This window comes from Nymphalis io, chromosome 8, assembly GCF_905147045.1.
Source record: "Nymphalis io chromosome 8, ilAglIoxx1.1, whole genome shotgun sequence".
Lineage (NCBI taxonomy): Eukaryota > Metazoa > Arthropoda > Insecta > Lepidoptera > Nymphalidae > Nymphalis > Nymphalis io.
The window spans coordinates 10,124,685-10,413,042 of record NC_065895.1 but is presented as its reverse complement, the minus strand read 5'-3'; the positions used below and the strand labels follow the sequence as shown (position 1 = coordinate 10,413,042).

Here is a 288,358-nt window from a genome sequence, read left to right as displayed (position 1 = left end):
TTGCAGTTTGAAGGAAGAGCGAGCCACTGCACTACTAGTAATGGTAAAAGGGACATAACATCTTTATTTCAATAGGTTGGTGGCGCATTGACGATGTAAGGAATGGTTAATATATCTGTCTACCAGCATTTATGACCATTTGCCATCATTCATCATTTGCTCATCTCATCATTTGCCCGTCCACCTGACCATTTTATAGAAAAATCAAAGCTCCCTACCTCTTTTGTAACTATGAAGGTTCACCTACCGAGGGTGATCGTCACAAGACTGTTTAGAAACATATTTAAATATTTTATTACGTATATATAATTATATAAAAACAACTTCTTGTATTTCCAACTAAAACATATGTACATTTTTTATGTATAAATAAAAAGTGATAAATAGATACAAAATTCAAACTGCTTAAATTCGTCGAATAACTGGTGACCGTGAGAGGGGCTTTGATGGAACCGCCAATTAAAATGCCTTCCTAACCCAGCCCCCTGCCCGGATCGTATAAAAGACAGATCATTAGCTATCTGGTAACAATTTGAAATTCGCAGAAATTGAGTGCAATTATAACAAATGAATAGAAATATTTGTTCTATGATAATATTTTTATGGAAACGTTCTTGTATGAACATTTTTACATTACAAGTAAACTATTACTTTGACGTTTACAAATTTTAATCAATCATAGTCATCTCACACAAAGTGGTCACTGATCATCAATTATCATGATCCAATCGTTATTTACTGCTGGAAATAGGTCTCACCCAAGGTGCGTCAATGCTTCCGGTTTTTCCCTTCCAGTCAAGTCCCGCCATTTGCTTCATGTCTTCGGTCTATCTGGCTTTAGGACGCCCTTATTTTGCAAACGCATTTAAGCGTTTCCTACGGGGCTTCCTTTAAGCGGGGGATTTGTTGGATTACTCGGCGCCGAGTGCACTGGAATACTCACCGAAAAACTATGAGGGCCTCCAACCTAAAGAGGTTCCCGGTATACAAAGAGCACCACTGTGTCAGCGACCCTTTTGGGAGGGGAGGTGCGCATAAGGTCGACGTCTTTTCCCCGGCTTACATGCAGCAGAGCAGGTTGCAAATCACGTTAAAATATTATGGAAAAACTTAATTTACTAAATCAATATAAAACCGAAACAACAACTTTCATCTTCATCACAAAGTCCACATCTCCAACTTCCTTTTCATCCAATATATTCTTCAAAGCTATTATCTGTTCCATAGAAAATGTACATACAAACACGCTTTATACATTAATTGAGAAGTAATCGGCTATCACAACGTACAATTTCCACTATCAATTCCATTATTATTTCTGAAAACAATCAATGTTTTATCTTTATAATGATCGTAATTTATAAATCAGTCAACTATAATAATTTTAGTACGTTACCTACCTATGCTTTTCTAACATTATCCTGACATTATATAATTATCGTGAAATATTTTTTTTATAATCTAGAGCTTTCATCTGACAGTAAATAATGACCTACGCTTGCATCGATAAGAATACGTGTAGGTACACAACAATATAATAATATTATTTTATACATTTTACGTGATTTACCTACTTTCATGGCGCTTATTATTGTATCATAGTTATTTTCCTAAGCCTTGAAATATAAATTTTACAATTACATTAAAAATATTCGTATTCGTTCTTACCAATTTATTACGTCATCAAATACAGCGTATTTTTTTACAAGAGTGCTAAATAAGAGTTCCAGAGATAGGCCCTTATGTTTCTGCCCTACGATAATAAATTTTCATTAGCGTCGACATAGTTTGTTCTTTTTCTCGTTGTCAAATCTGAGGGCCAATTAATTTGGTGGGAACTTTCGATTCGTCGCCAAAATTTCGGAATGTCGTGATAGGGTCTGGGAACGCCTTTGATACTTATAAGTCTTAACATATGTATACTTATTTTTTTTTACTTATATTTCGTTTGTATTTCTTTTCTTTATTCTTTTATATTTCATTATAATAAATATATTTCTCTCGAATATAATATTTAAGATAAAATTATCATACAGTTGTACTTCATTGCTTAAATTAATAATTCTTTTGATCACAAACATTACTTTACTTTTTTTTTTAAATCTTCAATAGATTTTTACAACTATTAAGCAAGTACAACTATTGTCTTCATCATAAATAAAAAATTTATTTGTATATTTGACCTTAATTCCACATACCAATTTATTTTCTATATAATATGTTTAATATTGAAACCAGTTTAATTTAAATAGCATAATTATTAATTAGGATTATAGCGATTACTAGAAAACTAATTAATATGTCAAACAGTATTAATAGTATAGTATGGTATAATTATAGTAGCGCCTGCTAATTTATTTTAGCAAAATTTAAATATTGACAAATATTGCTATTTTTCCTTAAAATGTTTGAATTTAAAAAATACTATTTAGGATTTATTATATGATTATTCTAAGCAAACAGCCTGTAAATTTCCCACTGCTGGACGTAAGTTTCTTTCGCTCTTTCAGAAGAAGTTTCGGAGCTACCCACCACCATGTTCCAAAGCAAGTTGCTGGTTACATACAGATGTTTTCCTTCACCGCAGAGCACGAGATGAATTATACACACAAATTAAGCACATGAAAATTTAATAGTGTTTGTATGGATTTGAACTCGCAATTGTTAGTTAAGATTATTATATATTATGTTATTATAATTAAATCTATATATTCATATATAATCATAATTATATAATATAATTCTATCATATAGATTTTAATAATAAACAAAGAGAAAACTGTGTACCATATTAATTACAGGCACAAGGGACATAAAATCTTAGTTCCCAGGGTTGGTGGCGCATTGGCTATGTAAGCGATGGTTGACATTTCTTACAATGCCAATGTCTAAGGGCGTTTGGTGACCACTTACCATCAGGTGGCCTATATGCTCGTCCGCCTTCCTATTCTATATAAAAAAGTACATTGCGCGCATGGAGGCTTGTGCAGATAAAGGCAGAAAGCTAATATACATCATATTAATGAAAAAAAAACATTCAAGGCTTAAATTCATACTGCCAATGTCAAACACCTGGTCTGATTTTACTTTTTTATTGCCATACCGACCAGGTTTCGCAAACATTTATTCAAAAATATATGCGTAAAAAAATTAACATTCAATGTTAAATCTTATTTTTATTAGTAATTAATTACGGTTGAATTTCTAATGACTAACGTAACACGCTTTTGGTGTATCTTTTCTACGATTGGGATTAATGTTATGCTGATGTAAGAATATAAAAAAGAATAAATATACAACCTCCTAGCTAAGAGATTAAAAAATATTTAGACTTTTTTTAATTGTATTAAATTAATAAAAGTAGTCAAAGTTCTCTCCATTTGACTTCATTTTATTTTGTTTGGTGAAATGTCTGAAAATATCATCAAAAAGGACTTAAGTATGACATTGTGTCCGAAAAGTTAAAGTATTTATTTCATTACCTAATTTCGGAAATACTAAAGATATATATTTTTTAAATTTAACTTAAGCGAAGCAAAATAGATCTGTAATAGTTCTTAGTATATTTAGCTAGGCTTAAAATTTATTCAAGCAAAATTATGCATACAGTAACCTTAATTCTGATTGGACGTCTGCACCTGCACCAGCCGATAAGTTTTAAAGTCTCATAAGTAAGAATCATCCATATTCATAGCTCAAATATTAAACGTACGTTTACAACGAATGTAAAATGCATACTTATAGTAAATTATTGAATATAGTTCATATAATTTATAGCATCGAAAAAACCACTTTTCTTGATCGAATACCGGCCGCGGCCCCTGGGCTTACTTAACTGGGACTATGTTCTATGTTCTGAAACCTGACTATATTCCTCGTAATATATAGTCTCCGTAAGCCTAATACCTCTCCCCCCCCCCTTCAGTCACCAGCGTAGCTGCGGGCGGAAACAGGCAGAAATCGAATATTGTCATATTACTCCCACATCGGGGTCGCTTTTTTAGGTGATGCCAGCTAATTTCATCACGGCGCGGCGGCCATACTCAAAGGAAGTCTCACTGTCAAGTCAGTTCAGCACATGCATAGATAATGTACATGTGTATGTGTAAACACAAACGCAATCTCTATTTCCACACTCTTATAAGCCGATGAGCGGTAAATCCGAAATGAACAAACAAAGATCAACCGTAGGACAGCATCACGTGCTTTCCGCTGCACGGGATTACTTTATTTGATTTTGTATATATCAATAATACAATTCATTTTAAATAATATATTTTGAAAATTGATGGGTATAATCTACCATGCTAGCAAGCGTTCAAGGGACGATGATACAGGTGAAGGCCTCACCTCACCTGGTGAGGTACCTGGATTTGATCCTGGTCGGAAAATGGAGCTTCGGGCAGCACTTTGTCCAACTGAGCCTAAAGCTCATCAATGCTGCTGCCGCCTTGGGATGACTCCTACCCAACGTGGGAAGGCCGGAATCATCATGCTGGCTTATACGCTGGTGTGGTGCGCTCCATGACACTGTATGGTGCACCCATATTAGTGGACGCTCTCACCGTGAAGACCGCAGATAGTCATAGCGGTGAGAGCGATACGAGGTTACCGCGTACGGTCTCGTGGACGGCGGTGACACTTCCCGCGAACGACCCACCCTGGGATCTCCAGGCGGAGGTGCTCGCGAAAGTCCACCGTTTCCAGGTGGAAGCCAGGGCGAGAGGCATCCAAGACCAGCGGAGGAGAGGCGAATCAGGGGTCTAGCTCAACAAGGCCTGATTTGCAGATGGGAGGAGGACCTGGTGTCTCCATCAGTAGGCCAGGCGACAGTGAAGGCGATCCACCCCCACTTGAGTCACTGCAAGAAAAAGCGACACACTTATTAAATGGCTGTTTCGGTAAGTACCTGTACGGGACAGCGAGGTGGGAAGTATCACTCTCCTGCCACGAGTGTGGTGCTATGCGCACCTTCTCCCTCCGTAAGCGGCGATGAGGCTAGTTGGATTCTCAATATCCCGGGAACGCAACTAGGATAGGCGTCACGGTTGCATGCGCAAGCGATCCCGTGACGCCCGAGAGACTGTGAGGGTACCGCTGGTTTTTAGTGGGTATTCCGGCCTCCCACCTCATGTGGGAGAAACGCGTAAATGCGTTTAAAAAAAAAACAGCTTACTTGTTAGGTCCTCGATGTTACAGAATTCATCACAACAATAGGTGCCTCTTTAAAAACACTATTTTGAAATTGTTTTTTTTTTTCTGTCTTCTTTATCGTGAGCTCAGCTGTTGGCTGAATATGTCCAAATGTCGTGTATTTCTATATTTTTTTTATCATGATTTCATTACGAGGAAGGAATAAACAAAAAATATATATCATCCTTTGACAAGTATCAAATTTGAATATATAATATCAAAACGCTCCTAGCACTATATTATGTGATAGAAAAAGGCAGACAGATTCATGCAATTATAATATATTATATTATAATTGCTTAAAACATACTAAAGTTTTATTTAAAACTAGCGGCCCGCCCCGGGTTCGTCCGGGTTGATCAAGTATTATTTATCTTAATATCACTTTTTCAAAATAAAATATAGCCATGTTACACGCCGATAATGAAGCTTTCTGTAGGTGAAGGAATTTTTTAAATCCGTGTAGTAGTTTATGAGTTTATTCATTACAAACAACATATTATAGACAACATTTACATAAAATATCTATTTGGGTTGATCTAACACGTGTTCAAAGATAAATATTAGATTTAGAAATGATAAATTTTCATGATAACATTTAGGATAACATAAAACAGCACATGATTGGAAACTAATTGCCTTCATATTTACACAAAAAGACAATAATATATCAAACAAAATTTGATGCGATAAAAAATAATAAGTATTTGATACAAAGGTCGAAAGCATGAATTTAAATCACACTTTCCACACGACAAGTCGCATATCAGTGTCTGTAACAATGCATTTATCGCTTATAACTATTCCATTTCTTTTTATTCTTACGACGTCTTTATCGAATCTGATACATTTATATAATAATATATCTAATACAGAAGACATCAAGGATTTATTTTTCAAGCACGCAATTGACTGTATAGCAGTTATCATTTACAAACATGTTCCTTGTGGCACTCTCATCACGGTCATTTCTACAACCACTCATACGGAGCCGTTAAATAGGTTATTGAGCGATAAAAACTGTTACAATTTTATTGAACGATCAATACAAACACAAAAATGGCTCATCAGTTCTGATGTTTATATAATGTCTTTAAAAAACAGTAGCCAACTATACTCAAGTTTGAAAGAGTTATCAAGAGATACAGCGTGGAATCCAACAGCACAGTTTATTATAATAATATATGACTCAAAATGGTCAGAATATGATGAGAACTTTAAATTACTCTTGAAATTCAACATTTATAATATTCTTCTGATTACAAATTCGGAAAATGGTGGATTCAAACTAATTACCTATAACCCATTTAAAAAAAATTCTTGTGGAAAATCCTTCGATAAAATAATAAGTAAAATAAATAACTGCGAAGTTGTGGACACTATCAGAGTGAACTACAAGCATTTAGAAGATAAATTTCGTAATTGTACAATCACTATCGCCGCGCTTGAATATGTACCACATTTTATGACGGAATCAAACAAGGAATACGCCTTTTTGGGAAAAAAATTGTATGGCATAGAGCAACAGATGCTTGCAAATATCGCGGAACGAGAAAATATAACACTAAAATATATTATCAAACCAAACCATAATGACCCCGGGGTCGTTTTACCTAATTTTACTGTTACTGGCTTCTTGAACTATTTACAAAATGATTCTGCCAGTATTGTTGCTGGAGGATATGCACAGATGAAGAATCGTCTTGAGATATTTGATTGCATTTGCGGATACGGTTACGGAACGTTGTTCTTATTTACACCAGTCCGAAGTGACATTAGTTGGAAAACAGTTTATCGACCATTTAGCGTTACTACTTGGAGTTTGATTTGTCTTTCATTTGTTTTTGTTTCTATTGCAACTATTTTAATCAGTCGATATTTTGGAGAAGGTAAACTTGATAAGAACTTACCGCTTAAATTATGGGGATATATTTTTGGAAACACTAGCTATAAATTGTCACGCCTGAAAAAATTACGAATGGTTGTCATTGTATGGATTTGGTTTACATTTTTAATCTCCAGTTTTTACAGCACAGCTTTATACAGTTTAATTACAGCCCCAGAAACCAGACAAGAAACGTTTACTCCAAATAATTTGGGCTCTTTACCATTGAAGCCCTGTATAAGCAATGGCATTTTTTTGTTCTTTAAAAATACTTACAACTTCAGTTTCTTTGAAAAATCTCCTAGTAAATGTCAACAATATATAACATTAGATATAGTAGCAAATAGCGATTTATTTTACACTATTGAAATCGATTATAAGTATTATATCAGAAAGTTTAAATATATCGATGACAAGGGCAACAATAAATTGAAAAAGGATCGCTTTGGAAATGATGTAATGTTTGCTATGTACACAAAAAAAGGATTCCCATTATTAAACAAATTTCAAAAATATGCTCACTACCACTTCGAAACAGGATTATTGAAAAAACAATTAGAAACAATATATCACTGGTATAACATAAGAGAAACCAAACACATCGGCCATACATTTAAGGTCATTGTTTTATCCGAATTTAGAGTTCACTTCAGTATATTGTTCCTTGGTTACATGCTTTCCTTCATTTGTTTTATTATTGAACTAAAAATTAAAGATGAATAATTTAATAAGCAACCAAGAATTCTAAAGTATTCTTATAAACTCAATAGCTCATTTTGGAGATAAAGGGAAACAATAAACATCCTGACTGAATAAATTTAAATATTTGGTCCAGCAGTATTCAAAAGGGTTAAAATAATAATTTATAATATTTTCCATAATGTTAGTGATGCAGAGACAGTACTCGATTTGTATTATTTAAAGTCATTCGATACTTTGTAAACAGTTTCTGTATTATTTCATCTAATTGAAACTGACGCTAATCTTTTACAATAATATGTATCATCTATGGTTATGCTTCTTGTTCCTATGAACGTACAGTTTTAATGACATGCTTAAATTGTTACACAATCAAATATTAATTGTCTCTCATGTCCTAATATTATCGTTTGAAATAAATAAATTCAATTTCAACGGTTGTATAACTTATATAGAGTCTACAGAATATAAATTATTCCATGAATGGATGAATGAATGAAATTCCATTATACAGAATATATATTTGAAATCTTTAAAATGTAAACTTCGTGCAAAAGTAACAATACATCATACTATATCGTCATAAGAAATATTCAAATCAACGTATTATTTTAACAGCAGTAGATGACTATTTGAAGAAAATATGACTGTTTATCATTTAATGTTGCTACAGTATAAATATGTGTATAATAATAATAATGTTGTATCAAATAATAAAAGGTGCTTAAATAACATCGTAAGCTTTAAAAGCTATCTTAAAAATATATATTATATATAAAAATAAGGCATATTGTTAATAACCCTTGAAGTTGATTGTTATACAGGCTAGACAAATATTATAGATGTATTGATTATGTTTGATAAATCAGTAAAATAGTAACTTTAATACATCTTGTAAAATGATTAGTGTCAAAAAGACTTTAAGCGAACCTTTATGTTACCTTTTTGAAGAAAGTAGTGTAGTTTGATTAAGATTTTTATCTTAATAAAAGTAATCCATTCGACAAGATCGAAACTGAGAAGGTAATCTGTTGTCTGTATTTATGTTATTATTATATTTGCTCTTATTGTTGACATGGTTAATATATAAATTAATTTGAATTCGGTGATTATGAGTAATAATTTTAAAAAAATAGTCAGTTTCATATTTTAATGGCGTCAAAGATGAATTTCGACCTTATAAGATACTAGTGTCTAGATCTAATGTCTTTAAGTATTAAGCACGCCTTAGTCCTCCATAATTTGATCATTAATTTTATTTGTCTTAATATTTTATTTTTCTTATTACTGTTACTGCTTTTTACTGTTGAGAATATCTTCTACAAGTTTTAACTGTTCTTTTAATTCATCGGTTATTTACGTTTTAATGCACAAGTATATGTTAAAAGGATGTAAATAGGGTTCGAATTCAATAATTGGCGTCTGTAATAAGCCCCTTTTTACTGCTGTCGATTTTAATACATCTGATGAATTTATAATTTTAATCGTGTATGTTTAATTTGTAATGCTTGCAACACTACGTAAAATACGGCTTGACTCATTCTCACTTATATTAAACTACATATTGTGTCATTTGACCAATGAACAACAATGCTTCGCATCATCTTGAAGAACCTTCTTGAACGTGTGGTGGCGGCGGCGTTTTGTTGTTTTGTGGAATTGCCCTAGGACGTCAGAGCAACTGGTTTAGGTTATAAAAAGTCTTGGCTATATTTTTTAGTTTTTATTGGTTACTTTGTGCTATGAAAACTATTTATGGATTTGTTCTGCAAGGGTCTATCTAATATAAAAAAATCTCGTATCACGGTGTTTGTGGTCGAACTTACTGGTGGTAGGGCTTTGTGCAAGCCCGTCTGGGTAGGTACCACCCACTCATCAGATATTCTACCGCAAAACAGCAATACTCGATATTGTTGTGTTCCGGTTTGAAGGGTGAGTGAGCCAGTGTAATTACAGGCACAAGGGACATAAAATCTTAGTTCCCAAGGTTGGTGGCGCATTGGCTATAAGCAATGGTTGACATTTCTTACAATGCCAATGTCTAAGGGCGTTTGGTGACCACTTACCATCAGGTGGCTCATATGCTCGTCCACCTTCCTATTCTATAAAAAAAAAAAAAAAAAAACTCCTCCGAAACGGCTCGACCGATTTTTATGAAATTTGTTATGTATATTTGGCAGGTGTGAGAATAGGTCGTTAAGTATATTTCATACCGCTAGGTGATAAGGGTGTCCCTATCCAGATTTTTTTTTCTATTTCTTTTTTATTTTGTATTTTACTTTGATTAAGCGTCAAAAAATACATATAACCCCAAATTTTCATGCTCCTAACCCATCATCATATTTTTTATCACGATTTTAGTACGAACAATGTCCAAATAATTTAATCGTCGTTTGTATTTCAAACAAAACGAAATAATTCATATGTCGAATGACAGATGGCGCTACGTCCGCCTCATCGAACTTCATCCACACATCTGTAAGTCATTCACGAGAAGCGTGGCGTCTTTTTGACATTACATTCTGCATTTGTTATGTTTCACAACGCAATGCGTGCAAAATTTTGTACGATTGTTTTTAATTTATAAGAAATATTATATACGTGTTTTATGATTGTAATACTAAAAGAACAAATACAAAATAAATTATCGGTATAACGATTTTGTCAGTAAGTACTAATTGCGTGTGTTTGTTATAGTTTTTTTTTATAGAATAGGAAGGCGGACGAGCATATGGGCCACCTGATGGTAAGTGGTCACCAAACGCCCTTAGACATTGGCATTGTAAGAAATGTTAACCATCGCTTACATCACCAATGCGCCACCAACCTTGGGAACTAAGATGTTATGTCCCTTGTGCCTGTAATTACACTGGCTCACTCACCCTTCAAACCGGAACACAACAATACCAAGTACTGCTGTTTTGCGGTAGAATATCTGATGAGTGGGTGGTACCTACCCAGACGAGCTTGCACAAAGCTCTACCACCAGTAAATGAATAATGCAAGCAAGACGTAAGACATTTGCCGTCGACCGAATAAAGCAACAAATATGAGAAATAGTAGAGCAGAAAGAACAAACGAATAAATCCAACAAGATAAAGAAAATGTGCCTGTGAGCATGTGCTCATCGGCACGTATCCGTAGTAGCAAGGCTGTTCCTGAAGTCCGTTCGCAAACGAAATATCGCAAAGGACTTCGTTCCTCCCCGGTTCTCGTCTTCCCCAACCGCACTTCTTTTTTTTGTTATCGTTTTAATTTACACGGGACATATCGTGTCTACATCACAATTTTATGGAGGAAAATAATGCAACCTTGAAATATAAGTTAATACATCATGTAAATGAATTCAAGAATACATACATTTAATATACACATGATTCGAGTGTTTACTATTTACATGCATTACAGAGAAATGATAGTATAATCATGTGCTCAGCGTCAAAAAAACTATCGAAAGAAAAAATAAACAAAATCAGTGACCATTATTTATCAAGCAATTATAACAATATTTAATTTATAGTAGACTGGTTTGATTATTTGAAACTTTTAAAGACATTTTTGATGCTTAATTTATTTTTAAAAGGTTTAAATTACTTTGACAATATTCAAAATAAAATCCTTTAGAATTAATCTCATTATTCTAAATCAAATTTAATTGTTTTATGCAGCAAGTAAAACTTAATTTCATATTAATTCTGTTAGCAGCGCCACCTTTAAGCAGACTATGTTTGTTTATATAGTTTGTGTAAAATAAATCATCTCGAGTTGTGTAAAATATTAAACTATATTGCAAAAAATATTTAGCAGTAATTCGATTTGTCTGTTTTAATTCGATTTGTCTGGAATTATAAAAGGAGTAATTTGAATTAATACATTAAGAGTCACGGCAAAATTAAAATTCTCGGGCAAGAAGAAAAAATATGGTTATGGCCACCGATGCGATAACGAAATAGCAATACAATAGCAAACAATGAATATGTCTAATGGACATTATTGAAATACATTGAATTGAGAAAATGAATGGTTGGTGGTTTTTTTTTTTATCCTTTCCTTTCCTTTTTCTGTCACAGATCCCATCCCCACAAACATACAATAAATTCGTTACTTTTTATTTAAAAACCAAACTATTCAGTAGATATAATTTATAAGGCAGAATAATGATCAATCAAGAAAAATGATCATCAATTACAGACAAACATTAGCAGAAGCAAAATCTCACAAAAAATCTTACTATCTAAGTGTTCTCTGAAATAAAGGTGTTATACAGGTTTCTGAAAAATAGACAAATTCTTATATGTATAACAGGCGGACGAGCAAATGGGCCACCTGAAATTCAGTGATCACCAACGCCCATTATAGACATTGTTGATGTAAGAAATATTAACCATTCCACATACATCACCAATACGCCACCGACCTTGAGAACGAAGATGTTTTATCCCTTGTCAGGCACAAGGGATAAAACATCTTCATCAAGTTACACTGACTCACTAACCCTTTACACCGGAACGATACTAAGTATTGCTGCTTACCGATACAAAATCCGATGGACGGGTGGTACAAGCAATATTTGACGAAGCCAACTATCTAATACCGGTTGTGTTTGTGTTGTGTCTTTTAGTATAAAAATTAACATTAATCATTCAAGGGAATGTTTGAAATACTTATTAAGTGCGAATTATTCGCTGCGTTTCAAAAATAAAACACACAGATGAAATGATGTAACCGAGGAACAATATACTGAAATGAAGTCTGAAGTCAGATAGTCATAGTCCTAAATGATGGACCAATGTGTTTGTTAAGTATATTATACCGATGATTTAGTGTTTCTTAATATTTTTTTTATTAAGCCCGTTTCTAAGTGGTAGTGAGCATATTTTTGAAATTTTGCTCGTAAAGGGAATCCTCTTTTTGTGTACGTAACATATATTAAGTCACTTTCAAGACTTTTTTTGTCCAATTTATTATTCCCATTATCATCAATATAATTAAGTTTTCTTATATTATATGTATGATCAGTTGCAATGGTGTAAAATTTGTCGCTATTAGCTACTGTGTCTAAATTTAAATTTCCTTGACAATTACTTGGTGATTTTTCAGAAATATTTACGTTGTAAGAATATTTAAATAATGTTCCAATGCTATTGCATATGCAGGCCTTCAGAGACGAGGAGCGCACAAACGACTCAGTAAATGTTTCGTTCTTAGTTCCTTTGGTTGTTAATAAACTATAGAAAGCTGTACTGTAAAAACTGGTGATCAAAAACGTAAACCAAATCCAAACAATAACAATCATTCGTATTTTTTATACGCAATAAATTGTCGCTCGTGTTTACAAGCAATTATCCCCATAACTTAAGGGCTAAGTTATTTTCTTCTGAATAATCTCTCAAACACGCCTTACTAATTTAATTTACGGCACTTACAAAAAATTAAGAAAGAACTACCAGTAGCCAAGTGGTAGCGCTAAATGGTCGATTAACTTTACTCCAATCAAACTCATTTCGGACTGGTATAAATAAAAACAATTTTCCAAAATTGTAACCCCAGATGCAATCAAATAGGCCTAGACGATTTTCCAACAATGCATATCCTCCAGCTACTATACATATTAAATCGTTTTGTAAATAACGCAATGAGCCAGTAACAGTTAAGTTCGGTAAAACAATTTCGTGTTTTTCTTTATTTGAACTTATTATATATTGAACCTTGTGATCACAGAGACATCTCTAAATATTCGCCTCTTGTACGTCATAATAAAGTCAATCTCGTTTCTAATCATAGCGTCTGGGCTTCGCCACGTCCACTTCCGTTGAGGCTGTTTCTTAAAGAAAGAGTTCATCAAGAACAGACCCGCTTTCTCCAGAAAGTTGACGAGCATTTTCCCCCTATGATACCTGCTTCCAAATCCGTGTTGTCCGACTACCGATTCGTTGCTAGTATGTACTCCCACTTTAGCGTTGAAGTCCCCCATGACAACATTGAAGTGGGCCTTTTGGGTGGTGTGCAATGCCTTAGAAATGTCTTCGTACATTTTTTCCACTTCATCAACCGAGTGTGTCGAAGTCGGTGCGTATACTTGGATAACCTTGAGGCTATACCTCTTGGTGAGTCTGATCACAAGATACGCTACTCTTGCCGACACACTGGAGATTTCTAAGATGTTGTCAGAGAGAGCCTTGTGGATCAAGAACCCGACGCCACCTTGGGATGGTTGGTCTCCCTCTCTGAAGTACATAAGATGGCCTGATTCTAAGGCTATGGTATCCTCTCCCTTTTTTTCGGATTTCACATAGCCCCAAAATATGCCACCTCATGTTCCTCAGTTCTTCTTCGAGCTGTGCCAGGTGTTCGTCGAGTCGTAGCGTGCGTCCGTTATACGTAGCTAGGGTCAGTCCGTGTTGGCGGCCTACCGTAACCCGGGGATTCTTAGCACCCCCTGCCCCACCCTTACCATGGTCATCTATGGTATTTATATATACATATATATAAATACCATATATTATATGCCACAGAACCATCTGAATTTTATGAATCATTTCACATGACTTAAAAAAATTGTATGGGATTATGCTATCGCAGACTGATTTTAGGATTATTCTCGCCTATGAAAGTGTAATTGGTAAAAATATGTATAAATCAATACTTAATTAGGGTTTAATTGTAAAAATGTATAATCCAATCTTGCATTGGCTGCATTGAACCTGACCACTTAGACATGAAAGTTTATGAACTATGAAGCTGAAATAGTATTTTTTATTTAATATGTCATTGCAAAACATTGGCAAGGACAAGTTATATATATATATATATATATATATATATATATATATATATATATATATATATATACAGCCGCCTCGTCAAAAATTGTCCTCAAAACAAATATGATAAATTATCTTAATTAAGAGCAAAGTTGCTTATCTTTAACTTGATTTTGCAGAAAGTGAATCCAGTTCATGGTGAAAAATAAAATATTGTATGTATAACAACATTATAACTTAAAGGGTCTATCAATGATTATAAACATGAATTGATTAATTTTTTATCGATAAAAAAACACTAAGTGACCAGTGATATTTATTAAATGCTTTAGTTTATTGAGACCAAACCTGGAAGATTGATTGAATTTACTCATAATCATAATCTAAGCCGAGATGGCCCGGTGGTAAGAACGCGTGAATCTTAACCGATGAACGTGGGTTCAAACCCGGGCGAGCACCTCTGAATTTACATGTGCTTAATTTCTGTTTATAATTCATCTCGTGCTTTTCGGTGAAGGAAAACATCGTGAGGAAACCTGCATGTGTCTAATTTCATCGAAATTCTGCCACATGTGTATTCTACCAACCCGCACTGGAGCAGCGTGGTGGAATAAGCTCCAAACCTTCTCCTCAAAAAAGGGAGAGGAGGCCTTAGCCCAGCAGTGGGACATTTACAGGCTGTTACTGTACTGTACTGTACTCATAATCTGAGGCTGACATTAGAGTATTTTTGTAACATATATTATTAAGAGAGGTTTAAGTGCTTTACATTGTCTTCATATTACAATATTTATTATTGCAACTGCGCTCTACCCTAACTTCATAGCAATCCTGAAGTCGAGATTCGAGAGGAATCCCTTACTTGCCAACCGAATTCATTGGTATAATGAAAATCTTTTCCATTATGTTTTTATCCCACGTTGCAAAAAATATTTCAAATGTCTCTACTAAAGGAATTTGGTAATTAAGATAATTTCGAGATGGTTGTAAAATAATGAGATTATTTGACATGTCTGTTACGTTATCCTCATATCATTATTTTATTAATTAGTAAGCCAACATTATAAATTAAGAAAAACATTTTCTTATCGCTTATATAAAAATAGTGTAACAAAATATATATTATAGACTAACTTAACATTCAAATAAAATATTTCTTTTTCTTTTTAGAATTTATTAACTGTAATATTAATTTAGTGGAATATATATATGTAAGAAGTATTTTTTTAATTCATAAAAAGTTTATCCTAAAAAGGTGTTATAAATTACTAACTAATATGAATAAGATTATTATACCTACAAATACAAATACCTACTATCAATACTTACAACAGTCTCTTGGACGAATCTAGTCCGATTTTTTTGTTAGCATCAAAAAAAGACTTAAGACTGTAGGCTGTCGAGTTCAGATCTTTGCTCGTAGACTTGATCAATGTTTTGTATGATATGCAACATTTCTCTAGGTGATCCGGAAAAGGCAATATCTAAAATATTATACTAGATTGATCCGTTTCAATTCCATTTAAACAATAATAATAACTTTGTTTCGTAATTTCCATTTTAACTATAAGTATATATCTTATATTAGTAATGAAATTATTAGATTTTTTTTACAACAGAACAGATGCTGTTGTACAAAATGAAAAGTAATTTTAGATCTCGCTATAGTGTTTATGAAAATTATTATGTATTTCATTCATTTTCTTATATATGAAACAATGAAGTTAAAAAATGAGTTCACAAATAGTAAGAGCCGAACACAACCTGAAACTGACACCTGAATCTTATGGATACAAAAATGTTTTTAAAAAGATTGATGAATACCTACTTATGAAATTAATTTAATATGAGAACTTTATGTAAATAATTAAAAAAAAAATAGTTTTATTTAAGTTAAACTAAAATTTTTGAGGAAGAAGTGCAAAAAGCAAAATTTATATATAGAATATATAAATATATTCTACGCTTACCCGAGAACCTTTGTTTACATGAATAAACAAATCAATCACTTTACTGTTGTTAATTATATTTGAAAAACATTTTGCTATTTAAAAATTTTTCACAAATATAGCCGCGAGCATTCAAAAAAATGATGTTGGCGCGCGAATTTGCGAAGTGAATTTCGTCGTCGCCGATTGGTCGAAATGATAATGTAATAAAAAGAGAGAGGGAGACAAATATATATATATATATATCCATAGTAATTGATATTTGTATATATATCAATTACTATGGATAAAAAGATCTAGGTATATGTTTCTCTAGTGTAGTGTAAAACAAAAAAATTTGAACTATAAGAATATAGTTACAATATATAAAGTTCGAGCTCATATCTACGCTCCGGCATACGATGGATTAAAGCATGTGACAAATTATTGGAGACAGTAGATATATATAAAAAAAGTCAGTAATTAATCTCTGCGTATCGGCTTTGCTTTAGATGTTTAAATGTTCATAATTAAAACAATCGTCAAATATTAGAAAATTAAGAAAATGAATATATTTCTTTCTGTGCTAAAACCTCCTGAAGAGGAGATTTGTGAGTTAACTTATAAACATGATGATAGCGGGAAATTTATTGTGCAGTTACCTTTTGAGGAATTCTAGTAAAATTGCTCATAGGCGATTTTATTAACTGAAAATGCTTTTTATAAGCTGATTAACTTATTTCTTCTTAAATATTCACAACAACATAACATACACGAATAAATTTTTACATTTTAAGTGTTTTCTGAAATAAAGGTGTTATACTCGTTTCCGAAAAAATAGATACAATCATTCGACAATGAAAGGAAAATCGAATAAGTTCAAAAAATACAAATCAGTAAAAACAATAAAAACAAAATATTACTTAAATAATTAATTTCAAAAATGCACAACTAGTGTCTGCCCGTGGCTTCGCCCACTATTATTTGATGTTATGTTTACAACATAAACCACGGAGCTGAGCCTGCCAATGAACCTGCTAGAGATGATGAATGGGTGGGTGCTCCACTGGAGCTTTGAGTCCAAGATTACTCCCAAAAATCTGGTGGAGGTAATAATTTCAAGATCAATATTGTTTATTTTTAAAAGCAAGCAGCATTTAATTTTTTACATTTGGCATAGTAAATATAACACATTTTATTTTTAAGCATTAAGTTCGTTGCTTGGAGAACACACACAACAAATAATACATTAATTCTATATTAACGTCAATAGATAATAACATAACAGACTAATTTCATACGATAAGTTAGTTATTATTCGTTGCAAGGATCAATACCACAATTAACAGCCATACTATTTTTTCTCCATAGAAACACGATAGAATGCATTTGTATTATACCAAACACAAACGAAATATCAAAAACGTTGTATTCTACGGCATTAGGTTTTGGGCTAGAAAACAGATAAGTAAATACGATTAAAGAATGTTATACTTCATTGTATACATTAAAGCATAATTTACATAATATACCTACTTGGGTTCGTCTACGACATTTAGTAAAGTAAATATTAGATTTAGAAATGTTAAATTTTCATGCATATTTAGGATAACATAAAACATCAAACATTTTTATACATCATAATTCCCTGTTCACATTAAAAGAAAATAATATATCAAACAAAATTGTTACGGTAAGGTATAATTAGTACTTTTATACAAAGTTCGATTACATGACTTGAAATCATATTTTCTACTAGTCAAGTCGCATACCAGTGTCTGTAACAATGCAATTAACGCTTATATCTATTTCATTTGTTTTCATTCTTACAACATCTTCATCGAATTTAATAAACTTATATAAAAATGTATCTAATACAGAAGACACCAAGGATTTATTTTTCAAGTACGCAATTGATTGTATAACAGTTATCATTTACAAACATGTTCCTTGTGGCACTCTCATCACGGTCATTTCTACTCCGTTAAATAGGTTATTGAGCGATAAAAACTGTTACAATTTTATTGAACGATCAATAAAAACACAAAAATGGATCATTAGTTCTGATGTTTATATAATGTCTACAAAAAACAGTATCCAACTATTCTCAAGTTTGAAAGAGTTATCAAGAGATACAGCATGGAATCCAACAGCACAGTTTATTATAATAATATACGACTCAAAATGGTCAGAATATGATGATATCTTTAAATTACTCTTGAAATTCAACATTTATAATATTCTTCTACTTACAAAATCGAAAAACGGTGAATTCAAACTAATTACCTATAACCCATTCAAAAACAATTCTTGTGGAAAATACTTCGATAAAATAATAAGTAAAATAAAAAACTGCGAAGTTGTAGACACCATCAGAATAAACTACAAGCATTTAGAAAATAAATTTCGTAATTGCACAATCACTATCGCTGCGCTTGAAAATGTACCACACTTCTTGACGGAATCAAACAAGGAATACGACTATTTGGGAAAAAAAATGTATGGCATAGAGCAACAGATGCTTGCAAATATCGCGGAGCGCGAAAATATAACACTAAAATATATTTTTAAATCTGACCAAAATGACCCCGGGGTTGTTTTACCTAACTATACTGTTACTGGCTTCTTGAACTATTTACAAAATGATTCTGCCAGTATTGTTGCTGGAGGATATGCACCGATGAAAAATCGTCTTGACATATTTGATTGCATCTGGGGATATGATTACGGAGGGTTGCTCTTATTTACGCCAGCCCCAAGTGATATTAGTTGGAAAACAGTTTATCGACCATTTAGCGTTACTACTTGGACTTTGATTTGTCTTTCATTTGTTTTTGTTACTGTTGTAACTATTTTGGTCAGTCGATATTTCGAAGAAGATAAACTTTATAATAACTTACCGATTAAATTGTGGGGATATATATTTGCTAACACCAACAACAAATTGTTACACATGAAAAAATTACGAATGATTATCATTGTATGGATTTGGTTTACATTTTTAATCTCCAGTTTTTACAGCACCGCTTTGTTCAGCTTAATTACAGCCAAAGAAACAAGACAAGAAACATTTACTCCAGATAATCTACGTTCTTTGCGATTGAAGCCCTGTATAAGCAACGATATTTATTTGTTCTTTAAAAATAATTACAATTTTAGTTTTTTTGGAGAATCACCTCGTAGGTGTCAGCAAAGTTTTACATTAGATATAGTAGCAGATAGCGATAATTTTTACACTGTTGAAATCGATTATAGGTATTATATCAGAAAGTTTAAATATATCGATGACAAGGGCAACAATAAATTGAAACAGATTAATTTTGGGAATGGTGTAGAATATGTTATGTACATAAAAAAAGGATTCCCTTTAAAAGAAAAAATCCAAAAATATGCTCACTACCACCTCGAATCGGGATTATTGAAAAAACAGAAGAAAACAATATATCACTGGTATAATATAAGAAAAACTAAACATATTGGCCGTACATTTACGGTTTCCCGCTTATCTGACTTTAGAATTCACTTCAGTATATTGTTCCTTGGTTATATCCTTTCCTTCATTTGTCTTATTATAGAAATAAAAAGTAAAGTTGATTAGATTTCGCCCTGTCTATCATTATTAAATTGACATTGGAAAGAAGAAGACGAAGTATCGATTAACTAATTACTTGCTCACTCATCTTTTTCATAATAAGAATCTTCAGTGTCTGTGTCTTGTTTCTAGGAACGTACAGTTTCGATTTCGATGGCTTACGTAAATTTCTGTAACATAAACAAATAAAATTTTATTTAAATTTTAAACAGTAACGTCGTTTGGAATTAGAGTTAGAGTTAAATAATTCAGTGTGTATACTTTTCCCATAGTTGTAATGAAAAATTAACTTAAAGCTTTTGGCTAGAACAGTATTGTTATGTATCTCCAAATAAAAGACGTAATATGCTTATAAAACTATTAATGGTATAATATAATTATAAGAACACAGGCACCGATTTGATAAAATACAATGCACACAAGTTCTTAACGCAAATAGTAATAAGATTGTATAGATTAGAGAAAATAGGATTATTTAATAAAAAAAACGTGCAAACAACTTTGTCCTTATGAATAAATAATACAATAACTTCTTCAATTTTATTTCAAATCGAATAGACTCCTCCAGTATCAATTGTCCCTTAAACTTTACAGACATTTAAACTATGATAACTCATAGTATTCTTCTGTTTTTCAAAAATGTGTATCTTTCTCTAAGAGATGTCAGTTTTCATGTTGAAAGTATGTTCTTCATTATCCATGTAAAGGTATATATTCGGATAATAGTAATATGAATATTTAAGTTACGTTAGAATAACAACTGAATATAATTATAAATACGACGCCTTCTAGAACGATTAATTTATCTAATAAAAATTGAAAAACATTTAAGTTATGTGATATATTTTTTTCTTTCTACGTTTTATGTATTTGTGATTCTACATATTTATTGAATTTTATAAATTAATACCATTGACACACAAACACATTAAAACTTGTTTATTATTTATAAACATTTTATCTCTTAACAGTAACAGCCTGTAAATGTTCAACCGCTGGGCTAAGAGAAGGTTTGGAGCTTATTCCACTACACTCCAATGCGGGTTGGTGGAATACACATGTGGCAGAATTTCGATGAAATTAGACACATGCAGGTTTCCTCACGATGTTTCCCTTCACCGAACCCGAGCACGAGATGAATTATAAACAGAAATTAAGCACATGAAAATTCAGAGGTAATGAAAAATAATAGATAATATTAATAAATAATAATATAAAATTATATGTATATTATTAGTCCGATTCGTTAAAAACGGCCCTGTAAATACTGACCTTCTGTGAATGTGCTTAAGACTAATATCCGTTGATTGACGTCTGTAATTCCACAGTATGATTGAATGATATAAGCAAAAACGAACGAATAAAACGGTCGCCTTCAGGTCATTTAAAAAAATCTATTGTTTTATAATACCTATAACTGTAAAAATGATATTAAAAAAATCCGCTGAGTTTATTTCGTCGTTTTCTTCTCAGTTCTAAGATTTTTATTTCCGAACTAGTGATAGATTTTAGGCACTCGATAAGCAAGTGTAACGCTTCTATACTAAATAAAGATTATTGACTTTGACACGTCTCACGTTGTAAAAGTGGTTTTTGATTATGTCTAATGAGGTTACATAAATTCCGACTAGCCTATATTTGATTTGTATCCTGGTAAATTAAAATAACTGTAATCAAAGATTAAAATAAATTAAAACAATTTTATTTCAAAATAACAACACATTACATATTAATCATGGAAATATAAGACTGGCTACTTTAATAGAAGACATTCTGATAATCTAATATCATTTGAAATAAAAATAAATGTATAAGCATAAAAGAATTATTAACATCATGGCGACGATGAGCACCTGCAATAGAAGAAAAATTACAAAATATCAGAAAGAAAAATTAAAATGAATAAATACCATTTGGTGAACACAACTTCGTTATAAGATTCCGTTTAATATGTATAACTATAGTATAGTTCAGTTCAGACTAAAATAATCATTTCATTTAAGTTAATAAGCACAGAGAAAATAAACAATAAAATACCCCTAATACCTTATTTTGCCACTGTCGATTTTTCACGCACTGACTATATGGCATCGTTGAAAAAGTGACAGAATTGTAAAGAGGTACCCACAAATCAGGCAAAAACCAAAATATAAAATCATCCATGGCCTTTCGGATTCGATACGAGGGACGAGTCACCAAGTCACGCATCTGTAACGTATAAATCGAAACAATTTGATAACGCTATATTGAAACACATATTTCTAACTAGACTACTGTAGTATTTTCTCCATCCAAAACAGATAAGTTCATGTTTGTGTCTAAACAAAATCGTAATTTTCATAAAGATCCTATTAGCTTTTTTATGCAAAGCAAATAACATTAACAAATAACACTGTTAAATGTTATTGATTGATGAAATAATTATTGTAAGTTGTAATGTAAAAATCAAATTACCTCTATATAATTATACATGGCCAGATCACTAATCGCGAAAGCGTCTTTCCATCTTGAATCTGAGAACTCTTGGAGAATGTTAGCAACATTATCGTTATGTTTTTGGAACAGCTCATTCAGGATATAGCAGTCTTCAAAGCCAGCGTTCATTCCCTGACCATAGAAAGGTACCACTGCGTGTGCCGCATCGCCTATTATAAGAGCCTTATCGCTAACATTGTATGGACGGCACTAGAAATTAAATCAAAATATAGATAATAATAATATCCTGGGACATTATTCACACACGGCCATCTGATCCCAAATTAAGCAGAGCTTGTGCTATGGAAACCAGACAACTGATATACTACATATACTACTTTTCTTTTTAAAATACATACTTATATAGATAATTACACCCAGACTCAGGACAAACAGATATGTTCATGCACAAATGTCTGTCCTGGGTGGGAATCGGACTCACAACCTTCGGCGTGAAAGGCAAGTATCTACCAACTATGCCAATCGGCTAGTCAAAGAGATAAAAGTTGAATTTAAATAATACAGTTTATTTGAGAAAGACATTAGCATTTAGTTAGTCAGTAAGTAACAGGCTGTGAATTTTCCACTACTGGACTCTTAGTCTCCAAATTTGAAGACAAGGTTTGGAACTCCACCACGCTAATTACGCAATTACTTAAGATAAAGTGGATTTTTCAAATCAAAAGCCAGTCAACAAATTGGCTATTTTATAAAATTACATTATACCTTAATAGCAACAAGTGGAGACGGAGATCCTCCAAAGAAGTCCTCAATTAATTTCTTTTCACCGATCAAAGGTATGGAGTCGGGAAAATATTTATGGAAGAAATTCATAAGCTTTTCGTCAGTGTCAATGTTCTTGAAACTCTTAAATGGCATGAATAATGTTACTGTCCAAGAACAATCTTGATTTGGTAAAGCAATCATCATAAAATTTCCTCTTGGCCAAATGTGCAAATAATTTGGTGGCATCTGAAACTAAAAATAATAAATATATAAATTATTTTTTGTAAAAAAAAATTATTCTTCCACTATTATTAAAACACACATTCAAATACATAATGTAACATAATATGTATTTGGAATTTGGTATATAGTCGAGGTCATATAAAAATAAACCACTTTTTTAAATTTAAGAATGTGGTATTATTTTAAGCTACATGTATATACTATAGTTGATTTAATAATGTATACTTAAGCACACATTATAAACAAAATTACAATTGTTAGTTCAGAAAAAAATAATAAATCATTGTAAGAAACAATACATATACTGTAAACAATCATTAGAACAGCATTTATCATAAAAATCTTGATACGATAAGCCAATAAGTATTCGTTACAAAAATCGATAATAACTTCCAATCCATCTATTACGCCGCGTAGAATCATACGACTAACTTGTCTGTGACAACATGAAATTAAAAAGGCTATACATTTCATTTATATGTATTATAACTAGTACGTCATCGAATCTAATTGATTTAAATAATAGAAATAACAGTGATTTGTTTTTAAATTCTGCAGCCGACTGCACAGCCTTAATAACTTACAAATATATTCCTTGTAACACCCTCATCACCTTAATTTCGACAGAGATTTATATGGTACCATTATACAAGTTATTAAGCCATAAAAACTGTTACAAATTTATAATCCGATCATTTCAAAGACAAGACTGGCTCATCTGGTCTGATCTTTATGTAACATCTCTGAAGGACTATTTGCAATTTTACTTAAATTTTAACAACTTACCAAAAAATACAGCATGGAATCCGAAAGCACAGTTTATTATACTGATATATGACTTAAAAATGACAGAATATAAAGAGGTATTTAAATTGTTGTTGAAATTAAATATTTTTAATATTATTTTGTTGACAAAATCAGAAATTGGTAACTTAAAAATAAATACCTATAATCCATTCGATAAGAATGCATGTGGAATATCCTTCGATGAAGTGCTAAATATAACAAATTGTGATGATGTTAATAATATAAAAACGAATTACGATCACTTGGAAGTTGAATATCGCAATTGTACAATAACAATCGCAGGATCTGAAGATATTCCAAATTTTATTTATGCAACAAATAAAGAATATTCTTATTTGCAAAAAAACAATCAGGGTCTAGAGCAATACTTGCTCGCAAATTTCGCAAAACGAGAAAACATAACACTAGAATACATTCTAGTAGGACCAGGACTTGGGTATGGAGTCGTTTTACCGAACTGGACGAGTACTGGATCATTGAGATATTTACAAAATAATACAGTCAGTATTGTTGCTGGAGGTTATCTGTTGATGCTGAATCGTTTCGAATTGTTTGATTGCATCTGGGGTTACAGTTATTCATCTTTTTTCTTATTTACTCCAGCAAAAGGTGAGGTCTATTGGAAAAAAGTTTATCAACAATTTAGTGGAAGCATCTGGGTATTAATAGTTGTATGCTATTTTTTCATTACCATGTTAACTTTATTTACCGGCCGATATTTTATGGGACTTAATGATGCAAGGAGATTAGCGCTTGTATTATGGGGATATACTTTCGGAAACACAAACGAAAAATTATTACGCCTAATTAAATTACGAAAAATTGTCATAGTTTGGGTTTGGTTCACATTTTTTATTACTAGTTTTTATAACACAGCTTTTTATACATTGCTAACGACTAAGTCTATTGAAAAAGTAGCGTATGCCCAGAGAGATTTGAACTCCTTGCCATTTAAGCCATGTATAAGTGAAAACACAAGGAATTTTTTTCAATTTAAATACAATAGGACATTACCAGGGAAAGTCATCAATCAATGTAAAAATATTGACAGAGCATTAAATACGGTAGCAAATAGAAATGATTTTTACGCCATTGAATTGGATTACCGCTACAAAATCAGAGAATTTAAATACATTGATGGCAAAGGTCATCATAAATTGGACAGATCTCAATATACAAATAACATCATGTCAGCTATGTATACGACAAGAGGATTTCCCTTATTACAAAAATTACAAAGATATGCTCGTTACCACATGGAAGCGGGATTATTGAAAAATCAAGCAGGTTTAATAATTCACAGGTATAACATGTTTAACAAACAATATAGTCACTCATTTAAAAATTTGTGTTTATCCGATCTACGAATTCCATTCATTATATTGTTCTTTGGTTACATAATTTCCATAATTTGTTTTATTATAGAAATTAAAAACTGGAAGAAACGTAGATTAATTGATTTAAAAATGTTTAAAAGAGAATTTAACTAACTCCACCATACTCTGAAGCTAGTATGCACAGCTCTAAGTAACCAAGTTCTATGTACATAACATAAAACATCAAACATATTTATATATCATAATTCCCTGTTCACATTAAAAGAAAATAATATATCAAACAAAATTGTTACGGTAAGGTATAATTAGTACTTTTATACAAAGTTCGATTACATGACGTGAAATCATATTTTCTACTAGTCAAGTCGCATACCAGTGTCTCAATTGTCTATGCTATGTCTCATGCAATTAACGCTTATATCTATTTCATTTGTTTTCATTCTTACGACGTCTTCATCGAATTTAATACACTTATATAAAAATGTATCTAACACAGAAGACACCAAGGATTTATTTTTCAAATACGCAATTGATTGTATAACAGTTATCATTTACAAACATGTTCCTTGTGGCACTCTCATCACGGTCATTTCTACAATCGATCATACGGATCCGTTAAATAGGTTATGGAGCGATAAAAAATGTTACAATTTTATTGAACGATCAATAAAAACACAAAAATGGATCAATAGTTCTGATGTTTATATAATGTCTACAAAAAACAGTATCCAACTATTCTCAAGTTTGAAAGAGTTATCAAGAGATACAGCATGGAATCCAACAGCACAGTTTATTATAATAATATACGACTCAAAATGGTCAGAATATGATGATATCTTTAAATTACTCTTGAAATTCAACATTTATAATATTCTTCTACTTACAAAATCGAAAAACGGTGAATTCAAACTAATTACCTATAACCCATTCAAAAACAATTCTTGTGGAAAATACTTCGATAAAATAATAAGTAAAATAAAAAACTGCGAAGTTGTAGACACCATCAGAATAAACTACAAGCATTTAGAAAATAAATTTCGTAATTGTACAATCACTACCGCTGCGCTTGCATCTGGGGATATGATTAAAGAAGGTTGCTCTTATTTACGCCAGCCCCAAGTGACATTAGTTGGAATCAAAACAGTTTATCGACCATTTAGCGTTACTACTTGGACTTTGATTTGTCTTTCATTTGTTTTTGTTACTGTTGTAACTATTTTGGTCAGTCGATATTTCGAAGAAGATAAACTTTATAAATAACTTACCGCTTAAATTGTGGGTAAATACATATCATTTGCTAACACTAGCAACAAATTGTTACGCATGAAAAAATTACGAATAATTATCATTGTATGGATTTGGTTTACATTTTTAATCTCCAGTTTTTACAGCACCGCTTTGTTCAGCTTAATTACAGCCAAAGAAACAAGACAAGAAACATTTACTCCAGATAATCTACGTTCTTTGCGATTGAAGCCCTGTATAAGCAACGATATTTATTTGTTCTTTAAAAATAATTACAATTTTAGTTTTTTTGGAGAATCACCTCGTAGGTGTCAGCAAAGTTTTTCATTAGATATAGTAGCAGATAGCGATAATTTTTACACTGTTGAAATCGATTATAGGTATTATATCAGAAAGTTTAAATATATCGATGACAAGGGCAACAATAAATTGAAACAGATTAATTTTGGGAATGGTGTAGAATATGTTATGTACATAAAAAAAGGATTCCCTTTAAAAGAAAAAATCCAAAAATACGCTCACTACCACCTCGAATCGGGATTATTGAAAAAACAAAAGAAAACAATATATCACTGGTATAATATAAGAAAAACTAAACATATTGGCCGTACATTTACGGTTTCTCGCTTATCTGACTTTAGAATTCACTTCAGTATATTGTTCCTTGGTTATATCCTTTCCTTCATTTGTCTTATTATAGAAATAAAAAGTAAAGTTGATTAGATTTCGCCCTGTCTATCATTATTAAATTGACATTGGAAAGAAGAAGACGAAGTATCGATTAACTAATTACTTGCTCACTCATCTTTTTCATAATAAGAATCTTCAGTGTCTGTGTCTTGTTTCTAGGAACGTACAGTTTCGATTTCGATGGCTTACGTAAATTTCTGTAACATAAACAAATAAAATTTTATTTAAATTTTAAATAGTAACGTCGTTTGGAATTAGAGTTAGAGTTAAATAATTCAGTGTGTATACTTTTCCCATAGTTGTAATGAAAAATTAACTTAAAGCTTTTGGCTAGAACAGTATTGTTATGTATCTCCAAATAAAAGACGTAATATGCTTATAAAACTATTAATGGTATAATATAATTATAAGAACACAGGCACCGATTTGATAAAATACAATGCACACAAGTTCTTAACGCAAATAGTAATAAGATTGTATAGATTAGAGAAAATAGGATTATTTAATAAAAAAAACGTGCAAACAACTTTGTCCTTATGAATAAATAATACAATAACTTCTTCAATTTTATTTCAAATCGAATAGACTCCTCCAGTATCAATTGTCCCTTAAACTTTACAGACATTTAAACTATGATAACTCATAGTATTCTTCTGTTTTTCAAAAATGTGTATCTTTCTCTAAGAGATGTCAGTTTTCATGTTGAAAGTATGTTCTTCATTATCCATGTAAAGGTATATATTCGGATAATAGTAATATGAATATTTAAGTTACGTTAGAATAACAACTGAATATAATTATAAATACGACGCCTTCTAGAACGATTAATTTATCTAATAAAAATTGAAAAACATTTAAGTTATGTGATATATTTTTTTCTTTCTACGTTTTATGTATTTGTGATTCTACATATTTATTGAATTTTATAAATTAATACCATTGACACACAAACACATTAAAACTTGTTTATTATTTATAAACATTTTATCTCTTAACAGTAACAGCCTGTAAATGTTCAACCGCTGGGCTAAGAGAAGGTTTGGAGCTTATTCCACTACACTCCAATGCGGGTTGGTGGAATACACATGTGGCAGAATTTCGATGAAATTAGACACATGCAGGTTTCCTCACGATGTTTCCCTTCACCGAACCCGAGCACGAGATGAATTATAAACAGAAATTAAGCACATGAAAATTCAGAGGTAATGAAAAATAATAGATAATATTAATAAATAATAATATAAAATTATATGTATATTATTAGTCCGATTCGTTAAAAACGGCCCTGTAAATACTGACCTTCTGTGAATGTGCTTAAGACTAATATCCGTTGATTGACGTCTGTAATTCCACAGTATGATTGAATGATATAAGCAAAAACGAACGAATAAAACGGTCGCCTTCAGGTCATTTAAAAAAATCTATTGTTTTATAATACCTATAACTGTAAAAATGATATTAAAAAAATCCGCTGAGTTTATTTCGTCGTTTTCTTCTCAGTTCTAAGATTTTTATTTCCGAACTAGTGATAGATTTTAGGCACTCGATAAGCAAGTGTAACGCTTCTATACTAAATAAAGATTATTGACTTTGACACGTCTCACGTTGTAAAAGTGGTTTTTGATTATGTCTAATGAGGTTACATAAATTCCGACTAGCCTATATTTGATTTGTATCCTGGTAAATTAAAATAACTGTAATCAAAGATTAAAATAAATTAAAACAATTTTATTTCAAAATAACAACACATTACATATTAATCATGGAAATATAAGACTGGCTACTTTAATAGAAGACATTCTGATAATCTAATATCATTTGAAATAAAAATAAATGTATAAGCATAAAAGAATTATTAACATCATGGCGACGATGAGCACCTGCAATAGAAGAAAAATTACAAAATATCAGAAAGAAAAATTAAAATGAATAAATACCATTTGGTGAACACAACTTCGTTATAAGATTCCGTTTAATATGTATAACTATAGTATAGTTCAGTTCAGACTAAAATAATCATTTCATTTAAGTTAATAAGCACAGAGAAAATAAACAATAAAATACCCCTAATACCTTATTTTGCCACTGTCGATTTTTCACGCACTGACTATATGGCATCGTTGAAAAAGTGACAGAATTGTAAAGAGGTACCCACAAATCAGGCAAAAACCAAAATATAAAATCATCCATGGCCTTTCGGATTCGATACGAGGGACGAGTCACCAAGTCACGCATCTGTAACGTATAAATCGAAACAATTTGATAACGCTATATTGAAACACATATTTCTAACTAGACTACTGTAGTATTTTCTCCATCCAAAACAGATAAGTTCATGTTTGTGTCTAAACAAAATCGTAATTTTCATAAAGATCCTATTAGCTTTTTTATGCAAAGCAAATAACATTAACAAATAACACTGTTAAATGTTATTGATTGATGAAATAATTATTGTAAGTTGTAATGTAAAAATCAAATTACCTCTATATAATTATACATGGCCAGATCACTAATCGCGAAAGCGTCTTTCCATCTTGAATCTGAGAACTCTTGGAGAATGTTAGCAACATTATCGTTATGTTTTTGGAACAGCTCATTCAGGATATAGCAGTCTTCAAAGCCAGCGTTCATTCCCTGACCATAGAAAGGTACCACTGCGTGTGCCGCATCGCCTATTATAAGAGCCTTATCGCTAACATTGTATGGACGGCACTAGAAATTAAATCAAAATATAGATAATAATAATATCCTGGGACATTATTCACACACGGCCATCTGATCCCAAATTAAGCAGAGCTTGTGCTATGGAAACCAGACAACTGATATACTACATATACTACTTTTCTTTTTAAAATACATACTTATATAGATAATTACACCCAGACTCAGGACAAACAGATATGTTCATGCACAAATGTCTGTCCTGGGTGGGAATCGGACTCACAACCTTCGGCGTGAAAGGCAAGTATCTACCAACTATGCCAATCGGCTAGTCAAAGAGATAAAAGTTGAATTTAAATAATACAGTTTATTTGAGAAAGACATTAGCATTTAGTTAGTCAGTAAGTAACAGGCTGTGAATTTTCCACTACTGGACTCTTAGTCTCCAAATTTGAAGACAAGGTTTGGAACTCCACCACGCTAATTACGCAATTACTTAAGATAAAGTGGATTTTTCAAATCAAAAGCCAGTCAACAAATTGGCTATTTTATAAAATTACATTATACCTTAATAGCAACAAGTGGAGACGGAGATCCTCCAAAGAAGTCCTCAATTAATTTCTTTTCACCGATCAAAGGTATGGAGTCGGGAAAATATTTATGGAAGAAATTCATAAGCTTTTCGTCAGTGTCAATGTTCTTGAAACTCTTAAATGGCATGAATAATGTTACTGTCCAAGAACAATCTTGATTTGGTAAAGCAATCATCATAAAATTTCCTCTTGGCCAAATGTGCAAATAATTTGGTGGCATCTGAAACTAAAAATAATAAATATATAAATTATTTTTTGTAAAAAAAAATTATTCTTCCACTATTATTAAAACACACATTCAAATACATAATGTAACATAATATGTATTTGGAATTTGGTATATAGTCGAGGTCATATAAAAATAAACCACTTTTTTAAATTTAAGAATGTGGTATTATTTTAAGCTACATGTATATACTATAGTTGATTTAATAATGTATACTTAAGCACACATTATAAACAAAATTACAATTGTTAGTTCAGAAAAAAATAATAAATCATTGTAAGAAACAATACATATACTGTAAACAATCATTAGAACAGCATTTATCATAAAAATCTTGATACGATAAGCCAATAAGTATTCGTTACAAAAATCGATAATAACTTCCAATCCATCTATTACGCCGCGTAGAATCATACGACTAACTTGTCTGTGACAACATGAAATTAAAAAGGCTATACATTTCATTTATATGTATTATAACTAGTACGTCATCGAATCTAATTGATTTAAATAATAGAAATAACAGTGATTTGTTTTTAAATTCTGCAGCCGACTGCACAGCCTTAATAACTTACAAATATATTCCTTGTAACACCCTCATCACCTTAATTTCGACAGAGATTTATATGGTACCATTATACAAGTTATTAAGCCATAAAAACTGTTACAAATTTATAATCCGATCATTTCAAAGACAAGACTGGCTCATCTGGTCTGATCTTTATGTAACATCTCTGAAGGACTATTTGCAATTTTACTTAAATTTTAACAACTTACCAAAAAATACAGCATGGAATCCGAAAGCACAGTTTATTATACTGATATATGACTTAAAAATGACAGAATATAAAGAGGTATTTAAATTGTTGTTGAAATTAAATATTTTTAATATTATTTTGTTGACAAAATCAGAAATTGGTAACTTAAAAATAAATACCTATAATCCATTCGATAAGAATGCATGTGGAATATCCTTCGATGAAGTGCTAAATATAACAAATTGTGATGATGTTAATAATATAAAAACGAATTACGATCACTTGGAAGTTGAATATCGCAATTGTACAATAACAATCGCAGGATCTGAAGATATTCCAAATTTTATTTATGCAACAAATAAAGAATATTCTTATTTGCAAAAAAACATTCAGGGTCTAGAGCAATACATGCTAGCAAATTTCGCAAAACGAGAAAACATAACACTAGAATACATTCTAGTAGGACCAGGACTTGGGTATGGAGTCGTTTTACCGAACTGGACGAGTACTGGATCATTGAGATATTTACAAAATAATACAGTCAGTATTGTTGCTGGAGGTTATCTGTTGATGCTGAATCGTTTCGAATTGTTTGATTGCATCTGGGGTTACAGTTATTCATCTTTTTTCTTATTTACTCCAGCAAAAGGTGAGGTCTATTGGACAAAAGTTTATCAACAATTTAGTGGAAGCATCTGGGTATTAATAGTTGTATGCTATTTTTTCATTACCATGTTAACTATATTTACCGGCCGATATTTTATGGGACTTAATGATGCAAGGAGATTAGCGCTTGTATTATGGGGATATATTTTCGGAAACACAAACGAAAAATTATTACGCCTAAAGAAATTACGAAAAATTATCATAGTTTGGGTTTGGTTCACATTTTTTATTACTAGTTTTTATAACACAGCTTTTTATACATTGCTAACGACTAAGTCTATTGAAAAAGTAGCGTATGCCAAGAGAGATTTGAACTCCTTGCCATTTAAACCATGTATAAGTGAAAACACAAGGATTTTTTTTCAATTTAAGTACAATAGGACATTACCAGGGAAAGTCATCAATCAATGTAAAAATATTGACAGAGCATTAAATACGGTAGCAAATAGAAATGATTTTTACGCCATTGAATTGAATTACGGCTACAAAATCAGAGAATTTAAATACATTGATGGCAAAGGTCATCATAAATTGGACAGATCTCAATATACAAATAACATCATGTCAGCTATGTATACGACAAGAGGATTTCCCTTATTACAAAAATTACAAAGATATGCTCGTTACCACATGGAAGCGGGATTATTGAAAAATCAAGCAGGTTTAATAATTCACCGGTATAACATGTTTAACAAACAATATAGTCACTCATTTAAAAATTTGTGTTTATCCGATCTACGAATTCCATTCATTATATTGTTCCTTGGTTACATAATTTCCTTAATTTGTTTTGTCATAGAAATTAAAAACTGAAATAAACATAGATTAATTGATTTAAAAATGTTTAAAAGAGAATTTAACTAACGCCACCATCCTCTGAAGCTGGTATGCACAGCTCTAAGTAACCGTGTTCTATGTACTGCTGACTGAAATCGAAGAGTGGCTGCTTCATCATTTCTTTTCGCACTGCTGAAAATGCACCATCAGCTCCAATGATCAAGTCTGCATTTACATCCACTGTCTCATTTGTATCAGTTCTGAAAACGTGTAGTTTCATCGTGTTTGTATTTTTTGATACTACATGCAAAAGGTGATAACTACTTTGTAAGTATTAATTAATTAAAGGCACTTTGTTCCAATTCTCGACGAGGTTTGTTTACTTCATTTAACACATGTTTTATGAAGGCAATGTTATCTGTAATTATATAAGGTTTGTAAGATAAAAAATATTATATACTTACTTAAGGAATGTTAGCGAACCATTTCGAAAGTCTGACTTTATCAGTTTATGGTTGAAATATTTATTTACGTTGTCGTAGTTTTCAGATTCTGTAAAAATAAAAAATGAATTTATTTTATGTGAATATATATTTTTTCAATATTATTACAAAATTATTTTTATTATAACTAATATTTTTGTTGGAGTTGTTGTTCGTTTCATTTTAACTTTAAGCAGTGGAGCAAAGTTGTTTTTTTTTCATAAATATATAAATAAAACTTAAGTCTAAAAAATCTAAAAAATATATATGTAACCTCAGAATTACCTTTTAAGAGAATGTTATTTAAATAATTTCTTCCCACGGAATAAATACACTGAAAAATATATTGTTTTATTATTTATCTGTAAAAGAATGTAAAAACAAAATAAAAATGTTAATATTTGTACAATACCTGATTTGTTCTAGCATCATATGGAATAGAATATGTGGTGCTATCCGGCCTATGGATCATTCTAGCTCTCATAGGTATTCCATGTTCGTTTACCATGTGGTCTTCGACGCCAACACCTTTCAAGGCCTTGCGCCCGCGCACCGACAGGGCCAGGTTAATCGAACGCCCTCGAATATGTGGAGTTTTTCTCAAATCTAAAGTCAAGTAGTAAATAAACTTTAAGAATTATGTAAATATTTTTAAACGATTTTACGAGTAGATACATAACATAAGACTTCGAATCGTAACACTTTAAATGTATATTAAGTATTTTATTACTTAAACTAATTAAATTTTAAATCTTAGGATGTTAACTTTAACAAGTAGAACACCATGAAAAAAAAACGCATACTCAAGTATATTTAGAAACAAATCATTTTATTTCAATTCAATTGTCTATATATTTTTTACATTAATCTTATTTATTGCATATTATATTTCCCGGAACTGATTACTTATAATATATTGTATAACATAAATATTAGCACGCGCTAAAGGACTTTATAATTAAATACATTAACATACATGTTTACCTTCGCGATACTCGTAGAGGGACACTCGATGTCCTCGTTTCGCCAAAAAAATTGCTTCAAGAGATCCAACCTAAAACATGCGATAGCGAAACGGTTTAAAGGACTCATTATAACCTGTATATTTTATATTATATCCGGCATATATAAGGTCGGAAGCTATTCCGACCGCGTGTCAGAAAGTGGTACCCTATATACATTCTGTTACCCTGACAACGTATATGCAAAATTTCGTGATGATAGTTAAGGCGTGATAGCGTAACAAACAAACAAACTTACTTACGCATTTATAATATTAACTAAGATTGAATCATTTTCATACATCACTTCATCGATTTAATGAATGTTAATACAAAATTATTGTTTATAAAATTAACTTGGTTATCAAGTAATCAAAATTGATACTTAAATATATAATGCTATCTATATTAAATGTGGATGATGTCCCTTAATTGAAATGATATATCCAATGAAAGCAATACGTGGTTCTAACAAAATTATAAACTAACGCTTTTCTAATAAATCAATTAATCATTTTCTAAAAAAAAATCGAGGAATTCTAAATAATTACGTATTTTATTACGAATCAAAATAACATATGGTATTTACTAGTAATAATTTTTTTAAATTAACGTTAACTACAATGTCTATCAATATTTATTTATTTTACGAATCGTGTATAAATAGGTCATATTTTAATAGAGAAAGGTTAACGTACTATCATTGTTGGCTCATCCAATTATCGCGTACTAGTACTAGCTGTACGACCCCATTATTATCTTTGATCAATTTTATTGTAAATAACTTAAAATATGTCATCCAATATGTCCATAAAAACTGTATTATTACTGTGAATTACTTAATATTTAAAAAATATACAAATACATAATTAAATCTCATAAAGTGAGCGTATATATTTAATTTATGGTGCTTTGTATCAGCATCTGATTTTAAGTACCAAACTATAATAGAATCCTTGAAAATATTAATAATTTCAACTCATTACGAAAGCTTAAATAATTATAAATTTTGTCATATTTACAAAAATACAATTTTAATCATAGACGAACTAGACAATCATATTAAATAACAACTATTTATTAATATTATTAAAAACCTATTACTTGAAACAAAATTATGAAAACATCCTTACCAATCCTCCACCAACAACAACAATATTCAATTTTTTCTTCGTGTTTCCATTTTGTAATGCCATTTTTGAAGATAAAATTATTTGTACAATTAAAATATATATTATTACACTTTTAAGAACAAAATTTAAAATTTATATCTTCTAGAATGATCTTAAAACAATTTATAAGAAGTCAAACTTTATCCGAGCCGCTTCTTATATGTCGTCCGGACCGCAACTAAACAAGTAAATGTCATGGAGTGTCTAGCGGAATAGTTCTGTATCAAATTAAACAGGTTTATTAAACTCGCAAACTTAATTAAACAGATATGTAGTGATTTAGTAATAGAATTATTGAAGTTATATTTGAATAATTATTGTATACATATGTGCAAATTTCAAAACTGTTTATAAATTGATAGTTTTGTTCTAACTAAACACACTTACCTAATTCTTACTTACTAACGTCCAGTCAATAGGGACAGATATGGTCATTTGGTTCGCAAAAGGTGGTGAAGTTATAATTTTGAAATATGTTAAGTTTGTACTCTGGTACAACGGTTGAACTACGACTAAAAATGAATAAAATTTCACACATTTTTTGTTTCAACATTTTTTTTGTACGACTCATATGTATCGAGTTATGGCAGCGTAAAGATGAAAAATTGTTAACCAATACGTCGAATTACTTTTTTTTGGTAAATTTCGAAAGAATAAATAGCATTTTTTTATTTTACCGCTTTTCCACACCAAAATAAGATTATATGGTGAAATGTATTCGAAATTTAAATGGCTATTATTATTAATAATAACATGATATTCAGCATGAACGTTTCAATTCTCGTTCGGTGGATTCTGTGCAAATGTTTTCAGAAGCAGCTATATACAGAAGGTATGCCTGCCGGTATAGCTGCCGTTATGCCCGCCGATATACCTGCTGTATATAACGTTTTGATTATCAAAACAGCAATTTCCATCATCTCAACATTCAATATGTTTTCGTTATTGGTGAAGTCGTCGATCTTCTAGTTTTGCTGACTTTCGCAAACCTACTAAAGTTACTGGTGGTAGGGCTTTGTACAAGCTCGTCTGCGTAGGTACCACCCACTCATCAGATATGCTACCGCAAAACAGCAATACTTTATATTGTTGTGTTCCGGTTTGAATGGTGAGTGAGCCAGTGTAATTACAGGCACAAGGGACATAAAATCTTAGTTCCCAAGGTTGGTGGCGCATTGGCTATGTAAGCGATGGTTGACATTTCGTACAATGCCAATGTCTAAGGGTGTTTGGTGACCACTTACCATCAGGTGGCCCATATGCTCGTCCTATTCTATTAAAAAAAAACTGCTGAAAGACTGTATTCCGCGAAGCTTAAACAAGATCAACAGCTGAAAATATCCTGTTTCTACATGCGTTTAGTGGCTGCGATACGACGTCGTCTCTCTTCAACATAGTCTAAATAAGGAATGCTCATTTTATATTATACGATAAGATTCAAGTTGCCTTGTTAGGCCTCCATGACAAGAGACAGTCCTCTTCAATATAATCGTATGTTTATATAATCATATGTATATACTGTGTTTAATTATCCATATTTTAATAAATAGATCAACATTTTAAGTGATATAACAAGATATTAAATGTAAACATGAGAAAATAAAACTTGGGGCCATCAATTACATCTGTATAATATTCACTACCGAGAGTACCACACACTTGCCAAAAAATAAACATAATTAAGTACGTTATAAGTTAATTAAAAGTGATATTTTAATTGTTTTTGATTATATTACAAGTAGAACAAATTTTTAGACTCCTACGTATGTTTTAAATACTAAAGGATACTAAAGGATTTAGTTTAATAAAAATAAAAAATAAACATAAAACAATATATAAAAATCCTGCTGACATGTTGATTTTTTTTCCAAAAATAATTTTATCTATAACTATTACTTTAGTATTTTAATTGCAGCTCAAAAGCAGATAAAGATCGATTAAGCTCATTCAAGTAAGATAATCTTATATTATTCATTCAAGTTTATATGCTTGTGTAATAGTCATTTATGGGAGATATCAAAGACTTGGATATACTTGAAGAAAAACAATAACACGATTATTACTTGTTTAAGTGAAGTTAAAAAGCAGATAAAGATACAAATGATCGAGCTCATTTCTATTATTAGTTCTGAATGAACGATTAAAATTAAATAAAACGTAAGTAATGTTTAAAATTATATTGATAAAAATCTGCAAATAAAATAACCTGACACGACAGAGATAGAGAACCACGACAACTACATATTAATACGCCTATTATGTGGAATGCGCAAGATATTCTTGTAATTACATACAATTATGTAAGCGCAGAGACGTGACATCGGAACATTAAACAAGGTCGATTTGTATAAAAGGTCAATTACTTATCAATTTTTATTTGAGTCGTAATATAGGACTGTTTCATTTTATTCTAGAGTCTTCGAACCAAATTCAATTTATGTACAAAAATATAGTAAAAAAAAAATTGTCGGAACACAATATTTCCTTTTTTTATGCATTTAATAATTCGATTTCAGATTATTAGCCCACAATAATTCCGCCGACTTTTGTTAAAAAGATCTAAATATTTTTCATACTTATTCGTATTTGCTAAAGCAATAGCATGGGTTTACGTATTAATTTAAAACTTCAAAATATTTATTTAATACTTTTAAAGATTGTGTTAAGTGAACTTACAGATAACCAAGGTTATCGACATAGCCCAAAAGATTAGTAAGCTGAAGTGGCAGTGGGCTGGACACATGTCGCAGAACCGACGACCGTCGGAGTAGACGTGTAGACCTTGGCAAACGTAGCGTAGGACGCCCTCCAGCTAGGTGGAGTGACGATATACGCAAGGTGGCTGGCAGCGGTTAGAGATTGAGAGCTGAAAATCGAGCTCAAAGGCGCGCCATTGGAGAGACCTATGTCCAGCAGTGGACGAGAAAAGGATGATGATAATGAACTTTATTTTTAATAAGGCCACTACAGTTATTTTTTTCTATAAAATAAGTAGGCGGGCGAACCAATAGTCCACCTGCTTCTAAGTGGTCACCATCGCCTATAGATATCGGCGAAATAAGAAACATTAACCCTTTTTAGAACATTAATTACAACATTATGATCGCCAATTTATTTTCAATAAAAAAATATATAACTAATATAAAATATACATTATTATTTGTCTATTCTTATATATAATAAAATTTTACAGGTTCTTAGAATTCGTGAGTGATGATTACGATAATTAATAGTGTAAATCAGAATTTAATAAATATTAACGGTCGCACTTATAAATTTTAAATAGAAATTCATAAAATAATTCTATAATTATAACGGTAAAACACGAGATATAATTTTCATAAATTACTTATACAATTAAATTACTCGAAGTTTCAAGAAAATTGTAATGAAATTAAAATTTCGTTTAATCGCGCTTAATTTAGTGATAAATACTTCAAGCATATAATCTGTTGATAAATAAAACAAACTGCATAGTTTTCATTGTTTTAATGCTATTGTTAGGCTTATCTTGTATTATTTAATAATATTTTTTTATAAAGTACAGATTTAACTTAAATTACCAACTCAATGCTTATCACAAAATAAGAATTTCATTTTATCAAATTTACGAAATTTTTAATTACCTGTGGATAAAACCTTATAGATTTTATATTTGATAATTTTACAAATCAAAGTTAGAGGACAATTTTTTTATTAAATACTTTAAAAATATTGTTCTATTTTCTTATTTTATTTTTAGTTTTGAAAATTAAAAAATCGGAAATATATTTTTTTTTTTAATATTAATTTTAAGCATTAGAAACTCATATTCGACGGCATTGACGACACGTCTTCTGACGGGCTTTGACTCGAACTAAAGGAGCTCAATGTTTCCCGCGTCTCCTCTTTAATCTTCAAATGGTCAGTAGAGGAGGGAGGTCGGGGAGGAAAAGACTTATCCTTGTGATCTTTAGATTTATCTTTGCTGCTGTGTTTGTGCTTGTGCTTATGTTTGTGTTTTTTCTTTTCCTTTTTCTTCTTTTTTGCCTGTTGACGGAAACGAAAATGTTTGAATTTCATAACATATAATATTTAATATTTTAAGTTTGTATTAGTTTATACTTGATTTTACATTCAGAATCTTACAGGCCAGCCACAGGAAGAGAAATCCCTTATTGGAATAAGAACACTTTTGCATATTTTTTTATTTTTCTTTTTTTTATAGCCAATGGTACATAATGAACATTCTATGATGGATTAAACTTAATAACATTAATATATATATATATATATATATATTTAATAATTAACTTTAAGGATGACAATTTGTGTACCATAAACATACTAACAACAATTTAATCAAAACATTAATTTGTTTTAAAAAAAAAAAATTTATGACAAGTTTAGTGTGTATTTTTTTTTATAGAATAGGACGGCGGACGAGCATATGGGCCACCTGATGGTAAGTGGTCACCAACGCCCATAGACATTGGCATTGTAAGAAATGTTAACCATCGCTTACATCACCAATGCGCCACCAACCTTGGGAACGAAGATGTTATGTCCCTTGTGCCTGTAATTAATGTTATTACTTACTTTAGGACCTCCTAGATCGTCTTTATCGTGCCTGAACATGCCTGGCTCGAAACCAATCGGACCGGATGTGCCTGGAATACCGGGTAAGGCAACTGCGTTGTCAGATACGAACTCTCGCTTCGCTTCGTCCTATAAACATATAACTAATTAACTGACAACGCTATTGGTTCATAAACTGTACGTTAACATAAAATATTTTTATAAAAAAAAAAAATTGAAAGCCAATCAACACATATATACTTGTAAATAAATATTGTATGTGTAAATGACCAAAATTATAATGTCAGAAAAATAAATACTACATCAATTATATTATAATATTATATTATAATTATATTAATTCGTTTTTTAATACAACTTATAATAATAAAGTATAATTATATAAAGATTATATAAGAAAAAGCCGAGATGGCCTAGTGGTTAGAACGCGTGAATCTTAACCGATGATCGTGGCTTTAAACCCGGGCAAGCACCACTGAATTTTCATGTGCTTAATTTGTGATTATAATTCATCACGTGCTTTACGGTGAAGGAAAACATCGCGAAGAAACCTGCATGTGTCTAATTTCATTGAAATTACGTCACTTGTGTATTCTACCAACCCGCATTGGAGCAGCGTGGTGGAATAAGCTCTAACTTTCTCAAAAAGGGAGAGGAGGCCTTAGCCCAGCAGTGGGACATTAACAGACTGTTACTGTATATAAAGATTATTGAAAGCTTATAATTAATATAATTATTCAAAACTTACGTTATAAACTCTAACTGGCAGGTCTTGTATAGACATTATATCAATTTTGTCATCCTCTTCCTTGATGCTTGATATTGGTACGGGGAGTATATTATCTCTTTGAACTTCAGTCGGTAGTTCGTCCATGGGACCAACCAACTCAGTCTTTATAGGGACCTTAAAGGATAATTTTTATAAGAATAATAATCTACATAAATGGAAATAATAATACAAACTGATATAATAGACGAAAATTTGTGAGTTTTTATTTTATTTTATTTAAAAATAATGTGAGTATTGCTGATGTTTCCTATAAACAAAACGAACTGTCAAGCGAATTAAACTCAGAATATTCGTCTTTAATCGAGATAAGTTATTTGATTAATGTTAGATATTGAGCTGTTAATATATTAGGAAAATGTTTATATATATAAAACTAGTATTAGCCCGCGGCTTCACCCGCGTTATAGGTGGAGAGGGTTAAGTATTACGTAAAAAAAGTAGCCAACGTTCTTTGGTATTCAAGCTTGTGCTCAGTGGTTTGGACTTGAAAGCTTAACGGACAGCCAAAGTTACTTTCGCTTTTTTAATATTAGCATAGATTATGTTAACACTGGACTGCAATAAGCTCAATACCTTCTCGTCAAAAAGGGAGAGGAGGCCTTAACCCAGCAGTGGGACATTCACAGGCTGATACTGTTACTGCACTGTATGTTAACACTTTTTTTATGATGTGAATAAAATCGTGTTAATAAAACCATTGCCCTCTCCGGAAATTAAACCACTTACATCTAGAATCTCTTGTTTGATGACAGGCTTCAAATCGATCTCCTTCTGTCTCTCCTTTTCTCTTTCCAATCGTTCTCTTTCTCTTTCGAGCCTTTCCCTTTCCTTGTGGTGCATTTGTTTCATCATAGCCTGAATTTCCGGCAGAGGAACACATAAAGGCCGTTTCAGACCATACAACGTGTAATAGAGATCTACAAGATCGCATCGAAGTCTTGCGTCATTAGACAATTGGCTATTGATGTTATTCCACAATCTGAAACAAACAAACAATGTATGCATTACTATTTTAATTTAATAAACATTTTAATAAACATTATGAAGGTCGTTTAGACGTGTTATAAAATAAAAAATATCTATTTGCTTATTTATTGTGTTTTATCTAGTTTTATTAATTTTGTTTAACATTTAGGTCCAAGTATTAAATTCGAAACGTAGATTCCTTAATCTCTGTATCGTTTGTTTCTTCACATTTAAAAAAAAAGTGTTTTATCCTAATATCTGCTTACTTGCAAAAACACTAACAAAAATCTGTGCGGTAATATCTGTGTGTGGTGTGTGGTGTGTGACCTGTGCACGACGGCCTCCGTGTCGAGGCGGTGGCGGGCGGCGCGCTCGAAGGGCGGCATGGACACGAGCAGGCGCGCCAGGCCGTGCCGCACGCCGGGGTCGGGGTCGTTCTCCACGGCCGTCAGCAGCGACGACAGGTCCTCCGGCTTGCCGTCCACGCGCACGAAGTCCACCAGGCACTCCAACGCGGCCAGCCGGACGTCTGCGGGCGCCGGACGTATTCGCATCACATACCGATACGATTATTATCATCATAACTCCAGATATTTCACTCGTAATTTTGAAATGTATTTAATTTGTAGTCATTTTCCAGACAAATTTATCATACGTACAGCCTTGGCCAAAAGTATTAGGCACCCCAAAAAAATGCTCAAAGCTTGTTTACTAATCGAACAAGGAATAAGTGCTTATCTTAGATGACGCGCCGGGGTGGTAAATAATTTCTTAGAACAGCAAGCGGCTATTTGTAAAGGTCATAAATCACGTGGCGACCGAGAACAAGGGATTTGATATTTTTGCGATCATCTCAGTGAAAGTTTAGTCACTTGTGTTCGGAACTCTTACAAGTGAACAAGCTGCAATTTCCATTTACGCGATTACGTTGACTCCTAATTTACTCAAAAATGCCGAAAAGAAGTGAAATTTCTTTAGAAAATCGTATAAAAATACAACTGCTCCATGAAAACGGGAAGTCGCAAAAGGAAATCGCCAAATTGGTGAAATGTTCGCGTTGCGCGGTGCAATCTGCAATAAAACGATTTGCCCAGACTGGTTCTCAATCTAATAAACCCAGAACAGGCAGAAAACGAATAACTACGAAGCGCGAAGATAGAAAATTAGTACGCGAGTCAATAAAAAATCGGAAGAAAACTTCCTCGGAGCTTGCTGCTGCCTTGTCCGAAGAGGCCGGAAAGCCAATAAGTGCTCGGACAGCCAGAAGAAGACTTGGAGAAGCGGGCCTAAAAGGATGCAAAGCCAGGAAGAAGCCCTGGCTTTCAGTAGCCAACAAAAGAAAACGTTACGAGTGGGCTCTACGACACAAACATTTTACAGAGGAAGATTGGTCCAATGTAGTATGGTCTGACGAATCAAACTTTGAGGTAAGCCTATTTTACTGCTTTTGTTATAAATAAGAATGATCACTTATTTTTTTCACTTCAATCGTAAAAGTTAAGATCATTTTAAAAAATAAATTTTTTCTTTCGCCTACAGGTATTTGGAACACCAGGTGTCACCTTCGTGAGGCGACGTGTCGGGGAAGAATACCATCCAGACTGCGTCGTACCCACTGTAAAGCACGGAGGAGGCAGCATAATGATCTGGGGCTGCATGGCAGCTGATGGTGTTGGAGAAATGTTTGTTTGCGAAGGTCGCATGAACAGCGAAAAGTACATAGAAGTACTAGAAACTGCACTTAAGCCTTCGCTAACGAGTATTTACGGTGACACCAACTTAGACAGAGTCGTATTCCAGCAAGACAACGCACCTTGTCATAAGTCGGCGACTACGATGCGTTGGTTTGCAGAAAATAACATCTACCTACTTGATTGGCCTGCCCAGTCCCCAGATCTCAATCCAATTGAGCATCTTTGGGGCATTTTAAAGCGGAAGATCAAAGAGCACAACATCACATCAAAAACGGCTTTAGAAAATGCGTTAGTGCAGGAATGGCATGCCATCACAAGGCAGGAATGTACTGATCTTGTACGCAGTATGCCCGACAGAATCAGTGCTGTAATCAAATCCAAGGGTGGACCAACTAGGTTTTAAGTTTTTTATATTCCTTTTGTAATAATTAAACAGTAATAAATATGTTTAGAACTAAGAGATTTTTTTATTCATTATTTTAAGGCAAAAATTGGGGTGCCTAATACTTTTGGCCAAGGTTGTATATCATTGTTTGAGTTATTTATTGTATATTGTTTTTTCACAAATACAATTTGCAGTAAGTCGGTTATAGCGACCCAGAAAGTTCATTAAATAGTATGTAGTATGAAAGTGAAGCATGTGATTTTCCCCGACCTATGTCGACGTCACGTGAGCCATTTAGCGGTGTAAATGTTAGGTTTAAAGAACGAAATCTATATCGACATTTGCATCGATAAATTCGTATTATAACTCTTATAAAAACGCCAATGACGCGATATAGCAGACACAGAGAGAACACATTTTTAATTCGTATCTTAAACGTCATGCGATGTGATCACAACGCGTTGTGGCAATGAAGAAAAAACTGGCTATGTGAACTTGGCACCCGACTTTTGAAAATCGAATTTTTTCTTTTCGATTCTTATAGATATTCGTATGTATATAGGTAAAAAAAAAATTCATCTCATTATCGTTCGTATTTGTTTTGTGAAAGAAAAAATACTTGTGTAAAAGTTAATTTTTTTTTTTTTTACTTAAAGAATATTTTTTTTGCTTCAACTACAAACGATTTTTTTTTCACTACAATCAACTACAAACGATTCACTTCAAGAATCAACTATTCATTTTGAGTATCGACAAAACCGGGAGATGAGTTTTTTTCGATGTCCTCCAATTTTTTTAGAGCTACTTCAAACGAAAAAAATTATACTATAACTGTAGTAGTACTACATATGAATGTATATAAGAATCAAAAAGAAAAAAAATCGATTTTCAAAAGTCGGGTGCCAAGTTCACAGAGCCAGAAAAACTAGTATTTATAAACGATAGAAGAGCTTGGAGTTAGTACTCATATCATAGTTGATATTCATATAGAATATATAAATATTATATGATTACACGTATATTTTTGTAACTACTGAGTTTCTAACCGGCTCTTGTCGGTAGAATCCACATTCCGAACTAGTGATAGCTTTATATTAAAATTATAAAATGATTCTGATAGCCTACTTGAATAAATTATATTTTGACTTGGACTTTGACTGTTTTTATTTTATCGTCTCGCCTGTATGTCATGTCAAAACATAAAGGATTATAGTTCTGTTTAAACTTGTAAAGATAATGTATAATTGCATATACTTTGTCAATATTTGTTCTATTTTTGTGTATTTTTTATTGGTTTACACTTCTCAAGGTTTTTGTTATATTTGGAATAAACATTTTCGTAATTAATTATGTTTATTAGATTATTTCATTTATTAAACGAATTCGTAGGATTATTTATTTATTAAGCAGTTTCTTAGTAATTAAAAGATCAATACTTTCAGTATTGTATTCTACTTTACAGTCGAGATGGTCCAGTGATAAGAACGCGTGAATCTTAACCGATGATCGTGGGTTCAAACCAGGGCAAGCACTACTGAATTTTCATGTGCTTAATTTGTGATTATAATTTATCTCGTGCTTTACGGTGAAGGAAAACTTCGTGAGGAAACCTGCATGTGTCTAATTTCATCGAAATTCTGCCACATGTGTATTCCACCAACCCGCATTCAAGCAGCGTGGTGGATTAAGCTTCAAACCTTCTCCCCAAAAAGGGAGAGGAGGCCTTAGCTCACGCTAATCCACCACGCCACTGCCACATGTGGCAGAATTTCGATGAAATTAGACACATGCAGGTTTTCTCACGAAGTTTTCCTTCACCGAAAAGCTCGAGATGAATTATAAACAGAAATTAAGCACATGAAAATTCAGAGGTGCTTGCCCGGGTTTGAACCCACGTTCATCGGTTAAGATTCACTCGTTCTTACCACTGGGCCATCTCGACTTTTTGTACTTTAAAGGATTGCATTATTTTACAAACACAATTATTTTACACATCATAATCGAGAGACAAATTTTTATGCTAACTGTACGATCTGGCAATTTTGATAGGGAGGGTTGAATGAGCCATACATGACTGTTGGCATTAGTCGCAACGAATATAACATTTTATATCACAATGGTATAAGGAATAGTGAATTGTTGACCGTGGCAATGTGTACGGATGAAGGCTGAAAAGACGAATCATTAACCTGCCACAAATAAGGCAATAAATTTTTCCATATGTGAAATTAAAAATAAATAACCCTTACCTATATATTGTCCATACTCCGCGTATGCTCTGAACACAGTGGGTATGCTGGGTAAGTGTCCGCACTGCTGCATCCTGCGTATCGCTCGCAGACAGCTCACGGACACCGTGTTCTTGTAGCAAGGTAGAACTTTCTCCAAGTTCAACACTCGTGTTACCTCCTCGAGGACCAGTCGAGTGTCAGCTGATAATGAATCAGCCGTTATCGGAGCACCCTGTATGTAAAAATTTGTTGTAACTAGGTAGGTTAGGTAATTATTGTGTAGTATAATGTGAACGGACAGTGGTATTGTACGTGATAATGCATTCCTTGCATTATCTATGTTGTGATCAAAACATGAGAGCACCACGGTGAAAAATCTTACCAAAATTTTATAAACTCTGGCCTTACTTATAAACGCCGCTTAACGGTTCTATGTTAAAAACACTTCGCTCTTTCTGTATTATTGTTTTAACATTCGATAGAAGAAGATTTACTTGGTGGTAGTCCAAGCTCGCCTGGATGGTACAGACTCATCAGATATCCTACCGCTATTTAGTTATTTACCAACATTTAGTATTGTTGTTTGAAGGGTGAGCGAGGCAGTGTAATTAGACAAGAGCACATAACATCTTAGTTTCCAATGTTGATGGCGTATTGGCGAATGTACGGAATGGTTATAATAATGTCCTCAGGAGCAATTTCGGCCACGGAGGCTAATCTTAACAGAGATTAGCCAACTGCGCAGGAGATATTATCATGCACAAGTGTGTGCGCAAACACAGGTGCACTCTCTATTACCTAGCTCTCATAATACGATAGGACGGCAATCAGACACGACAGGAGTTCAGGAGAGTTAAGGCACCGTACCGACGTATTTACGTGCTTTCCAAGGCACAAGAGTGTCCACACTACCAACTTTCAGACTCTAAGCTGCTACTGAGAAATTTCTGACAGAAAAACCCAATAACTTTTTAGTGGCCCGACCTGGGAATTGAACCCAAGACCCCTGGACCTGCGGCCTTACATCTAGCAACTGGAGCAACGAGGCAATCAATATGGTTACCTACATAACAAAAAGAAGAAACCGCATTGTTTAACTAATCTTTGAATATAATAAATAAATTTAACAATGATTATAAGGCCGTAATTAATTTATATACAATTTCATTATAGTCTTTTTCTTCGTCGGGACACTATTGTCAGAACGGTCGTGGTCGCCTTGTAGCATTACGAATTGTTCGGCGCAGATGTTATTTGCCTCACGAGCCTTCGCCATATGTCCCTAAGTGCAAAGGACCGCCAACAGTTGCTTTAATTTGGTACAAAAATTTATACTTACGGGTTGTAAAACGGATATCACCGGCGTGATGGTAGCAGCCAACGCGTCTACAAGAGCTGCTTTGTAATAGTTGTCCGAGAAGTGATTCTTGGAATTGTCGTTGTATTTAAAAAGGTCTAACAAGAACCTCACGACTTCTGGTGGACAGATACCGTGGATATTCCTCAAACCTAAAAAAAATTCCAATTTTCCGAAAACATTTTAATAGATATTCATTGGAACCGTTTAGGTACTTAAATGAAATATATATTTTGTAAAAATATCTAAATAAGTGTTGCCAACAAATGAATATTAATTTCAAGGTACGGTTACTAACAAAAGGTATTTGAAAGTGAATGACTTAACTTTACAGTTCTAATTATAAATATATATCTCTACTAATCTCTACTAATATTACAAATGCGAAAGTAACTCTGTCTGTCTGTTACGCTTTTGAAATTTAAATATACACTCATGTATGCATGCAATGTGATATATTATAAAGCGATGGCAGCGCTTATAAGCGCTTGTCATTACTATTTTCACTATACTTTGTAATTTAGAAAAGCTGAGATGGCCCAGTGGTATTAATGCGTGAATCTTAACCGATCTTGGGTTCAAACCCGGGCAAGCACCACTGAATTTTCATGCGCTTAATTTGTCATTATAATTCATCTCGTGCTATACGGTGAAGGAAAACATCGTGAGGAAACCTGCATAAGTTTAATTTCACTGAAATTCTGCCACATGTGTATTCCACCAACCCGCATTGGAGCAGCGTGGTGGGATAAGCTCCATACCTTCTCCTCAAAAAGGGAGAGGAGGTCTTAGCCCAGCAATGGGACATTCACAGGCTGTTACTTTACTTTTTTACTTTTGTAATTTATATTATAATTGTCCGAATTTATTTCTTATTAATCTGTCTTAATCCTTTTTTTCCTTGTAGTGTGTGTTGGAATAAAATCTTTAAGAATTAAGCGTGTCTTTTATACTTAGCATTCTTTTACAATAAGTTTTTTGTATATAAGTAATAAATATTGATAATTAGGATTTAAATAGCTCCCACCTGCCATAGCCACGGGTATTGTCTTTTGCAGGAAGTAGTGCTGCAAGTTGTCGAAGTTGTTCTGCTTGATGATGTGAGGTGCGGAGAAAGAACCGAACATCTTACGGAAGATTGTCAGCATGGCCGGCGGACCCGCCCACGAACTTATCATGGCATTAGCCACCTTCAAGATGAACAAGGATAGGAAATGTTTATCTTTTATATTTATATTTTATTGTAATTGGGAAGTATACAGTACACACCACATACATTGTTGTATAAATAATTAACTCGTTCACACACCAAACAAGTCTCCACTTAAAACTAATTCATGAAAGCCAATAAACAAGCAATTTTGTAAATTATAAATAATAATTACGAATATTCAAACAGTATATTTATTATTATTTTATTTATTTATTATTATTTTTTTATTATTTATTATATTTATATATTTATTATTTGACATACATTACAGTGAGAGTCTAAACTATATTTCCAGAACAAAATATTTAGAATTTTATTTTGGCCTAATGTAATGAAAATATATAACGTTTTTTTTAAATAGGTTGACAAATAGGCAAATGGATCACTTGATGATAATTGGTCCAAAATAAACCATAGACAATCGCACTGTGGGAAATTTTAACAATCCCTTACATAGCCAATGCGCCACCAACCTTGGTAACATAGATGATATATCCGTTGTGCCTGTAGTTACACTTTTAGGATAAAACAAATCATTTCTAAGAATTAATTCCATGGATAAAAAAATAGTTAAACTTACTTTAGTCAAACAAAGAGCAGCTCTGCACCTAATTTTGTAATACGTTTGTTCGTTCTCGATAGTATCCGTCAAGGCCTTCCTTGTAGCGGGTTCTGGGTAGTTGTGGAGAGCGTCTATCGCTTCGCTCTGAGCCGTGACGTCACGCTCGTGACGCAACTGGTACTGCCACTGGTAGTCCGGTTGAGATATCACCGTACTACGTAGTAGGGACATTTCTGGGTCCAGACGTATCCAGAGAACCGGAGAATCGCTAAAGAAAAAATATATATATTTAATATTCGACTACGTGATTTAAACGGATTTTTCACGAAAAAAAAAACAGCATATATTTAATCCAGGTAGATTTTTACAGGTAATTTTGATTATCATTTTACTGAGTTATATTATTGTTGTTGACAAAGTTTTACTGATATAATATATATATAAAATATGATATGATATGATATAATATATATAATATATTATAATAAATGTCATTTCTTGTTCAATATTGTTTTATACCATATTTTATCAAAATCGGTTTAGTTGTTTAACCGTGAAAGCGTAACAGACAGCCAGAGTTACTATTGCATTTATTATATTAACAAAGATATGAACTCAAATACGTAATACTTACTCCATAGCAGAAAGGTCCATGTCAACTTCCTCCCCGGTGCAGAGGGGAATTTTCTTCTTCTTATTACGTCGACTCTTGCTGTGACATGTTATGTCAGCTTTGACGACAATGTTCTCGATTTGCAACGTATGCTTGAACGTACCGTCTAATTCTTGCAATTGAACTAATAGAGGCCCCACATACTTCCTAATACCACGTTCATGGACGCAGTCTTGGCGAATTTCTAACTCCACTGTGTTTCTATAAACATACAAAAGCTATATATAATGTTATTATTTTAGGAAGCAGCCTGCAAATAGGGCTGATGGTGAATGGTCAACTTCGCAATTAGAGGCCTTTATGCATCGGACCGTCTTAACCTTACTTATTATTTACTACCTTACTTATTATTTACTACCTTACTTATTTCACTTTGCAAGCAAGCTTTTAGCGTTAGAACATCTCACAATTAAAACACTCAAATTTTTATGAAAATTTCTTATTATTATTATGTAAATCTGAGCCGAGATGGCCTAGTGGTTAGAACGCGTGGATCTTAACCTATGATCGTGGGTTCGAACACGGGCAAGCACGACTGAATTTTCATGTGCTTAATTTGTGATTATAATTCATCTCGTGCTCGACGGTGAAGTAAAACATCGTGAGGAAACCTGCATGTGTCTAATTTCATTGAAATTATGTCACTTGTGTATTCTACCAACCCGCATTGGAGCAGCCTGGTGGAATAAGCTCTAAACCTTCTTCTCAAAAAGGGAGAAGAGGCCTTAGCCCAGCAGTGGGACATTTACAGGCTGTTACTGTACTGTATTATGTATATCTAACCTTTTCCTATTAAAAACAGATGTAAGTTGGAACTTGGCATGCCCTCCTGTCCGTACCCACTGATCCACGAACACTGCCATATCTTTCCCTGTCACAGTGAATATGGCTTTAACGAAGAGATTCGTCGATAGAAGTAGATGTCCCCATAGACCGCTGCCAATTTTGGTGTTGGCTGCATTGGTGGCCAACGAGAGTTGCTTGTTGAATACTTGAAGGAGTAACTCTTGGCCAATTCGTTGTTCCAACATTCGCAAAACCAAGTGGGATTTTTTACGCATTATCTAAAAAACAAAAGATTATATGCATTGATATCCATAATGAAACAATGCCATTTTTTCTGTCACTTGATGCTCATAGATATTGGTATCGTAATAAGGTTAATTTTAATAAACAAAATAAAAATCAATTTCAATAATTTGCTTCTTTTAATTATTTTTGAAGTAATTGTGTATGTGTTTGTATATGTGTATATGAATGTATGTATGTGTATATATAATCCGAACAAGAAGAAGAGGTACAAAAAACAACAATGACAAATCTTTAAATTATATACATTCTTACCTCAATGTACCTTGGAGACATTGTATGGACATTCCTAACAGGGAAATAAAATACATCTTTAGCTTCCACTCGAGCACCACTAGCAGGAGGCTGCCATGGGTCGAGGACCATTCCACCATATTGTTCTTCGTAACCTACCACCTAAAAACGACAAAATATAATATTTTATACAATTTTTTTTATTAATTTTCATAGTTACTAAAGTTTTTACTTTTTACCTATATAAACTTTCTGAATATATTTTTTTAAATAAAAAATATTTGAGGATAGTCTTAAGATAACTATGTAGCTAAATTACTCAGCTACTGTAATATACTCAGTTAATGGAACTTTAATTATTATAAGAAACAGAGATAAAGATGAAAAAAAAAATTTTGTTTCTGACTGTATTTTTTTAAAAAGATGTTTTAAAAATATTGGAATAATAAAAAAAAATGCAATAGTTAAGAATACCTTTATGATCACTTTTGAATTTTTACCAATTGTATTATCATATATTATTGTAAATTCAATTCTTACAATTAAAACTCACCTCTTGCAACTCTTGATGTATCCAATATCTGTATTCATTATTTCCAAAACATTTCTTAGAGTACAGACCGCAGAGATATTCCGGTATACCTTTGGCCAACCACAAGTCGGACCAGTTCTGCATAGTGATGAAACAGCCGAAGAATTGTTCAGCTACCGCTTGTGCCATTGCTTTACGGCTGACATAGGTTTGATCGATGATAGCAATGGAATGCAGGAGGTGTGTACTTAGTATCGACATTGTTGTATAGGCTGTAGCATCGTCTTCCGTCTAAAATTTTTTTTTTGTAAAATTGTAATAGCTTTTAAAGCACAAAAGAATTTGATATATTATTGATTAATCGTATGGAAGTTTACGTTTTTATCAATGACTGGCTGCTTCACTTGCTAGTCTAAGTTTTTTAAGTTAGCTAGCTTAAAGACTATAAGGCTAGGCTGTTACAAGCTGCCTTTGGAAATAAGCAGAATCAGCAATGTTTAACAGATATTAATCAAACACAAAATTTAATTCATTATTATTTACCAACTCTTTCATTAACTTATACTTCAGAATGTGATATATATAAATATATATATACTTACTTCATCCACAAAAACTTGTTTATAACACGGATAGGGATATCTGGTTGACAGTGTCTCTTCATAGAACTCAAATGCTTCATGAAGATAGCGTACAGTATTCTTAAGTATTTGCAATAGATTTGGTAAGCAGTAATGAGTCACTTCATTCATAAATGGGTCTACATATGTTTCAAAAGGTCTAAAATAATATAAATAATATCAGTTTCAAAGAAATACTTCAATATTGATACTTAATATACCCTGACAATGTATTTGCAAAATTCTATGATGATTAGTTTAGTAGTTAAGACATACAAGTGTAACAAATAAATAAACAAACATTCATATTTATAATATCAGTTAGGGTATTAAAAACTCCTCTCTTTAAAATTAATAGCCTTTACATTAAACAATAATACGGCAAATAATACTATGTTACGAAGTAATACAAGGCATGCCTTTTAAGTTATATCGTTTCCTTATTTCCCGGCAAGTTTGAATTTGGAACTGTTCTATATTCGAATGTGTTTAAATTTTGAATCTCAAAACAGTTGAAAGTATTTGGATTAATGGTATTGTTTAGTCACAGCGTCGATTGGAATCTGTCAGGTTACGTACGAAAATGAATCTTTCTAAGGAAAATGTTCGTGCAATAATTTTCTACAACTTTAGAAGAGGCCTGACACGGCTTCAGTGTTTTGAAGAGCTAACATCTATGTTCAGTGATGAAGCCCCATGTCTGCGGACTGTCGAACGCTGGTATTTAGAATTCCAGCATGGACATACTAGTGTTAGTGACAAATCTCGCGAAGGACGCCCAAAATCCGCCTTCACTGAAAATAACATCATTGCTGTGAGACAACTAATTCTCGAAGATCGTCATGTGACGTATCGAGAGATAGAGGCTCTGTTAGGCATCTCAGGGACAACCATTCAGAAGATCTTGCATGAAGCGCTTGGTGTGAGAAAGCAAGTTTGCCGTTGGATACCGCATCTGCTTTCCAACGATCACAAGGCAGCCTGCGTCAGATGGTGTAAGAAAACTCTTCAAAGGTTCAACCGATTAGAGTCAAATCACGTCTACGACATCATCAGTGGTGACGAATCTTGGATCTATGCCTACGATCCTGATTCCAAACAACAATATACAATCTGGGTCTTTACAGACGAGCCAAAGCCGACTAAAGTTGTTCGTTCTCAAAGCACTTCAAAGAAGATGGTGGCCACGTTCGTTAGAAAAACCGGCCAATTTGCGACTATTGCACTTGAAGATCGTAGAACGGTTAACGCAGAGTGGTATACCACAGTTTGTTTACTACAAGTCATCGCCGAACTTCGAAAATCTAACTCAAAGCGACGCATCCTGCACCACGACAACGCAAGTGCACACAGCGCTCGTCAAACGATTGAGTATTTGAAGCAGGAAAAAGTAGAAATTCTTTACCATCCTCCATACAGTCCTGACCTAAGCCCTAACGATTTATTTACATTTCCTAAAATTAAGAAAAGTCTTCGTGGTCAAAGGTTCCAGTCCGGTGAAGAAGAGGTCGACGCTTTCAAGTCAGCCATTTTGACCACCCCCACTTTAGAGTGGAATAAATGTTATAATAACTGATTTGAGCGAATGGAAAAGTGTATAACGCAACGTGGTGAATACTTTGAAAAACAATAAAAAGTACAATAAGGTTCTAGTTGTGTTGTTTTCTTCAAACGACAAAACTTAAAAGGCATGCCTCGTATAACAAGGCTTTTTTTTTTTTAGCAATTAATAATTGAAATACTTCTATATTATATTTAATAAAAAGTTTTGTCATTTAAAACAGTAACAATACAATAAAACGTATGATAAATTTACGAAATATGGAAAACTTTTTAAAATAACAAGTAAGGTGCTAAAAAATTATAATTTATGTGTACTTTACTTGGAAGTAAATACTATAAATTTTTTACCCAATAGCCAAAGCAATATTTGGTGCACAAGCCGGCGTATTCACAACATAGTGGAACGTCTTTCGTCGATGGTCAGGCGTGTATACCACGTCTAACAGATCCCCACAAGATACAGCAGTTAAACATTCATCAACAGTAAATTCAAGTTTCCATGTGCAAGGTTCAGCAAAACTGTCAACGCAAGGAAACCAGAGCCGAGCTGAATGACCATATGTGAACATGTGAGCAGATTTCTGAAAAGAAATGTTGTATATTTAGTATTTATAAATATTTTTGGTTAATTATAGTAAAAGTAAACTAAATTGTCATATAGATATAGCATAACTTTTACGATTAACTTAACAATAATTTATAAAATATTTAACTTTTGAGTGTTAACATACAAAAAATTAATGCATTTTGCATTAAAACAGCTACTGACCTCAATCAAACTACCTTCTCCTTCAGGAACTACAAAGTGCATTCCACCTTGTGGGGACTCTAATGAGAACTCTATTCCAATTCTGAGTCCCCTGCCTTCTCCCACCAAGTGTGCTGCATCATCAGGCACCTGTATGTGCAGTTCCCCAGAATTATGGTCTGGATCAATTTTCTGTGCAGCTGACAAATGAAATTGAGAGAAGACTTCCAAAGATCTCCTAAATAATGAAAACAAAAAATTTAATCAACACTTAAAAAGTGTTTTACAGAATTGTAAAGTTATTTTATTAAATTAATTAATACTTAACACTAATTGTTTTAAAATATTTTTCAGATAGTTCATAGTTTTAACATTTTATTCATATTATTTTAATATTTTAACATACATACACAAGAATTGTATATACACAATTAATGATTAACAAATTAAATAATTTATAATAAAAAGTAAATGTTACTTACGTATTCGGATCACTCTGACATATATCCAGAAAAGGATCAAAATATTGAAAGTTCGCTTCATATTGATCATTCAAGCAGACTCTATAAATACGACATTGTTTTGCATTCAGGCGAATGTATCTTAAATTATCTTTTAAGGGTACAATAGTCAATTCAACAAAGCCCTGTAAATAAAGATACAATTTTTTTAACAGTTGTATGAGTAAATTGAGCCAAGATGGCCCAGTGGTAAGAACATGTGAATCTTAACCGATGATCGCGGGTTCAAACCCGGGCAAGCACCACTGAATTTTCATGTGCTTAATTTGTGATTATAATTCATCTCGTACTTTACGGTAAAGGAAAATATCGTGAGGAAACCTGCATGTGTCTAATTTCACTGAAATTCTGCCACATGTGTATTCCACCAACGCGCATTTCAACAGCGTGGTGGAATAAGCTCCAAACCTTCTCCTCAAAAAGAGGAGAGGAGGCCTTTAGCCCAGCAGTGGGACATTAACAGGCTGTTACGGTAATGAGTAAATTATGTTTTTACTTTAGCACAAAAGTTTAATAAAATTAACTTACAATGACACTTCTACGTTCGAAACTGATACCGGTTAAACTCAATATCTGATGGGCTGTAAAAGATATATTAGAAAATTATTAATTATTTCAATACAATAACTGTAATTATGTATGTGTTTATGATACTTATAATTTAAAAGGGCGACAATTGTCGCCTGTTCTCTCCCTCTTCATCATTTAATCTCAAATAATAACTAGTTCTTCATAACATTCATATTTATAATATATATAAACAAAATTTCAATTTTAATCTAACACGTTTGTTGTTGGTCTTCTATTAAATGTAGCAAGACTTCAATAATTTATTATTTATATTTTTGACAACGACAACGATAACTATTGTCATATGTCAGTGTTATAATAAGTACATATAGATAATCAACAACGAATACTACTCCGGTTCCGTTAGCCACCTTGAAATAGTTGGTTTTATTGAGATGTTTGATTAGATTCGTAATTCATTTTTAAGAAAAAAATCTGTATATAAGATATATTATATTTATATATCCATAGAATGTGTCTGTACCATTTTTTTTAAATAGTTCGTTCGTTCGCCAATATTTCTAAACGAAATATTTATAAGCAAAAGTGTAGTGATTTTGTTTACTCTGTGTGTTCTTGATCTGTCAAAATAAAGACAAGGAAGAGAAGAGGAGATTACGATTAACTTTATAGTTATATGATTGTTGTGTCCCAAATAAATTGTTTCATGTGAAAGTTGTATTTTATAAATAGTCCCCAAAACAATTTACATGGTTACTTTCAACCTTATCAGTCACAATGTGGGAATCACCATACTTGACTTGTTTGTTTCTGTATATATTTTCTTTTCAAATTATAGCAACTAACTCTCGTACTTCAAATATTTGGAAATTAGATGTCGAAGAAGGACAAATTGTTGATGGTAATACATTATCTCAGGTACGTACTACTTCCTATATATTTCATGATTTATATAATCGTTAGCGTGAATAATATTTAGGTCCACATTGTCGCCGTACTATATTACATTTCTATTAAATAAGCTTGTTAGCCTTGAATAGAAGGAGTTTCTTGTGAAATAATTACAATATCGTTTAAAGTCAAACATACTCAGAATCTTAAACATTTTTACTTCATAAATAAGAACAAACTGTATGAAAATGTATAAAAATATTGTTGTTTGATTATTATTATTTTAGGATGACTCAGATAAAACAAAAATTTCGGAAGAAGATGATATATTCAATATAATAACTTCAACAGTTTACTATGGCAATACTTGGACTAAGCATGGCTTTGATATGTTCTGCACTGATTGCCAGATGTTTGAACAGCAAAGGTAAAAACTGAGTTCAATTTAAATGACATATAAGCTTGTAGTATTAATAGTAAATATATTTATATTTTTTTATACATTACATAATAAGATGTGAATATACTTACTACTTATAAGTCAATTTTATAATTACTTACTTTATTAGCTTAGTTAAAAAAAAAAATTGTTAAATTCCCTTTCTATTCTTATGCTTATCTTTATAATAAATCTTAAAATTGAATTTTTAAAAATTCACATTAAGCAAGTATATAAGAAAGTACTGAGAGAGTATTATTAAGTAATAAAAAATTGTCGCAGGGCTAGTGGAGAAAATGGTGAGGAAACTTCCCCATCAGAGACCAATGGTAGTGATATTGACGATGAATACTTGGACTGTGGAAAAGCTGTTAACTTTACATATTATGACAACCTAGTTGGGGTAGCTAGGCGCCACCGGCATCCTAATGTACCTGAACCCCAGGTGATAAAAATATTTACAATTAGTCAAAGGAGATCAATACTAATAATTAATTTATATTATACTTAGTTTCTTGTTTATTAGAATTGTAATGATTCATGTAATTGTTAAATGTTTTAGTATTATTTTTTTAATTTAATTAAACAAGCAATAACTCTTTGCTTAGCTGTTTATGATGTATCTGAAATTAAAAATATCTTGAAAGTATATTAATTCAAAAACAATTATAATAAAGAACATCTTATTTTGACGAGCCGGTTGGCGTGGTTGGTGGATGCTTGCCTTTCACGCCGAAGGTTGTGAGGTCGATTCCCCCCCAGGACATACTTGTGTGCATGAATATGTCTGTTTGTTCTGAGTCTGGGTGTAATTATCTATATAAGTATGTATTTACAAAAGAAAAATAGTATATGTAGTATATCAGCTGTCTGGTTTCTAGTACAAGATTTGTACGAGGTTAATTTGGGATCAGATGGCCGTGTGTGAAAATTATAATAAAGTGATATCCCCAGGATATTAGTCCTGGGACATTTTTTCACTTTATTATTATTATTATTGTTTGATTTTATACTAATATAATTCTTTGTTACATATTATACTAACTTTTTGCTGATTTTGTTTATTATTAATTATCTTTTAACATAATTTTCAGGTTGCCCTTATTTTCACAAAGAAAAAATCATACAAAAATGGTGTAACAGAATTAGATATAAATGCATTAGAAAGACGTCTTAAAAAGGCTAAAAGAGAAAAACCAAAGTCAGTGCAGCTTTACAATCAGATTGGTAACTACTGGAGAATCAAAGGTGATACAAGACAGTCAATTGAGTGCTTCCGGAGAGCACTCGCTGTTTCACCTTATAATGCAGAAGTAAGTAATTTGAAATTTATTTTCTACTCACTACCCATATAACTCTGGTTTACTCGGCGCACGCCAGTCGGCATGATTTTTTCCAACATATTCAACAAATATCGCAAACTTTTGAACTACATGAGATGGCCTGATTTTAAGGTTATGGTATCCTTTCTTCGGATTTCACATAACCCCAAAAAATTGTCATCTTAAGTTCCTCAACTCCTCTTCGAGCTAAGCCAGTTGTTCGTCGAGTTGTAACAGAGTCAGTCAATGTTGCCGGCCTACCGAAACCGTTGTATTCCTAGCCAAGGTGACCACGAGAGAACTAGGGGCCGTTGCTAATAGGTGTGCCATCGAAGTTTTGCTCGTAATAACCACGCTGGGTACGATTTATGTATGTATGTTATGTATTATGGTATACCACCGGCGGGATGGTGATCGCAGGGCATAAATCGTCAGGTACTGCTGGCCGTCACTGGTCTTCGGTATTTAGCTACGCCTGTATGGAATGGTTATTTATTGAGGTTGGCTGAGAGCACAAATATAAGGGGGCACAACTACACTACGCTGCATACTATACATATGCTGTGTAAAGAGTGCTGTGTGAAATATTTTTTTCAGTCTTTCTAATTAATTATTTTATGTGTTATAATCAAACCCAGATAGATAGAGATGCAATTATCTTACTATACTGTACATAAAGTCGAGATGGCCTAGTGGTTAGAACGCGTGAATCTTAACCGATGATCGTGGGTTCAAACCCGGCCAAGCACCACTGAATTTTCATGTGCTTAATTTGTGTTTATAATTCATCTCGTACTTGACGGTGAAGGAAAACATCGTGAGGAAACCTGCATGTGTCTAATTTCATTGAAATTCTGCCACATGTGTATTCTATCAACCCGCATTGGAGCAGCGTGGTGGAATAAGCTCTAAACCTTCTCAAAAAGGGAGAGGAGGCCTTAGCCCAGCAGTGGGATTAAGAGGCTGTTACTGTACCATACTGTTTCTACAGGTGTTGCTAAACCTAGCACGCGTGCTCTTCACGCTGCAGTACTTGGACGATGCGATCTTCCTCACGCGTCGTTCCTTGGAGGTGCAGCCGCCGGATCGCAGTACTTGGCAGCAGTACTTTACATTGGGCGAGATATTTAAAGCGTATGGACATTATCAGGTAAGAATATTATTAAACATACCTTTACCACCTTTTTTTCAAACATCGCTTACATCGCCAATGCGCCACCAACTTTGGAAACTAAGATGTTATGTCCCTTGTACCTGTAATTACACTGGCTCACTCACCCTTCAAACCGGAACACAACAATATCAAGTACTGCTGTTTTGCGGTAGAATATGATGAGTGGGTGGTAGACGAGCTTGCATAAAGCCCTACCGCCAGTAATTTAATATGATATAATTACCAACTTACGATTTAAATCATCAGGAGGCAGCAGTGCACCTAAAACATGCACTTGACCTGCGGCCTGACTTTGAACCCGCGCTGGTCGCGCTAAAAGACATCGAGAATATACCAGAAGCGTCGGTACACGTGTATACGCTCCTCATCATTGTTTGTTTGGTAAGTTATACAACTTTTCCAATTGATTCTACTATAAGCGCGATTGATTTTAAATGCATCGTTTCACGTTGCTACAGTAGGGCTATTCTATGGGCTATTCGCGTGGTAAGAATCCCACATAACCCAATTACATCAGTAAACCAGACAACTGATATACTACATATACTATTTTTCTTTTGTAAATACATAATTGTTGTACTTTTGTAAGTAGATAATTACACCCAGACTCAGGACAAAGTGACATGTTCATGCACAGAAATATCTGTCCTGGGTGGGGATCGAACCCACAACCTTCGGCGTGAAAGGCAAGCATCCATCGACCATGCCAACCGGCTTGTCGAGATTACCGTTATATTAATACAGGAAAAATGAAATAATGACCGTTTTTTTGTAAACATAGCTTTAATTAATTATTCTTGTTAAATGATGATTTAAAATTGTTTCTAGGAGCCTACTTTAATAAAAAACATTTTTCACAAGTGGGATAACAATAGAGTAAATATATTATCCACGCACTTAAATTCAATTTATATTCTATAATAACTTACGGCCTTATTTATAAACGTTGCTTAGTTAGACTGTTTATGGTGACTTCTCACTTCTCGGTGTGTGAAAGAAACACTGATTTTTCTCTTTCTGTCATTATTAATTTGTCATTCGAAAGAAGAAGACACAGTATTGTGTAAATAATTAACCACTAAAAAACATTTATAAAACCGTTAGTTGATTTAAGTTAAAGTTAAATTGATACATTTTTATGTTTAAGTTTGGCAACAATATAACAAAAAGCGTATGTTTCATTTTATTATACAAGTTAATTGCAGTTCATAGGTATACTTTTTTTTTCTTTTTTTTATAGAATAACAAGGTGAACGAGCATATGGGCCACCTGATGTTAAGTGGTCACCAAACGCTCTTAGACATTGGCATTGTAAGAAATGTCAACCATCGCTTATAGCCAATGCGCCACCAACCTTGGGAACTAAGATTTTATGTCCCTTGTGCTTGTAATTACACTGGCTCACTCACCCTTCAAACCGGAACACAACAATATCAAGTATTGCTGTTTTGCGGTAGAATATCTGATGAGTGGGTGGTACCTACCCAGACGAGCTTGCACAAAGCCCTACCACCAGTTTTCGTGTTTCTAATTGTATTTTAGACAGCGCAAATTCTATTGCTTTTTTTATTTATTGTCTAATGATTTTAGTGTCTCCAATACTTTCTACGTCTATAATATTTGCTTATTTCACATACAATTATTAATTATTTTTTAATTCTGCAAACAACTTATAGAATATAATAAGCGAAAATCGAGATCAAAATAGGAAGTTTTGGAATTTAGTAACTGTTTTAAATACTTTTATGCCTCAAAGGATCGTCGCATTTCTTCAACAATGGGGTGTTTACTAACTGCACTTATATTTAAACAATGAATTACGTGATTATTAATAACAATACGAAGTATATCTTAAAATAATGACACATCCTTTGATGATATAGTATAATACAACCATGGATGCTGAACCATGGATGCTACAGTCAGTTGCAATAATAGCCTACCTTTGATCCAGCTTGATGAATCCGAAGTCATTAATAAATTAAAGAATTTAGATATAAATAGGGGTTCTGGATCTGACAATATTCCGCCTAATTTTATTATAAACTGTGCCCAAAGTCTTGCTGTACCACTAACAATTATTTTTAACAAAGCATTAGTCACCGGAATATTTCCTTCTAAGTGGAAAACTGCGAAAGTAGTCCCTATTTTCAAAAGTGGAGAAAAAAATTATGTAAAAAACTATAGGCCTATTTCAATCCTTTCTATCTTTGGTAAGGTGTTGGAGTCTCTAATATATCCATATATTTACAGTCATGTTAAATGTTTTCTTAGTACCCACCGGCATGGCTTCATAGCCGGTAGATCTACATGCACAAATCTAGTAAATTACTCCGAAATCTTATTTGAATCTGTTGATAGGAACAAGAGAGTGGATGTTATCCACACAATCAACAGCCAATCGTTGTCCACTGCTGAACATAGGCCTCTCCCAAGGTGCGCCAAAGCTCCCTGTCCTCCGCCTTCCGCATCCAGTTGGTGCCCGCCACCTTCTTAAGGTCGTCGGTCCACCTGGCTGGAGGGCGCCCTACGCTGCGCTTGCCGATTCGCGGTCTCCACTCTAGGACTCGTCTGCTCCAACGGCCATCGGTCCTACGACATACGTGACCAGCCCACTGCCACTTCAGCCTGCTAATTTTGCAAGCTATGTCGGTGACTCCGGTTCTTTTCCGGATAATCTCATTTCTTATCTTATCCTTCAAAGATACTCCGAGCATAGCTCGCTCCATAGCACGCTGAGCGACTTTGAATTTGTGGACTAGTCCCGCAGTTAGTGTCCACGTTTCGGCACCGTATGTCATGGCAGGTAAGACGCATTGGTTGAAGACTTTCGTCTTCAAACATTGCGGTATAGACGACTTGAGGACTTGACGAAGGTTGCCAAATGCTGCCCATCCCAAGCGAATTCTTCGATCGGCTTCCTTCTCGAAGTTGTTCCTACCGACTTGTATTATCTGTCCTAGGTAGGTATATTCACTAACAACTTCGAGAGGTTTCCCCTCGACGTATATCGGTCCCGGCACGACATGCCTATTGAACATGACCTTGGTCTTGTCCAAGTTTATACCGAGACCGACACACCGGGAAGACTCGCCTAGGCTACGCAGCATTTCGGTGAGTTGTTCCAGCGACTCTGCTATGATGACGATATCGTCGGCAAATCGAAGGTGTGAGATGTACTCGCCATTTACATTGACTCCATACCTAGTCCAATCCAGCGTTTTGAAAACGTCTTCCAACGCGTTGGTGAACAGTTTCGGGGATATTACATCCCCCTGTCTCACCCCTCTGCGCAGTTGGATCGCCTTCGTCTTACAGTCCTGGATGTGGACAGTCATTGTAGCGGCGTTGTACAGACATCTCAGTACCTCGATATATCTCCAATCGATATGACATCTCTGCAATGAGTCGAGCACTGCCCAGGTTTCGATGGAGTCGAAGGCTTTTTCGTAGTCCACAAATGCCATACACAGCGGCTGATTGTACTCTTCGGTCTTCTGCACAATCTGCCGAACAGTATGGATGTGGTCCACGGTGCTGTAGCCTGATCGAAATCCGGCTTGCTCTGGGGGCTGGAACTCGTCAAGTCGTCTGGCGAGACGGTTCGTGACGACTCTTGAGAACAGCTTATACACGTGACTCAGGAGGGAGATTGGTCTGTAGTTTTTCAAGAGGGTTTTATCACCTTTCTTGAAAAACAGTACCACCTCACTCCCGCTCCACGTTTCCGGGGTCTTGCCATGTTGGATGACGGAATTAAAGAGGCTTGCTAGCTCTTTCAGGACCGGGGTCCCGCCTGCCTTAAGCAACTCTGTTGTGATTCCGTCATCTCCCGGAGCTTTGTTGTTTTTAAGCTGTTCTAGAGCCGCCCTAATCTCTCCTTGGTCAACGACCGGGAGCTCCTCGGAGTAATGGCGCATAAGAGGGGCGCGCTGGTCATCAATACTGATTCCCACGGGTTTATCCGATCTTGAAGAGAACAACTGCCCATAAAACCTCTCTACTTCTCCGATAATCTCAGGCCTAGAGGTAACGACCCCACCATTTTCAGTTTTAAGTTTTGTCAGACGCGGCCTCCCAAACTTGCGAGCGAACACTTTCGATCCCCGATTTTGCTCAATCGCAGCCTTGATGGCACGGGTATTGGAGCGTCGGAGATCGCGTCGCGTCAGCGTTTTTATTGTTCGGTTTAAGGCCTTATCTGACAAAAACGATGGTAGTTCTCGTCGTTTTCTCATGAGCTCGAGTGTCTCAGCAGAGAGTTTTGGTGCGTTGTCTCTTCTCTGTGGCGGAAAACACTTGCGGGATGTGTTTTGCAGTATTTTGACCAGCGTGTCGGTTCTCTCATCAATGCTGCTTATGGTTTCCAACGCGGTGAATTGATTTTGAAGTTCCATTTGGAACTTTTCGGAGCCTTGAGCAGCTTGGAGCATGGTAGGTCGGAGAGTAGACCTCATCATTCTCGATCTTTCGGCTTTTAAGTTGATATTTAGAGTGCCTCGAACCAAGCGGTGATCACTTCCGGTATTAAACCTGTTGATCACTGAAACATCTCTAAATATGTGCCTTTTATTCGAAATGATAAAGTCTATCTCGTTCCTTGTCACGTTATCGGGGCTTCGCCAGGTCCACCTCCTCTGCTTCTTTTGAAAGAAAGAATTCATCAAAAAAAGCCCCTGCGCTTCGAGAAAGTTTACCAGCATTTGCCCCCTGTGATTTCTGCAGCCCAAGCCGTAAGGTCCGACTTTTGATTCACCGCTATCTTGTACTCCCACTTTAGCATTAAAGTCTCCCATAACAACATTGTAGTGGGCCCTCGAGGTGTCGTTGAGGGCCTTTGCGATGTCCTCGTACATCGCTTCGACCACATCATCAGAGTATGTCGAAGTTGGCGCATATACCTGTACAACCTTCAGGGAGTACCTGTCGGAAAGTTTTAGGACAAGGTACGCTACCCGGTTCGACACACTACTGATTTCCACAATGCTGCTAATGAGATCCTTTTTGACTAGAAAACCGACACCACCCTGGGAGAGGTTATCACCTTCGCGGAAGTAGAGTAAGTTACCGGACTCTAGAGTTATCGTGTCCTCCCCCTGTCTTCGGACTTCAGATAACCCCAGTATATGCCAGTTTATATGACTTAACTCTACTTCTAATTCGGCGAGGTGATGGTCCAGCCTCATCGAGCGTCCATTATACGTTGCCATTTTCAGTCGCTTTATACGGTAGCCTGCCGTGAACCGGTGATTCTTAGCACCCCCTGCCCTGCCGATACCGCGACCGCTACCTTGGTCGGGCCTAGCGGGCTTGCCGGTAACTGGGGGCCTTTTTTTGGGCGCATCTGCCATTTAGGGAGGGGTTTGCCCATACTCGCCGCGCTGGGCAGGCGTGTTGGCGAGCGCAGTAGGGGGTAAGATGTTTATGGGAGGGGGGACGCTGCTGCCCATCCCCCCTTTTCCCCGTCCCTCAGTCGCCTCTTACGACACCCACGGGATGAGATTGGGGGAGTACTGTTCTAAGCCGGTACTCCACGGCGAATCCGTGTTATCCACACAGACTTAAGTAAAGCATTTGACCTGGTTCCATGTTCAGTACTAGTCTTGAAGTTGTCCAATTATGGTATTGTCGGATCTTTACTGAGATTTCTAGCATCATATCTTACAGAAAGACATTTTTATGTTGTTGCCGGCGGTTATGAATCGGTTGAATGCGATGTTAAATCTGGAGTCCCACAAGGGTCACACCTGGGTCCGCTGCTCTTCAATATATTCATAAACGATCTGCCTAATTGTTTTAAATATTCTACACCATTTCTGTATGCTGACGATGTCAAACTTCTTAAAATGATTGAAGAACCAAATGACACTATTCTTTTACAAGATGATCTGACAAGATTATACCATTGGTGTAATGATAACGGCATGAGACTTAATTCAGTAAAATGTTCATGGATATCATTCACCAGGAGTTTAAAAGAATTTCAAACGAATTATTACATAGCTGGTGCCCCTATTAAATCTGTGGACAGAATTTCAGACCTGGGAGTAATCTTCGACAAAAAACTAACTTTCATACCTCATATTGATGGTGTAATTAGCCGTGCCTCGAAAATGTTAGGTTTTGTAATAAGAAATGGAAGATTATTTCGAAATCCTAGAACAAAAATTATTTTATTTAATAGCTTAGTCAGGAGTATACTGGAATACGGAAGCGTTGTTTGGAGGCCACATTATGCAACACACTGCCTAAGACTTGAGAGGATACAGAAACGTTTTCTTTATCATCTTACTTTCTCGTTAGGTAAAGGGAAAATACTTCCTTCTTACAAAAAAAGATTGGATTTTTTCAAAATTCTTTCACTAAGTGATCGGAGGGATTTGTTGGATTTAAAATTTCTTTATAAAACACTTAACAACAACTATGATAACTCGTTTCTGATATCAAAAATTAAATTGAATGTTCCCATTAGATATCCACGTAAACCAATAACACCATTAGTAAGACCTTTCCGCAAAACTGTTTTAGGAAGCAATTCACCTGTATCTCGCTTATGTGGAATTTTGAATGAGCACAGTGCTGTTTTAGACCCTTTTGGAGACTCATCAAACAAGTTTCACAAAAAAATATTGTCAAAATTGTCAGCTAACTAATTTATTTTGTTTATATTTGTATTTTATTATTTTACTATTATTGTTAATTCTTGTCATTTTTAACCTTGATTTACTAACAATTAATTATTTATAAGTTTGTCATCTCCAACTTTATCTTTGCAAGTGGTATTCACCTTAATAGGTAATGCATTTAGTTTTAAGTTGTATTAAAATTGTATACCTTTGTACGTGTTGATGTATTTACCACTGGTGAATCTTAAATAAATAAAATAAAATAAAAAATACAAGTATTTCAAAGAAGAAAATCAATTTATAAACTAAGTACGTATCATTTGATGTTTTAAATCAGTAATTTTGGAGTCAATGCAAAAAATATTTTCTTTTTTTTTACGAAATACAGCTCAAATGTTTTTAAATGAATCGTACGTTGTGTAATGTGACCGCTCGATCGAGCAGGTAATGGGCGTGCTGCTAGTGATACTGTCGTCGGTGGACAGCGGCGGCGACTCGGACGAGCATAAGACGCAGCGACACTTCAACCGCGCCATGGCCATGCGCTCGCTGCGCGGCGTCGCGCTGGCCAGCGCGCGCGGCCGCAAGAAAGGAGGCTCGTAAGCGCCGCGACCACGGGAGCCTGAGTTTACTACCTCTGCAAGTACCGTTCGATTCATACGTTCCTATTCGAACCACGGATTTACAACCACTGCACTCGATATGGAACTTAAACGATACACACCACGACCCAAAGGTCCGCAACCGCTGTCCTATTGTCGCGTGTCTGTGATTCGTTAAACTTCGAATTTGATTCCGATTTCAATACTAAGCGACACCAAATCGTTTGCCGGCAAATGCATTCGATCTGAAACTCGGTGTACCGCGAGCCAAAGGTACGCAATCACTGTCTGGCTGTCTCATGTCTGTGATTCGTGGTTCATAATAAATTTTCGATTTCAGTGTTAAGTAATTCCAATTTTGAATACTTTTTTTTAGATGTTTTCAAATAAATCGTGGCTCAAGTCAAAATTTTCCTGTCTCGTTTATTCTTGGCCATAATAATAACACGGTTCACGAGGCTTGAATCAATACTTGTGGGAAACGTACCTTATCATGATATCCGTGTGTGACAGTACTTACTGATGAATGCTCAAATTTTAATTATTTATTCTTTTCTTTTTTTTTAATTAATTTGTTACGACCTAGTTTTACTTATGCAATACGAAATTTGAAACATTTGTTATTTCTACAATTTTGTGATTGCCGATTTCTAAAACTTAGACGTTTATAACAAAACCTTCTTTAATATACTTGAGTGTTGCAAGTTATTACAAATGTGTAATTAATATGTCATTTACGTACCTATTATGAGCCCATTAATGTTTCGTGGGCTGATAAAAACTAGTACAAATAATATTGTTAAATGTGTTCCACAATGTGCCTAACATAAAATCATAGTATGCTTTTGCGGCAGTGTGTACGTAAAATCAACTTTTTTTATTTTAATACTAACAAAAATAAATAAATAGTGCAAGTAATTTAAAAAGACTTAGTATTTGTAACACTGTTAAATTTTCAACTTCAATAACAAATTAAACAATACGTTCCGTTAAAAATATATATAGTAAAAAAAGCAATAAATAAAAGAAACGTTATAGGGATAGTTTTCTCTACATTTTCCATACAAGTCGTTTTTCTGTTGTTTTTAAAGCTTATTTCCAGTATACACAAAAATCAAAGTTATTGATTTCTAATTGCTCAGACGATAAACATTATATATAATATTGTTATTTTTTTTTTTTTTAGATTTATTCGTAATTTTTTGTTAATGTTGTGAAATCCAAATTATTTGTTTTTACTTGTAAGAGATTCTAAACTCAGGCTAATTAACAACGTACAACATTTAATCGCTTGCTGAGTGCAAATATAAGTAACGTTAAGAACTAATGTTACTAAATATTTCGTGTTATTCGCTATTAATACCCAACGGCGAGCGCTGACGCGTTGTAGTACTGTTCTATTAAATTTTCAATTAATTTTTCTATAACAAAAATAACCCTTATTACATTAAAATAACGTTACACTGTACGGAAATAATTGGAACTTAAGAATATCATACTTTTATAATTCAATAAAAGTACTCAAAATTTAAATGTTTTTTTAATGTCTTCCCTGTAATAAAACAAGGGGACAATTCTACGAACAAATTGTTACTTTATCGCAATCGAATCGACGCGTAATCGTTGCCGTTTATCCGTTTCCCTATTCTTTAATTTAATTACTGATTATTGGTATAAAAAATAACATTTTGCTTTTGATGTAACGTTTACATAATATCGTTACGTTTCCGATTCGATAAATGGATTCTTGTGAAAAGAAAGAAAACAATTATTGCGAATAATCTGAATTTATAAATGCACGGTGTAACTGTTAATTGTATTTTTACTAATTTCAATAACTGTGTTTTTGAATTAACAATAGATGCTATGACAAAACTGCTAAGAAATGTTTATTTAACCACAATTTTTAATAGAACAGTACTAGCAAACAGAGGCTAAATGGCTTATGTACAAATAATCTTTATATGATACCGACCGATATGGTCTTGCCATATCCGATTTGATCTCCGCTTTGTAGTCTTCAACACCTGGAGGTAGATCGTACCCAAAGTGGTGTTCCTTTTAGCAGTACATTGATCGGTGTTAAGTTTTAAACCAACATTATCCAATTTTTTTATACATTTGACACACGTTTACGTGTTATTGTAAGATAAATTACAATATATTTCTAGAATGTAGTTCGTTCTATATTATTGATAATTTCGAATGGATAAGCTCGATTTTGGTATTGTAATAAAAACTGCTACGTACAAAGGAAACAGCCCCATACATAATGTAGAGGAAGACTCAAACCGTTTTGGCTCGCCAGTCTTGCAAATGAGCGTTATACTGCAACCTAGTCATTCACTTGGACAAGTTTGGTCTACGGAACCGTGTGTAATTCATAGTAGTGCATGCAAGTAACTTGTTAAGTGTTCGTAGCGTCTAAGGATTTTAAAGTTGCAAGTCTTAAAAATCTGAGACTGGAATTTAAAAAAAAAAAATGTACCTGTTTTCAGTGGTCTTTTGTTAATTTTTGACTATTTATTACTTAATACATGATTGTCTTAGCATCTATGTTTGTTTCATTTAACAAAATATAACCTCAGAAATGTCAATGAAGAACCAAATTGAATGTAAAATAAAAATGGTAAGTTAAAAAATAATGTATTTATTATAAAATGTATACATGTAACTGAAAAAAAGTCTGCCTTTACATTGACTAAAGCAATCTGGATAATTCATCTAATGCCAGCCAAAACATCGCCGAATATAATATAATGGTGAGTTAATTTACAATTTCAATTTCGTAGGCAGTGAGTGACCATACTAGCTTCTTATACCTAGATAACCAAAACAAGACGCAGATTACAGCAGCAAGAAAAACATTAGTCATAACCAGTAGAATATGTTTTAGCAATATGATACAATAGAAGGACTTAAGCAACGTCGTGGATGCCGAGACGAAATATATCGTGCTGTACAAAGAAGGAGTCTCCGAGTGGCTTCAAAACAAATGTCTGCATGTACGGGTGAGGAGGATCGTCGTCGCACTGTAATAAAACATATAAACCATTAGTATCCTAGTAATAGTAATCCTCACCTATTTCGACTAACCTCAGAGGAAGATATTATTAGCATCATAAACAAAGTTGTTCTAGGACTTAATAATTTATCAGATTTTAATTTTATATAATATTTAAAATATTTAACTTAATCCTTCGGCAGTAGCAAACAAAGAACGACAAATAAACAAACTGCAATGCGGACACCGGAGCGTCGCTTGTAAAATGCTTTAATTTTTCGATCTTGCACTTAGATCTACTTGTACTGTTACTTGAAGGTCGGCCTATTGTGTATGTAATAATTTACTATTAAGGGACTGTATCAGCTCAGCAAGTAATTTTATCACGTGCTAACAAGTTACAATTAAAATTGGACAAGGGTAATGAATTGTTTAGTTTTTATTCTACGGCACTTAATACTGTAAAATATCCAGGTAATTTCAAGTTAATTATTAATAAATAAAACCACTCCGAATTTTTACTATATATCACAATGCACGGGAGATATAACGTGGCTGCTTCTGCACTACTAATTACAGATCTAAAGTGTCAGAGAGAATAACAAAAACTTGATAGTTAACTTTTTCAAAATCTATAATGTTTTGCAAGAAGTCATTGAACAAATATTATTGTTTATGGTGTTAGTCATTCTATATACACTGGCATTGAAAATAATATTGCATTGTCAATGTCAGCCATGAGGTCAGTCCCTTGTGTCTATATATTTACTCTTTGTTTATATATATAAATAGTTAAGGAGGAAAAGGATCTTGAACATGACAATATAATATCTCCTCCTGATGAATAGTATGATATTTAAAAATTAGAAAAATAAATTCGTTCTCTATATTAAATTGAAATGAGTTAACCACAAGAAGATTATTTTCTAGAAGTATTTCCTATGATGTTAGTAAATTAGAATTATATGAAAAAACTATCTTACATATTATAACAAAAAAGAAAACGAATTGTCTCTAATGACATGTTTATTAATACACCTGTCATTGTGGGTGTTTAATGGTATTAAGTGTAAACATTTCAATGATTTAAAAAAAAATGTATACAAGCAAAGTATATGTTTCCTTCTGCATTTATAATGGTAACCATTTGATTGTGGGTTAGTCAATATAAACTATATCATTTATAACAACTTCGCTGACATTCAATACGCCATTTTTCATGAGATTATATAAGATTGATTTATTCGAGATCTCAACCAATGAAATGTCAAATAATTAAATGCTAATATTTTAATTTGTGTACCTTATTATGCTATTTTTAATTACTTGAAGTTAATTAGAATGATTGAATTTTAAAGACTAACAAAATAAATTCATTTAAATCTATTGTTTGAATAACTTTCCAAAATCATTTTTAAATTTGTATTTGTAAGTAAAAAAAAGTAAGTAACAGCCTGTAAATGTCCCACTGCTGGGCTAAGGCCTCCTCTCCCTTTTTGAGGAGAAGGTTTGGAGCTTATTCCACCACACTGCTCCAATGCGGGTTGGTGGAATACACATGTGGCATAGTTTCAATGAAATTAGACACATACAGGTTTCCTCACAATATTAATCCTCTTTCGTTGTATGAATGACTACTAGGTGTCATTCATTTGTACATGTTTTGTTGTTGTAAAAATTTATAGTATATCATTATTTATTTTATACAAAGCTTCCTATAAATTTTTTCTTCATTATTAATAATTTCTAGAAGATTCTCTCAATCATTTAATGGTTCGTTAGTATCCCTTAATGACAATAAAATATAAGTACAGTAAAACAAAACCTGTCATTTTACTATTTGTGTGAGTGATTGAATCGACTTTTATGTTTGATGTCATATATGTGCCACAGAAAACAAGCCACGCCAAGCCAACCCAAAACAGCTGTTTAGGTTTTGTCTTTAAATAATAATTTTACTGATAAAAGAACTTATTGGCATGTAAAGTGCTATGAATAATAAGTTTTAACATCTTTAAATAAACTTTTTCTTTTTTAAATATCTGTGCTTAAGTAGTGATTTTATTATACCCTTCCTTAAGCTAATGAATACTTAAATTTTTTTTTTTTTTATATAGAATAGGAAGGCAGACGAGCATATGGGCCACCTGATGGTAAGTGGTCACCAAAGCTCTTAGACATTGGCATTGTAAAAAATGTCAACCATCGCTTACATATCCAATGCGCCACCAACCTTGGGAACTAAGATTTTATGTCCCTTGTGCCTGTAATTACACTGGCTCACTCACCCTTCAAACCGGAACACAACAATATCAAGTATTGCTGTTTTGCGGTAGAATATCTGATGAGTGGGTGGTACCTACCCAGACGAGCTTGCACAAAGCTCTACCACCAGTAAATTATTGATGTGAAATATAAATATTTATTTAATGATTTATTGGGCATTAGTTCAATATTCATAAGAAGTAATTTAATTAAACTTTATGAATGCAGCATTAAATCTACAAATACAAAACAAGACCATATGAAAATAATTGTAGTCATTTCATAATTTAATGAATATGAGAATTATCAACTTCACACTTAAAAAATATTGTAATGGGTTTAATTTTTACGTCTGAATATTGACAATTCCAGGTTTTACTGTTCTCCATCAGTTTGACAATTTTAGAAGAATATGGGTTTGTGTGGTATATGTGCATTTTTTATAAAATCTTCAGTTTTTTTTTCAGATCAAATGATTGTATCAATTGAAAACCTTTATCATTGAAAGACTAACTGTATAATCAAGTATTTCATTTTTTTAATGTGTTTTACTATTCCATGAAATAAAGTTTAATTGGCTTATAAAAACAAATTAAATGCTCAAACTGATAAGTTAATTATCAGATCAATAATGCTATATTATTATTTACAATGTGCAAACAAAGCCATCCACAAGCTTACTTTTTCTTTTAAGTAAAATTACCCTTAAACATCATGTAGTGCCAGCCTGAACATATCATGTTCAACATAAAATGAGTTTCCTATTGGCTTCAACACAAATGTTTGGAAGTATGCATGTGGTTGATCATCATCTGTCTGTATAAAACAGCCATTAGATCATTAATTAAATTAAAATATGTGTTTTACAATTAATATAAGGCCTAGTTATATAAATATATTATACTTCAGAAAGCACTTTACAGTAGGTGACCATATAAAATAAAGTATTTTAAATATTAAGTCTTATTTCAACTTAAATTCTAAAGTATAACATACCTGCAGTCGACCGAGAACATTAATTAAAACTCCACCGTCAAACATGGGTTGTGAGTCAACAGAAGTTATAAGTCTACCGATCTTTTGAAATGTTAAACTCTGAAAATAAAAATGTACTGATTATTTTTATTACATAAATATGAAGTTTAAATAAGTTTGTCATTCACTAAAAAAATAACACTAAGGAAATGTACTTCTCAACTTAATAATAGATGAAGATATGTGTCATATATGAAATGGTTATGATGTTGCGATGCAAATATAATAAATATAATTTATAATATATTTTTTAGAAATTAGTCAGTAAAAAGTTAAAAAAAAATACCCACATTAAGCTTGTCCATAATCTTTACAGCACCTTGTAACTGAACTCCTTCAAAAGTCATAAACGATGTTTCAACCTGAAATAATTTGAAAGAACTTAAAGTAGTTGCATTTATTTTTAATAAATTTTATTTTAGAACTGTAACATCAAAGTGACATTATACTTGAGTAAAATGAAAAGTAAAGACAGATTTTACAATAACAATATACTAAAATATCCGGATATGTCTCATTACAAATGCATTTTGCTTTGACATTTTCGGCGGGAGGTTCTCGCTTAACCTTAAAATATTTCGATAACGATATTAATATTTGACATTCTACTTTAAAAGAATTATATTATACAATCTAAATCTATTTTTTATATAGGTTTTATAACTTACATTGTACATATTAGCGAGACTTGGTCGCTGTGCCGGATCATCGAACAATGTGTAATATTGTTGTACGAAACCTTTTCCAATTGCATCGTACTGTGGATTTAGTGCCATAGACATGACTAGTTAGTCCCAAATATCACTAAATGTCTTGAAATCTCTATAATTACGGAAATTCAGGCCTGCGGAGGACCGACAGCATACCTTTTACACAGCAAATATGGCAAACGGTTTTTAGTGTTGCTATAATGCTATTGCTACTTTTGGATTGATGATTCATTACACAAAACAAATTTTAGGTACATAAGAATACCTATTGTGTATTAAGTTAAACAAGAATTTTTAAATTTCTATTTTAATGAGGCTAATATATAGCTGTATAGTTTTTAATAACTGTTTTTTGTAACGACCTTTGCAAAAACTAAATGCCCGTGAACCAATTATATTAAAAAATAAATATAAATTATATAGTTAAACCTATTTTCTTACTACTACTTCTTCTTTATACTAATTGTATATTTATTAAATAAAAACAAATGAAGGAAAAGTATCAAAAGTGATAAGTGATTTATGGTATGACAGTCAGAATGAGGATAATTACGAAATATCTGGAGTAGGACAAATGAATGATTAGAAATTATGTTTACTGTATATAACATCAAGTTCCTATAGAAATAAAAGACTATAAAAAGTATTTGTTTATTTATTTATTTGCTGAAGCTGCACAACTAAAAACGCTAAAACGACTTTCCATACTGATTTGACTGAACTTTTGTTCATGCACATGCTAATTAAATGGTTACAGCGTAACAACTATATTAAATTAGTACTAGTTTATGCTTTCGTGCTATCACTAACACAGGTTGCATATTCAATACTTATATATAAACTAAAGATTAAGGAATAATATAGTTATTGCCATGCAGTAAATATCCTTGACTTTAGAGTTTGACACATTCACCAGGATGTATAGCTAGACTTAATTAATGCCCTTTAAATAATGAGAAAATTTAATCCTTAAAAACGTATATATAAGATAAAGTTATTTGACAAGTTGACAGGACCAACCAACTCTCTTAGTAAAAGTGTTCTGTGGGATGAACCGACGTAGTGATTACCTATGTACACTGAGCTTGACAGTTGACATTAATTTAAAGTCATTACCGTAAGTTAATTCATGAACCATAATTCGGAACAATAAATTGCCAAAACATAATAAACATATAAAACATAATAAAGCAAAAGCTTTTTCTAGAAACACACCAGAAGAAGAAGAAGAAAAAAAAAAGGTTTACTTCAGTGTAACTAAAGATGTCCTTAGCTGACGAATTACTAGCAGATTTAGAGGAAAATGATGATGGAGATTTAGAAGCTATATATGAAAACCAAATTAGTAATAGTGATCCTCATGAATTTACTGCACCATTTCCAGTTATACCAAAAGAGGAAGAAATAAAAAATGTGTCTATCAGGGAGTTGGCTAAGCTCAGAGACTCACAGCGCTTGAAAAGGGTAAGTCAATTTAACAAAACACAACTTTTATAAAAGTATTTTATCACAAAGATAAACAATTAAAATAAGATTAAAACAATTGAATGAAACTGTTTATATTGATTGAAGTATTTACTATGTAAACATCTATATATTAGGTTATAAATGAAATTGAACAAAATGTTGGCAATGATAGAAAGAAAATAGAAGTCACTGGATTGATGGAATCCGATCCTGAGTATCAGTTGATTGTTGAAGCTAATAACATAGCTGTTGAAATTGATGGAGAAATAGGTAAGTTTACTAGATAAGTTTATATTTTGAAGTAGTTAAGTGGATTTTGTATGATATATTCTAATACAGCCATATGTAATTTTTATGATTTTTTTTAAAATTTTTTTTAATTTTTGCTTTGCATATTTATTTTATTGTTGTGATTAGTGCTTTTAGGTCTTTTACCTTTAATATTTTATTTAAATGCCTATATAAAATGCTCAATTGTTTGTCAAATCATATATTTAAGACACAGAAAAGTTTCCCAATGTTAGTATAAAATTGCAAATTAACTAAAAAATATTAAATTTTCAGCTATTATTCACAGATTTGTTCGTGATAAATACCAAAAAAGGTTCCCAGAACTGGAGTCGTTGATAATAACACCATTGGAGTATATAAGAACTGTGAAAGAATTGGGTAATGATTTGGATAGAGCTAAGAATAATGAGACACTGCAAAGTTTCTTAACTCAAGCAACTATTATGATTGTATCTGTCACGGCATCTACAACACAAGGGTAAAAAAACATATACTTTTAGATGATTATGTCAGTCCAATGTAAAATGTAGTTAGATTTTTACATAAATAATATAATTTAAACACATGAGCTCACAAAATAAGCTTTTTGTCCATATAAAATTAAGATATTATAATTGATTGTATCAGGTCGGCTATTCTATAACACTAATCACCCAGAAACAGCTCACAGTTAGGTTCTCTCCTCAAATGGAGAGGAGGTTTTAGCCCGGCTGGGAGATTTACAGGCTGTAATCTAAATCTAAAAAATCTAAACTATCTTATATAATGGCAATTAAAAAATATTTGTAGTTTGCAAAAGTAAACATTCAATTTACTATTAAAATTAGTTTTTTTTTTTTTTAAAAAAAAGTAAATTATAATTTATTTATATAAATAATTTTTTTTAAAATAGGAAGGCGGACGAGCATATGGGTCACCTGATGGTAAGTGGTCACCAACGCCCATAGACAATGGCATTGTTTGAAATGTTAACCATCGCTTACATCACCAATGCGCCACCAACCTTGGGAACTAAGATGTTATGTCCCTTGTGCCTGTAATTACTCAGGCTCACTCACTCTTCAAACCAGAACACAACAATACCAAGTACTGCTGCTTTGTGGTAGAACATCTGATGAGTGGGTGGTACCTACCCAGACGAGCTTGCACAAAGCTCTACCACCAGTAAGTAGTTATCATATTTCGAAGCATACTTACTGATTATGTAATAATTACATCTAAATTTAAATTAGATTTTATTATGAATTATTTCAAACACAGAAAATTGCTGTCGGACAATGAACTGCATGAGATCTTCGAAGCATGTGATATGGCATCAGAATTAAACAACTACAAATCCAAAATTTACGAATATGTTGAGAGCAGAATGACATTTATAGCTCCAAATATAACAGCCATAGTGGGTAGGTACAAAGTTCTATGAAACATTTTAAATAATTTCATGACATGTCATTTTTGTACAAATTTACATTGTATAAAAAAATATTATAGGTGCATCAACAGCAGCGAAGATCCTTGGTGTGGCGGGTGGCCTTTCAAAACTATCGAAGATGCCTGCTTGTAATGTTTTGCCTCTAGGACAGCAGAAGAAGACACTGTCAGGATTCTCTCAAGCAGCATCACTGCCACATACTGGATTTCTATATTTCTCTCAAATCGTACAGGATACATCTCCCGTAAGTATATATTTATATAAAAATGTAGTATCTGTTAGTGTTCTTCGGAACATAACTTAAAGTAGGCTGTATGTAATAGGTTATTGGTATATTCACCAAGCGAGTGTTTCCCTTTCCTCCGGCCCCCTCTTGCGACGCCCTCCCGCGGCCAGCGTGATCCAATCGGCGAATATGTTATAATAACAATGTCATTTACGTTACTAATGCTTTTATTAATCAATTCTCTATAGGAATTACGCTACAAAGCTGCCAAGCTCGTATCAACTAAACTGACATTGGCAGCCCGAGTCGACGCGTGTCACGAAAGCGCAGACGGAAGTATAGGACGATCTCTCCGAGAGGGTATTGAGAAGAAATTAGACAAGCTGCAGGTATATTTATATTATTTTGACTATTGTTGACATATAAGTCATAATGTAATAAAAGACTTTTATTAACTTATATAATAAATAAGATGATGGAGATTCAGGTAGCATTTATTAAGTTGTTGCTAATTGGCGTTATACTAAAACAAACTGCAAAGTATTAGTTTGGATGAGTGAGTCGGTGTAATTATAGGCACAAGGCATATAACATCTTAGTTCATATAGCTGGCAACGTCAATATATGGGTGATGTCGACCGACGGACCCTTTGTCCCAATTCACATCTAAATCAATAAAACTATAAAATAGAATGATGGAATCGAATTTGCTCTAGATTGTACTTATTTTTTACTGGCTATGTGCAAGGTCGTCTGCGTAGATACCACCCACTCATCAAACATTCTACCGTAAAACAGCAGTACTTGGTGTCTCAACGATGGTTTTCTATATAATGATATTATATGTATTTTTGTCTCATTTTCGACCCAGGAGCCGGCGCCTGTGAAGTTCGTGAAGCCTTTGCCGAAGCCGATCGAGCAGAGTCGCAAGAAGCGCGGCGGGAAGCGCGTGCGCAAGATGAAGGAGCGATACGCCATGACGGAGTTCAGGAAGAACGCCAACCGACTCAACTTCGCAGACGTGAGTGTACAGTGGCTCGTTCGTGTATTATTATAATACTAATATTATAAACGGGAAAGCTTATGAGAGAGGATTGATGGATCTTTCTTACTCTTTCACGTAAAAACTAATAAACGGATTTTGATGAAATTTGGAATAGAGATAGCTTATATCCTTTTTTTAACTCTGTAAAAACGTATTACGCGTTTCCCCCACGGGAACAGGGAGGGTTATGTAGGGCTCGCCGGTGTCCGAGGCGCCGAGTGCGTCCTATAGACATTGTAAGAAATGTTAACCATCGTTTACATCAGCAATGCGCCACCAACCTTGGGAATTAAGATTTTATGTCCCTTGTGCCTGTATTTACACTGGCTCACTCACCCTTCAAACCGGAACACAACAATACCAAGTACGGCTGTTTTGCGGTAGAATATCTGCTGAATGGGTGGTACTTACCCAGACGAGCTTGCACAAAGCTCTACCACCATTAAAACCGTATAACTATGTTCCGCCACCCAGGTATATTTCGAAGATTTAGAATCCCATATAATCAGGTTCACCCACCCGGGTATCTTTCGAAGACTTCGCTAACACTCAACTAATCTTGGGAATGATTTTGGTGCTGGCTTGTTAGTCAGTAATGCCTGAAAAAGATCCGCGTATTCTATGTAAGGAGCTATTTCGGTTCTTACAAACAAAATGGAATAAAGGAAACAAAAATGTATTTATCAAAAAGAATAATAACATCGCGCGATACTTATAGCATTAACTGTTTAATGTTTTGAGTCGGACGTAAGCAAGAGTTTGATTGAGATTGACGAGCCGGTTGGCGTGGTTGGTGGATGCCTGCCTTTCACGCCGAAGGATGTGGGTTCGACTCCCACCCAGGACAGATATTTGTGTGCACGAACATGTCTGTCTGTCCTGAGTCTGGGTGTAATTTTCTATATAAGTATGTATTTACAAAAGAAAAATAGTTTATTTAGTATATCAGTTGTCTGGTTTCCATAGCACAAGCTCTGTACAAGCTTAATTTGGGATCAGATGGCCGTGTGTGAAAAATGTCCCAGGATATTTTTATTATTATTATTATTAAGCATCGAGCATCGTTTACGTTCACTGGTGGTAGGGCTTTGTGCAAGCTCGTCTGGGTAGGTACCACCCACTCATCAGATATTCTACCGCAAAACAGCAATACTTGATATTGTTGTGTTCCGGTTTATGCATTAATATAACGCCTTCCTATTCTATAAAAAAAAAAAAATAATAGTGAAACAGACATGTATACGCGGTGCCATGTTTCAGTCGTAATCTATTACTGTGCAATCAATTGCTTGTACCTCATATTGCGTGCGTATAGTTACGTGACGCTACTGTCTGTAGAATAACGATAAATATATGGAAACATACGAGATTTCGACTCCAGAAGACAAACACACTCACTACACTACACATATATATTTAAAAATATTATAAAACGTTTTAGACGAAAATACGACTACTAAAATTACGTAATACTATATGTATAAAATATTTAATGCATATGAAAATAAATTTATGTGTGTGACCGCTCATACGCATTACTCATTTAGAGATGTGTGTGTGTGTTGGTAATGTAAGGAATGTCACTTACATTGCAAATGTATAAGTAAGGACGGGACAATTCTGATAATTTACAATGGTTACGATACTTTACTGCTTCTATTTCGATCCTACTTCGACCGAATCGCAATTGGATCGTTGGGTTAGTAGAACATGAAAACGGTTAAGCAGCAACGATTGCGTTTCAATTCGATTACGACAAAGTGACAATTTGTTAGTAGATTGTTTATAATCAAATTGTTTGTCAACTTCCTCTAATGTTAGTGTTTTGTTGCAATTATAACGGCTGTGAGTCGAATTAGAGTCAAATGACGTCACGCGTTTAGTCAGATATTAAAAAACAAAAATTAAAGTTTCAACTGTCATTATGCATATAATATAAATCTAACCATCTTTTATACTTATATATATGTATATATAGTATAGGTAGGCAGACGTGCATATGGGCTACCTGATGGTAAGTGGTCACCAATGCCCATAGACATTGTAAGAAATGTCAACCATCGCTTACATCGCCAATGCGCCACCAACTTTGGGAACTAAGATATTATGTCTTATGGCTGTAATTACACTGGCTCACTCACTCTTCAAACCGGAACACAACAATACCAAGTACTGCTGTTTTGCGGTAGAATATCTATTGAGTAGGTGGTACCTACCCAGACGAGCCTGCACAAAGCACTACCACCAGTAAATATCTCAGAGTTCGTTTGTCTTAAACATGACATATTTACCCCCATGACTACAATCGTCCCGCGATCAAATTACATTCGTTTTTTTTTAATACATGTAATTTTTCAATATCATTGATTAAAATGCGTAGTAAACGCGTAATTATTATTTTGGTCTCCATTAGTATATATGAATTGTACTCCTATATATGTAAATATTAGCATAGCTTACAATTAAAAGATAAACTTGAAGTTCATCAAAATTTGCCTTTCTTTTTCTTTAGTAGTAATAATAATAAAATAGTCATTTTAAAACACAAACAACACCAAGAGATTGAAGATTTATCTTTCAAATATTTCGTAAAAGCACAAATTAATTAAAATGATTAAATTCATGTTTATTAAGGTATTGCTAAGAACATATGATTAAAATTAACTTTATTGAACGAGTAAAAAACTATGAAATTTAAAAGCAACTATTATATGTATAATATCAATATGCAGTTATTTAAGATTGATGATATTGAATTATCATACATTTTATTTGTTGTAACAAATAGTATTTCAATAAATAAAATATTTCAATAGTATATAAATAAACTTAAATTTAAAAATATGCCACCTTTTTTACCAACAGTACGGAAATAATCTTTCAAAAAAAAAACCTTTTTAGGAGTTTATATTTTATCGACTACCGTTAATTAATTTAGAAATAATTATCCTCAACTACAAGACAAAGGCTTAACAGTAATTGTTCTCGGCTAGAATCATTAAGTTCAAGATAATTATTGCGTTTCCATCGTAATATAAATTATACATGCCTGAAATAAGGTCTTGGGTAATGAAAATTCCATTATACTTGGGTGAAAGCTAATTGAAATATAATTGCAAATAATTGACAGATATAGTATAGCTACCAACACACTCCTACCCAAAAAAATTAGGTGATTTTCGGAAACTTACTAATCCTGTGATTCTTTAAAATGAGAACTAAGAGACAAATGGATAGATATTGACATATAACATTAACTTTTTCACTATCTTCACCACCTTTATCTTAACCTCTTCGCTTTGTTTTTTTATACCAAAGACATTTCCGCCTTTGCTTTTTTAAAATTAGTTTTAATTCATATTCCTACATTCATATACTATTAATTCATACATTATACTTCTACGTATTAATAACTATATAATTTACATAGTAATATTATTTGTTAAACTATTTTTATCTTTATAAATGATAAAGATCTTTATAAGAATCTTGATAAGAAAGAGCGTCTTTGTGATAATGCCATGAATCCCACGCCAACGACATTTACGTTTGGAGGGATTAATCGTCTTACGTCTTTCTTCTTTAGGACCCTTGTGATTTTCCTCTTCGTACTTCCGGACGAAGAGAGCGCTTATATCGTTTGTAGGTGTCTGTAAAGAAACACTCTTCTCTGTGACGCTGTATTACAACAACTGGGTTTTGATGAAACGCGGGACACGTTCATGTGGAGCAATCGTGGCAGCTTCTGCTGCTGCATCCGACTCTTCTGCTTGTAACAGATTTTTGAAACGTATCTTCATTTTGGAGAACCGATCTGCATTTTTTTTCTCGCTTTATGTGACGAAGTCAGTCTCATCGTATGCTGTCTCTGTTTTTACGCAAAAACTGCTAGACGTTTTGATGATTAACTTTAACGTCACATGTTGATTGGCTGTGTATATTATAAGCTATATCTTATTTGTGGCAACATATTCGTAGAGAAAATCGTTGACTTAACGATTTTCTGGAAAACTCTGTCCACACTATAACTGTTAATGATAAGATTTAGAGCATCTATAATTGCTTAGTCCAAGAGGAATTATAAAAACTCAACAGTACTTGTCTAGAATTGAAATTGAGATCTTTAATTAGGATCTACGTAAGCTGTTAGTTTTTTTATTGTATATGTAGTATAAATGTTTGTAAGTCTGAATGCCGAGTGGTTTCCGATAGAGTAAAATAGAACCACCCCATTCCAACCCGTGGATGTTATAAGATCCGATTAACTTGTTTTTTTTTGTCTTCACACAAATAATATATGTACTTACGTACGCGTCGTCAAATAATATATGTACTTAAGAGTCTTACTAATCCGTATGGTGATTGGGAACCAACTCACGACCCCAAATAAATAAAAAAGACGAGCAAACGATGGTTTATATATGTTTTAAAAATGATTCTAAAAAGATTTGTTTATTCTACCAAAGTATCACAATATTTCAGAAATATTTAGGGATAGAAACTTAATCATATCGTCCGCGACGTCAGGTTACAGCTACCGTAACAGCCTGTGAATGTCCCACTGCTGGGCTAAAGGCCTCCTCTCCTCTTTTTGAGGAGAAGGTTTGGAGCTTATTCCACCACGCTGCTCCAATGCGGGTTGGTAGAATTCACATGTGGCAGAACTTCAGTGAAATTAGACACATGCAGGTTTCCTCACGATGTTTTCCTTCACCGTAAAGCACGAGATGAATTATAATCACAAATTAAGCACATGAAAATTCAGTGGTGCTTGCCCGGGTTTGAACCCACGATCATCGGTTAAGATTCACGCGTTCTTACCACTGGGCCATCTCGGCTTTTTCAACAGGTTACAGCTAGTCTTAATTAAAAACAAATATAACAATAAAATCACTATATATTGAATAAACATTAAACATCTCATAAAGATTTTGCTCTAAATACAAGTGGAATCGAACGTAAATAATGAGATATTTCTAATAACTGATTAAGTAACACGCTACATACTGTAAACTTTAATAAATATTCATTTCAATTAATAGCCAACATGTTCAAGCGTATAGTAAAACGCCTTTCCTAACTGAGGATTGTACGTTCTTTGGCAAACACTTCACTACATCTAAACTACATCTACACTGAGATATTCAAGAGCTATTTACCGTTTAATTCTACAATTGCTTTTCTAGTAATTGTCGGGAGAATTTCTTAAGTTTTAATCTGTCATTTTGTACTGGAATGTAGCGGTTAAAGTTGGTTCTATCCAGAATTGTGCCAATTAGAGGACGATATTCAGACATTTCGTTTAAAGATTATTAAGCTTTTAATTTATTTCAAATCTCATTAGCGGTGCCCCTATTCTCTTCATCTGACTTCCTCGATTCGTGTCGGTGTAGTAACGCACAAAGTTGCTTCAATAGTTGAATAAATTAATTTTATAAGTCACAATTAAGTATAGCCGTAACAACTGCACAACTTACAATACATAAGACACGTAATCTTAATTCAAGTAATTTATTAGTTAGTATAATCGTAAGCACGAGAACAATATTGCCAACGTTAACAAACCAGCATGCAAATAACATTTATCATTACGATTACGGTAATTATTACCGATGTTTGCCGTTTCATGTGGCTGGTTATAAATGTGACGTCACGGTTGGCTGGTCGCGGCAGATGAGCAGAATTTCAAATAGTGTTTTTTTCGCTTACTTCAAATAGACCGGAACTCGAACTGGTGAAGCACGGACGTACGACGGCCCGTTGGCTCGCGTGCACCAAATGCATGTTGATACGAACATGTGCGGCATTTACGTTTGCAAGAATATCTGTAAATTTTTTTTTATTTAGATAATTGGTAGAGATCACACAATATTTATGCTGCATTCGTTTATGATTATTTTTATATAACTATTTCATGTTAAAACTAAATTATGTTATTTTAATACGAACTGTCTGGGATTACATCAACTTCAAATTTTATACCTTTAAAAACTATAGTCATCCAGTTTTAATTGCTATGGATGACTATAGTCTTTAAAGATATAAAATTGTAATAAGGTGTATTGGAATATGTGTATATCGTAATACATTTAACTCTATTGGTTTACATGTCAGTAAAGCTCCCAAACGGCATGTTTTTTTCCGGCATCTTCATCAATCATCGTCAGTTTTCATCAATTTTATACAAAACTTTAAAGAATTTTATTCCTAAGCCTTTCTCATAAATTACCTTTTACTGGTGGTAGGGCTTTGTGCAAGCTCGTCTGGGTAGGTACCACCCACTCATCAGATATTCTACCGCAAAACAGCAATAATTGATATTGTTGTGTTCCGGTTTTGAAGGGTGAGTGAGCCAGTGTAATTACAGGCACAAGAGACATAAAATCTTAGTTCTCAAGGTTGGTGGCTCATTGGATATGTAAGTGATGGTTGACATTTCTTACAATGCCAATGTCTAAGGGCGTTGGGGACCACTTACTATCAGGTGGTCCATATGCTCGTCCGCTTTCCTATTCTATAAAAAAAATATGCTCGTCCGCCTTCCCATTCTATATAAAAAACCCTCCATTGGTAAAAACCATATGAATATCCGTTCTGTGGTGTTGAGTTCATCGCATTCAGACATACAAACTCGGCCGTGGGGACTTTGTTTTATATATGTAGTAATGATTTTTTATTATTAATAAAGTAATTAAAAGACAAACTGCTAAACATTAAGTTACTTAATGTGCTGCGAATACGTACGTTAAATCATTAATTAAAAGACTAACAACCAAAGTTCATTAAATAAAAACTTAATGAGCTATTAATACGTACGTAATTACGCGTCAGATGGAATCAGTGTCGAGTTGATATCACCATTTCTCTTCGAGATATATTAAGTGAAAGAAACATAATTTACAAAAACACATACACAAATATTACACATATATTTGAACACACAATATAACTTTGGAGGCCTTAAAACTTAATCTGCGGTAATACTAACATTTGGAGTCAAGAATAAGAGTCCAATGAAAAACTTGTTCACTCAACAATAGATCCTAAAATTGAGATTGTTATTACTGTCTGGTACTAAAAAACAGACACATCAAATTAAATAGACACATGAAATATATATGTACTTCCCAAAATATCTATGTTTAAGGAAAATATTTATGACGTCATCGTTTTATGAAAATTGGGTTAATCGTGACCTGCTTGACGATACTATTCAATCGCATTTATGCATTGCTATTTATAATATACACGAACTGATATAGCGGTACTTAATCAATTCAAATATAAGTACATCCGCATTATGAACTTACATTTTTTCACTTTAATTTATAAAATTATAGGACTAATTAAGTTTTTAGTTACTGTATAATTTTTATTATACAGTATGTTTTGTTAAATTTTTTTATCAATCGACACAGTGGAAATATAGCATTGTGGAAATATTTCGTTATTAGTAACTTTAATCGAGATATACTTATCTTACTTATGTTAATTATATACAATTATGATCAAAAGCAATAACTTCCGCAGATCGAGGACGACGCCTACCAAGAAGACCTGGGATACACGCGTGGTACTATCGGCAAATCAGGGACCGGACGCGTTCGTCTACCGCAGATTGACGAGAAGACCAAAGTTCGAATCAGTAAAACGTTACAGAAAAATCTCCAAAAGCAGAACCAGCAATACGGCGGAGCCACCAGTATACGGAGACAGGTTTCTGGTACCGCGTCCTCGGTCGCCTTCACGCCTTTGCAGGTCAGTAACTCGACTCCTCTAGCCTTTAAATCGACGCTGCTCCGGACCGTGACATGACTGTGTTATTACTAAGACATTACTGAAACGATAATATTGAGTTTTTATGAATGTAGTTGAGGTATTTCTAGGAGTACGTAATGAGACCATTAAAGACTAATTATTGTTACCATTAGTCCCTTGCCTTGTTTTTTTTTTGTAATAAAATGTTTATATTTTAAATTTAAAAAAAAGCCGAGATAGCCTAGTGGTAATAACGCGTGAATGTTAACCGATGATCGTTAGTTGAAACCCGGGCAAGCATTTCTAAATTTTCATGTGCTTAATTACTTTTATAATTCATCTCGTGCTTTACGGTGAAGGAAAACCTGCATGTGTCGAATTTCACTGACATTCGACCACATGTTTATGAAGCAGCGTGGTGGAATATGCTCCAAACCTTTTCCTCAAAAAAGGGAGAGGAGGCCTTAGCCCAGCAGTGGGACATTCGCAGGCTGTTATTGTTTATTTAATTATACACTAGTTACGTGTTAATTGTGACTGAGCTAACTGACATAGACCTTACTCACATGTAGCCTTACGCTAGACTAATCAGAGATATTAGGATGACACCATAGACAATTTAGTACTTTTTAATGATTTGACATATTCCTAACACTAATCAAGGGACAAAGATTGTCTTTAAAATAGCTATAAATGGCAATTCAAAAGCAAAAGCTGAGAATTAAATATTGGAGAAGAATCACGTGAGTTTGGTTATTTGTTTGTTAGGATTTCGCGTCTTAGCTAGTCAACCTTTCAAATGAAATTTTGCATAAACATTGTCAGGGGTACATAAAAGGATGTAGGGTATCTAGAACCTGTCAAGGGAGTTTTATGGCGATGAGGCCCTTACGCACGGGAGAAGCCGCAGGCGTAAACTGACTTCCAATTTTCCTCACGAACCAATTAATTGTATAAATGTGTTTCAAGTACGATAAGAGTGGGGACGATAGCCCAGGGTAGTATTGAACCTGCGACTGTCAGTTGCTAGGTGGTAAGTATGACATTAAGCTATTGAGGTTGTGATTGAGATAAAAGCCTTTATGACCTTTAAGGGAGAAATTAAACTGATATAAATCAGAGCGGTTCCGTAATCACAAAAGGCTTGTTGGAAATCAGCACGATACGATAATAAAGTAGCTTGATAGCATCGTTTAGTGGTTATAACAGCGTAAAATATTCGCTCCGCAGATTGAACTATAGATCGAGTCAAATACGGCAATATCGGATAGGTTAACTGTTACTAACTGTTTTTCCTACATAATGTAAGATGAAACTAAAAATTTTATAGCGAAGGTCTGATATATTATTTGACTATTCGAGACCTTTTCATCGTGAAATTATTCTCTTCATAAAAATGAACGATAGTCAATGACTGTTTTAAATAGAAGCATATTTTTGAAATATCTGAGATTTGAGTAGAACGGGCGAAAATGACTCAGCGGTTTTATTGTTTTCGTTTTTACATTTAAAACAATTATTGTTTACAATAATTTGAAACGGCCAGGCCTTTTTTTTCAAGGTCTATAGTCTTTTACACCGCACCGTATATTGTTTGTAGATATACAAGATTATCTTGTAAATGCAAATAAAGGTTACAATCGATTACAACTTTGTATTTAAGGAAAAATATACAAATGTGTTTTATTTATTTTACATCTTAAAATTATCATTACAGGCCAATCTTAATGATATAGTGCAGTCTCATTATTTTATAATACAATCTAGTTGTTCTACTTACATTCATATAAAACATAAATTTTTATTTTTCGACAACCCGATTGATGATGTGCAGGGTCTGTGCAGTCTTACACCTCGGTGTAACAATTAACCGCGGCAGCCAACGACGATTATATTCGTTCGATACGATGAATAATATTCGTTAGGCGCACAGTAGAATACCCGGATTGCAGATATATCCCCTGATTACCGTTATTATGTAATATGCTTTTGAGCTACAAAATTGATACCATACAAATATGATCCATCTGCGTCGTCCCTTAAATAATACTGTAGTATACTGTTCTATATCCCGAGTTTATGAATTTAAAAATCGACAATGTTTTGCACTCCTGTGTCTCGGAAAGCACGTAAACCCATTTGTCCCGCGCCTGTTGAGGACAGCTGTCTTGTCGGATCGCTATCTTCCCGGAGTTATGAATGTGAGGGAAAAGAGAGTGCACTTGCGCTTGTGCACATGTGTGCATTTAATTATCACCTGCTGTAATTGGCCAGATTCCGTTGGGATGGCTGTCGTGGCCGAATCGGTCATAAGGACACTCACAGATATATTCACTGTTTCATTGTAATAACTCAAAACCTATTTCAAAAAGGTGTCAAATAAACTACCAACATTATTTTTCATTAAAAGGCCATAAAACTCGTCTGCATATGATATAAAAACTATATAAAAGCGAGACTTCTCTTAAATAACAACTCAGTTTAGAAATTTCAAGCCTTAATTAGTATCACAATAAAAAAAAGAAGTTTACATCGTGAGAAAAATGCTTGCTAGTGTTAAAAGATTATAACTCTACAGTAATTTTTAGTTAATTACTGCATCTTGTACGTAAACATATCAATGAATTGTACGTCTAAAAAGTACATTACATAAACACTTCAACAATTGTTAGAATCTATGTCGTTGTACGCGGTTAGCGAGTTCCATTGTCATCGTAACATCATAATGGGGACATTATCTCACGCATTCTTAATATGCACACTCGACTATGTATTTTATAGAGATAATGAATCTTCTCGGCATGTGTGGTTTTTTGTTCGTAATAACGATCGAACAATTATAGTGTCATAAGAAACTAATGAGTAATGTGTGTTTTAAATAATCCAGCACGAAAGACCATTCGATTATTTGCGTCATTTTATTAGTTTTCTTTTTTAAAAGATTATTTAATATGTAAATTACTTATTGTTTATTTATTTATTTTTTTATAAATGGAAACATGAAATGCTTTCTTTTAAATACTTAATTAGAGTTACCATATGAAAGAGAAATTTCGATTTTAATTATTCGTAATAAATGCATAAATAACTCAAAACATTCTTAATGTAACTAGCTTCAATTTTAACTTATTTTAAATTTTTTGGTGATCTACATAATATGAAATATTAATCATGGCGGATATTACTTTTAATATAATTTTTTTTTCAAATATTTAATGTTTACATCACACTGAAATTATTTGATATATTTTAATGAAATTATAAGTGAAATTTTACATAATGAGTCGATTGATACTTTTACCGATTAATTTATCAGACATAGTTAAAAAACTGCTTTAAATATATTAGAGGTTTAAAAGAACGTACTTCAGTCTCAAGCTGGGTCTATATAGCCAGTAAAAAACGCGTTTCCATTACTGCGCAAATACCTGTTCAGAAGAAATAAAATTTTATTGAAGTAATACGATTAACAATAAGCTTTTACGAACGCTCGGGTTTAACCGGTGACTTGGGATTCATGTTCAGCTATATCAGTTCTATAATACATTTGTATTTTCTTACCTAATTAATAAGTACGTATTATATAGTTTGGGTATGAAATTATAATAATAATAAAATGTTAAGCGGGAAATAGCAGAAATGGCCCAATGAATATGAAATAATGAATGATGATTGTGTGAATCTTGACCGATAGTTGCGGGTTCAAAGGCAAGCACCGCTGCGTTTTAATGTGTTTAATTTGTGTTTATAATTCATCTTGTGCTCCAATAAAGGACCACATTGTAGGGAAATTTCTACTCGTCGGATGAAATTCTGCCTCATGAGCTAATCAACTCGCGTTGGAACAGCGGTTTGAAATAAGCACTAAACATTTTTCTTGAGTAGGAGATAAGGTCTTAGCCCATCTGCGGGACATAAACAGGCTGTTATTTCATTTGGGAGAGCTTAACATAAGTGTCGGTTGACTTTTTTATTCAAGGTTGTCAGGTCAAGATAATTATTATAAATATTTTTATCTAAGCATTCTTAATACGTCAATTAAAATTAAATGTGTGTTTGTTAAGTTGTATTAAGAAACTAATGTCGGATTTACAAAAATTAACAACGCTTAGAATACATTAATATTTTCATACATTTTATCATACTAATTGCGTTAACGAGTTTAATTATAATAATAAATATAACTTTGCTTTCACAATGTAATTTAGTGAAAAGCAAATAAAAGATTTATTCTGAAAATAGAAGAAAGTAAATAAGAAAATATTCTGGACTGTTTATCAGATTTTGATAGGTAAATATAAATGATTTGATTTTATAAATGAATACATAAACATTTACCTTTGAATGATTATTATCCCATTGATTATTATTATTGTAAAGTATATAGCGATGTTACTTTCGTTCTTCTTAACAGACCGGACTCAATTTTGTTCTTCGCACTCAATTTTATTGTACGCAGAAATAACTGTCATATAATTTTTTAAACATTCCTGAATTTTTCTCTATTATTATTTCATATCAAAATAAAAACAATACGCTGTTCCCTTAAATATTGTAACTTTAAATTTAATTTAATCTTTTGAAATGACGATTCAAAAAAGCTTATAAGAGCCTACTTAAATTTATTTTTTAAATAAACATAACAGATTTAAGTTAATTTCTGAAGTTAGTGAAACAAACAACATGTACTTGTGTAAGTTATTAGTTAAATTGGCGAAGATAATAATTTTTTATCTATTGTTAATCTAGCCCTTGAGCACATTAAACATGCGGAGTCTTATTAATTATACTAACTGGCATTTAACAACTACAGAACACCATATTCTCTCTTTCACACAAGGCTATCGAATTCCGGTCGACTTTCAAGTCAATAAAATCAATAAATGAATTTGTTTCGATAAATGTTTTTTTTTTAAATTACGTATCATTACGATGAGTCGTATTATATATTTTTTTTCGATTTCGGCGAATATATACAATAATATACAATTCTACTTTAACAATCTTTGGTTTAAGTTGATTCCGTATGGCAAATATTGACAAAAACCTAAACGTTTAAACTAAAGTTTCCGATGAATGAAACAGAGTTTATTTTATCAATCTATTAATCTAATTAATGTCTTATAGCAAAATTCTAAAAAAATGTTTGAACGTTTGTGAGTTAATTGGATATTATAAAACTAATGAGTTTTTAGATGAAAACACACATTGGGATGAAACGATTGCTTCGAGACCGTTTCAAATAGAAATATGAATAATTGTACTGTAAAAAACTATCGTTGTAAAAAAATACATAAAAATGCCGTTGAATTTCTTTCGCCAGTTGTTCTCAGCTCTGAGGTGTTTCATTACGAACTGCTGATATATTTTTTGAAATTTTATAATGTTTATATATTGAATAACGATTTTTGACTTTGACTGTATTCCAAAATATGAAAGAAATCCCAAAAACCTGTTTTGTTATATATATAAAACTTGACTGAAGTAAGTCTTCATTTCTTTTAAAACTACATCGGTTTTGATTAAAAAAAGTAGCTAAAAGAGTAACAAAACATCTGACCACGAATTAGAATATATATTTTTTATTTTGCACCAAAATAAAACTCGGCGTCTGGTGATATGGCATCGCACAATATTTGCATTTTCGGGTCTACACCCGAAAATATATATATACAAACATACATTTCGTACATACCTTGCATGTGTGTGCATTTTTTTTGTTATCGTTAAATATTTTAGCAACGTACAGACAAACTTGAAAATTTGAAATACATAAATATTACGTTCCGTGAGTTCATCGTATTCGACTTAAATATCCTAATCAAAGTACAAGTTTTCTACCGTTTGTTTGAAAATAAAGAAATTTATAGACCATAAAATATAACGATGCTTTCTTCAATATGATGGGCTGTATCGTTAATATTATGTACTGGAGCAAATGTAATATTTTAAGTTCATTAGGAAAGTAGAAATCTGCACTATGCCGGCAATGTTCACTTGGTTTATTTTTAGGTTATTCACATTTAGCTGAAACCATAATGGAGTGATCATTTACAAGCTGCATGTAAGTGAGCGAGAAAATAGCCTATTTGTATTTCAGACGATCTGTTTAGTACTTTCACCGTTTAGGTTTCGCTGTTGGTATTTGTGTTAGGGAAATGACGCCCTTTGGTATATCGCTGACATACTATCAAATGTAGCTACAAGTTTTATGTAAATGTACCTCCCAAGGTGCACTGCTCGCTCGGTTATGATTGCTCTGAACACTTGTAACTGTTGAATCTAGTTACTTCGAATCTCTATTACATTTCTTATTTCGTTATTCTATTTCTTGTTAGTTTATTTAATAAGATAAACACTAATTCTGCAATTTAAATAATAACAAAAAATGTCCTGCATCTTTGTTGTATATTATTATCTTCATTCAATTTTAATTATCAATTAACCTTAACCAGCATTTAGTTTTTATTTGAATTATTAATCGAATCAATTGTATATTAAAATTTGTTACAAGTAAATAAATAACAAACCAAGGCTATATGAATGTTTGTAATCTCGTATAAACCATTTATGTCTTTTATCTCTTTAATGATACTTATCTCGCAGTTCCTCATACCTGCGGTTTTCAATACAATTGTGTTAAATCTTACAATTCCGAAGTGTTAACGACCTAAGGAAACAGGGTGCCATTAAAGCACACATACTTAGCCAGGGCCTCGTTACACGGGTTACGATGGGTTTAACGTCCGATATCATTGCAAATGTTGGTCGAATTGGACATGGTTTCGTCCAAAGTTTTAAGAAAAGCAAAAATTCATACGGATATTGCGAGATTAAACAATTATCTACACTGACATTTATACAACAACCTAAATTCGGTACTGCCAACGATCACAGTATATCGAAAATATATAGTTCTTTATTTATAATTCGGCATAGATTGCTATTGTTGCAAATGTTTGTCTTTTTATATGAAATAAAATTAGCCCACGCGTTGATCTGTAACGCCACAAGTTACTCATTGTTGTTTCGTCACGTAATTCTTTGACTGATTATTTTTGTATAATGTGATATGGTAGTTGTTTAATATGTATTATTGGCCAACCTTTGGTCCAAGTACGAGTCGTCGGGCTTCATCACCGTTAGAAGATAGCAATCATTTAAGATTATGCGCTTGCAACGTTGTAGGATATGCGGTCTTCAGTAGTGTTTATGACTATAGAGGAACTAAAATGATCGTACCTTCATACCATGGAGGTATTTAGCTATGTATATAGATTTTGTTTATTTATAGTCGTGTACTTTGAAATTGGTATTCTTAATTATAATAGTCTTATTTTAAATAAACAATTTATTAAATTATTTTTTATTTTATATAAAGTATAGTATAATATAGTTATAAGTCTAAAAACCCAGGCGTAATTTAAATATAGTATTTTTTTTTATTAAAATTAAATTTCTAAAGATCATCTTTTTTTTTTTTTATAGAATAGGAAGGTGGACGAGCATATGGGCCACCTGATGGTAAGTGGTCACCAAACGCCCTTAGACATTGGCATTCTAAGAAATGTCAACCATCGCTTATAGCCCATGCGCCACCAACCTTGGGAACTAAGATTTTATGTCCCTTGTGCCTGTAATTACACTGGCTCACTCACCCTTCAAACCGGAACACAACAATATCAAGTATTGCTGTTTTGCGGTAGAATATCTGATGAGTGGGTGGTACCTACCCAGACGAGCTTGCACAAAGCCCTACCACCAGTGAAATCATCGTATTTATACTCCATTTCGGAATATGTAAAGTACGTGCCAAGCGGCATTTCAATCCGTTCAGTAGTTTTGGCGTTGTTAAGTAACAAATATACAGACACTCAAACTTGCGCAGTTTAATATTAGTGAGATACATCGTAATACTGTATGATGCATTTTTATGTTTTTGCGCTATACTCTAACATAGGTATACACTTACTGGAAATTATTCTTACTTAAATCAATATACCGCATATTATTCAGCTCGGTAGAATCAACGTTCCGGTCCGTTGGTAGCATCACGTTGAACACTAGATATATACACAAATCTGACGTGAGAGTCAATTCCAAAGCGCTTTTTAAAGCCTCTTTGAATTAGGCATGTGCATTCGTACTTTATATAAATTTTTTAATTGATTGAAACGTGATAATATGAGCTATTAGCGTATAACAATTAATTGCTAAAAAATTGAGTTCTTGAGACCGAGTCTTAGCAAATGTGAGGGGGACGTCGTCAGGCTTAGTGGCAGGATAGACGAAAAATGGCTGACGTTGATTGGAAGCTAAAGATCAGGCTCGGTAGCCTAGCAGAAGTCTGTGTTCAGTAGAAGACGAACACCGGCTGATGATGATGATGATGAAATATACACATATTGTTATAAATGACATAATGTTGTATTGTCTGTACCTGTATTGTGTGTCTGTATGTGCCGTCACAACCTTTTTTGTCTTACTTTTTTATGATAACTTTAATGCTACATATTTTCCTAAAATACGCATTAAATCTAAAGCATCGCTATAAATATTACACTATTCATCGATTCTTGTATAAATTGTGTAATCATTTAAATATTTCAAAACTATCACACGGCTTCCAGTATTAACCTTATTTTTCATAGATTTGAATTATAAATATGAATATTTCGAGATCGAATGCATATTGGTTTATTTATGTAATAATTCGGAGTCATCCAATCAGATTTAATTGACAGATAAGACACTAATTCATCTTAGTAATTAACTTTACTTAATTACTTAGGCAATGGAACGATGTGAACGTGAATGACATTATATTAAATATCTATTTATTTATTTTTCCTAAGAAAATTAATATGATGGTGGTGGTTTTTCATGAATATTTTATAAATTAAGTTTTATAAATATATTATTTCATTAAAAGTAGTCTAATCTCTATTGTGTGTTAAAACGTGAGATGGAATTTATTATTTATAATTACTCATCAACAATAAAAAACGCACCGCTTTTTATTTTTAAATTTCGTGACGCAAAAAAACGTATGTGGCTTTTTAAAACTTTGAAAAATAATTCATGAACAGACGATACGCTATAACAGTGACAGGCGCAACGTCTAATCATCCACAGGCTAGCAACGCGTCGCACTTTTACGAATAAATGAAAAGTCATCGTGAGCAATTGCCTTACTTATCTACTTGTGTATGACGAAGCTGAAACATCGCCTCAAGTAATCACAGATCTAAATGATAATAGTTTGGAATGGCTAGAGAACGTAAACGAAGCTACGGATATTGCTATCAAATTCTGTCGAATGTCGTTTAGCTTTTTCTCGTGACTAAACCGCAATCATCGTTTAAGTCGAAAATCAGATCAATTTTTATTTTAGTTTGTAGATGACTGAGAATAATGGTGACAAATTACTGGATGTTCAAAATATTGACTATAAACTTTTATTAGTTTATAATTCACTAAATTTAAAAAGAGAAGAAAGTACAGATAAAAATATAAATACAAATCGTTGTTAAGATTTTTACATAACAAAATTTTTAGTCGAGTCATTGACTAAAAATTTTCAATTTAATGAATCATAAATATGAATACATATAGAACGTTTCCTATATTGAGTGTTAAAATCTGTTACTTGTTTTCAAGGAAGTATTTCAGACCTAAGAAAAACCAGCGAATGAATTTTGGGCTCTAAATTTCAGGCTCGAAGGATCATTTTTAATTTTTTTTTTCATTGTTTCAGGGTCTTGAAATCGTCAACCCACAAGCAGCTGAAACGCGAATAAATGAAGCAAACGCTAAGTATTTTTCCAATACCTCCGGTTTCTTATCAGTGGGAAAAGAAACGACATAACTACATTCCATGACGAAAAGCACCCAAAAATTTATTGTAGGTTAGCAACGCGAAAAGAATTCAGCGTACTATTGCGTCATAACTTAAGTGAATAATGAAAATGTAATGTTACGGTCATAGCCCCTCGTGATTGTGTGTTTTGTGAATGAAATAAAAGGCATTAATAGATTTTGTGTTGTTTATTTTCGTTTACCTATTTATCTTATAAATAGGGCTTTTATTGAGTTGCGTGAAACGAAACCGGCTACATTGTATTTGTAAGTAAGTTAGCGAGAATAAGCGAGCGCTTCGAGTTGAAAATTAAAATCAATAATACTATATTTAATAAGAATTACCTTAGACTTGACAACAGTGGAAATTTAAATTATTTTTTAAATATTGTATCGTAATTTCAATAAAGCCGCAAAAATATAATTCAATGTATCAAATGCTAATAATAATTTATGATAGGTAATTGTATGTAGAACAACATAATAATGAATTTAGTTACTCCACTTTTCTTCATTAACTAATTTTAATTATTATTTTAACTAAAAAAAAAGTTTAATTTCTTTACTACAATTTATAAACAGGTTCACGCAGTGACTTCATAACAAAGAAATAAACGCGTTTAAAGCTACACACTATATGTACTTTATACAACAAAACCACAACTATCTATAACCATAACTATCATGTCATTATTGTGTTTAACTTATCTATGAATATTTAATAATATGTTATATAAATTATATGATAGGTAATAAAATCATATATTATATATGCGTCTTACGGTAGTCGGTAATATTGTTTACCAATTAAAATTATTCATATTTTAGTACATTAAATATAGAATTTTTTAACTTCCCGTTACATTCATAACCGCAGCGGTGAGTTTTTAAAATTTATCGCTGTTATATACTTACTAATAAACTATTTTTCAAGAAGGCTTTGATAAATATTTCTGAATTCAATGTTATACCTCTGGTTAAGAATGCAGCTTCTACCTAAAAGAACCGGTAAGAAATATAACAATTTTTTACTAATTATAATACGTATATTAATTTATCTATATCATATTTTATAAAATAATATAAGGCAACATGCCTGTTATGTATAAGTAGAAAATTTTACATCGAAAACGATTTGTCAAGGATTTATCAACTGTTAAAATATTGCTAGATTTTCTAGATTTATTTTTGGGTATATGTATAATTCAATCGTTGGCGATGTATTTTATTGATCTTATGTATCATATTCGAATTCTATCATGAATTACAAGCTGGGGACTAATTCTACTAACAAATTTTCACTTTATCGCAATCGAATCGAAGCGTAATAATTATTAAAATTAATAAATTAAAACGGTTAATTTAATTATTGACTATTGGGATTAAAGTTAACAATTAAGTTTAGTTTTGACATAACGGTTTATGTTAACATCATATCATCTCGGTTCCAATCCGAATAAATGTAGAATAGTCAAAGTTGGAGTGGGATTGAATCTGAAACATATGCTAATCGTTATTGGATTTTAAAATTTTCCCCGTGATAAGGATGCAGATGCAGTTATATCGAAACATGTGACAAAAAAAAAAGTTTTGATCACGGTTAACTGACGGTGAACTGAGTGTAGTATATTAACACGGGATATTGTAGCTTAAATTAATCAATCTTATCTAAAATCACTAGATTTAATCTATTTTGATATTTGATTTGTTCTTGTATTAAAAATGTAGTTAGTATATGCAAGACAAAAAAGGAGTTAATAAAAACGTGATAATAATAAATCAACCTTTATCTTCAATTTTCAAATAAGTCAATGCGATTAACCGCCGGTAATAACCAGATTAATATTACATGGCATTCATGTTATCTTGTAATGTGATATTAGTAATTCTTGTGTTATATGAATTTATTTCGTGTATCTCGGAAACGGCTAAGATTTTGATTTTTAAGTTTATCTTTATATGCACATAGGTGTCTTCGTTCTTCTATTAATGTCGCGAAAGACGTCGATTTAATTGAACGACCAATATTTTATTATCCGAAGCATAGAGACACAAAAGTTATTCGTATATTTCTTTAGAAGATAATTAAATTCTAAATCACAATAGGAATACTTTGATTTGTTCCATCATAAGTAAACATAATATAATTTTGATGATAATAAGCTTTTCTGATGAGTGAGAACTTTGTTGATCATATAAACATTAGTTCTCACGATCTTTAAACTATCCGCCTGGTGAAGATATTATTATAATTACTTTTTTGTGACATCAAATAAAGACAAGAGATAAACAAGTAATAATTACAGAACGAATTATTGTCTCGTTAATGACTGGAGTTGGTTGCATTCTAAATTTGTTCATATAACCATTATTTTAAGGTTTAATATGTAACGACTTTACCATTTAGCGAAATCTTTGAGTTCTCTTTGACAAGTCATCATCATAAATCGCCCTTATTTCATGTATTCGGGACCTGCGAGGTTTTATAACATTGTAAGGACCACTGATTGATAAAAAAATATATTGACATCCAAACTGAGTTTCAAATACGATCCCCTAAATTTGTTTTCATACTGACTTCCACGTTGTACGAAATTGGTTATATAAAAGTGAAGCTAATTATTACAGTTTCTCAAAGTACGAAGATATTTTATGATATCACAATATTGTTACAATATATGATGCAGTAAACTGTTTAAGAACATGTTGATTAAAGTCGCAAACATGCCTTAACGAGAAACACGAGCTAGCATGCCCTATTTACCACGTGAGTTGTTGCCATTACCAACAAGATAATTTAGCTATCTGAAATAATATACTAAATGCACAAATCAGCAGAATAATATTGATTGTAATTGTATTAAATTTATCTTTTTAAAATATATTTTTTTATTTGATTATATAAGTTATCAACAGATTAGTCGATTAAAAATTTAAGAAAATCAATATTTTTCAAAAATAATTTTATATATAGAAAAATGTCAACAAAATAATTTAAAAAAAAATATTTGCACAAACTAATAATTGATTGCTTTAATAGTACCTACGCCAATAATTCAAGAAATCTACATACACATTATTTATGTAAATACTACTAAAATGTATGTTGCTAGTATTTTTTTTTTCAATTCTATCTATCATTTATTTCACAGAATTCATAAAAAAGCGAGATAAGATTTTAAGTTATGCCTTTTCGTAATAGCTGTATTTAAATGTTGGTATTGCGTTGCATTACGTTGAACATGGTTAACTATCTGTGCTACTATAGTTCAAGGACGGCGCGCTGCGTTAACTTTTAAAAAACCAAATAAGACATAAAATAATAATTATAACATGAAGATTTAACTTTCACAACTTTTACCGCCATTACATAACCACACATTTGTTAATCATTTTTCGATTCAACCATTAGTAAATATTTGTAAGCCACATTTTTTTAAAAGACGTGTAGTCAATGCGAATACAGATAAAATGTGTAAAAGGTTTTTAATTTAATGAGTAAATATCGCGTTCACTTACCGCTTTCTGCTTTGGCAACGTTAAAGCAACGACTTCGCAATTAATGCCATGCTTTATGCGAAATAAAATTGAGTAAGCATTTACATAGACCGCATATTCTGACGTACGATGAGCGCACATACATTATACTATCCATCGTACTTTTTCACTTCCTTTTCTCTTGGAATAATATGAATATAGATTTTCATTAAAGAAACTAAGATTAAGTTCTGCTTGTGATTACGAAACTATTAAATACAACGCATATTTCTTCGGTTTCACGATATGTTTTTCTGTTCAAATAATAAAATTATATATTTGTTGATAATTTGGATACAAATAAATTTATTTATTGTTTATGGCAAAGGAATAGTAAAATAATTTTATGGTTAGATTTCATTTGAAATTTGTATGGGTAAAGTGTATAAGGTCGCCCAGAGATGGTAACTTAACGGCCGTTTTACCTAATTTGAATTAATAAGCAAGGTTAAAGTTTAAAAAAAAACTGCAATAAAATTAATTTCCAAGGCTGCGCTAAAACGTAGCAGATGCGGTCACATTACGCGATATGTTGATAAGACACTCCCAAAGAAAATATCGTTAACGGTTCATTGAAAACGAAAGAAGTAAGAACGCGCAGTGAGTGAATGCTTCGCTGAGAGTCCGAGGAACAGGTTTGCGGCGACACATCCCGAGTGGCCCGCGAAGTTGCCGCGCAGTGCTCCGCCGGCCGCTAATGTGTGTGCGCGCGCACATACGGAGGCTTTAGAGCGCGACCGCCGCGAACTTGTTTTATCACCTGCGGCGCTTATGACAACATATGATTCAATCATTTTTCAGTGATATAAAAAACTGCAGCCTTTAGTATATTTCGCAAGGATTTTGGCAAAATCACATAGTGCTAAGTGTTTGTGTCAAAGTAGCATGTTTCTTGTGGACTTGTAATAGGTACAAAGCCATAGCCATGGCGAGTTTTGAGGACCTTTCCTACGACTGGTCAACGCTTTGTCAGGAGTGTCCCGAATGCTGGACAGCATCAGGTCAGTGATTTATTTAAATTTATGCGATAGTAATTGTTTGATGCCTATATTATGGGTTTCGAGACAACGTTTTCTAAAATGATTAGCAGTTAATTTAAATTTTAGCAAGTTTCTTTTAGCAAACTACCCACAAATCCACCACACACCTTTCATATTTAATTGGATGTTTTGAGATCATCTTTTTATGGCTTTCACATGAATCAAGACAAGTCATATTTATACATTTTAATGCTATAAACATTAAATAATCATAATTGGGGTACCCTGTAACCGTTAATTAATTCGATTATTGTAAGAGAAAAAATAATAATAGAAAATTATAAAAAATAGTAGTTTTGTTTTCAGTTCATTAAAATATTTGTTCTTGGTCGAATGCTTAAAAATAATTTAATGTTTTTTTTTTTTTACATTTGATAAAGAGAACTCTTTCATGCGTTTATTTAAAATTATTAAATACTATTTTTTATTCCTTTATTTATTTCATTTTTTTACATATATTATAAGTATTTTAACGTAAAATTTTCACTGTACGTTGTATCATTTTGCAAAATAATATTACTAATATTTACTTATTTGTAGCCTCTATATTACACGCAAACAATGTTTTAAAAGTGTTGTTTCTTGTTAACAAGACGCGTTGAAATTCAGCAACTTTCTTTGAAAAGAAATTTCATGTTATAACAAATTAAGTTACGTATATGGACAGTTGTTTTGCAACGGAACACAATTTGTGCTTTTGTCGTCCGTTTGCTTTAATCATTTGACGGTATCCACGGTCACGCTTTCATCCACCCATCCGACGCGCAGCGTATGGACCATCTCTTATGAATTTAGCAGTTTTGTAGCAATTACAGATTCATAATCACATATTGTGGATAATTAACATTTCTCCTTCATTCTATTGTTATATATTTGTAAGTGAGATTTCTAAGAGAAAATAATTCATTTAAAAGTATGCACCTGTTCTCTTTTCAAGAAGTTTAAATTTCATCAAATTTGAATTTTATATGCAATTAGTTTGATATTTATTACTAACTTTGTATATTTTTTATTAGATTAAAACCGAATTAATTGAATTAACGTCCGTTAATCGGTGAGTCCATAATTATATTGATATGATAATGGCATATATATAGCAGCGACAGTAGCTATAAGTTATTAATAATTTAATTTTATTAATAACAATAAAAGTAATACAAAATAATGCAAAGTCATATGAATTACATTTAAATAAAAAAAACAATAAAGCTAGTCTTCTTTAGTAAAAATATTTTTTCATTGAAACGGAAATTCATTAAACTATACTAAATAATAATTTAATCAAAAATTAATAGTGTTTGATTTGGTTACGAATAAACTTAAGTGAAAATAGTGATGTACTGCTAAAAAAATCTCGATTTCATTTTTATACTCTGGTATTGCTTGTTTTTCGAAAAAGAAACAACAAACATAAAATTTAAAATAAAACAATAACTTGGGATCCACAACATATCGTTCTTACCTGCCGACGAATGCGAGATGTTACAAAGATGAAGATTAAAATTCCGTTAAAATGTTTTATATTTAAAATTATAAAGATTCAAACATAAAAGCAACTTATCAGTTTGAAAATCTCTCACTGCTAGGCATAGTAGATAGAACCTATTGTAGTATATCTTAAAAAAAAGTTTAATTTGTGTGAAAAAGACACACATCGTAAGTAAACGTGCATTTCTCTATTCAATATCAGGCAAAGACCTCTTCTCTTAAGGACAAGACACACATGTGGCACTATATCGTCCGACTGTGCTTTCCTTACGATGTTTTACATCACCGCTCTGCACGAGACGATAATAATGTATGCTAATTACATAAAAACAGTACATAAAAAGTCAGGTGAGAATGGTTAAAGATTGGATTTGAACTCGCGATTTTCGGTTAAAATTCTATCCGCTCAGCTATTTGGTCTCTCATAAATTAAACTCATCTTTTTATTTTTATTTTATTAAAATTTGTCAAAGTCAGAATATTTAAATTTAATATATTACCCGTTACACCTGTTGCCGATGACAACATCTTGTATATAGTTAATATATGTTAATATTTAAAATCGGAAGTTATATACTCGGAAATAAAAAAATTAAACATTACATTATCAATGACGTAACCTTAATATAACTTTTCTTAGGATCTCGAATTTTTGCCTTGCTTGATCTTATATCCGTATATAAATTTAGACAATCAATGTTTTTGATTAATTGATGAAAACAAACTAAAGCGCTAAAACATAAAAAAAATATAAAATTTTTATAACACAGTAATCTTTTTACACACTCGTAATAAAGCCTAACGCTATCTTTAATCCTTTAAATCACTTTAACATATAAGAGTTAAAGGTCGATGAAACAACATAAAATTACCTTACATGAGTAATTAATTTAAAGCAAAATTGAACGAAATAGTGCATTTTACAAGCATCGTGTACCGTATAAGTTACTCTCGTTCTCACCTAAGAGCATTATTAATAGTTCGTTATAAATTTTATAATTGATTAAATTTATACTAGAGGCAATTGATATTCGTGGTAATTGGCGCTATTTTGCTATTATTAGTTAACTAACAAATTTCTCACGAAACACTATAATTTATTCGTAATTCAGTCGGTTGGTGAAGGCTTTGTAATCTTCACTTTTTATAGTACCACAAGGATTATTCGTTATTTATATGTAAATAAGTCTTTTCGTTTTTAGCTTGGTAGCTATTGAAGAGATTTAATTATTATTTTATAGTTGTTATCAAATATATCAATAAAAACATTTGGTAATGACAGTAGAAATAACAATGTTTACCAAAATCCATATATGGTCCTCAAATTTTCAATGATGATTTTGGTCGAATTTTGTTACTGGACGAACACTAGTAAAAACAAATATTCAAGTTTTAGAACTGACACTATCTAATAGTGGAAAATGACCGGTTATTAATTCACACACACCGAGGAATATTAACAATGATGTCATTTACTCTTGTAGAACTTATTCAAATAACTTAAGTATACTCATTTTGTACAAAAAGCTACCGTATTTACCAACGTTATATTCTTTTTTCACTTATGAAGACATTTTATTTTTATATAATCGTACTATACCGACTAAGTATCTTAAATATGACGATTAAACTTCTTAATTAATGATTTATTGACATTGACATGAAAATATTATTATATACATTGTCTGCAATTAATCACAGTGAAAGTTAAATTAGAATTAATAACTCCTGCTTAATGTCCTTTGCGTTAATCTCAAATTAAAAAAAACAACAAGGCTTAATATTTATCAAACGATGAGCATTAGATAAAAAAATGTAATTACAATGTTGTTTAGTATCGTAATGAAACTCATGAACGGCAGACTACAGCGACGCCATTCAAAACGATAATTCAGCTCCTACGTGGAATTCTCAAACGTTACTGATACATTTTGAGGGCTTGATTAACGAGTCCAAGTTCTCCACGGCTTGGTCAAAAGAATGTGCAACTTCAAACTGCTACTGTGGAACTTCTTGATAATGTCTCAGGCCGTTAAGATCTGCAGCCTTATAATTTATACACTAGATCAACTAAAATGGAATGAAAGTGGAGCAAATTAGTACGACGATATTTCTTTGTTTATTTTAACTCTTTTATTGAAGTTGGCTAAATATTCAACGTATTCTCATTCATCGTTGAGTTTGAAAATGTTCTGAGTGTCGCATGAATAACAAAAAGGCTTGACATGGCCAAACAACCGTTAGCATGTGGTTGTAGCCGAATTCTTGACTCGTAGGCGTAGTTAAGTTTTCTGCTATTAAGGCCACCCAAATAATTTTAACTTACTAGTACATGTATGAAACAACTACGTTAAATTGTTTTACTTTAACTCATTGAGTAAAACAAGCTGACTTTAATTAAGTTTAAATAATAATTGAATAATAAAAGTAACCATTAAACAGTAATACAAAGAACAAAGGTCTACTGTGTAACTACTAGGTGAATTGTTAAATAAGTTCATTAATTTTTAATGTATAATTTAGAGTATGTAAAGACCTGTGAAGATAACTGTGTCAGAACGAAAAAGGGCATGGATTCAGCCAAACAAAAACAATTGACATTAAATTGTACTTGCCTCTTAATTTATATATTAAATAATTTCGATTTTTGTAAAACTTTAACCCTAGAATTAATGTCAGGTAGATCATGCCCAAATGCAGCTTGTATCTTAATTAAAAACAATTAATTACTGAAAAATAATCGGTTCGCTAAAGAGGAGAAAAAAAGCACTGAACTATTCCATCAAATCGTCTTGATGGTCAACGATAACATACACTCATATCTTGATTTTTTATTTTGGGTAAGTTGACCATCATATGTACCACCTAATGGTAATGGTCACATGTCCCTTATGCGTGTACTTACCATAAGTCACAAAGTATTAGTATATAGTATATATATTATGTAATATAGCCATATGTTAATTGTAGAATAGTGTGTTTCTAAAATGTTAACTAGAAGCAAATATACGAAGTAGAAATACAGTATATTTGTGCAAAAAAAATAAGATATATAACAGTATATTTATTTATAAGACGTTTTATATTATACAGGGATTTAAGTGCTTATATTATTTTCATAATTGTTACCCATTTAAGTGAACAACGTAAGTAAAACATTGTCCGCCTCCACAAACAACTTCCTTAATAGGTAACTTCGTTATTAAAGTCATTAGAGAGGTCACTGGCTAATGTTTGAAAGGTCCACAGACTATATTATATAATATTAATTAATCTACAACAGATTTAAGCATTATAGTATTTCATCGGACACAACATTCGTTTAAATAGTTCTCTTGTTGGTCAATCATGTGTTTTGATAAATGTTGACATTTTATATTTTAAATATGTTATCTGTTATGTGATTAGGTAAAAAGTTAATTGTATGTAACTTTTTGTCGAAAAGAAAAAAAGTATATTTTTCTTTTATATCATAGGTTAGGGATAAATGTTTGCAATGACTTAAAAACTTTTCAAAAGGGACATTTATTTCAAAGATTTGCAAAATTATTATTTTTGTATAGTTCGTTGTGTTCATAAAATGAATACTCCGATTTTTTGCTCATTGTAATTTATAAGATATTTACGTGTTTTTTACACTTCCTTCATGTGAAATTCAAGACTTAAATAGTGATATTTTCCAACCTCAAATTTCACGTCAACAATCATTCTTTGTTTGGCAAGTTTGATTTATACTTGAATAATGATATTACTTACAGTAACAATATCTTTTGAAATACATTGTGGAATTTAATACGTAATAATATTTTAATTCAAAATTGCGGACTGCATTTCCTAACGTCATATAAAGAAACAATATTATTTGAGAGTATTACTTTGTACCTAATATGATATACGCCTTTAAAATAGAATTTTGCAGCGATTCTTTAAATCGTTTCTTTAAAAAGTTTTTTAAGAACCTCATTTCGTGATAGTTTCTTTTGCATTTGAACTACTTTATTTCTATAAAAACTAAATAGAAATCATCAAAGATACAAATTGTTGTAAATAAAAACTTGCCAGTACACTAATTTGTACAGGTGACTTTATGTTGCCAATTAATTATACACAATACGCCTATTAGTAGCTTTGTGGCAACGGAGCACAGATAAGCGATTAATATTTTATCATATTCCATTTTCGAAAGATGTTTACTCAAATGCGGATGCTACTACGTAAATAAAAAATGTATTCGTATAGTCAATACGACCTGCAAAGATGTGTATAATACTTTTAAATAAGGACGTTGACCGACCAAGCCCGGAGACTAGTTCGAACGGAAGGAAAATAGATAACAAGATTTACAGGTTGTAACATAACACGCGGCTCATAAGTGTAGTGTAGTTTATGAGTAATACAATGAATCCTTAATCTATTTTCACATGTGATGTTTATTTATTTGAAATAAATAACAAACGTTGTTATAAAACTGATTGTTGTAAGGTGATATAATCTTAGATTGATTGAGATATTAATATATTATCTTATAATTGAAAGTCATGATGAACTTATTCATTTAAAGCATCTGTATTTTAATGTTATTGATCCATTCGATAACATTAAAATACAGATGGGCAAAATTATTTTAATTAATTTTCTTAATCACAAAGAGAAATATTTTATGATTCCTAATATCACTATCTACTCCCACAACAGGCGAAACTATAAAATATTTGTTTAGATTCGCCCGTTTGGGTGTTATTAATCCTTCTTTATATAATTTAATACGTAATTACTTAAAAAAAGCGAATACATTTTAGCGACATCTAATACCTCGGCGTTAATGGAAAAAAGGCTCCAAAACCGTCATCAATTGTTGTCGTTTTGCGTTGCGAATGTCTGAGGTTTTTTTCGTAACGTGATATTTGTCACACTCGTGAGACGCTGACTCTCTGTCGAGCGTGACTGTGACCATGGTGTGAAACCAGATGTCATTGAACGCGAGTTAACGCTAAAGAAGCTAATAGACTTTGCGATAATCACTGTAAATTAGAAGAATTTAGGGATTCGATTCCCATTTTTAGTTTTTGTATTTAAGAGTATTTCTTATCGGCCCCTAAATAATAGTTAGTCGTCCAAACAGAATAGATATGTTATATGTCAATCTTAATTAACCAGCAGTAAAAGGAGAGATAATTAAATTTCTTTAATCTTCATTCAAAATATTATTGAATGTCTTGAAAATAATATTAGCGGCAAATATTAGAACTAACCTTTGATACTTATAGCTTATCGTTATGTACGTACATTGTTTTAATTTTCTCACGTAAATTACCAAAGTTAAAGTATAACAAAATAGTGGTACCCAGGTAGATCATTTCGGACGCAATGAACTTAGCTGCCGCAAAAGCGCTGGCCGTACATATGGATGCGATGGCCATGGATCTCTTAATGTCATACTTCGTCGGGCTTTTGCCACAGCATCGATTCCTGCTACTTTGGAACCGAATGGTTTATGCAAAGATGATGGCAAGAGACCCAATGGAGCGACATTAGTGCCATGGTCGATGGGACGTGTTCTTGTGTGGGATGCAACTTGCGTCAATTCGCTGGCAGTATCTCATATCAAGAATACGTCTCGTAAGGCAGCTGCTCAAATATTCAAGCGCCGCAAATATTCACTTTTGTCCAACGAATATGAATTTGCGGGGCTGGGTTTTGAAACATTGGGTCTATGGTCGTCCGATACATAAAGAATCATAAAAGATATTTCTAAGAAACTGGTCCACATTTCTGGTGACCCAAGAGCTGGCGCTTATTTAGCCCAACGGCTGAGTCTAGCAGTGCAGAGAGGCAACAGTGCCAGCTACTTGGGTACAATGCCACAGGACAATCTTTTAGACGGCGTGTTTCTGCTTTAAATTTGTAATGTGTATTTTGTTCTTTTTATTTTAATTTTTTATTTTATAAAAATGTCTGTACATAAAATAAATTATTTTGTACTATAAGAACTAGTTTGATTTCTAAAGTGAAAAATACTAGTTTTCACGTACCGGGAGTACTATAAAAATTATTGTTGAATTTACTTTCTACCTAATATGTATTAATAAAGGTTGAATTCATATCAATGTATCGTTGGTTTAAGATCAACATGTATTTTATATGAATTTCTCTGCCTGTGAGATTAAATAATTTTCACAACGTGGTAAATGTGTAACAATGGAATAATGTTTTTTTTTATACAATACAAAAGAAATGTAAATAAACTCACTTTGTTCTTAAAACAACTGGATGGATTTTGATAATTGACCTTATCCTTTGAGACCAGTCCCAATTTGAATGCAGGTCTCGAGGCATATCCCTTTACTCGTATACTTCACAGGTATCGTTACCTAGCATTTGTTAACTTTTGTCAAGACTCTTAACTAAGAACCAGTAGTTTTCGTATCTATCACACGTTCATTCATTTTAAAACATCCGCTAGGGAAGTTCACTCTGTACAATAACGCAGTAACTTCACTTTATTTTACATGTATTCTGTCAACAAATTAATCATGATTTATGTAATATGTTGATACTTCAAGTATCAACATATTACATAAATCATGATGGTTATCGAATTTCTCATTAATAATAAATCAATTTTATAAGTACATTATTTTAACGTTGTTTCCTCGCCAATTTCAATTATATAATACATATTAAGTCCAAGGAGAGAGATATCAGAAAATATCATCATTAAAAATTAAAATGTGATAGGGCTTGTGTGAATGTCAATTATTGCTTCAAGTAAAAGTTCGTTGCAGTTCTTGGAAAAATATGCGGTATTTTTTTTTAAATATCACCTTTGCTTTAATTTTATAAAAAGGAAAGTTTACTCTTTTTCAGTTTCACGCAAAGACCAACTAACTACTAATTTAATTGTCGAATAACTTTCACATGTTGTTTCTTTTTAGTTTCAAGATAGATATAGTTATTGTATGATACAATATATTTAGAACATTTTTATTCTAAAATAATACAGTAGAAAAAGTCGCACTAGAGTTAGATTTCACCAGAATAACAATGATTGTTGAATGATTTAATGATTCAAAGAATTAAATTTTATTTTGTATCTCCGTTTTGTCGTCTATATTTTTACAAACGATAAAAGTTATTTATATAAATTCGCGTCAGTTGCAATAATTTCCTTACAAAAGTTCGTATATGATAATAAAATTTACTACTCTAACGAAATCAGATCATCTTATGCCCTTTTTGAACAAAGATAGATTATATTTTTAATATGAAATAATGATTTTACAACCGTTTTTATTCTTGAGAGTACACAAAAATGCAAAGCTGCAAAACACGTCAGTGAATTGTGCGAATTTGATAAGATACGTTATACGTGACTTTTCTTGACTTCATTCTAAATATCATTTTTCTTGGAAAAATTCACAAGACGTTTCCAATAGGAATTTATAATCTTTAAATTTATTATAATTTTTTAGTCTTACTAAAAAAATAATAATTAAGTGACATTGTTAGATGACAAGAGGGAACGAAGGAAACGCATTTATTTATTTGACTCACATAATTCATTACATTCAGTAAAAGCAATACATTATTATGCGAAAATAAAGCGAGACTAACTATATGCACAATCAACGTAAGCATACAATACTGGTGGTAGAGCTTTGTGCAAGCTCATCTGGGTAAGTACCACCCACTCATCAGATATTCTATCGCAAAACAACAGTACTTGGTATTGTTGTGTTCCGGTTTGAAGGGTGAGTGAGCCAGTGTAATAACAGGCACAAGGGACATAACATCTTAGTTCCCAAGGTTGGTGGCGCATTTCTTACAATTTTTTTGAGGTTAACATTTCTTACAATGCCAATGTCTATGGCCGTTGGTGACCACTTACTATCAGATGGTCCATATGCCGTCTTCCTATACTATAAAAAAACACTATTAGAGTGGTGGTTAGGTACTATTCAATGAAAAAAAATGTTAGAAGACATAATTAAGAGGCACCAATCTTAACTGTAAAATTTCTTCCTTCATTTAAAACAAAATTGATATCTCTTTAACTTCCTTACACATGGCCTACATTTATACGTTGTAATGTCATGTAATATGATATTACAACGTTTAAAGACGGTTGGACGTCAATTACAGATTTAAAATCATGGCATAACGATGGCAAAGTACACTATTAATAGCAAAAGCGACTGCCGTTACAGCGTACAAGGTGAATAGCAACTATCGAGCCTGCAATCGAGTGCGACTCACGAACCGCATTCCATCATGTTGATATACTCCGAAGCATAACAAAATGACACTGGACATTTCAAGTGAATTATACTGTTTTGCGCCTCTGTCGTTATCTTGTCACGTATATATCCGTTCGCTTGGGGTTATTACCATATATTTAATCCTTGACATCTTGTAATACTCTGTGCCGTTTATTAAACTACCAAATACCTATCGTAGCATAAATTAAATTATATTCTTTTTTATTAGAAATATTTCTATTCAACGACATAACAAACTTTTATACGAAATTTAGTATTAGAAATATCCACACAAACTTTCGCATTTTACGTTAGTTATATTAAAAGTTGAATATCCTTAATGTTTTTAAGTGTGTGTATGGGTTTAAGCAGAATGTAAGTCATTGCAAGATATTCTGCAAATGGTGCCTCTAATATTATTCGATCCGTTATTCATGTATGCAAACCTATTGTTGGATTTTAACGTCGTTCCATTTAAGTTGCAACTAAATATGCAACATAAGTAAATATGGGTACGTGTTTTCAATTGTCCATAATTTGCTGTACATTTCATCATTCGGTATAGAAACTGCCTATGCCTGTCACAATGATTATTCGACAAAAGTGTAAAAAACCATTTATTTCATTGAATAGGAAAAAAACGTGTAAAAAAAGTCCACGTGTTTGATTAAAAACGTTTCATCTTGCAACGTTACATATAGAACCGTCATCATATTTGGTCATAAAATTGTAATGTCATCAGGTTCAGAGAAGTTACGCTTAATAGGGGTATAAAGCAAAAGATAGAAATAGCATAGAAATGAGACTGTGCGTCGAGAAGCGTGTAAAGGACGCGCGGGTGAAATCTAAAATTTTGTTTGCTTAAGGCTGCTCTTAAAGAGTATAAAGATAGTAAGCATGGCTACATAAGTATTATAAAGCAAACAAAATGATTTAATAGTAGAACTAGTATGTACCAGTAGTAAATAAATGACTGCTCAACGATCATTATGTTAATTTATAAGGAGAATAATAAAACTTCCTAAGCAGTTATTCAACTGTGAATGTTAAGTGCATGTCGATTTACGGTAACTGAATTTGAGAGTTAGATTTTAACATTACATAATCAACCAACATCCAGAACGTAATTTAAATTGCGCAAGCCATTAATAAAACTAGCTAAGTGCGTGACGGAAACGCATTTGAATGGGATTCTATAGTCAGAACTTGCATATTTCCTGAATTAAATAAATCCTATTTCTTAGTCATGTTAGAGATAATAGCAGATTCAAAATAGGGCTTTGTGCAAGCCAGTCTGGATAGGTACCATCCACTTCTCACATATTCTACCGTCAAACAGTAATACTTAGTACTGTTGTATTCCGGTATGAATGTTGAGGAAGCCAGTAACTACAGGCACTAGGGACATAACATCTAAGTTACAAGGTTAGTTGCGCATTAGCGATATAAGGGATGGTTAATATTTCTCACAGTGCCAACGTACATGGGCCGTGGTGACAACATACCATCTGGTTGCAAATTTTCCAGTCTGCCTTTTTAAAATAAAACAATGTCTCGAAACAGATTAAAAAAACAAGACGATGGTGAAGAAGTCAAACACATTTAACATTAAATCACACAACAACCTTACAACAAAACAAAGTATGAATGATGGAAATATTTCGTTTTTCTGTTTTCACAGCAAAACTTTATAGATTCGTTACTTTTTATATACGAATCCATTTTGTTCATACGTGAAGGCGTTTATTATTATATTCATATATCCATGCAAATTATGCTTGTATTTATGAAATGTATTTTCACGGTCAGTTATTCTCGGTCTAACGAGTTCTCGAATTTTGCACCAATACTTATTCGGTAACTAGTCTTCGTGTCATTATATTATGCAAACTGGCGAAGTTGTTCAAGGAAAGTGATTTAATTACGTTATTTTCATAATAGTTACCCGTTTAAGTGACGACGACGTCAAAAACGAAGAGTGTTATACATATAAGTTTGACGTATCCATCTGTCTCTCCATGGCATCGTACCAGTAAGTACATGGTCAAATGTTAAATTATTTTGCATTCGAAAGCTAGTCGAAATAGTTACTAGCTATATTAGATTAATATAGTTTTGAACTATGCCAGTTAATATTTAATTTTATAATTATAATGCATTAGAATAAAATTACGATAAATATAATATACATATACAATAATATTATATTACAATAGAGGTCGTTTTTTTTAAATATGTTACAAACTTGATTGACGCGGTCAAGAAAACATTGCTGTCGAAATGTCTTCTTCGTTTAATGTTCAGGTTCAATTCTACTATGTAATTGTCATTATATCGCAATCGACTACTGTTGGTAGGGCTTTGTGCAAGCTCGTCTGGGTAGGTACCACCCACTCATCAGATATTCTACCGCAAAACAGCAGTACTTGGTATTGATATCTTCCGGTTTGAAGGGTGAGTAAGCAAGTATAATTTCAGGCACAAGGGACATAACATCTTAGTTCCCAAGGTTGGTGGCGCATTGGCGATGTAAGCGATGGTTAACATTTTTAACAATGCCTATGTCTATAGGCGTTGGTGACCACTTACCATCTGGTGGCCCATATGTTCGTCCGTCCTATACCTATTCTATATAAAAAATCGAATCGAAAGGTAATCGTTGCCGTTAAACCTTTTTCCTATTCTACTAAATCAACGATCCAGTTCTGATTCGTTCGAAGTTGGATCGAAATAGAATCTGGACCGTATCGTAATCGTTATTAATTAATAGAATTGACTCCTAGTTACGAATTAACTGAGGTTAAATATACCTATAATAATAACATATAATCAAGGAATGTTAACATGGTTTCGTGACGTGCACCAATCATGATTGAATATTGTGTTGTTGCGTGTAAAGTAAAGATTGAGTTGTTGACAGCTGATTGAAGTATTTTGAATATATTTAAAGCCACTTTGTTTCCTGAAATCAGTATGGCGTGTACATGTCTAATGCTACGTTTTAACTAATTACGGAAACATTGCGGTTATTTGATATTAATATTAAAATTCTCTAAAAGTAAAAAAAGGTAACACTGTACATGTCCCATTGCTGGGTAAAGGAGTCCTCTTGAGGAGAATGTTTGGAATATTTCAATCATATGCAGTAAACTCATGACAGATTTTCATGATAGTCATGCAGGTTACCTCACGAAAAAGTCGAACACATGATACTTAGTGCTTGCCTTTGATCGCCCAGTCTTCGATTAAGATTCATGTGTTCTAACCACCGGGCCATCTCGGCTTTATTAGATATAGCCTTAATTTTATTTGAAGAAAATTTCTGTGTGTAATTAACAATTGAGTTTATTTATTACTTTGTTTGTTTTTTTATGTATTTGTTTATTTATTTGCATACGTGTTCTCTTGGGTACAAAAAATTATATACATAGGTTATCAAACATCCTATCTCACACGCAGGTAAATCCGCGGCTTGAAACTAGCTTTACTTATAAAGTTAAATGGTGCATGTAGTTATTTTGAAATACAAAATAATTCGATAAAATAAATATATTTTAACAGTTGAAGTTCATATTTTTTATCATATAAATAGCTAAAGTCATTATGATATACTAACGATGATATTCGTTTGTAAACATGATGTAGACTTTGAAAAAAAAAACAATTTAAATTAAACGAAAAGTAATCAAGGTTTTATATTAAGACCACCCATTAGATTAATCGATGTTCTTAACAAAAACGTTACTGTTCTTATTGTAATCGATTGATTTAAGCTTTGTACTTTAACGCGAACACGAAAAATACTAAAAGGATTAACCTTAATATCTTGATAATTCGGGCAAGTTTTTGTCAGGCTTTGCAAATGGCGGGCTTCTGTAATCATGAATATTACAAAAAAGCCATTTAAGCCGTTTTCTAAATAAGAATTTTCAGTGAATATTTCAGTAATAAGTTTATTACACTTTTTTTTTTATATAGAATAGGAAGGCGGACGAGCAGATGGGCCACCTGATGGTAAGTGGTCACCAACGCTCTTAGACATTAGCATTGTAAGAAATGTCAACCATCGCTTACATATCCAATGCGCCACCAACCTTGGGAACTAAGATTTTATGTCCCTTGTGCCTGTAATTACACTGGCTCACTCACCCTTCAAACCGGAACACAACAATATCAAGTACTGCTGTTTTGCGGTAGAATATCTGATGAGTGGGTGGTACCTACCCAGACGAGCTTGCACAAAGCCCTACCAATACCAATACCAATACCAATAGCCCTACACTATGACATATGACAAGAAAGAATGACAAATTGATTATACACAAATTGCTTTTAATGTATTTTTTTACAGTAACAGCCTGTTAACGTCCCACTGCTGGGCTAAGGCCTCTTCTCCCTTTTGAGGGGAAAGTTTGGAGTTTATTCCACCACGCTGCTCCATTGCAGTTTGGTAGTATACACATGTGGCATAATTTCAATTAAATTAGGCACATGCAGATTTCCTCAGGATGTTTTCCTTCACAGTCAAGCACGAGATGAATTAAAAACACAAATTAAGAACATGAAAATTCAGTGGTGCTTGCCCGGGCTTGAACCCACGAATATCGGTTAAGATTCACACGTTCTAACCACTAGGCCATCCCGGCTATATTTAATGTATTTTGTTAAACTATAGTGAACTGACACGTGAATGTCATCGGAGTTTTACGGATTCCAACCCGGGAATGATTAGTTTCCATAATTACAGAAAGAATAATATAAATATTATATTAAAACATGCATCATTTTATTTACGACCTTTCGCACTAGCAGTAACGACGTTGCCATTTTATAAAAATAAAGAAAATGTAAAAAAAAATCAGATATAAAAAAAAACTTTGTAATATATATCGATTAGATTATAATCTTCGAACAAAAACGACATGACAAATAGGTTGGACAATAATAATTGTTAACCAATTGCCAGTGATTGCTGTAATTACTCGGCTATATAGATAATAGGTTGGAAAAGTTATTTCTTATTCGACTCGCTGGCGGGCTCCGCGCGTGGGTGTGCTATGGCAAGTATGTTGTAATGATGATACATATCTCAGTTGGTTTCTAGTCCTCACTATACGTAATCCCTTACGTGTAAACACATTTCAATTCACTTATGAAATTGACTTTTGACTTTCTTATTGTAACATTAATTCTTGTCCATTTTAGGCAGGCCGTTATCTATTTTGTAAAGTGATTTATTTCGGTTGTCTATTTGTTTATATGTAATAGTTTTGAATTGACTTGAATACATTATGTTTAAGTAGAAAGTTAAATTATACGTAATCATATATTCTAGCTTAAAAACACTTAAATAACATTTAAGTTATTATTATAAGTCTTAACATTGTATTGTAAAAGTAAAAAAAATTGTTTACATCGAGAAATAATCGCTTTGCCGCACTTTGAACTTTGAAGAGGACTGTCTCCAGCAGTTGCGATTGGCTAATTTAGAAATATATAAAATAGTTTTATTTATATGGATTATTATAGGTATATTTATTAATCTGTGCTTTTTTTTTTAATTTATGAGCCAGTCCAGTACCAAATACATAGTATACTGTAAAAAATTACTTCTCTCGCAATATCGTTTGATAAAATTAGCACGGTACGAACTCATAACGAATCGTGGCTGCATTTATTTATTACCAATTACTTAACATTTTATAGTTTTAATATGTAATGACATATTGCAATTCACAATATTTATTATGTATGAATTATGTATCGACTAAAACATAACATCCGAATGATACCTGTTTTATGACCATTATGAGTTTATACTAACTCGTACGCTCGTAAAATGAGTTAGACTGAGAGTATTTTTCATTAATTCATAGCTTTTTGATACTCAGGCAATCAACATAAGCTATAAAAAGGTTTTCTATTGAGTAATGATTTTGATTATTCGAGTTTAAGAATGGAGCAGGAATGCCGACGCATATTTTTCGATTATTATTTGACTTGTGACTTAAGTTAGCTATAAATATAAAGTTATGGCGTTAAAACATGCATAAAGGAATCGGTTTGTATATTTCTCATTTTAAAATATTTATCATGATTATGTGATAAAAACGATAAAAATATTTTTAAGTTTATCTTTATTTCAATCTTAACTTTATTATTTTAGCTGTTTGGATATTGTTAATATTAATACCAAGTTCTCAAGGATTTTCGAACGTATTGCCGAGGCCCATAAATAAAAATATATACGGTGCGCTGTGCGGATCGAATTTTGTGAATTACGCATCCCTACCTCATTTTATAGAGGCACAGAAAAGGAAGCCGCATCTCTATGTTTTACACAGAGGCAAGTGCAAAAAAATATGTCAGATATATTCGCCTGTGTGTGCAAGTAACTGGAGGACTTATAATAATGAGTGTCAGTTGGAATACGCAAAAGAGAAAAATAAAAATCTTTATCTAAGATACAAAGGAAAGTGTGCATTGAAACTTCTGAGTCATCTTAAACGTGTAACGTTGATTGACTATGAATATTATTTTGGGAACGATGAAGATTATTATGATTTAAAAAAATGTACAATACATTGTTGATATAACATGGTTGTATTTTGTATTTAATAAAATTAAGTAAAGTTTGCACTATTTAAATAAACTTTGCCTCAGTAACAGCCTGTGAATGTCCCGCTGCTGGGCTAAGGCCTCCTCTTCCTTTTTGAGAAGGTTTCGGAGCTTATTCCACCACGCTGCCCCAATGCGGGTTGGTGGAATACACATGTGCCAGAATTTCAGTGAAATTAGACACATGAAGGTTTCCTCACGATGTTTTCCTTCACCGAAAAGCACGAGATGAATTATAAACAGAAATTAAGCACATGAAAATCAGTGGTGCTTGCCCGGATTTGAACCCACGAGCATCGGTTAAGATTCGCGCGTTCTTACTATCTCACGATTTTCTTATTCAAATTTTAAAATAAACACTAGTAATTAGTTGTGAAATATTAACCAACAACTTTAAAATGTATGTTTATTTTGGTAGATAATTTATACAAATTTTATAAAATAAATATTGGTTATGTTTATATTATTAAAACAATAAAGAAAAATGTTACGAACAATTTTCTATTATTTGAATAATATTATACATTTTATAATTTAGAAACAAAAATCCAACATATTTAAATAAAAATAGACAAGAAATATATTTCATCCTTTTAACGAAGCATAGGAACAATTTGAAAATATTATCGATCGAAATCTTAGATTTATTAATTGTTCCATTTACAGACGATTAGTTTGACGTATTATTATTATTACTTAGTCCGTAGCTCACGTAGGAAAATATATTTATTATTTCGGTCATTAATAAAAACTAAGACTTATTACGATTTTACGACAAAAAGGAAATTCTTATTTAAAAATTAGTAATAATTACAATTGTTTCGCCTCAAATATTTTTTATTATTTTAACTGTATTTATTGATTTTTATTACAACCATTTCAGTCTCTTCAAAACGAAGCCATTACAATTGATCCACTAAATATTTTTTAGCAAATTTTTAGTTAAACACTGATTTATCTCTTTTTGTCATTATTGATTTGAAATCCGAAAGAAAAAGACAACACTGTTTAACTAATTTCCACCTAAGCAATATGTGATCACGTTGAAAACTATAAATAAAAAACAAATTAATAGATATTTTTCGAAAACTGAAGTACATTTCTGTGTTGTTAATTACTAATTGTTTGGGAATACAATCGTCATACTTGTGCTATGCAAAAACTACTTATCATTAACGATGAATGATAAATAAAATAAACGTAACAAAAGGAAATTACAAGAAAACGTATTGATTTTGTGGAAGTGTGTGCGTGTGTGTGCGCGTATATGTTCGCGTGTGCGTGCGCGTATATTTTCGCGTGCGCGAGTGTATGTTTGTGTGCGCGTCCGGCCGAGTGTCTTTGTTTGTGAGTATTTTGTGCGTGTGTATAAATTATTTAAAAGGGGCAATTAATACAGTCCTTTATATCGTTAATTAATCGTAAGTCAGAGAATTTTTGTTACAATAATTTATTTACAATGTTTTTCTATAAATAAATGATTACACTTACACATTTTTAGTGACTATTAAAAAAAAACGCATAAAGTCTTGTTTTTATTCAGTTGTTATTTATTCGATTTCCTTCGATAGATTTATCTTTAGTTTTAGTTTTTTACTGTTTTTACTGAAACGAATAAACATTTATTAGTTATTTTGACAGTACTTTTTCTATAGATTGTCAAATAATTCTAATTATGTTAATCGTTACTTATTTTACTTTCGATTAAGAGTGTATGAATGCTATTATTTAATTAATTTCTTCTATTATTAATTTATTAAGTATGAAAAACTTGATAATAATTTTTTTTGTATGGTATGGTATGTAAAGCGTGACATACAAACAAACAATCCCATTTTCGCATTTATAATATTAGTAAGGATTATACAAACTCGTTATCTTAAATGTACAATAGTTAGTTTCTTACAAATCCATATATTTATGTAGACTCTTTAATGTACCCTCAATATTTTCACTTAATTTCGTATTGAATTCAGCATAATCGTCGTAGTGATTATCGAATCTAGGTTTTACTCCGGATTTAGGTCTGACGTTATTTTCTGAGCTTAGTTCACATTTGCCCAAATGTTTAATCTCGAGAGATGTGTCCAACATCAGCTTGTCTTGTCTAAAGTCACAAATATTCTCATAAGTTTTTCCATTTGAAGCACAGACTACTTTTAATCTATCGCTCGTTCGACACATTACAATGGGTTGTTGCGAACAATGAGCCTGTGCAGCTAAAATTGATATTACTGAAAAAAAAACACACACACTTATTTAAATGTATTATTCTATACTGGAAATTACCACTTACGTTAATGAACGAATACATGAAATGACTAATTGTTAGGACATGACTGAACGAGTTTTAGGTTTAATAAATCAAAGTCGATTAATTACTAGCTATCGATAACATTTTCATGTTCACTTTAAAAACAATAAATCGTTTTTTTTTTTTTGAATGAAAATAATGACTGATTACACACGTGTTTGAAATAACGTGACTTGGAGCAACTGTTTTAAATGAAATATTTTCTAAATTAATCGCTCAATAATTAATTAGCTAAGCTTACAAATTGAACATGTCGTGATTGAATTTAGGCTAAGGAAGGAATTATCGTCCGCATAACAATAACGTGATAGGGATTATAAATATATAAATAATCATAATTTTAAATATATATTTTTCTTTCATGTAAAAAATAATATTATCAAATTATTTGTTGAAGTTCATATGCAAGCAAATGTTTTAAGTAGTTTTTATTTTTCAGTATCTTTAGTAAATACGTGAATGTAGTTTGCTTATTAAACATAGGTAAATCTTCAGAACGCGCTGCTCAAATCAAATAATGCTGTGGATACGAAAAAACTATTGAATCCGCTAGTTTCATCATGGGAAGGTGTTTTTCTTTAGAATCTAAAACTGTTTTAACTATTTCGAAAATAGAACACGCACAAAAAAAAATTGATAACCGAAGGTGTTTGATGATTGTTTTAAAATCTAGTTAAAAGAGAAAAAAAAATACATAATATTTGGAATTCAAATTATAATTGTATATGTACTTCTGTATCGAACACATTTTTAACTATTCAAACAACACCGAAAACATTTGCGTTTAAAAAATATCAAATTATTAACTAAATTAATTTTTCTTGGACACGATGGACATTTCTTGTAACAGTCGTCGAAAATAAGAAGTAACGTCGAGTTTGCGGCGTAAACTGGTATATTGTTTTCCATCCTTATTATGTCAGATGTGTAATTAGCCGTTCGATGACTTGATTTTACTTTTTCATTATGTCTTACAGTATTTGTAATCCTTTTAATATGAGACATTTTTTTTAATGTGTGTACCGCTTTAGTTAAACAAGGTCCATCATATAAGACGGACAAATCCCGATCTAATCTCTTAGCTTCGTAAAATTTACAAATGTTGCTATATGTTATGCCATCGGTACCACAAACTGGATCTTTCGTGAAGCAGTCTTCGTCAAATGCTTGGTATGATTCAAGTATTAAAAAAATCAGAAGTCCCCCTGGAATTAAATGATTTTTAACAAGTAATTGCAGATATGTTTTTTTATAATTAAATTTTTTTATGGTAAAAATAAAGATATCATATTTTTATCGTTAACAAATACTAAAATATTATATTAATTATTATCATTATATTACTGGTAAAAAGACGCTTTTAACAGCCAGTAATGTACTGAAGAGTTAATAGCGTAATAGTTTACGGACAACCTAGCGATGTAAAAGTCACAAGTTCGATGCCGACCCCTTGATTTTTGTCGTCCCCATTAACACAATTAATTTTGAATCATAATTTAATTTGAGGGATAAATACAAATATTCATTATTAAATACTTAAAAAAAAGAAAGGTACTCATAAAAAATATATGAAACCGTCAAAATAAACAAAATAAAAAAAAATTTATTATCTACTTGTCTTATAAAAAAAATATCATATATATATATATATATCGTATCCCGTAGAGCATATCCCGAGATCCTGGGATCAAATATCGATTCCATTCCCGAGCAGTTAAAAATTTTTGACTGTTGTCAAGGAATTATCACTAGAAAAACACGTAAATCCTTTGATCCTGTTAACTCTCTCCGGTCAAATCGTAACTTAAATTATCGTACCTTATAAGGTTTAAGGAACCTGTGTTTGCACACTTTGCGCACTATAATATCTTACGCAGTTGGCTAGTCTCCGCTGAATATGGCATTGTGGACTAAATATCAATTACACACAAGTTATTATAATATAAAGCGTGTAAATATAGAATACTTACATAATATTTTCATAATATCGAATACATCTGTCATGCTAAAAATGAATGCGGAAACTTATTTCATTTTTAACGCATAAATCACACTTTGATATTTTAATTTAATGATTACATCGGTTATTGATAGTATAATTGAATTACAGTGCATATTGATTAGGGTTCCGTGTTCTCGTTTAGTTTCAAGCATTGAGGCTTCTCTGTCATTTAAGTAACTACGCTCGATAGCGATTTTTAATTTTGTATATTTACTTAATTCCTTATTCCGGAACCGATGTCTCAAGTGGGTAACGGTGCAGGGTTGATTAGTGGTCGTTTTTTCGTAGTAAGGCTTCTATGTCGGCCTTTTAAGTGAATAAACTCGATGGCGATTTTAAATCTTGCTTACTTATTATTTAAAAAGCCGAGATGGCCCTGTGGTAAGAACGCGTGAATCTTAACCGATGATCGTGGGTTCAAACCCGGGCAAGCACCACTGAATTTTCATGTGCTTAATTTGTGATTATAATTCATCTCGTGCTTTACGGTGAAGGAAAACATCGTGAGGAAACCTGCATGTGTCTAATTTCACTGAAATTCTGCCACATGTGTATTCCACCAACCCGCACTGGAGCAGCGTGGTGGAATAAGCTCCAAACTTTCCCCTCAAAAGGGAGAAGAGGCCTTTAGCCCAGCAGTGGGACATTCACAGGCTGTTACGGTTACTTATTAGAAGAAGTTTGTCCATTTTGTAATATATCTTATTTTGAAATCGATGTCTTAAGTATCTTGATATTAAAAAATTGCGTGGTCACTATTTATGTAAACAATACATAAATATTTTTATTTTTTTAATATTTATAGATCTCTAATATTTTTAAATGCATTTTTACATTTATTTAAAAAATAACAAAATTAACAAGAACAAATCCTTAGTTAGTTTAATTTAACTGATTTATTAACTTACACTTAAATACACTTTTTTTTATTATTTTAAGTTTATAGTAAAACATTCTTCTTTGCCAAGTGTAGACAATACTATAATTACATAATTGATACATTTTTTTTAATAAGAACTAGAATGAATTTAACAAAATGAATATTATAAAGGTATTAATTACACACCATTTGGGTAGATAGACAGCACGCCCGCAAGCCACGTGTAGTAGTTGTCTAATTTAACATATGCTGCATGATCACATTACCTTCAAAGTTTAATGAAGCCCTACACAGCAATTTACACTAGTAAATTATACCAAGTTCTATAAAAAAGGCCAATTTTTTTATTTAACCGAGAAACTAATTAGAATTAAATTTCAAAAAAATATCTTTATCAAATTATGTTTTTTCATAATATTGTACGCAAAATTTTCATTCATATGTGGTCACATTCGCTCATATTGGCAATACAAGAAGTGTAAATAATAAACCACTCCATCCACCCCTAATATGTTGCTAACCTTGTGATCTAAGATGTTTTATCGTGCTTGTAGTTAAATAAGCATTTAAGCCGGAACACAGCAAACTAGAGTATTTACGTTTAGCGGTAAAATAAATAATGAGTTGGTGGTACCCACCCAGAGGCTTGCACGAGAGAGTTCCACGAGGTAAAACATCGTAATGAATGAATGTACGTATTCATAAAATATGACACATAAAACAGGTTGGCACAGTTAACGGAAAAGATACAAAATTATACATCGTGTAAAAGCTATGCAACAACCTGAACTTGTGTACACATACTTGGTGGTAGCACTTTGGTCAAGCACGTCTGGGTAGGCAGGATAGGTACAATTCACTCATCGAATATTCTAGCACAAATAACAGCATTACTTAGTGTAATGTACACACATCTAGAATAATGTATTAATTAGAATTTTATAATATGAATATATATTATCTGTGTATCTATCCATCTGTCATCTCGGATGACAAATCGCGGAGCGCGGGAAAATATAATAGATATATTGGTAATGGCGCGAAGTGGAGACAGTGGGAGTGCATAGCGAGCTGATATATAAAATATAATATGTATTATTTAATTTGTAATACCGATATTACGTCTTGAGTTAAAGCATGGTTAAAGAATGAAAATTACACTTAATATGGTTGTGTTCCGGTTTAAAGGGTATGAGGCAGTGTAACTACAGACACTTGGGCTATAACATCTTAGTTATCTAAACCAAGGATAAATAAAAATACTATTATGTTAGTTAATATGTGAAATCAATTTTATTACATATTAATTTTAATATGTGAAAAGATATTACCTCATATTGCCTATCAGATTACCTCAACATGGTGGCATAAGTATTAATTACAATTACGAACATGAAAGTAGGACTACGATTTACTTAGACTTTCGAAAACATATAAATCCTATTGTATAAATGAGTATGTTAGGTTGTTTGTTACACAATTACGATCGAACGATTGGATGAATTCTAATGAACTGTAAAAGTCGATTATGTCATTGAATAGGAAATATATACATGTGTTTGTATACGTCGTTATTTTTTAATGAAATAACAAAATCTCCACAAACGTGTTTTCCGTGATTTTGGTGTATTTAGGTTATTTGAATTTCAATAAAATGTATCTTATATATATATAAAATAATATTAAAGTTCATATATTTTATATGCTTATCGTTCTAGTTTACCGAGAACATTGCAATCAAGATTTTAGTGTAACTGTACAATGCATAGGATTTTAATTTATGTCCAACGAAGCAAGTAAGCTCGTGTGGAAATGAATTTGAGTTCACTTTCATACATTATATTCATAACAAGTCAGTAAGCAAATTTAATATTTTGTAAAATAACACCGCGATTGTATCATTATTATACAAACATCTGACATTTAAAGGTTACGTATTTATTGGAATTTAGTAGTACGGCTGCGGGTGCAGTTAATTGCAAAATTTGCTTTATTTCTGCTTTGTCAAGCTTTTATTTCGAATTGTAATTTTGTTTCTATGCTAGTTTATTTAGATCAAATGGCTATATAAGAACCAAAAATCTTATCGTACAGAGTTAAAATTTTATATGTTGGTTCAGTTCATTTTTATTTAAGTATGACCTTATTTTACAACAAGGGTTCAGTCAGACGAAGGAATTCCTTAGCGGTCAACACCACAGGCACCAAATTATGTATGTAAAATCTTATTTTTTTTATTTATTTACACTTCCAAAAAGTGTAATTTAATTTCGATTCATTGTTTTCATATAATCTATGTATATTTATGTCATAAAATACATTAAAATAATACTCCTCATATTCATTATTTTAAAGTTTCTGTCTGTTTTTATGATTCCAACAGAATTTCATGAAAATTGCTAACGTAATGTTACGTATAGCTTAGAAATACGAAATTGTTATAGAATACACTACATATTTGTTCAAAATTAATTATCTTAACAAGACTTGAAAATTCGTATTGAGATAAAATTCTTTAAGTTTTTAATATATATAAAAGCGCATTAGACTTAGTTGAATTGTTTTTAAAATAATTTTAAACGTTAATTGTAAAGTAGCTTCTCGTATATCCAGAGTACGTATACCATTCCATTAACTATATTATACCAATCTTCTTTTCTAAAGAACAAATTGCTAAGGAAGAGGAGCCTGTTTATGTAAACCGCAATTAAAAACGTGTACAGAGCAACTCTTTAAGTTCCCCGAGACATCACTTACGTAACTTGGTTAACTGGAAGTGTATCTTAATTCACAATTCATGAACGCAATCACTTGCGTTCTCAGATGGTTAAACGCCTTATCAACGTCTTGTACTCGTGACGCTAAGCGGGAACTGGGAGAGGTTCGGTCACGACTACGCTCGATATTCCAAAATGTTAACGAGACGAGGCGCGAACGAAAGTGAACAAATGCCATTGTTATAGGAACAGGTGCTGTGATATAGATAGCGGCTTTATAATCCGACACCCACGGACACATTGGAACATTGTTACACAACTCGCTTAGAATTTGAAATTTGACTTGTTCAATTTGTAGACATCAATGGAAATTGATTTCTCATTTTTGAATGCTATAAGATATTGTAGGCGATTTTCTATTATTGTTTTTATATGCGCTAGGTCATTGGTCCTCCATTTGCACAGTACGTTCCATCGGATAATGAAAGTAAGAATAGAGTTTACGTATATACTTGCGAACAATGATAATAATGTGCTCTAAGCAGTTAGTCTCCCTTGAGGGAGATTATTATCATCGCATTAATTATTAAACTTAATCAAAAGACGTCCCTCGCTTAAATATTATATGCTGACCTAAAAGAAACTCGCGTAACTCATAGTAAGAAATTTTTTTTATATAAGGAAATATCTTCCTAAATTCACAAGTTAAATTTCAATGTCATAAAAAAACAATAAACTAAAAATGATAACAAACGTATTCAATATCCAAAATAAGAAACAAATAAAATTATATAATAAAAAGAGTACAAATCCCGCCCATTATATTTATCAAGAAGTAGGAAATACAACTACACGTAAGTAATAGTATGCAAGATTTCAAGTTGCAAAGGAAAAGCGGATGAAATAGATAATGTCGCTTACGAAAAGATCGAATTGAAGATAGATAGAGTTTTGATTTTGAATAGAAGTTAAAATACAGGAGAAGCATTTAAGATTGTTTAAGATAAAAACAGGTACACAACGAGAATGCATAACAAACACGGGCAATATAAAAAAAGATCATCAATCATTTTATTCAAAAAAATGTATAAAGTATTTTTGAAATTGTCCATAATTATGGAATAGTTTGTTTCCAAATCATTTTAAATTCGATGTAGAATGAAACACACCATACACATACGTACATGAATATCCGCCGATCTTCAGTGAAATCCATCATTCTGGAATAAATAATTACCGTTCTAATTTGGTAAGGTCTTATAGCAAAATAATATCAAGCTTAAGCTGATATTGGAAGTAAAACATATTATATTGAATTAATAAAGAATTTTTCCATCATCAAAATGGTTATATGTGGCCTAGACTGGACCTTGATAGAATCTTTGGATCTCCAAGTAACGAGCTGCATCCATAAGCAATCTTGGAACAATATACAGTACTTACAATTTGTTATTGGGAAATAGTTGTGAGCAATCAAAACAAAAAAAAATATAACTAGCAATTAAGTTAAACGGTCTGTGTACTATCTAACTTGTCCAGACTAAGCGTCCGTGCTCTTAAAATACAATAATATACATAAAAAACCTATAATACTGTTATGTTTAGAAGCATGCCCAAAAAATTAAACAAATCGATAATATCTATTAATACAACACTGCCATAAAGAGAGCTAGTAATAATAGGATTTCATTAAAACGCCTCAAGTCGTACATATTTCTTAATCCATTCCAGTAGTATTGGCATGTTCAAAATCAAGATATACATATAAGGCAAGTATTATGTACAATCATTTCATGTTATTATGTAACATTTAAACGTGAGAGCCCTCAGTAGATTGCTTTAGTCAGTCATGCATATCATAAAAAATAGTCATGCGTGCTAGGCTATGTATGTAAGATGTACATACCATACAAAAGTCGTCATTCTTGTATTTAAATAATTAAGGCTATTACTTGAGAGCCGAAATGGTTCAGTGATACGTGAATCTTAACCGAAAATAAGAAGAGATTCCAATCAATAATTAATGTTCATATGTTTAATTTGTGCTTACAATTGATCTCTACTCAGTGCAATAAAACATCGCGAGGAAAACTACATGTATCGAATTGACTGCGACAGCATATCCAACATGGATTGAAACAGCGCGGTGAAAAAGCTCTAAGCCTTCTGCACAAGAGGAAATGAGTCCTTAGCCCATCTGTGTGAGATTTATAGACAATTTTTTTTTTACTGTGCAACTTATTTTCTTAGTTATAAGATTCTCTTTCTTTCAACTAAAAAAAAAACAGACCATCATTATTTTATACTTAGAGATAGGCTATAAGCCGTAGAGTGACAAAGATTTTTCCAGTTACTAGCTCTTCTCGGTAGAATCTACATTCAGAAATGATAGCATCTTATTTTGCAAATGTCGATATAAAGGCCTACTTGAATAAATGTTATTTCGTTAATGGTTTATCGTTAACCCGTGGTTGCAGGGTGCGATTTTTCCATAAGCCAAAACTAGAACATACTTAAAAAAACTGTACATTAATAGTCGTCATTGTTTTGAAAATAAATAGTGTACTTATTTTTGTATTAACAAATTGCGTTAATTCATATAATCCACAGTATCTAGTAATGGCAAATGTTATGTAACTTAGGCTATTACTTATTACTAACTTAACTATTAATTGAATTAAATTTATCAAGAGTCCAGTCTATCCAATTTACAATAAGTAAAATTATGAATAATGAAACGAATTATCTTTTCCTTATTGTATTATGCGGATGTTCTTCACACCTTTGTTTATTATAGAAATCGAATTGTTATACAATTTAATTAAACCTTACTGGTAGTGGAAGATTAATTTATTTTATTAAATATATCCTGTTTTTTAACAAAATACTTGTAGTACCTGTTATTTAAGAAAGTACTTATATTCTTACTAGTTGGCCGTCTCGACTGAAGGTGAAGCGGTGAAAAATCCACAAAGGTTTTCCGTAAAAATATGACTGAAAACTATGCAAAATTTCAAATCAATCAGGCTATATTATAAGTATATATATTAAAGCCTGCCTCGTTGGTCCAGTGGCTTGATGTAAGGCCGCAGACCCGGAGGTCCTGAGTTCAATTCCCAAGTCGGGTCAATAAAAAGTTATTGGGTTTTCCTGTCAGAAAATTCTCAGTAGCAGCCCAGAATCTGGACGTTGGAAGTGTACACTCTCCCGTGCCTCCAAAAGCACGTAAAGCTGTTGATCCTGCACCTGAACTCTTTCTGGTCGTGTCGGATTGCCGTCCCATCGGATTATGACAGATAGGAAATAGAGAGTGCACCTGTGTTTGCACACACATTTGTGCACTATAATATCTCCTGCGTAGTTGGCTAATCTCTCTTGAGATTGGCCGCCGTGGCTGAAATCGGTCTCGTAACAGCCTGTGAATGCCCCACTGCTGGGCTAAGGCCTCCTCTCCCTTTTTGAGGAGAAGGTTTGGAGCTTATTCCACCACGCTGCTCCAGTGCGGGTTGGTGGAATACACATGTGGCAGAATTTCAGAGAAATTAGACACATGCGGGTTTCCTCACGATGTTTTCCTTCACCGTAAAGCACGAGATGAATTATAATTACAAATTAAGCACATGAAAATTCAGTAGTGCTTGCCCGGGTTTGAACCTACGATCATCGGTTAAGATTCACGCGTTCGTACCACTGGGCCACCTCGGCTTTTGGAATTTGGAAATCGGTCTAGAGGACATTATTATTATTATTACATTAAAGCCTTAAGTAAATACAAATAAAAAGTAAAAATAGTTACTGTACAAATTGTGACCGCGTGAAATGGCGGAAGGAATGCTAACAGCGTTTACCCTTTGAATCGTTATTCCGATTCACTGGGCGAAAAATGAACTAGCCTTGTCCTGTCACCAGTAGAGGCAATAAGACGGGGTGTAATATTTTTGATGACTGTCACTCCAAGATCCAAGCGTTTCAACTTTCAACTTTTACTTTCAGGCTTATAGTTTTGGAGATCTCGTGATGAGTCAGTCAATGAGTGGTATTTCGCTTATATATATTTTTAGGATTGAGAGTAAAACATATCAATGTTATCCCATACTGTCTTAACTGTTAATAATACTTAGATTTAAACAATGAATTATATCGATGGGTAAAATAAGTATACACAAATCAAAATAAAAAAATAGTGACTACAAATCATTACCTCGTGGATTTTTTTTTTTAAATGATAATTGTTTTGCACTTTACGAACTCAAACCGGCGCTGTAGTGTTTCAACTATCATTATTATTATCAGTCACTTTTTTGGTATACTATATGTATCATAAAAATTCTCGTGATTATATAAATTAAGAAAAGTCGTGTTTTTTCTTATTTTTTTATCGTTTTTAAAGTTTTAAATTCGTTATGCAATCATGACAGCTTTATTTTTACTATTTGAAATACTATAGGCACAAAGTATTGTTTCAAACGTTGTATAATAATATTGCGAAAAAAATGCATCATGTAGGTATCCTATCGACTACTGTAAAACCGTATTAAGTTTCCTAAAAAAACGACGTAAGTATATCTAACGATTTGTGCAATAAAAAATAAAGAAAGATTGTTAGGAGAACATTAATATAAATATTTCAATAATAATAATTTTGCATGCTCTAGTAATCAAACGTTTTGATATTGAAGTTTTCATTACCAATCTTTAAATTTCTGTATTTCTTCGAATTTCGAATTTCTGTGTGTTTTACAAGTAGGTGTCTCAAAAGCTTTGAGACATACCTAATTGTAAAACATACAGAAATTTATAAAAGGTCAGCAAGTTAGGTCGTATCGGCAGTTATGTCGCTAGCCAGCTCACATTACAATTTTGTCGCACATCAGTTCACACTTTTATCGATAGCAGACTCTTCACTAAGCTGTTGTAAGTTGACTTACTTATTTAATACAACAGACGACAGAAGCGATGTCGTTTCGACAACTGTAAACGACGCAATAAAAATCTATAAGCTAATAAAATCCGACCCGACAATAAAATTGTGGCAGAGAGGCATATATTACGAAGCTGATGTATAGGTGTTAAATACATTCGCCAATAAACATCACAGGTTTTTACTACAAGAAAGAAAGTCATCAATTAATTTTACAGTGGTTAAAATCTATGTGTCAAAAGTGTAATTTAAATGTATTCAAATAGTTAGAACTTCTGTCCGAGCTTCTTATACATTCTGGTAACTGGTATCTCTTAAAAGGGATTTAGTATCTTTAAAGCCCGTGTTTTCACACAATTCTGTGAAGTAACAGTGGGGAATGGAAGCTTTCTATTTCTTTGATAAGTTCAAGTATGATCTTCTATGTTGCACACCTTTCGCCCATTCTTCAATATATTGAACAAACACATAGCTCATAACAGTTAAGTAATATCATTGCGGCCTGGATAGGTCTTTGACCAAAGCCTAAAACGGTAATGAAAGTTGCGCAAAAACATGCTAGTGACTACGCCTATACAGGGTTGCTTGCGGTATGTGTAGTTTAGTAGTATTATTTATTTTGATATGTTATAAAACTTCTTACGAATCAATGATGTTAAACTATCAATGTCAAACGTTAGTAAAGCGTTTGTGCAATACAAGTATGTAACGACTTACAATAAATCAATTTAAGACAACAAAAATCATATCAACAATCAATTTGTCAATGTCATCAATTTAAAGGAATCGTAATATATTTTACTTACATAAGAATTATTTACATTAAGGCCTTAAATATATTATTATTATTATTTTAATTTTAAAGAGGGTTTTTTCTAACAAGAAAATGTCACCTCATAGTTCTACACATTTTTCTTTTGCTATACAATTTAAAAAATAATTAAAATAACTATTATTATATGCCTATCTATCAGATTTTGTTATCTACATTTAATACATTTAGTTACTATTTTAAGTAATGCTTTAGATGCGTCCGAAGTCGGAGCTGAAAGTACACTATTATAAAAACCTACTTCATACGTAAAATTAAACTTATGCAAAAATTCTCACCTTTGCTCTTCGTTCCGAACACACTCCCTGATTACATGTACAGCATCTTCAACTATACCGCATACATCGCAATTTGGTGATGTTGTCTTACCCATCATATATGCAAAGTTATTTAACGGGATGTGTCCCGACCGAAGTCGAAAGGCTGTTACAATATCACACCTGCTCATTTTGGCTCCCATCTATCCAAGTCAGAGAACGCTCGTCAAAAAACTCTTTCCATAGATGTTTGCATCGAAGTTTAGTTTCATATAGAATGTCTGTAAAATGAGGGTTATAATCAGCCAAAATTCCTTCAATGCTTGCTTGTTTGGCTAATGCGTCAACAATTTCATTTCCATGTAGACCAATATGAGCAGGTATCCAGATTATATTCTTAGTACTATTTTTCAATTCAAGGATATAATCCATTACAGCAAAGGCTATCGGTGTATCTCGATAAGTCGAGGTGCATCGAGCCAAATGCTGTAAGGCACTTTTAGAATCAGACAAAATTACGAAATTATTTAAGTTAACAGAATTAATATAAGATAAGGACGCCAAAATGGCTATCAGTTCTAAGTGCATAATAGACATAACCTTTCAGTTAATTTTTAATTGGATGCTATTTTTTGTCTGATAATCAAAAAATGCCGCACCTGCCCCATGCAAATCTTTAGATCCATCTGTATAAATTTTATAAAAAAGGCCTTAAATATATATTCAAATCAAAATTAAAAATAGCTACATTACAAATTGACCAAGTAAATTGGTGTCAATAATCCAAGCAGCATACTTTAGCATTTGAATCACAATTATGTTACCAGTAGAGGCAATCAGACGAGGTGTTATATTTAAAAAAAAAGTTTTTGCTACTTTATGTTCCAAATGTTTGAACTGTTAAAGGAACAAAAACTTACTTTGCACTGAGATACGAATACTTGCAACGTCTGTGCGCTACAATTTTTTCCGTGGCCGATCCGGCCTTTAATAAAGTAATAATTTAATAATCTAATAAAGTAATGTTTTATTTTCAAGCCTTAACGTTTAGTATTTCTTAACAACTTATTTCTGCAATTGCAGCAGCCCTAGGCGAGTTAGGATCATAACTCAAGTAGATCTCGAATCGACACGATGAGGATTTACAACACGTCTCGCAGAGTTATTGGTAAAAGTTATTTTGCTAGAGCCGTGTTATATTTAACGAACACGAGTAACCTACACTTTCCAACTTTTAATACAATGTATTCATTTTAATTTATTTTTTGTTTCAGGTAAATTTCGTTGAAATTCACGAACACGGTAAAATAAAATTAAATTATTACTTCTTCAAATAACTAAACTTTCATAACGCTTTGAAGTAAGTATGTTACATACCTAATAGATTATTTATTGGATCTACGAGTGCACCTAGGCAAAGAACTTTCTAAGTGGAAGTTCGATATAATATATAAATGTTGTCTTCTACTAATTTCATATAACTACAATATTTAACGATATTTTATATCGTTTTATTATATATGAATTAAATGTAATTAAGTTTTATATTCTTTTCCTACACATTTTTTTGTGGTAATTAGTTAAGCAATGCTGTCTTCTTCTTTCGAATATCAAATCTAGGTAATCAAACCCATTAAAAATATATGTAGTAAAGCTGTAAATGCCCAGTCATTAGTTCATCTGTTTATTTTCCTATGTTTTATACGTTTTATATTCTTTCGATAGAGATTAGATAATTTTTTTTGCTGAGATGAGTCATCTTTGACTAGAAAAAGTGATCGTTAACCAAAGATCGCGGGTTCAAGAATCACAGTTTTCATGTAGCTAATATTTGTCTTATTTTGACTACCTCGTTGGTCTAATGGCTTGATGTAATGCCGCAGACCCGGAAGACCTACGTTCAATTCCCAGGTTGAGCCAATAAAAGTTTGGGTTTTCTGTCAGAAAATTCTCAGTAGCAGCCCGAAGTCTGGAAGTTGAAGGTGTGAACAATCCCGTGCCTCGGAAACCACATAAAACCGTTGGTCCTGTGCCTGAATTCTTTCCGATCGTGTTGGATAGCCGTCCCATCGGATTATGATAGTTAGGGAATAGAGAGTGCTCCTGTGTTTGCGCACTCACTTGTGCACTATAATATCTCTTGCGTAGTTGGCTAATCTCTCTTGAGATTGGCCGCCGTGGGTGAAAACGGTCTGGAGGACATTATTATTATTTGTGTATATATTTCATCTCGTGCCCGACGGTAAAAACATCGTGAGAAAACCTGCCACGTGGGTAACTAACAATATATTTTCTTGAATGTAGTGGAATCGGTATGAAATTTGGCAGGCTGTTACTATTTTTACTTAAGAAATTAACACATTTTCTCACGATTTGTATTTACCACCCACTTACTACAGCATACAAATTGTATTTCTTTTAAGAAACGCATTACATAAGCTATCTACTGGGCCATCTCGTCTCAAATATGTATGTGACACCACAATAACTAAGCTGATATGTTAAGTCTTATTCATTACATCTATACAACCTTGGTTCCATTTTGAAAGCATTTGTCGCATTCGAAAACAAGTTGACACGAAATTTCGTCAAGTACTCGCGTATCTGCAATACTGTTATTTAATTTCATCTATCGATTCAGGTAATGATATTAATTTTAATGTAAAAATGTGCACTACGAACATATGAAGATGAACAAAAATAATTTTAAAACATCTGTTTAAATTGAATCCATAGTTCGGTGACTCATTTCCGGATGTATAGTGTAAAATGAACTAAATATGATTTTAGAGTTTAATATGGGGGGGCGAAAATTAGAACATGTATTTTATTCACATTTTAAACTGCATATCATAAAAAAAATATTAATATATTAAAGAAATAACACGAAAACGTACTCAACCACCAAATTTCTGAAACTACAAAGCTTACTTAGCTTCATTAATGAGATTCCTATATCTGTTTCCATATTCATAGTTAAGTACGGCAAATTAAAGACATGTGGTTATTCCTTACCCGATGCAGATGATTGACATCGTAAGGAATAGCTTATATTTTTCGAGTCCCTAAATGCAATGGGTGAAAGAGACTATTGCAATATCCATCACGTTGCACTTTTATTTAGATAGGCAAAAAACGTTACGAAAAAAAAGTACGCTCTAGACTAGTGGGAACTATTGGGCTAAGGCAGATTGTCTCCACAAGATTAATTATACACATAAAATAAACACAAGAAAACCCAGTGTATTATCTAATTTTATGAATAGTGGATTTCATGGTGGTATAAGCATGCAAACAATGTTAGGTCCACTTTTTTCATAGTTTGGTAACGCTGTTTCCTTGCATCGTTTCATCTTTGTAAATGAGAAACAGAGACATCAAAAATGCTTTAATTGCTGTAAGTACGTATTGCTGTTGCTTCGTCTTACATAACACGACCTTTTGCTGCAATAAACAACTTATACCCGCTAAAGATACAAATTTGCCAATAAAACGTTTAGAGTTTTCTATAGTTCAAAAACTTATATAAGATCGATATAGAAGAGATATAAATTGTATAAAAACAAGACTATGTAATGTATTTTTCGTTATTAATGTTTTATTAATATAAAGAATCACTCGAGTGTATTTATATTTATAACCAAATCAATATTTCATCATTCATTTAAATTAACAAGAAATATTTAAGAGTACAGGCTCAATATGCAAGTTATGAAACGATAAATGATTTTAAGTTACAGATCGGGTCGTTCAGTGTGTAGGTACATGTTAGAGAAGTGGAGTTTTAGAAACGTTAATGTTTGAAACGTTGCACATAGAACGTTAAGCTTAAATTCAATCAAGAAACCTGCAGCTTGAATATATATATATATATGTTTTAATATTAAAACATTCATTTACTGTTTAATGATGTGACAAGCCGTGGCTGATAACTAGAAGTAAAATTATAGTAGTATGCGGAAGCGTGCCTAGTACCTCCCACGGGGTCTGCCTTCGTGTAATAAAATATTACTGGAATAGAATAGGCGCTTACTTACGCAATATGAATGAATGAATAAACGTAGGTAGACTATTTATTTAAATAATCAGTAATCAGTTTATACGGACTAGTATTATCTTATTGCAAGTAATGATAGTCTTATAATGCAATAACTATGTATACGATTTGTTATATTAATAACAAATTTCGGTTAGTAAATTATTATGTAAGTAAATTATTTTATAAAATGTTATTCTTTTCCATTTATGTTAGATATTAGTTTCTTAAGTAATAATAACATTTTTAAGGTACTCACCATCGTCCAAAGACATTGGTGCTATAAGAAATATTAACCGTTCCTTACATTACCAATTCACCACCAACCTTGGAAACTAAAATGTTATGTCCCTTGCGCCTGTAATTACACTGGCTCACTCCCCTTCAACCAACAGAACGCAAGAATACCAAGTACTGCTAATACTGTATTTTAACTTTTATTCGTTAAAGTTTAGAGCCTCCATCACTCTGCTTCTTTGCGGGCTATTATATAGACAAGAGAGAATAATATCGCCGAGAACGAGGTGAATTTTATAAATAGAAATTAAAAACGCAATTTGTTTCGATCAGAATTAAACCTGTGATATTCGATACAGATTCATGTGTTTTATCCACCGAGCCAACTCGGCTCTCTATTTCTATTGAAAATGTTATTATTATAAAAAATACATCCATCACATAAAACATTATATTTATATATACATTAAAATATATTGCGATTTCTTATGTAAATGTGTGATAAAGTGCACTTCACACTGATCCATGCTTATAGATAGTCGATAATTTCTTTGAAATGTCTTAAGAACAAACAAAAAATGTTTGAAGAGCCATTTATCTGATTTAAATATCACTTTCACCGTACTTAGAACGTCAATAGAATATAAATACAGTTAATGTTCTTCTTAACACTTATTTGATATTATCTGTTAGAGGTTTTAAATCATTTGACATACATATCCTAGCAATATTTGAGGTCGTAAACTAGCTTTTTTTTAACGAAGTTCGACATTTTTTATCCACATCTATTGTACAATACGTTCGGAATTAAATAATAATAATTTTCAATAAAAAAAAAATGATGATGTCGATGTTCACGCATTAATATTGTAAGTAATAGGTATTAATAATATTGAACACAACAACAATTCGATATTATTGTTCGATTTAAATTAATGAATATATTATTTCACCTCACAGCCAACCACAAAAGAAACTTTTATACAATTGAAATCGTTTAAATTTCTAAAATGTATATCTCAGATTTGTAAATAAAAGTAACGAATGTCCTACTAATGGGCTAAGGCCTCGTATTCCACAACGCTGCTCCATTGCGTTTTGGTGGTTTCTTATATGGCAGCTTAGTGAAATAATATACATGTATGTTTTCTCACGCTATTGATTTTATTCAAAAAATCGTGTCACAAAAATCATTCGATTTGTTTAAACGGACAACAGCGAGGAAAATCGATTGGAAATAATCTCCGATCGTCATTGATGTTGCGGCGACGTTTAACAACTTTTGATACGGTTGTATTGATTCGTGACAGGTTTACCTCGAATTGAATCACCCATTCTTAGAGCTGAATACAATTCTGGAGTGATTTATCTTACCAAGACCTCAAGCATCTCATTATATAATTTTCAGACTGTATAAACGAGCGAAAATAGATCTTAAAAGCTTGAACTATAAATCAAAGATAAGAGAGAACCAAAGAGGTACGCAATCCGTGTACTGGCAAGTGACATTCTAAAATAATATTTTGTTGTTCTAATAAAACGCCATAAAATACATTTAACATTTTTTTTAATACAAACATAATTGAGACACAATGTAATTGCAGGTTAATTGTAAGTACAGATAACATTATTGTATTTCGATCGCATTGATCAACCTTCTTCGTACAGTGTTGCCAACCCAACCAACCAAACAGTAAATCGGAAAACGATTTTCTATAGATCTTAGATTTACTGTCCATGAAGAAAAAAAGGTAAATAGCTTATTTTTTTATTTACTTAAAAATGACTTAAATAAAGTCTTTGTACATGATTCATAACTTTAGTACTATGTATTTTGTATACAAGATGGCGTTAACTAAAAAGAATAAAAATAATAATTAAGCAGAAACAGTTGGCAATGCTGCCTTCGTACCTTATTATTCGACATTAGCGAAACACTAATAGCCATTTGAAAAAAAACGTCATTGCATAAAAGTTTTTTTATAAAGAGTGTAATTTGTAGGTAAGTAATTCAAATAATAAAAACATAATACTTATAATATAAAGTTCGTATTATGTTAATTCACGCCTCGTTCATCAATTTTAGTTGACACTTTGTACTGAGGTTAATAGAAATTGCATGAAGCTTTTCGACATGATATCATCAACGTACGACTTAGTCTTATTCAATAATATTTAAGAAAAAAGTTAAGGGTCATTGTAATTCTTCTACTATTACTTCAACTACTTAATGACAAACTAATTTATTATTAAATCAGACCTGAATTTTTACTCTCAAGTATTACGTTAAAACGATACCTGTTGCTTTTGCTTTAGTAAATAATTAACGTACTCGAAGACACTGGCATCGCATGAAAAAAGATGCTAATTATACAAATGTGTGGAAGTTATTCGATCCACGATCAATCGTTAAAGAACTATTTGTTTTAAACAGTCAATTAACTACGTAACATCTAGTTTGTAACAATTGGCTTGTGCATAACACAATTGTTACTTGAGTAAAAGTCAATGGCCAGCACCCTGTTTTTATCCAAATTAAGTACCTACATCACCGGAATAAACTCCGTATAACAACAGTTTCACCTGACAAAAGATAGAAAGGCTTTCAAAACGCTATCAGCCGACCTCCAGAAATGTAGAGGCACTTTAAGAAGAAATACCTACGCCTAGTTGTTATTTCTTATCTGAATTCGAACCCGCGATGTTTGGTCAAGACCCACGAGTATCCATTGCACCATCTGGGCATGTTTATAGCGCTGGTTGTATTATAACTTTAGACAATTTTAACAATGCTTGCCTTGTGCGAGATATTACACTATTGAATTAGCGTTACTTAGATAGACGCGAAAAAATCAATTAAATTAGACCTGGTTGCAATGTGAGGTTATTTTCCAGGCTTTAAATGTTATATGATATCATTAAATTTTATATTAAATATTGTATTAAAATTAGTCCAATTTGTCTGAAAAGAATCTTTAATCTATTGACCAATGAAGCATTGGCATTGGTATATAAAGCAAAACTGCTAATGGTTAATTGCTATTTGATTATGCAAAGATAAATTCAGTTCAAAGCTAAAAATAAAATATTGTATGTAATTACATTATATTTTCAAAGATTCTGCTTGATCAAAAACATAAGAATAAAAACAGAAAATATAATTGTTTAATAAACAATTTATTAAATTATTATAATCCAAAAATCAAAAGTAAAATTAGTAAATAATAAATATATCATGAAATTGATTAACTTTGAGATTGATTAGTTACCAAAGCAATTTAAACTCGAAGAGCTTGTTTTAATTTTAAATTAACACACGTTTAGACGCGGACATCTTTATATTCCTTATGGGTAAGTTTTAAATTCTAGGTCTCACGGACTTTGTGAGATTTGCGGGGAAAGTGCAGGCTCGTATCGACCTCATACTACGGTTTTCATTATCTCGATGCATGCTTAATGACTGTCTTTACACGAACTTACTTCCATGATTACCATTTCTATCATTTCTATACGTATGACGTGATAGAAAATGTTATTATATTTAATGGGAAATTAAATGAGGACAGTCGGAAGTCGGTTAGAAATCTTTATAAAAGTAGGCATAAATTGTTGAATTCTGATGCGTTCATAAATATATTAGATAAACGGTTTTAAATAACTAAAGATAAATAATGATATAATAACTCAAATGTTAAATCATAAATATTTATAGACATTATAAAATTCTAAATAATAATTATAAAAATTGAATCAATAGTTGAAAAGTTAGATAAGTATCTTGTTCACGATTAGCATAGATATTTGACAGACGACCGAATTGTATTTATAAATTAATTATAGTGTGTGTGAAATATAAACGAAATTGGTATGAAATCAAATTAAGCCTTTGCGTGCAAAAAATACTAAAGACATTGAGATGCAGCTTTTATGTATTTTTATTTGGACACGTACACAATTTGGTACACAAATCTTAACCGAATATTAAGAGTTCAATCCCAAGTAGGCATTTGTTCAGGCACAGGACCGGTGACAACCAAAGTTCGAGCTACTGAGAAATAGTCGACAGAAAACCCCAATAAATTTTCATTAGACCAACCCCAGGTGCTTGTGGTATACATCCTTATATAGCCACTAGACTAATGAGATAGTTTAACAATTAATTAGAGATTTGATAGAAAGGAATTACATTACGTCTAATAAAATGGACCTATCACGTTTCTAATACACCTCAACAGTTATCTACTTACGCTAGAAAGTTTCCCACGTAGTTTGTCGTATATACATTCTAAACGACCGTTTATCTAATTTAAGATAAAAACTAGACAAAATAAACAATTATGGTTTTGTAATATTATAAATATCCCTATTAGCCCATTTCATTTTGTTATATAAATTAGGCTGATGGACTAAATGACGGTAAGTGATCAACACTCATAGATATAGGCGCTGTAAGAAATATTAACCAACCTACAATGCCAATTGGTGGTACCAACCTAGGGAATTCAGATGTCATGTCCCTTATGCCTGAAGTTACACTCACTCACTCACCAAACCGGAATACAACTATATATATATAGAATAGGAAGGTGGACGAGCATATGGGCCACCTGATGGTAAGTGGTCACCAAACGCCCTTAGACATTGGCATTGTAAGAAATGTCAACCATCGCTTATAGCCAATGCGCCACCAACCTTGGGAACTAAGATGTTATGTCCCTTGTGCCTGTAATTACACTGGCTCACTCACCCTTCAAACCGGAACACAACAATATTAAGTATTGCTGTTTTGCGGTAGAATATCTGATGAGTGGGTGGTACCTACCCAGACGAGCTTGCACAAAGCCCTACCACCAGTGAACATGTGTTATTCGTTATTATGACAAAAGTTGAATATGTGTTATTCGTTTTATCATGTGTGCCAAATTCAAAGTAATTCAATAATTTCAAAAGAGAACTAAGTACCTTTAGCTTCTACCTTTTTTTGTTTTACACTTTGTCACACACAACAACAATATAATAATTTTATTGTGCAAAGAGCTTAATATTAAAAACATTGTCAACTAGTTAACCTTAACGTGTGCAGGAAGGAACGTTCGTCGCAAAAATTAACTCGCAGTAAAAATACTTACAAATACACAAAGAAATCCGTCAAGGCAGAAAGTAAATAAATTATTAATATAAAATTATCATTTGATTGCAATTGGCGGAAACTTTCAAGCAAGCGCCTCTCAATTTTTAAGAATTGAATTTACGTTTTTAATTAATTTCTTACTCGGTTATAGAATACGTGTATCTTATCAGAAGATGACGGAATCCCTAAAATCGGACAAGCACCACTCAATTTCCAAACGTTTCATTTACGAATCTAAAGAAGACTCCGTAAGAAAACTCAATACTTTGAATGAAAATATTCATGTGTAATACAATCTGCATTAAAGCAGCGTGGTGAAATATACTCTAAGCTTTCCAAAACTTTTATTTTGTATTGAAAGAGAATAATTGCGCTTATTTTTAACATGTGTACCATAGCTATATCGTTCATAAGAACATGTTCTTGGTCTCTTTAGAATGAAAAGTATAAATGTAATATGCTAGTTGAAATGCCTGCCTTATCCTAGGATCAAAGGTACATTTACCGCTTTGAATTTATTCCGTAACGAATTATAATCTATCAAGTGGATATCTCGATGGCTCTTCGTGACCATTCCTGCCAACTGATTTCGAATTCTCTTATAATGTTCAATCATACCTTTACCGGGAACAGGCGAGTGGCGTGAAATCGATGATAACGATAATTTCAAATGGGGCGTTGAAATGTCTCCCAAGAATATAGAAAATGACCGTTACAATATGAAGATCCTGAATTGATTTTAACGGTTGTATTACAATCACGCGTATTAGCAATTAAGATAGATATTAAATAATATTGCAGCTATGCTATTATAAATTTGTATATCTTATATATAATTCATATCATTAATCATGAGACTGTACAACAACAAAATATAAAACATAAACTCAAAAAGGCAAGCAAGTCTGTATAGAAGGAATTAATTTAAAAAATACGTATGTTTTTTTTCTAAATATTGTTTCTATCTAGGTAAAATATATTAAAGTCCTTTTAATAAATAATTGAAGTTAGAGTCAGTAAACGTAATAATAAAATTACTATAGTACTATAAAAGTTGAATATAAAATATGGTTTTACTTAGAGCGATTGCGTATGTCTGTCATTTTATTATCGACACATATACTTCTTATATTCACTAATTGCCTTCGTCTACCTTAACCTTAAACCTTACTTTATAGTAAAGAGTTTGATTACAGTAATTTTGATCGCAGGATATACCTAAATAATAAAAACCCGAAGGTTGCAGGCTTGATATGGGGGCAAATAGCACTGAGCTATTTATTAGGGGGCAAATACAACGGAACTATTTATTCTTAATCTTGTGCACCTGTTGAGCATGGATAAATGTTCAGGAATCACCGCTCTACCAACCAGTGGAGGAGCGTGATGGAGTAAGCTCTGGAGCTTTCTCCACCACAAACAAGCTCTTAAAATGAGATTAAGCCTAGCTAATGAACTACGGACTTTTGCCTCATGCTGTATATTTGTTTATAAAGACACATATTCTATAATATTAAATGATGAATAATAATGATGATTTCTTATATATAGTATTCTTATTTTAAATTGCTGTATTTAAAAAAGGTTTTGCTTCTTATGTTTATCAATAAATGCGTCTTTTTTGAAAAAAAAATGTTATAAGTCATTGTTAATTGGATAATTGTTGGTAATGTACAATATATTATAGCTATATGTAATGTATAAGATTTATTCTGAAAGAAAGATTGAAATACTTAAACATCACTGCGATAGTATTTATAGGGCCTATACCTGCCGCAGTATTTTACTAACAGAGATATTGTCAGGAAGACGAGAAATTTGTTAGATTATAAAACTGTTTTATCTAGATAATACATATCACTCTAAATAAAATAATACTAAGCTTTTATGCTTCGGTACTCATTTCTACATAAACTAGTAAAATTGTATGTTATCATTAAGACAATCTCGATGCAATTCATTACTAAAATATCATCAGTTAATAAAAAGAAAAATTATTACGTAAGATACATTTATGAAGATTTGTAATGTTTTTTATATATTTTTTTTTATAAATTAGGTAGGCGGTCGGACAAATGGTCCTGATAGTACGTGTTCACCAACGCACATAGAAATTGGCGCTGTAAGAAATATTAACTATTCCTTACAACGCCAATGTCTCACCAAACTTGGGACCTAAGATGTTATGGCCCTCGTGCCTACACTTCAAACCGGAATACAGCAATACCTGAGTATTGCTGTTTGGCCGTAGTAAATTATGAGTGCGCGGTAAATACACAGACATACGGTATGCACAAAGGAATACCACAAGTACATCAATCCAATACAAGCTATATAAGAGAATAAAAGTTTATAAATGCGGACTAATCCCAATAGGAGAAAAGGGTAATAATAAGAAAGAAGATTATATATAAGAAAATATCATTTCTCACCCAGATGTAATAAATTATTCGATTACAGTTCAAGAATCGTAAACGTTACTTGAAATGTTGATTGGCAGGTGTGATTTATGTTAAAGCTGTACGTCGTACTTCTGTTGTCCTTATTCGGATCCCACTTTCACTATGTTTTGTCGGCATTTATTAAACTTTATTGAAGTGAAAAAGTAAAACTCTTAGTAAAAAAAATATTGTTAAGACTTTGCACAGGATAAATTAGGGTTTTTATTAACTAGCCCGAGGGACAAACGTGACGCTACGTGACCTTCCTCCCACCGCCATAGAGAAGCCAAACCAGGATTGAGGGTGTTCTCGAATATTCGAGGCTTGTCTACACGACAACGTACAAACGATTCATCATGCCCTCTCACTGGGGCTTAAAGGCACTGGCGGGTCTGGCACTCTGCCAGAAACGGAAGAAGACCCCCAAATAACCTCTTACTTAAAATGGGTAAAGTATAAATGATTTATCCAGCTTCAACAAAAACACGTATCTCACCCAATCATATTTTTCAAGAAACGTATACAGAAATATATATTTTACTATCAATATAAAGGCGAGCGATATGTCCACCCGTACTGCACTACGATGTTTTTTATAAGTGTATCTTGTAAAATCATTAAAATTATTTGGCAAATATGATTTATAACAAACTTAAGTCCTTTATAATTTCAATATAATTATTTAAACAAATATCGAATGGTAGTAGGCATAGTGCTATAATTATACATTTGTGAAAGGAAGCTAATATTTCATAGATTGAGTTGGAAGTAAGTTGATTAATATTTCGATCTTATTTTTATTTCTTTAATTGACAACGAGAATATATCAATAAATAACGAGAGTAAATTCGGAATAGATAATAATAATTATATTAAGAATGTTAAATAATGGTTATTAATTATTACAATATATGTTAATTATGACTCAATAGTAATTTTTTATTATAAAAATAACGACAAAAGTAATAATATATCATTACATAGAAATAGTTAAGCCATTAAGGTGATTTAAATTAATTGCTATTTTAATTAAAGGTAATCAGAACACTTAATATTTTATTATCATCCAGAGATAAAAATTTAAATTTTTACTGGTGGTTGGTAGGTAGCTTTTTACTTTGTGCAAGCTCGATTGGGTAGGTACCGCCCACTCATCAGATATTCTACCTCAAAACAGTACTACCGGTTTGAAAGGTGATTGAGTCAGTGTAATTGCTGGTACAAGGGACATAATATCTTAGTACCCAAGGTTGGTGGCGCATTGGCGATGTAAGCGATGATTAACATTTCTTACATTCCAATGTCTATGGGCATTGGTGACCACATACTATCAAACCATTTGTCCATCCGCATACCTATTTTGTATTAAAAAAATATTATATGATCACCTATAACATAAACCGAAACACAAATGTTTATAACTGTATCTTACGAAATATTTTTCGTCATTTTATTAACTGATGATGTTTTAGTAAAGAATTTTATCGAAATTGTCTTAATGATTTCATACATATTTATAAAAATAAATTAAAAAAAAGATAAACACATTATAGCTAGGTTTAGAAAATAAAGATGTCAGATGTATAGGTACGAACAACCTTGGGAACTAAGATGTTATGTCCCTTGTGCCTGTAATTACACTGGCTCACTTACCCTTCAAACTGGAACACAACAATACCAAGTACTGCTGTTTTGCGGTAGAATACCTGATGAGTGGGTGGTACCTACCCAGACGAGCTTGCACAAAGCTCTACCACCAGTAAAACAGTATTCTAACCACTGAACCGTGTCGGCATTTTATTTTATGTTGAATTCTATTTGTATAAAAAAATAAAAATGCTACAGCACTAACTGATTATATTTTACATTCATATAACATACATTATAATATTAAATTTATTTATTATTTGATAAACGTTAATTTATATGAACGTCCAGAGTTTTAATAAAATAATTTTAGCCCGTAAAATAATAGCAACTTGCAGATAGAAGAAAATCAAAGGTCAGGCGCTTCGCATGTTAACTTTCGTTGCAACAGCGGAGTGTGGTCGAGAGGTACTCTAAAGGGGAGATAAGATAAGACGACATGATTACTGCAAGCGACTAGAAAGTTGGCTTACTATAGGATATTGAAATACTATGTTTAATTGTTTAGCTTCAGCTGATTAATTGGGTGAGAGGTCAGTAGTTGCAGATAAGTAGAATAAAGGGAAATTTGTAATTAATTGGATTTTGTTATATCGTTTACAATTGTTTAACCAAATCATTAGTAGTAGTAAGTAACAAATTACTTTGAAGATGTCATAAAATTTTGTTTATTTATCTTCGACTTCAAATAGCTTATCACCATCAGTTTTGTAAGTGTCAGTCATAACAAGAAAAACAATACATTATATATGAACAAGTCTCGCTTGCTCCGACTTTCAATAGCTATTTATGTATTGTAAATATATTACATATGAATACGATAGTCGTGTGAATATGGTCAGGTATAAAACATTCTTAAAATAAAAAATATTAATATTAAGTATAAATATAAATTTGTGCTCATACTGAATTTGTGGGCACATTAGCCTAAAAGTTCAGAATTAACATAATATGTAAAAATATTAACGAATTAACGCAAAAGTAAAATATATTTTGCATATAATATAAAATGCAAATAAAAAATAACGATATATCTTATAAATACATATAAGTGTTTATTTGGGCTAAAATATTTCTTCGTAATTGTAAGAATCATAATAATATACCTAGTCGAAATTTCCTTCAACATTTTCTAATGGTTACAATGTGATATAATAAAATACATTAAACTTACGTTCAGTGAAAAAGTCATCACAAAACCGTGTCCACTTTTCCACGTTTTATCCCTCAGTTCCGTCTCCCTGACATAACGTAGATAAATGAGTTTTATTTCGAATGTAAGCAAATTGTATGGACGTGTCTTGAGCGTGAAAGCGAAGTTATTTGTCAGCTGAACACTATTGTAGCCGGACTTTACGATGTAGTTGCTCTATCAGACTTTGTAAAGATTACCACAAAGTGGCAGAACAAATGATCATATATACCTTTGTGTTACTGAAAAAAACAAATAGCGAAAGTTTATATTATATGTACGAGAACATTTTATTTGATATAGATGTTTTTAGTTTCGAGTTATTGTTTTGTTAAATTTTTAACGCATAGTTCAATTTATTTCAACATTTAAATAAATAAACGTAATCTAATATTCTTCGATATCGATTTAATCTAATAGACTATTGTTATTTATTTTTGTTTCTGAAGTAAATATGTTTGTCTGTAATATGCCGAAAGCACACTTTGCAACCAAAGTTAAAGAACATTTATTTAATAATAAATGTTTAATATAACTTAGAAAGTACATTTTTGTAAAATCTCATAATACAATGACATATTTAATTGGTTGGTAAATGTTAAAGTAATAGTACTATTTTTTGTCTATATACTTCAAGCACACCATATGTGGTAAGTAAAAGTATGGATGAAGCCTTATTAAGAAAATAGACAAGACATAGCAAAATAAGGAATTTCAAGCGTTTATGTGTTGTCGTTTCTCTCATAACAGCGGAGTAAACGTTTTTTCCTTGAAATATATTTGTAATGATTGCGCAAAACGTACGTATACGGCAGGCTGTCGGTTGGCCCGGGTATTAACAGCTTGTCTATACTTAATATTGCAAATGCAAATATTTTTTTTCTGTTTGTCTGTCACGCTTTTAAGGCTCAACCACTAAGCCGATTTTATAAAATCTGTTATGAAGCAAGTTTGAACCTCAAGGAAGGACATATTACCTAATTTATAACTAACACCTGAATGAACTGAGAGAAGCGAAGCCGCGGACGAAAAATACCCATGAATAAATTCAAAATCAAGCTTATATATAAAAAATCTTGTCTATGCTGTTGGCCGTTGAAAAGTTCCTTCATCTAGAGCCAATCTTGGATGTAGATTGGTCATACCTATCTGAATTTTGTAAGATTTTCATCGGTATTGAACCAACATATAAAATTTCAACAATTTAGGATACGGTTCTGTTCTAATTCTACTTGCAAGATTTGACCAAAATAAACTAACAACCAAACATTACAAGTTAAATAAAAGCTTGTAAAAACTATCTGCGTTATATGTTCTCTTTGCGTTATATGTTGGTTTGAGAATTGTATGTGTAATGCAATACGTTGATTTGTTACGTGTTGTATTATGTTACTATACGTAGGAGGTAATAATAACCAGTTGGAGTCAAGTATCCGGAAGGCGGAACTCGCAATGTTATCAATATGTCACAAATTGTATTTATTAGCCTGTTTTAATAGTCACGTCTTAAAATGTTCTCCTTATACCGTTAAATAAACACTTTTAAATGTATCAAAGCAGAACAAGATCAGATTGGAAATCTAACAATATTGAGTCACAATTCGAGTAAATATTTTTGACTGTCTTGCCTTTGTAAAAACTGTTTTCTTTATACGTTTTCTTCGATTTTACAAGCTTTTATTTAACTTCACCTCTTAGTATGTGCGGATCAAATATTGAAACTGACTTGTAAATCAGTTCGTCCTAATCGTTTGTGCTGTATTATTACATATAGTTTTAGTAATGAAGATATAATCTAGTATATAAATGTACTAATTTTTATAGGTGTTATTGAAACACTTTATTTGTTTTTACAAACGAACCGTTTATATTTGACTACTGTATTCTGTTACGGTTGCCTTTAACACATCGTTAGAAATAACAACTTGTGTAGCACAACACTACGGCTTACAGCTAGTAAAAGAAATCACTATTTGTTTACAAGAGCGTAAGGTAAAACACCACCAACTTTAGTTGTTCCAGTTCTACCGCCAAAACATCAATACCTCGACGACGATCCATTGGTGATGTAATGAATTGATTACGCTTCCAACAGTTCACTATATTTAGACATTTAGCCTGGGTTTTTTTTATAGAATAGGAAGGCGGACGAGCATATGGACGGCCACCTGATGGTAAGTGGTCACCAAACGCCCTTAGACATTGGCATTGTAAGAAATGTCAACCATCGCTTACATAGCCAATGCGCCACCAACCTTGGGAACTAAGATTTTATGTCCCTTGTGCCTGTAATTACACTGGCTCACTTACCCTTCAAACCGGAACACAACAATATCAAGTATTGCTGTTTTGCGGTAGAATATCTGATGAGTGGGTGGTACCTACCCAGGCGAGCTTGCACAAAGCCCTACCACCAGTTTCTTCTATAAATAAAAAAATTGTACTTTGCAGTTGCTTTTGCTTGCTGACATTCAACTGAAAATACAGTACAGTAACAGCCTGTGAATGTCCCACTGCTGGGCTAAGACCTCCTCTCCCTTTTTGAGGAGAAAGTTTTTTTGGAGCTTATTCCACCACGCTGCTCCAATGCGGGTTGGTGGAATACACATGTGGCATAATTTCAGTGAAATTAGACACATGCAGGTTTCCTCGCGATATTTTTCCTTCACCGTTAAGCACGAGATGAATTATAATCAGAAATTAAGCACATGAAAATTCAGTAGTGCTCGCCCGGGTTTGAACCCACGATCATCGGTTAAGATTCACGCGCTCTCACCACTGGGCCATCGGCTAACTGAAAATAATTAATATTACATATCAATGAAGAAAGTGTAATGCTATCATCATTCATTTATTTATAAAGAAACGTCTTCCCAATACTTTGAATATGCATACAAAAAGCCACACTTCTGATTGTCACACGCCCTAATTGTCCGTCATTACCGTTGTATTATTTCCTCTGTATTATTACGTACTGTTATGAATGAAATATAACGAAATTACTTACATAAGAATGTTGGTTCGGATGCAAAAGTATCCTGAATGTCTCGTGTAGGAAACGGTAATTACAATGTATAAGCGATTTTAGATTAGGTTCAATGTCCGTTTTTTTTTATTTTTTAAATGTATGAAATTAAATATTCAATTTACTACCAAGTAACTTTACGTGCTTTTTTTAAGGCAGAAAAGTGTAACACTGTAGTAGTGTAGAATTCGGCATATTCGATCTTATGAACTAAACACTAATTCAACGAGGCAGTTTAAGTAACATATTATTATTAGTACTATCAGCCTTATTTATAAACGTTGCTAAGCGGGTGATTAGTTAAACAATACTGTGTCTTCTTCTTTCGAATGTCAAATAAATAATGACAGAAAGAGAGGTGTATAATTAAACAGCCGCTAAGCAACATTTTTAAGTAAGGTCGTATGTAACATATAAATCATAATATGTTACTTAGTATTTAATTTGCGTTTTCTGGCGGCTACCTGCTAAAGACTAGTTAATATGTAGCTAGTCGAGACGGAAGATTTATTTATGAATAGTTATCGTGATTTATATGGTACCAGTAGCTACTTACTGCCTGCAAGTCGTCTTTCAATATTATTTATGAAATTTATTTCATCTGTGGATGTTTTTTAAGCTAAGTACTACTCATTCAATTTATGGTCTGTACTAAAAAAATCACAATATATTCGAGATAAAAAGGCTTAAATGAAAAAAAATGAATAAACCCGTTGAGGTTTCGTCGCAGATGGATTGCAGAGTGGTGGATTTTTTTGATAATTCATAAATAAGTTCTATACTTCAATAGTAAATTAAGTCTTTATTTAATAATTACAGATTTATTATATGTATAGATAGATATAAAATATATTTTTTTTTGTGGAAAATCAAAAAAAAAGTCAATGATATGCGTTTTTTTTTTTTAAATAAAACAGCGCAACGGCATAATGCTCATTGGTAAAATGTTTGGGAGTTTAATTAACTTAGGATTGTTGGATATGCATGTGGCAGTTTTCTCTCGGCACATACATCAATCTCACGATTTTTTCCTACACCCTAATAACAAAATTGTTTAAGATTCACTTGTTCTATCCACTTATACTTACCGATCTTGTTGAACAAAATTTACGATATAATCAATAAATTATAAAGATTGATTGCATTAAATTTCTTACCGTTTTGTAGTTACAAAATTATAAGTAGTAACTTTTTTTTAATTTGTCGTGACGTCAACGGATATGAAATCTTATTTTATTTTCGGTGTCGATTTAATTTTAGGCTTATTAAGTATGACAGCGGTCAGTTAATCTTCGATAGTTGTTGCCTTGACGTAATCATGACGGGATGTAGCGATGATTTGTGACTAACCTAACCTAACTGATACTATAACTGCAAAAATGAGTATGTATATTTGTTTGCATGTTACGCTTTCACGTTTCAACCACTCAACTAATCAGCATGAAATTTTGCACATAGCACCTATTCCTCTCCCCTATAATGTTATGTGGTACTTATATAATATACATAAAAATAAAAATTGATTATATATTATATTTAAACAAAATTATATAAATTTACAAATATATTTTTTGAAAATTTGCTTATGATAATAATTCTTATTAACATAATATTTATATATTTTTTTTAATCCTTTGAAAGATTTTCCGATTTATCTATTTGTTTTTGTTATTTTCGCCTAATTATTTAAGTTTAAAAGTATCGTGGTTAAATTTATCGACTTTTCCACAGATGTAAAAAAAAATTGCCATGCTAGTGACTTAAGGAATAAGCTATACAATAAAATATGTAATACCGTTTTATTTATAGTCACGAAAAGATTTCATTTCAATAGAAAAACTCTAAATAAGTTTACTGTTTTTCTTTTGTAATTAGGTTAAATAAGGAATTATGATTCAATAATTTTCAATTCTTCCGACAAACCTTCTATTCAAGGTTTAGTACTAGAATTAACTAAGTTGTCATTGAATAAAGTATTATTTTTTTTAGATTTATAATTATAAACATAAGGTCATCACATAAAGTAAAAAAATCTATAAAGTAATTATAATAATATTTAAATATGAATTAATGCTTGTGTTTAGCTTCAAAATAAGGTCCTCCTTAGCTCAGCTGAATTTATTTTTATTTTTTAATTCTATAGACAATATCATAGTCGATTCTAAGCCAAGTATATTTTTTTTATATAATTAAGTTTAGATTTAGTATAAAAATAATATAGCAAAATTATAATTTGTTATAACATTTATATTGTGTTTTATAGGAAATATTGAATGTTGTACGATTTATCGACATTGGCGATTTTGGTGACAATGATTATTCTTATTTAAACTGTAAATTATGGTAAGATTAAAAGGTAATTCGACAGGAATAAAAGTGACTGCTTCCTTCTCGGTCGTAGCGTGATTTATAGTCTATAAGATATATAGGTTTTTAGGCAATTACAGAATATTATCTAGAACAAGTAATAGCAGGGTTATTAATTAAGAAACCAAGATAAAAAACAAAACATTACAAAGTATTTCAGTTGTCATTTTTTTCTATAAGCAAAACTTTATCTCTCAAAAGAAACCAAGCCTTTTGAACGAATTGAGATATTCTTTAAGAATAGACACGAAAATTATCATAAAAGATCGTGAGATGTCAGAAAATGATATGCAACATTGACTACAAACAATAATAATTATGACAAAACACGATACACGCATAGAAAAATGGCATCATAAGACGGTTGTGAACATTTCACAAGTGAGAGACGTAGTGATTTTTTACACAACAGCACTGCAGTATAAGACCAAGTATTATTTAATACTAATAAATTTTCTCTTTGAAAAAATTTATCGATTATAATCGATAATGGTCTAGAAACCAGACCACTGTTAATTAATTGTGCTTCTCAAAACGATTATATAATAGATTGATTAATGAGTGTTAACAAAGCAGTGTTTGTTCTTGAAATCTGATCGATCTTTTGACGTCTTATCTAAGTCATGTGAAAGTGATTACAATCGGACGTCATAATCTTATAATATTTATACCTCGGTCTTGTGGTTAGCTCGTTAAGCTGTCGATCCCGAGATTCTATTTTCAAATCTTAGCACATGTCAAAAAAAGTTTTTAGGTTATCTATCAAGAAATTCACAGTATTAACCGGATTGGAAATTGCCACCTTTACTAGAAACCATTCACATTCAGGGATTGAGGGCTCTTATGTTTATATTACCAACCGTGAGAAACTTCTCCAACTACTACAGACATCGTTAGCTTCGAAAGTATCTTGAATATTGACATTTCCTCTTTATAAAATGTAATGTTTTAAATTAATTATTTTTATATAACATATACTTCATCATAAAAGTCATTAGATATTCTACTGCTAAACAGCAATACTTAGTATTGTTGCGGTCCGGTTTGAAGGGTGAGTGAGCCGTTGTAACTGCATGCACAAGGAATATAACATCTCAGTTCCCGAGGTTGGTGGCGCATTGACGATATAAGGAATGTTAAATTTTTCTTACATTGCTAATGTCTATTGGCGATGGTGACCACTTAACATTAGGTGACCCATTTGCCCGTCCTCGTATAACATAAAAAGTCTCGTTTTGTGACAATATACATTGGTACGTATTTAATTTTGTAGGAAAAATAAACCTTTAAAAAAATATTACATTTATTCTAAGCGATTATAAAAATAAGGATACAATATTCTTTCATTGTTTCTCTTTAACTACAAACGATTTACGAAGCTTATTTCCTATCCCTTGTTAAACTCTATATATACAGGTAAACCAATTAAATTTTAAAAACTCCCATGAAAGTATTGCCTTTGTTTTTACTATCAAAACAAATAAATCGTTAATAAGCCTCACAAAGTGAAACAATCGCCTGATCCCACGAAGGTTGGCACGCGACTGTGATGTTACGAGAATTCCATAACAAGCATTATCTCCCGATCGGATATGTCTGAGGTATCCGATTTGTAATTGTTATTTATACACCGAGGTGATACTGTTAGATTCTATAGACTTTTGATAGATTAATTGGCGTGCTACTTTCGCTTCCAAGCTCTTACTACATATAGTAAAGATTCTCTCTGAAACACTTACCTAGTTGAATTTAGACACTATATTGGTCCATTGAGAGTTATTACTAATTTTAGTATGTCGAAAATGTAATTTACTACAATATTTTAATAAAATTACTTTAATCTCGAAAAATCTTTGTTGTAAAATGTATAGACACATATTTCTTAAATATGATCAAAATTTCCATTAACGAAATAAATATTAATGTCGCGTTTTCTTAGTGATCGCACAGTGATCGATATATGACTATAATCGTTATTGAAAAATTTAATAAAAACATATTAATTTTCATACTTCGAACTGTTTTGTCGTTGCCTATTTATCAATTATAAATTTAACCAAGACCGTAAAAAATGCTCAATACAAAGGTTATGTTACTGTTTGGAGTCTATGATGTAAGTCATTAGGATTGTTCATTAATTATTTTAATCGTCGTTTAACTTACGTAAGATGCTTTCGCCAATAAAATAATGTGGCTATTGTCAGGGATCTCTGAATGAAGCTTTGTTCACGATGTAACCCGTAATAAATTGTATCTAAACTCCCATTGTCTTGCTATTCGCTTGTTGCGTAATGAGTAATTGATATCTAATTATTTTTATCCGATTTTTTTTATCGCTTTTCGATAACCTCATTATAATATTATCTGTGTATTCGTTTATCTGCGATTTAATTGAATCTCATAGAATTTGAACCGGATTTAACGAACGAGTGTTGCTTGTTCCGACCGTTTAGAGTATACCGTTTAAGTTATTTTTTTAAATTATTTTAAAAAGTAAACGAGGAAATAGAAAATGGTCGCCAATTGATACTGGCTCCGCAAAACGTGGTTATCCACCACACCTGAATTTTTATATGCTTCATTTGTATCATATTAATTCGTCTCGTGCTGGACGGTAATGTGTCAGATGGAAAACGATCTGTGTATCCACCAACCCACATTGGAGCAATTTGTTGAAATGCTCCAAACCTTCTTATTAAAAGAAGAAGAATCCTTAGCCCATCAGTGGAAATTATATAGTGGATAAAGGCTGTTACTTTATTGTAAATATACAGATTTAGCTTATTTTCTCATTTGCCAACTGTTTCTATTACTGACATATACCTGTGTCTATTTTTATATTAATCATGCATAATTAAAACATTAAGAGATGTTTTTCTCATGTCATAATCATTATGATGCCAGACATGCTATTTAATAAACAGTTTTGAACATTGTCACTAATCCAACAGGTTTTTCTTATTTTTGTTGACGATGGTGACATAATGTGGCCAAATATTCTTAAGCCAGAAAATGATGTCATGATTGTGTTTGCTGAATTGTAAACAAATTGTATATCGTTATTTCCATTAGAAGATTAAAACAGGTAGTAATTGTTTTTTTTTTTTATTTAACACTCGCAATACCCTTCAAACGTTACCTCCTTATAATATATATAGATCAAAATTTCTCGTAGATGTCACAAATAAGTGAAGTGAGTAGGAAAATGTTTTACTCAATTGAGTCCATTCGTAGATTACGTAATTTTCTACCTATTCCTACCAAAATTACGTTAGCTCAAGCCATCTTCCTGCCCATCCTTGATTACGCTGACCCCTGCTATCTTGACCTAAGAGAGAAGCAATTAAATAAACTCGAGCGTATTAAATATAATAAATCTCTGTATTCGTTTTATATTCGGACTCCGCAAATTTGATCACATTTCTGAATTTCGCAAAAAACTCGAGTGGCTCCCAATCCGTCTTCGAAGGAATACTCATATTCTTTCTCTTCTTTACTGTATACTTTTTCATCCAAATTCTCCTCACTATCTTAAAAACCGTTTTGAATTACTTAAGGACTCGCACGGCCGCACTCTACGATCTGACGATATCTAATTCTTAAAAGTCCTTCTCTCTTCACTCTTCTTCTTTTTATACCAATTCTTTCTCTGTCCAAGCAGTTCGCCTATGGAATTCTTTACCAATCCACTTAAGACAATCTCAAACTATTAACACATTTAAAATCCGACTCAAGGCGTATTATTTATCTTTATAATTTATCAGGGAGAGTTCTTTTATTATCTGCCGCACTTTATTACTATTTATTATTATAATTATCATAATTACATTTCTTTTTTTGTAATTTTTTGTTTTATATATTATATACGTATGTTTATGTACATATTATTTATTTATATGTATGTATATTTAGCTATAGTACTGTGTATATATATATTTATTTAAAAAATAAAAATTAAGATGATTAGTACACCTCCTTACCGCTTTATTTATTTATTTATTTCATGTCCTTCACCCAAAGGTTGTCTGGAAGAGATCGCTCTTTTAGCGATAAGACCGCCTTTTGTACAAAATAGTTTTCGTTTCTTTTGTGTTTGTGTTTAAAATGGTTCTGTAACTCTTTTGGTGTACAATAAAGCATATGCTATTCTATTCTATATATCAAGTTTTCGCCCGCGTCTTTTTAGGTACCCTATCTCCTTTTCTGTACCCCAGAAACGTGTATGCAAAATTTCACGGTGATCATTTGAGTAATTAAAACGTGTAGTTGTTATGTATGCGTAGTTAATATTTGACATGGTGGTCGATTGCACAGTACCAATAGAAGTTGATATGATGCAGCGCCATCTATTAACCAGACTATTTGACAGTGTGCCTACATATTATAAATAAAATATATGTATAATAATAAAATATATTTAATATTCTAATATATACTTTTTCGTAGTAAATGTATATGCACGATGGTTTGTCTTCTTCTTTCGAATGTCGAATTACTGATGATAAGGAGTTATCGGTCTATAGCTATTAACCCCGCTATACAGTATTTATTAGTAAGACCGGTAACCGTTAATGAGCCGGCATGGCCTAGTGATAAGAACAAGTGAATCTTAGCGTAAGATTGCGGGTTCAATTTTTGGATTACACATGAAACTCTGAGTTTTCATGAAAATCTGAGTTTTCAAGTGAAATCGACATTGCCGTGTTTTGTAAAATAAAATTTATTCAAAACATTCAAATTTTAACTCAAATTTCCTAATTTGTCTCCAATTCAATAAATGCCTTATCGTATAGAGTATGTATTAATAAAATTATATCTAACTCTTGCTCTTGAGCAGGTACTTAGTAAGCGACCAATGTGAATAATAAATAACTAATTAAAGATTTGACCTTTGAAATTTGACCTTATTAAATAAAATTTTATCTATATTAATGTAAATCACACTGCTTAAAAGCTAATACGGTTTTAATTAACATAGAAAACGAATTTTTATGCGCTTTAAAGTGCAAAACGCCTGATATTTTAAAATAGCAATACACTTTCTGGCATTTGGCAGGCGTTAGTCACTCGGCCAGTAAAGTCATTCAACTACAAAATATGTATCGTTAAACAAAAAATCTGTCCAAACCTTATTAAGCGATATAATAAAACTAAAACTCAATGTACAAGGTCAAAAAATTTAAATTACGTAAACGATCTTTCATTTATGTAATTATAACGAGTTAAAATAAACAAATGGTTTAGAAATATCTTGGAAACATTGACATCATGACTTTGTTGTATCCTTATATTAGGAAATTCTAATCAGTTGATTAATTATGATCTCTGGCATTGGCTAAATGTGCCCAGTGAAGCATGGCGACCCGCCGACGCCACTACGCCTCGCCGTCCGTATCGACATGCGCCCCTCGCGCAAGCGTGCTGAAACAAAAACGCAGAGTACTCACGCATGCGCCTGTTCCGATATTGTGCTTGAGCCCGAGTCTTGCGACACACGACTCCTCTTTACGCTGTGTCGCATAATTGATTGTCCAGTCGATACTGACATTGAACGGCTGGTGCGCGACGGTCGCCTGCCTCATTACGATTATTTATATTCGAAAGCGATAACACACCCAACGTATATTTTCTGAAAATATTCCATGACATGGCCTTATTCTGTGATAGAATGCATCCTATGTTGTGATCTGAGTGATGTGTAGTGTCTAGTGCGAAAATATGGATGTGGCAAAGGACAAGGCGACCTTCCATGACGATTTTGGGGACGACGACTTCAATTCGAGACGATGTATGCTGGACGGTCAGTACTTAATTAAATACGTTTGTTTTAATTCAACGTTTTTCTATGTTCTTTCAACAATATAAATTGCACCTATTGATTTTCTATGCAAATGACATTGGAGACGTCGGAATCGTATTTACATTTAAAAGCTAATACCGCTATCTATTGTTAAGACACCTTTTAGTATGATTCATTGCAAAAATGCTTACTTTCTGTAAATAGTTTAGGAATTTAACGTATAATATACCTGTGTATAAAAATACCAAGAACTAAGGCAGTGGAAACTAATTTATACTAAACAGTATCCTACTAATAATATCCTACTAGTAATATTCGATGGTCAGTTGGTCTCATACCGATTATAATCTATATTACCTGTTTGTTATTATTGATCAACTTAAAGTTATATCGAGACTGATGTATGACTCACAAATTCGCCAGCGGAAAGCGTGAGTAAAATCGGTTGATAGGGCTCGTGCAGACAGATGCGATCCCGTTTTGGCAAACGAACCTTGGCTCAAAGAACCTTGCAGCGTGCCGCCGCGTGCGTTAACCCTACTCCCTCGGGAACTTTTATAGGGTTTTAAAATCGATACCAAGCCCCTACACAACTATAAGCTTATTTTCAATCAGTGTTTTTATAACGCTTCCTAATCGTTTCTCGTACCATTAAAGGAGGAAATCGATTGAATTGCAGCGTACATTAATTTGCAATCTAGTTAATATATTTCCAATGTCATTTGAGTTGATGGACCGTTTGACCGTGTTATACACATGTAATTTATAATGAATATATCTATGATCAAGTTATTTTTTAATTAAGTGATTTTAGAGTAATGATTATAGCCTAAATCTATACTGATAAGAGAGAAAAGTAAACTATTATAAAGTATATATTAATTTAATATTCCAATTGCTATCATAATTTATTTTTAATCGTGTAGTGGAAATGTTGATAAAAACAGGTGCTAAGTTTGGTCCCGTCGGATAACAGTTAAGTTTCATTTTTGAACGTTTCTTTTTTAGATTAACTTATAGCTTTGAATATTAAACCAAGATATAAAAATCCAGCTATTGTTGGCATTGTACAAACTCTACTTCCTAAGCACATCACTTTTAACACTATATCACAATGAAACCAATACATTCAGACGAACACTTTTATTTTACTTGATTACTATAAAAACAATAATCTCTTCTATTTAATTCAAATGTAACAAACTATAGCGCGATCTAACCGACTACTAACGCCATCTATTATTACGTAACAAAATATCTATAAAACTTTTTTTTTACTTAATATAATAAGAGCACCACATTCAATATGATAACAATACATGTAGGTAACACAGTCTCACTAGAATATAATATTGAATAATTCTAAGTTTAGCAATTAATTGCATAAATTCTAAAACACAGATTAAGTCAAAGCATTCTTCTTAATTGTAATTGATATTTGATAATCAATTAATATTTATTTTTATTTTTTAATCAGGTAATAACTTTATACAACTTGTCACCTTTTATAGATTTGTTGGCGTATTGTACAACACTGCAATGGTCTTGCGAATAAGCAACACGTGATTTGCAATTAAAATCAACAATGTATTTTATTATAGTGGAACTTTATATTACTTTACTTTATTACCAACAATTTTGTTTGCTAGAGAGGGGAGGGTGGTTAGGTGGCAGATGTTAGGCATAAAAAAGTATCCTATTTCCTTCCTTGGGATACAAATTTGCTTCATACCAAATTTTAATTTCCAGTTCAGTAGCTTAGCCGTGTAAACGTAACAGACAGACATGGTTAGAATAGCATTTATAATATTAGTATTGATGCAGTTAAAATATATTCGGATATTATAATACGACGGTAAGACTATTTAAAGTGATAATTTTCATTCCAGGAAAGTTGTGACAGTTACATTATAATTTGGCATCACCGTAGCATGCGAAAACGACCCGTGGCGCTCCTCGTTAAGACGGAAAGGGTACCGCTGGTTTTTTAGTGGGTATTCCGATGTTCCCATTCCAACGAAAAAATATTTGAATCAAACGACAGATAAGTCACAATTCTATTTACAATTACAAGAAGAAATCCTTATATGATCGGTATTTACGTCTCACATATAAAATACGATAAAAATTCTTCATAAACAATTAATTCTCGTAATAGAACGACGTCGTGTTACATGGAATGTAATAATCTTTAAAATTAAGAAGCGTGAGAATTTATACTTACTATTCGACTACTACAAAACTGAGTAACGTATTCTAACGTAATTTGTGCGCATAATGTGTTTTTAACAAAACTTAAGATCCTTATGAATTTAATCTACTTTTTTAAATATTTAATAAAAAGTTTATTGACTTCGTTACATTATCCTTTCCAGGACGTTGTCTTGCCTATAGTATGTATATTATATTTTTATATTATACCAACTGTCCTGGCGTTCATTTGAATGGTTAACTGTGCTACATTGTGATGGATGGTATGGAAACCTTCTCCATGAAATGATGATGATAATTTCCTGAGCTATTTCGGCCACGGCGGCCAATCTAAAGAGAGACGACTTAATACATATTATAGTGCACAAGTGTATGCGCAAACAGTCATAGTTTGTTTTTACTCTTCGTGAAATATAGGTATGTATTACAGCGGAGGTTTTAATTAAGTGCGACATCTGCTTGACTCTCGTTTAATGAACACCTGCTTCGCCAGCCGTGCAGCTTTTGTTTAAATTTACCATTTATAACCGACTTCAAAAAAAGAATTAGTTAAATATTCAAAATGTTCTTTTTTTTCTTCGATTGCTCTGAAAACGAAATAAATTTTGATAATTTAAAATTTTTCTGCTGAGATAAGTCACTAGGTAACTTTATGATACTGCAGCTTGCATTAACACTCAATAACGTGCGCCCAATTTAATTTTAATTTTTTAACAGACAAGACATTGATGCCATATATAAATGAATTGATATTATAACTATATTTACTCGATCGGTGATATTTTCTACCTTATTCCAGTTATCCGAATTAAAATGATTATAGATATTAATTTTGCAATATATAAGTCTATACTTTACGATATATAAAACGATGAAAATACATAGCCATCCCTTAACATCGAAGAAAATTGGATTTCTTATTAAACTTGCGATTTGCTCTATTTTTGACTACATTCCAACGAGTCAACAAGTTTTGTTGCATTCAAAGGTAGCTTCAAAAGTGTTTGTCATAAGGTGCATGATGCTATGAAGCTTATAAAGCTTAAAGTACTAAACGAAGCGATAGTGCATAGCGAATCACGTGTGGAAGATGTGATTTATAAGTCATTGTGCTATGGAGTTACGATGTTAATCGAGGATACCATGACACCTCACATATTTTGTATTACTTACTCTGTCTTATCAGTAAAATTTGTAGATCTCTTTGTGAACATATGAATTGAATTTCATTTATTATTACAAGAGCATTCGGCCCAGGCGTAAAGTTTGCAGAACGTTTTTTAAATATTTAATAAAAAGTTTATTGACTTCGCTCGAATTATTCTTTCCAGGACGTTGTCCTGCCTATAGTATGTATATTATATTTTTATATTATACCAACTGTCATGGCGTTTATTTGAATGGTAAACTGTGCTACATTTGGATGGATGGTATGAAAACCTCCATGAAATAATGATGACAATATTATAAATTTAGAAAAATGGAATGTCCTAAATCGCAAAATTGAGTAAATTATCTGTGTTTATCAAAAGTTATCGTGTTTTCATAATTAAAAAAAAATATATTTATTATTAATCTGCTGGATAATATATCGAAAAAAATGTTATATTTTTTTTTTCAAAAATTACACTCTATTACAGAATCCTTGTGTAGGTTCTGTAAATGTGTCTGTATCTAACGACTTTCATGTTTCATGTCAAGGCAAGGATTTGAAATAGAAATATTTGAATCCCATGTAGCGTTTGTAGAGCACACTTAACTTATTTGCATTTAGGTTGTACTATAAAAATGCAAGAAACAACTTACAATAGCTTAATTGTCTTAAAAACAATATATAGCCTAAAAACCTTATCTATGTATATATATAGTCTAGTGAAACAAAAATTTAAATTGATTAATTAATTTAAATGGGGCTGGATTTATATAATAAGTATTTCAAATTCACAATTATTTATTTTATTTTATTAGACAATTCTTAAGTTATAATGCTAATAACTCTTTACTTTAAGTACTTAAATAGGAATCTAATTTAAAATTGTACTTTTCAAAAATAAATCCAAATAATTTCCAGAAAGAGAAATGTTAAAAACTGGCAATCATTAATGTCAAATGAAATGAATTGAACCGTTTACGAAAGTTTTTTTAAATGATAACTGTAAATCTGTTAAAAGAAATATAACTAAAATAAAATAAAAATGTATATAACGAAAACATACCTAATATTAATATATGTTATAACCGGTGTTTAAGTATTATATATTTTTTGTCAAGATATATTTTAGGTAATTCAGTTTGAGTTTAGTTAGTTAATTAATAATAAATCAAGGAAATCCAAAAATTCAATGGCATATCAATTATTATTAAGTGAACCAGACGTCGACTTTACTATTGCCTGCTTTAAATAATGGACGTTTTCTTTCTCCATAGACGTCGAGAGCTCAACTCATGGTGAATAATTACTAAGAAGTTTTAATAAATAATGACTACGCGTTCATGTACAGTAAAACCGGTTCACCTGCCCTTGAACTGAGAGCATATCGACATCCGGTTTTATTTACTTTTCTTTTGATAGTGAACTTGATGATTTATAATTTTTTTGGAAAAAATCAATACGCTATACAATTTTACAATATCTGTATAAATCTTTATTCTTATTTAATTATTTAAATCGTTAATTTAATAGCTTGTAACGCTGCAGGATTGAATTTGAAAGTCTTGCATTGAAATAACGGGTCGGGACAATACTTTTTTTTTGAGAGCTTGGAAATTCTCAGTGTCACATTTTTTCTTACGGAGACCACGTAAAACCTCCTAAAGGTCCTGCGGACCGAAAGGTCATGTCGGTTTGCCGTCACGAGAGTGCACCAGCGTTTGCACTTGCTTGTGCAGTATAATATACTCTGCGCAATTAGTTGTCTTTTCGTCTGTCCGCCAAAGTAGAAATTCGGTCAAGAGGACCTGATATTTGTATATAGGTTCACAACTAGTCCATCTAACTTGTCCAACGTAAAAATTACTAATGAACTTTTTACAATTTGTATTACAATCGCTATTGTAACTAAGATTTTATGATACCAGTATCATTATTATTTACTTTTTGTATTATATGTCGTACAAAAAGTCACAATAAACTTCTCAACGAAAAGTTTTATTTAAGGATAAGATTATCCTTATTGTATCAGAAAACCAACGCTATATTTATTAGCATGTTTGTATATTCCTGTATGCTAATGTGTTTTATACTAAATATAAAATTAATTTTATAATTTTGTTTAGGAACTTAGCATCACTAAGATGGTTTTTATACCAGTTTTCTAAATATAAATATAAAATAATTAACCAATATCTTAGAATATTCTGCAACGGATACCAAATAAAAATGTATCCAGTTTGTTTTTATAAAAATACTTTTTTTATTAAAAAAGATTTAAAACCCATACCACCTTACTGTTCCACTATGGGTTGGTAGATTTACATAATTGTAACCATATAAATTTTAATTTAAAATATTGAATTTTATTTTACCTAATCCAACCGATTTATAAAATAAATTACGGTTATAGAATCAGTGGTAAATCTCAACCGATGATCGTGGGTTCAAACCCAGACAAGCACCACTGAATTTTTATGTGCTAAATTTGTTATTATAATTCATCTCGTGCTTGACGGTGAAGGAAAACATCGCGAGAGGAAACCTACATGTGTCGAATATCACTGAAATTCTGCCACATGTGAATTCCACCAACCCGCATCGGAGCAGCATTGTGGAATAAGTTCCAAACGTTTTCCTCAAAAAGGAAGAGGAGGCCTTAGCCCAGTAGTGGGAATTTCACAAGCTGTTACTGAATCGGCATTCTTTGTTTCGACATTTATTATCTGTTCGATTGAAGAGATCAGCACTACCGCAAAACAGCAATACTTGATATTGTTGTGTTCCGGTTTGAAGGGTGAGTGAGCCAATTACAGGCACAAGGGACATAAAATCTTAGTTCCCAATTGGCTATAAGCGATCGATGACCATATGCTCGTCCACCTTCCTATTCTATATATAAAAAAAAAAAAAACTACGTTGTTCGGTCGTCCTTTTTATCGTTAAGCAGGCGCCGGTCGCTTACCGACGCATTTCTGTTTTAAACGATTAGATATATTCCTTTTTATTATATACAAAATTATATTAATGGAGGGTTACCTACGTCATCTACTTTGTAAAATTTATTTGAGAGGTTCGGATAACCAAACCGGAGTTTTTTTTTTAATTTTTATACATACTTTGGATATTACATTACAAAGTAATATAATATTGTTCGGTAGCTTACCGAGGAATTTTTGCTGAGTTGGAGCTGTTGGAGGCTCTGCTGTTATGTGGAGGAGAGGCTGCGTGACCTGCAGCTGTTGCTGCTGGTTCTATCTGTTGCTTCGCACTGCTTTTATTTTTTGCTCACTCATTGTGACACTGCATTCCGGGTTTGCACAATCCCGCTTATCTATTTAAAAATTTTAATTTAATTTTAACCGATGCCAACTCACCTACAACTTATAATATATTATTAAATAATATTTTATTAATGTTAACTTAATTGACCATATATGTCAACGGCCCACCACAAACGGAGGGCCCTCACTGACAAAACTGACATGATGATCGGTTGAAAATAAAAATCCGATATAGTCCATTGGTTATCTTATATAATTGCGGGTTCAAACTCACGCAAACACCACTGGATTTTTGTGCTTAAATTGTGTTTATAAAGCGTATCACACTCAGAAACCATCGTGAGAAAAATCCTAATTGATCTTGCTTTGTTTTCAAAAAGGAACTTATAATTAGGTAAAAAAAGTTCATTAAAATTTTACTTAAAAATAAACTGCAGAAAGCGAAATTAATCGGCCTCATTTATAAATGTTTTGTTGAATACTGATTCTCTCTTTCTGTAATCATTTTTGGATTTCAAACATTCGAAAAAAGAACACACAGCGAAGTTGAACTAATCAGCCCCAAAACAACACTTTTTACATTTAGCAGAGCTGTCAGATAATACATAGGATTGATTTATTATAAAAAATGTATGATATCTTGTGATTAATTTCTAAAATAGAGGCCATTCTCTTTACTCTTATAAGAAGTAACAAGAATAGCAAAGCTGCAACTCCCATTTCGGTATACAAGGATGTAAGTTCAAAGTTAGCTGTTTGCGTCACATTACAATTATTGTTTAGGAAATATTAAATTAATTAATTTAGCATAAATTCTATATATATAGTTACATATCTATGAAAACTCCCTTAAATATATATATCACTCAAAGTAACCGCCGGTAGCAATCAAAGCTATTGATAACAAAATCTATTATATAAAATATCAATTTTCCATACAACGATAACAATGATTGTGTCGATTCTGAATATAAAACTTATCATTCGGATACTTTATTGTATTTAGTTAAATTGAATTCCTTGCAGATTAAAGTGATAAATATTATCCTAAATAAATATATTATTCAAAATTCATATCACAATAATATAAAAACCAAACATATAAAAATAATTATGTAAATAAACCGAAGGTTTAATTTCTTACTATTATCAATGCAAAAGTGAGTTTGTTTGTTACGCTTTCATTTCTTAACTACTCAACCGATCACCATGAAATTTTGCATATACATTGTCAGTGGTACAGAAAAAAAATTACCTACCCCTCCCCCCTCTCAAACGTGGGGGTATCCGCAGGCGGAAACTAATAATCAGTAGAGATAAAAACCATATTTAAATAAGCGTTAATTAAATAAGACCGTTTGCAAAAACTCGGCTGGATGGAACTGGCTTTGAATTTAGTTGTAAGACTTGAGCTACACATAGTAACAGGTAAAATTTGCCAATTTTTTTACTTTTATGGTAAACGCTCCGCTCCTTAATGTCGTCTTTCCTCTTATAAATTATAAAATCGTACGGGCAGATCCTGAGATTAGCTAATGCAATCATACAAATTATCCAGTTTGTAAGTTCTTATAGACATATATGACTTCCAAATAAGATCTAAGTACCTATAGACATCCACTACAAGTAACTGCAAGCTTTCGATACGTAATCTATCGAGCTTCTCCACGGCGAATTGACGGAATACTTGTCTAAGAATTTATTTCTATACATACAGATTTACATCATGATGATTTCCCGTCGAGAGAAGTGTGCCATTTTTATAGTTAGAACATTAAAGTTTTCCAATTCTCATCTAATCAAATCATAAAAAGCAGGAAGCAATGTCAGCTCATCGCGTTTGAGCACGCGCAAGGGAGCAGCGCAATTTGTTGAAAGTCGAATCAATTTGTTTTAGAAAGTAGATTGTTCTATGGCCTCGCCTTTTGTTCACTCATTTTGCAAAAATGCTCTTGTTTTAAGTAAAGATACGTGCTCTATTTAGATTTACAATGTCGTCATAATTTATTGCTAGGTTAAGGAGAAGTTTAAATAAATACCTCAGTTATACTACTTATACATATGTTTATGAGTTAGTTTACTAAAAGTCTGTAGGTTTGTATGTGTAATGGCATCACAATAAAATATTTTCATTTAGTTTTTTTCTTTCTTATTACATTTATTATGATTATATTTGTAGCGTATTTTCCAATTTCAAATTATTACCAAATGAATAAGTATTAACAAGACCACGATAACCTTTAAACGCATGTCTCCATCAATTTTTTTATAAACTGCGTTCAAATTTCGAATTTTAAAATTAAATGCGACGTAAAATACTCGCAAGAGTTGTCGAATGGATCTAGCTATAATATATTTTTTACCGTTGTTTTACTTACTTAAAAAATAAGCAGGTTACCAATTCGACTGGATTTAATTTGTATGTTTCGCGACATCTTCTAAACAAGATTTTAAATTTAATGTAAAACGTCCACCTCAAAAAAAAACTAAAGGAGCAAGGAAGGATTGTATATTCATTGTGTGTTATTCGATCGTGTACATGTTATAGGGATCCCTTTTTATTGAATAGGACATACAATACGGGTGGTCTCATTTAAATCAAAAAAGGGTTCCCTAATGTTGGAATAAGGGTGGAAACTTAGGAAGTCACTTGTATATTCAGATCGCTGTCTCGTTTGAGCTACATAGAACAGTCTATCTATATTTAATAAACAAAGTATATAATGTAAAAAGAATTCCATTTTATTTAAATGTACTCTACGATGAATAAAATGAAATACCATACCTAAGCTCCAGCTGGGCTACTTTATCTTACAGACAAACTTGAAAATATTGTTTATCGCAATTAGAATGTCTTTTGCACATCTTATATGTGAATTCATTGTTTTTCTTTTCTCTTCATTTTCTTTGTATTTTTAATTGTAATAAAAACTCAATATCCTTGCCGTGATTTAATACATAAAGAAGTAGTAAAACAATAAATATTATCTTTTTATATATGGAAACTAAAGAATGTAATAAGTACTTTTTCTAAGTTATTTCTAGGCTCGTGCAATAAACAGATTATATATTGTAGTTGCTGTTTTCTGAGATCAGAACAAGGTCGTCAGCGAACCTCAAGTGATTGGAATAATTGATATTTATACCACGTGCTTTCCAATCTAGTTAACTTGTTAATGAAGAGTTTGCAGCAACTTTTGCGTGGTCTTTGAATAAATATAATTGAATTGAAAAACAATAAAAAAAATTGTAACCTTTTTTGCACGTAAATTATTAAACGTGTAAAAATAAAAGATCGATTCTAATTTAAAAAACATGCACAGATAAAAAATATTTTTAAAATGTTGGTTTTGTCTGTACGTAGTTTTATGCATTTGTAATAAGTTAAGCACAACAATTATTCTTATTTCCTACCGAAAATTAATTATATACATAATTGTATAAAAGTTAATATAGCAAACCAAACGCTTTCACCGGTTTTGTTATAATTATGTTATAAAAAAAACACGAAGTATTCAAACTATTATTTTTTCAGACCATTAATGCCTCTTATATATTCTACTATAAACAAAAATCGTAATTAATTTAATTATTCCGCTTCTTCTTATTCACAAAGTATTTTATAATAATAGTATCTTCCATCTGAATATGAAAACAAAATGATGTGATCTTTAACAATGTATAACGCAATCACAAAATTGTCTTGCGTGCACGCAGACACGACAACCAATAATATGTAAGTAAACAAAACCCACAAAACATGTAACCGAGACGAATTGACGTAACGTGTAATTATGTAAATTGTAAACATTTACTACATGAACCAGATTATTTTGTCTACGCTATTGCATATGTCGCAAAGACCTTAATTTTAATATTGGTAATACATTAAATATAATGTCACTTAAAAAATATTTATATATATAATAAAGTATTATATTTAAAGTATGATAAATTTTATTGCCCTCATTAGTAGTAAACAATAATTATAAGCTTTTGCTTGTATTTACTGACAAACAGCTCGTCAGGGTAGGAACCACACACTCATCAGATCACCGCAAAAAAGCAATATTGTTGTGTTCTGGTTTAAAGGGTGAGAGAACCAGTGTAACTACAGGCACAATAGATATAACATCTTAGTTCCTTAGATTGGTGGCGCATTGGCGATTTAAGGAATAGTTAATATTTCTTACAGTGCATTACAGTCTACGGGCGCTGGTAACCAATTAACATCTGATAGCCCCATTTGTCCGTCCGCCTGTCTATTCAAAGAAAATAAAAACATAAAAAATTATAGACTATATATATTCGCGCTATAGGGAAAGTTAACTGGTACCCTATAGGCACTATGTTAAACTGCAGGTGAAACCGAGGCTCACAATTGGGTAACAATATCATAGAATGTAGAGTTTGCACAAAAGACAAAGAGTCGTAAGTCCGTCCCACGTTCCAACATAATAGAGCATATTTATTTCAACAAGGCAAGACAAAGCGCCAATTTCACAATTCAAACGATTATAATACATCATACTGATACTTGTATTAAGCAAAGCAAAACATTTTGAAATTGACTTATATAATGTCAGTTCGTAGAACTATGCGACCCTGATGGGCCTTCATACAAAGCCATATGTTTCATAATATTTACTATAACCGTCAACACGACTATTATAGCGGCACTTCACTTAGCGTAGCGTATTTGCAGAGGACCTTTTATGATTATATTTCTTACAAATGGCAAATACGTATTTCCGTCTATTTGTCGGTTTTTTTTTTGTTAAACATCGAAGAGGAAAACTTAGACAAATATATACGTTGACCGTTCATATTTTGTCATATTTTTAATAGGAATGACGTGCTTATAACAATCATGAAGACGTCAAAAATTGAGTCGAAAGCTGCACGTAAATTCGAACCCAAACATTTAGATTTTCTCGATTTTCCTTTCCTTCCAAGATCAAGCCGGTTCTGCGATAATTGTTAATTTAAACTGGAATGAACCGGTTACAAAAATACATTAATCATTAATCTGCAAAAAAGATGAACCAGTACCATAAATAATAATATGTTTATTACATGTGTGTGTCACCGGTAATGCGGATGATAATTCAGGCTTGCTTGTGACAGAATATCTCCGCTTTGGGAGCTCTGATGAATCAATATGTTTGTTTTATTAAAATCCGCACAATAAATACAATAGGCTATTGATCAAATGAAAACAAAAAATATTAATTTTTAAAACAATACAGAAATTGTTATTAACAATCATAAAATAAAAGCTGCATTTAAACGATATTAAACTCAATATAAATAATATAATACTTATGTAACTACGTGAAATAAATGAAAAATAATTTTGTTATTTTGCTAAAACAAATTTTACATGCCAAAAATAAATTCCGTGTCGCCAAAAGCACGTAAACCCGTTGAACCTGCGTCTGAAATATTTCCTATCGGGTTTGCTCTCTCCACAGATTATAACAGTAAGGGGATAGAGAATGTACTTGTGTTTGCACATACATTTATGCACTACAATTAAATAATATAAACTGTCCCGCTTAAATTTTTAGTGTCCCTTGAGAATTGCGACATGCGAATGGGAGACATAAATACACATACATTTATGTCTCCCATTACCCTTAAAACCGAAACACAGCAACACAAGTACTATAATATATTGTTGTTTGATGTTATGTACTAATAAATTGTCAAAGCCAAAACCTTGTTGATGCCCAAACCAACACAAAACTTAAAGAAATGTGAACGTTATTAAACAATAATAAGTAGTATAAAAAAGGAAGCAATTGAACACACTATATTCATAAGTAAAATTACTTGATATTTTTCATAATAATGTTTTTAGTTTAAATATTAATTTCTTTATATAAACTACACGTCATTTATAAACATTTCCTTAATTAAATTTTAATGACGCAGCTAAAGTATTAAAAAAAAGACTGAGCGAATACTTATTTCATACTTTGTCTTACCAAATAGGGTTTCGTTTCGTTCGTTAAGTCTGTTTGTTCTTTAAGATTTTGTATAGTACAGTATAGTAACAGCCTGTGAATGTCCCACTGCTAGGCTAGGAGAAGGCCTTCCTCTCCTTTTTTTTGAGAAGATTTGGCTTGTTCCACCACGCTGCTCCAATGGTGAAATACACATGTGGCTAAATTTCAGTGAAATTTGACACATGCAGGTTTCCTCACGATGTTTTCCTTCACCGTCAAGCACGAGATAAATTATAAACACAAATTAAGCACATGATTTTGTATGTTTTTAAAATATTTGACGATAACTAATCCTAACATATAATGAAAATTGTATCTCGTTTTGCAAAATTCGTGCACTTTCTTCGCACAGAATTTGTTTTTTTTTTAACTTGGCATTATAATTAATCCTCTCTTTATAGTTTAAATATTAAAAAAATAGGTATAAATATGTTTAAATATAGAAATGTTTTATTACTATGTGGAAAGTTTCACTTTTGACATGAAATGTAAAATTGTAAAAGGTAAACGTTATGAATAATAAGTATACGTTTTTGTTATGAATATAAAAGAAAACAACTCTATATTCAATGGTTCAAGTGAATCACGTGTCATCGTTCTCTGAAGTTCTAAGCCCATTTGCGTTGATGTTACAAAAATAATTACTTAAGAACTCCTTGAGCAACGTTATACAGACTTAATAGAACATGGCTGCTAATGGCTATTGTAGGTTTCTATTTTACTGATTACTTCCTTTTGTTATGTGTCAACTTTGGGCATGTTACTTGCATATTATTTAATTTGAAATATTTTTTTGCATGTTGCTCATACAAAAATGTGTTTTCTTTTTTTTATTACAAGGAAAACATTAAATATCGATTTATTATACATAATATATTACATACACCGCTTTACAACAAAACGATTATGTAATCTGAAGTTCAAAGGTGTTTTCTATAAATAGTTATTTATTTAATGAATGTGACGCACAGATTATAAAAGAAAAATACGATGTGTCACATTGTCTAGAACATGTACATATGAATATTTATATTTTCATTTTATTATGCATTCGCATTTATATTATTAGATAAATAAATTAAACAAATTAAGTAGTGAACTTATTTCTCTCAGATAAAAGCATCATATGTATATTAAGCCGTCAAGAGTTTAATATACTAGACGTTGAATACATTTTGATAAACCGCAAACCGTTCATAATTCAACCTAATCGTAAACGGCTTGAAACCAATATTTTTCACTTGGTGGTCGGGCCTTGTAGACAAGCCCATCTGGTATTGTTGTATTCTGGTTTAAAGGGTGAATAAGTCACTGTTACTACAGGCATAAGGATGTTTCCATGACTGCTGGTACATTGACGATGTCAGCAATGGTTAATTTTTTTTACAACGTCCAAAAGTCCCTCAATTAAATAAGAAAAAAAAAAAACTTTTAACGCCAATGTCTAAGTGATACGCTATTTTAATGCGAATATTTTTAAACATTATACTTGTGAAATATAATACAATTAATAAACTTAAATATAAATTAAAATATAGTAAATGCCAGATGATATAATTTTCTGATATTACACAATCTTGGTCTACGTTAAGATTCGAATTTGTTTTTAAAGTATAACTCCACTAGAACTAGACCTTAAGCTTATTTAGAAAGGAAAAAAAAAAACAGTAGTCATGTATAAGATATACATGCAAATATTAACTTTGACCAACACAAATAACACGGCAAGGCCTAACGAAAATGTTATTTATATCTTTGTATACATTTTAATTCAATCGACGACGTTGAGCATCACTGGCCTTGAGGTAAATTACGTTATTTTCTAAGTACTTATTGAAATCATAAAACGAATAGATAACTACAAAAAAGTGTACATGTTGTCAAGATTTATTGGAAAGAAATAATACTTAGATAATACGACATGATAATTATTTCTTATAATCTATAGAAGTTGGCAAACCATTGTCAGTGAAACACAAAATAATTAAAATGACAATGTGGTACCTCATAAATCCTATAGACTGCTTTCCCATGTTAATTACCCTTCGCACACTGCCTCGTTGGACTGCCTCGTTTGGTGGCTAGACGTAAGGCAGACCCAGAGGTCCTGAGTTCAAGTCGGGCCAATAAAAAGTTATTGGATTTTTCTATCGAAAATTCTCAATAGCAATCGGAGTCTGGAAGTTGGTAGTGTGTACACTCCCGTGCCTCGAAAAGCACGTGAAGCCGTTGGTCCTGCGCCTAAACTCATTCCGGTCGTGTCGCATTGCCGTCATTGGATTATGGAAGTTAGGGAATAGAGAGTGCACCTGTGTTTGCGCACACACTTGTGCACTATAATATGTCCTGCGCAGTTGGCTAATCTCTCTTAAGATTTGCCGCCGTGGCCGAAATCGGTCTGAAGGGCTTTACGTACTTACTTACTCTTCGTACAAATTATATCGAAATTCGTAAAACAATAGTATAATAATTATAGATAACATGAAATGTTGATACGTGCATCATGAACATGATAACATTTTTAATAAGTGTTACAAGCTGATAAAGTTCTACGACCTAAAAACCTTGTCCATATTCGTGACTCGGTCGACCACTTTCATACAATTGACGTTTTCCATATACGTACAGATAATTAAATTGAGGGCTACTACCGTGGTAAGGAATAATTATTTTATTTTTTGTTATCATCACGGCTTATGGTCATTATCATACGGCTCGACTTCCTCGTTGATAGTGTCTTTTAATTTACGGTTCCGAGGTCCCGGGTGTGAAGTTCTCGGTGATCGGGCGAAAAGTTATTATTTTTTTCATAAAATCTTATTAGCAGCCCGGTGTTAGCAGTGTTTACTGTGCCCTGTGGTCGTATGGGATTTACGTCTCACTCCCATCTGAGAGTGCACCAGTGTATGTGCCCACACTGTTATCCCTTGCACAGTTCTGTGTGGATTCTGTCAGGACAAGATTATTTTTTTAATTCTACTCGCCTTTTCTTTTGTTTATTATTGTGTATATGCTAAAATACATTTCTTCTTAGTGGTTTTGCATGAATTTGGAAACAAAAAAAATTTTACATCATTATAAATTATAATATTTATACATATTAGTTACAATTTAGTCAGAAATATAGTTTTGATTTAAATCGTAATAACGTTGTTAAATTCTTAATAAGGTTTAGTTAGGTAACTAGAGCCGTCCTACAGTTATTTCTTTAACTTCACTTCATAAATACATATGTGTACGTCAGATATTGTAACTGAATTTTAAGTCAGTTCTACCAAACTGAGAAACTTACACACATTTTTGGTTCAATATGATACTATAATCCAGTTAAAATTTATTGATTTTACTAAACGAATTAAAAATAAAATACTTGTTTTTGTTAACTTATTTCATACATGCTTATAATAACAATTATATTAGATAGTGGAAGCGTATAATTCGTGTGTATGAATCTTGCGTTGATGTTGTAGATGGTGGCGTAATGAAGTCTGGAACCTCATACGGTCAGTGACCTTTATGATTGTACTTTTTAAATTTTAATATGCAACTAGAATGTATGTAACATTTCGAAGTTTTTATCTTAGTAATCTTTAAAATACTACTTTTATTATATTTAGAATTGAGAAGTGTGAATTGAATATATTTTTTGTTATTGCTTATATCATTAATAATGATACAAGTATACAATTATTTATGTAAAACTATTGTTCGAAAATTGAGCTTATGATGAGCAGCATATACTGAAAATATATTATGAAAAAAAAATTCAAATACATGACAGTATACAAATTAGGATTATTTATTTAAATACGTTTCTTTCTTAAAGTAAAAATTTAGAATAATGACATACTATAAATCGCCATTAAACATTTCATATTTCTTATGGTTGGTATGTTATTCAATAATTTATATATAAAAAATATACATCCTAAAGTAAATGTCGAGAACGTACAATTTACATTCATTTCCTTAATTATATATAGATAATTATTCTTAAAATGAACATAATACGCTAATTTTGAATTGAAACTTTACAACTTAGGTCAAGGACCTCTTGAATATACCTACAGTAAATGTCTCGTAGTTCGCTGCTTTAAAAATTTTGAAAGAAAAATCACAATTGACATATAAAATAATTTTTTTTAGTGAATATATAATTTTTTTATGTTTAATTCAATAACTTACCACTAAACTTTTCGAAGTATTTTTTTCAGATACAAGGTTTTAATGTTGGTAGAGTCAAAATCAAAATCAGTTCTAGCGAATAATTTTGATATATATTTTTTTAGATAATATTTTATCGAATCTCATTGTTACTGGATATGGCAATCCACCGAAGTCCTAAAAATATTTACTATGGATAAGATTTTTAATTTAAATTGATAAATAAATTGCATTTTAAAAATGTTATGATGTTTTAATGACAATTACGCCCAGTGCAGTATACATGAACGTAAAAGTCAGGCGTTAAAATGACTAGTATATTTTATAACTACAAACTTCACGTTTTAAAATTAAATACGTGTTATTAGAAAATAAAAATATCGACAGTAAGTGGATTTTTTGTTACATTACAAATATCGACAGCTCACTCGCAAACCGCCTGAAGGCAAAGTTGATTTAATTTTCTCGTCAAATCAAATACAGCTTAAATAATTATAACATCATATCACAACGAATATAATTATTTATCTCATTTCCTTAACATTCTAACAAATTCATATTATTCAAGAGAGAATTAACTAAAAGTACTTTTGAGAAAGTCAAATATAATTGATAAGTGTAATATATCTATAATTAAGTTATATAAGAAATAATTATAAATACATCGAGGTCTCTTACTTGAAATATCATCCTAAATAGATTTGATATCGGATAGTCGAATTCATGAAGCGTGAGAAAGCAATTGCAACGATTAAGATCGAATACTTTCTTTGCGATCTTGTAGGTATAATTTTGACATGGCGTATTACCATACCAAATGTCTTGATCGATTACTTGCCCACTTTCACCGTTGATAAGTCACATTTGATTCTTTAGCTCCAACGTCGCTTACATGAAAGGTAAAGTTTGATAAATTTCTTTTGCTATCTAAGCTATCGGTAGTTAACGAATGAAATGAGATTGGGGAGGACAGGCGATGGCGCGACGAACTTAATTGCAGTGGTATTCGCTCGCGCCGTCGCTCAGTTACTTCTGCGCCGCCACGCTGTTCGCGTTACTGTTTGCCGTTGACGTGCAAACTTCACCGAATGCAGTAAAAATATGGCAACCGCGGGCACGTAACAAAAAAAATCACGCTGTGGTTGGTGACCTTCAATAGTTAAGTGCCCGGTGTAATAATGACCGAAGAACACGAACAATGTGATTCCTTCAATTCATGGGAATTGAACGGACTGAACTCTTTAGATCTTTGGGATTACACCGTCGAACTGGAATGCCTGCAAGGAACCGAAGGTTAGTGTTACGTAAAAGAGAGGGGCGTTGCGGTAGCCGTCGCGCTCACTGGACAATTCGCAATGCACAGAATATTGACATGGCACCTTAAAATTGAACCATGGAACTCGATGCTGGCCGCCACGCCGTTATTTCGACTTACAACGCTTTCAGAACTTTTACATATATATTTTTTATATCTCCGTTTACTTTTTACAAAGATTTATACATTCTACTGTATATAATGTTTTAATTCATAACTCACCTTTTCAAATAATTAAAAAAATCAGATAAATTTTCCTACGTCGATTATTATTAAGAACAAGATAAGACATTGCAAGCGTATTCGCTTTGTCGACGGCAACGAGTTATCTCCTATATTTATCGATAATTAAGCCATTGTTTGAATGATTATATATTTTCACTCTTAACACTTATCTTCACGCAATATGCTTTTTTTATATAAGAAACTATAATAACTCAACAACATTTTACAGCGATGGCGTTTAACCTTCTCTTATTTCCTTAAGTTTCTTACACAATAATATACGAGTTTACACAAAGGCATTTAAAGTAAAGAATGATTATTAAATTACGAATATGCGCCATTAAATTTTTGTATTACTCCGTCCGCGGTTACTTCACATTCAAATGAAACTAAAGATGCAAAATTTTAAAACATTACCGAACATAAATTTCTTCGTTTTTACTAAATTTAAAAGGTATTATTTATTATTATTATATTGTATTGATAAAAGCATTTTTCTTTACAATTTTTTTTCTTTATAAATGCAGTATGTAAATAAGGATCAGGACCTTTAAACTAATGGCCTTACTACTAAGCGTTGTGTAGTGAGTGAATTGGCACATAGATTTCTCTCTTTCTGTTATCAGCAATTTGACGTTTGAAAGAACAAGACAAAGAATCTTGTAACTTTGCGATTTGTATGTAATTATTACTAGCATAAGGGGGTTTATAGATAACTAATATTAACGTACGTTAAGTTACGTTCAGGTTTCTACTTGAGCTGCAACGGAAAGTACAGCGATTTAATATTATCTAAGTACCTATATGTATACAATTATATATAAATATGTTTTATGTATATGATGTTACCGTTCAATTCAACTCAACTCAAAATGTTATATTCGTTTGGTATATTATATAAAGCAAAGTAAATTAGCAGGAATTATCTTAAGACAAGTTAAATGAAAAGTTGATATGAATACAGTAAAGTAATATATGAGCAGAAATAAAAAACATATTTTGTAAAAAAAAATAGCTTATTCATATGTAATTTACTAATTTGGTTATTGTTGAACGATGACTTGACATTTAGCTTCTTTTTTTTTAAAAACAACGTATTTGCCTTATTAAAAAAGTGTATTGACAACGGTTCCGTTACAAAGGTTCCTAATTCGAAATCACTCTATTGTGAAACATAGCAATTACTGAGACTAATACGTAGTATAAATTAATTTTTAACTATTTAATTTGAGGGATTTTTTTTCCGATTTTGCTCGTTTCGACAATGTACATGCACATTTTTTTATTGACTTCTGAGAACTGAATAAAAAAATGTGTCCGCTATTCACGTTTCGCGTTAATGAAAATTATATTATAAATTAAATGAGTAACCAATATTAAATCCTTACCTCACTAGTAATTGAATATACATCATGACGGCTATTTGTCTTAATATTCTTATATTTCAAGTTTTTCGAACGCTTAATATTTATTTAATTGATGTACTAATTATATTATTAATCGTGCAGAATTGCTATCGGATAAATATGACGCAAACATTAAATGATTACCGATTTTTGATTTGTATAAATGATACGATGTTGACAAGTATTACAAAAATTTCATAATAAGTAGGTACCTATATATTTTAAAGATATAATATTTATTAATTTCAAAATAAAAACACCACAAAATATTTCTATCTCGAATAAATATTCCACAGAAAATATGATACTGTTCTTCTAAAATGATAACGACTTTTAAATTAAAATAATTTTTTTTTTAATTATGAACAATGTAGTACCAATTACTATTTTAAATATAGTTTAATTTAGAAAACATATAATAATGTAAAACCTTTTCAAGTAATTTATTTGTGTTTATGACCACTTTATAATGCACTTAGAAGAAAACACAAATATACTACATCAAAACAAAACTAATCTAAGCCTTGCCTCACATTTTATTCTTCTAAAATTTTTTACACAGTTTTTAAAGTTGAAACTTAATTGATATATGCAATTCAATAACGTTTTATATGTATATAATGAAAACAAAAAATGTATGTTTTACAATAATAAATAAATATATATTACTATCAAGATTATGTATCTTTATATATATTCATATATCTTTCTACCTAACCTACATATTTGAGCTATTTTCATTGTACTAATAACAATTAATGAAGACAATTAGATCTATTAACACCCATGTAGAACACAAGTATAAAAATAAATGAATATTTACGATGCTCTGAAAAGATGTTTTTTTTTCTAGAAACATATATCATTATCCTTATAAATAAACGATTGAACGGACAATACTAGTAAATATATGTAAATAAAGGTCTTTATTTATCTCCAGACAGAAATGTCAACAACGAATACACATAGATATTCCTACAGAAACAAAAAAACGCTACAAATGATGAAATCAGAAAAAGTAATTCTATCAACATAGTTTAATAAAACTATGGCATTATTAGAACATTTTCGTTTGCTCACAACAACACTTTTTTAACCCTTTGTCTGGGTAAAAGACATTAAACTTAAACTATCTTACGTTTACTGCCAGTAAATAATCTCAAGGTGGAATTAATAAAACGATATTTTATTAAAGTCAAATGACGAATAGGAGGAAAGAAAATAAACTGCATTCCAAAATTAATTTATTGAAATATGCAATACTACGTTATTCATCCTAATATGACAAATCTTATATGATAATAATTACTCCAATATTTCTTAAAATTTTTCTGTTTTGTTTATTATACATGTAAGTTCTCTTAATATGTATGGGTAAGTTTTAACATTCTTCTAGGGAAATTATAATAGTGCTTTCTAACTGTTATCCAACATTTAAAATACATAGCGCTTAAATATCGTTATACATATGTTGTTCCTATTGGTGTTATTTTTGAATAAAGTTACAATGTACTAGAAAGTTCGTGCGAACAATAGTTTATTGAGAAAGGAAATACAAACTGAATAAAACAGCATTAATTTCGAATTTCATTGTTACATTAATTTACATCGACTAAAAGTATTCGTCTGTAAATAAAAGTTGTATTTTTGTGCCGTTAGTAATACAAAAACATCTACATTTCATATACATCACCCCGACTTATCACCATCTCTTCGAAACAGGGAGTTCTGACTCATTTTTCGCCTAGAGAAAAAGTCTAAGAAATTTATGTAAAATTGTCTGCTTATCGTTTTCTCATTAATATCAGATAATCAATCCGTCTCGACTTGCTTTTTGAACCTGTGACCTCGAGATCAAATTTGGACCTTATAAGCTAACTGCCCTTAAAGTGTTTCAACGTATAACTAGTATCAACCGCGGCCTCAACCAGGTTATGGGGGTGGATGTGAGATACCCTATGGCCTGCTCTGTAACTCTTATAACGTCTACGCAATTTCATGATGTACAGTTGATTTTTAAGACATGAAAGTAAGAAACAAACAAACTCACTTTTGTTTTTATGATATTAGTAAGCAAGACAATAATAGAGTAGTAATTGATATGATAAATAATTCATCTAAAATTTGCCAAGCCATTTATTGAGTTAAATATAATATGTATGCTTATACATAAGCAAATAATTTGTTTATTACAGAACACTATTTCAAATTAACTTCTTTCGTTTAATGGCTAAAAAATAATCGTGTATGGATTTACGTAATTAGATAATTATTATGTATTCATGTGTTAATAATGCGTGACTGAAGAATGTCGGTGTCTTAGGTATGCACATTAAATGCTTGTTATCTCATTATGTATCAAAACGTGCTTTTGAGTTTTTTTTTTATTAATGGTCAATATTTAGAGCGTAAGAAAAACACATCATACATACTACATAGTACTTCCATCCTACCGATAAGTATTACCATTATTTAACAATTATTACGTTTGACCAAAAACTTCAGATATTTTTAATAGTCATTGTGTTGTTTGGAGCTCTATTCTGTTTTAAACGAGCTTAGAACCGCTTTATATATGTATATATGCTGTTTCCTGTCATAAAAAAGTGCAAAAACTACGTATTCCTATAAGAAAATCTTAAAATAAATAACATCGCAACGATATAGGCAAAAAGCCTAAATTAAAAAAATCACATTTGTTAACTAAATAACTTGAATTGCCGCCGAATTTTTGGTTAGCCTTCGATGTGAATATAGATACGCACAAAATTTTTTTTTTTTATTATTTCGGCTATTAACTAATTATACTTAGAACGTAACTGTAAGTGTGTGTTATAGTTCAAATATACAAGTAATATTAAAAAATGGATGTCGTATTAATCTCAATTTTTAAAGAATCATTGATAATACATTAATATTAATTTGTTGCAACAATGTAAATGGACATTGCGATCAAATAAATTAAGAAAGTATACGCTCGATACGTTGACCTTATTTTAGCTTGAACTTGGACGTATTAATTTTTAATTCTGTAGCAAAGCACTTAACTTGTTCTCCTTTCACGAAACCGCGAGTTTAACCAGTGATAAAGGTATTTTAAGACAAGTGTAATACCATCGATAGTAATATCAAGTGTACAAGTAGAACGTGACTCGACGAGTTTTATTACACCAATTTATAATTGTTATCCACTTTTTCATCTTAAATCTACTGGCTCAAATACTTAAATAAAATGAAATATCATTTTAATCTTTAACAACTTCAATTATCTCATCGCTTCACCGCCCGCGACGCTACACTTGCAACGCGATGATATCGTCCGATGAAATAATTACAGTGTCAATTTTATCCGCAGTATCGTCCGCATTTCTGTCGCCACATTTACATAGTACTTTCACAGAATTAATTTTGATGTATATATATGTTTGTTACAGATTTGCAGCTAGCGGCTGAACTGGGAAAGACACTTTTGGAACGAAACAAGGAATTAGAAACTGCGTTACGTCAACACCAGAATGTCATCGAAGATCAAACACAAGAAATCGAAGTACGTATTTATTTTTAGAAAGTGTATAATTTTCATTTTGCAAAAATGAAATTAAATAACACAACGTAATCCATTTCAGTACCTTACGAAGCAGACAGTTGCATTGCGCGAAGTAAATGACTCAAGACTGAGAATATACGAACAACTGGAAGTGAGCATTCAAGATTTGGAGCGCGCAAACCACAGGCTAGCCGTCGACCATTCCGCCGACAAGAAGCATATTAAGACGTGAGATTATTACTGTAACAAATAACTGGTCATCATTCGAATCTTTCTGCAGCAATTGGCTTCACCATTACTTTTGTATTATTCATCATTGAAACAATACAAAGGCAAAAAGCGCGAGTTAATAATTATTTTTATTCCAACGAATTACTTTTATTTCTAAAATATGTATGCTTCTCAATTATATGTTACTATCGAAGAAAACTAACTTTACAATATTATCGAAAACGTTATTTCTTCTTTAGATAATAAGAATGCAATCCTCCAACAATAAAATATTTCTTTGTATTTTAATAGCTTATGCAGCAATATCGAGGGCTTAGAAAACAAGTGCGAAGAGTTGCAAAAAACTGTGGACGATTTGAATGCCCAATTGGAAATCGTCCGGCGGCGCGCGGAACGCAAACCTGAAAATGAAAAACCCAAAGAAAAAGAACAAAAACCGGCGGAGTTAGCAATTACCAACAACAAAAATGTTAACATAACCCCTCAAAAGTCAATAGCTCCTCTTCCTGAGCTAACGAAAGAAGATGAGGATTTACTGAGGCTCAGTGATGAGTTGAGAGAAAATAAAGTCGCATTCGCTCAAGAACAGCGGAGGGTGACCGAGCTCGAAGAACAACTGGCGTCGGTGATACAAGAGAATAATAGACTGCAAGAACAACTTCGAAATTGGCATCAGAGAGATGACGAGCCTAAATCGATGCATGAAGAATTCTCAATCCTTGAAGAAGTCAGGTAAGCATGAAATATATGTAAAAAAAAATACTGAATAAATTAGTTCACTAACAGACTGTAACAAATTATTAATTGTAATGAATAACCCAAGTCAAGATGAAGAAATAAAAAAAAAAAGTATTTTGTAAAAACATTTAAATATTCCGTACAGACAACTGATACACAAAATGTTGGATAGAGAAATCTTTGTTGTATATATACTATAATTTAAATACTTTTACAATTATTTCAGACAAGGGCAGCTTTGCGTCAGATGTCTCAGAGGAATGGAGCGGGATGATATGTCTTCGATACTTGATGGAGACGATGATGACAGAAGTGCCATCAGTTCTCTTATTCTCACCCCTGGTCAGCAAAGTCCAAGAGACGACCACGTCACCAATAAACTTGTCAAATTTGACGTAAGTACTCATTATTCGCTTGCATGTTCTATTAGTTCTTATCTGTTAAGCTATGTAACATTATTTCTCAAGCTTTCTCTTCTATTACATGTTTTCTTTCTAACCTGAACTCTATTATTTGTAGTTTCTTTTGGTTAATTATTTCTAACTAAACTGTATTAATTCACAACTCGCAATTAAGTGCAATATTAACCTTACTAATGATTACTAAAAATCTTAAAAATCTCAACCTTATTCCTTTTCAATTAAAAAAACAAACAAACATCAATATTTAAAGCATTTCGTCTTTGAAAATGCAACCGATCAAAAAAGTGGCTGTCAAGGTTGGTATATCCCCTCCGAAATCTCATGCGACTGTTTGGATCGTTTCTAGGCGACAAAACTAGTCCAACTGCCCCTGATGTTGTTGATCACGCTTTGCATATGCATTATGAAGCGCATTTGCAGTAGTTTTCTTTGGATATATCGCATGTAGTCGAAGGTACGTCCATTACTGACACGTTATTAGACTAAGAGAATGCACGGTAACGTCATTGGTGAAGGCGATCCATCCCATAATCTCACGGTGGCTATTATTCTTCGGAAATCTCGTTCAATATCATTTATCCATTCGAAAATTAACGATATACTAATAATTCATTGTGTTTGTATCACTAATTACTAATCTAGCAATTAAAGTGATTGTGTGCATATCTCATTAACGTGTGCTTTATCAGCTATATTGATTATTAATTGTAACTCCAAAGAGGTGGAGTAATGGGTGTATTTTTGACTAATCTCTTTGCTATCTCGATAAGAAAAAAATAATTATATTTCGGTTATAAATTAGGTGTTATTAATACTTTCATAAACCGTCACTAGAATTCATTTTATTTACATATTTCTCTTTATTTAAATTAAAAATTTAATTCTGATTTATAATAACAACAATTGTTATCACACTTCCTTAACTTCCAACGCAATTTTCATTTCAGTTCTAAATCATCAATTGTAATTTCATCGTGTATGTTAAATTCAATATTAACTCGCAATAACTATCTTTATATATTTGTAAATATAATAAATTTATTTACAGAATGCTAAGGAAAAGCTACTTCAAGGTATATGGGCTAACAAAGAAGATGGACACGAAAACCCATATAGAGAGCTGGTGCAGAAGTACGAAGCTCTGCTTGAGGTTCAACTGTCACAGGTGAAAAACATTAGGAAGAATAAGCCAAATTCGTTGCCTAACGCACAAATTCAATCTGGACCTATCTCGCTCCAAGATGAATTGCAAACATCTGGAGATTATAGCCAATACAGTGTCAAAGACACAGATGAAGAGAGCGGGCATGGAGAAGAAGCACAGAAAGAAAATTGTCAGAAGAAAGTTGAGCCAACATCTCGTAAAAAGATCATCCAAACACCAGACTTTTCTGAAGCCGAAACTTCAAGTTCTGGCTTTTCAGATGAAACCAGCAATAAAGCCACTCAGACGGAACGCGAAAGACCTGGCTCCTTCTTATGTACAATTGCAGATGGCGAAGACTATCGCTTCAGTATTTACGATGATGTTAGTCCAATGGACAGTCGTTTCCGCAACAGGCCTGAATATCGAGAACTATTTAAGGAAATATTCACAATATTGAAAAAGGCTGCCGAAAATAAAGAGGACGGAGAACAACTGCCACTACTTGATGATACAACAACAGGAAAAGTACCACCAGTAACGCCAGCCACGGAGGAATCTCCTGGCAACTTAACTGATGATACACAGAGCGTATTGTCGTCTGTTATGTCTGAACAATCGATTCCAGTATCTGATATTACTGCACCAGAAACACCTACGTTGAAAGAAAAGGAACAACCGATTCCTGAAACCGTGAAAAAGCAAGAAACAAAACAGAATAAAGTGGAAAACAACAAAGAAAACAAACCAGTTGTTGAGGGCATCAGCGAGAAATCAAAAGAAACCGAAAAAGATAAAGAGAGAGAAAAAGAAGAGGAAAAAGAACGAGTATTGACACCGCTGGTGCGTCAACCACTAGAGTACATTGCAGCTACTAGAAAGAAGTCCAGACATCGCAACCGCAAACACAGTCAAGATCGTCAAGGAGCTGACTCTCCTGTATTCCCATCGCCACCTAAAATAATTTATCAGAAATCTTCAAACAAAAAACGGAGAGACTATAGACCTATCGAAGTAAGCCCACTCGTAAGAACATCTGAAACTGAATGGAATGGATCCACCCTTCAGTTCTACAATAGAAACTTGAACTCCCCGACACCCAGTGTAAGCGGTAGAACGGGTAAGTTTTACCAAGGCTGGAACTCTGAAACTGATTCTTGGGACATAAAACAAAGTACTGCATCTCAAGAGATCCACAAATTGAGGAAACTTGAGCTTTCTTATGCTGAAGTACTAAGAAACGCCGATAAAACAAAAACTAGGCGCAAGAAACATCAATAAACATTTTTTTTATCCATCGACCACCTCTCGCTAGCGCGCGAGAGTCGAGTGATCAACCGCCATTTGTCTTTGCCAACTGGACATAACTTAGTTATAAAGGTTTTGTGATCTGCTAGCGTTACTTTTTAATATTTACCATGAACCAATATTGGTTGCCATATACGTTCTGATATAGTTCATTCTATAGTATATTTATCATATATAAACTACAATATCCCATCAAAAATAGTCCGAGACGTAATAATTTATTGATGTATTGTAACAAACATATTCTCTCCCTCCGATGAAACAAAATAGAGTAACGTTCTTCTTCATAAAATAATTATGCATTTATATAAAGACGAAAGTATATAATGGCTTCATTTGCAAATTATCATTATTATGTAATTGAATAGTTGCATTCGAATTTTATACTTGAAATTTTAAATTGAATGAGTTCTATCGTTTAACTTTATTCCGTTAATACTTCAGTCACTATTTTAATTGTATTATATTATGTATTTCAATTATGAACTTTAATTTGTAAATATTTCTTTAAGTTAATTTTATACTTTAATTTGCCATGGTATCTGCGAGTACATCAATTCATTATGGAATTGTATGCTGAAATTTATTTAATGAGGATGGAGAGCGGTCGAAGGTATGAAATAAAAATTTGCATTAAATATTATCAGTTTTTCATTCGTCCTTTAGTCAACGGCTATAAACGAATAAATTTAAATAATGACAACACGACGCATATAATACATAATTATAATTTAGTGGTACTTTATACATTAGCAGTCACAGATTATGGAATTCTACTATTTATTCTGTGCTTCGAGCTCCCTCTCGACGATCTTGCGGTACTCGTCGAATCCGCCCTCGATGCTGGCCACGGAGCCGCCCCCGCACACCCAAAGCTCCTTGCAGACCATCCGTATTAACCTTTCGTCGTGAGACACGAGAATCACTCCACCCTGATGGAAAACAATAGCAATTTTCTTTTATGACATTCATACACGACACGACCGTTTTACCAGGGCAAATAAACAAAATTAAAAAAATTTTGCTAAACTACAAATAAATACTATTTCCAATTCCTCCCCTTCCCTTTTTTGTTTAAAACCGAGTAAAAGATGAATCATAACCTCAAATTCACAGCCTATAAAACCCAGTGTCTGGATATATATAAATTATGTCAGTTAAAGCACGTAGAATCTGCAGCTACTAGCTAAGGACCACGCGTTCTATCTACTAGGGCATCTCAGTCTTAAGGTCACCACCGCCATTAGACATTGGCACACATGGGTTACACTACTAGATATCTCAATAATAATATTTGAAATTAAGATCTATATAAGATTAAATACTTGAGAATCAGTTATTAAAAATCAAAATATATTTAAGTATAATCATGTAGATTCGTACAAGGACTTTTGGATCGTCATTTTTCAAAGTTAAATTTAATGTATGTATAGGTACCATCGATTCGAAATGAATCTTGTACCGAGAAAAATCGCCAAGAAACTAATGAGTTACTCTTTTCCATCAACCAAAAAATATACATGTAATAATCACATACTAATTATATTTATGTACAGTAACAGCCTGTTAATGTCCCACTGCTGGGCTAAGGCCTCCTCTCCCTTTTGAGGAGAAGGTTTGGAGCTTATTCCACCACGCTGCTCCAATGCGGGTTGGTAGAATACACATGTGGCATAATTTCAATGAAATTAGACACATGCAGATTTCCTCACGATGTTTTCCTTCACCGTCAAGCACGAGATGAATTATAATCACAAAATAAGCACATGAAAATTCAGTGGTGCTTGCCCGGGTTTGAACCCACGATCGTCAGTTAAGATTCACGCGTTCTAACCACTAGGCCATCTCGGCTTTGGTTTCCCTTCAAAACGTATTATATTTATGTATGCTGAATAAAAATCAACGAAAAATAATTCCAACCTCTCAAGCTCTCTGAAGGAGAAATGGCAAGTAGAGTATTTAATATTAGAAAAGAACTCACGGTATACTTATTGATCGCCTTCCCTAAGGCTTCTATCGTCTCAATGTCCAAGTGATTAGTCGGCTCGTCCAATACCAGAAAGTTGGGGTTGCCCATACACATCGTCGCAAATGCTACTCTCGACTTCTGACCTCCGGATAGACTGGCGATGGTCTGTAAAGCGAGATCACCGCTGACACCGAAACTGCCCAACTGTCTTCTGTACTCTTCTATAGTTTTACCTACATTCAATAAAGGTTTTTGTTAGAAAATCATATTCTATTCTGTACATATAATAATTCTGTAACTGACCGCTGTCTGTACATGGAAGATATATGAGTAAAACTATTACCAGGGGAATTTATGAATGCAATAGACAATTGTTGTTAGAATGTTTGTCTGTTTATCTGTTTGTCAATCGGTTTATTAATAATAAAGATATGTCAATTTAAAGAATCATGTCGAACATTTTTTCGATAAAATTGCTATAAAATAATTGTTCTTCCAATGTAAGTTGAATTCATATAAGTAAAGTAACAGCCTGTGAATGTCCCACTGCTGGGCTAAAGGCTTTCTCTCCTCTTTTTGAGGAGAAGGTTTGGAGCTTATTCCACCACGCTGCTCCTATGCGGGTTGGTGGAATACACATGTGGCAATTTGAAATTAGACACATGCAGGTTTCCTCACGATGTTTTCCTTCCCGTAAAGCACGAGATGAATTGTAATTATATGTCGAGTAAATAATAATTATACAGTGAGCATGCTGTCCATCCCCTCTCATGGATAGGTTACATCATTTTGTTGTCAATAAACATTCATGCATTATTTATTAAGTACTTTGAATCACAATACCTCATAATAATTTGTATAATATTTTTTTTTTTATAGAATAGGAAGGTGGACGAGCATATGGGCCACCTGATGGTAAGTGGTCACCAAACGCCCTTAGACATTGGCATTGTAAGAAACGTCAACCATCGCTTATAGCCAATGCGCCACCAACCTTGGGAACTAAGATTTTATGTCCCTTGTGCCTGTAATTACACTGGCTCACTCACCCTTCAAACCGGAACACAACAATATCAAGTATTGCTGTTTTGCGGTAGAATATCTGATGAGTGGGTGGTACCTACCCAGACGAGCTTGCACAAAGCCCTACCACCAGTATATAATACAAGACAATATAATACAAGATTTTTATCTGATTAAAAATAATAATATTTAAAATTTAATAGCTTGTTATGTTAACATTTGGAAGTGTAATTTTTGTATATTTATTGTGTATTGTATTGTTTGGTGTTATAAAAATCGTCAACAATTTACAATTTGTCTTTGATTGATTTTTGATTGTTATAATAGACATTTCTTCGGAAACAACAAATAGCTACTTAAAATCTCTTGTAAAGCGTCAGAGAAAACTTATAGGAAATATGTTCGAAAATTTCTTATAAGCCAATATGAATATATATATATATATATATATATATATATTATATATATATATATATATATATATATATATATATATATATATATATATTAAATATAGATATTAAATATATAGAAATTATTAGTATACATATATATGTATACTAATTTCTAATGTAATGTCAATTATTAGTAAATATCTATTATATAAGGAAGGCTTATATAATATCCAAAAATAACCCTTCTCTATTACGATTAAAAACACGAACAACAATAGAAAAGATAGACCAAAGGCACAGGGACAATACCTCCGTGGAGATGTGATTAACCGAACCATATCCCAAATAAAATATTTAAATTTAAAAATTTACCTGGATAGCTCCTCTGTAGCAACTCGACGGAGTTCACATTCATTTCCAGCTGGTCGACGTGATGCTGGGAGAAGTAGCCGAACTTCAGTCCACGATGCACGCTGCGGATACCGTTTGTGGGCGACAATATACCCATTATGATCTTCAGCAATGTCGTTTTACCGGCGCCGTTGTCACCGACCTGATGAAAAACATTAATTTAATAATTATTATTAAGTATAAGGAAAGTAACATTCTGGCAATAGTGCTGCTGGGTAAAAGCCTCCTCTCCTGTTGAGAAGAAGGTTTACAGTTGATTATTATTATATAAATCCACTATGCTGCTTTAATGGTGGGAAAACGTGTATCCGATACTTGCCGATTTCCTTGTGATATTTACCTTATTGACGAACTCGAGATAAATGATACACTCAAATAAAGTACGTTAAAGCTCAGTGTTACTTGCTCAGATTCGAACCTGCAATCCACTGTTAAGATTCACGTGAGTCATCTCGGCATAGTTTATTATTAGGACCGATTTTTTTAATTCTCATTCCTAGAAGATTTTCCGCTCCTCCACTTACTACAAAAAGGTTTTTGAGCTAAATTGGATCTTATTCTTAATGGTGTTGGGCTCTTATTGGTCTAAATAATTTCTCAAAAAAAAATTTTTACTTATTGTTTTCTAGTCGTCGACGCGCTCGAACCCGTGGCTTAATGTCATTGGACATAGTGATTGAGTTTTTCTTTAGTTATTGAATACATGAATTTAATAAGAACGTCAATGAAGTTATTGAAAATATCTATCTAATAATTCCCACCACTAAAGAGTAAATGTAATAATAATAATGTCCTCCAGACTGATTTCGGCCACGGCGGCCAATCTCAAGAGAGATTAGCCAACTACGCAGGAGATATTATAGTTCACAAGTGTGTGCGCAAAGACAGGTGCACTCTCTATTCCCTCTACTCTACTTTACTATTTACTATACTCTCAGAATCCGATGGGACGGCAATCAGATACGGCCGGAAAGAGTTTCGGCGCAGGACCAACGGCTTTACGTGCTTTCCGAGGCACGGGAGTGCACACACTTACAGACTTCTTGCTGCTACTGAGAATATTCTGACAGAAAAACTCAATAACTTTTTTATTGCCCCGACCTGGGAATTGAACCCAGGATCTCCGGGTCTGCGGTCTTACATCAAGCCACTAGACCAACGAGGCAGTCTAGAGTAAATGTAATGAACAATGCAAACCAAATTTGAACATTCACAATATATTTTTTAATATTTTATAAGAATACTCACAATACATATCCTAGACTCCAGGGTTGCACCAAGATTGACATTTGAGAATATCACCTTGTCCTTGGAATAGTAGAATCCAACCTCATTCAGTTGTAATATTGGGGGAGAGAGCGGTTCGGTCTCAGGAAACCGTAGCACGACGTCTATTTCTTTCTCTACTGGTTTCAACTCAGGTCTGAAACATATTGTAAACAGGATTTAATGTTATATTTATAGGTAAAAGTTTTATACTGGCAATATTTATAATTTCAAAAAATGTTTCAAAACTTCCTCCAACTATTTGCAAAAAAAAATCTAACATTATTAAGCGCATATGATTATATTCAATTATCTATCAGTACTGAGCTTTGAACCTCCCGAACCTCCTGAAGTAGACACTATGCAGGCGGACGGCAGTAAGTTTTGTGAAACCATTTTGCAGTCTTTTTTTATATAGGATTGACCCCAATTGAGTTACTAATTGCTACTCACAGTTTCTCAAGCATCTTAATCTTGCTCTGCACGGAGGAAGCGCGGTTGGCGTTGTACCGGAAGCGGTCGATGAACTCCTGCGTGTGCGCGCGGTGCTGTTGCTGCGCTTCGTACTCGCGCTGCTGGTTCTTATGCTTCTCCGTCTTCGTCTTGTGGAACTGGTCGTAGTTTCCCCTGGAAAATTATTTTTTAATTACACAAGATCTAGGGTATGCAGGGCATATTTTAATATAAGAAGGATAAGACCTTAAAAACTGTTCGTTAGATCGGTATATAACCTACTCCATGTGAAGACGTAAGTCATGTTTAAGAAAAGGCAAATAAAAGTTATTCGCAACTCATACAGTTATTACTCATTAAAAGTTTTTCTCACAAAAAATTCTCAGTAAAAAACCAAAGTTTGAAAGTTAGCATTTATCACTTGGTGGTAGGCTTTTGTGCAAGCTCGTTTAGGAAGAAACCAACTATTATATATTCTACCGCCAATCAGAAATACATGTAAGTATTGTTTCATTTCAACACAAGGGACAGAACATCTTAGTTCCCAATGTTTGTGGTACATTGGCGATACAAAGTATGGTTAACACTTTAGTAAATCACATTATACAAATTACAGTAAATCAGATAAATGTATTGATACTACCAAATGTTATATGGTTCTACTTCTGCCTTCCAAAGCTAAATTCTTACACTATTTCAGTTTTTCCTCAGTAATACAATGCCTGCTATGGGATCTAAAATGCTATGTCCCTTGAGCCTGTAATTACGGTACTCCCTCTTACAATTTAAACTAAAATGATACAATATAATTTTAGTAGATGAATCACTTACCTATACGTATCAATCCTCTGTGTGTGTAAATGCATTATATCTGTTGGTACAGTGTCCAAAAAGTTCCTGTCGTGAGAAACAACCAATAAAGTTGTGGGCCAGTTTTGCAGATAGTTTTCTAACCAGATGATTGCTTTTATATCCAACATGTTAGTGGGCTCATCAAGTAACAGAAGGTCAGGTCTGAAAGAAAAAAAAGATAATACTTGAATGCATTTTTTTTACAAAATAAGAAATATATCAATCAAACACTAAACGTAAATAAAATAGTTTTTATAAATGTATATACTTATTTACTTATACTTTACTCACTTTGAAAACAAAGCCCTCGCCAGCGCCAATCTCATTCTCCAACCTCCAGAAAAAGTTTTTGTGGCACGATTCTGCATGTCTGGAGTGAATCCTAAACCGCTGAGAATTATCGAAGCCCGCGCTGGAGCTTTGTCTGCTTCGATGTTTTCTAATTGTGCATATACTTCACTTAACTCCGTTGATAGGTATGTGTCCGTTGATCTGATGAAACATTATTAATAAAAATTTTTAATATTTTCCTTACTTTGAATAAAATTTTTTGGGTGATAAAGTTTCAGATATTGTACCGCTAAACTAGCAATACTTAGTATTGTTTCGTTTTGGTTTGAAGGCTGACATAACATCTTAGTGAATATCAATTGGCAGTGGTGCCCACTTACCATCAGATGGACCATTTGCCATAGGTAACCTATAACCATATACAAATAAAACTTTCTAGTTTAACTTTATATTATTTTTAATAAAGTTAATTATCATAATGTCCTTAGTGTAGAAAAAAATTTTATGTCATATCACATGTTTAATTTCAGTAACAAACAGTATTTTTCTCACCCATTATTAATAGCAGCTGTGATCTCTTTCTCTCTCTTCAACAAATTCTCTCTAATGGTATCACATTCTAAAACACTCTGCAGAGCTATTGTTTCATCACCTACAACTTCTTGTTCTACATGTAGTATGGAAATGTGTGAAGGTATTTTTAACTGCTTGCTCGATATCATGCGAAGTAATGTGGTTTTGCCTAACCCGTTACGCCCCACTAAGCCATAACGTCTACCAAATGCAAGAACCAGATCTGCTCCCTGTAATAAAACTCTAAAACAAAAAAAAATATGTTAATAAACAAAAATTATATGTAAAAATGTATATTTATATATATCTTAAGTCACTATAAAAGTGAATAAATAAATCACAAATAAATAAATAAATCACTATAAAAGTTAACTAACATTAATGGTAAATGTATGTGTATATTCATGAAAAAAGTTTTTATATGACTAATTTCTTTTGTATCATGTTACTAGGGGTGCTATGCACTCACACCGACTTATATACTATTAAACCAATCACCATAGCAATTATATAAACCGGCAAGATAAACTCTGCAGAGTTTCGCTATGCTATGTTTTGCTTGCATGTATAAACTAGTGAAATAGCACATCTGTTTACATTAAAACCATTAATTAGTTACTAGTTGCTCCTCCAAAAACTTTGTCTGGGTATGAACCCTCAATGTTTAGTTAAGACTTATGTATTCTAACCACTCTTGGCCTAACCATGAATATAGCAAAAACCTTATTAATTCCAGATTTAATTACCACAAGATCATTAACATATCAACAATTTACTTGTTTTGCTGCATACAAATCAAGGCAAACTAGCAATACACTGTATACAACTAAATAAGCCTGACCTGTCGCCATAAGCAATATCAAAGTTCTCAATTCTTATATCCTGAGTTCTGTTAGTGCCTTTAGCTTCAAGTTTACTGTCTTTTTTAGAAGTGACTTGTGATGCTGTTGCAGATTGTAGCACTGGCGCTGCAACAGGAAGTTTGGAGTCCTTCTGCTTTTGTTGTTTTTGTTGCAATTTTGCTTCAGCCTTTTCCAATTTTTTAGCATCAACTTTCTAGAATAATGAAAAAAAATCGTAAAAAATAATAATAAAAATGAAAAATAGAATAGAATATTTTCGTTAATTTAAAATATTTAGTGTTTAATTAGAATAAAAGAAAACAAACTTTTTTTATATTTCTAAGTATGAAACCCAACAATTTAACTAAAAAATTTCAAATTATATAAACAAAACTAAGCACCTAATTAATTTTTAAAAAACAGTAGGTTATTCATTTTTATTCATTTTGTAAAATTAGCTTTATTTCCTAAGATCTTAAGTAAATTAAAATAAGATTATTTATATTTTGTTGAAGTTAAATTAAGACTTTGTTGACACCAACAACAAACAACAAGCAACTTACCAAGGCATCATCTCTTGTTGGTAGCCAAATACTTTTCACATCATCAGTTTCTGTCACATTAGTTGTCATTGATGCCATATGAATGGGCTGATTTAATATTTTCCTTGGCCCATTGGCATTGTTTGTTTTATCAGGTTGTAGCATACCTAATAGTTGCTCACATATTTCTCTGCATCAAAAATATTCAATTAAATTTATTTTAAATACCTAATATATTTGCCAGATATAATCAATGCCAGAATCATTACCTGATATCTTCTTCTGATTTTTCTGAAATTCCTTGTAAAACTTCTCCTACTGCCTCAAAAACTTCGTCCGTATCTTCAAATTCACCAGCACTGTTGTCCAATATGTCTGTATAATATAATAAATATGCTCTTTGTTACTAAGAAAAGGTAAATGAGAAATTAGAATTTAATATATTCCAAATTGAAAATTACATTTTGTTAAATCAATACATTTCATCCCTAACTCGTAAAAAGGTTGTCGAGCAATAAAAAGAAACATTACACTGATTTATAACCTTTCAATCCATACCTTCAACATATTTTTTCAACTCTTCATCCATCAATGGAAACTGACTTTTAATAAAATCACCACAGTTAGCCATTATTTCCTGAACGTACTTGGCTATAACCAAGAGGAAATGATTATATTTATCATTTATTTATAAAAAAAAAATATTGTAAAGCCGATAGCACGTCAACCAACGTCAATGAAAGGGCTAGAGACTAGGGACGTTCAGTTTCAATCTTCAATTATTAATCATTGTTTTTGAAAAAAATAAATACGAATGAAATGATTGATGAAATAACTTTACTATCATTAAAATCGAATAAAAATAAGAAAGCATAACATAACATAGTCTTTATAGCAGACAATATACAAAAAAAATTGTAATTTTAAATAACTTGCATAATATTTGTTTGTTTTTAGTTATAATAGTACTGAGCAGTCGGCTTATTTTTCATATAATCTTAGTCGAATCATACATAGACGTTATAACTATTAATTAAAACTTTTCTAAAATTTATTATAATACAATTTCAAAAATTAGAATCATAATTTATTTGAATTAAGTAACAATATATGAGATTTAGGTTAATTTAAAGAGTGAATTCTTTAAATATATAAAAGATCGTTTTTTTAAAAATCCCATGTGAATTTAATAATTACTAAAATAAATACTCTTGTAATTTTAAATAAAATTCATTAATAAATAATTTCATTAATATTTTTAGTCCAAAGTTAAAAAAAAAACGATTAATTCACGCATACGAATTTATACACAACACTAAGGTTTCTGATATTGACAACTGAAATTTGACATTGATAAATATAATATTGTTTTTGTCAAAATCAGGATATAAACTTTATAATGTTATTTTGATATTTTAATTTTTCTTAAAACTTGTGTAAAATCAAATGAAACTTAAATTATGCACTAAAACAATGTTTCTGTGTGAAATGTAAAGAAATCATGTTGTTGTTTTTCATCGTTAATATGCTAGAACTGTTAATGTATAGTATAAACGCCATAATTATATATGGTTGATGATAATCAAAAAAATGGATGAAAATATAGACAACAATGTAGCCGTTTTGGCTATTTTAGATAATCAATGTAAGCGAATATTGTATCAAATAATACTAAGAAATATATGATGTAATGTGTTCAAAAATGTAAAAACATACAAAAATAAGATTTATTATTTAATTTTTTTTTCTTTAGCTTCACCATACAAACAAAATATTAATTTGACCAGCTATAATCTTAATGGTCATCAAGTCAATCAAGAGGAAATAGAGACAAATGAAACAAGTAAACAAAGTATGTAACAATATAATATACTAATATTGGTAAAGTAGATCATATTAAAATTCAACTTAACTTATTAATTGTTCATTGTAGATATTATTTGGACAAAAAATGCCACACTAATGCTTCTAAATTTATATGAAACTAAACTGAATATGTTGGATAATCCTAAAAAGAAATCAAAGATGTGGACTTCGATGGCAGAAGAATTAAAATCCTTTCAGATAGAGGTTTGTATTTAATAAAATTTTCAAATGATATATTTACTTACACTTTAGTTATGAAAAAAATATTTTAGGTGACACCAGATCAGGTGAGATGGAAAATTAATGCACTAACAAAAAAATACAAAGATTGTATTGATAACGGACACGGGTCTATGGCATTCAAATATTTCAACGAAATGCATCAAATCCTCGGAAGGTACAATGAAGACAGTGGAACATACAGGCTAGCATCAGGTGTTATGCAAGGACAAGAAAGTGACAAAGATCACAGAGTTATAAATCGAAAGATAACTTATAAAAACTCAACACCTTTTAGGAAACTTCGAGCAGAACGCAGAGCCAAAGTAGAATTAGATAAGCAATGGATAGAATATATTAGGCGGCAAGAGGAACAAAAGTTAATAAGGGATGAAAGGTATGAAAGAAGCTTAAGATTAAGAGAAGAGGAACTTCAGTTAAAAAAAAAGGAGTTAGAAATTAAACAGTCAATAGCTTTAAGAAAGTTACAATTAAAAGAAAAGAAGCAAGAGGAATTCTTAAAAATTGAAAGAGAAAAATGTGCATTGTTAAGAAAAATATTGGCAGACCAATAATTTATTTAAATAAAATACAAATTTGTATGAGCAATATGAATTATTAATGTACAGAGCTAAATATAATGCAAAGTTTATATTGGCTGGGCCAAATATAGGTTTAAGTCTTACTATTAAGTTGTTTTCATTAATTTTCTATATCAGTTTTGTTTGTGCTTTCTTAATTATCTTCCAAGTGATCATTCTCTTTAAGGCAATAATTATGTAATATACAGGCAGCTACAATTGTATCTGTGATGAAGGCTATATTTCTATACACTGTAAATAGTTTTACTCTTCTAAATCTATTTTTTAAGATAGTGAAAGCCTTATCACTCAATTTCCTAGTAGCTGCATGGAGTGAATTAAACTCCCTTTGCTCCATAGTTAATCTTTTGTTTTCTCTAAAGGGAGGTACCAACCATGGCAAAGATGGGTATCCAGAATGTCCAACTAGAAATGTATTATGAGGAAAAAGAGCATTTTTATTCTGAGTTGCTGTATGATACAAAGGGGACTTCTTCAAAACTCTTGCACAGTTCGATGACCCTGGTTCTCCACAGTAAATATTTGTAAAGCATAAATTAGCATCTATTGTAACTTGCAAAATAATTGAAAAATATCCTTTTGGATTACAATACTCTCTTGCATTTTTTGGTTTCTCAATTCTTACATGGGTACAATCAATAACTCCCAACATATTAGATATACCCGTTTTGCTTTGAAAATTATCACATATTGTTCTGACATCATCAAAGTCTTGTGGCCATTTTATAGCCTCATTTAATTTTGTTAAAACCCATGCTACTACCCTTCTTATTACGCGAAATGTTGAAGATATTGAGATATCAAATCTTGATGCTATAGGTGTAAGGGGCTCTGTGTTGGCTATAAAAGACAAAAATATATAAAAACATAGTTTCGGTTCCAAGGGTTTAAGTCCAAATTTATGTGATGCTATAAATCCTGATTTTTCCAATTCATCTGTAATAAATTACTATGTGTTTAAATAGAATCACTGTATTAAATGTAAAAAAATAACTGTTAATGAGATAAATAATAAGTGCAAATGTAAATAAAATGCTATATTTTGTTCAGTCGTAATTTAGTTTAATTTAAATATAAATTGTAATTCGATTTACCAATAAGACGATAAGCTGTTTTTCGCGATATCCTCAAACGATTTTTAAATTCAGTATCTGTCCACGAATCTACTATATGCAAGTAGTCATCAACGCGATTTCTTCTTAATCTTACTAAATATTGCATAAGTGGAAAAAATAATCTATCTTCTTCATCGTCATCTTCCGAAAACTCGGATCCAATGCCGCATGTATCGCTCCAGCTACTAGAATCACTATCGTTACTGCTATCGGGTAAGGTTTCAGTCACAAATAGTATAAGCTTTTTATTAGCCATTCCTTTGGAGATTAAAGTTACGACCTAATGAATCCATTGAAATTGATTGAAATTATAATAATTGAAATTATAATAATAGTAAATCATGAAATGTTTTGATTTAGGTAAATGTAAATATTTTTATATTAAATCTGACGTTTTGTGTTCACTGTGTTACCACACAGAGTAAAATATATTGTAAAATGTCCCCAATCTTAATTAAATACATTGTATGATTGATTTTATTTTTTATGACTGTAACGATTTAATTATTCGATTGTTATTATCAAGATGGTGGCGTGGCAGTATGCGGCTGGCAGGCGACGGGGAAGCGTTGTATGCAATTCCATTTTGCACGAATAAATCGTTTTGATAGTAAGTAAACATTTGATTATATGAATATAACTTAACAAAGACATCTTTTTGTAGCGTAAGCAACCTTCAACTAAAATTGGTTGATAACTAAAAATCGTTATTAACAGTTCAAAATGCGCTTGCGTCCCGCCCACCCTTAACTTAGCGCGCATCCCTAATCATCTGTGAACTTTTTTTGTTTACAGTTATTCGATTCGATTTTGTTTTGTACGGACAGGTGGATCTACAATCGAAGTTGCTTAAGTATAAATATCAATTATATTGTGATTTGTGGATTAACTCGATTTTCTTACAGTAACAGCCAGAGAATGTCCCACTGCTGGGCTAAGGCCTCCTCTCCCTTTTTTGAGGAGAAAGTTTCGAGGTTTTCCTAATAATAACATAATTGATATGTTATTATAAATGATTTCGAAATATAATATATTTATCAGAAATGATTGTCTATAAAAATAATTTAGATCAAAAGGACCTTCAGTAAGCTAGACGTACTATGATTTTTTTTTGTATAGAAATATACCGAAATTTTGCATTTTTGTTATAAAGTTTGGTAGGTATAGTTAAATATTATAGGTTAAAGCTGGCAGCACTCAATATTTCAATGCTGAAATCAGCTGTTTCGGTATCAAGCATTTTCGCTATATTATTTATTTATTGACATTGTTTGACAGATGATCTATATAAAAGTGGAGATTTTAAAATTACATATTAAATGATATTAATTAAATGAAAATTTTTTAATTTACACATTAAAATGAATGAAAGCGATGCATATGTCAATAACATTTTACAAGACGGTTCGAATTATTTTCTAAATATAAAGCTTATATCTATCATAATTATAATACAATCTAACTTTTTCAGTTGATCGAATTCCTTCGGATGGAGTATGTATTACGACTATAAACTGCAATCATGAAAAATCTGATAACGTAGAGAAAGCAAGTATGTTTGTACCGTGAATTTATCTTTATACAAACTTCTTACGATTAGATCCAACTGATGTATATTTATTTTAAAAATTTCGTGTTCAGGCGCAGTTTGGACGTACAATGCTACCTTAACACTTCTAAAATTATATGAAAATAAGTTGGAAATGTTAGAAACACCCAAAAAGAAAACCAGAATTTGGAATGCCATATCAGAAAGCTTAAAAGATTATAACATTGAGGTACTATAAATTCTATAAAGTTAAATTTCAATAAACTTTTCACATAGTCAGCATCTAATAAGTATTGTTTTGAAAAAAAAAATATTTTTGTTAGTTACTGTAAACTAGCTCAATCTACCCTTAAAACAGTAATACAAAGTATTGCTTTCGAAAAAACACCCTTAGCCACACAACCAACCAGTTTTGAAAAATCTGATTCTATGAAAATAATATGTTCTAGATGACACCAGATCAAGTACGATGGAAGATAAATGCATTGACAAAAAAATATAAGCAATGTGTTGATACGGGGCATTGTATGAAATTTAAATATTTTAAAGAAATGGATAACATTTATGCACAATATAATGTGGATTGTGACTCATTCACTATTGGAGAATTTTTACACAAAAAGAAAGATGGTAAGCAGCCATACACCAAAGACACATCAATAAAAACCAATGTAGAAAGTAAAGCAATGATTGAACTTAGAAAAATACGACTGGCGAATAGGATTGAATCTGAGAGGTCCCAAAGTAAAAACAACTTAGAAAAACAATGGCTTGAATACTTAAAACGACAGGAACAGAATAAGTTACTGCAAGATCAGATATTTGAGCGCAATTTAAAGTTAAAAGAAGAAGATTTGCAGTTACGAAGGCAAGAAATAGAAATGAAAGAATCAATCGAGATAAGGAAGCTACAATTAAAAGAACAAGAACAAGACGATTTATTATTAATTGAAAGAGAAAAATGTGAAATGCTTAAACAAATTTTTGCTGATAGAATTATATTATAAAACATAAAAATTTGTTTAATTCTGAAATAAATTACAATTCCATTGAAAAGTTTAATTACATAAAAGGAACACTTAATAATTTTTTTTTTATTACACTTAAATGTTTGGAGAATAACTTTTATGAAAATTGTGGAAGTTTTATTATTTGTTTGGGTGGAATTTTAAAACTTTGAAATAAATTCAAGAATAATCAATTAATTCAAGAAACACAAACAGCAAATTTCAAGCAGACCAGACCATTTCTCTCGTTTGGGGTTGAATTTCCAAAAATGACAAAATATTTATTTATCTAAGCAACCAGCTCAGAAGTTATATTATTAAATTTCATCCTTCTTACTTCAAAAATGACGGACTCCACATACAAACTTTCAACCCTTATTTCACCCTCTTGAGGGATAGATTTTCAAAATCCCTGAAATACGGATTTGTTTATTTCTAACCAGAAGCTTATATATAAAATTTCATGCTTCTAAATTTGAAAATAACGGATTTCCATACAACCGTTCACACTCAATCCTTTAGGGGTGGAATTTCCAAACATTCTTTCTTAGTGCGTGTTATCATCATAAAATGCATTAGCTTACGCTCTGTGTTGACGAGTCAGACATGTATATTCATAAAGGAAAGCAATAATAGGTTGGATAAATGGAAATATTCTGGAGAATACTTTACCGTAGTAATTAAACATAAATCAAAAATTTACTTACTTTGCCGCACAATGTTAAAGCTTTAATTATAATTAAATAATTATATACTTTTTTAATAGTAGATTTTTCTTTAATAATTTGACAACAATGAAATACTAATTCTTATTAACTGCATTTTATATCATCTTGTTTTTTAATGAAACTTTTGATATTGGTCGTTGATATTAAACATTTTAAACATGTAAGAAGTTATTTTTCAAAATCATTGGTAATTAATGGTACCTAAACCAAGTTTAATAATCTATTGTCAATGTCAATTAATACTCTGTGATATACAAAAACAGTGCGTACCAACTTTATAATCTTTATATCCCGCCGCTACGCAAAATTATATATAAAAGTGGAAATATCACAATCAAAATAAATGATAGAGGCGTTAATTTATAATTATGGCAGAGTTATACGGTTATAAAAGGTATGAAAAATCGTTAGGATTACTCACGACCCGTTTTGTCTCGTTATTACAAAAAGCAAATAATGGAGTTTTGGATTTAAAAATCGTAAGTACTTACTACTTTTTGTTAAAATTGATTGCTGTCAGTTTGCGCTCGAAATTAAAGTATTTGAATACTATGCAATTTTTTTCCGTAATTTTTTTTTAGGCCACTGATTTATTAGCAGTTCGACAAAAGAGAAGGATATACGACATAACGAACGTATTAGAAGGCATAGGTTTAATAGAAAAACGAAGTAAAAATAGTATACAGTGGAAGTGAGTGAAATTGATTGTTTATTTACTTTGAATGTGTATAGTTCTTAAGTTTTTGATAATATTATGTATGCATAACAGGGGTGCTGGTCCTGATGGTAATACAACTGAAGTTGGCAAGAAAGTAAATGTTTTAAGAAAACAAATAAATCTTTTGGAGCAGCATGAAGAATTGTTAGATAAGTATGCCTAATTGATTTGTAAATTTATTGTTATTTTTCAGGTGATAAATCAGTGTAATGGAAACTTATAAGAATTACTAAGTTTTCGTATTATTATTTTTATAACCACTTATCTAAAGGATGTACACGTTTTCAGGCAAATGCATTGGATAGAACAAAGTATTAAAAATGTATTAGATGATCCTGACAATGAAGCAATGACCTATGTGACTGAAAAAGACATTAAAAATTGTTTTGATGATAATCAAATTTTAGTTTTGGAAGCACCATTAGGCGCAGATTTATCAGTGGGACGTATTCCCCATAAACTAAACAAAGTAAGTGGCTTTTATGTTTTTAACGTCTTTTCTTTTATATATATTATATATCTTGTGATTATATATATACCCATCTCTAATAATACTTCTTTCTCGGAATAATATTAAAATAGTTTAGGCTTTTTGTTTAAATCATAATACTTCCTGAGTAGGAAAAATATATGTAATTGTATATGTATATACATATATGTAAGTTTAATGTTACATGCATTGATTTTAATCAAAACCTGCATGACTAAGCTTTAAGCATTATTTACTACTTGTTGTTATAATTTTGATCATTATCACATAATTGACTAATTGATTGGTGTATAATTGTTGAGACAACTACAACTAACCATTAAAATTATTTGATAATTTGATGGTGAATTTGATAATTACCTATCTATTTTCAGTAGATGTTTTTTTTTTAAAAAGTAATTTTTTTGAATTATGTTAACTTAAACAGAAAATAAAAATATAAGTAGGCACAAACTATAAACTAATTAATTTGCTTAATATATATAATTAAAATATATTAAAGGTGCAAAATAAAGTCGTTATTCAAGTACCTGAGATAGGAGTAGCCTCGTACTTTACGAATGTTCGATCAACTATAATGGTGAAAATTGTGATGATATCTAAATGAGACAATAAAGATTGCTTTTCAAATTAATTGTATAATAATTCATATCAATTGTATTTATAATCCCCTTATTTTCGTAATAACATGAATGGCAAGGCTATAAATAGATTATTTTTTTTGTTTTGAGAAAGGAGAAGAGAAAGAACAAAAGTTTTTTCTACACGTGAAATCAAGTGAAGCTGTTGGGGTTATATTATTGTGTGACATGGAGAAGGAAGAGGTGAGCATATGCATTGTAAATATTACATGATATTTTCCCCTCTTGCTTTTAATACATCAAGATTGGACGGGAAGTAGATTTTCTCGATCGGCTTGGCAATTTATTGTTAGCTATTCTAGCAATATACTTCGACACTTCTTATTAAAGCTTAAAGTGTGATTCAGAAAGCGTATAGGCATAAGAAACAATATCTTTGGTATGGTTTGAATTGTGTAACGAATTATTTCTTACTTTTTGTGCTATTTATCTCAGGCAGAAACACAATTTACTTTTAGTTGGTCCCTTGGCGTGTTTGTCTCCTTGTTTTGCATAAAAAAAGGAATATTTACATCACAATATATTTATAAGCTATATATGTAAGTTTTTTGTGTATTTACAATAATAATTATTATTGATATAATCCTAAGAAGAGTGACAAATGTTTTATTTTTTTTTTCCTTGTTTTCAAGTTATTAATTTCTATAGTAAAATTCAATTGTGCGTTAAAAATGCATGGCATTTCTACTTCTTGACTCTATAAACTTTATTTATTTAAAATTAATAACAGCCGAGGCGACAATAAAAAATATTGATATTGTTACAGGTTTTAGATGAAGATAGTATGGATGTTGAAGTCGAAAAATACACGGATCAAGGAGAAAATTTATTGCAAGATTGTAGTAAGTTTACTTTACATATTTATGGGATTTCAATATTGGTTCCAATTCTATCCCCAGATTTATTATCAGATCTTTAAGTGCAGTACTGGACACTGCACATATTTACAGATTTATCAGATTTAATCAGAGGCAAGATATTGTGTTCATTAAATAATAGGGAAACCGAGCATCCCATTCTTTGAAGTACGCAGCATTTAGTTTTATAAATAAATGTCTAGGTATTCTTTATAATATTAAATGATCCAATTTATTATATGGTAAATTCATTTATTCTCTTGTTTAAACTATGTCATTGTTTACCATTATCACATACAATTTAGAAACAAGTTACTTTTTTATGAACCTTATTAATTTATTTCTTATATTTAAATAAAGTTATTTATAACTATTTCATAATTTAATTTAGTCTATAACTTAAACAACAACATATTTATTTAAGTATAATCATGCAGTCCACATTAACATAAAAAATGGACAAATTTATTATTTATCTCTTTTTAATATAATTTATTTTTATCAAAATAATCTTTACGACATTAAACTTTAGGTTCAAAAGAATATATTTACTTATAAATAATGAACTTTGTCTCTTGCTTTCATTAAAAATTTTCTGTTACATTATTTAAAATCTAAATCAAAGTATACTTTATGTAAGAATGTTTTCATAAGCACTTTTGTCATGTAAGGATGGAAATTAAAGCTACCATTTAGCGATTCGGAAAGTAGATTCTATCAAGTAAATCTGAATGGGACAAAAACTTATTAATAGTCTAATCTTTTTTTAAAGACACCTCCACGCTGAGTTTTTCTGTTAGGGACAATAAGTTGACTGCTTTCGAATCTAGTAACAAATTGATTCCTAAAAATAGTGTAGTATGATTTATATTAAGAGAGCTATTTTTGTTTGTTAATTAATTATATACTCGTTTGTTTGTACTGTATCAGTGATAAGGGGTTGTTTATAAATAATTTGATTGATTTCTGTCTTCTTTAAAAATTAGTATAATATCGTTTGCAAACAATGCATTTTACAAATATTTTTGACATAGAAAGAATGTTCATTTATTACCAAAAATAGATAAGAACCAAAAAACCGATCATTTATTATCAAAAATAGATAAGAATCAAAAAACCGATCCTTGTGGAACACTCATTGTAGCCACTGACCCATAAGACTTCACTTAAAGGCAACTTGTTGTGTGAAAACCAATGAGATCAAGAGTTAGTTTAACACTATATTTTTTGCGCATAAAAAGAAAGTGATTCGTGTTCTACATAATCAAAAGCCTTGGATAAACCACATTCGTCTATACAATTATTGCTAAATTGGAATTTGGCTTTAAGCTGTATGCTGTTGTTATGTAAAAATATTCTTATAAAATATTTGACTCATTGTGTAAGAGTTTTAGTTGATATGAATATTATTTTTCTAGTACAGATATAATATTATTAGTTAAAATAATAGAATAATGTGCTATTGCTAATAGTTTCTTATAAAAAGCTTGAATTTTGTTTCAGATTACCTATTGAGATTAAGCCCACCAGTAACAAAGCAAGACTTCTCTTTTTCTTTACATGGTACAGAAGGTTTATGTGACTTATTTGATATTCCATGTTGAGACATTGTTTTTTTCTTTTCTTTATTTGACATTTTTATTTTTATTGAAAGATAAGTTTACATTACTTTATATGACCATGTATTAAATGAAATCTAAGTTGAAACTGTATATAAATCATGTAAATAACAATCAAAGTTTATACAGTTTAAAAGTTTATTAAAAAATAAAAAGTTTTTCTATTGAAGACATTTATTTCTTAACTTTTGGTCGAGGTACAAATCTATCAAGTACTCCAAATGATTGTTTTGGTCCAATGTCTTTTTGTGGCATGTTAAGTATTTTCTTAGCCTCGATGGATTGGTTGATGTATTCCTGCAAAAAGGTGGAATTAAAATTTGAGACAAAATAAAAAAAAGTATTTACTTTCTCACTTGTTATATGCACATTTTCACAGCATAATTAATATTCGAGAGTATAATTAGAATTATCCAAAATCCAGTACTATAGAAAATATTATAAAATCTTACCTTCCTGGCTGCTTCCTTTATAATTTTCTTTCTTGCAATATTTGTTTTGCCTTTTTTCTTTTTTCTCGGTGTCAAATCAACCTTTTTCGGTTTTAAATACTGAAACAAGGGAATTAACATTTTATAAATTAGAAATAATTATTAAGGTATAAAATATTAACAATATATTATTAAACATAATGTTAATTTTATTAACATGAATAATATGCTTACCAAAAGGCTCTTTCTTGCTTCTATTTTATCTTTCAATGATGGTACATCAATTTCCAAAACCTCATATGGATTAAGAGTAATAAGCTCTGTAGGTATCTTTTCAAGGAGTGCCTTAACCTCAGCCTCTTTCCGTTGTTTTTTAGTTTGGAATGGATTGCTTTCCAGTGCATCGAAGTTTGGTTCACCACTGCCTGTAAATTAATGTTTTTAACAAGTTTAATTATATTTAGATAAATTTTATTACAACATTCAAAGGTGTTTCATTGAAATTTTGAAATGAAAATTGACTTGAAGTAAATAGTAAGATATATATCGTGTTGTATTGAAAAAAATACCTGGAACAATAATGCTCGTAAAACCAGTGCTAGTACCAATTCCTAAAATATCTTCATAGGGGCAGAATTTGAAATTTTTAATAGTTTTTCCCATTTTGTGTCTTAAATATGGTTTTTCTGCAGTTTGTGAACAGCAATTACTAGAAATTAAAAGTACCATGACTATCACATAATAAAAAAAATACAAAATCAACTAAATAAACCTAAAGCCTTCCACTTCCCCCGGGCCACTGTAAAGTGTAGGAGTGTTGTTTTACAAAATTATTGTTACTAAAAATCAAAAATATTTAGACACAAATTCAATTTCAAAAATAGGAGTGCATGATTGAGCAGTTTATTCATGGGTACGAAGCCATTCATATAGATAAGCCCCGTCTCCTAAAGTCTCGTTCAGAAACAATGACGTATCTAGCAATATACTGCACATTTCTGCGGCTCTGGTATGTGAGCATATCATAATAACGAATCAATCCGGCAACAATCTTACGTTGCTTCGGTCATATAAAATATTATTACTAGCTGCTTTACAACTGACCTCCTTGCATTGCACCTCTGTGGCCCTGGTACTTCGAACATCTAACAATATTTGAGTTACGATTACGAGTTTACGTTTCGACATCAACACCCACGCATAGGTAAAAAGTTAGAATAATGTAATTTAAGATCCTTTTATGTTCATATTTTAGGATCAATTAATTATTGGTAACTTGTTTTCTCAGTAAAGGGGCCCTTGCAACTAGTTTGTAATGCTTAATTGTTAAGTATTTGTTATATAAAACATAGAATATAAATAAATACCTGTAGACCTCAACCACATTTCCTAGACCCACAGCTAACATGTCTTTTTGAGAAAATTCTAAATGTACAGGAGCACTACGTAATTTGTAATGCTGTATTGGTCCATCAAGGTTTCTAATATCCCATATTTTCATACTTCTATCTACTCCCGATGTTGCCATGTACCTTAATTTTAATAATTAAATGGATAAATAAAGTGTATAATTCTAAAAAAAAAAGTATACAGTACTTTATGCACTTAATTTACATACATGCCATTATTATCTACAGCAATAGCTGTCAATGGTGTTTTATGGCATAATATTTTTGCTAATGGTTTTTTAACATTTGGAGACCATAATGAGACCACTCCCTTTGAATTTCCTAAACACAGAGTAGCATTGTAAGGATTTTGTGTCATTACTGGTGTCCTTCCCATATTGTTGTTGTAGTGACCGACAATTTCTCCTATTGAAATATCAAGCCATGTCATGAATCCAAATTCATTCTATAACAAATAATGATAATATTTTAGTAAAAAGACAACATATATAAACAACAAAACATATAATTGCAAGCTATTTGGTATGTAAAGTCTTATGCCTGAGTGGACGAATGTTAATGTAAAGTATGTTAATGTAAAGTATGGGTGTTTAATGAAGATTGTTTTCATTATTTAAATAAAATATAAGTTTACATAATAGTATATATAGTTTTTAATGATATTATTCATTAGTAGATGGTAATATTTTTAACATAAATTCTTTGCACATCAAAGTCACATCATCCATTTAATCAATCTTTAGTTACTTTTAAATTAAAAATTATGCAAATCATTTTAAATAATATATAAAAATTACATACAACAGCAGCAAGCAAGAAATGGTAAGGTAAAAATTCCATTCTCAATATTTTGTCCATCCTTTTGATACAATGTATCTCCATTCCTGTGTTGTCGTAAATATATAACCACTCTTTTTGCGCAGCTGCTATCATTGTTTCAACATGTAGCCAACTAAAAGCAAGCAAAAAAATACAAAATAACATTGTAAAGAAATACAAGTATTTACAATAATTATCTGAAAATTGTAAATAATTATCTGAAGTTTTTTATTAAATTTAATTCTTCAATCCATACATACTAGTGTTCACCCAATGCTTTAAAGTCACCTATAATAATTATTGAAAATCTTAGGAAAATGATTATGAAATTGCATGTTACAAGTAATTTCTTTTTCTACTTTTCCATCCATTTTTTTTATTGATAACACTAAAGATCATCAAGAGTTGCGACACAAAAATAAAAGGAAATTCGAAAACAGAGAAGAATAAGGTACTAAATTTAAAAATGAAAATATAAATATTCCACATTTTCTTAATTTATTAATAGAAAATATAGTTACCTCACATCATGTATAGATTCCATAACATTGATTTCAAAGTGTAGCTTTTTAGTCACCCAGTCAAAAGCAGTTAAATGACCTTTATTGCTTCCTAATAGTAGATGTCTTCCATTACGTGAGTACTTGGCTTGATAGGGTCCAAAATCTAAGTTTAGTTCAAAGGATTTTGTAGCTGCAGTTATATCAATATTGTCTGCTATTACTTGTTGAGTAATTCCTGTAGTTCTATTATCTTCATCAACTTCTAAGAAACTGAGGAAATAAAATGTAGTTAAAAATCAAAATATTCTTTATAAAAGGCGACTCCTAAAAACACTTGAATTCTTGTTATAAAGAACCAGTTGTCAATCAGTATGTTAATTAAATATACTTTAATGTTATCATTTATCTAAAATTCATACATTTAAATATTTCTGGTACATTCATACCTATTCTGCCTTAGACTAATAAACATGGGCCGATTCAGTCCTGGTAATAGTAACCTAACATTTGCGACTTTACCCTAGTTTATCCTATTTGCCTAATTTTCTGTATGATTGTAATTGTCTTTGTAGAAGAATCTTTTTAATACTCTCCACTGGGACTCAATAGATTGTGTTTGAGTCCCATCTTCGGCCACAAATGGTTAGTCATCGTCTGGATCACTGTAGTTCACCTTTTTATGGATGTAACAATACTGATCCAGACGATCGTAAGCCCTCTAATGATCTGTTCATGATCATACAAATTTTATTAATTTTTTTCTAAAATAATAATTAATTACTACATAATAATAAATTATAAGAGAACAACAATAACTATTTTAAAAACAAAATCATTATAAAAAAGTATTCTAGAACTTCAAAAATGGCCAAGAGGTTAGTGAGTGACAGAACCGAATCGGTCCATATTCATTACTCTAAGGCAGAGTAGGTATCAATGTCAATTAATAAGGAGAGTGGGATTTGCCTGCCTTACCCCTCCCCTTTAATTCAACACTATTTTAGTATAAAATGATAGGAAATGATAGTTCGGAGGTGACTAAACCTCAAAACCTTAAACATTAATATCTCGGTAACCGTGGGTTTCTATGGGGAGGAGTGGTACGGGGGGATTGTACACCTCCCCCCCGTACCCCTTCACCCCATTTTCCACCCAAAATCGTGATGCAAATTTCTAAAGCCAATCCATATTTCTGACTAGACTAGAAATTACATTTTTGTACAATAAGTGTAAAAATTAAGTTCTTACCCCTGGTCTTCTGTTAGTAAAATATCTGCTCTAGCAGCTTGTTCCTGGGCATATTTGAGTTTGTTTTCTTTCTTTTTTAATTTTAAAGCATACAAAGGATGTCTTACACCTTTACCCTCAAAACCCTCGCCTCTTGAATGATGTTGTAACTTTTCAGGGTCAATGGGTGCCTTACCAGTAAATTTATTTTCTTTTTTAATGTTTTTCTTGGTTTGAATATGTTTTTGGTTCTAAAATAGAGGTTAGGTATTTTACAGTTAGATTTAAAAATAAAATAATTTAATACACTTATACTGTAATTTTAATGCAACCTTATATTTTTGGATTTTTAATATCCTGGCAGCTGGTTTAATTTTATATACTTTTACATCTTGATTTGTTTCTTTTGTTATTTCTTCTTTTTTATCTTCAGTATTGAAATATCGAACCTTAAAAAAGATAAAATTATGAAGTAACAGTCTTACGTATTGCATATTGAACAATTATTTGTGATGATACCATTTTCTTTTCCTTCATTTTTATAATTTTAAATACGTAATTCTCAATTCATTCACACCTCTAAATAAAACATACAAAATGCACATCGCACATGCTCAATAACACCGCATGACAATATTGTAGTTTTGACATTGTCAATTGACAAATGACGGCATGTATATGACATAGACGGCTGATGAATTATTGCTAAAGATTAAATTGTACTGTCCGGTGTCTATGATTAAATTTATTTATTAATTATGAACGTTTTCCTTCTACGTCGTAATAATTTATTTATACCAATGAAACTATAAATTGATTTATATGCATAATTTAAACATAGCTTCAGTCAAATTTCTTCGCCTATCACTGATCTACAATTTTGTTTGCAAATAATAAACCGTGAGGGGACTTATTTTGCTTAGTTTTCAGTGTACGAGTTATAGGAGATCATGTGCGAGATATGGTACGACATAATGAAGCAACAAAAGATTGGTGGCGTAGATGCCGGCAGCAGTTAGACTTTTGTGCAGCTTGTTGTTAAAGTAATTTTACAAATATATAGTAAAAAGTCAAAGTTCTTGATGCTTAGTACATATGACTGTACAATACGGCAATATGAAATGCTTGTACTATCGTTACACAGCTGAAGATTTGGTTACAGTTTTCTATTTCCATGGTTTTACTTTAACGTTTGGACAATCGCTCAAAATTGGTCTTGGACTTTGGTCCTGCAAAATTGCTGCAAGTTATACTTATATGCGAATTCTATTAGGATAATATGTATTTATGGCTACGTTTGTTCGTCTTGTGCTTTTACAAGAGGAAGTAAATAATAATCACCCTAGTAAGCCGAAGTAATTTATCATCACAACACAAAATGAAGAATGATAATTTTCTATTTACACTTTATGCCCCTTTCCTATATTTAACTAATCGTAATATACAATAATAACCGATCGTTTTGAGTGACGAGCTGTGAAAGTCGTCGTTTTTATCGGAATGTTTTTGTCACGCCTGTAAATGAATTTTACTATCTGTAAGCATAACGAATCGTTTCTTGAATACAGTAACCGGACATTACTTAACTAAAATATTCTAGTGTGGTCATAGTTTCAATTCCTTGTTATGTATACCCAAAAATCGTTGACCCAGGGATTTATATATAAAAAATGTTTTTTTTTTGTACAGTTGTAATTTTTTTCTTATTTCACCTGTGTCTGCAATACCTGTTTGTTCTGAATAAACGTTTTTTTAATTTTTTCAATACCTTACTCATAACATGATCTAAGCCAAGCCCCCGTGTGTATACGTAGGAATCTGTGTCGAGGCTTGGACATTGTCAAGGTAGCGCAATTTTGAAATAAAAATATTAGCTGGTATTTCAGTATTTATTTTTATTCTCTTTAACAACACATACTCAATATTTTACAGAAACGTATATGACAATCAGAGTAGTAACATAGTAGTAGGTTTAATATTTAAATGCGAATATAATTATTGATCTGTGTACCAATGTGATTTAAAGAGAAATTGTCGATGAATTTATAAAACATTTAACAAAACATCTTCCGTTGCTTACCTACAGTTAAAACAATAATTGCACTGAGTGAAGCGCTACAAATAATATATTGCAAAATAACGCTAACCCGTCTCGGTTTGAGCTATCACATCCTTAAAGGTAACAATAAATAAGTAACACGTAACATAATCACAGCGAGTGAACATTGGCTAACAAAGAAATTATTAATTTATACCTAATTTGGTTATCAATTAATGACTGAATTATTTAACTTACTTGATCTAATGAGATCGTTTTATTTCCTAATATAAATAAGAACGTCCTTAAGACGTGGCAACTATGTATTCACAATTTATTTACAAACTGACTAGAGTCTTCTAAATGTTTATTAATTTTCGTTTCATCATTACTATACCAATAATAGTTTTAATATGTCAGCGATCAGGTGCTCCTGCAGAAGCGTTTGGCACATTCCCAGTATGAACATAAACATAAGAGTTATATTCTTATTTCATATATATTATGTTTCTTTGCTTGACAAAGTGATTTTATATTCTCTATACACCGTCCACTTCGACAGTAGCCTGGCATTTCTAACATAATATCTAATTAATGAAATACATACATATTTACACTTTGCATCCCGGTCAATGAATTGGTAGGGCTAAAATAGCTTACATGCGATTGTATAAACTTCACCTAACATAAAACTTATATTAAGCATATACGAGTAACAGTGTTTAAAATTCATTTAAATTTAAATTTAAGTCCATCTTAAACATTAATAATCGAATTTTTCGAATGTTAACGTGATGTCTTAAACAAGTCACACATCGTATACAACGGTTTATAAAATAGACATCATTATCTAAATAGAACACATAACATCCGTAGGACCTTTTCACGTTTTCGACACTGTACACAGCTATATTAATCATTCACTGTATTCGATTTGACATAAACGTCGACAGTCTTAAAAGATACACCTTTGGTAAATAGTTCTTATATTAGAAAGTTTTCATCGTACACGACGGAAGTATACCGTCATTTTAATTAAGCTCCGCCGATGGCAATCGTAATAGCTAGCAAGATCAATGTCGCTCTTCGTCGGCGGCGCTGGGTGAGCCTTAAATAGGCGTCGGAAGAACTGTGAAGTCCTGAAGTGCATTTTTCACCGTTTCGTAAATTGGTCGGTTTTCATCAGGACAATAGCCGTCCGGCGAGCAGAGTGTCTGGAGTTTTGTCAAATATGAGTCGAAGTTGTCGTGGGCAGGCTTGACGCCCGGGACCGGTGGTGGAGGTGCACCGGGTGCAGGAGCCGTGCTTGCCGTTCCACCTCCCGGAATTTTCACATGTTCCAATAACGTTATCACGTTGTTTCGGAGACTCTCGTAGTATTCATTGATGTTGCTGGTCCGTTGCATTATCATCTGGCTGTCCTGTAAAGATGATCGATGGGTTAATTCTACATTCTACGTCTTTCGCTTCGTAACAAAACGTTAGGGATATTGGCTCATCTTTGGAGTGGCTACCGTATCATAGAAAGTAAGCTGTACTCACAAACTCATGTGATGTTAGTAGCACTCAAAGTTGGATGTTTGGAGCCATGACTGAACCATCTACGTTATCAGACAAAGATATGATAAATTTTGGTTTCTTAATTAATTTTGAAATGAACCAATTAGAGTTTAAAGAAAATAAACATATTTTTTACTAATTCTTTCATTTTAACTTACTCTTTCGCCTTGGCTGAGATGTGATTCCATAGCGTTAATATCTGATTTTAAGCGGATCATTTGTGACTCAACTTTTGCGTTTTCTCGCTGCAGTTCAGTGATCTCTTGTTCTAGCGTCATGAGATCTTCTCCTCCGCCTGTTTGCATGTTAATATCCATACCTGTAACAAAAATAAATATAAAATATCAATAAATATAATCAATTTGAATAAAAAGATATGCCGAGTAAAATCCGGATTAAGCGTTTTTTTGTCTGAAAAGAACACCGACCTGAATAGGGTTTCGGGTAAAGCGGCGTGATGTCATCTGGATATTTCGGTTTCTTTGGTTGCGGTGTAGGCGTGGTAGCTCCGGCAACCGGACAACCGGACAGAGAACGGTGAGTTAGAAAGGATCCATTTATATGTCCGGATCCGTCACACCCGGGCGTTGGGCAATTTACGCCGTCGAATTTGATTGCGGACGCTGCTGCCGCCACAGCTGCTTTGTGCTGCTCAACGCTTCCGCCACTTTCTAGTACTCGCATTTTGTTCCGATTTGCAATCGGGCATCCAGAAGCGCTATGAAGAATGTTAAACGGAATTATTTACATGCATAATTATTCATTAATTTTTTCTGCTAACTTTTTAAATGCTATATTTCTAAATATTTTTACAATATATATTTAGCGTGATTATCTCTACACTATTATATGTGCCTAAAACATATAATGTTCAATTCGTTTCACTGTCTGTTAGATGTTTGACTTTAAAGCTTTCTAATTTTCTTCTATTCTTACCTTCTGTGTGATAAGAATTTCCCTGTAGCATGTCCAGATCCATCACAGCCCGGTATAGGGCATCTAAGCAGCGTGCAAATACCAACAAACTTATTGTAAAGACGTTACCAAAAATTTTGAAATTATTTAATGTGTTGAAAGATCGGATGCTTAAGATAAATTATGTAGGTATGTATTAGATTTAGAATATTAAATTTTCTAAGTCATGTTCTAAAATTTGACCATTATTTCCATTGTTAGTTACGTAAACGAGTTACACGATCGCTATCATTATTATCAGATCAGAAATGGCGCAAACCCAAATTGTAAATTTTATTGGCTATAGCTCAATTGCATTAAACTATAATAAGACTAATTAGTTTTTGTTGATTCAATTAAATACGTCTAAAGTAAAACATATCGAATATTTTGTACAGAAATATTTCTGTCAGGCACATCAAATTAGTTTTCTCTTCTCACCTAAGGGGCTCGGAATCCTGTCCGTCTCTTGGCTTGCTTTTTGGCTTGTTAGCTCTGGGACAACCGGAGAGCGACCGGTGTGATGAATAGTTGCCGGTCACGTGACCGGAGCCGTCGCAGCCGGGAGTGGGACATTTCAGTTCTTGGGAGTGCGGTTGGAGCTGCGAACGGTCGGCGCGCGGACACCCCGACAGGCTGCACATATACAAACTGCTTACAATGGCGTGCCGTTGTAACGTATGGCAACTTACTATAACATACATCTAAATGTAATGTCTTGATAATATAGTGCATAAAACATTTATTACAATGATTCATAGTGAACTGTCAATAGACCGTTTATTCTGTTTAGTTTAGACTGATCTGCAGTAGAAATGGATGTACTGGTTCATAAGCATTATTTATGAAATTCATATCGTATTTTACAAAAATAATAAAAAAACTTGTTTTATATTCTTTTTTTTTATTTTACATGTATATAAACTGTTAAATAACAACAAGGTTATAACACAAAAGAGGTTAGAGCATGCGATCGTTTGCAAACTTAAATTTGGTTTTAATTCGTGAACATGATAGAATTGTTTAAATATCTATACATTTAGAAAGACGACAAATTGATATATTAAGTAATTTGCAATGTCATTGTTTTTACGAATATAATTTTTATTTTTTGTTTGTGAATTAATTTGCTTAATAATATAATCGGAATAATATGAAAGAGTTTCCCAGCATTATTTTTAGTTTGGAAGTTGTTATCCTTCAGGTTTTCCTCAAAGCGATGTATAAATTAGATTCAGTTTTTTTTATATTTTAAAACGTTTTAAAATAATTTATCGAATACGAATCCGCTAATGAGAATATGAAAGCATAACCACTTTAGAGTGATAAAAATAATCGGAAGTGTTAAACATCTGCGGAGTTTTACGAACGAACTTGCATCTGTACTATAATTAGCGTAACGTTTATGAATATTAATCCCGTTTTTATATTTTACACATGAACAAATATTATTTTTATTCAACTTACAAATATATTATCGTAATTAAAAATTTACAAATTAATTGGTAAAAATTAAAACACATCGGTTGATAACGTTCGTATATCAAATCAGCTTTCTGCCATGCGGTTAGTAAACAGCGAAACCTCGGGCACAGTCAATTGACTACGGAAATGCGCAAAGTGGGAACAGAGCACAAATTGTCACACTTATGTTGCGTTTGGCGTATATTGCATTGCACTAGTATTGCATTGAATTGCTTATTATTGCGTTTCTGTTTTATAAGTGCGCTTATATCGCCGCTTGCCTGCGGTGAGTTGCGAAGTTGCCTGAAATGTGACCGGACCCATCGCAGCTCTCCACGGGACACTGGATTAGCTCTCTCGACTCCCGTATCCGGTAACACGACTTTCCGTAAAAGTCGTCGCGGTGATAACTATTGCAAATAAATAATACTGTAATTAAGCAATAGATAGCACAATTTAATTCGATTAACAGTAGTCAGCTACGATCGTTGTACATTATATTTGGTATTATTTCATAAATGCATGTCTAATTATAATAGAAACCCGCCTACGCATAATTTCGTTGTTTATAATTTAGTAGTATATAAGAGCGATGTCATTAAGTCGTTAACCTAATGTTAAACGGTAGCAAAAAATATCGTAAACGAAATGCCTTTTACACGGTCACTATTTACGTAAACGTTGTAGATGTTTACAAATGTATTATTGCACGCGTATTGCAACTATTGGAAAATATAAAATTATATTATTTAAATTTGTTAAAAGTTTATTTAGGCGGCTTATATCCGGTATCTCACCTGTTTCGTCGCATAGTTGATTTTGTTGTACGTTTGTTGTATGTACAATATCTTATCTCTATTTATGTAGAGCGTCGTCCGACGCACGGCGTGCGCGCACGCTGCCGCCGGTATATTTAGACTGAACCATCGAGTGTGACTTCACTATGAGAGATACGTTCGAAATCCCACACTATGAAACAATTGTGTGATATTGTAATGCTCATGCGTACATATATAACGGTGAACAAAATTTATTTTTGTGATATTACTACAATTACTTACATACAAAATATAATTGTAATACTATTTTGTTTTTCAAATTCCAATAACAATTATGAATGCTTCGTGTTTTTATAAATAATCTAATTTGTGAACAATAATAGACAGATTGACTTGACCGAAAGTAGCGTCAAGTGGTAACACTAAACGCTTCTAATCTCTACACTTTAAATAGGCATTAATTATTTTATTACATTTTTTAAAATTTTGTTTTTCCGAGTGTATGATAAATATAGACTAATTAATTGAATCAGCTTTAATTTAATGCGATGGTATTGTTTAATAACTCGTTTTACAAATTTTCAAAGTTTTATGCGTACAATAAACACGACTTTTTTTAAAATAAATGTTTTGTCGAGGTTCAAATGGTCAAAGATTAAATCATGACCACGAACGTAGAATACATATATATAATTGGTGCGATGATATTATGTAATTTAATTAATATTTTTTTTTGTGATTGAAAATATATTTTTTAAATGTTGACTTTAAATAACGTAGACGTACAAAGTGAGTTAAATTGATCGTTGCAAGAACTTCGTCGATAAGAGTACAATAATTTTTATTTTAATGTTTTGTATTTGCATTCTTAACTTGGTATTACTGATAACAATATAGAATTACGAATATTTAAGAACCCTACTCTTTATTTTAAATTAATTGAACCAATTTTATATAACGTTCAGTTATAGAAAATTGATGTATAATATATTTGAGTTTTATAAAATATTTATTTTATTTGTTAATTTTTTTTATATTGTGAATATTTATATTTAATACATCTAAGCTGCATGATTTGTCAGCATTTGTCGGGGTGGGAGGGGAAAGGGTTGCCGAACACAGCCGACCGTGGAATATGGAGAGGAGAGATGCACTAAATCTGGAAGCCTCCGCGTAATATACGTAACTTCCGAAGTAGAAATTACACAAAGGCAGGACGGTGAATAAATGGCAGGTGGGGCCAGTGGTAGGTTCGCTGCTTTTATCGGTGGTACCTGTGATACTATAGTTAATTTGACCCTATTTACCTTTAATTTTCTTTTGTTAGTTGCAGTGGAGTTGCAAGCGAGTTGTAGTAATTTCTGTGATAACACCAGACGGCTGTACAAAAGTACTGGTATTACAAATCATATATAATATTCACCTGCTATCCTTCGGCTTGTCATGAGGTGTGTGCGGCGGTGGCATATAACAGGGCGGCGAGTACGGTGGTGCGTGCGGAGGGTACGCGGGCGGAGGGGGGTATGCGCCGCACTGATACTGGTAACCGCCATAGCCAGCAGCGGCGGCTGCTGCAGCATAATCTGGCTGAGCGAGACCGTAACCAGCTACAGGGTGAGGACTCACACCGCCATAACCTAATAAATAAATGAGATATCTGTTGGTTTTTGTTGATATTCGCTATTAAATAACAAGTAGAAGAAGAAGGTATCATTTATAATTAACAATTCAGGTATCGAAAGTTAATCTCGGATACTAGCCATCTGTGCTGGTAAATATTATAGAGAACAAGTGTGAGTGCAAGTGCAAGGCGGAGCGACCACCACGATGGGTTATAATGAGCGCAGAACTAAAAATTTTACGTGTACTTCCTAATACGGAGATGCTATTAATAATTCGGAGACAGAAATATCCAATAACTTTTTATTGGCTCGATCCGGGATTCAAACCTTTTAAGCTAGCTACTAGATCAACGAAATAGTTATTACAGCAATACTGTTATAAAATTGTATTAGAATACACACGAATGTAAAACTTCAACATAACATTGGGCTATATATAGGCTAAAAACAAAATTCAATTCGTAAATACCTAAAATATTAATAAAACTGGGCGTAATCTGTAAAAGTGCTAAGTATAACATTTTAATTAACGCGAATGTATGAACATTCCACGCGAACACACGTAACCGCATCAAGGTCATCAACACGCCTGCCGAGCAGGATTAGCAATGTACCTCGAGCGAGTGTGCGGCGTACAATACTTGCGGGAGTTATTAGCGTGGTAGCTTTTAATTTGTATCGCATGTTTTGTGGCTCTCGTGAAGTGTGCGTACATTGCTACTAAATGTATAGATGTGTGTTATTCGGTAGGCGTCCTAGTATTTATGTTAGCTTGTGAGTAACAGTTATTCAAAAGAAAAAACAAAAAAATATATTTCCAAAAAAGACAACTTACCAGCAGTATCTCGGTGATATGCTTCAAGATATGGATGGCTGCCTCCGCTGTCTGGTGTTGATTCTCGGCTGTATGAGACGCTACCGGGAAAACTTCGACTGTTAAAAATAAAATAATTGAAAGGATTAGGAAAACGTATTAAGTGAGCTAATTTTCCTACATAAACTTTTTTATTATACGTCATAAATTGCCTCACCTATGTGGTAAACGGGACACACTAAGGTCGAGAGTCTGGCCTTGTGGACTGGGAACTTGGGGACTGGCAGTAAGCTGAGGCGATGCGCCCGGCTGCGGGCTGCCTCGGGCTCCACCCCCACCTCCACCACCGGCACTCGTGTACACCGGTGATGCATATGGACCCTGTTGCATAAATGGGCGTCATCATACAATGTTATTTACGAAAAAAGCAAGGCTCATTTTAATTAATGTGTTTGGAGCAAGACACTGCTACTAATTCTCACCTGTGGACTACCACTACACGTGGAAAGATCTATAGCTGGACGTGGATCACGAGGATCTCTAGGCGTGGGACTGCGTGGTCGCTGCGCCTGTGCAGCGGCTATCTTCACCGAGAGATTGATCGCGGAGAAACCGGGGGGTACGCCTGGACCCATCGCGCTGACGCCCGCCACACCCCCTACTCCACCGGCTTCATAATGGTACATTGGTCTGGACGGACAAGTCGCAATGACTAATCAGTGAAGGATTCTTTTTAGGCCAATTATGAAGTTTTTATACGCGATTTTTATGAATTTTTATACAATTTTTTGTAGGAAAATGTCTTACTAAAGTCCCGTTTACCACATAAAGGCTATTCTTAATAATAACTAAATAAATATCAAGTGAAAATAGGAGGCAATCCACATACCTAGGATATATGGGGCCAGAATTAGTCTCTTGTTCTGACTGGTCTGTTTTCATAGGTGTAGGTAGATGAGGGTCATGGTAACGTTCATCTTCCCATCCGTAGGGCCGCTGGGGACATTGTGCGGGATCATAGCGCTCGAAGGCTGGTGCACCTTCGTAGCATCGAGTCTCATAGCCATATCGAGCCTCGTTCATTTGACTAAGAGAAAGTTATTGCGTTTACCTTAAAGCTCTTTTTAACATTAACATAATATATTTATCATGTGAAGCTAGCAATGACTAAGTTGATCGCTTGTTTCTGTTGTTCCTGTCAATTTTTTTCATAGACAAATTTCAGTTACCTGTAAGACCGTACGTGGTCATCTGGGGGTCGCTCGTATGGTGAGCGCTGATCAGGCGGCGCGCCGTAGCCGGCGTGGCGCGTCTCCATGCCGGGGGAGTCGCGCTCGGGCTCGGCCGCCTCTCGCTTCGGTACAAGCAGTTCGGGAGCCTCGCGTTTCACGGGGGGACTTCGCGGCGACGCCGCTTGAAGTCTTTCGCGTTCACGGGCCGCGGTTAATGTTTCAGTTGACGTACTAACAGGCGCGGCTGGTGCCAATGGCGGAAGTTGTGATGGTAATAGCACTAAACAAGCATATTTATTTTGTTAATATTAGTTTCTATTCTGAATAAATAATCATTTTATTTGCCGTAATTTCACAGTAACAGCCTGTTAATGTCCCACTGCTGGGCTAAGGCCTCCTCTCCCTTTTGAAAAGAAGTTTTTGGAGCTTATTCCAATTGCCGTAATTTGTCGTAATGATATTCCAGGATTGTTTTGTGTCAGTTAAATAAAAAAAGGGACGACTGATGTTAATGAAAATATTAAGTACTATGAAAAGTCTTGTCGCAATAATATTTCAGAAAATTTGTAAAACGTAAATAAACAAAAATGGTTTTTGTTGAAATTGTAAAGTTTTATGGTACCAAGATGTGTTAGATTTCCAGAAAAATAGGGTAATAGCAAAATTACAGCTATATTTAAAGGCTTGTCGATTATCCCAATGTAGGGCAGTAGGTAATACCTGGAGGTCGACCTCTTTGCGAGCGAGCGGCTGCTTTGCGTGCAGCGGCTGTCGGGCACCCAGAGAGAGACCGGTGCGTGCTGCGGTTTGAGCTGACGTGACCCCGACCGTTGCACCCAGGAGTTGGACACTTTAGGATTGTCTCGTGCAACGCCAATACTGTTATTGAACGACTTTTTTAAAAGGAAATTCCGTGCAAAATATATTCACTAATCTTAAGAAAAGTCAAAAAAAATCTTTAAATATGTTCCATTAGATATAAAACTATATGTTAAGATACCTATGTATATAAAAACATCTATAATGAAAATAATTTGCTTGAGTATCTCAATACTATTTAATATAATACCAACATTATGAATGTTTTCAAATATTATATTAATTAATGTGTCTTTAATTAATTACCGGAGCATTATAAGGTAGCTAATAAAAGTAACAGTAATTTATAATAAAGTAAGTCAACGTATCAAAAAACCTTCAATGATACATTATCCTTTTAAACTTGATGTATGTAGATTATAAATGAAAAAAGCAATTAACATAAAAAATACTAACAAAACAAACTGCATCACTACATAGATATAATAACTAAATATTACGCTTATAATAAAACATACTAATCAACTAATACGAAAATAAAAAATATGCCAACCGAAATCTTAACTTTCATTTAGAATCTGATGTGTACTCTACTTACTTTCAGGGGTAACTTTATCCTTTCTTGGGCATCCTGACAGACTGATGAAAAAACAATAATATATCAATCCTAAGTAAATAATCCATGTACCTATTGCTAGTTTTATTATTCATCTTTGAACTAAATAAGGAATTATACGTTGTTATGTTATTTTTGTAAGTAAATATAAGTCTATTGTTTACTGCGTATTATCTTGAAAGCTATGTTTCAATATAGTGACGTCATTGTTGCTCTGAAATACATGTTAATCATCAAGCTCACCTTCGGTGGTGCGTATAGAGGCCAGTAACGTGGCCCTGCCCATTGCAACCAGGAGTTGGACACTTGTTGCCTTCTGCGGACAATTCGATGAACAAATTAGTATTTTGTTAATCATCGAGTGGGGGCGTGGGAGCACGATCGATACTGACAGGCGTGCCGCGGGGCGTACCTGCGCAGCACCGCCCACCACTGCGGCTCCACCCTCTCCGCAACTTAAAAGAAAAAATAAAGAACGCCTGGCGGCTGCGCGGTCCGACTGACAATTTTTCTTTTAAGAGTAGCGGGGCGGCACGACTTCGCCCCGCCCAATCCCCTGACCCGTTTTTATTGCATGACGTAAACTCAAAATACGAGGAAAATCTGTACATACATTATATACTCTGTATTGACGTAGGTGGAGTTTAAGCGTACTCTATATGTCGCCGATTGAATTATGAGAGACGCCTTAGAAATGTACGATTATTTATTATGAAGCTTCGGTACATATTACAGTAACATTTTACGGTTGAAGGAATCAAAAATATTTATTCAGACAGAATCATAACTTACGACTCACATATTTATGTTGATTTTAATATAATATTTTGAATTCGGTGATTTAGAAGAATTCTGAATTTTAGATTTCAACAATGTACGTTTATGCTATATTAAACAAATAATATTCTTCTGTTGTTATCAACTGAGAAAAACCTTGAAACAAACTTTGACTTGTTCATAACACGGAGTTGGCTGTTATAGTGTCGTTAAGAAAGTTTGATTATGTATGTCAGAGTTGAGTATACCTCTGACGACTGGCGGAGAAAGAGCAGTAAGAGGCCTTGAGTCTCGCGCTGGCTGTGCTGAGGGCACGGTCCGTGCCTCCTGTAAAACTGTTGCAGCTCGAGACCCAGCACCGGCTGGCTGCAATACGGTGTAGTGTTTCGATCCTTTGTGAAACGAACTCTTCTCGTGATCATGCGAGTATCCCCCGAATGGCTCGCTGGGAAACGAGGAACCTTGAATCTTATGCTTAACTTCCGCCGGTGGTTTAAACGCTGATTGGGTTGAATATGGTAATGAGGCTGTCGCAGCCTTATACGCGTTGTACAAAGATTGTTTGTTGACTGCAGCTATTTCGCTTTTTCTTCTTTTAGCTTCTCTGTCGTCCTCGTATTTATCATCAAGCCGATCGGACATGTCTATTTCTAGTTCGTTGGATGACGAATCTACAAGTTCGTCGAAATTTGGCGTCTCATAATGATTTGGGCTTTTATCTTCCTTGTCATAATGATCTATACTATTTTCTTGCTCCATTTTTAGCGTCCTTTGAGAGCTATCATCGTGGTCAATATTGTCGTATGTATTTGTTTGGGGATCGTTATTTTGATTATGCATTAAAAAACTTTTGTGTGAATGCTCTGCGGTATCGGAAGATTGAGATGGGGATGATGGCAACATTTTATCTGAACGCTTATCATTAAAAAGATTATCAAAATCATTTGCATCTTCATTATCATCAGCGGGTATAGAAGTTTGTTCTCGAGACCAGTTAGTTAGAGTTTTCAATGCATTTTGAGTTTTTTGGAGGATTACTTCCTCATCTTCGTCATGGTGCCGAAGAATATTGGGACGATGTGTCGTGAAATTAAGATGATAAGGATCGGTCTCATCTCTTCTGTCGTCATCGAGCAGTCGCCGGCGTCGCTTCCCTACTATATCTTCCTCCATTGACGATTCGCTTTCTATGCGATCTTGTCGTCTATCGTTAACTCTAAACGTTTCTATGTCTACTCCAAACTCCAATCGTCTTTTAGTTATCTGTGACAACGTCGTGTGAGTATTCAGCGGCGCCGTCCTGGAACAAATAGTTCCATCAAACTCATTTCCCACGTATAATATGAAGAAAAATATTAATTTAAAGAAAATAGTGTACTTGCGATTCGATTTTCCATCCACAAACAAAATATTTTTACGCGGAAATGATTCTCGGCGATTCCACTCGACGTTATCACATTTTAAGCACTTTATATTATTTTTTAATGCACAAAAATCGTTCCCACGTAAAAACCATTTCACTCAAGAGCTTTCAGACCAAATATTATTTTAAAAAGCCAATTATATATATAGAAAGAGACAATAATTGAATATTTCTACAAATTATGAAGTTAGAAACATTCTTCACGCTGCTGCTCGTATTTTGTCTAAATTATTAAATTTTGATCCAAATTTACAAGTGATTTATTTATAACGCACCACGCAATAAATATTTATAACTTTTTTTTACACAAGTAATTAAATACGTTTGTTGCGTCATATTTTTATAATGAATTATTTGCTATAAAATATAAACTTTTAGAAAAGTTTTTAAAATAAGTTTCTCATAATTGACATTTTATTTTATTCAATGACAGCCTAATCACAAAGGTTGTATATAAAATTTTATTTCTAACTTTGACTTTAATAGGTTTAGGTGGCGTAGGATTATTGCCGTGTAATCCAGTATTTTGTGTAAAAACAGTATTATTATTTAATATTTTTTTATTTCCAGCGATATGTATCTTTATAATTGTATTAACAACTGAAACTGAAGACTGAAAAGTTTTCGAAAACATTATAACTGCATGTTTCAAAAATTGTATTTGAGACTTTTATTTCCAAAATTTTTAAAACTCAATAGCTACCAAAGAAAAAGGTGAAAAACAGAGGAGAGAGAATTATTGAACTTTTTTGTCGTTCTTTATACAATATAAATGAATATGAAAATTAATATCAATATATAGATAAAATATAAATACGTACCGAAAATATATTCATAAATAACAAAAATAAATGATAATAAATTTCAACATTAAATTTTTATTGAATATTTTCCGAAACATATGTATTAAATCGAATTAAGAATAAGTATTTTCTGCTTAAATAATAAATTTGTTATGTTGTTATTTGTAAATAAAATTTAGCACTAAAAAATCGCATAGCTATATAGAAACAACGCACCCATTTTATTGTTTAGTAATATTCCTTTGAACTTGCGTAATAACCGTCCGGTAGTACTTTAGAGCCCTTCGATAGCCCTTGACGAAGATATTGGGGAGCTTACCGGAAGACCAAAATACCAATACGTAGACGCCGGCAAACATTTAAGTACGTGACACACCCTGAGTCACAACGAAAGATAGTTGAGATTAAGCCCGTAACGCGGGCCGGTTTCGAATGAACCGAGAGAGTAGTAACGCTCGAATCTACGTTTCTGGAAACGTGTGTGTTCGTATAGGGTAATTAGATAAACCCTGAGGGCGGTAGACGCTTAACCAGTTTAAACTAGTGCAAGTAGAACCCTTTATTCGGGTGGCGAGTGGCGGGTTATCTCGGGCCGCGTTAATTGTAATGCCTCGAGATTAGGGCGCGATATAAGGACAGGCGCTCGCTTATATTGCGAAGCGGGATTACGTAAAGACGCTTAGACGGCAAAGTCTTTACTAGAATTGTAGAAGTCTACAAGTGTAGAATTTCATATGGTTAGTAGAAAAGTAAAGACTTGTTTTAATAAAACTAATAGAATACGTAAGTTTTGTTGTGTTGTTCGATGACTTTTAATTTAATTTTTATATATTTTTTCTATTAATATATTTGAAAAAATATTTCCTTATCTATTTTTATTTATTTAAAATTGTTATTGACCAAATTGTTGTAGATGGTTAAAAAGGCGGACTTAATGCTAGAAGGCATTCTCTACCAGTCAACCTTTGGACGTGACATTAAAGACTATATATTTCTGGCCAACATTGCAATATTCACAAGAATTCCATAAGCTGTCGTAATTTCTTGAAACTCTATTATAATTCCTCAGAAAATGAAAGGTAAGTCTTGGGACCAGCGACCCTTTCTCGCCCCGTGGCAATAACAAACAGGCTTCGGCTTCCCGTGGGCCCCCACATCGCGGCTCAAATTCAAATTGCACCTTAGAATTCTTAATTATTGAAATCATAAATCAAAACGTGCCGTCTGGGCGCGCGACCATAAAATTGGAGGGAGAAAATTCGAGTGTGGTAGGATTAAGACATTATCACTTTTCTTTCAAGCAGTCGCGCCCTCGTTGGCTCGGCTCGGCTGTAAATCAGCAGCTAAATCCCGTGGATTAGATTCATAGAGTTGGCGCGGCCTGAGGATCGCGCGTTCGCGATAATGGCTTCGTGTGCTCGCGTGATTCTGCTTTTAAATCGACTCCCTGGCGAAGATAAATACTCTCCCAATTTGATCTGAGCCCCGAATTGAGTTTCCCGTTTAATGGACTTAGCGAAACTTTAAGTTTATAGCTAATAATAACTGATGGGTTTAGATAAACTGGACATGAATTTCTCTTTAGGAATAAAACCTGACAATGTGACGAATATAATATTGTATGAAATAAAACACAAAAATTTCTATATTTTAAGGTTAAAGCCTCTTCAGGTTAAGTGAATTATTATTTTTTCTATTTGTACTAATCAAAGTCAGTACTATCAAGAACTTTACGCTTTTTTTTAATAATTTCTTGAAAAGGAATGTGAGATAAGCTTATAAATTATTTCGTTGCAAAAAATAGTACTTAGTAAAACTTCAAATAAATAGTCTTCATTTTAGTCTTGATTGAATTCGTTTTTAAATATAATTTTAAAATTAATTAAGTGTGAGACTTAATTGTTTATTATCTTTCATCCATTTCATCTGTATAAAACTGATTGTACAATTATTTAACATATCCTCCACAAGTCATATTAATCCTTAACAAGTCCATTACCTTGGACCTTTTGAATTACTTGTATTAAGTCATTTACGAAGAATTATTATTATATCTCATTCATGAAGTGTTGAAAACCGATTTCCGGCGATACGTTATTTGGATGCGTGTATTTTGAAAATGTTATAATTATGACAGTCGTTCATTATCTTGTTTTGCGGTGATTTTCAAGTATATTAATACAGAATAACTCTTTACTTTATAAAATAAAGTATGGATTTCTGTACACTTTCGGCCTTTTTTATAAAAGTTGCTTAGCGGCTGTTTAATTAAACACAGATGTCGCTCTTTCTGTCTGATTAGATATACGAAAGAAGAATACAGCATCGTTTAGCTAATAAACCGCTAAACAATATTTATAAGTAAAACAATTTACATTCTTTATTATATAAAGTAAAAAATAATATTTTCTTCTGACTATCTGACTAATTCAAGAGTCGCTTTAAATATAGAGAACGGCTTTTGTTATGATAGGAATAATTAGATGTCTTTACATTTTTTATATACTTTAATACGATAATATTGAATACTTGTAATGACAGTTGTGATTTAATTTGCCTTAAAATCAATTTTATCCTGAGTTAGTGTCTAATGGTGTCCTTAACCAATTTTAATTAATTCGTAACTGTGTTTATTGGTTTTTCCTCTTACACTATGTATGTATCTATGGGAAGACTGATTGACCTGTTTTTTTTTCATAGATTTATTTTACGAGCTGGAGATTAATGTATAGCTTTTGATCACAGAAAATACGACGGGTGCAATGCCGCACGAAAAACTAGTTTTAAATACTAGTATGTACTAACTAAATACAAATTTTATCCGCGAATACAGCAAACGATAGATTAGGTAGACGGTTGTTTTTGATTACGTTAGTGAAATTGATAGATGTTTATTATTATTATTTATAGAATAGGAAGGCGGACGAGCATATGGGCCACCTGATGGTAAGTGGTCACCAAACGCCTTTGGACATTGGCATTGTAAGAAATGTTAACCATCGCTTACATCACCAATGCGACACCAACCTTGGGAACTAAGATGTTACGTCCCTTGTGCCTGTAATTACACTGGCTCACTCACCCTTCAAACCGGAACACAACAATACCAAGTACTGCTGTTTTGCGGTAGAATATCTGATGTATACGATATTATTTTAGATGAAGTCCGTAATAAATCGTATGAATGATCGAATGAGTTGAAACGTTAAATACTTTACAATATAATTAATTGCAGGTCTCAAATTCTTTACTTATGAAACATATTTTATGACTTATCGTTATTTAAATAAATAATATCTGACTGACGTACCATGTAGGACAAGAATCCTAAGAAAACGTTATATATAGCGCTTCATAGTAACTGAAAAAGGGAACGAATACGTGCACTTTTAATGTCATCGGCATTTGTCAAAATTCTAAGCGAATTAACGGGTTATGGTAATAAATGTGCATTGTTACTAGCAAAACACATTAATCTGTCTCTATGAAATAATAAAGGTGTTCATAGGTGTTATTTATCTTCAGTTAAAAAAGTAATCTTCCGCAAGTTACTTTTTTTAGGAAAGTAACGTAACAGAGGGTAATGAAATAAATAATTGTATAGAAATGAAAAACTGTAACAATGGAATTCAGTTAAAAGAAAGGTTTGTTTGTGTAAAAGCGATATACGTTCCTACGCAAATTACCGAAATTGCCAGTACAAAGAAATAAATATTTTTGTTACGGTAAAATTGGCAGTTAAAAACAATATAAAACATGTGAGTGTAAAAATCAATACTCGGACTAAGTTTAAATAAGTGGGGTAATAGTACTATGAGCGGTGCATTGCGAACTAGCGAGGTACCCTAACCCCTCAATGAAATAAAATAGGGTTGCTAGTAGGTCAGTTTAATTCCGCATTGATTTATTTGAAATTGAATTTATAAATTCATGCTTGCGCTAAATTGACATATTTGTTAAACAATCGTATTTAAAAAATCTGTAATTACTACTTACTTTGAAAATATAACGTAGTAAGCAGTTCTTTTACTTAAAGATTTACGTAAATCTGATGTTATTATAATTATGAAAACCATATGCAATATTAAATTGAATAAGAGTTTGAATACTTTTTAAATACAGTTTTTTACATAGCTTTATATTATTTCCCTTGCCTTAGTATATGCGGGACAAATCTTGTAGACAGACAAATCTCATCCAATTCAGGTGAGATTTTAAACTTTTTATTGTTGCTGGTGTCAATACAATTTAGTATACTAAATAAAGCAGTTTATATAATATAGACGGGCAGATGGGCACCACCGCCATAGACATTGGCGTTGTATGAAATATATACCATTCCTTACATCACCAATGCGACACCAATCTTGGGAACTAAGATGTTATATTGTGGCAGTAGTGTCACTGGCTCACTCAACCTTCTAACTGGAATACTTAGTACTGTCGTTTGGCGGTAGAATATGTGACAAGTGGGCGTTGCCAACCCAGACGGTTTTGCACAAAGACCTACCACCAAATAAGTCCCGCATTTATATTTATTAGTTAGGTTTTTTTATAGTTTTTGTTAATATTTATTATCTGATTTTAGAAACCAAGAATCAGTTTGTAACTTTTCGTCAAAAATAAAGAAAAGATAGACTAAAATATTATTACTTTTGTTTGTAAAGGCAGCCCTGTTCGGAGGGTGCTCTTGTTGTGAGGGTTATCGTGTAATATGTAGGCCCTCGCTTCGATACGATCCGGCCTTGTATCCCTTATGCTTTAGAACGATGTTGTTGCTTTTTATTGAACAAGAAGCAGATATAAAATACAAGATATTAAAATAATTGAAGATAGTTAAGCAATAATATATCCATTGCTCTATGTAAAGTTTATTAGAGTACAGTATTTTTTTTTTTTTATAGAATTGGAAGGTGGACGAGCATATGGGCCACCTGATGGTAATGGGTCACCAAACGCCCTTAGACATTGGCATTGTAAGAAATGTCAACCATCGCTTATAGCCAATACGCCACCAACCTTGGGAACTAAATTTGCTCTGGTTTTATTTAAACTAATATTTAAAACTATACATAAAACGGAATTATTTATTCATAATTGAAGTACTCTGAAATAAATAAATTATATATTAAATAGATTTAGTAATTTTTTTTTCTTATAATATTTCATTTTTTTTCATATGATATCTCATTAAAATCTATATATATATATATATATATATATATATATATATATATATATATATATATATATATATATATATATATATATATAGATTTATATATATATATATATATATATATATATGATTCGTGATAATAATTATAAGCTGGATAGATTATAAAATATTTAGCGAGAATATAATTTTTTCAAATATTTGTTAACTTCATTTTACACGGAACACATTTTGATCGCTTATAATATGCATATTTTAACTAAGGTCCGTGTTATTGTAAATTGCTAGCTATATTTGCAATTTTTATTCAGTTTATATAAGAGCTATCACCAGCTAACCGTGCTTACAATAATCCCTTAATGTATGTACATAGACAGTCGCTTATCGTGTCGTATCACTTAAACGGATATGACGTCAATGATCGCCCGCCATGATTATTTTTTAATGCTACAAATGATCTAAACCAAATACACGTTTAAATTAAAGAATAAACTGACAGTTAGTAGTAGTAAGTCTTTCTTTTGAAATAATAAAAATATTAATTAATTTAGAAATGCTCGGAGATATTTACAAAACGAAGAGTAAAAATTTTCATTTATTTTAAATGGAAATTGTTAATACACTAAGCACGACTTGTAAAGAGATAAAACTAAAACACTGTTAAACGTAAAATGTACTCGACAGAGTAAATACGAGAACAGACATTTGTGTGTAAAATAAACCACAATTAACTGTCCGGGACGCTGTCCCATCAGATAGCTTCAACGGCTTCAGTGGAAACAATTTGAACGCTTATCAAGATCGGCACACGTGAAATCCGTTTAGTGGCAACCCTACCTGTGGTAAACGTTTACGAATAAGTTAAACCAACAGCGGTTTAAATTTCGAATTTATTATACACGTTTAGTTATTTGAATTCTATTTTTCAACGAAAGTAATTGTACACATTTTTATTGACTTTTTTTGTTCAAATGTGTGTTTGAAAAGTAAAGTAATTGAGACGTGAATTTATTCGATAAATAGAAAGTATAATCAAGTGATGTAAAATATTATAATTATGTTGAATAAATGGATCAATAAACGTTTATAAAATTAGCGTTTTTTTATTAGCCGTTTATTTATTTAAAATTTATATAAAAGTACGAGTTTTTTTGGTACTGTTTGCAAAGAGATCTTTACAATGACTATGTATTATTTTAAAGATCTCTTTGCAAACATGAAGATAAGAAGAAGCTTAGTATTTTTATATTCATTTCTTTTGTTGTTCTTGATATAATATATATATGTTAAAACATATTAATTGCATAAATAAAATAACATCAAATTAAATTGTATCTTGTTATTAATATAAAATTGCGGCGTATTGTTAACCCTATTCATATCACGATACGTTAACGAAAAATTCTTTGGTGAACCGAGGCATTTTTGATTTCTTTCATCGGTGTTAATATAAACATGTCTTTACTTGCATACACAATGTGAAAGAGATTATTTACAAGATATTTTATTTTAAATGGATCTTAAAATAAAATATTCGCTGTGAAAACGTTATATTATTTATTGCGTAATAAAATATATAAAATCTCTTAAGTTAATATATGTAGTATTTTATATATTTTTTATTGTTATTGATCAAAAATAAAATAAAACTCATTTTATTCAATAAAGTTTGCATATATATTATATGATATTGAAAATATATGATGCATTCCTTGTTGTAATATATTATAAAATATTCCTTAATTGGTGGACTGAATAGGCTTTAGTTACTTCCGTTATCGACTAGAACTAGGGCGCTTAGACTTATTTGGTTTTAGGAGTGCTTTTCTGATCGAGATGGCTTGATACGCTTATGGGCAACTTGTATTGAGTAAGGCTATGTGAGAAGAAAATTCGGTTTTATGATTAAAAAATTAAATGTGTCTTTTATTCAATTTAATTATAATACTAGATAACAATTAATATATTTCGTGAACAAAATATTCCAATGCTCTTTGTTTATATAAAAATGCTTTTCACTTTTTCGCGAATGGATTTTTGTATGCTTGTATTGAGTATGACTGTATTAAAAATGGAATATTTTAAAATGTTTTTGTATAATTTAATCGTAATACTGGATAAAAATGAATGTATTTTCGTAACATTTTGTGAAAAAACCTAGCCATTATTCATTGTTAATATGACAAAAAAAATTAAAGAAATTAAAAATAGAATACATTTGAGCGTTGTAAAAACTTTATACTTTTTGTTCAATTTTTTTCAAATTCAACATTTTATATTAAAATTCACTATAAGATTGTTCTTACTTATGAAATTTAGTACAACATTTTTATTCATTTCCTACTTCTAAAGTTGGAAATTTCTAGCTAAACAATTTTTATATGTTTCAATTTCGTTGGCATATGAAAGTAAATAATATTTAAATCTAATGTTTTTCAAATAAAATGTTACCTTAAATTGTAATTATCTTTATTTATTTTTATGAATTATCTTATATATATGTATAGAAAATATTTACACAGAACTTAATCAAGTTAAGCAATATAATAGAATTATGTATGTAAATTGATTGTTCAAATAATGTTCGTGTAGTTAAGTAAAGGTTTACTAACGCATTTATCGTCGCGCGATTACGTATTCCCTCAGCAGCCTAATGATGTCGCGGTCGTTTGACAATTCGCGCTTTACCTCTGATTTGATTACAGCAGTTACGCTAACCGAACTTGAAATAATCAACACACTAAACATACAGTAATTATTCATATAAATAATATTAGCAATATTATAATAATTCTCTTACATTTCCTACTTTGAAAGCATTTCGTGAAATGGTTTTATAAGCGTGGGATTTGTGCGTGAACGTTTTTTTTTTAATTTATATCTTGAACACTTCTTGAATATTTCACTGCTGAAATAAAACCGACATATTTCGAACTTTGAACACACCAACTTAAATGTGTCGGATCCGACTTATTATATTGAAAGAAAAATATACGCGTCAGTAAATTCTCGATAAAAGTTATAGGACTTACCAAACTTGTCGGACTAGAGCCGACATCGCTATAAAAATGAGGGGCGATCCCTCATCACGCACAAAAGTTTTTAACACGAGTTCACTAAAATTGAAATTAATATATATTTACACTGCACAAGATTTACGCCAATTCGTTAAAAAAAAGCGTATTGGTAAGTTTATGAAAGTTCGTAGCACTGCGTAGCGTAGCTACGGTAAAAAAGTTCGTAGGATGGCCAAGGCAGCGGAGAGTGGCGAAGAGTTACGGAGCGAGTACCGCGGCGCGGGTTCCTCGCGGGGCGCGATTCGCGGACTATGCGGAGGCCGAGTGCAGACCGCGCGGGAGGAGCGCCGCGGCTGCGCGCGCACGCCGCGCCCACGCCGCCCCGCCCCACACACCCGCAACCTATTTATTTCTAGTTACGTAAAATTTACGCGCAATACCCAATATATACCTGCATTTCAACTCAATAAACTACATAAAGAAACAGTTTTCAGTTATTGTACTTCCCTATGTAAGCTCGTATAAAATAAATCAGTATATAAGTACTCGCAGAAAATACAAAGAAACATGTAGATACGTTCTTGTAGGTACAAAATCTACAAGGTATAAATTCGCGACAACGAGTGTGAAAAACACTTAATTCAAAAGCCAATCAGTGTTTTGACGCGACGACATTTTGCCGGTCCCTGGCAGGTGAGGCGTAAACTGAAAAAAGAAGGCGCCGCCGGTCGCCGGGGGTGCCGTCAAATTTGGCAGACGAGTTTTTTTGACCGCAGTCGCGCTATCTATGTCACTTAAACAAATTGAATAAATGGATCAGAGGGTGCAGGCCGCCGTCCATTTTAGAAAAGTATTATATTTTTATCGCAATTTAAATTTACATCTAAGTTACACTTACAGCTTAGATATTCGTCGTTACAATGACGTCCATTGCATCAGGTGAAATAACGCTTTTTAAATTTAACAGCTATTTCTTTTCAATGTATTGTAGTCAAATAAATCCAAAAGTTCGATAAACTGTGTCGTCACAATCAGCTGTTCCAGCCGCGAGCGCAACAGACAATGCGATTAAGATCTACGCAGGACAACTTTCGCCGCGCGCCGAGCGGCAGTTAGTTGTTATGAAAGAGAGAAATTTGTAAATTGTTGGCGCCCGAGTTCACGAACTCCGTCGAACCGGAGTTTGTTTTAAGAGTCCAACCTTGAAACAAGAAGAAAAGTAGTCCTGTAAAACAAAGTTTTGCGGCCGCCGTCGCCGGCGCAAGCGGTTCAAGGATTGTGCCCGAACTGTCTGTCTGTACAACTTTGCCGATTAAAAGCTCAAAAGCTTCCAAAGTCATTTTAAAAGTTTATCTGTACGCGGCCCTGGCGGGGGAGGGGCGGAGCGTAGGCGCCGCTTCGTTATCATCCTCGGCAATACTTTGTTAAACCTAGTTTAACTTATTTATAAAACGGCCGCGGTCGTCAGCCGCGCCCGTGCTTTCCGAATTAAACTGTCAAAGTTGCAAAGCGACGACGCGTCGCGACGCCTCCGTCGCGCCTTCGGAGGACATGTGTTCGCTCTTCGGGGCCCCGAATAGTTGCCAACGTACACACTAAGTTCCTAGACCCTTCGCTACTTTGTTTTACAGCTGTTCCACTTAGCGAACTATGCCTAGAGTTGGGCGCGAGTTCTTGCATGTGTATCGGCGGCACACGCCCGCATCCGAATAGTTTCATAAACATAACCCAACTTAGTTTTGGACGACTTTTCAAAGTCAATGCATACTAACTTTCGATGTCTGGAAGTGCGATATTACGATTGGATCAGTTTGCGGGTGACTTTAATGCATTCGTTTGTTCGAAACTTTGTTTTATTGGATCAAACTTCCCAACAAGGTTAAGTATCTTAATTTACTTTGTTTGAATGTTAAAGCCTAACTAACTTTTCGGATTACTGTGTTAATAAATTCTACATTGAAGGTCCTTGACCTTTGAAATAGTTTGTATGTCATATACTTTAAAGATTATATTTTCTGTTTGGATGTTTAGGATATAAATTTTAAAATATGGTATAAAAAATTAATTGCAGTAAAATTATGTTTCCGTCATATCAAACTATATGTATGATATTTTTTTAAAGTAAAGGTATTGCAGCCAAAGTTAGTTGTCACCACAGTTGTAGTGCCAAATATGTATAAATATATAATTACGGACAGCACTATCAAGATTTTAAGTATAATATCAAGTAACTTATTAAAATTACAATTCAAATAGCGGTTTCAAAGTTTTTATGTGGTTAATTTGTATTTATAGTTCTTTTCGTGCTGCGCGGTTAGAAAAGATATCGTAAGTTACTCTGAACCAGTCAATATTCAGCTACATTTGTACCCTCCTACAATTAAGCAGTATGGTGGAAGAAGCTTTGACAATCTGGGATAAATATAACCCCGTATAATAAAGGGTTGTATTTTTTTAAGACACTACATATTATTTAAATTTTAAATCGATTTATTGTCCATATATAAATACTTCCATTGCCATTTTCGAGACATAATCTAATATTTATATTTTGGCATGTTTTCTTAAAACATTTTCCACAAGCAACGGTCATGCCAAAAGCTTTTATACAGATTTGGTATTCGAAATCCGCATTAATATATCACATTGAATGTTTTTATGTTTATCTGATAACGGCAGTACGAGTGAAGCACGATCGCTCTTATAATAATCATTGCAATTACTGTGATCACGATTTGGGAGACGATTAAGCAGGCGATAAAACCTCAGCCCTCGAGGCGATTGACGTCACCACCATTATATTAAGATCTTTTTGTAAGACGGTCTAACCTATGCTTTTTAATATGAATGTTGAGATTGATATTGATAAATTTAAATAAAAAAATAAAATTGTTAATTTAAATATTTTAGCGTCAAAACCTTTTAAAACTTAAACTGTCTTAAATAAACCAAAAAATTAATAAATAAAGCAAACGATTATATATATCTTGCTATTGTATCATATGTAAGTCGTAGTATTGAGTAATATACATACTAGTATTGAGTAATTTATACATATATAATAAAGTTTATTTAACAAAAGATTTTAATTTATTAATTGGAAAAATTAAAAACAATAAATTGTTGAATAAATGATCACTGGCGTCAGTGTCTAGTTTTATGTCGCAGGACGTATAGCGTCTATTTTTAAAAGTTTATATTTGTGTATATAATAAATTTCTGTTTATTTAATTATTATTTTTTGTTATAAATAGTTTCATTATAAGCATTTACTGTATATTATTGTTAAATTCTAAATTATTGTTGTATTACAATCAAATTAAAATATATATGGACCACTAGCATTAGTCTTAGAGGTCTTCATATTTTGGTCGTAAAGTACGTGTTATCTGAACTCCAATAAGTCACGCAATAATTACCGCGACTCAGGGATCGCTCCCTCGCAATGCGCACATGTTTATGTGTGACGTAAATGTAAATATTACAAATATGGTGCGTATCTTTGGAATTACCGAGAATTTATATAAGGCAGCGATTAAAAATATGTCGTATTTATATTGTAGAAATATAAAGAAGAATTACCTAAATTAAATTGTAACGTTTAATGAACAATATATCTTATTGATATTATTATCTAACCATTTATTTTGGTGATTATTTTGGTGAGTGATTAAGGTGATGAGAATAGGAGTCTCCTGTCAAGTTTTCTTCGCTAAACATAATGAGTGAAAGCGCAATATATAGCAATGAGCACTTTCAGTTAGTTTTAAAAAAATATCTTTGGTCATTGAAAACTCTCGAGCTATCATTGAAATTATATTTTTATGTATGAATGGATATTCCGGCAAGTTTGAATTTATTTATATTAAAATATTATGATGTTACGTAAAGTTCTACTTACATATTCGAAGTGGATGGCCGGAATAGTTTGTGTGTTATTTGTATTTCCTCTTCCTTCTGTAACAAAAAAATAAAATATTGTAATTTTATACGAACATATATATTTATATATTTAATTATCATCCGGGGGATTGTTTATATTTTGCTGATAAAAATATTCTATAGCATAAAAATAATCTATAGCACTCTCCGGGGCATACGCACGTATGTGCAAAAAAATCACCTCAATCCGTTGCTCTGCCACTTCACAAAAAAGGTCGTATCTAATAACATACATCGTAATCTCATCGACGGTGGATATATAAAAAAACAGAGCTTTTTTTAATATGGATAAATAATATTTCACAATAAATTCTACTTATATAATTTTTAGAGTAGGCAGCTGGCAAACAACGTGCGGGAGCTGATTTCATTATTTCAAAATAAAGGAATCAACTCAAAGTTATTCTTAGTTGAAAGTATTGTGACACAAACATCGTTGTTTGGTTTCATTTGGGAATGTCAGCATTACGTGTTTCGTGAAGGCTTTGAAATGCGATTTTAATTGATGTGGCGCAGCGGTCAGACTTTAGTACGGATAGCAAATGAGGAAATTTTTGTTGAAATACAGAGTTTTAAAGCTATTCTTAGGAGTTTTTCAAAGAAAAAAAGTCATGATTGCGAAAGACTTGTTTTGTTACGAAGAGATTTTAATTCAAAAATGTTTTTCATTTGTCTTTTATTTTTAGAAATGAATGGTAATGTTTTCTTGTAAACGTTCTGTGAAAAAACATATAAGGTACAATTATTATATTTTGCGTTTATAATTCTATTTTTAAATATAATAATAAAAAAATAACAATTCTAAGATGTGTCAATGATGGGCAAAAGCCTAATCCACTCGTAAGAAGACTGCTTGGAGCTTATTCGACCACGTTACCCATCTGTTGTGTTGCAGAATATGATTCGATGAAAGCAGGTTTCCTCACAATTTTTTTTCTTCACCGCTGAAGACGAATTATAAATACAACTCATCCCAATGGTTGCCTAGATACTAACTCGCGAACTTTTCTTAGGGTTGACGTTTTTTATCTCCTGGGCTATCATAGCAACGACACTATATTTTAATTTATTATTGAATTATTTTGTTGACAGTACTTCAATCCACACGTGACCGATTTTCTGTGACGATATCTAGCCGTTTTACAAACGGAGGCGTTCCCTAAATTTGATTTTAATATTAACCACGTAATGCCTGTTTGCTTACGGACAGTAATTGATACGCCACTCTTATTACGCCTCTAATGTCTGTAATTATTTTCGAATTCGTCGGCTCTTGCTTAAAACGATGGATTATTTAACGGTTGCTTCAGTAACCGAATTAATTCAACGTTCGGTGTTCACGCCACGTGTAAAATTATTGTTTATATAGAGTTTCTTAATTAAAACATAACATAATACAAAAAAAATGTTTTAAAAAATATCTGGTACTTAACTTATCTTATATTAATAAGATTATTAAATAAAATTACGCATCAATTTGAAACATTATTTTAATCTATTTTTTTTATATAGCAATGTATTGGAACAGCATGTCAAATAAGCTTCAAACCTTCTCTCTTATTTTCAGGGTTTGCTTAACACAGTAATTACCATCCAGCTATATATATAAAAATCTGTCATAAGACTTGGTGGTAGCTTAGTGTAAGCGGTTAATATTTTATTCTATATAAAAAAGCTATGGGCTGTGGTGAATACTTACCATCAGGGGACTCATTTGTCTATCCGCTTACATATTTCATAAAAAACAACAAATCTCTAAAAATTTTTGAAGCACAAGTTAACACTAATTCATATCAAATACAGGTAAAGTCTCCCCTCGCAGAGATTATGGCGTTGCCATCAAATATGCATAAAGGCGGTAAAATGCCACGTTTAACCGCTCCCCGACGCCTCTGTTGTCACCTGCCAGCTTCGCCAGCCACTCAGCCCGCCACAATTGTCTCCAGACAGATGCTCAGACGATAGTAATTAAAAATTGCCACCGTCTCATAAATTTACATGCACGTGATGAGAATAAATAGACGGTGTCGTGAGAGATGTTTCATCTTAGTTACTATATGACAATCAATATTATATATAAATGTTTAACTGTATAATAGTTTAACGTATCTTAATTAAAAAATATTTTTATTTTTATAATTGAAATTGGTAAGCATCTACCAAATGGACCACTTGATGGTAAGTGGTCAGTGGTATTGTTGTTTAACGGTAAATTATGTGTTGAGTGGGTATCGGACTTGCACAAACTCCTATTCCAAAACACTGGTAGGGCTTATTCTCTATTCGAGTAACAAACTGTACCACATAAAACAATCAAGTTTTTAACAACGAACAAAAAAGAAGCAGAAATAAAAAACACAAAGACGATGAACAATTTAAACCTAAATAATATAAAATATTTGAAAAAAAAAAAACAATTACTTAAATGGTTGGTAAGAAATGAGGTAAAACATTACACACAAAATTAAAATTAATTTTAAAAACGTTTAATATTATTTGTAATAATTCAAAGTAAACATGAGAATATTTCTATGGTATTATTTTTTTTATGGTATTTTTTTTTAGAAAATAATTTTACCCAATATGTTATTTAATGAAATTTATAACGCCTAAAATATTAAGGAAATTATGAAAATGTTTTCTAAGAAAAGTATTTATGCTTAACTTTAATGATCGTAACTAAATATTATTTCATATCACTTTAATTAGGTACGTACACGTGTAATATATACTTATTTTCTTTTGTTTTATGTGTATTGAAATGATTATAAGAAGTAATGAGTACTGTTTTTTTAGGTAGTTAATAGGGCTTTGTTCAAATATTTCTAGTTCCCACCAATTAATTTAAATTTGGTAATTCATAATTGGTGGCACCATCATAACGAAAATAATGGTTGATATTTCTTATTTTAACCAATCTTAAAGTATTGGTAACCATTTGCATTTGTCAGTCCGCTTAGAATAGAAATTCTAAATTAAAATGAAAACGTTAATACTATGCCTACTGCTAACATTAAAGTTTAATTAATTATTTTAATATCAATTAATAAATTATACTTTATTCAAGTAAGCTTTTGGAAGCGCAAGGCTTTTAAGCGTCAATTTACAAGATTATTATGTTTATTGCACGTAAAGTAATCACCGATTAGCAATGTGGATTTTACCAAGAAAAATTACAAGGAATTTAGTAATTTTTATTTATTTGTAATCTATGAAACATTAATTATAAAATTTTCATTTAATACTTTCATGGAAAGGACTAAGTTAATCTTATCACAAGTTTTAAATCTCCAAGAATTTAATTTTAGTTATTAATATTAATTATATAAATCATATTCAGGTTATAATATTTTGTTTTTGAGAAATGCAAATAATTTTTAAATAACTCGCATCAAAACATGATGAAAAGTCGAGTACGATCGATATTCCAATTACTACAGAAGGTTTCCGAGTATATATTCACGAATAAAGAAATGTCAAAAGTATCTTTCGAGGAGTACATTCGAAGTATTTACAACTTAACTACCAATTAAACTGGTATAAGATATAAGTATAAGTTTGTTTAGCGACACGAATACTTATGACTTAGCGACGAAATCTACAATCCCATTATAGCAATCATCTTCCCGTTCATTACGCGACGCTAAGATAGTAAATTTAAATTAAAAGCCCCTTGTTAGTTGAACTATACAAGAGTATGAATTAGTGTCCATTGACATTCGATGTAAATGTCGGCTGGGCTGTATGTGACTGCCTCGTTGGTTTAGTAGCTTGATGTAAGGTAAGTATAATAAAAATTTATTGGGTTTTTCTGTCAGAAAATTCTCAGTACCAGCCACGTAAAGCCATTGGTCCTGCGCCTGAACTCTTTCCGGTCGTTTCGGATTGCCGTCCCATCGGATTATGAGAGTTAGGGAAAAGAGAGTGCACCTGTGTTTGCGCACACACTTCTGCGCTATAATATCTCCTTCATAGTTGGTTAATCTCTCTTGAGATTTGCGATAGTAAAATACTGAGGAACAAAGCATAACGGTGAAAAGCATAATGGTTTACAAGAATAGTTGAAAAGAATAAAACAAATTTTTTAAGCAAATGAAAAATAAAAATTAAACAATTCATAGATCTGAATCATTTAATGTATTTTCATATTATTTCATTGTTTTAATATTTTCTCCGTTATTTTTTTTTGATTGTTATAAGATAATAAAATGGAAATTTAATTGCCTCGTAATATTAGTTGAAACAATGGAAACGGTTTACATTGCAGCAGAATGAATGTTCATTTACTAAGCGAAAATTGGAATTTCGCGAGTGACACCCTTATGGAGCAGTTTTAGTTTCTGTTTTAATTTGAATATTTTCCCTTATTTCATAAGAGTTTAGAATGGACTTAAAATCTGGCCATATATTACGACAAAAAAGGATGTCACGCTAAAATTTCATAGAATAATATTAGTGTCAAATCCTTAAAGCAACAAGAGATAGAATGGCATCCATACTTCGAATCAAAATTAACATTTCAGAGATTAATTCGCTATTATGTTCAAATAAAAAGGGACAACTTAAAACAAATAACTTTTGTTTATGTGATTCAAAATAAAAAACCTATTCTATTTCAAATTTTTAACAAAAGCACTCGTACTAGTGTTAGTCAAAAACCAATTTAGCCGTCGCCGTCTTTACCGTATCTTTAATGAACACTCATAAGCGTACGCTACTTACCGTATTGTGGCTGAGACGTAGCTAGCTTTGAGGGAAATGAGTTGAGCGCCATTTGCGGGATTTGAGTTTAGTAAACGATTTATTTTTATGATTTCGTCTAAAATATTTCTTACAACTATTTTTTTGTGAAGTCACTGAACGGACATAATTTTTCTATTAAATTTATGCTAAAATCTTTAATCAATATTGTCAAGATAATGAGTACAACGCGTAATGCATGCTGAAGCGTAGTTTATTTTAGTTTCTTATCTTTTTAGTTTTTCCAATTAATTTAAATTAATAACTAATGTTAAAAAAAACATAATAAATAAGGCATTTTACTACAAAAGATTATAAAATAAAATGCGTAGGTTTCGTTTTTTTAATTTATTCAACAATAGTTGATTGTCGTGCATGTTACTTTTATTTAAAATTTTGAAAAAAAGTAACTACAGATTTTCTTGTCACTTCTCAGTAGAATCTATATTCTGAACCGGTGGTAACTTTAGATTAAATTGAACCTTGTAAAATGATTTAAATTAATTTTAGACCACACTTAAATGAAGTATATTTTGATTTTGGTTTTTATCGAAACAATTAAAGAACACGAATCATAAATAAACTTGATAAAATGTCGTAAGGTGTGTTTTCTACTGAACTTACAATATGGGTTACGAGTAAAACTGAGCAAGACTGATTTAAAAAAATATTTTAGGTAGGCTGATCAGGAAATAAGGCTTACCTGATTATAGGTTACTTCTACGAATAGTCACCACTTTTACATCTACAACGTTAAGATATGTCACTATAAATACACTGGGTAACTTTAAACAAAAATACATTCCAAAGTATTATCGGTAAGTGGGTAGTTTCTTCATATATGTACGACTTCTTCACAAATCCTACCGGGATAATAATAATAAAATCAGTGTTTTTATAAATAATATTAATTTTGAATTCATTAGCCTCTTTGTTTAAATCCATTGTGATTGACAATGATTCTATTATTATTAGCTCGATAATTTTCATTAATTCAAATAAAATAACCTTTAATTTAACTTTACACTCAATCACATATAATTTGTAATATGAGATAAGTTGTTTAAGTAAGACATTTAATTTAAGCCTTATGATTTAATATAATATACAATATGAAATTTAAATTCAGATCGTAAAAACTCAAATATGGCATCGTCACAGTTTTAGTGCGTACCTCTCCATAAACATTCAACGTGAAACTATTCTGAGGGAGTTTTTTTCCCTTGTAAAACAATGTAGGCCTAGGGAAATGCTAATACGGGGCGGTTCCGTACAAATTGATACTCGATCGTCGCTCATATAAAACACTCTGAACGAGATCGTTCCATGAATAATAAAGAACTGCCTCACGGTGGTGACGCGACTTTATAGCTTGCCGCCTTGCTACTGCGAATTTTATTTAGAAATTAAAAAAACAAGCCTTCTTGTTGTATACGGTTGATATACGGGAGTTAAACGTAATGTACAATATTATCTATAAAATTATTGTTGTACTTTTTATGATAACAGTCTCATATACTGTTACATAACGAAATCTTATCTTTGCGAATATTTTTTTTGTATATGTATACTTTTTAAATAACATTATGTATAACGAGTTGTTCTTTTTATTCCCTGTGTTTGTGCAGGTTGCAGGTTGTGTGTGTTGCAGGTTTTGCTTAAGCTGTGGTCCTGCCAAATATTCACTGTTATTGGTTACAGTGTGAAGGATAAGTGAACCAAAGTAAGATATCATGATTGGCAGCCCACTGACAGTGTACGGAGTGGCTTAAACTTCTTGCAATGCCAGTGTCTATGGCTGAAGGTGATCATTTACTGTCAGATGGCACATTTACTCGACATCTTCTATAAATAAATTTAATAAAAAAAAAACTCGAGCTGTATCTGAGTGCAACTTATAAATATGTCACGTTTAAGCATCACGTGTATTTATCAGTCTTTCTGAATTTAAAAGAAAAAGAAAAAAGAAAAAAAGAAAAAGACGAACTCATATCGTCTTAGGAGACGAGTACGATATGTGATGGAATTTATTCACTGCACGTCCGTTATAAAACATTACTCCGATTTTTATGCGACCTATGTGCCAGTATTTCTTTTGTGTTTTCATTCAAGTCATTCAACTTAATATCTGCCCTTGCTATATGAAATATTTGTAATATTTAAACAAATAGGAGAGAGCTAGATATCGTTGGGTTACAATAAAACTTTATATTGTGTTCAGGTATGAAATTAATTATAGGAAAAAAATGTGGTAACTACTTATTATCAGGTGATCAATTTGTTTGTCCGCCTACATATTTCATAAAATAAAATGTTGAGTTATCATAATATGACGAGCCGGTTGGCGTGGTTGGTAGATACTTGGCCTTTTGACGCCGAAGGTTGTGGGTTCGATTCCCACCCAGGACAGACATTTGTGTGCATGAACATGTCTGTTTGTTCTGAGTCTGGGTGTAATTTTCTATATAATTATGTATTTACAAAAGAAAAGTAGTATATGTAGTGTATCGGTTGTCTGGTTCCCATAGCACAGGCTTTGTACAGGCTTGATTTGGATCGGATGGCCGTGTGTGAAAAATAATATTAAATATAATAATAAAAGAGTTAAATTGGAACAAATACATACATGTAATATAAAACTAATATCATAACACTATGCTAAGGCGCAGTCGAGTTAAACATAAAATAATTTTACTATATTCAAATACTTGAATATTTCATACTGTAACGTGGATCTATTAAGCCAAATTGCTATTACAGTTAATCTCGCGTAAATATCAGGTGGAATTAAATCACTCCATGTCAAATAATCCAGTACACGATCGACGATTACATTAATGGAGTACATTTGTAATAGTGTAGCATGGAGCTACGAAACTTGCTACGATATACGATGGTATATTGTTTTTTTTTTCGTATGAACATATATTTTAATGCAAAACAATATGACGGGACACCATACTCATAGAACTGCGTGTGTAGGTATTATTTGAATTTTTTTGTTGTGGTAGATTATGGATCGTGGTGAAATATCAATTTCTTTATAACAATATTTCAATACTACTTTAGCGAATATTATATAATTTTATATTGTGGGCATCTATTTATCTATAAATTACTCTAAACATTTAAGTATACTCTTTTATATTTTTATTAGTGATATATTTCAGTTCATTTTAGACTTTTACTTTGTAATATCTATAGGAAACCAATATTTAATATGTTGGGTCTATTGACCCCAGTGTTGAAATAAGAGGTTTCGTTTTTTTTTCTGTGACGAATTTAAAACTAGAATTATGGAACAGATTATATTGCAATTCCTAATTGATTTATATATATTTTTATAAAAAAAAATTCCAAAAAAAAATATAAACTCGACTAATTTAAATTTAGAATTACGTACGCGGTGACACGCTAATAGCTCTATGTCGCTATGTGTAGTGTTTACCTGTGGAATCCGCACTGACAATTAGCTCTTTATACGATTAACCCGACATCCGCAGGTGTCACGAGTTCATGACACGACAGCTCTCATTGCGTGAATGTTCAGTTACGCGTCACTCGTTAACCGACTATTAGTGAAGGTTTTGATTAATTGGCGCGTAAGCATTACATATATTGTTATTTATCTGTACAATAATTGTAAACTTTAGCCTTTTGAGTGAACTGTTTTGTATAATAATTTATTAATAATAATTTACGTAAGTCGAGATGGCCCAGTGGTAAGGACGCGGGAATCCTAACCGATGATCGTGGGTTCAAACCCGGGCAAGCACCACTGAATTTTCATGTGCTTAATTTGCGATTATAATTCATCTCGTGCTTTACGGTGAAGGAAAACATCGTGAGGAAACCTGCATGTGTCTAATTTCACTGAAATTCTGCCACATGTGTATTCCACCAACCCGCATTGGAGCAGCGTGGTGGAATAAGCTCCAAACCTTCTCCTCAAAAAGAGGAGAGGAGGCCTTTAGCCCAGCAGTGGGACATTCACAGGCTGTTACGGAATAATTTACGTTACTTACGTTGTACTCAGTAGTAGTGCTACCACCGTAGTACCACAGTAGTACCACCGATTTACATATTCCACCGCCAAACAGCTTAGTATTGTTGTGTTCCGGTTTAGATGGTGAGTGAGCCAGTGTAACTACAGGCACAAGGGACGTAACATTTTAGTCCCGAGGTTGGCGTCACATTGGCTATGTATGGAATGGTTAATATTTCTCACAGCGCCAATGTCAATGGGAGGTGTGGTGGTGGCCACTTACCGTCAAAAGATTCGCCTATCTATATTATAAAAAAAACCTTCCTTTTTAAAAACAAAATATATTTACATGATATATCTATAAGAGGTAACCTCAAATTTGATTAATTTCCATTCAAGAATAATATTAACATATGCGCATATAAATATACTTATACTGCTTTATAATGTTATAGTTAAACAAGTTAGGAAGTCCTTAATAACACCTACGCTCTAAGACTCGGTAAGTAGTAGTTATTACGTCTATATCTGAATATGAGGGAATATCAAATGTGCATTCAGCGGTGAGGGAGGACAACGAGTGTCGTGAGAGACGCTGGAGGCAAGGAAGTGAGCACAAAGCGGCGGCATCGTGGTGTCTCGCCGCGATCATAGAGCAATAATAATTTTATAATATAGAAGTGACAAAACAGGTTATATAGTTGATAAACGAGTATAAAAAATGAGTCATCCTAACGAATTATTAACTCTAAATATAATGGATACCGAAGTTGTTGTTTGCTTTCTCTACGACTAAATTATATTTGTAAAGTGTTGTTTAAACACATTCCGTCTTAGTATTTATTAAATAAACACAATTAAAAATATGGTAAGTAAGCTATTATTAATTAATTGCATTAGTTTATTTTTTTTTATTAATTTAATAATTAAAAGAAAGTCTAAATCTTCATAAGTCTATGTAGTACCTTAAACACAGAGAGAAGGAGTCTGATTCAACAAGCGAGTGCATCGGCCTTCAACAGCAGGCAACATAAAGATATTGAGCATGCATTGTCGCGGGTGGTATTGTTCACGGGCATCACCTGCGATAACACCGTCCACATCGGCCGCTTTGTCTACCTAATTGTTATATTCTGAACAAAGACTCTGCAGAAACAAACGACGTCAGAGCTTGTTAGCTCCCGGGCTAAACGTTCCACGTAATAACATGTCTTCAAACAATTGTTCAATGTTTCGAATACGTAAGGAAATTGGCTATATGCGATTGCGAATCAAACAGTATTGTAGCGTAGCGTCTGTCGTTGCGAGCATTTATCCGATATGATTGATAAGCGGCCAATAAAACTACGAGGCGGAAATAAGGAATTCCATCGAGTAATAATAAAACGAGGGGTCTCGCTACGTACAGCGCTAATGATCTTCATTTTCAAATTTCCAGCGGTTCGACGTTTATTCGTTTTAAAATGTTCGACTTGAGCGGCGTCAGTGCTGAGCGATCGTCCCCCGCCACTCTATGGCATCAATCATTTTTAGAGGGTTTCTGTTAACCAGGTTTTCTTCCTGCCTTCATCCTCAACTTTTACATCGAATGATCTCGGTTAAACCAACAGAACGTTCCGTCTCAAAATCGTGTTTTGTATTATTTTTTGTGAATAAATAATATTATTTCTCAAGGGATAGGGGATTGGATTTCGTTAAATATGGTTTAGTAATTGAATTGAAATCTCTCAATGTCGGCGTTCAATTAAGCTTTAGATTTCTTGCTTGATGAGGACATTTTCCTTTGTTTCTGAGAAAGTAATGTTATAATTCAATTTGTTTGATTCAAATGAAATGCTTTTGGATTTAAAACTAATCTTAACTGGTACCTGATTTTCTTATAGGTAAGATTGAAAGGATTATATTCTTAAAGTTTTAAATTGTCAGCAGTCATCAATATATTAAATAAACATAAAACCAACGTATTATACATCTCGTGCTTGACGGTGAAGGGAAACATCGTGAGGAAACCTGCATGTGTCTAATTTCACTGAAATTCAGCCACATGTGTATTCCACCAACCCGCATTGGAGCAGCGTGGTGGAATAAGCTGCAAAAAAAGTCTCTTCAAAAAAGGGAGAGGAGGTCTAAGCCCAGCAGTGGGACATTCACAGGCTGTTACTGGTACTGCGTATGATTCTGTAATTTAACTGAACTGTTGATATATTTTTTGAGAACAGAACAGAACAGAACCGCTGATCACGATTGTGAAATTTCAGAAAGCTGGAAATGACATTGACCATAATAATAGTAACATTTAAAACACACGCATCATAACATAACGTCGTAAGTCGTTTTTAACATTTCGCGAGTGACATACGAAGTAAGTATTTTATTACTATCAAGACTATCTTTTGTAAAAATATCGGTAAAGTTCTATCTACAAAGCTATTATAAGATAAAGTAAAGTATTGTTAGATGAATGAATATTAATACTAATTCGAAAGTATTGGTCCAAATTGCAAATCGTAAATGGTGATTATAATAGAGAACTTTTGAATCTAGTATGTAATTTTCATATGAATTTATACTACTAATATAAATTTTGTTCTTATCTTAAGTGATCGATGATTAGAATAATGTATATTTCTTAATGTAAAATATTTCGTTTTTGAAAAATACTTTAAATATGATGAAAAATTAGTGAGAGATTTTTTTAATTTATGTTAAGTTACAATCGCGATAAAGATATTTATAATTTTTTTTACCTTAAAAGGACACTATCGAGAAGTAGGACACTACCATTGAGCCGAATATTAATCAGAATATCGCTATCGAAAAACGTTATCGTGAAGATTTGATTAATAATTATATGTTAAATGTCGATTATCGAGCTATATGCTCAAACTTAAAAGCCAACTAAAGCCTTAATTTATTCACTAATTTTGACAAATGAAGTATCATTAGATTCATGAAAATCCCCGAGAGTATGGCCGTATGTTATTGGCAAACTAAGGCTGTACATTGTAATTTAATAGACTAATAATAATTTCCTTTCAATGCAGTTTTTAAATTAAAGCAAGAAAATGTAATCTAAACACATTAATTATAGTATATCCATAACGGGCCTGTCAAAAGTGATTAATGCTAATGTCGGACGCAAGATTTTTAACTAAGTTAAGATTAAAATGGCTTACGGTATTATAATCGCGGGCTTGGGGCGGATCCGTCATCCCCCGGCAAATTACAATGACACATCCAACGGGAGAATGATCCAATACAACTGAGACGATACCTTAGGCGACACTGCGTTTAATTTTTTTTTGAATTATGCGGTAACAGTCCATAAAAAATTGATAAATAAAATAATTTTATTTAGTTTATTATTCATTTTCCAAAATATATATTGTTTTCATTGATTGTAGTCAAAATTCTTTGCTTCTCGCAAACAATTTGTTTAAATGGTTAATTTTAAATATTTATTCGACGTTCTATCCTGAATTTTAAAGTCTACATCTAAAGTAAGCTAATTTTTTTTTATTAAAAATTATAAATAAGTATTTGTACTTACATTTAGATTGGATCGTATTTTATATTGAATTGAGTTATATAATTTCATATTCGTAATGAAATTTGACATTCAGTTTTATCTCTTCTATTCTTTAAAACTTCTCAAATCAATATGGCAAGAATTCCTTAAAAACGTCAGGGAGTGTGCGGAATAGTTCCCGTAATACAATTTGTATATTCAATTACCTATTATAATATTTGGAGCTTAAACAATATCGATATTGATTATCCGATAGGAACCAATTTTGCGGTGAAATTCCGCACTGATATTCTCGTGACGTGAGCGGAGGGCGCACTTTTTATATTTTTACGCACAGGGGAGATTGTTGCCTGATCTTTGTTTTATGAGAACGATTAAGAAAAGCATATTTGAAGTGTGTACTCAGGCTTTATTTGCGCCCCGAGAGGGAAGCCACGCTTCATTGATCTGTAATCGTTTTTCACATTTTATTGCTGCTTACTGCTTGCCTTATTTATTTGAGGGTTATGAGTGTGTCGGGGAGATGAAGTTGTTTCGCTTAGTTTCGGTTTAATAAATCTTATTATATTACGTTATATTTGTCTTGCTGAATACATGCATTCATTAATGATAATAATGATAAGTTATGTTATAACCAATATCGGTCAAGAGGTAGAAATTGCAATATAATATTTTAATTTAAGCATAAAGTTATATTTCAATCTATTGAAGGTATGTTTACTTCCTGGTATATCGGTATTTAGCTCTGACATTAAATTACAAAATTAAATTAGTTTTCTCAACTTAAGGTTTTTTTTTAAATCCAATTCTTGATAATTATATCTGTGAGCCAATCGACTGGCTGGTATTTTAAAAAATGTGTTTATTCAAATACATTTATTTTATGTTTACACTGTATTTTGACTTTGAATTTTAAAAAGTTTGTTCTTGACCTAAAGTTGTTAAGTATTTATAATATGTACCTGTGCAATTGAACTTTTAATTCACATTTGTCCCAAAATCCATGTTAGGAACATTTTACTGGTAATTTATATTTTGTTTCATTTATCATTTAGTTTTGCCATATATTATGTATGAGTCAATCTTTCAACTGAATTTAAAGAAAATCCACTCAATCGAGTTCAAAATTTTGCACACATGTGACATCGGTGACAATACAAATGAACACTTGTTTTTAAAGAGTTTTTGTATGCGTTTTTGTAATTAAGTTAATTTCAATGTTTTAAGGCGTTCAAAAACATTATTTTTCTTTATAAAGTTATATTTTTATAAAGTAAAAAAATATATATTAATAAGGTTTGTTTTTAAAATGTTAATGCACTAAAACGTTTTGCGGTATAAAAGTGGTTGGTGTTGTCTATTTTCGCACTCAATCCACGGTGTTAAGCGTTGTATTGTGGTGTACGGCTTCTGCTTACTGATTTGAATGCAAAGCGCCCTACGAGCAAGGGTTGTCTTAATTGAACGCGGACCGCAACCGGCAAACACCATCTACGATATGATTTACTAAGGAACAAAATAAAATACGAATAAAAATCGCCTAAATGCAGGTGTCATTTCTTAATTTATAAATTATTTCATATGTTCGATACATTGATATAAGTGAAATGTGAATTCTATAATACAAAAGCATGTTATTAACGACAAAGTATTTTAATATTATTTCATACTAATGTTCAATCGAGGCTTCGCCCGCTTTTTGAGAGTTTTTTAACGGCGCATACAAGTAGCTTAACTTATAAAATAAATCTAACGTCTTGGGGTTCATTGCCAATACCAAATTTCATTAAATTCATTTTAGTGGTTTAGCGATGAAAACGTAACAGGCAGACATAGTTACTTTCGCATTTATAATATATTCTTTTATAGAAGGCTGAGATGAAACTTGTTTTATTTAGGATGAGTATTTTAAAACCGTTAAGAGTGTAAGGACAATAGCCCAAAGAGGATTTCATCTATGAATTTCACCGCGACTACACAGATCTCAGGCAACCCTCTTACCGTTGAACTATTGGGGATTTATTTAAAAACTTTTATTATATAAGTTCTGGAAAGACATAAAAAAATAAGTTCTTGAAATTATTACAAGTTTTTGTTAAATACAACTGTTTGAAAGCTTACAAATATAACATTTTCTAGTCAAAAAATTAATTGCAAGTGGCGTGGTTGTGATTTAGACGACCGAAATGTGGTCGTTAGTGAGAATTGAACGAAGGGGTTCCTCTTCGTCCCCCATATAATTAAACTTGCTTCGTGATGTTTTTGATAATGACTATCATGTTTTACATTGGTTTTAATAGATATAAAACGTAAGAAATGGCATCACTTTCAGTTTCAAAGTACTAATAGACAATACAAAGAGGTTGTTGGTGAACAAATCATGCGCAAGTTGTGTATTTTGATTTTTATCTTAAATATAGTGTAATTAAATTAAGTGTTTTTAAGAAAAAAAAAATATTAAATATATAATTCATTTCGCATTTCTAAAATAAGAAATTGAACGAAAACAAAAAGGGTTTAAGAATTGAGACTCGAGAGCGCCACAATTCATAAATTAAGACGTCACAGTGCTTTTGTTTCGTCGTTTCGGATAACGCAAAATAAAGGCATATTAATTATTCAGCACCACACTCGTCGCAATCAGAATAAGTGCTGATGTTTCTGTCAGCGGCTGCGGTGGTGGCGGTGTGCACGATTAGAATTCTTAAGCTCCGCCGAAGGCTTGATTAGAGGAAATTAAAATCATTATACTCGGTTGCGCAGCAGCGCGCCACAATGCCTCTACCCGTCTGAAGTAAAAATAAGGGAAACGCACATAAAGAAGGCGGCCGGCGGAAACGGAAGAGGCACCATCTTGGAGCCGCCGGGCGGGAAAACAATGGATTCGTTAATTAACATTTTCTTACGCCTCGCGGCTGTCGAACGAACGGTTAATCGGACAAAATATTTATGGCGTAGAAACGATGGAATCCCTTTATAGAATCGCACCAGTAAAGAGGCATGTTCGGATTACAATAATCCGTTGCGCAGGCGTCAGTTTTGTTTTTTATAGTAAAATAATCAGATATTTATATGATAATTACCATTAAAACTTTAATGTGTTCAGAAACGTATCATTGATACGATATTAATATAATTTTATATTAAATAACACTATTTAAAAATAATCTTCCTATTTTAATTTTCAGTTACCACGTATAACTTTTCTATGTATTGCTCTCAATTTACACAATATATTATGTATTAACGCAGTCAAATAGATTGGTAACAATTACTCAAAAGCTTGTCCAATGCACATTGGCAGGCGCCGGTAGCCGGTGGAGGTGCGTGAAAAATGACTTCCATTCATAATACAAGATAACACCGGACCATACGTCGTGTATATATTGATCGTAGTTAACCATCAAAAACATTTCAATGAAATCTTGTAAATTTTTTGTTAATCGCCGCGTAATCGATATTTTTTTAATCGAAGAAGAAACAGTTAATAAATATACAACAAATGATTTTCACAATGTCACTACAGTTACATATATTGATTATCTAAACGTTTGATAAAAAGAAAAATGTTTATAGTGCTTTTTATAATATTTTAAATAATTTAAAAATCTCCTCTAGTAAAATTGAAATACATTGAAATTTTATGTAGTATTTTTAAAATTCATATAAATATATAAAAACAAAAAATGAATTGAAAGAACAAAAAATTAATTGATCATATCTATTTTGAACGTTAAACGTGTATTGGGAATGAAAAATCACAGCCATATATAGCGCACGATAAGAGTGACGGCTGCATTGTCTATGGACAGATCATAAATTGCGAAAATTGTTATCTATACTATTATATAAAGATAGAGTTTATTTGAACGCTCTAATTACAGGATCTAACAGTTCGATTTCATTAAAACTTTTTACGTTAGATAGCCTATTTATTGAGAAAGGTTATGGAATTTACGACTGAAGGGGCTGTAGTAACGTTTAACGTGGGAGAAACTACACGAAGCTAGTTTAATTATATGTGTTGTGTTAGCGATATAAGTTATCTATACTAATATTACAAATGTGAAAGTAACTCCCTCTGTCTGTTATGTGCTAAACCACGAATCGTTCTTGAAATTTGGTGCTTTCTTAAATAACTTATGTATTATATTATTATATTTATATACTTTTAAAACTAGAGTCGACATGTATGGTATTTGATTTGAAAATTGTATAAAAATGCATACAATAGAGTGGCAAAAACGAAACGGAATAATAACAGCGATTCCCCAGTTTATCACATCGGACATTCATTGCGTCCATATTGACTTTTTGATCGAGAACCATCATTTGTTACCGAGGAATTCGTATGAGTTACCAGTTCACCAAACATTTTTGATGTTTTGACAATTTGTTATATACGATATGAACTGTTTTCATTCAACTAATATATTAAATAAATAATTACTTTTTTATGTTTTTATTTAAGTTTAAGATAAGTTTGAAAGAAACGTTGCACGTAATAAGTGATCTGACATTTGTAAGTGATTTCAGTGTCTAAAGAATTTGACTTTAAAAGCGATAAGAAAACTATGAAATTCATTACTTTATTTCACGTACAGCGAACTGTACGTGAACGAGCTAATGAGTCCCAGTCGTCTTGCCGTATAATCCGTTTCATAGCTTAATTTTTTTTGTTTACGTATACTAAATAGGCAAATGTATAAACGGGCGACGTGATGGTACCTTCATCATGGGATTTGAGTCCAGTCTTTTCCTCTATGCCTAAAACTATACTAGGATACTTATATTCCTAACTGAAATATAGTAATTCAAACTGTGAATGCATACAACCATCATAGATATATCAGTATATATGACGGTTATGGCTGGCTGGTAACTAAAAAAAATTATCGAAAAATAGAAATAGTAATTATACAATTGAATTACGTAAAATAGCTTACTTTACAGCGGCTTAGGGTAGTATCGTGTAGATAAATTCTGATCGCTGTATTTTGCCAGTCGTAACGGGCAATAAAACTTCGTTAGTGGTGGATTACCGCCATTAAACGCTATCCCAGCTGTAAAACGGGTAATCGATGCGACTCCATGTTTACTGTCGTGTGACGGACAGGGTAGTTACGTCATAAATCTGAGAGGTATTTGTTGAATGGAGTATAAAGAACTTTTAATCAGAGCAAAGACATTTTAGACCCAGTTCAATTTGTTTTTGCACTTTTTATAAATTGTATATTACCGTAATATTATTATTTAACTTATTTATTTTTAAGTTTTTTTTTGTAATGCGTGTTTATACATGAATACTATGTACGTATATATGTCAATGTAGCTATTCAATGCAAAATAAATAAAAATTAATTAATAATATTTAATTAATATTATTCTAAAATCTAGGATCTCTTTCAATATTGATTTAAATTTAGTGAATAAAATTATGGATAGTTCGAAACATTATTCACATTACGATATATTTTTAGTTTTAAATTATTTCGTTTCTTGATCCTCAAATCGACTTTTTAGGCGCAAAGAGTCACGTTGGCGATCACAGTCTCAATTATTAATTGTAATTTTTGACAGGCACCTGTCAATTTCGCAGCGTTCAACCCTTCCCTAATCCTCCCCAAGACGCGAGGTGCTGGGACGTCTCCTTGGCTCCCTCGGAATAAATTAGCTTTCTCCCGACCACATTGGGATATAAAATTTTGAATATGAATGGAAAATTTTGCATTCGTAATAAACCGCTTTCCCGTGTAACGGTACAGATGCGTACTCGAGGACTGGATAAAAACGGAATCCGAGTCGTGTCGTTCCTCAGGTGGCCCGCTATAAATATTTATTAATTATTTTTTCAATAATCTCTCCGCTCTTGTATCCTCCGAGGACGGAGGGATATCTCCACCGTTAATTGCTTTTTGTTTCATTTGAATAAGTATTGTTTTTGACTGCTCAAGCGTAACGCGGACTTTTATAAAATCTCAGTGATGAATAAATTTTCTTTAAAATCATTAAGTCTGTGTTATTAATTTTGCTATCGCAGGTATTACTTTGTACGGTCTACGTAGAATAATAAAATATTCTATTTGAAGTGAATTAGTAAATTTCTTCAAGGCTTTTTTATCAAAAGAAAATTGCAAATATTTTTAGTGTCACCTAATACTTTCACATTCACTATGAAAAACATTAATTTCACCGTCATTTTCAAACTTTAAAATATACATACCTAACTATAATTTAATATAGCATTAAAATACTTACTTTCTAGATACCGTTTCTTCACTTGCATTTTTTAAAACAAAGTACTTTACGGAGACAAATAAAGGTGTATTTATTAAGATGCTGATTTTTCTTTATATAATTTTGTCTAAAGTTTTTGGATTATATTTTATAATTTAAGTAAGTAGTTAATGTTAAGTTAGAAATCACTAAGACTGCAAGACTTTTATATCCTGATACTGCGTGGAAAAATTCCATGTCAAACAAAACGCAGTTGCAAAACACACAAAATGAATTCATATTATATTATAATATGCATATTATATTAGCATAATACACTGATAGCTTTAAAGACCATTTTTTACGATCTTGTTATTTGACTTTTATAAGAAACTTAATTTTGAAGTCTGATCTGTATTTAACTATAGGGTCATAATTATATATCGGTTAAAATTATTCTCGATTTTAATATCTTTGCAGCAAGTATTATAAAATAATCAATTTTACTCCATAATAATAAAAAAAATAAAAACAATAAACACAAACTGGTAGTAGTTAGTTAAAATGTAATAATAAAAAAATATAACGTGGTTCATTTTTATCAATATTTAAACATGATTTAAATAAAAAGCGAATGCTGTCTTTCGGTGACGTGATGTCGCCGCCGCCTAATTGATTTTATAATTTGAGGGAAAAAGAAAAATATCCATTTAGATTCGTAAAGCATGACACGTAGCACCCGATGCGCTTTGCGGTAACAAAATAATTTTAAACTTTGAAAATTAATTTGGAACGCGAATAACATTCCTATCTTATAGAGAATAAGGATTAAAATCATGAAGAAAAAAATGCGAGTTGAAAATTAATTTGGTTGTTGAATATATCCAGCCGCCTCAGTTTTATTTTCATAGTCTTGTATAATTTTATTGAAATAGCCGAATCGAGTCGCAGACAATCGTCATTTTGCTGTATAGAAGTGTAAAAGTTTTAACAGATAAAAACAAAAATTGGCTTTGATTTGCATTCTATTATTGACATTTTATTTTATAAATAGAACGAGCTCCAAGTCGAATGTTTTATTTCAAAAATTTAGTTTGAAAACGAAAAATATTGTTTTTTTTTAATACGATTATAATTTGTCTATGCTATCCGATTATCACCTCAATTACATAAAAAAGAACTTTTCATATATTATTTTTACCTTTAAATATGGAACGCATAATTTGTTCTAGCTACGTCACCCTCACCATATTAATTTTTTATTTGATCAAGATAGTAACTGAAGGCAAATAGTTTCGTAATAAAGCCAATTTTTGATAATGCTATACTTTACTTGAATTTCGAGTAGTTTATTCCGCTAAGGAGGAAATTATATACAGCAACGTGTCATTTTACAGGCAATTTTGAACTCGTTTAATTTCAATTAATCTCACATTTTTATGCCTTATATATTTACGAGAAATTGGCCATTTATACACTCTGTAAAACTTTTTTACATTTTTTGTATGCTAATGCGATGCGATGTTTTTTATTTCTAATGTTATTTTAAAAAACAAATTTGTAAAAAGGTTTTATTTGTAAAGAAAATGGAAATTCAAAACTAATTAGTTTCTTGCCGGTTCTTCTTTTAATCGTTTTAAATTTAATATTTGATAACGATGATTAAAAATTGCTTGTACGCCGGCCTACTCGTATAAAGTATAATATTTTGATTTTGATCATTACCGGTGATTAGAAGATTTTGGGTAAGCTATTCGAAGCCATACAAATGTTTATGTTGTATTTTTAAAACTGTATTCTGGTTTAAATTAAAGTTAATGTGTAATTACAGACATACGCATCTTACGAGTCTTCTTGTTTGTGATGCTCAGATTGTGTAAGTAGTTTTTATTTTTTAAAGTCATCAGTTTCAGATATAACCTCGTCATCACGAGGTTATATCTGATAGCATATTTCTTTGTCTACCTGTCGTTCTAGTATATATGTTTTATAAAGTATTTAACTGGTGGTAGAGCTTTGTGTAAGCTCGTCTGGGGGTAGGTACCACCCACTCATCAGATGTTCTACCGCAAAACAGCAATACTTGGTATTGTTGTGTTCCGGTTTGAAAGGTGATTACAGTGTAATTACAGGCACATGAGACATAACATCTTAGTTCCCAAGGTTGGTGGCGCATTGGTGATGTAAGCGCTGGTTAACATTTCTTACAATGCCAATAATTCTTATAATACGCTCATAGACGGGCGTTGGTGACCACTTACCATCAGGTGGTCCATATGCTCGGCTGCCTTTCTATTCTATAGAAAAAAAATATAAATAACGTAAGTAAAAAATTCATACGTATGGATTCAATGTATTTTTCGGTTGATTAACATTACTGATATTAATTTGTTCGTATCGTCAATGGTCAAACAGACGTAGCTTGTCGATCATACTGATAGCCGCACGCGTAACAAATTAATCCGTTACTCGGTACATTTGTAAGGCCTATCGCGACATCTACATCAAAACGACGTACATTAATTTTGTTTGCATCGGGTTGGTTTATTAACTTCAAAAACATCATTTATGCTATATATGACCGAAAACAATAAGGTTTTTTAAAGGGATTCTATTCAAAATAATTAAGCCTAATATTATAAAGGTTTGTGAGGATGGATGGCTTTGTTACTCTTTCACGCAAAAACTGCTTAACGGATTTGAATGAAATCTGGAATAGAGATAGCTTATACTCTGACGTAATACATAGGCTACACCTGTCCTCTTTCCTTACACGAGCGTAGCCGCGGGTGGAAGCTAGTCATAAAAAAATCTATTATTTTATTTATAGTTTGTATGTTTATATACACTGGAATTCTGTCACATGTGTATTCCATCAACCCGCATTGGAGCAGCGTGTGGAATAAGCTTTAAACCTTCTCCTCAAAAAAGGAGGCCTCAGCCCAGCAGTGGGACATTCACAGGCTGTTACGGATTACGGATGCTCATAATAACTATATCGACCATAATAATATACATTAATTACTTATAAAGTTAAATGTACGTGATGGATTATGACTCGAAGAATTGGATAAGTCGCACAATACCCTAACTAATACTGTAAATACGAAAGTGAGTTTGTGTATTTGTTTGTTACGCTTTCGCGTCTTAACTACTATACCGATAATCATGAAATTTTGTATACACGTTGTCAGGGGTATTGAAAAGAAAATTGGGTACCTAATACCGACCTCTCACACGGTTCGGGAATTAGTTCTGTATAAAAAAATATAATAATGAATATATAGAAAGTATTTCAATAGCAGCTCAATAGAAATATAGTTTAGTGCAGTTATATTAAATCGTGATAATTTCGGCTATTATGGTTGAATTAGTTTAGACAAAGACATCTTTAATAATACTGTGTACATAGCCTTTGACAAAATTGTTAAAACAAAAAACGAGTTATGGTTTAAAAAACTTTATTCATAATATTTATGAGAATACTAAGTATTTACGCAGTATTAAATTCAGTTATCGTATATAATCTATATGACATTTGAGTTTATTTAACGTTCTTTGATATGTCTGTAACATGAACCATCAGATCATGATCCAGTAATGTTCGTATCGCGTGAAATTGAACAATATCAGTCTCGATTGACTCCGCTCTGAGGAAATGAATAGATTTCATTTTAGTGTCGTTTGTTGAGTTAATGGCACCTCCCACTAATGCCGTTGATAATAAAGCTAAGGTAAACTGAGGGTTTGTGAATGGTAAATTAGTCGGTGACAGCCGTTAATGTACTGGTAATCGAGTGTGGTTTTTGTTTCAGTTAAATATAACTTACGGTGACGATTTCTATAAATATATTTTTGTTATTGAAGGATTGTATTAATATGAGACATTGTTTCGCAAATTATATTATTAGTACCGAGACAGACGTAGTGTATAAGATATTTATATTTCGAATTTGATTACAATTGTTTTTAACGTTTTTAAGGAATACATTTAAAAAATATGTTTTTTTTTTTTAATTTAAATAATATTTTTAATGAAGAATTATAATCATTAGTAGTAAGACACGGGGTCCTATTATTATTTTACGCATTACTATGAGTGTATTAGCACGAATTGTAACAAAAAAGTATTTATTTAATTTTAAATATAATGATTTAGGGCATTTTTTATTATTCAATTTTTTTTATCTTAAATTGACTACCGATTTGTCGTAATCCAATAAAACGAAGCGCAATTACATCACAATGTCTTCCTTTTTCCTCGAAAAAGAAAAAAAAACTTCGTCATAAATAATACCGTATGTCATTTCTCAGCACGTATGAAATTTATAACACGCGTAGCGATGTCGAGGGGCATTTATTTGTAATGGATCCATTCAATAGGTGGGGAAAAAGCCGGTATGATTTTTGAACTTAGACAATTTAATTTGTATTTTTTATGTTAGCGTAGTTTCATATCAATAAACTAAACGTTTACTTTAATAATATGAATAAATATAATCGAACGAAAGTGTTTTTTTAATGATTTATATAATTGAAATCATTTAAGTAAAAAAAATCTTATTACGTTAAAATATTGAGCTTAAAAATTAAATTATAAATAAAATTAATACCGCAATATAATAATTACTACTTCGAACTAAGTTGATTCCCTACGAGTATATCGGGATTATTTATCACGGAGTAGATATTTTTTTATCGCTGAACTAAAATATAAATTAAACGGCCAAACATCCCTTCCACATATATCACAGTTCGGGGGCAAGAGTTCCCGAACCGATTTGTGACTTAATCACTTTATTGGCAGCAAGGGAGCCTTGCTTATCAGAAAGAAAACGACGTTACAACTGATATATGGGTAAACAAGCTTGCACTTTTCCTCGGCGACTTTTGGCGGTCACAGAGGCTATAAAATCGACGGCGAAGTTTGTATTACGCTCGTGGGGAGACTGAAGTGGTTTTTGAACGTTGTTTTTTTAATATTTAAACTCGATTTTAAAATAATTTACTTGCCTTGTCAATGTTGACGTCATCGCAGTCGCGTGCATCTGCAAAAATAAAACTTGATTTAAAATTTACTTATTCGACAGCGTTGACGTTAACTGCTATTTTTATGCAATTACAATTACTGTCAGTAGACGACGCTGTTTCTTTTCATAAAAAGACAATTAACGTTATCTAATAAGTAAAAAATGTACTAGGCACTCTGTACGTATGACTGAAGTGCAATATATTTAAAGATTACTTCACATGAAACGTTTCACACGACGGAAACATAATTGATATATTGTAAAAATATGTAAATTAAAATTGAAAATTTATTTATATAGACATAATGAATATTGTTTGCTTTATAATATTAATAAGAAAGGGTTATAAGGCATTGTGTACACAGCGTCTTTATATCCGTCCGGTGATTAGCCACTACGCAACGCATCGGACCTAAATATGTTTGTATTTCGGCTTTCCCAGCATGTACCAATATCGGTTCCCTCCTGAGGATCAGCCATTACGTAGCCTCTTAACGGCGGACGGGCTTTAATTAAAAACTTCTTGCATTAGCATGTAAGCATCCTATAATGGATACCCTTAAGAAATTTATTTGGATTATATTTGGACAGCCATATGGTAAAAAGTTGGGTATATTGCTTATTGAACGAACTAATCTAATTTCGTTATTCATTGGAATTATATTAAAATGTATGTTAAATAAAAAAAAGCTTTAAGCAGGTCCGACAGTCTAATTGTTTTTTTTTAATAGTAAAAAGCGTTTTACACTATGTGTTGTGTTATTAGTGAATACAACTATACACACGCAGACCGCACACATTCACGAACACATACATACGAGACAAAGAATTGTTGAGTTAAAAAGAGATCGATATTTATAACAAGGATAAAATAGAACAAAGGTAGTACTGAAATCGAATATTATTCGTGTATATTAAATAGGTCAGGCGAGATAGCCAGCCTAAGCAAACAGTGCAGATTCAAGTAGCGTCTTAGCGGTAATAAACAAGCGCAGGTGTACCGGTCGGTACCCGTCTCAACCGCTGTCCGTACTAACTTGGAAAGTATTCGCAAGCGTTCAAACATACGGCGCTCGTTATGCATGCCTCGCTGGGTTTAATCACGGGGCCAACCCGCCCAGGGCGAACCTAATGTTTTCACTATGTATTTTTTAAGTACCGACAACTTGCCGGTATTCCGAACTCGTGATTCTCGATATTCTTATTCTCCCCCGGCTTGTATATCAAAATATTTCATTTCGACGGTGCTAATTGGAATTTTCACGTTATACTTTTTTTTTGTTGGCAGAAACAGGAGTGCAAATGTTACGCTTAAATGCTTTCACGTTTCTTACGTTACACAACGGACGGAACAAGTGATTATACTAACAAAATAAAACGTTGTTATTATTTGCTAAACAAGAGATGAACATACGATATGGAGTACCTTTGAAGTTACCCGTAGTATCGAGATGATGGTTCTCAAACATCTATTAGCCTTGTTGTATCCGACAGCCCTCATCTGAATCTTGTACTATTATTCGACGTGTCCAATATTGACACAGTGTCCCGCCGATTGTGCACCTCACAAAGATCCCTTGTCACTTCCACTGTATGTGGGTTTCAATGTATCGTAGTGGTGTGTCATGAAAGCAGAATTAGACGATATAATATTACGTCATAACTGATCGATTTTTAAAAATCAGTTGAACATCAAAAGCTAATTAATCACGCAACATCTAGCAGCGTTGGCTAAACGAATTTTGTTTGACTTAGCGTAAAGTTATACCAAAATCTTATTTATTTTTTATCAATTTCGTCCGACCGGCGCTAGGAGCGTCGTCCCGTTTTATTATAGGGACGTGAATTAGCAAAAACAGAATGGATTTTAGCTGTGATTATGTCAAAAATAATTAATTATTATCGATTCGTAGCGGGCAGGGGAGCGGATTGATGGGTGGCACCGAGTGGAGCGGCTCTTTAAAATTGGGAAGCTAATTACTCGCCTACGAAAGAAGGCTGGCTACGAGGATACGACAAAGATTAACGACAATTCGATTTTCTTTTCGGTCTGGGCCTATTACTAAATGCAATTAAATATTTAGATTGATAAATTAATTATGTTAAAGTACAATTGTAAAATTTTATAATTAACAATTATTTTGAGAATTATTTTCGTATGTATAATTAATATATTGTGGCGGAGTATATTATTTTGGTAAAGTAAGCAATTAATAATGTATTGAGTCATTCAAGAATGCTTTACAGTAAACCCGAGGGGCTTCGGACCGAGTGTATGTGTTAGGGGCTGATCGGCATTTCTTCATTCATTAAGGCCAGGCAGTTCCGTGACCAGTTTGTCTAAGCAGTCACAGTTCCGTACACAACGCGTACGAGTCAAACTTTAATTTAGAGCGAACTACCTGCGACCGCTTGCCCCATTCATAATAAATCACAGCCTCTGTTTATTTTAGAACCACTACTGTGTGACTGACATTTTACGTATAGACTTATTTCGACATTCTCGAAACGGCTTAAGATATTATGAACTATGATTTTGTATACCAATATGACCCAGTTGTTGGAACACTTGAATCTTAACCGAAGATTGCCGGTTGAAACCCGGGCAACAACTCTTAATTTTCATGTGGCTAATTCGTGTTTACTCTTCGTCTCGTGACTGCAAGTGTTGTTGAAAATCTGCCACATATGTATCACTGCATTTGAGCGTGTTCGAATAAGCTCAAAGCATTTTCATCATAAGGAAGTTAGGCCTTAGAGCGGTAATTGGTCATGTACAGGCTGTTACGTTTTTTTTTTATAAAAGTGTCTTTTGTATAGTCAATAAATCACAAGTTGAAAAGTTCATGGCGAGAAAAATCACAGTCATTGGCCTCTTTTAAGTTAACGCCATTAGCTTCGAGATTTCCTCTTTGAAATAAAGTGCAAAGATTACCTCTCTTCGTTTGAGAGGGCCGAGTAATTAGTAACGCTTGAGTTTTATTTGTTGACGTTCATTATTCGATGATTTTAAACGTTGAGTGTAAGTGAGATGGGGTGAGGAGTTAGGTTGAGTTAGAAAGAGAGGTCGGACATTCAATCGTGAGGCTGCACCTGCCACCGCACGAATTTGCAATTTAAATTCCGAACGAATATTCTGAGAGGACCTCCTTAACACGACATCTGTTTAAATTGTCGACGATAGAGTGACTGCTGCGGTCTGAAACTTCTTTGTGATTACGAATTAATTGAAATAAAACAAAACCCTTTCGATGAATAGGGCTGGCTTAGAATTGTAACCGTTGAATTTTAGACTACAATGAGTAACAAAATATCATAAATGGTTGGTATTCTTCTTTAGTTAAAATTTTATCCTAATCATTAATTGAATGAAATATATTTTGTACACAACAAAAATACATAACATACATATGGTTTTAGCTCATTTTTATCTAAAACTATATTACTAAAAGATTACAACTAAAAATGAAACAGATACATTATTTTATTTAGCTTTCATAAAACTTCAAAGGAAAATCGAAAATAATATTATTTTCAATATGAAGTCAAAAATAATTTAATACACCGTTATAATACTAATTGTGATTTTTTTTCTGATTTTAGTTAATAGATAGTAGTAATTAGTGAGGACATAGCGTACCATAAAATCAATATATAAAACCTTTTTAAAGTCTAACCAAATTAAAATAAAGAAGGAGTTTATGAACATACAAAATTAAAATATAAATAAAATTATTGTATTATTTAACTTTTGCTATTTCTATTTTAATCAAGGAATGTCAAAATAAAAAAGGGGGTAAATTCGCAGTCACAATATAATTTGGTAAATTGATTGATCTTTCCAAGGATGATATATTATACATCAGTGTATCAGACGTGGTCGGCTAATAGGTGTTAGTGGGTAAATAAAGAAAACGCGGGCGGAGACGGCTGTCATTAATAACTATCACCCTACCACTTCATTATCAATCAATCATATATGCCTTGCTTACGACAGTTTCTATTGCACTACAAAAATATATATTCACGTATAAATTTGTTCTTTCATTTCATTAAATACTGTTTTTAGTTTAACATTTTTATTTAATATCTACAGACTAAGGATCAGTGATTTTGTTTAAGTTAATTTGTATATCTTTTTTTGTCCCTTGCTATTAAAAAAAGTAACAATGAATATACATTACAAGTATTAACTATAACAAGTATAATACTTATATTTGTCGAATATTTTCGATATGAATGCCGCACAGTTACTTGAAGTAGTTCCATTTTTAAATTTACTCTTCTCGTCTCCAAATGCTTTAAGAACATGTTAGAAGAAATCCATTTAAAATTACATAGTATATTTGAGGTGTAGTTTTTTTAAAAAATACTTGTACTATATACTCAAAAATGTGGAGACTAATTTGTAATGCTTAACTGGACAAAACTATTAAACCAATATTGAAAGAATTTTGCTTAAATCCTTGTTTCATCCGCTTTGAATTTACACTATTGACGTGACGAGCGTGAATTTCATGTTCTTGTAACAAATATCACATCAATCATATAAACTAACGATTCACAAAATATTCTTACAGTAATCTTGAGCATATGAAGAAGGATGACTTGTCGGAAGGAGTTAATAATCTTATTAATTTGTTCGAGTTACCAGCAACTCGCTGGGCCCGACGTTCTTTGTAATTAATGAGAACACCTCATCTATTACATTAGCTGGAGGGCCCGCGAAATACTTACGTGTTTAACATTACCAACGTAACAAGACACTACTCGTATATCAAGAAATATTTCCTCAAATACGAAGGGCACAGGTCACTAATAATTGGTCGGATAACATACGGAGTTAACACAATAAATAAATTGCGCGTGAAGAAAATGAAACAAGAAAATTCATTTATCAAGCGCATGTTAGGTGTTTTCTGAGGCTTTTATGATTGATAAACGTTTGAATCACTTTTGTTATCCTTGATTAACAAAATATATATTTATTAAATATAATAGTTCAAATAAATGTATAAGCGTATTAATTGGCTTGTGCAAGCAAAAACTATTTATTAACGACTTATTTAGTTAAATATTGATTTCTTTCATTTCATTATGGATTGACATTTGAAAGATAAAGTCACTTTAATAATCTAAGCAACATTTATACTTAAAACCGTACATGTTTTAAACATCTAACTGTATTTTAACTATTTCAGTATCGTAAACGAAGGTAGGCTTCAGACGACTCGTAAATCATACTCAAGGAACTGCGCTTTGATCAATTAAATTTTATTACAAGCGTTTATTAAAGGTCGGGTAAGTGAAAGATTTATTGGAGGTTTATCCTCATAACCGTAGATTAAAGGATATTACTCAATACGAGCCTTGCCTTGGGTCCGTGGCAAGGGTTTGTTAATATTAGTTACATATTTGTAGAACTATTTTTATTTAATAATATGGTATATTCCATATAAATAGAAGCTATTCTTGTTTTAAATTTTATAATTTAAGATAAATAATTCAGCTGTTTTATTAAGTATTTGTTTTGATGTCATGTAAGTCACCCGGGGTGGGTACCGTTTACTTACCATTTATTCTTCTGCTAAGCAGCAATACTTTGAAAAACTGAGCTTCTGCTGAAAGAGTTTGAGATAACATTATAAAAGAATTAACAGCGAGTAAATGAACTGATGGTGGACGTAGGCCTTTTCTACTTTTAAAGGGATGTTTTGGTGCTTATTCCACGTTGCTGCTCCAATGCAGGTTGGTGGATACACATGTAGCAGAGTTTCACCGGACAATTTTCAGCTGGGCCTTCTCGGTTCGTATAATGTAGACTATATTTGAATGTTTCACGTATTAAATATTATACATACGTGTTGTATAATATAACAGACTAGTGGAATTAATCTACTTGAAAACGCTTACTCAAAGCGTGTAATATCTCGGGTCAAACACGGACTAATCTAAAGCAATGTAAACATGAGCTCAAGTTCAGAATTTAACTGTTATTTGAACTGCCTCAGTAGTGAAATATTATTTTTAGAGAATGTGTCAGCGTAAGGAGTAGAAGCCAAATAGGTAGTTTTTACTTTGATTACATTTATATAGAGTTCTTTAAATTAATATTTATTTTAATTTTGAAATATTTTTTCAATAACGTGAGATACTTATTTTCAAAAATATACATAAAAAATTTACCCCAATGTACGCTTCAAACACTTGCGACCACTTTGGAGCAATACTGAGTTCAACGCTATAAAATAATAATAATATCGATCATCGTAAAATATTGCTAAGAAATATTAAAGAAAATCATATGCAGATCTTGGAATAAAGATAATCAGACATTTGTCGAAAATACGCAATAAGTAAATACATATTATACGAAGAGCGGAAACTAGCAACGAAAGCTAATTATCCGGTGGTTACTTTATGAACAATGCCGTTACGCGCTTGATATATGCGCACTTAATTCTAATGCGATGTCGGCTGTCGGCCCCGCGAGGTGCCACCGTAAAGCTGAATGCGGAATCATAATAAAGTATGATTTCTTGGTCGGGGACGCGGCCTAACGTGGATAATCACTCCTCAGGCGTACCCATATAATTCCTTAGTGCATAATGAAAGTTGATTAACATTATACCCGGCGTTCGTGTGTGCGTGTGTGTCCGCCGCAGATTCCGAGTCCTAATTAAGAGCGAGGGAAGGAGGGTCGCGGCCGGCGGCGGGGGCGGGGTATCGATCATCGCCCGCCAAGGAATCGACGCAGGGACCCGCAAAAAGGGGAAGCCCTCATCTCAAAATCAGCGGACGTCTAAACCCGCTCTCAGCACATGTGTTTTGATTTAAACGCACTCCAAGGGTCAGTATAATTCACGTGTGTAGAAACGGAACGCTTCAGGCACGATTTGCAAATCCGATGTGAATAATTACACGGCTTAAAAGCGCTTACCTACTGCCTTATTGCGATTTGCATATTTTCTTGTGGCTTAGCGTTGGCTGTCCACGCGTGTTCGTCAGGCTCACAATACTCTGCCTAATGGGATATTTTGACATTATTCGGGGTTAATTCATTTCTTCTGTTTTATTCGTTTTTGAATCAAGGTCATTAAATGTTATTATGAAAGAATGAATGTTTCTTGCATTGTATTGTTTAGTAATTGACTTGTCCCTCTTCCAAACTGATAGCAAGAAAACACTAACAAAGCTGCTTATAAAAAACGTAGGAAAACACTTATCACGCTCTAGTGCAAATCGTCGACTGTCACTTCAAATCCGCCGACGGCAGCGTAAAATGGAAAAAATGACAAAAATAACAATCAAATAGAGCATCCGCGGAAATGAGATCTGAAGGAATGATCACGCCCGACCCCGGGGACCGGTTGCCTCTTCAAAAAGGACTTAATCTCTCAATTCACTAAGGAGTTAAGCTTTAAAAAATATTTCGATAGGCAACAAAGAGCCCCTCGCGCCGCGGTGTCTTTGACACGTTGCCGCCGGATTTTTTCCGCGAGATCTTTTTGAGAGACGGGATGTTATTCTGTTTGTATCGGCTTTGTCGCATAAGGTTAAGCGACAGTTTATTAGCTTCGGCTTCCTTTTCGCAAACAGAGGGAGAATTGGAATATTTAATTCCGATGTTTGGAATTGTTACAAGATTATGACTGAAGATCGAACCAACGATCATCATTTAAAAAATATTTATCGAGACAATGCTATTTACGACATGTAAGCGAAGCCCTCTTACAATCAATATGAAAATGTGACGAATGGGGTCGCTTGGCAGCCGGCGGTCCTTAATTAAGAATACGTGACAAAAGACGAGACGTGCACACAAACACAAGTCGCACTGAAAAAGGTTCGGATTATGTAACCCTTCTGCGCTTTTGATTTTAAACGCGTGAAGTGCCAATGCCGGACCGTGGAGTCTAATTTGAAAAGAGACTTGACAAATCTGGCTTCGGGCAACCCTCGTTTAATCGAGCCACGGTTACGCGTGATGTCGATATGAATGTTGATACAATGAAATAATAGAATGGAGGAGGCGGTCACTATGGTGACGGGGCGTGTTAGTGGGAGACCGTGACCGTAGTGAATAGAACGGTGAAAGGTTTGGTCTCGTTTGACCATTTAGATCGGGTCAGCGTTTTGTGCGCTGATTCGGCTTCGAATACGGAGTTGTTGGGATAATTAGCAGGCAAACAAGGAGCGGTGCCCGCACAACTTTTGCCGGCCATTCAGGTGCTCTACAAACACTGCTGCAAGAAATTTAACAGCAGTTTAATTGCGGTACGAAAACAGAAGCGCACGGAAAACACTTTAGCTTTATTGAAAAGAACTTAGTCGGTTACATTGTGGTTAACTACGTATAAAGAAGCTGCGTTTGAGTTGGTAACTATAATATTATATTATTTTAAATTAAATTGCAATTACTAATGTAAATATTTTACAATTAGTCTTAATTTTTACTGTTATTCGAACGTTTTAATATTAATATTTTTATTAAACATTAAATGTAATGCTCAATATATTTAAAATTAAGCTCAGGTATAAAATATAGAAGACGTTTTGTCAAAGATAGGTAATAAGACTTGAGATATGATGAATAAATAACCTTAACAATTAAATCCCTCCTTCGTCACGTAGGGGCTTACGGTAGCACGCACGTCACGCTCGCCGCTAATTTATCACGCGCCGTGTCCGCGCCTTTACGCTGCCACTGCGACTGACATCGCCGATTTATAGACCATGTGTACCGGACTTCATTAAGCAAAGGTGAGATGTAGAACCAGTTTTGTTTGTATATTATAATAAAATTAAACAATAAAAAAATTCAAGTAATATTTACCTTATCAGAGGATGCTGTGAAATAAATTATAATCCGTTTTGTGATAAAAACTTAATATATAAAAATATTCGGCCTTATTTATAAATGTTGCTTAGCGGCCATTTAGTTAAACTGTTCACTCTTTCTGTTATTATTGTTTTGACATACGAAAGAAGACACGACATTGTTTAAAATATCACTTGCTAAATAACACTTATATGTAACGGCGATTGTTTTTAAGCTTAACCTGTTTTTAAAAAGTTTCACTTCGAAAACATTTCTCCGATTTAGTTTTAAAAATGAAATGTGTATATTATGAATATACAGAAAATGCCTTGTTCCTTACACTCCTTACGATTTATCGCAGCCAGGTTAATTTGATTAATTTCCCCTTGAACACGCACTAAGAAACCTGTCCCTAGCCGAAATCCAATAGGGATTTGGTCCCAATTATGTATTAAGCAAACTTAGGTATACGGAAACACACGCGATTTTACTTAGGATTATGTTGACGAGAAATTTTGATGGCAAAAATGGTGCGAGTATATTTGATAGGTAAGAGAATAATTGCTAAACACGACTAATTATTTAGTAAAATGTTACCTTTTTAACATTTAAGTAATAAAATTTAAAATATGTTTTATTCAAATGGACTTTAATAAGTAAAGACAAAGCAAGGTTGTAAAAATAAAAAAATCTATAGCTATACATATGTTCTAACCCAGGCCTGAAAAGAAGCGTCGAAAGGAACTCAATGGGATTATGTCTTTTTCAAGAAATTGTTGTTTACAATTATTAATATGATCATATTTTTCATGCGAAGTTTCGATGCAGTCAATTGATTCCTAAGGTTCATTATTTTCCATTCAAAAAGAGTTATATTCTTTAGCACATAATTGTTCTTAGCTTCAATTGTTTTTTTTATAATGATACTTGTAGTTGATGAACCTGTTGTGATTTCTAATCTTTCGGCTTCTAGCATCAGTCGTTTCTGATTCGACCTTGGCTCCATCGTTTAAGTGTAAAGGCATATTTTGCGGAGTTTAAAAAAGAGTACACATTTACGTTTATAATGGCTAGAGAAACAAAATGGGAAAATGAATAGTATATATAACATACAGCGCCCCTCCATCAAAAAAAATATTATACTGATTTATGTACAAAGTTTAACGTCCAGGAACAACTTTAGTGAATTAATTTGTTACTAAATATTTTAATAAATAATATTTAAATTGTTTTCGAAATATAAAAAAAATAAACAAATGCTCATCATGGAAGGTACCCGAGGTTCAAATGGCATAATAACCTAAATTACCGAAACTAGCTGTTTCGTTACCCGTAATTCCCCTGCGCTGAGTATCGATCGTCCGCGAGCGACAAAACTTTCTAGACAGCTTTTATATGCACTTTACCTACTCTATAGAACGTTTGATCAAGAGCGTTCGTATTGTTTCCTACTACCGGGTCATTTATTACTTAATTATGCAAGGATATGGTTGGATGAATGTTTCGATTTCATAGGCTTGGAAAACAAGCTACGTTTACTTTTTTTTCATATCGTCGAGAACGTGAAGTGCAATTAATGTAGTGAAACGTCGCCAATTTTTTAATAGTGAACAGTTATATGTTTATATCGACTTCGTTATTGATTGTTGAGGCTAATTTGTCTATGGATGTTTGTTTATACGTTAAAGCTTTTTAATGTTTTTTTTTTTTAAACAAAGAATAAAGAAGATGGTATGTGTTTTTTATTTCTATATACAGAATTTTCTTACGAGGTTGTTATGTAATATATTATATATAATTATCATAGCTGTATATGTTTTATATATTCATATAGTGTATTAATTGGTATAACAGAGTTTCAGGAGAGCCGAGAATAAGCTACCAGCTTTAGATTAAGCAATATAAACATGTGATATAAAAATAAATAAGCAATTTGTACATATTTTATTGAATGATTTTTTTTGAAAAAACTAACATATATTAATAAAAATAGTAATTATATGTGAGTGTAATTAAATTTAAACTCGAATTATTCCCAGAGGCAATTCGGTAAAAGCAATTACTTTTACCAATAAGCATAATCGCAAATACGTAAGCAAATAACGGGGAACGTTTTTCGTGTTTGGGAGACGTCAAATGTGACGTCAGCAAGACATGGCGTGCATCCGACGTCTGATAGGGGTACCATCAACATGTGGCCGCACAAACCCTTATTCTGTACGAATGGGTTAACGACATAAATATAGACGGCAATTCTAATTTTGATTTTTAATTTTTGGAAAAATTTCAGACTTTGTGTCGGTTAAAGGGAGACTGAGACAGTGTAATTACAGGCACAAGTGCTAATATCTTAGATCCTATCAATAGTTAGCGGTGTAGAGTGATTTATATTTCTTACAGAGCCATTGTTATTTCTAATAATACCATAAAAAAGGTATACTTCTTAAATATAATATAACAAGACTATTTGTTTTGATCGAGCTCGATTAAGATTAATCATCAAAGGTTATGAAATATAAGTTTCCTATTATCTCAGCTATACTCATATTGGATTATTTCACATGCGCCGTGATGCGTCACCAACGATGCCCGAATAGGGCCGCGTGACGTAACATATCCCGTGTGGGGTGAGTCTAATCAGCTATGAAAATTAGGTTCCGCAGCGTATCTTCTGCTTTGTACTGTTACGGAATTTAATTACTATTTCCAAATACTGTTATTTGATGGCTTGGTAACATTCTTGATGTTTAATTTACGTTCGAATTAAAATAACCATATATATACTCATCAAAGAAAATTTGTGATCATCAAGAAAATTAATAAGATGTTATAATTTGAAATTAATTTAATTGAAATTGAAATTATTGTTATTGTTGTGTTTTAATTTTATTGGACTAGTAAAATTATTAAAACAAAATAACAATAACATGACATAAAGTAAAATAAAGTTTATTTAATTATTACAATACAGTTGTAACTTTATATATTCCATTTAAGTACAGTTACTTGTTAAGGCTTAATATAATATAATTATATTCTATGTTTTTTTTATATAACCGTAACAGCCTGTGAATGTCCCACTGCTGGGCTAAAGGCCTCCTCTCCTCTTTTTGAGGCGAAGGTTTGGAGCTTATTCCATCACGCTGCTCCAATGCGGGTTGGTAGAATTCACATGTGGCAGAATTTCAGTGAAATTAGACACGTGCAGGTTTCTTCACGATGTTTTCCTTCACCGTAAAGCACGAGATGAATTATAATCACAAATTAAGCACATGAAAATTCAGTGGTGCTGGCCCGGGCTTGAACCCACGATCACGCGTTCTTACCACAGAGCCATCTCGGCTCGGAGCTTTTTTTATATATACACTGATTATATTTAATTTTTTTTTTTTTTTTTTTTCAGCCTTTTGCCGTCCACTGCTGGACGAAAGCCTCCCCCATAGAACGCCAACCATCCCGATCTTGGGCAGTCCGCATCCATCCCGAACCTGCCACCTTTTTTAAATCGTCGCAAGGCAAGGCAAAAACCCCCCTATATTTAATAGTTAATATGTATTTAAAAATTATTTATTTAATAAATATTTTTTAAATACATATTAACTATTAAATGTTGTCCGTGAAATTATTGGATTAAATTTTGTTTATGGAAATGCTAAAAACTATTGTTATTTGTTTCGAAACAAATATATATTAATAAATATACATATTTGTGTGATGTATTATTTTATTTAAATTAATAATGTTAGTTAGCTTATTATTAAATGCAGGCTCTATATATAAATTTATAAGATATTAAAGTTATATTTAAGTATTGTTTTTTGTTTTATTATTAGGTCTTAAGCATCGCTTGCACAATAGAAGACTAAGCAAATTCCACTAGAACACCTATAGTATGTATGTATCATCCATCAACCAATTAGAGGATCGATCAATCATAGCCCTGAGTACTCCCCTGGTCCAAACCGATGATTTTTTCTCACTCTTCCATACTAACCCACTGGGGACTTGTTAATCACATGTGATAGATAAGATTACATATACATTTTATATCAATTTTGTTTTTATATTGATTTGAAATTATTATCTTTATTTTGTTTGCACACATTGACTAGTTTTACTTAACATATATTGATTTTTTTTAACCAGCTTCAAAAAAAGAGGACTTTTTTTATAGTATAGGTAGGTGGACGAGCGTATGGGCCACCTGATGGTAAGTGGTCACCAACGCCTATAGACATTGGCATTGTAGGAAATGTTAACCATCGCTTACTTCGCTAATGCGCCACCAACCTTGGGAACTAAGATGTTATGTCCCTTGTGCCTGTAATTACACTGGCTCCCTTCAAACCGCAACACAACAATACCGAGTACTGCTGGTTCTTTCCATATGCAAAGTTTTTTCTTTGTGAGTCGATTTTGTTATTATTTTGACCAAATCCTAGCAATGTCCAAGATTGCTAGGATTTAATTTGAAGAGTACATTCATGCAAACTAAATCAGATTATTATTTTATTTGAAAAAAAAAAGTATTTGTATATAGCTGAGATGGCCCAGTGGTAAGAATGCGTAAATCTTAGCCGATGATCTTTGGTTCAATCCCGGGTAAGCACTACTGAATTTTCATGTGCTTAATTTGTGATTATAATTCATCTCGTGCTTGATGGTGAAGGAAAACATCGTGAGGAAACCTGCATGTGTCTAATTTCACTGAAATTCTGACACATGTGTTTTCCACAAACCTGCAATTGGAGCAACGTGGTGGAATAAGCTCCAAGCCTTCTCCTCAAAAAGGGAGAGAAGGCCTTAGGCCAGCAGTGGGACATTCACATATTTTAGTGGTATATTATTGTTGCTTTATATTGATTTGAGCTGGGTTTACACAACCCACTATGGCGTAGTAAACAGATTTTAAAGGTCACGAGTTCAAATTCATGGCACTATTGAGCTTTCAAGTGCTCATAGTGTGTCAGTTAATTTTGCTACCGGCCATGAAGGAAAATATCTTTAAGATTAATTTTTGTTTACATTTTATGTATGGTGAAAAATCATCGTTTGGAAATCGTTTTGTCGGATAAAAATCTACCCAATATATATTCACATTTATCAAAACATCTAATAACCTAGAAAAAAAACAATTTGATATTGACTACTTCTATAACAATGTATTGCTACTAAGCATTCAATTATATAAAAATACAAAACATAGCACTTTTACGAGTAACATGAAGAACCCTTAAATAGTCACTTTAAATCTCGATAATATTAACCCAAACAAAACGGAGTGCTATAAAAAGATGAGCAATAATTCTTTTTTATTACGCGCCAAAGTGGGAATCTCATTGTCGGCGAGGAAATAAATAATATCAGGAAGGAAAAAGAATAGAAATAACACAACATAAAATATTAAGATTCACCCAGGATTGGCATCATTCTGCGGTCGCCGGGATTTCTTAAGGGGGCGAGCATACCTACATCTTTGAATGTTAATGCCATTTGCATATCCGAAAAGTCATGAAATAAATCAGCCGAGACGGACAGTGGGGACGGCTATTCATTATGCTTTCTTTGTCTATGAAAACAGTAATTATTTTTAAAAATATTCCTTATTATTTCGACGATCGAATTCTAAATTCTAACTTAGAATAAAGACGAGGCAGACAAATGGATTCGGAAATTTTTATTCGAGATCACAGATAAGCTTCAAATCACTCTTTCTATTTGAAAATCCGAGTCGAGAGGGCTCACCTATGCGGATAATGTTGAAAACTGGCATCAAATTGCACTGTATTGTGCGGCAAATGCGAGAAAAACGTTGAAAGTGTTAGGGCATTTACATAAGTTGAGACAGAGGGTCGCACAATACATACAAAAATATTCAGGGCCGAGGTGATGAGAGCCCTCGGGCCGACTTGCATGCATAGCCTTTATGATGGGGAAAATATTTACAGCCGGTGTGAAAACGTTATATTGATGGAGCAAGTGAAAACAGCAAAACCTACATCGTTTAGTAAAAATATTGCAACGTTATCGTTTACTTTATGATACGTGGTTTATTTTATTTTATCGTTTAAGGAATGCATTATGAGTTATTTTGTCACGCTTTGTTGCTCTTGCAAAATGTTGTGGTTTATAACTTATATACTTTTAAGTGAGGCGATTTAGCTATTATGTTTGTACAGAAAACTTAATCTGTGCTACACCACCGATTAAGTTTTCTGTGAATAAAAACGTGTTTTGAAGTTTTTTTTTAAATATTTTCTTAACGCTCTTTGTTAGATTCTATCCACGTGTTCGTAGTAAGATTAGTTAGTTTGTTTACAAACGTCAAGACCGCTATCGATCGTGCAGACGGCAAAGTTTTATGAATTAACCGTCAAACAAGTAAAGAAGAACAATGAAAAAACAAACTCTTCAAACAAAAATCGATGACAATCTGGGCCAAAAACTTTGTTAAACTTTGCCGGCAAAAAGATTTATATACTTATAAAAAACTGAGCGGGAAACGAACTTTTCGAAAAACTTTAAATTGCGACCTTGAACCGAGCGAACTTTGTTTTGGATTACTATTAGTGAAGTAGGGAAGTTTTTAATAGAAAGACAAGAAGTTAATAAGCCACAGATTTCTTTGACTTCTGAAGTATATTTAAATTTTTTGATCGCAATATTATCTTAGATCAATTGTTTTAAATAAATTCTGCTGTTTCTAAAGATGTCGTTCAATTTTGCTTATTAGTATAAAATTTTGCTGTTTTATTAATATTACAATCTCAAGATTTACAAAAATTATAATAATTATTCAAGTTCATATATTTAATAAGAATGTAAAATAAGAATGTAAAATGTTCATATATTTAAGAAGAAAGAACAACAGGAATGATAATGTTGTCTAAATAAAGTGTTAAATAAAATTGAAACTTTGCCATTTTTCAACGTGGAAATAAACAAACAATACAAGTATCAGTTCTTTTATTTTATTGAACAATAAAAGAAAATAGACAATGACTAAATTATAAACAAACAATCGTAAAATAGATCCGATTTAAATCAAGTCATTTTCTGAACAAAAGAGCTAGCGAAAAAGTGCCTTGTAAAACAATATGCCATCAACATTTCCATCTAAAAGGCATTTAAAGGAGACAGCGTTGTCAATTGGGACATCGTTTCCTTTATTAACTGTTAACTAGGACCGGGTGTTTATGTAAATTGTTATTGCTTTTTTAAGAAAAATCTCGTTTGACACGTCGCTGGAGAGGTCGCCTCGTTACTGAAGATCGCCGCTCGCACAATGGGATTTTGAAGGTAAATAAGTCTTTAAAAGAGGAATAAGTAAATTAGAAGCGACAAGATAGGAATCTCCCCTATTTTTTCGAAGGCTGGGGTGAGAAAAAAAGCGATCGCCTTTACGACGGAGTAGCTATGGGCTAACTAAGTATGGATTACTTGTTTTAATAAAATACAAGATTACAAGATACACTTCAAGATAATATCCTTGAATGATGAAACATTGGAAATAAAATTGCATGAAATATTATATTGAAAGTCTAATAAATGAAAAAGAAAGTTTTTGTATATAGACTGATGAAAATATAATATAAATTGTATATAATGTCACGTTGCACACATTTAGACATTATACAGCAAGTAAATAAGTTAAAACTCTTTAAATAAGTTTTCGGTTTGTCGGTTTAAATACGAAAATCTATACGAAATGTGAAGTGGTCGAGATAAAATTAGGATATAGTAATTGTTAAAATATATATCTTATTTTGTCAAATATTAATCAATGTCAATGTCAATCAATGATATATCTCATTATTTTGTATATATTTTTATTAAAGTTAACAAAAGACGTCGTTTCCATTACCTTTTAGCAAAAAAAAAATCTTTAAGGGTGAGTGCGGCGACACTCCTGGCCGGTATCATAACAGCTGCTTCCAGTGATACTTTCTCATTAAGCCTACCGCCATCTTAGCTACAACGTTGCGTTACACGTTCATGTTTTTAAATTATAATCTCAGGATAGATTATGGTATAAATTTGACTTGAAAAATAAATAAATAATAATTATCAGATTATTTAATATTAATCAATGAATTTTATATGCTTTCATAATTAACGATATATTTATAGAAAACATACTATTATTATATACAATTATGATTCATACTTTGATCCTTATTTATCTGTTCATTATAATATTGGTTATTAAATTGATAGGGTTGATAAAAAAGATCCAACTGCTTAAGAAAAACTCCTCGGTAACGTTTATCTATTTTATTGTTAGTTAATAAGTATCTCTAAGTAATTATTTTACCGACTTGTAACTAATGTTTATATTTATCTTTTTAACTTAAAAAATAATCATTAATTATTAAGTGGAGGGCAAAAATATGTTAGAAACCAAAATTCTTACAATAATAAAGTCTTATTATTGTGAGAAAACTCCGCCATACAAATCAACGATAAACTTCTTGTATAATTTACATTAATTTAGAACCCGCCACTCTAGACATTCACGTTATTTTTTTTGTAAGTTGAACCAAACTCCGTCTTTTATTCTACAGATTATAAAAACCGCTTCAAAATATATTTAAAAAATTTATAGTTATATTACTATCCTCACGCACATATAATTCTTTATTCGAAATATTAAGTGATAAATTAATATTTTAAATTATATGACAGTTGAATGTTACAAAAAAAAAAGAACAGTAACTGTATTCCTACTATATTTAAATCAGAAAATGTTTTCACATTCATAATTTTTCAAACGACTCCATTATTACCGAAAGACGCTTGGAATTAGCTTCGTTAGCCGAAGGGCGGCCTGAATGTGACAGACGTCAAAATAGTCTCATTTAAATTTGTATTTATCTGTGACATTCAAATATCGTGATGAATGTTGCTAATAGACTGACGTTAAGGAATAAAAGTTTTTTACATCAATGAGGGGAAGACCGTAGTATTATAGTCAGTTAATGATTATTGCTAAACAATTTAAAAAATATATTATCATATTTTTACTTTGTGCTACAATTAATAATCACATTGTAAAGAGTTTTAGAATTAGTTTATAGTAATTATTCCTTCTAAGTTAAATTGCACTATTATTAATTGGTTTATAATTGGTTTTTGGTGTAGACTTGCTTATAAAGCTGAAGAACCCAAGTTCAAATAAATTGCAATTGAATTTTCTGTCGAGCAATTAACATAGAAATTTAAACACATTATTTATTTTGATTCGCAATGCTATTCTAATGTTATAATTTTATATATTATATAGTATATGAAATACAAGACATATAATAAGACGTCTCGAAGAGTAAACGAGTTTATTCAATAAATTATCCAATGTTTGTGTATTCATACGGCATTGGGGAATAAAGTCAAAGATGCGTACGTTCTTACGTCGCCTCGTTGAAGGTAATTTACAAATTACTCCCCGCTTTACAGTTCCCAAGACGAGAGACTTCGCAAAGTCTGAAAATGATCTTACAAAGTATAGGCTGCGGGAGGTCGCCTCGGGGCTTCGAGGCGTGCTGTGTCGATAGAGTTTAAGAGTTATGCAAATGTTATGGACAACAAAAAAGTTAATGTCAATGATAAGTGCAGGCCCGGGGGAGTGATCACCGCCAGCAGTCGAGGGCCTCAACAAATTCACGTCGAAAAAAGAAATTTCTTATATTTAACTAATTTTGTTAGTATTATAAGAGTGAAAAAATATTTTTTATTAGTAAATATTTTAAAAAAGTTTTTTTTCTTAATTTCACCGTTTAATTAAACCGTTTCAATTGTCATAAATATGTTAAGTAAGATCTATAAAATAGTATAAAATCTGTGATTTGTTACATTTTGTGTACATTTTATTATACTAAAGTATAGATGTATGTAGTATGTAAAATTAGAATGTCTTTAATTTTAACATCTTAACGATATTTTAACAAAATTCAAATTTATTGCATTAGTTACAAGATTAAATAAAACTACAATAATAAAGTGTTGCTATATACAATTGAATATATATATATATATATATATATATATATATATATATATATAAGTTCACAGATCTTTATTCTCAAAAAAGACGAACGTCGCACATGATAATAACATGACATAAAGTTAAACATAATGGTCGCCACATAGGTAGGAGGTACTCAGCTAACGAGATATCAAGTAAGTAAGTTTATATGTCATCAGTATTAATTTTCCAAAATATAGTGTGAGTGCCGATACTTTAACTCGTTAATTGAGTTTACATTTTTTATAGCAGGTAGTAATTTGTTACAAAGCTGTACACCTTCAAACGTTATATCTTTTCGTGTATACTTAGTTCTAATTTTCGGGAGAACTAGTAAACTAGGTCGGCGGGTGCTACGCTTACTTACATGCTTCACAAAATACAAATCAGTATGTATGCATTTACAAATGATTATTCGTATTAAGATACAAGAGTTATATATATATATATATATATATATATAGCTATATATAGCTGTCGTAGCTTCATAATCCTCGTTTCATTGTAAATTTTTGTTGTATGTGTTAGAGACGGATATCTGAAAAGTATTTTTACTATTTTATTTTGTTTCCTTTGAAGTTCTTGTAATTTTGTTCTTGTTATAACAAAAATGAAATGATTCTGTTATTTTTTGAATTCGCTTTTGTTTTTCTTTTCGAGAGAAAAACTTATAACACGGTATTGGTCCAATATTTAATTTAATAACAAAATTCTCAAGGATCATTTTATCCAAACCGAGCCATCCCGTTCCGCTCTTGGCTGACAAATTGAAGCTTCCATTTTGCATCCGATTGTACTCAAGAGGCGCGAAATGACTCTAAAAAGTACTCGAGTGGAGTACGTGGAATTAGGAAGAGGTCTCCGAAGAGGGGACCGATGCCATTAAAACTGCCGGTGACTAGCTGTGGGTTAGCGGCGAGCTGTTGGCGAGTCAACGAACCTCCATTGTCAAAAATTCACCTTTGCTGTTATTTTATTATAAAAACACTGTTATATGTTTTTAATTCTGGTATGGATTATCCATTAAAAACTAAATTACATTAAAAGCCGCTGGATCTAATTAAATAAATCAACGAAGTTATCTGTAATAAATTAATTAACCTAATAGACCTAGAAAGTAATTTTAATTATTAAAACAAATTAAATGGTAGTTTAAATAAGCAAAACTGCTACACACGTCGCGATATTCATTACAACTCATAATGGAATCATGTTACCAAGTTTAAGAGCGTCTATCGATCCCGCGGCGTCTTACATACCTAATCTTTAGACTACCGTAGGTGAAGTTTTACATGCAAATGAATTAATTCTTCTCGTCGGAGAGCTGGTGCATCGGAGGCGATGCCTCGTTGCATTTATAATGTGAGTTCATTACCTAGGTAGGACTCAACGAGTCTACGAACTCCCCTTAATGGGTTTGGAAGAACGTTCGCTTCAATTATGAGTGGGATATTAAATTGGTAGATATCTATCGGTAGTAGTTGAATAATATGATGAAAATTGCAAATATTAATCAACGTAATTTAATTTGTACATCATAAAAAAGGAAATCGGTTTTTTCATAATTTTAGAATTAAAAGTTTTTTAAAACAAAAATTCTGTAAAATGTACAAGGACAGTTCTGTTGTGACATTTTTTTATTATAAAATTGGTTTAATTATTTACCTTGTTAAACGCTTTAAGACATCGCGTCTCCGTCGCTTAAAATGGAATTAGGATGTTCTTTTTAAAAATTTCATGGATAATTCGAGCCCAACACATTTTCCTTGAGGCATCGTGCGCGTGTGCATTTTTAATTTTTATACCCGCCCGTCGGATGACGCGATGAATTTTTACTGAAGAGCCCTTTCTATCTTATTAGCGGGAGAGTTAATTGAGAACGCTAGTAGTGGTTCATAAATATGAACACGATTTTGTAAATTCATAAATAAGTTAGTTATTAATTAAGATTTTTCTAGAATTTATATATTTACATTTTTTTTTAAAGTTAGACTATACCTATATTTTTTTTCCTTTGTATTGTTCTCAATTACTCATATTTTTTTTATCTTTTTAAACAAAATTATTTTATCATAATTGTTCAGTAACATTCAATTGACCTGAGTGACCACTGCGCGTTTTGGTTTAGAAATCATTTAATATAACAACTTGCTTACAAAAACTTTTATAATAGCATAAAAGCGACGCATACATCTTTTATAAAAGATGAAATCTCGAGTCACAGCTAATAAAAGTTAAACCTTTCCGATATGTTTATCGCATCCATGATTTAACACGCTCCTGTAAGGTTCCATTTCACGGTGTTCCGCGAGCGATCACAAAATTGAATTGATATGTTTCCTCCGACGCGGCCGCGGCATTTTTAGACCGTATCGTATGATATGCGCACCAAAGTGAGTGGAAAGTACAGATAGCAAAATTATTGTTACTTAAGATATTTATATTAGAATTATTTATATTATTTGAACTTTAGAGTTACCGCTCCTTGTCTAGTATCCTTTCGTTGACCGTGTTTAATAAAATCAATAAAAACATTTATGTAAACTGATAGCTTTATATAAGATGACTTTATAATACAATAATATTATATCATACTTTTTCAAATCAAGTCAAGATTTGTTCTTTTGTTTTCCTAATAATATCCTTGTTAGCTTAAGAGGTATTTAAGAGTTAAAGTGGCAATTACTTCATTGTTTAATAGATCGTAGTATAAAGCAGTTTTATTGAATAAAATACTAAGAAATAAATTATTTTTATGCATACCTTACCCGTGATATGAAGTGTGAGATAGGGGTGTAGTAAAGAGTGCAAACGATCGGGTCGCAGTGTCAGGCGCGGCGCTGAGAACATTGCCAATTTCGCATATCTCACACCCATATAGCCCATATAGTTTCGACCAGCCTGTTAGGGATATTATAAAATGATTTTATTGCTGCCTCAGCAGATATTTTATACTTTCAATCCATAAACTTTTTGGTAGATATTGGCAGAAAATAGTTACTGAAAATTTAAAAATACTGGATGTTTTTTATGATGTGAGAGCACAGATTAACACAAGAACAGCACGCAATGTAGGTAACGAAGATTACTACATAAATATGATATTTTTTTTAGAAAATAATAATAACTCATGAATTGTTTGTCGGTTTTCCTCGTTCGAATCTACATCTTAATTGAGTAATCGATATCACAACGATTCAAAAGTGCTTATAAGAGCCTACTTGGGATACGTTTTATAAGTCCTTGTTTAAAAAAAAACATAACTACTACTTCTATAAAAAAATCTCATCATATACCTTTACTAGTACATAAATATACTTGAAAGTTTCCTAGCAAAAAGAAAACTACAATTCAAAAAATATCCTCAAATAAAAACGCACCTTGCCCCGCGACTGTATCAAAATGATAAAAATGTTGAGATCCAATAACCATTCATCCATCAAGTGTCAAGATATAATCTGGGTCGGTGCGACTTGCTTAGCCCTTAGTCGGGGAGGCGAATATAAAAATGCCTGGAAGATTTACAGGTTCGGTTGAGATATGGCGCGCAGATTCTGGCTGCATTGTGGCCTCTTAGTGCCGGATGAAATACGGGGACGTGAGATTTTCTGGAAAGACTTTATATTTATGAGGTGAACTTAGTTTAAATAACAGGTATGTTATAAATTACCTAAATTGTAAACGATAAACAACATTATAAATAAACTAAAACAAGTTTAAGTTCTATTCTTACATTTGACTCTTAATTATTACAGTATTTAATAGACAATAAGTAATAAGTTATTGTAATGATTTTATTGGAATGCCTTTTTTAAATTTATTTCTATATATCACTACCATATTACAATGTTTTAATAAAAACTTTATACTTTTTATTGAATGAAGGGCAGTAAAAAATATTGTATCTGGCATTCCGGGCCAGCGAGTCGATTTAAATCTCTTAAGCTCACGGCGACCGCTCGGGCGCCACTCCAAGACTCACAAATCTTTCATAATCTTTCCGAGTGGGGCGTTTTTCATAGTGAGCGCCTTACAAAAGTGACCGAAAACTATGGAGGGAGCTAAAACTGTTATAGTATATGTAATTTATTATAATACCTTGTCTATAGTTTGAAGGAGTTAAGCTGAATAGTGATTCAAATTTATAGACATTCTATTTGATTGTAAGTATATGTTGAAAAATTTTAACTAATTGAAAAAATAAGGGACCAGTAAAAATGATTTGTATATTTCAAATCCAACATCATATTTATCCACAAACACTTTTAAATGATTGAGTGGTTTCCATAAGTAATGAAATGGTCCCAAACAATGTGCCCGAATTTTTTCCGTACATGATTCTCATATTATGTTTACCTATACGTTACAATGCGGGCAGGTACGAGGGGTATTCATAAGCAAATACAAGGCAAGGGACCCCATAATTTTCGGTTTGCATTTTTCCATCGCGACCGCGAACTCGATTTTCACTCCCAAGGGCGAACGGACGGTCGGCCTCAAAAATATTAATGAAAATTTTTACATAAATTTATTCGACTGAGGGGCCTATACGTCGCTCCGATACAACAGGGTCCGCTGCTGTTTTTTATTTATTAATTTAATGGTGTTTTTGGTCTAATTACCTAGCACCGGTATAATTCATTGGTTATGCGTAATTAGTATTTGTGAGCGTATGTGGAATTTAATTTTGTTTTATTTAAGTTAGATGAATGTTGGAGTTTTTATCAAATTAATATGAACTTTTTTCGATCAGAAAACTGCACATGTTAGATATATTCTGCCACATATTTATTCACTAACCTGAACTAGTACAGCTTTGTGAAATAAGCTAAGGATACCTTTGTCTAATAGTGGTACATAATATTTACTTATACATAAAATGATGTATTTAACTATTAAATATAATAACATTATTTTATTGCACATTTTATAGCATGTTTGTAAAAACTTAAGCAAGTACAAGACAAAGTAATACAGACTCAATAATGAAAATGTCTGAGAATAGCAGAATAAATATATATCCATTACAAATACATCAATATTAAACTTGTCTGACCACTCAAATTCAACATTTGTATATGTATAACTCTCGACCCCAGTTTATTGGACTTTCTATAAAAAGCAAAGCATTCTTGGTTTAACCCTTCACCGGCGGCTTCAAAAGAACAAACGCAATATATCGGGGGCTCGGCTTAATTTGCCCGCTACCTAACTTTAATGCAAGCACGGTCGAATGTTCCAAATTACTATGCGATATTTTTAACGCCCGGAATTTGACCGTTTTAGGTTACGCGAACAATATTAGCCAGATTGTTATTGAGGGTATGTACGATTAAGATTCTTGATTAAAAATGAACACTTCGGTTGCTTTAATTTTGTTATCAGGCCGACTTCAATCAGAACATAACGAATAAACAAAATAGGGGACGAAGATTCTTAATTTGCAACGTTGCGCTTAGACTTAAATTTTTTCTCCAAATGAATTTCCCATCTTGGGGGACATTGGCTTCTTGCCTTGTTTACAGAGAACTCCCGAGGAGTCCCACTTTGTTGTTTAATGAAATTATCGGTTTACCGAGCAAATGAACAAAGCCAGATTTTGCCGTCTATGGCTTGGTCAGAAAAAAGGAGAAGCTTGTTTTTGTTTTCCTCGTAGGCGCTTCGAATGGACTCCTTTGTGGTATTTCTTGGCTCGGCGCGGTACTTAATCAATTATTATCGATTCGTTAATTAAAGATGCAAAGGGAATTAATGGAAATTTCATTGGAGCGGTATTAATGATAGATTATTCAGAATATAAATATGTTCAACACATTGAAATAATGGCCGATTTTTTTTGGAAAGAATCATAATTTATTTTTGCTTTTAGTGTTTGTTGAAAAATTTCATATTTAAATTTATTTTAAATATTTATAACACATTGTTTACCTTTTTAAGTATAATTGTGCGTTTACAGTTGCAGTATTAAAAATTTTTGAATTTAATAACAGGGTTTTAAATTGAAATTAAATATTGCTAATTTTATTATTTCTGACACCATCAACAATTAAGATTTAAGTAATAAAATAATAAAAATTGAAAAATAAACTTTCCTTATAACTTAGACATTGAGTCCTTAGCACCGTTGATAATACGCAGCAATTAAGAAAATAATAGCACTTTATCTCCTAGGAAAAGTAAAAGGAGAATGTGACCGGCGACCCTCTACGACTCTAATGGCCGCTTCGCTTAATTATATAAAGTACTTAAGTAAATGATAGCTAATCCTGCCCATTGCTCGTAAACAGGAGGTGTGACTTTTCACCGCCAACAATCTGTCACCTCCATTTCCGGACCTTTTCTACAATTCTTTTATTGTTGCCATTCACAGCGTAAAGAATTCTTCCTTTTTTTCACACGATGCCTGCAATTGTCACCCTCCCGGTGTTTGTTGTGAACCGTTGATTAAATACTGATGAAAGTTTTTTTTTGTCACAAAGAAAATATATTTTATTAGCAAGTTCATTGTTGAAACAATCTTATCCAAGCTAGATAGTTAGTTGTTTAATAACAGTTCTATTTAATTACATAATACACTTGGTGTAATCTATTTGGTTATAGGGCTTTGTCTGTTCAGGTATCACCGAAAATATTCCACCAAGTAGTAGTATAGTATTGTTTTGTTCCGGTTGGAAGAGTGAGTGAGCCAGTGAAACTAAAAGAGAGATAACATCTTAATTCCCCTTCATATACCTATTTTAAATTTAAAAAAATCTATAATATTTGTATGTAATATTTTCAGTCGTTTAGGTGCTGACTACCTTTACGTGCTTTCCGAGGCAAGAGAACGTTAACACCATTCATCCATCCATATAAAATTAATCTATCCATCCATAGAAAAAAATATAATACCTAGTATTGTATGGGATTACTAGCTGATGAAAAAATATAATTAAATTTTCAAATGAATTGCCACATAAAGGTGCTTCTAAGCTTGGCCATACAAAAAAGATATTCTGCAATTATTTTGTCCACTCTACTGCAATAAACTGTCTCAGTAATATACACTTATAAATATATCATAATTATTTATCGTTAGTATAAGTGAAGTAAAAAGTGACATTGAAGTTTATAGTATACATATATATAAAAAAATTGTAATATAAATACAAACGCTTTTGACTTCTGCTAGCTAAATATTTGTTGGGTTCGTCAAATATTTCGATTCTAAATTATTTTTTTCATCCATGTCGTCGGCGTGTTGAAGCGAATTTACATTTAAATAGAACATCTGCGGGACGGTTCTACCCTCTTAAGGTCTTCATAGCGTTTTTCTTACCCGCTAATTTGTAAATCGGCTCGTAATATCGAAAAATTAAAATGCTGATGTCATATTTTACTCTCTATTTATATGCTAATAGAAATGTCTTAGAAATAAGCGAAGGGATGAATCCTGATTAAAATATCAATAGGTAATTTGTACATGAAAAATTGTTTTTAGTATATTTCAAATTGTAATTTAAATTTCAATTTTTTTAAGATTTGTTAATAGGTTTTTGTATCAGTCGCTTAATATATCAATTCTCTTTTTACATAAAAATGGCGAACTAGACATTACAATGCAAAATTTCTCTCCAACACAACAAGTGTGATGAGCCTTAATCTTGACGCTCATCCTACTTTTCAAGGCGTAACATCGCAGCAATTATTCGTAAGACGGGAAGGGTTGAGAGACCTAATGCCGCAATATTCGTAAATTAAGAGGCTTCTCCGGCAAGTCTCAGTAAATATTATTTTTTTATGTTAATAACCACCCGATTGCGTTAATAAAGCTTTACATCTCGTAATTAGCCGACCCATTGTCTGCGAGGCGGCGAAGCGAGACGGCAGATGAATTGAAATAATTTCGAAGATTTCTATGAACTCGGATACATATTAATCTACTTTATGGCAGAGTTTTGCATGTTTTATTCCATTATTATACTGTAATACTAAAATATTAGTCTAATATCTAATTTTTTAGATATATTTCATGTTTTTAATGTTGATACTTTTTATGCTTTTCAAATGGTGAGATTATTTTTACATATAAGAATTAGTATTATAAGCAGCTCGTTCTACAATCGATTTTATGCCAAATTAATTTTAAAATTAATATGTAATCACGAATATCCCACAATCTCGCACACAACATCGGGTCCATTAATTAATAAATTAAACAATGCTGTTTTAATTCCGAAGCGGCTTGAGCCGCAGCGAAAATATTTGCCATGTATAAATTCTGCGGAAGATGAAGACAGCCCTTCAACGCCGGGCCTTCTTTATAGCTCTATTTGTGTATTTTAATTACTGTCATTATATGCTAATGACTACCATCCCTTTTTCTTATCCTCCTAAATGGGTTATTGCAGTCTTATATCTATATTCCACAGTTTTGTCGAGTCGTCCCGAAGATTTAAATAATCATAATGGCATCCACCGGCTCGAAAGGATTATTCCTATAATTTTTTCCAGGGGCCCGAAATGTTTTGATTAATTGTTTCGGTGCTGCTCGGAGATTTCGTTGGTAATTTGTTTTCTGTTATTAACTTGACGAGGAAGTCGTTAGGCGAGTCAGAAAATTAGTTTACTTGCGAATAGATCATCAATGTGTAATTTTAAAAAAAATATATTATAATTTTTTTTTTAAATAAACGAATACATTTTTATACTACGAAATATTTAGAAGCTGTATTATAATATTTCTATGTAAAATAATATTTGCTTGCATAAGTTTCTCATTATATATTATGTAAAGTTACAACTTTAACTTCGCAGTTGGTTGGCGGATAAATATATATAGAATTTCTTTGGAGATGAGCAGGTTTTCAAGCGATGGTTTCTTACTTCTAAGTGCATCTTGGTGGTATGCCTTTGTGCAAGATCTATCTCTTATTTATATATATTATTGTGTTCCACTACGAAATTTGAAAGAGCCAGTGTTACTACAGGCAAAAGAGACATAACATCATATTACCAAATAATGGCGCATTAGTGATGTAATGATGTATGTATATTGGTTAATGTATCTTACAATGCCGAGTGGTGGTGACCACTTTCCATCTCCAGCCCACTTGCTAGTCTATATCTACTTTATATTAAACGATAGAATAAGTTCTTGCCTGGTTTCTAGTTCGGGATCAGTAGAACTATGCATTCTTTCCATTAGGCTATATCAATAAATTTTAAATAAATAGTTAACATATTTTTTTAAATGTAAGCCAACATTGTCATAACATTGGAGTCTATTTTTGTTAGGTATTATAATAAAGAATTCCTATAAACAGTTCTTAAAGAGTCTCGCCACAGATGCAAATGAAGACACCTCGCGTCTTAACGACACATTTTCTTTCCCCACACGCGGAAATCGTGGAATTCTTTTACATAATCATGTGTTGAAAATATAACAGCTTTTTAGAGGGGCTGATAAACTCGTTTACGTATGCGCTGTACGTCGTAGAATATTATACTTACAAGTATTTAGCATAATCTTCTGCTGATTGGGATGCGGAAGATAAATTTTGTCTTTGCTTAGTATTTTATAAAAGTATAGGTGAATATAAGGTTAAGACACTTCATATTTGTCTTAACCGCAATCCACAGTATTATTGTTTTAGTTAAATAATAAAAAAAAATAATCTAACTTTAATTTAACTTCACGTGTTTCTATGTACGAGACAAATCGTGTTTTTTAAACCAGTGCCACACAACAGATAACCCACATATCAATATTTTTGGTGCTTGTGACAATCTAAATTACATTTTGATATAATAAATAGATTAATATTTAAATATAAACATTGTTCTATATAGGTATTCTGTATTATGATGGGTGTCGATTAGAAAAATTACTCTTTCATGACATGCCTTCTATGTTAAAAGCGTCTTTACTACATTCACAGTAATTTTGCCATCGTCGAAGACATCGCCTGTCCATATTTACCGCCTCGTTCCTTTTTACGGAGCAACATTTCGTCGTGTTTACGACCGTCATCTCTTTATTGTTATGTTGTAAACGGGGTTAATATTATGTTTTAAAAGAAAGGTGTGATACTTTATATTTGTGACACTTTATACTTTATGTGACAGAAGTATGCTTTGTCAGAAACAAATAAGTTAAATATGCAAATTTTATTAAATGCATTTTTAATCAAAGAAGTAATTTATAAAGGTAAAGTGACAGCCTGAATATGTCCCACCGCTGGGCAAAGGGTGCCTCTTGAGGAGATTACTTTACCACACAGGTCCACTGCAGGTTGATAGATACATATTATGTGTCAGGTTTCCTCGCGATGT

At 32.2% G+C, this 288,358-nt stretch overlaps 16 protein-coding genes and 2 long non-coding RNA genes across 24 annotated transcripts; 9 read left to right on the top strand and 9 right to left on the bottom strand.

The window, feature by feature from the left end:
* Positions 1-4,437: 4,437 nt before the first annotated feature.
* Positions 4,438-8,555, top strand: LOC126770401 (uncharacterized). The gene is made up of 4 exons (XM_050489798.1): positions 4,438-4,680; positions 4,790-4,901; positions 6,069-7,785; positions 8,522-8,555. Exons 1-4 carry the CDS (start codon positions 4,438-4,440, stop codon positions 8,553-8,555), a joined length of 2,106 nt encoding a protein of 701 aa, XP_050345755.1.
* A 13,186-nt stretch (positions 8,556-21,741) lies between these two features.
* Positions 21,742-36,109, bottom strand: LOC126770023 (kynurenine 3-monooxygenase). 2 transcript variants are annotated; one of them, XM_050489144.1, is made up of 10 exons: positions 35,882-36,109; positions 34,732-34,801; positions 34,160-34,353; positions 34,033-34,081; positions 33,730-33,817; positions 33,354-33,525; positions 30,813-31,064; positions 30,066-30,296; positions 29,658-29,819; positions 21,742-21,914 (listed from the first exon to the last, which is right to left on the bottom strand). In XM_050489144.1, exons 1-10 carry the CDS (start codon positions 35,942-35,944, stop codon positions 21,849-21,851), a joined length of 1,347 nt encoding a protein of 448 aa, XP_050345101.1. In that variant the 5' UTR covers positions 35,945-36,109; the 3' UTR covers positions 21,742-21,848. The 2 variants fall into 2 exon arrangements, with proteins under 2 accessions (XP_050345101.1, XP_050345100.1); XM_050489143.1 differs by lacking the exon at positions 21,742-21,914 and adding an exon at positions 29,298-29,464.
* LOC126770138 (uncharacterized) lies at positions 23,610-25,802 on the top strand. Its single transcript, XM_050489324.1, has 2 exons — positions 23,610-23,625; positions 24,064-25,802. The coding sequence occupies exons 1-2, from the start codon at positions 23,610-23,612 to the stop codon at positions 25,800-25,802; spliced, it is 1,755 nt and encodes a 584-aa protein (XP_050345281.1).
* Positions 36,110-39,445: 3,336 nt separating the features above from the next.
* Positions 39,446-56,517, bottom strand: LOC126769945 (transcription initiation factor TFIID subunit 2). The gene is made up of 19 exons (XM_050488976.1): positions 56,335-56,517; positions 56,205-56,259; positions 55,638-55,801; positions 55,177-55,393; positions 54,756-54,988; positions 52,827-53,004; positions 52,246-52,515; positions 51,714-51,854; positions 51,153-51,433; positions 50,331-50,570; positions 49,715-49,964; positions 48,949-49,111; positions 47,904-48,073; positions 46,583-46,796; positions 42,582-42,783; positions 42,015-42,267; positions 41,247-41,402; positions 40,499-40,627; positions 39,446-39,949 (listed from the first exon to the last, which is right to left on the bottom strand). Exons 1-19 carry the CDS (start codon positions 56,379-56,381, stop codon positions 39,719-39,721), a joined length of 3,594 nt encoding a protein of 1,197 aa, XP_050344933.1. The 5' UTR covers positions 56,382-56,517; the 3' UTR covers positions 39,446-39,718.
* A 320-nt stretch (positions 56,518-56,837) lies between these two features.
* Positions 56,838-69,816, top strand: LOC126770041 (uncharacterized). Its single transcript, XM_050489179.1, has 7 exons — positions 56,838-57,125; positions 57,386-57,525; positions 57,820-57,982; positions 58,632-58,850; positions 59,851-60,009; positions 60,280-60,414; positions 67,105-69,816. Exons 1-7 carry the CDS (start codon positions 56,985-56,987, stop codon positions 67,261-67,263), a joined length of 1,116 nt encoding a protein of 371 aa, XP_050345136.1. The 5' UTR covers positions 56,838-56,984; the 3' UTR covers positions 67,264-69,816.
* Positions 69,817-69,896: 80 nt separating this feature from the next.
* LOC126770113 (probable nuclear transport factor 2) lies at positions 69,897-74,480 on the bottom strand. 2 transcript variants are annotated; one of them, XM_050489280.1, is made up of 5 exons: positions 74,235-74,480; positions 73,857-73,928; positions 73,528-73,626; positions 73,235-73,347; positions 69,897-70,294 (listed from the first exon to the last, which is right to left on the bottom strand). In XM_050489280.1, the coding sequence occupies exons 1-4, from the start codon at positions 74,346-74,348 to the stop codon at positions 73,237-73,239; spliced, it is 396 nt and encodes a 131-aa protein (XP_050345237.1). In that variant the 5' UTR covers positions 74,349-74,480; the 3' UTR covers positions 69,897-70,294; positions 73,235-73,236. The 2 variants fall into 2 exon arrangements, with proteins under 2 accessions (XP_050345237.1, XP_050345236.1); XM_050489279.1 differs by lacking the exon at positions 73,235-73,347.
* A 922-nt stretch (positions 74,481-75,402) lies between these two features.
* On the top strand, positions 75,403-96,532 carry LOC126770012 (U4/U6 small nuclear ribonucleoprotein Prp31). Its single transcript, XM_050489117.1, has 9 exons — positions 75,403-75,740; positions 75,878-76,013; positions 76,308-76,512; positions 77,295-77,437; positions 77,526-77,710; positions 77,941-78,081; positions 78,564-78,713; positions 86,268-86,495; positions 96,253-96,532. The coding sequence occupies exons 1-9, from the start codon at positions 75,540-75,542 to the stop codon at positions 96,361-96,363; spliced, it is 1,500 nt and encodes a 499-aa protein (XP_050345074.1). The 5' UTR covers positions 75,403-75,539; the 3' UTR covers positions 96,364-96,532.
* Positions 96,533-100,555: 4,023 nt separating this feature from the next.
* LOC126769975 (cerebellar degeneration-related protein 2) lies at positions 100,556-184,892 on the top strand. 3 transcript variants are annotated; one of them, XM_050489050.1, is made up of 6 exons: positions 100,556-100,891; positions 180,294-180,406; positions 180,486-180,634; positions 180,929-181,369; positions 181,602-181,770; positions 182,846-184,892. In XM_050489050.1, exons 1-6 carry the CDS (start codon positions 100,816-100,818, stop codon positions 184,220-184,222), a joined length of 2,325 nt encoding a protein of 774 aa, XP_050345007.1. In that variant the 5' UTR covers positions 100,556-100,815; the 3' UTR covers positions 184,223-184,892. The 3 variants fall into 3 exon arrangements, with proteins under 3 accessions (XP_050345007.1, XP_050345006.1, XP_050345005.1); XM_050489049.1 differs by lacking the exon at positions 100,556-100,891 and adding an exon at positions 156,671-157,093; XM_050489048.1 differs by lacking the exon at positions 100,556-100,891 and adding an exon at positions 174,935-175,206.
* On the top strand, positions 116,542-117,279 carry LOC126770123 (uncharacterized). Its single transcript, XR_007669438.1, has 2 exons — positions 116,542-116,737; positions 116,843-117,279. It is a non-coding gene; the product is annotated as an uncharacterized LOC126770123 (long non-coding RNA).
* LOC126770111 (tomoregulin-2-like) lies at positions 118,822-119,799 on the bottom strand. The gene is made up of 3 exons (XM_050489276.1): positions 119,677-119,799; positions 119,201-119,528; positions 118,822-118,899 (listed from the first exon to the last, which is right to left on the bottom strand). The coding sequence occupies exons 1-3, from the start codon at positions 119,696-119,698 to the stop codon at positions 118,845-118,847; spliced, it is 405 nt and encodes a 134-aa protein (XP_050345233.1). The 5' UTR covers positions 119,699-119,799; the 3' UTR covers positions 118,822-118,844.
* Positions 120,307-121,716, bottom strand: LOC126770122 (uncharacterized). Its single transcript, XR_007669437.1, has 2 exons — positions 121,579-121,716; positions 120,307-120,813 (listed from the first exon to the last, which is right to left on the bottom strand). It is a non-coding gene; the product is annotated as an uncharacterized LOC126770122 (long non-coding RNA).
* Positions 184,883-193,603, bottom strand: LOC126769981 (ATP-binding cassette sub-family F member 3). The gene is made up of 12 exons (XM_050489064.1): positions 193,425-193,603; positions 193,136-193,241; positions 192,888-193,056; positions 192,324-192,538; positions 191,462-191,725; positions 190,910-191,110; positions 190,598-190,780; positions 189,767-189,940; positions 189,296-189,470; positions 188,009-188,189; positions 186,231-186,451; positions 184,883-185,181 (listed from the first exon to the last, which is right to left on the bottom strand). The coding sequence occupies exons 1-12, from the start codon at positions 193,495-193,497 to the stop codon at positions 185,026-185,028; spliced, it is 2,118 nt and encodes a 705-aa protein (XP_050345021.1). The 5' UTR covers positions 193,498-193,603; the 3' UTR covers positions 184,883-185,025.
* A 644-nt stretch (positions 193,604-194,247) lies between these two features.
* On the top strand, positions 194,248-195,639 carry LOC126770063 (uncharacterized). 2 transcript variants are annotated; one of them, XM_050489210.1, is made up of 5 exons: positions 194,248-194,511; positions 194,620-194,718; positions 194,800-194,936; positions 195,005-195,167; positions 195,250-195,381. In XM_050489210.1, exons 1-5 carry the CDS (start codon positions 194,442-194,444, stop codon positions 195,279-195,281), a joined length of 501 nt encoding a protein of 166 aa, XP_050345167.1. In that variant the 5' UTR covers positions 194,248-194,441; the 3' UTR covers positions 195,282-195,381. The 2 variants fall into 2 exon arrangements, with proteins under 2 accessions (XP_050345167.1, XP_050345166.1); XM_050489209.1 differs by having other exon boundaries at positions 195,005-195,639.
* On the bottom strand, positions 195,512-197,089 carry LOC126770042 (uncharacterized). The gene is made up of 2 exons (XM_050489180.1): positions 196,648-197,089; positions 195,512-196,489 (listed from the first exon to the last, which is right to left on the bottom strand). Exons 1-2 carry the CDS (start codon positions 196,922-196,924, stop codon positions 195,687-195,689), a joined length of 1,080 nt encoding a protein of 359 aa, XP_050345137.1. The 5' UTR covers positions 196,925-197,089; the 3' UTR covers positions 195,512-195,686.
* A 108-nt stretch (positions 197,090-197,197) lies between these two features.
* LOC126770065 (uncharacterized) lies at positions 197,198-199,234 on the top strand. Of its 2 annotated transcripts, none has more exons than XM_050489213.1 (4): positions 197,198-197,278; positions 198,140-198,220; positions 198,310-198,446; positions 198,667-199,234. In XM_050489213.1, the coding sequence occupies exons 1-4, from the start codon at positions 197,242-197,244 to the stop codon at positions 199,222-199,224; spliced, it is 813 nt and encodes a 270-aa protein (XP_050345170.1). In that variant the 5' UTR covers positions 197,198-197,241; the 3' UTR covers positions 199,225-199,234. The 2 variants fall into 2 exon arrangements, with proteins under 2 accessions (XP_050345170.1, XP_050345169.1); XM_050489212.1 differs by lacking the exon at positions 197,198-197,278 and adding an exon at positions 197,777-198,072.
* A 996-nt stretch (positions 199,235-200,230) lies between these two features.
* LOC126770072 (transcription factor E2F5-like) lies at positions 200,231-204,428 on the top strand. Its single transcript, XM_050489223.1, has 7 exons — positions 200,231-200,431; positions 200,534-200,643; positions 200,722-200,823; positions 200,959-201,139; positions 201,892-201,984; positions 202,568-202,643; positions 204,162-204,428. Exons 1-7 carry the CDS (start codon positions 200,321-200,323, stop codon positions 204,260-204,262), a joined length of 774 nt encoding a protein of 257 aa, XP_050345180.1. The 5' UTR covers positions 200,231-200,320; the 3' UTR covers positions 204,263-204,428.
* Positions 204,398-209,307, bottom strand: LOC126769996 (WD repeat-containing protein 46). The gene is made up of 11 exons (XM_050489092.1): positions 209,186-209,307; positions 208,999-209,115; positions 208,688-208,917; positions 207,458-207,709; positions 206,919-207,069; positions 206,327-206,562; positions 206,076-206,240; positions 205,278-205,417; positions 204,943-205,133; positions 204,730-204,828; positions 204,398-204,574 (listed from the first exon to the last, which is right to left on the bottom strand). Exons 1-11 carry the CDS (start codon positions 209,201-209,203, stop codon positions 204,452-204,454), a joined length of 1,722 nt encoding a protein of 573 aa, XP_050345049.1. The 5' UTR covers positions 209,204-209,307; the 3' UTR covers positions 204,398-204,451.
* A 1,241-nt stretch (positions 209,308-210,548) lies between these two features.
* On the bottom strand, positions 210,549-235,672 carry LOC126769947 (uncharacterized). Its single transcript, XM_050488979.1, has 16 exons — positions 235,662-235,672; positions 221,590-222,641; positions 220,808-220,880; positions 220,547-220,587; positions 219,850-220,008; positions 219,127-219,373; positions 218,787-218,984; positions 218,380-218,587; positions 218,115-218,278; positions 217,919-218,016; positions 216,885-217,098; positions 213,660-213,869; positions 213,201-213,263; positions 212,693-212,982; positions 212,423-212,583; positions 210,549-212,125 (listed from the first exon to the last, which is right to left on the bottom strand). Coding segments are annotated over exons 1-16 (3,492 nt in total). The 5' UTR covers positions 235,664-235,672; the 3' UTR covers positions 210,549-211,813.
* Positions 235,673-288,358: the final 52,686 nt, after the last annotated feature.

Coding starts and splice junctions, on each gene's coding strand:
- LOC126770401 (XM_050489798.1), top strand. CDS start 4,438: ATGCTGCTGCCGCCTTGGGATGACTCCTACCCAACGTGGGAAGGCCGG. Junction 4,681..4,789: donor CCTGGGATCTCCAGGCGGAG/GTGCTCGCGAAA, acceptor CCTGATTTGCAG/ATGGGAGGAGGACCTGGTGT. Junction 7,786..8,521: donor TGTTTTATTATTGAACTAAA/AATTAAAGATGA, acceptor CATCGTAAGCTT/TAAAAGCTATCTTAAAAATA.
- LOC126770023 (XM_050489144.1), bottom strand. CDS start 35,944: ATGGCATTACAAAATGGAAACACGAAGAAAAAATTGAATATTGTTGTT. Junction 33,818..34,032: donor AAATAACATTCTCTTAAAAG/GTAATTCTGAGG, acceptor TTATTTTTACAG/AATCTGAAAACTACGACAAC. Junction 30,297..30,812: donor CTCCACTTGTTGCTATTAAG/GTATAATGTAAT, acceptor TTTAATTTCTAG/TGCCGTCCATACAATGTTAG.
- LOC126769945 (XM_050488976.1), bottom strand. CDS start 56,381: ATGATGAAGAGGGAGAGAACAGGCGACAATTGTCGCCCTTTTAAATT. Junction 55,802..56,204: donor TCGAACGTAGAAGTGTCATT/GTAAGTTAATTT, acceptor CTTTATTTACAG/GGCTTTGTTGAATTGACTAT. Junction 52,516..52,826: donor AACAAGTTTTTGTGGATGAA/GTAAGTATATAT, acceptor AAAAAATTTTAG/ACGGAAGACGATGCTACAGC.
- LOC126770041 (XM_050489179.1), top strand. CDS start 56,985: ATGTGGGAATCACCATACTTGACTTGTTTGTTTCTGTATATATTTTCT. Junction 58,851..59,850: donor TTTCACCTTATAATGCAGAA/GTAAGTAATTTG, acceptor CTGTTTCTACAG/GTGTTGCTAAACCTAGCACG. Junction 60,010..60,279: donor AAGCGTATGGACATTATCAG/GTAAGAATATTA, acceptor TTAAATCATCAG/GAGGCAGCAGTGCACCTAAA.
- LOC126770113 (XM_050489279.1), bottom strand. CDS start 74,348: ATGTCTATGGCACTAAATCCACAGTACGATGCAATTGGAAAAGGTTTC. Junction 73,929..74,234: donor GTCTCGCTAATATGTACAAT/GTAAGTTATAAA, acceptor AAATTATTTCAG/GTTGAAACATCGTTTATGAC. Junction 73,627..73,856: donor AGATTATGGACAAGCTTAAT/GTGGGTATTTTT, acceptor TTTTATTTTCAG/AGTTTAACATTTCAAAAGAT.
- LOC126770012 (XM_050489117.1), top strand. CDS start 75,540: ATGTCCTTAGCTGACGAATTACTAGCAGATTTAGAGGAAAATGATGAT. Junction 76,014..76,307: donor TGAAATTGATGGAGAAATAG/GTAAGTTTACTA, acceptor TTAAATTTTCAG/CTATTATTCACAGATTTGTT. Junction 76,513..77,294: donor ACGGCATCTACAACACAAGG/GTAAAAAAACAT, acceptor TTTCAAACACAG/AAAATTGCTGTCGGACAATG.
- LOC126770111 (XM_050489276.1), bottom strand. CDS start 119,698: ATGAAAATGTTATCGATAGCTA. Junction 119,529..119,676: donor GAAAATGTTATCGATAGCTA/GTAATTAATCGA, acceptor TTTTTTTTTCAG/TAATATCAATTTTAGCTGCA. Junction 118,900..119,200: donor CTACATAAATATATGGATTT/GTAAGAAACTAA, acceptor TATTCGTTTCAG/TAAAAACAGTAAAAAACTAA.
- LOC126769975 (XM_050489048.1), top strand. CDS start 175,092: ATGACCGAAGAACACGAACAATGTGATTCCTTCAATTCATGGGAATTG. Junction 175,207..180,293: donor ATGCCTGCAAGGAACCGAAG/GTTAGTGTTACG, acceptor TGTTTGTTACAG/ATTTGCAGCTAGCGGCTGAA. Junction 180,407..180,485: donor ATCAAACACAAGAAATCGAA/GTACGTATTTAT, acceptor AATCCATTTCAG/TACCTTACGAAGCAGACAGT.
- LOC126769981 (XM_050489064.1), bottom strand. CDS start 193,497: ATGGCTAACTGTGGTGATTTTATTAAAAGTCAGTTTCCATTGATGGAT. Junction 193,242..193,424: donor GTTGAAAAAATATGTTGAAG/GTATGGATTGAA, acceptor TATATTATACAG/ACATATTGGACAACAGTGCT. Junction 186,452..188,008: donor GCTACAGAGGAGCTATCCAG/GTAAATTTTTAA, acceptor TATTGAATGTAG/GTAAAACTATAGAAGAGTAC.
- LOC126770063 (XM_050489209.1), top strand. CDS start 194,442: ATGATAATCAAAAAAATGGATGAAAATATAGACAACAATGTAGCCGTT. Junction 194,512..194,619: donor GGCTATTTTAGATAATCAAT/GTAAGCGAATAT, acceptor TTTTTTCTTTAG/CTTCACCATACAAACAAAAT. Junction 194,937..195,004: donor TAAAATCCTTTCAGATAGAG/GTTTGTATTTAA, acceptor AAAATATTTTAG/GTGACACCAGATCAGGTGAG.
- LOC126770042 (XM_050489180.1), bottom strand. CDS start 196,924: ATGGCTAATAAAAAGCTTATACTATTTGTGACTGAAACCTTACCCGAT. Junction 196,490..196,647: donor AACAGCTTATCGTCTTATTG/GTAAATCGAATT, acceptor AATTTATTACAG/ATGAATTGGAAAAATCAGGA.
- LOC126770065 (XM_050489212.1), top strand. CDS start 198,030: ATGAATGAAAGCGATGCATATGTCAATAACATTTTACAAGACG. Junction 198,073..198,139: donor CAATAACATTTTACAAGACG/GTTCGAATTATT, acceptor TAACTTTTTCAG/TTGATCGAATTCCTTCGGAT. Junction 198,221..198,309: donor TGATAACGTAGAGAAAGCAA/GTATGTTTGTAC, acceptor TTTCGTGTTCAG/GCGCAGTTTGGACGTACAAT.
- LOC126770072 (XM_050489223.1), top strand. CDS start 200,321: ATGGCAGAGTTATACGGTTATAAAAGGTATGAAAAATCGTTAGGATTA. Junction 200,644..200,721: donor AAAAATAGTATACAGTGGAA/GTGAGTGAAATT, acceptor TATGCATAACAG/GGGTGCTGGTCCTGATGGTA. Junction 202,644..204,161: donor AAATTTATTGCAAGATTGTA/GTAAGTTTACTT, acceptor ATTTTGTTTCAG/ATTACCTATTGAGATTAAGC.
- LOC126769996 (XM_050489092.1), bottom strand. Junction 207,710..208,687: donor TTACTAACAGAAGACCAGGG/GTAAGAACTTAA, acceptor TTATTTCCTCAG/TTTCTTAGAAGTTGATGAAG. Junction 205,418..206,075: donor AATGTGGTTGAGGTCTACAG/GTATTTATTTAT, acceptor TTTAATTTCTAG/TAATTGCTGTTCACAAACTG.
- LOC126769947 (XM_050488979.1), bottom strand. Junction 220,588..220,807: donor CTCTATACGCACCACCGAAG/GTGAGCTTGATG, acceptor TTTTTTCATCAG/TCTGTCAGGATGCCCAAGAA. Junction 218,985..219,126: donor GACCACGTACGGTCTTACAG/GTAACTGAAATT, acceptor ACTTTCTCTTAG/TCAAATGAACGAGGCTCGAT.